At 41.9% G+C, this 288,358-nt stretch overlaps 3 protein-coding genes and 1 pseudogene across 8 annotated transcripts; 3 read left to right on the top strand and 1 right to left on the bottom strand.

Moving 5' to 3' along the window:
- The first annotated feature begins 24,325 nt into the window (after positions 1–24,325).
- Pdcd1lg2 (programmed cell death 1 ligand 2) lies at positions 24,326–67,038 on the top strand. Its single transcript, XM_041662038.1, has 5 exons — positions 24,326–24,420; positions 41,049–41,354; positions 47,670–47,939; positions 53,908–54,046; positions 66,463–67,038. Exons 1-5 carry the CDS (start codon positions 24,369–24,371, stop codon positions 66,497–66,499), a joined length of 804 nt encoding a protein of 267 aa, XP_041517972.1. The 5' UTR covers positions 24,326–24,368; the 3' UTR covers positions 66,500–67,038.
- A 63,957-nt stretch (positions 67,039–130,995) lies between these two features.
- On the top strand, positions 130,996–225,312 carry Ric1 (RIC1 homolog, RAB6A GEF complex partner 1). Of its 3 annotated transcripts, none has more exons than XM_041661232.1 (26): positions 130,996–131,361; positions 146,403–146,510; positions 159,041–159,120; positions 182,965–183,072; positions 188,122–188,264; positions 188,384–188,520; positions 190,237–190,328; positions 191,326–191,414; positions 194,176–194,320; positions 195,926–195,974; positions 197,671–197,823; positions 199,791–199,994; positions 204,885–204,923; positions 205,215–205,325; positions 206,468–206,557; positions 207,268–207,428; positions 208,383–208,521; positions 213,271–213,387; positions 213,836–214,564; positions 216,577–216,735; positions 216,820–216,956; positions 218,441–218,727; positions 219,457–219,648; positions 221,035–221,212; positions 221,360–221,548; positions 222,707–225,312. In XM_041661232.1, the coding sequence occupies exons 1-26, from the start codon at positions 131,218–131,220 to the stop codon at positions 222,990–222,992; spliced, it is 4,266 nt and encodes a 1,421-aa protein (XP_041517166.1). In that variant the 5' UTR covers positions 130,996–131,217; the 3' UTR covers positions 222,993–225,312. The 3 variants fall into 3 exon arrangements, with proteins under 3 accessions (XP_041517166.1, XP_041517165.1, XP_041517167.1); XM_041661231.1 differs by having other exon boundaries at positions 213,271–213,399; XM_041661233.1 differs by lacking the exon at positions 130,996–131,361 and having other exon boundaries at positions 182,967–183,072; positions 213,271–213,399.
- Ermp1 (endoplasmic reticulum metallopeptidase 1) lies at positions 181,629–260,309 on the bottom strand. 4 transcript variants are annotated; one of them, XM_041661234.1, is made up of 16 exons: positions 259,922–260,309; positions 257,931–258,232; positions 251,001–251,128; positions 250,073–250,178; positions 246,198–246,344; positions 245,495–245,587; positions 244,994–245,206; positions 243,844–244,064; positions 240,116–240,290; positions 239,329–239,519; positions 237,241–237,393; positions 234,961–235,163; positions 234,082–234,197; positions 229,699–229,862; positions 229,474–229,611; positions 181,629–181,670 (listed from the first exon to the last, which is right to left on the bottom strand). In XM_041661234.1, exons 1-16 carry the CDS (start codon positions 260,242–260,244, stop codon positions 181,635–181,637), a joined length of 2,709 nt encoding a protein of 902 aa, XP_041517168.1. In that variant the 5' UTR covers positions 260,245–260,309; the 3' UTR covers positions 181,629–181,634. The 4 variants fall into 4 exon arrangements, with proteins under 4 accessions (XP_041517168.1, XP_041517171.1, XP_041517169.1 ...); XM_041661237.1 differs by lacking the exon at positions 181,629–181,670 and adding an exon at positions 210,109–210,199; XM_041661235.1 differs by lacking the exon at positions 181,629–181,670 and having other exon boundaries at positions 226,970–229,611.
- A 23,528-nt stretch (positions 260,310–283,837) lies between these two features.
- LOC121454705 overlaps positions 283,838–288,358 on the top strand; it is a 6,146-nt pseudogene continuing 1,625 nt past the window's right edge.

Genomic DNA, 288,358 nt, shown 5'->3' with positions numbered 1-288,358 from the left:
CTGGGAGCTCGTGGGGCCCAACTGGCCACCTGTTTCCTCAGTTTCTCCCAGTTTTGTTTCTTCTTTTGTTAGCTGAGGACCTCTTCTGAGGTATCCCATTTAGAAGTGACTAGTTGCTCTAGGTGCCTACCTCACAGCTACTCACGCTGGGCCACTTCTCTCCTCTGTTGTCACCACTAACGCGCCAGGCCCAGATGTAGGGAGCAGAGGCAGCCCTGAATGTGGATTTCAACACGGGCACAGCCTGTCAAGGACTCCAAAACCAACTGGCCCATGGGAAACTGGCAAGGCTTTCCTCAGAAGCCCAAGTAGGAGTGTTTATCGACAACTGAGCAGTGTGTGCAAGGGACTAGCAACTGTGTCTTCCTCCTGGATGTTTGCATCCTGAGACTGCCAGCTACAGTGACCTCCTACCCGGCTACTAGCCCCGCCCCCTGTGCTGTACCTCAGAAACATGCTGAGGTTCCCTGTTGTGGCCATAGTGGTAGATTAGATCCCAGCCTCGCTGTGTGTGTGTCTGTCTGTCCTTTCTTCATTCCCTGATGTCCCTAGCCAGGGTTCTGGGACCCAAACAGAGCCGACTCCACACTGAGGGACACAGATGACAGGGTCTTCAGGTCAGCAGGTCGTCAGAGCCGGTTGGGAGCTAAACATTCTGTGTTCCTCACTACCCTATGATGATTCTGTTCATCTGGGCACAAGACCCTGAGGCAGACACAGTCTCTCATGAACCTCTGTGGCCCCAGTCTCCGGGAAAGAACATTCAGTAAATGAGCATCCTCTGTTGAGCAAATAATTGGGAGTTAGCCACAAGAAGCCTCGAACTGTGCAACAGCAGATGATGTGGCATTTGCGAATGAGCCTGCCTGTCTTTTAAATTTTCTGTTTTCTGCATGCCTACTTCAGAGTTCTGACACTGAGAAATTGCTGACTTTTGTCAACCAGAGGGGACAGTAGACCCTACTTTACATGAGATACTCAAGGGAAGAAATTCTGTATACATTATGAGCGATAACCCACAAAGCCATGTGTGGTGAGCCAGAGCTCTGAGCAGTCAGTCCACACGGCGGGAGCTATCTGATTTCCACACTACCCCCTCCTCTAGAACTGCATCGCTTCAAAGAGCAGGCCTGCCATTAACTCTGCGGCCTACACCCAGGAGAAACGAGTCAGCATTAAAGTATCATTCCCCTTCCTGCATTGCTGAGTTAGAGATTGCCACGCGAGTCCATCTTAGAGAGAAGGCAGACATGAGCTGCGTCTCGAAATCTTGTAGCTTCACTTTTCTTTCCTCTTTCTGACTCAATGATTGCTGTCTGTGGACATCAGCCACATGAATTCCCTAATACCAATCCACCAAATTAGCTTCTCCAGAGACACCTGCAAACTTTGGAGAACTACAGCAACTCCTGAGTGTCCATCGGGGTGTCTAGGTGGTACCCAGGCACCTCTGTGCATTCCAAGTTCCCTGAGGGGATTCTGGCGAGCAACCAAAAGCCACCGACTTGAACCACTTGACTTGACACTTACATATGAGTCGGCTGTCCCCTCTTCCACCTTTGACTTCTTTTGAGGAGGTAAATCAACACTTCACTTTTTTTTTTTTTTTTTTTTAGCTGAACTGAAACCTTAGAGTCACTATGAGAATCTGATTCCATTTACCTGAGTCTAAGTCTAAGGTCTAAAGGCTCAGGTAGCAGGAACTATACTCTCTTCTCAGTGTGGTTCCTGGAACATGCCATAGCCGTGGTTAGCTCTGGTGAGAGATGCTCTGGAGAGATTGGCTGGCTCTAAGGGTCCTTCAGTCCCCAGACTGTCTCTAGTCCTGAAGGGTTTTTCTTCTTCCCCTAAGCCCCACATGCAAACTCAGGCCTGGCTCAGCGTGGTGCAGGAGGCCGCGGGTTCTTCTGGCTCTGTTTGATCTACTTGAATCAAAATTCATAAACACACATAGGCATCCACATAAAACTGTGGTTGCGAACACAACTCAGAGTGTGGAAGGGATTGGGATGAGGACCAGGGCTCTAGCCAAGCTAGTCTTTCTTTTCCAGATGCTATGCTTCAGTCTCTCAAATAAAGACAGGTGAAAGAGAGAGAGAGAGAAGGAGAGAGAGATGGGGGGGCAAGGGAGATGGGGGAGCTCACCATGAGAGGCACCAAGGAAAACAGTGGGTACAGGGGTTGCTTCCTGGTCCTTCTTACTCTATAACCAACAATTTGAGGTGAGACAGTTCATTGAAATGTTTTATTTTTAAAGTGGCCACTAGCAGTTGATCAAATCCTCATAAGGTGTTGAGTAGAGACCTTCATCGTATCCCAACCTGAGCCCATCATTTCCAGGGCACTTGTTACAGCTCAGCCTAGTCTCATGTATTCTATCAGCTCTTGGGTATATGATTCACATATGCACGCAGTTCACCCACGTAAATGGTTCTACTGTTACGTGCAGGATAGTGTGACCAATACTGCAATCAAATTGCAAATATTTCATCCCAAAATGGAACCATGTGCCCTTTAGCAGTTCCCCGGACGCCTTCCTAGATGAAGCCGTCATTCAGTATTCTGTCTCTATGTGAATTGGTCTGTCTACTCCGGATGCTTCATAGCTGTGGAATTATATAACATGTGGTCCTTAGTACCCGGTTTCTTCGTCATAGCTTTCTTTAATGGTTTATCCTACCATATCCATATCCATATCATATCATATCATATCATCACACCATATGTCAGTATGTCATTTATTCTGAGGACTGAGTTATGTTCCATTATGGGGAGCACTGTGTTTTAGGCCTGTTTCTGGATATTTAGGTTGTTTCCATTTGACTATGATGAATAACGGTGCATTGACGTAGAATGTGTGGATACATATTTTCACTTCTCTAGTTATATATACATTGCTGTGCATAGGTCAGACGTGAACCCTACACTATGGTTTGAGGAACTGACAGAGTCAGTCTTATTTAAAGGTCCAATCCTATATCCTTCCAAAAAACAGCTTCTAGCTTTCCTGCCTCGGAGCAGAAGAGCGACGGCCATCGTTCCATCCACTGTTAGTGGCCTTGGAGCCCTATCTCCCTGTGCTGTGGGGGTTCCTCCATTCTGCACTGTTGCAGTAGGTATTGAGGCTTTCTAGTTCCTGTGGTCCAGGCCTGGGAGCAAAGGTGTTTCCATTCCTTCATCCCCATGAATGGCCCCGTATCCCTTTACAAGCATGGACAGGGTCGGGGAACTCCCTGCTTGGGAAGCTTCAGGCAGCAAGTCTTTTCAGCTCTCTGTCAAACCTCAGGGTAGTGCATCTGGCATTCTCCCCTCTGTCTAGGAATGAGTGGAAATAGGACGGCACAAGTCCTTTCTAGGCTCCTAGAAACTTCTATCATTTCATGAGTCCCCTCATTTTCAGTCAACCATTTTTTCGTGGTTGAAGGCCAGGAGACAAGTTCCATCTCTTCTCCCTTACTTCCTGCTTGACCTCTGACCCCTGCTCCTGAGACACCCTCTGGAGGAAGCTGATTTGACCTACATTCGACAGGAGTTTTGTAACTTGCCTTTTAGCCAGGAGCCATCACCTTATTCTCTGCTCACCATGCAGGTGCGGTGAAGTTGGGGCAGGAAAACCCTTCACTACTGCCTGGTACCAACCCGGCACAACCAATACCTTAACTCTCAGAGTCCTTGTCAGTGGATGAGCCAAACCTAGATTCTGGCTCTGAAGCGAACATCTCAGCTGCTGTGGACAGAGTTTCAATCTAGGCTTATATCTCCCTCCCCTCGAGATCAGGCTTTCCTCAGTAGAGGTCTGGTGGACTCCCGAACCAGTGTGCAGCCAGAAAGTGACTGGCCTCCAGTTCCTGGGCTGTAATCCAAGAGGCCAGTTTGTAGGTAGATTCCCAGGCATGAACCTCCATCTTCTCCCTGTCCCCAGCTGCTTCTGAGCGTCCCACCCACAAGTCCCCATTGTCTACAGGAGGCTAGCCTTGCTCCCTTCTGTTGTGTTCCAGATACGGTTATGGACTTTGGGAACATTGGGAAGACAATTCTAGTGTAGGTGCTGGCTGCGCACAGGTCTGGTGGCTCCCCTAGCTCTTGCCCTTTGATTGCTTCCCCAAAGCCATTTTCTCTGCATTCTCATGCTGTGTGTTTTCTCCCTTAGACCAATCAGAGTGGGCAGGGTGGAATGGATTAATTCGAACCTGCAGGAACTGTGGCAGTGCAGGCAGTGCAGACTGAGCCCCTGATGTGTGACAGACACCATTCTGGGTGGCTAATGTAAACATTTCACACTGTATCGTGTTTGTTAGGTGGCTTCAGGTTCTACACACACATTGAACAGCATCTTCACGACAGTGCATTTAGAATAAGATGTCTTAGGGAAGGGCAGAAACAGTTGTGACATAGCCTCTCTGTTCTGTACAGAGTATAAAACTGTGCTAAGTTTTGTACACTGCTGCGATCATTAACATTCAGATTATCATGGCGTGTTTTCTGACCTAATTTGTCATTTTTCCATTACCAAATATCCATACAATGTTGGAGAGGTCTAGTCCCACTCTGTCTCTCTGTCTCTGTCTGTGTTCTTCTCTGTCTGTCTGTCTTTTCTCTCTCTGCCTGCCTAAGACCTTTGTGAACGGAGCACAGCACTTACAGGTGTTTCTAATTTAAGGGCTTCCACAGTTGCGTCTTCTTTATTAAATAATTGAAAACACAGGAGCTGTTTGCTAAGTTCTTAAAATGCCTTCCTGTTTTTGTTCAGCAATCTAACAGTACTTTCCGTTATTCTTTTGTGTGAAAAGTTCTTTCTGTCTGTTTAAAAGAGTAATGCGTGTTCATAGCAGGCAGAGAATCCAATAGAACAGGATGAAGGAGCAACTGTAAACAGCAAACTGCAAAGCTGCTTCTATGTGCCCTCCCTCCGCCCCCCCTCCCCCCCCCCCCGTGCTCTGTGAGGGCTTCAGTGTCTGCCCCCCTGACATTTTTCTAGACATAGAGATTGATGAAGCAGGCCAGTGTGCTAAGATGCCACCTTGAGTGGCTTTGGCTCTGCTGTGAAGAGACCTGAGCTCTCCCTGTTTCAGACTTATCCAGAAAAGTCTAAGAAGTGTGTGGGCAGCTAGAGGAAACTCAGAAGGAGGCTTCCCCCAGGGGCGGGGGATGGGCGGGGGATTCCATAGATGCTAAACTCCCAGTCACTCTGAGAGTGCATCTTAGAGTCTGGATTGGGAGGCAGTGCTCAGAGGAAGGACTGAGGACAGCTTCCCAAACAGGCTTCCCCTTGTTATGTTTCCCCATTTCTGTAGTTGAGGGAACAGCTCTGTTTTGTAATCATTCCCTCTTACTCAAGGCAGAGAGTAGAATAAATGTTTTCTTTAGTATTTAAAAAGCAGGCAGACAAGTATGAAAGAAGAGCTCCCCTCTTCAGAAGGAAAACCAGAGGTCAGAGAGGCAGGGAGGCTGGAGCAGAGTACAAGAAAACCCATGACCTGACTGAGCCTGCAGACCTAAATCACTGACAGCCGTCCCTCCCCCAGGTGCAAAGAGAAGGTCACTGCCCCCACCTTTGACTTACTCCACCTTTGCTTCTTATCACTTTCTTTGAACCTTGCTCTTCCCAACACTATAGAATAATGGGGCATGAGTTCAAATCCATTCATGCACCTAAGAAACCATTGCTATATCTTGGCCATTCCCTCTTGTGTGAAATGGGTTCAATAGTTTCTAGGGTGGAAGTGACTTTGTGAATGGGATAAGATACTGTGGTGAGTTAGTGCCCCCGGTCATACCCACCTAGATGCTGTGTGAGTTAGTGCCCCCCACACCACCTCCGGGTCATATCCTAGGTCTAGAACTTCAGAATTTACTTGGAATTTGGGAATTTATAGATAAAATTATAATGGATAAAGGTGGACACTAATGCAATAGTCGATGCCTTTGTAAAAACAGGAAACACACAGAGACACAGAAGGGACAAAGGCTAAATGAAGACAGATGACGCTATACACGGCAGGGGATGCTCAGGGTAGCCAAGGGGCTACTTGGTGGGCAGTGCTCTCGTTTTATTTATTTCTCTCTCTCCCCCACCCCCGTGTATGTATGTGTGTATATGAACATGTGTGCATGTATGTGGGCACACTTCTGTGTGGATGCAATGAATGTGGAAGCCGAGGTTGATGTTGTTGATGGCTCTTTCACCTTATTCACTGAGGCAGGATCTCTCATTCGGACCTGGAGCTTGTGACAAGGCTAGGCTAGTCTCGAAGCTATTCCCCCAGCTTGCTGTGGGGAATCCCCTGTTGTCTGAGGACCAGGGTCACAGCTATATGGCAGTAGCTCCAGGGGCACTGACAGGGATGTGACTTGAGAGCCCTGCAGACAAAGCAATGGTGCAGAAAGCAAAACCTAAACTTGCCTGTAGGCAGTATCCTTTAGTTCCTCAGAAATCACTCTGGTTGAATGACAACCCGCCCAGCCCTCCTTTTTTTTTTTTTTTTTTTTCCTGTTTAACAGGAAAACAGAACTTCAAGGATCACAACAGCACATTTTCTTCCCTTGCTGAAAATATCTGAATCTCAAATGTGGGCATGGTTTTACTGCACCTTCCTGTCTTACAGCTAGAGAGAATCCACTTGCTATTACTATTGCAGACAGTTTTGGTTGCTGGTGTCACTGACTTCAAGGGAATCTGAGGCAAAGAGCTGCTGTATGATGCTGTTTCTAGCATCCCTGCTTGGGGAGCTGTGCTGAGGCCTGCTGGGAGGACCCAGGGAAGTGCATTGAGAACATCTCCTGCTATCTTTGTTTGTGTAGGTGAGTCTACCATGGTGGTGGGGATGGTGAGTACAATTTTTTTTTTTTTAAATTGTGTTCTGTCTGAGAAATTGTGCTTAAGGGGAAATTTCTTCCCCAAACTCAGGGTTCTCCCACTCCTTCAGCGTTTGCTGTTCTTCTTGAACCTCTTTATGTGGTAAAGAATTTTCTGCATTAAAAAAAAGTTTCACTGTAGGGGAAACCATTCTTATTTTGGGTTTAGATTTTTTTATTAATGTTGTGCAGGGGTTGAGGGGTGTCATAGCCTGTGTGTTGAGGTCAGAGGATGCCTGTGATGTCAGTTCTGTCTTCCTACCTTTTCATCACAGGAAGGGAGCTCAGAAGGCAAGTGCCTTTACCACCAAGCCCTCCCATCAGCCTGAGAAACCGCTCTCAAGATTGTCTCCCTCACAGTATTTGAAGTGTTAGCAGTTTAAACGTTTTCAAAGTCTGTTTTTCTACAACTGACGTCTGTGGGTGATTACCCGTGTGGGCAGCGGTCAATATTCCCAGCTGGTCTCTGTTTACAAAGCAGGACTCTAACAGGACACTGTTAGGGAGAGAAACCTTTAAAATAAATAATTATATTCCATGAATCTAAACACTCTTTCTTTAATTTTTAAATGTGAAATTAGAATATAATTGTATCACTCTCCCTTCTTTTTCCTTTCTCAAAATCCTTTATATATCTTTCCTTGTTTTCTTTCAAATTCAAGGCCTCTTTTTTCATTACTTATTGTTACATTCACATATGCATATATGCAGGTGTGTGTGTGTGTGTGTGTGTGTGTGTGTGTGTTCCTAAATACAGCCTGTTCAGTCTGTGTAACGTGATTTATGTATATGTTTTCAGAGCTGACTTTGGTATTGGGTAGCTGACTGATGTGCCTTTGCCTGAGGAAGGCTATTTCTCTCGGCATTCCTCCATCACTTCTAGTTCACTGTGGAGGGTTGAGGCCTTGTGGGTTTTCTCTTTTCTCTTTGTCATGTCTATCATTGTTCTTATTCAGCTCCTGCTGAGGCAATCATGTTGCTGAGCCTTTATGGGTATAGATTCTGGCATTTCCAGAGGATACAATCTCACAGCAAACTCTCTGACCCTCTGACTCTTACCATCTTTCTGTCCCCTCTTCTGCAGTGCTCCCTGAGCCTTAGATGCAGAGTGTTTTGTAGATGTATCCTTTGGAATTGGTCTCCACAACTCTGTATTAACTACTATTTAATTTAAAAAAATATGATTGCAGTCTACTAAGTAGCTTATTTTTTTATATAAGATAATCAGAGGAGAGATAGAAAAATTAAAACTGCAGTTAAGTGTTATTTATTGATATACCTAAGAGGAGAGCTGTGGCAGTGGATTCATGCATAGTGAGAGAGTAGCGAAGCTGGAGAGAGATTCTCTGCTACTCAAGACTCCCAACCTTGAAATGATAGGTAAAAATTGCCAAAATGCTGAGTAAAAATATTCAGTGGGAGCAGTAATCAGCTGTATTGAGAGTCAAATAGGAGCTGATAGGTGTGTTCTCCAAGTTGCCTTCCAAGCCAATGTCCCATGAGCAATGGCCAGTGTTAGTATTCAGGCATCTGTACTGGGCTGCTGTTGGGGTACTGACAGCATATATCCTTAGCTACAGTCACTAAGAGTACCGCTATCAAATAGCCCTGTGCACATTTGCTATGTTCCCTTTTTAAAAGGCGGGCCTTCCCTCCTCCTCCTCCTCCTCCTCCTCCTCCTCCTCCTCCTCCTCCTCCTTCTTCTTCTTCTCTCTCTCTCTCTCTCTCTCTCTCTCTCTCTCTCTCTCTCTCTCTCTCTTTCTCCAACCACTCTCTTACCCAGGGACCAATCTCTGCTCCCCTTTCTGCCTCTTCTCTGCCTCTTCTCTCCCCTCTTCCAAAAAACCTCCTATGTGAGCCTTTTTTCATGGCGTGACTTCTCTTTACACTATTTTTAAACAAATTGCAACAGACACCATGCTCTTGCAATGGAAAACTGGTCTGTTTACCTTCATTGCTTGAGCTCTTGCCATCAACTTGCTCATCCTTATCTGATGCTTCTGGGTGTCTTCATATTCTATCTGTGAACCTTTTCATTGACTTGGAACGTCTTGAGGTTCTCTGAGTACTGAGTTTCTTCCACAGTGCCTGGCTGTGATGGATATTCCTGTTAGTCAACTTGGCTAGAGATGGAATTAACTAAAACCCCAATATAGAGGGATTTCTGCTTAAATTTGAAGTGAAAAGATCTACTTCTAATCTGGATCTTTAAAAGAGGAAGACATACCTTTAATCCCAATCTAACCTGAGCCATGTCTTCTGCTGGACGCTTATATTGCAGTGGGAGGCTACTTGTTCTTCCCAGCCTCCCAGCTAGCTTAGACCTGAAATAATCACAAAGAAACTGTATTAATTAAATCATTGCTTGACCCATTAGCTCTAGCTTTTTATTATCTGACTCTTACATCTGAATTCAACCCATTTCTATTAATCAGTGTATCTCCATGAGGCAGTGGCTTACTGGCTAAAGTTCCCAGCATCTATCTCCAGCAGCTCCATGGCCTCTCTCTGACCCTGCCTATCTACATTCTGCCTTGCTATAGGTCCAAAGCAGTTTCTTTATTCATTAATGATAATCACAGCACACATCACCATCTGTTGGAGAAGGCCCATTTGTTGGTGACCATCATCTATAATACCTTCGAATATGTTCCCCAGAAACAGAACTTTTTGGGGTTGTAGGAATGTTAATCGGGTATTCCATTGCTGCAGTAGGTTACGACCCCACAAATTTACTGCAATATTGGCTATATATGGCCTCAGTCTTCCTATTTGCCCTCCTGGCCCTATGCATTCAACCCATCTCGTGCTTTGTTTTACCCGAGATAGGGTTTCAGTTCCCAGGAACTGAACATCTACCTCTTGAAGAGGCCAATTCAATGCCAAGATTCCTGAGTAATGATACTTACATCCGCACATGTGTATAGTAAGCCTTCATTAAAAATGCCATTTATACACACTCTTAGCTTTGGTCTTTGATCATTTATAGAAGTCTGCCAGAATATATGTTTCCTATGTCCTACTGGAGGTTTTGATTTTTGACTTATCCTCCACATTTAACCCATCATTCAGACCAGTATTGTTTTTAACAGTAGGCATTGGATTTTTAATTTTCCTGGTGAGACACATTCTCCACAGTAATTGGGAATGACTGGATTATGTTCATCATGGGGGCCTACAAGAGGATCCCCATGGAGTTTCCCAATGGTGTCAGGATGCCTTGTCTATCTTTCCTTGACATGGAGCCACTGGAGATAGACTCTGGGAACTTTAGCCAGTAAGCCACAGCCTCGTGGCAATACACAGATTAATAGAAATGGGTTAAATTCAGATGTAAGAGTTATCCAATATGGAGCTAGAGTGAATGGGTCAAGCAGTGATTTAATTAATACAGTTTCTGTGTGATTATTTCAGGTTTAAGCTAGCCAGGTGGTGGGAAGAACAAGCCTCCCACTACATTATATAAGGACACGGAAGAAGGAAGCTTTTTTATAAAAAAAAAATTAGAATTGTTTTATTGAGCTATACATTTTTACCACTTCCTTTTCTTTCTCTCTTCTCTCTCTCTTCACCCTTTCTACCCTCCCCTCTATGCCCCTCATGCTCCCAATTTACTCAGAAGATCTTGTCTTTTTCTCCTTCCTAAGTACATCCATGTATGTCTCTCTTGGGGGTCCTCTTTGTTGTCTAGGTTCTCTGGGGTTATTGACTGTAGGCTGGTTATCCTTTGCTTTCTGTCTAATATCCATTTATGAGTGAGTGAATACTATATTTTTCCTTTTGGGTCTGGGTTACCTCACTCAGTATGTTTTTTTTCCTCTAGTTCTGTTCATTTGCTTGCAAATTTCAAGATGTCATTTTTTTTACAGCTAAGTAGTACTCCATTGCATAAATGTAGCATATTTTCCTTACCCATTGTTCAGTTGAGGGGCATTTAGGTTATTTCCAGGTTCTGGTTATTACAAATAATGTTGCTATGAACATAGTTAAGCAAATTTTCTTGTGATATGATCGAACACCCTTTGGGTATATGCCCAAAAGTGGTATTTCTGGGTCTTGAGGTAGATTGATTCCTAATTTTCTGAGAAACTGCCATATTGATTTCCAAAGTAGCTGTACAAGTTTGCACTCCTACCAGCAATGGAGGAGTGTTCCCTTTACCCCACATCTTCTCCAGCATAAGTTCACTAGTGTTTTTGATCTTGGTCATTTTTACAGGTGTAAGATGGAATCTCAGAGTTGTTTTGATTTGTATTTCTCTGATGGCTAAGGAAGTTGAACATTTTCTTAACTATCTTTCAGCCATTTTCGATTTGTCTGTTGAGAGTTCTCTGTTTAGATCTGTACACTATTTTTAATTGGATATTTGGTATTTTGGTGTCCAGTTTCTCTAGTTCTTTGTATATTTTGGAGATCAGTTCTCTGTCAGATGTGAGGTTGATGAAGATCTTTTCCCATCCTGTAGGCTGCCATTTTGTCTTTTTTTTTAATAATGCTAAAGTTACCCCAATACCCAGACTACACAAAAACAGAACTGAGAAAGAAAATTACAGAACAATCTACCTCGTGAACATTGATGCAAAAATACTCAATAAAATACCAGCAAACCAAATCCAAGAACACATTAGAAAAAGCATTCACCATGACCAAGTAGGCTTCCATCCCAGAGGTACAGGGATGTTTCAACACACAAAAATCTGTCAATATAATTCATTATATGAACAAACTGAAAGAAAAACCCACATGATCATCTCATTAGATGCTAAAAAAGCCTTTGACAAAATTCAACACCCCTTCATGGTAAAGGTCTCAGAGAGATCAGGGATTCAAGGAATATACCGAAACATAATAAAGGCAATATACAGCAAGTCAACAGCCAATAACAAACTAAATGTGATCCCACTGAGGCCAGGAACAAGATAAGGCTATCTAATCTCTCCATATCTATTCAGTATAGAACTTGAAGTTCTATCTAGAGCAATAAGACAACAAAAGGAGATAAAGGGGATACAGATTAGAAAAGAAGAAGCCAAACTTTCACTATTTGCTGGTGTGGGACAATGGTCTGTATTCTGTCAATTATATTTTAAATAAAAGCTGATTGGCCAGTAGCCAGGCAGGAAGTATAGGCAGGACAACCAGACAGGAAGTAGAGGTGGGTCAATGAGAACAGGAGAATTCTGGGAAGAAGTAAGCCAGTTTCTCTGCAGTCCTGATCTAGCCACCAAAATCAGAATGGCATGCCAATGTGGGGCTGACCAAATCTACTTAAAAGCCTGAAAGAGCTTGGGAAGTGATTCAAGACAGAAAAGAATAGAGTTAAGCACAGCTTATTGATGGCAGCATTTTCTCAGGTGGGCTCTGCTTGCTAGAGGCAACTGCTCTCATTTTAGACAGGCTTCCTGACTCAGCTTATCTGCAAAATATTACAGCTTTTTAAAGAGGTTCAGCCACAAAACACTTAAATGGTGTTGTGAAAAGCTGACCACATGCTTTTTGGTTTTCAGCCATAGGAGGAAAAAAGCAACACCATTTTAAAATGCTGGCTTTCTGGGCTGTCCTGCCAGCACAAACTCTGACTCTTTCAGGCTGGAGGTCTGGTGACAGAGCATTTGAGTGTGGTTTGTGAGCAGACTGCTGCAGTTTGCTTGCCGGCAGGAACCTTGAAATGCCATAGAGTTGTGGCAATAAACATGGCTATAGCCTCTACTTCCACCATGAGGCTGGAATCTCAGAAAGCTAAGGAATGGGTTGGATCTAGCTGTCAAAGCCATGGCTTTAATCCTACCCATATTGCTTAGCAAATTCAAGACTTATGTGGCCAGAAAAAGAGAGATATACAGTAAAGATAGATTCAAAGATGAAAAAAAAAAACCTCTAAATGGTTTACTGTATTTAAAAATATATGTAGTCTTGGGAGCAAAAAAAGAGAGTAGCTGGGTATGGTGGCACACACTTTTAATCCCAACACTTTGGAGGCAGAGGCAGACAGACCTCTGTGAACAGGACAGAAACCCCAACAACAATTTGCTGAAGATATAACAGTATACATAAGTGACCCTAAAAATTCTACCAGAGAACTCCTACAACTGATAAACACTTTCAGTAACATAGCGGGATACAAGATTAAAAATAATCAGTATCTCTTCTATATACAGATGATAAACAGGCTGAGAAAGAAATCAGAGAAGCACCACCCTCTACAACAGCCACAAATAGCATAAAATATTTTGGGGTAACTCTAACCAAAGAAGAAAGCCTCTGATCTTTACCTGGTTGTTTTCCCCTCTCCTGCAAGTCCATTCCTTCACTTTCATTAGAGCTGACTTCTTCAGGATCCCAGTGTATACTGAAGACCAGCTGAGACAATCAGCCTCATGGACTGAGAAAATACTGGATTCATGGGCTTTCCGTTTGATTAGCTCAACTACAGCCTTTAAGTCATTCTAATAAATGCATATATATGGATTTATTATATATAATATATATAATACACACACATATATATTCAATTCTATAAGCTTTGCTACTCTAGAGAACCTTGACTCACACACTGGCTGTGGGGGGCTCCCTGAATGCTATTGGACAGCTGTTTATTCAGTAGGATGGTAGGCAGACCGCCAGAAATGAAATGGAATTTGCAAGGGGAAGTTCTATGGGATTTGAAAAGAAGATACTGGGAGAATCCCCAGATAGTGCTGAGGTACCATGCTTCAGAGCTGATTAGCCTTAGAAGGCAGTTTGTAATGTGCTCTTTCAATAGGGCAGATTTTTTCAGTCCTTAGTATTAGCTGATATTTCCATGTTGGAAATAACTTGTTTGTCTAGCCTTAAAATGTTCTGGCCTTAAGACCCCAGTTGTCTTTGTTGTTTCTCTTTTTCTCACCTGTATGGTTGATCAGTTACCAATCGTTTTGTCAACTGTTCTGTCAAAGCTCTTACAGTTTCTCCTTTGTTTTGCTTCCCTTTTCTGACTCTAAACAAAGACTTTATGATCGAACATCTAGAAGAAGGCAATAAACCTCGGACTGGCCAACCCTCCCTTAGTTCTGCCTGCATGCGTGAGAGAGCGAGCATGCGCTAAAGCATGAGCATGCACATGCACACAACACACCCACACCCCGATTTAATCTCTTCACGCTCCTTTGGCATCTTCACTATTTTTGGACGATGGGCACTACAAGATCATTATCACCTCTGTCTGGCACTAAGCGTATTATGGTTTCAGTTTAAATTTCAGAAACCACTTTTGTCTGTTGTGTCCCCTGGACTTTGCCATGAGTGTGCATCTCTGAGGCTTTGTAGCTGCACTTCCCAGGTGCCTACCCAAAGAACTTCCAGACCAAATTTCCCAGCGCTTTAAAGGCCACTTCAAGGCTCCCATCCCTAGAAAGTCTCCACATCTGCAGTCAGTTTACATGGAGCTTGCCCTGTTACCACTCTTTTTACACCAACCTCCACTTGGGTGTGACTTTGGACCTTCTACACTATGCAATAATGTCTTTAGCTTGCAAGGGTCTATGTATTCTCCACGGTCTGATATAAAGGCTCACAAAAGCCAGCATGTCTATTGGGGGAGCTCAGTGTTTATTGAATAAAAAATTGAGAAGCAGTTTGAACCTATACATCCCATTGAGATGATTAACAATGTAAGACTATAAGTTGTCTATGATGTCACAGATGATTTAAACATGACACAGTTACTCATACACACATGAGAACAGAGCACTGGCTAAGATCCCCTATTATCTATGGAAACTGGCCATAAACAAAACGCTTGAGTTCTGGTAGACATGACACAACGATGAGTAACAGAATCTTGGGACCAATTCTTCGTTCTTTTGCTGAAAGGCACCAAATTCAAGTTATTTTCTAACATTGCTGACTCTAATTTCAGTCTTAGATACTCAATCTCAAAATCAGTAGCTAATCCAGACACATTAATCTAGTCTCGATGTCTATTTAATCTAGGTTTTCCTGGGCATGCTAGGCTGTGCCAGACACTTAGAAGATATGAGGAACCAGATAAAACTGGCAATGTTTAATAAAAAAAAATAAAGTGGTACACAAACATGATCTGCTCTTCTCTTGGCCTTTTGGCTAGGATCAAGACATTCAGGATCTGTTCTGATGGTCATCATTACACCAAATCACAACTTAGGATTCTTGAAATATTTCCAGAGTGCCAGTGCCAGGGTTGTTCATAGATTGAGGAGAAATTCTCAAACTTGGCTGTGCCTTATGTTCTGCAATAATAGCTTCACATCCAGTAAATATTTTGAATAAAAAATGAAAGCTTTTTCATATTTTCATAACACCACAAAGTTCTTTCTAATTTGGTCAGGTGGCAGAAATGGCAAGAAACTAACCCTACTCAACCAAGAATTGAAACTACCAGCCCCACTGTGAGTTTTGAGCCTCTTACCACTTTTTCTTAGAAAAGTGTTTCTCGACTTACAGAAGTGTTCTTGATTACTCTGGAAAAGGGTAACTTCCTAATGCAATTGAATAAGCTGATTTAAGTACGTCTTCTGTAGAAACAATGAGAAAAGAAGTAAAAATTCTACTAGGGAGCCAGGCGTATTTTTGGCTCATGGTTATATTCCCAGCACTGCCCTAGTAAAGAAAGAAGATCAGAAGTTCAAGTCCAGCCTGGGCTACCTAAAACTCCATTTTAAGAAAGCTGAGTAGTGATGATAATATTGTCAATAACTATACAGGGGAGAAAGTTAAATACAAGCTATTGAAATAAGACAGGTAAGGAACACACTAGAGGTGTTCCTCTGCAGATATGTGCCTAGAAAGTTCACGGGAAGGTCCTCAAAGGAGGTGGTCAAGTAAGTCAGATAAACTAGAGAAAGACTTCTGCTAGGTGAACCCTTAGTGGGTTGGTGAAATAAATGGCTAGAAGGAAAGGTGTGCAGTTTCTAAGCCTAAGATTGCTTATCACCTCGGAAGTGATACTGGCAATCATTTTAAAGGATGGTTTATCATTTACAACGTATCATCCAAGTCCCCACACGCATTTCTATTCACTTCCTGATGTTTGATCAAGAGATCCAGGTGTTGGTGAGCCTGAGGATTTCTAGTACCCACCACCTCACAGGATACTTACCACTTTGGTTTTAAAAAAAATCATTCTGGCCGCTGAATTGAGCATCAAATGTCAGATGTTGGGATTAAGATCTTAGAGTCCTATTGTCAGAAAGTCGCAGAAATCTTCACAAGAGATGGTATCGGCCCCAACTGTTATGGAATCTCTGGGGGTGATGACAAGGGATTAAGCTCTGAATACATGTGAAGGAAGAGTTTACAGGATGAGCTGGTGGTCAGAAGTGGAAAGGGAGAAGAAGACTGAAGAATAATTCCAGGATTGATGTCCCCTGCCTCAGTAAGGCTGGCAGAGAAGAGATGGGACGCAGAGGAGGAACCGGCAGTGACGCAGCTATGCTAGTGCAGAAGAGATGGGAGTCTCAAGTAAGGTGATGTCAATGGCCATCAGAAAGGTGAGGGATCGTCTAAGATGTGTGGCAGATACAGAAGGGAGGGTTAGAGGAAAGCATCTATGAGATGACTCCTGAGTTCTGGCATGAGGCGGTTATTATTATTATTAGAAAGAAAGTATAAAGCTTTTATAAGTTATCTAAAGTGTTAGAGGCTAATAATTTGTAACCTCTTAATTTGATTGCTTACATGCCTGGTCTATGTTCTTATGCCTTGCACAGGTCTCATTTTTCCTAGAAGCAAAATTAATAGGACAGGAGTCTGCAAGCTGGAAAACACCTTTAGAACACCCTAAGCTTTCCAAGGGGGCAATGTACCAGGAAAGTCCCATGAATGGCTGAAGAAGAAAGAGAAGCTGAACCAAGAGCTCTTTCTGTTACGCTGCTGCGTGTCATCCTTTCACGGTCTAAAAATAAGGCGGCTGGCAAGTGCCAGGCCTGCTGTCATGCGTGAAGACAGCAGCTTTTCAAGTTACGCTTGCATTTTGATTGGAGGAAGGCCATTGTCAGGTTCAGCTAAGGTACATGGCAAGTAGTACGCCCTGAGTATTACCTGTGTTGTGTGGCCTTTCCTGAAACAAAGGCAAGGACCCAAGAGTGCGGACCCATATGTCTTTACTTGCAAGTGTTCGTTGCAATGAGTCATTGGTCTGGCTCGAGGCCTCTGGTTTCTGCTTTACCACGATAATGGGTTCTCTTTGGGACTCCTCTTGGCTGTCCTGTTGTTTCCCTGTGCCATGAAGATCCTGTAGTTTTGGATCTACAGGACCAGCCTTTTTACATGCTCATAGATGGGGTGGATGTTGGATGGGCCAACTTATAGTCCTGGTTCTGGGCCTGGGTTGTGGCTGCTTTGGTTAGCCTGCTGGTTTTCCCTCATCCTCGCCACCAGGGCAAACTCTCCAGCATTGCCCCAGCTAGTTCACCCAAAGCAGCTGACCTCAAGGGATGAGGCCAGTTTCCCGGCTCTCATACTCTAGGGAGGGGGCAGCTCACCCCCATTCCCAACACTAGGGGCCAGCTCTACTGTGTTGCCCAGGCCAGATGTGGGGTCCATTCTCCAGAGTGCTGCAGCTAGTGCAGGGTACCAGCTGTTTTGTTATCATGTCCAGGAGACCGGCTCTACTGTGATGCCCAGGCAAGGTGCAGGGCCTGCTCTCCCACTCTCGTGACCCCGGGGCAAGTTCTCCCACCTGCTGCAGGTAGCAAGGGGCAAAGGGCAAGGAGGAGGCTTCTCTCTCAACTGTGCTGTTGTAGGGCAGGCCAGTAGTGGGGCCGTCTCTCTCACACTCATAACGCTGGACTGGCACACTGCATCCCTGCTAACAGGGTGGGTCAACTGTAGTGTTATTGCCCAGGGGAAGTACCGGGCCAGATCTCCAGAGTGCTGCAGCTGGTGAGAGGCATGCCCAGCTCTCCTACCTGCCACAGGTAATGGGGGTGGGGGAGCAGCCCTCCCATGCTCACATTCTCGAGCCAGCTTGCCCCCACCTCAACTCCACCCCCATCAAACAGGGTACAATGGGTGTTTCTGAGCTTTTGTTTTTTCAATGTCTCCGCCAGATGGTCTGGCTTCTCCCATGACTGTCCACTCTAGAAATACCAGTTTCAAAGCCACCTCAAGTGGATTCTGAAGACATCGCTTGAAACCAGCCTAAGAACTTTGTTACTGAAAGAATGAATGCCTGGTGTGTCAAGCCTTAGTTTATTCTGCCCTGGAGAAAATCATTTGATATACTAACAAACCTCAAAGGAAAAAAAGCCTTGAGTCACAGGATCCCCCATGGCGAAACATCAGGGCTGTCCAGGAGTCAAAAGGGAGACATGTAGGCAGATGCCTGGATTAATTAACACCATTTCTGCTGGCTTTCAGCAAGGGTCAGTAACTAGTTTCACGGGGTTTGGTTGTGAGGAGTAAAACAGACGGTGAACAAGAATGTCAAGTTCCCTATAAAGCAGGCCATGGAACACAAAGATTCTGAATTGCCTGGTTTACGTTACAACAAAGTGCTCACGGACCATGGGGGCCACCTCTTAGAACTGGCGAATTTGGGGAGGGCAGTCTGTTTGGCATCGCACAGCTTTCAGTGTACAAAAGATCAGAACACCCAGAGCAAAATCGATAGTTAACAAGCGCTATCAGCTGGACCTTCACGCTTGGTCTGCCTCTTCTTTGCTGGTGCCTCTCCTCACAACGGCCCAGACATGTTGGAAAACTCCACGTCTGTTGTTTCATACTTTGTCTTTCCCATCTCTTGTGGTTGATGTCATGCGCACTGTGGCCTATGTTACTCTTATACAAGGTCTTAACCATATTCTCCAACTTGGAACTGTCTGCCCTTCTTCCTCCTGAACAGCTTCACTTGGAACTCTTGCAGGCACCTCCGATTTGATAGCTATTCCTGGTTCTCTACTACCCAATGACTCGATTCCCCAAGCCCAGAAGTTTTACTGTATATTTTAAACTACTTATCTGTATTGTCAGCAATTCCCTACAGGTTTTCTTTCAAAATATAGATCTAAGAAAATGACCTAGTCAGTCAGCATGCAGATCAGATTCCTGGTGCTCACACGCTTCCCTCCATTCCCTCCTCAATCTTGTCTGAATACTTGATGTGGCTGACATCCTGAAACTCAATAAGTGGAGGCCAAAGAACCCAGAAATGTAAGCGAGAATCTCTTCCTTTGAAAGAAAGAAGCAGACAGACACGAGAGGGCAAATGGGGGGCGGCAAGCACCAGCAACACCCACTGAGCACCCCATGAGTATCGCCTTCTGATTTTACTTCTTTACACTGTTTAACTTTGTCATGTGATGAGGTTGGACCAAGTTTAAATGACTGGGTTCTCCTTTTCACATCACAGAAGCCATAACAACTGGTAACAAAGTCTTCTGCTTGCCTCTCCTGTCTTCAGGTCTGACTGGTAGGAAAGGGGAAAGAACTTACTGCCGGCGAGGGAAGAAATTGGGTGGGAGGAGGTGCAGTCTTGAGTAAAATCCACAGTGGTCCATGGCATCCTGCAGGCTGCAACATGTGGTTTTAACAGAGTGCCATTTTTTTTTGTTCAAATTGTTTTAATTATCGGAATGCATAACTTCTAAATATGCAAATAGGAAGCCTTAAAAGCTTGGGATGTTGAGATCACTTAATGGGTATAGGTGCTTGTTAGGCAAGCTTGGAGACCCATGTGCCATTCCCATGTGCAAGAAAGGTACAAGGAGAGAACCAACTTTATAAAGTTGACTTCCACATGCACATCAAAGCACACACACCCACACTTGCCCATATCACCAATAATAATAATAATAATAATAACAATAATAATAATAATTAGCATATTTAAAGTTTCAAAAGCTGGGAAAAAAAGAAAAGAAATCATGAAGACAGACTTCTTTCAAGGGTTGGAAGACTTGATGATGAGATGATCATATTCCCTTTGGACAGAGCTGCAGAGTCAATGAAATTCTTACCAAAGCAAACCATCAGTTTCTCTTGTGCAGAATAGACAAGTCTACCCTAAAATTCATACAGGAATTCAAGGGAGAGAAGCAAAGAAGCAGGAAGGGTGGAGCGAGGGAGAGAGAAGACTTGAGAAGGAACAAAGTTGAAGGTCTCTCACTTCCTGATTTCAAAGTCGCCCCAAAGCTACAGTAATTAGCCTGAAAGCTGCAGTAATTAGCACTGTGTGATAGGGACACAAGGTAGACAGAGAGCTGAGCAAAATGGACGAAAAGTCCAGCAACGCATCCCCCACATCTGTCATCAAGGAGGCTGAGATAATTCCACAGAGAAAGAATAGTTTAGTTTTTAAAATAAATTTTAGTGGAACATGTGCAAAAGAACCTTATCTATCCCCCCAAAAGTAACTCAAAACAGGTTAGAGACCCAGATATGAACAGAACATATTTTGTTCTTACAAGAAAATGTTAGGAAGTGATAAGCAAACTTGGCTTATTATACAGCGCAGTAACTTTATGAAAGGAAAAAAGTATTGATCCGTGACACGCAACAGGTGAATCTTGACATTATGCTCACCGCAAGAGGCCTGTCACAAAAGATCAAGAGCTGCTTGATGTCGTTTATGTGAAATGTCCAGCACACAGAGCTGACCAAAACAGAAAGCAGATTTGTAACTGCTAGGGATTCCAGGAAAGGGAAGGGGAAATAGGAATTTCTCTAACTGGGTATAGTTCCTTTCTTGTGGTAATTAAAATGTCGAAATATCAGAGTTAAGTAGCGGTGTTGGTCACACAACTGTGTGTACACACTAAACACCCCACTGAATTAATATTGTGCTTGGGAGACTCTGCATTAGGCTTATACAGCTTTCTTTTGTGTGTTAACTATATTTTAATAAGACTATTATTAAATAAATAAATTTAAAGAACAGATAGATAACAAAACCTTCAACAGATCACTTTCTTCTACGAGCCCCAGCATCCTAATGCAAGCTATCACACTTTCCTCTAGGTCTGCATTGCCATGTAACTCATCCTCCCGATAGTAGGCAATTCTCTAACCAAAACAACATCCTCTTCTAAAAATGCAAGTGAAGTTCGCTGGGCTCCAGAGTATCCCTTTACCAACATATTGTGTTCTCTGAACATCTCTGCTCTCCCAGGATTCAGATGTACAGCTTTCCTTGGAGAAATGGGTCCACAGCTAATAAAGCCTCAAGGTCCCCTCAAGAGAGAAGAGCTGACAACAGTGTGCCTTCCCGACTGTTCTGTGGATGCAGAGAACCTGGAATGAGAAGCGAAACAGAAGGTGGAACCAGACTGAGCTGGAGCAGGACCATCCCACCTCCCACCCCCGCCAGACCTGCTCTGTCTAGAGCTCTCAGAAAGCACTGGGGTTCCTTCTCCACCCTCCAGTCAGAATGGCTGTCTTCAAGGAAACAGCAAAACACATCGGATGCTGGAGAAAGATGCAGGGAAAATGAATTCTTGCACCCTGCCACTGGGAATGAGAATTAGTACAGTTACATGGAAATTAACATGGATATTCCTCCAAAAGTGAAAACTGATACCACCATATGACCCAGTTGGTCCCCTCCTAAGAACCCAATGGAATCTAAGTCATCCACCAAAATTCTTGTGTTTCCATGCTTATTGCTGTACCATTCATAGTAACCAAGTTATGACAGTGGCCCAGGTGCTCGCTGATGGATGAATGGATAAAAAATACACTGCATATGTATACAGCAGAACATTATCAGCCATCAAGAAGAAATCAATGTCATTTTTAGAAAAAAAGATATGTAAAAATAGGAGAGCTGCTAGTGAGGAAGGGGGCCGTGAGGAGATGGGAGGAACATATAAGGTAACAGGAGTAAATATGATCGAAGGACATGTATGAAGAGGCATGATGAAATCTCTTGTTGTACACAACTAATAGTCAATAAAGTTTTTACAACATGAATGTAAATATTTTCAGCATATAGATATTAATCAGCTTCTTTGAGGTATGACTTAGAATAAGTAATAAATTATCTCCATTTAATGTGTTCAAAGAAATAAAAAGTAGGGCAGGTACAGGGGCGCTTGTGTACTCAAGAAGTAGGAGCAGGAGAATCAGGGGTTTAAGCCAGTCTCTGCTACATAGATAGAATCAGCCTGGATAGTATGAGACCCTGTTTCAAAAAATAATAATTAGAAAGCTCATTAAGAGGCAAGCCACACAACAGGAGCAATGGGTCACAGCACTCAAGAGCTTCATGTTTTCCTACTCGACCAACTAGGAAGTAATGAGAAACCAGCTCTGGTCTCCCAAGTTGATGTCCTGTTTTTCAGGGTCCTCTCTAAGTTCTGGTCCAGCTAGAGAAGATGGCATACCTTATTTGTTTGGTGAGTAAGGCTGGTGTTCAAGATTTCGATATTGACTAAACTTTAGAAAGTGACAGGGGAGGCACGAAAAGATACAGATTGATCACCACTGTGTGAGTGATGAGGTCCATCCTCTCCTCCAGAAAAGGCCGTGAAAGAAGGAAGAAGAGCATCTCATTTGAATTCAGAAAGAGTGCCTTCTTCCTCCTTGTGTCTGCCCTCTTCTGCAGAAAAGACATCTGCCGCTTCTGCTCTTGCCTTGGCTGTCACCTGTGTCTCCCACAAGATTTGTATCTGGGCCCTTACTATTCTCTTGGGAGTAGTTAAGCCAGCAGAGGCTGAGAAAACTCACTGAGCTCTGAGACTCTCAATTGTCTATTTCAGATCGATTCAGACCATGTTCCTCCTGCCGCTGATGCTGAGCCTAGGCTTGCAGCTTCATCAGATAGCGGGTAAGAAGGGATAATGGGAGGCCCGGGAACAATGGGCAGGAGATGGCCCCTAGCCAAAGCTAGAAACGAGTGTGCTCCGTCTGTGGGACTTGCTTTGAGAGGGAGTGTGGGTACTGGATATGTCAAGTAGCAAAGAAAATGGTTCCCAGGGTGGCTGGTCCCATTTTACAGAAACAGAGACTGGGAATATTAATCCATCTGTCTCCATCATCCAATGCTTGCAATGAGACGGATTAGTGAGAACACGTGTCTAAATGGATGCGCGAGAGTAGTGGTTTAGCTCCATTTAAGGTAAGGTGCAAACAGCTGCTTCCCCTCCGTCAGGAACAGTGACCAGGGCAAACAGAAAGTATTTTGTTAGTCCTATGAGTTGTTTGTTTGAGACAAGGTTTCTCTGTACTGTCGGGGGCTATCCTGGAACTAGCTCTTGTAGACCAGGCTGACCTCCAACTCACAGAGATCCGCCTGCCTCTGCCTCCCGAGTGCTGGGATTACAGGCGTGCGCCACCACCGCCCGGCTTCATATGAGTTCTTTTAACAAGCAATGGCGGCAGCCACTGGTCATGTAATGTCTTATTGTAGACTAAACTGAAAACTCAGGGTTCCCATAAAGCCGCAGTGGAAACCGAGTCTGAAGCCGATGCCTTTGAACTTGACGATGGGACATCTAGCGGAGGATGTGGTTGAGCAGGGAGAAAGCAGTTTCAGAATTGATGGTTTCCCTGGGGAAGGTATTTCAGATCACTGGTGTGTGCGATCAGGGTGGCAGTACACTTTCAAGAGAACGCTAGCTAAGAGAAGAGACAGGCATGGAGGTTGGGAGTCCACATGCTCCACAGTAGAAGCCCGGGGCTTTCTTTGAGAGGAACCATGGGGCCAGCGATCCTTTGCCACTGGATAACCTTTGGATGAGTGGGGTCGGCCCTCCACTTCTCTTCCAGCCGTGCTCCTTCCTTAGCTGTGGGCTGCTCAGACTGGCCTGGCATTAGGGACATATATTTGGCACATTCTTCTTTAAAAAGACCCTAGTATTTTTCCTCCTTGCTGTTTCTCTCCACCGCAGTGATAGCTAAAGGAGTTCATAAAGATTCCTGCCCTAATTGCCCAAGAGCTTTTGTTCGCATAAAGCTGTATGGGCAAAAGCGGGGTCTGAAGTTGGAGTTCCCGGCCCTGACAGGATTGAGGATTTCAGGAGAAACTTAGAGAGTGTGCAACTTCTATAGATGAGGAGCTATAAAACCACCAGGGCTGAGACTTTGCTGGTTTTCTTATGTATTTTCTCTTAGGAAAGGAAGGAGCTAAGGAAACTGGGTGGTGGGGGTTTTGTTTTGTTTGTTTGCCTGGTTTTTTATCTTTCTTTCTTTTTTTAATTTCATTTGTCTGTTTTTTAAATTTCATATATTTATTTATTTAATATCCCAACTGCAAATTCCCCTCCCTCCTCTTCTCCCATCCCTTCACCCAACTTCCCTCTGCCCCAACCCCATCTACTCCTCTGTTTCTGTTCAGGAAGGGGCAGGGCTCCCATAGACGAAAGCAAAGTAAGGCTATCAAGTTGAGATAAGATTAAGCTCCTCCCCTGTGTTCAGGCTGGGCAAGGCAATCCAGAATAGGATCTCAAAAGCCAGTAAAAAGCCGTAGGGAACGGCCCCTGCTCCCATTGTTAGAAGTCCCACAAGTAGACCAAGCTACACAACTATCACATATTTGTTAGAGGTCCTAGGCCGGTCCCATGCAGGCTCCCCGGCTGTTGGTTCAGACTCTGCGAGTTCCTATGAGCCCAGGTTAGTTGTTTCTGTGACTTCTCTTGTAATGTCCTTGATGTCTCAGACTCTTCTAACCCTTCCTCCCTCTCTTCAGCAGAATTAGCTTGGCCTAATGTTTGGCTGTCGGATCTGTTTCCATCAGTTACTGGATGAAGGCTCTGTGATGACTATTGGGGTAGTCACCAATCTGATCACAGGCAAGGGCCAGTTCAGGCTACGTTCTCCACTGTTGTTAGCAGTCTTGGATGGGGTCATCCTCGTAGGTTTGTGGGACTTTCCCTTGCATCATATTTCAACATGATCCCCAAACGTCCCTTCTTTTTCCAGTCATCTCTTTCAGTATTCTCCCCCTCCATCCAGCCCCCTACCTGCCCCCGGTTCACTCATGAGATCTCTTCTATTTCCCCCTTCCCAGGGAGATCCATGCATCCCCTGCTTGGGTCCTCCTTGTCTCCTAGCCTCTCTGGCTCTGTGGATGGCAACATAGTTATCCTTTGCTTTACATCTAATATCACTTATGAGTGAGTACACACCATGTTTGTCTTTCTGGGTCTGGGTTATCTCACTCAGGATTTTTTTTTCTAGTTTCCTTCATTTGCTTTCAAATTCAGTTTTTTAATCTTCACTGGATCTTTCCACAGAGGAGGGACTGTTCCCTTTAAGAAAAGCAGCACAAGGCAATCACAGTCATTATGAGCTCTGAGTTAGGTATTAAGAGAGCAGGAAGGACGTAGGGAGGCAGGTATGTTTACATTCACAAGAGGGCTCATATATGCTGAATGTTGTAGAAGGCAATTTACGTATCTCATCCAATCTTTACAACACTCATTTGGCAGGCAGAGAAACTGAGGAGTGTTATTACTGTGCCCTATATGAGATAGTTACTAGGTGACATACGAAAGATTTGCCTTCACTGATGTCCTTTCTGCCCTACCCAGATGTGCATACCATTGTCTGCCATTACAATAAGATCTCTAAATCGTCTAACTGGGTATGGGATGTTTACATAAGCTTGAAAATGGATACATGTTTAAAGCTTGCTCTGAGCATTTCACAAATCAAAAAATTATATGTAATGAATTTTTTTTGATGAATTAATAAAAAGAAAACCAAACCATCACATTTTGCTCTATCCATAAACTTGGAATTCTTTTTCTGCTCTTTCTTTGTAGGTAATTTTAATTCAGATGAGTGTTGAGTTAGGATGTCTCTTTCTTTCTGTATTTTTTTTAATCGTTACGTGTCTTTTTAATTCAAGTATTTTGAGTTCAAACAAAGCTCTTGATGGAAGCCCCTAGAAAACAAAGCTGAGGAATGGAGATGGTTTGAGCAAAGAAAAAAGGCCTGGGATAGGGATTAAAAGGAAAACTTCAGTATCCACGTTTATTTATAGGTTTAGATAGTTCTTTCTAAGAATTGTGCATTTCAGTATTTTTTAATAAAACACAATTTTAAGACTATAAAAAAGCTTTAAGAAAGCTTTAACCTGAAGGCAGTTGGGCTGCAACCTTCATTGTTGAATGAAGAGAGAATACCCTGGTTATCACAGTATGCAGATTGAAGATCCCACTGCCTTAAGTGCTCTGTGTACGCTACTAAACCTGTATTCCTCGCAGCAAAAGGAGTTCCTATACACGAGTTACATCAACGTGAGTCCTCGTTACCCTCTATGCACACATTCCTAAATTTTAATTCTAAAACCAATGCTTATTGCGACATTCAGTCATTATGGATGAATAGAGCCATCCCTAATGCTCTGATACAGTTAGAGAAACTGTGGTCATTGCCAGGATAGGGTATTCTAAGTATGAAAGTAAATTAGTCACAAACAGGCTGCTGCATCTGTGAACGGAGCAGTGTCATGCTGGGTAAAGAGTTAAGCCCTGAAAGATTATACACAGCACGATGTCTTTTTCATGGTCTCTTACTCATACCCTTAAATGTGTAAGGTCAAGCTGAGATAAGCAAGAGATTGAGACGCACACAATTCAATATCAGTTGCTCCTGGAAGGCAGTACGCGTGTCAATAGTCACGTGTTGTGTTCAAGTTCTTGGATAAGGGGTGGCTTCCCAGAAGCTCGCTTTTGTTGTTGTTTTGAGACAGGGTTTCTCTGCATAGCCTTGGCTGTCCTGGAACTCACTCTGTAGACCAGGCAGGTCCTCACAGTCACAGAACTCTTGCCTACCTCTGCCTCCCGAGTGCTGGGATTAAAGGCATGTACCACCACTGCTCGGCAGATGCTCACTTTCCTACATGAATTGCTTTAATAACTTTTCTTTTTTTTTCAACTTTATTTCATGTGCATTGTTGTGAGTGTGTCAGATCCCCTGGAACTGGCATTACAGACAGTTGTGAGCTGCCATGTGGGTACTGGGAATTGAACCTGGGTCCTCTGGAAGAGCAGCCAGTGTTCTTAACCTCTGAGCCATCTCTCCAGCCCTTAATAAGTTTTTTTAAGTTGTTATGTTGTAAAATATACTAAAGACACTGAAAAATCACATGAAGCTAATTCAAACTTGACACGACTGAACACTTTGGAAATATTCCCAGATTGGTTAGGAGCTCCCCAGAAACTTAACCTGCTGCAGCCCAAGTAAGCTCCTCCTTGCAACACTGCTCATGGCTTTATTCTTTCTGCCCTGAGCTTCGTAAAAATAAATGGCTACAGACTAATAAGAGAAATATTTTTAAGCATTCAGACAGTATGCATTCTTTGTAGATTCCAATACAGCAAATGTTAGTAGCCCTAATTTTTAAGTGACTATATATTTCACTGGGCATGCTGTATTTTATTTCCTGAGTCCCCCCATTCACGGGCATTGCAGTTATTTCAATTTCTGGGTCAAGTGTATTATTTCAAGGGTGTAGAGAAACCTGACTCATTCTGATTCCACGAGCCATTAATTAGTAGCTCTTTCCTTATGTATATTCTGTAGATACACCATCTATATAAGTTGAATGGAATGCTTAGGGATACATTTTCATGCTAAAAGTATTTAAGTTTACATAGAGTGAAATTCACCCTGTCACTAAAAGTCTGTGTATTTTGACAAATATACAGTCGTAGAATGGCCTTGACAATCTAAATGGGATCAGATGCTCCTTATGTAATTATGCCTTTGTTATTAATAAATATATTAATTATATTGCTTACGGAATTCACTGTGATGTGCCCGCACGCGTGTATAACATATACTGTGGATACTCTTTGCCATCTGGCTTCCTTCTCTTAGTGTAAAATGCATTAGAGGTTCGTCCATGTTGCTGTCTGTATCGACAGTTTGTTCCCTTTTGCTCTTGGATGGTGTCCTGTTGTAGGTGTGTGCTGCATTTGGCAGATCCATTTCCCAGTTGAAGGGCATCTGGGCTGTTTCCCACTTGTGACAATTTTAGATAAAGTTACTATAAATGCCTGCAAATAAGTTTCTGTGTGGACATATATTTTAATTTTACTGGTTAACTATATTGAATTTCTAGACCCTGTGGCCACTGTAAACAAATGTATAGGAAACTTCCAGAGCTTTCTGTGCCAACTTGACATCACCACCAGCAGTGTCTGAGATTCGGTTACTCCTGGTATTGACATTATTCTGTTATTCCATGTCATCCCAACAGATGCATAGAAACACCTTGTTGTGGTTTTGGTTCACAGTTTTCCAGTAACCAATGATGTTAAGCACATCCTAATGTGCTTATTGGCCAGCCATTCTTTTATCTTTTTTTTTTTTTTCGAAACAGGGCTTCTCTGTGTAACAGCCCTAGCTGTCCTGGAACTAGCTCTGTAGACCAGGCTGGCCTTGAACTCACAGAGATCTGCCTGCCAAGTGCTGGCATTAAAGGTGTGCACCGCACGACCACCTCGGTTTGGCTAACCATTTATCTTCTTTGATAAACTGTATATGTAAATCATCTGAAAGTTTTTAATGGATTCTTTGTTTACTGGCAAAGTTTTGAGTGTTCTTTATTTTATTCTAGATATAAGCCGTTATCGGGTATCTGGCTTATAAATATTGCTTTTCCATTTTTATACATTTTTATTGATATTTATTGAGCTCTACATTTTTCTCTGCTCTCCTCCCTGCTTTTCATCTCCCCCCTCAACCCTCCCCCAAGGTCCCCATTCTCCCAATTTACTCAGGAGATCTTGTCTTTATCTACTTTCTACTTCCCACGTAGATTATATCTATGTAAGTCTCTCTTAGTGTCCTCATTGTTGTCTAAATTCTCTGGGATTGTGATTTGTGGGCTGGCTTCCTTTGCTTTATGTTTAAAAACCACCTATGAGTGAGAACATGTGATAACTGTCTTTCTGTGTCTGGGTTGCCTCACTCAAAATAATATTTTCTAGCTCCATCCATTTTTTTGCAAAATTCAAGATGTCATTGTTTTTTCTGCTATGTAGTACTCCATTGTGTAAATGTACCACATTTTTCTAATCCATTCTTTGATCGAGGGGCATTTAGGTTATTTCCAGGTTCTGGCTATGACAAACAAAGCTGCTATGAACATAGTTGAGCACATGTGTTTGTGGCATGATTGAGCATCCTTTGGATATATACCCAAATGTGGTATTACTGGGTCTTAAGGAAGGTTGTTTTCTAATTTTCTGAGAAATCACCACAATGACATCCAAACGGGCTGTACCAGATTACATTCCCACCAGCAATGCAGAAGTATTTCCTTTCCCCCACAAACTCTTAAGCATAAGTTGTCATCAGTGTTTTTGATCTTGGACATTCTTACAGGTGTAAGATGGAATCTCAGAGTTGTTTTGATTTGCATTTCTCTGATGACTAAGGATGTTGAACATTTCCTTAAGTGTCTTTCAGCATTTTAGATGCCTCTGTTGAGAGTTCTCTGTTTAGGTCTGTGCTCCATTTTTTTTTATTGGACTATGTGATCTTTTGGTGTCCAATTTCTTGAGTTCTTTGTATATTTTGGAGATCAGACCTCTGTCTTTTACCATTCTGTAGGCTGTCGTTTTGTCTTGTTGACTGTGTCCTTTGCTTTACAGAAGCTTTTCAGTTTCGGGAGGTCCCATTTATTGTTTCTCTCAGTGTCTGTGCTGCTTGGGTTATATTTAGGAAGTGCTTCCCTGTGCCAATGTGTTCAAGTGTACTTCCCACTTTCTCTTCTATTTAAGGTTCTGTGTGGCTGGCTTTATGTTGAGGTCTTTGATCCATTTTGACTTGAGTTTTGTGCATGGTGATAGATATGGGTCTATTTTGATATCCAGTTATGCCAGCACCACTTGTTAAATATGCTTTCTTTTTTCCATTTGATTTTTTTTGCTTCTTTATCAAATATCAGGTGTTCAGTGAGGTGTGGATTGATATCTGGGTCTTCTATTTGGTTCCATTGGTCCTCCTGTCTGTTCTTATGCCAATACCAGGCTGTTTTCAGTACTGTAGCTTTGTAGTAGAGATTGAAGTCAGGGATTGTGATGCCTCCAGAAGTTCTTTTATTGTACAGGATTGTTTTGGCTATCATGGGTTTTTTTTGCTTTTCCATATGAAGCTGAGTACTGTTCTTTTGAGGTCTTTGAAGAATTTTGCTGGGATTTTTGTTGACAGATAGAAAGATGACCCTCCTCCATCAGATTTTGATGAGCATTGCATTGAATCTGTAGATTGCTTTTGGTAAGATTGCCATTTTTACTATTTTAATTATGCCTATATAAGAGCATGAGAGATCTTTCCACTTTCTGGTGTCTTCTTCAATTTCTTTCTTCAAAGATTTAAAGTTCTTGTCATACAAGTCTTCCACTTGTTTACTTAGAGTTACTCTGAGATATTTTATGCCATTTTTGGCTATTGTGAAGGGTGTTGATTCTCTGATTTCTTCCCCAGCTCTTTAATCATCTGTGTATAGGAGGGCTACTGATTTTTTTTTTTGAGTTAATCTTGTATCCTTCTACATTACTGAAAGTGTTTATGAGTTGTAGAAGTTCCTTGGTAGAATTTTGGGGATCACTTATGTAAACTATCATATCATCAGCAAACAGTGAGAGTTTGACTTCTTTTCCAATTTGTATCCCCTTGATCTTCCTTTGATGTCTTATTGCTCTAGCGAAGACCTCAAGAACTATATTGAATAGATATGGAAAGAATGGATAACCTAGTCTTGTTCCTGATTTCAGTGGAATTGTTGGGAGTTTCTCTCCATTTAGTTTGATGTTGGCTGTTGGCTTGCTGTATATTGCCTTTATTATATTTAGGTATGTTTCTTGTATCCCTGCTCTCTCCAAGACCTTTATCATGAAGGGATGTTGTATTTTGTCAAATGCTTTTTCGGCATTTAATGAGATGATCATGTGGTTTTTATTTTTCAGCTTGTTTATATGGTGGATTACATTGACAGATTTTCGTACGTTGAACCATCCCTGCATCTGTGGGATGAAGCCAACTTGATCATGGTGGATGATGGTTCTGATGTGTTCTTGGATTCAATTTTCTAGTATTTTATTTAGTATTTTTGTATCAATGTTCATGAATGAGATTGGTCTGTAATTCTCTTTCTTAGTAATGTCTTTCTGTGGTTTGGGAACCAGGGTAATTGTAGCCTCATAAAAAGAGTTTGGCAATGTTCCTTCTGTTTCTATTGTGTGGAATAATTTGAGGAGTATTGGTATTAGTTCTTCTTTGAAAGTGTTGTAGAATTCTGAGCTGAAACCGTCTGATCCTGTGCTTTATTTGGTTGGGAGATGTTTGATGACTGTTTCTATTTCTTCAGCAGTTATAGGTCTGTTTAATTTGCTTATCTGGTCTTGATTTAATTTTGGTAAGTGATATTTATCCAGAAAGTTGTCCATTTCCTTTAAGTTTTCCAATTTTGTGGGGTACAGGTTTTTAAAATATGACCTGATGATCCTCTGTATTTCCTCCATGTCTGTTATGTCTTTTTCATTTCTGATTTTGTTAATTTGGATATTTTCTCTCTGCCTTTTGGTTAGTTTGGATAAAGTTTTATCTATTTTGTTGATTTTCTCGAAGAACCAACTCTTTGTCTCATTGATTCTTTGTATTGTTTTCTTTGTTTCTATTTTGTTGATTTCAGCTCTCAATTTGATTATTTCCTGCCATCTAGTTCTCTTATGTGAGTTTGCTTCTTTTTGTTCTTAGAGTTTTTTTTTTTTTTTGTTTTGTTTTGTTTTTCGAGACAGGGTTTCTCTGTGGTTTTGGATGTTCTTAGAGTTTTTAAATGTTCTGCTTACTCACTGGTGTGGGAGTTTTCCAGCTTCTTTATGTAGGTGTTTAGTGCTATGAACTTGCCTTTTAACACTGCTTTCATTGTGTCCCATAAATCTGGGTATGTTGTATGCTCATTTTCATTGAGTTTTAGGAAGTCTTTAATTTTCCCCTTTATTTCTTCCTTGACCCATTGATGATTCAGGTGAGCATTGTTTAATTTCCGTGTGTTTGTGGGTTTTCTGGAATTAGTATTGCTGTTGACTTCTAGTTTTAAACCATGGTGATCTGATAAGGTACATTGAGTTATTCCATTTTTTTTGTATTTGTTGAGGTTTGTTTTGTTACCGAGTATGTGGTCAATTTTTGAGAAGGTTCCATGAGGTGCTGAGAAGAAGGTAGAAATTCTTTTCTGTTTGGATAGAATATTCTATAGTTGTCTGTTAAGTCCATTTGAGTCATAACATTTGTTAGTTCTCATTTCTCTCTTCATTTTTTGTCTGATTGACCTGTGTAGTGGTGAGAGGGGAGTGCTGAAGTTTCCCACCATTAGTGTGTGGGATTTAATATGTGATTTAAGCTTTAGAAGTGTTTCTTTTACATATGAGGGTGCCCTTGTATTTGGGGTATAGATGTTCAGTATTGAAATTTCCTCCTGATGGATTTTTCCTGTGACTAATATGAAATGACCTTCTTTGTCTCTTTTGACTGATTCTAGCTTGAAGTCTATTTTGTTAGATATTACGATAGTCCACCCACTTGTTTCTTAGGTCCATTTGATTGGTATTTTTTTTTTTATTTTTCCCAACCTTTTACTCTGAGACAATGTCTGTCTTTGAGGTTGAGATGCATTTCTTGTATGCAGAAGAGGGATGGATTCTGTTTTTGTATCCAATCTGTTAGCCTGTGCCTTTTTTATAGGTGAGTTGAGTCTATTTACATTAAGGGAAATTAATGACCAGTGGTTGCTACCTCCTGTTAATTTAGTTTTCATCATTGGTGATGTTAATTTGTGCGTTTTTTTCTTCTTTGGGATTTACTGTAATGAGATCATCAGTCGTCTGTGTTTTTGTTGGTGTAGCCATCTTCCTTGGGTTGGAGTTTTCCTTCTAGTATTTTGTGTAGGGCTGGGTTTGTGGCTAGGTATTGGTGAAATGTAGATTTGTCATGGAATATCTTGTTTTGTCCTTCTATGGTGATTGACAATTTTTCTGGGTATAGTAGTCTGGAATGGCATCCGTGGTCTCTTAATGTCTGCATAATGCTTGACCATGGCCTTCTGGCTTTCATTGTCTCCAATGAGAAGTCAGGTATAATTCTGATAGTTCTACCTTTGTATGTTACTTGGCCTTTTTCCTTTGCAGCTCTTAATATTCTTTCTTTGTTCTGTATGTTTAGTGTTTTGATTATTATGTATTGAGAGGATTTTTTGGAGCCGGTCTATTTGGTGTTCTGTAAGCTTCTTGTATCTTCATAGGCATATCTTTCTTAGGTAGGGAAAGTTTTCTTCTATGATTTTGTTAATAAATTTTCTGTGCCTTTGAGTTGAACTTCTCCTTCTTCTATACCTATTATTCTAAGATTTGGCTTTTCATGGTGTCCCATATTTCATTGATTTTTTTTTTGGTTAAGCTTTTGTTAGATTTAATGTTTTCTTTAACTGATGAGTCTATTTCCTCTATTGTATCTTCAGTGCTTGAGATCCTCTCTTCCATTTCTTGTATTCTGCTGTTCATGCTTGCATTTGTGGTTCCTGATCTTTTTCTATGATTTCTGTTTCTATAATTCCTTCAGCTTGTGTTTTCTTTATTATTACTATTTCAGTTTTCAAGTCCTGGAAATTTTGTTTTATATGTTTGATTTCTTTTTCTTGGTTTTCTTTAAGTGATTGCTGATATCTTCCAATTTTTTGTTTGTTTTTTCCCCCTCCATTTCTTTAAGGGAATTTCTCATTTCATCTTTAAGAATTTCAAACATTCTCTTGAGGTTATTTTTTAGATCATTTTCTTCTGGTTCATCCATATTTTATTGTTCAGGTCTTGCAGTTGTAGGGTCTTTAAGTTTTACTGGTATTGTGTTGTTCTTTGTGGTGTAGCATATGATTTTACCTTTTCTATTTATCTTTTCCTCTAATAGGTGTGGTTGTGGCTGTCTGAGATTCTATTGAATAATCTTCTAGGTGCCAGTGAATCCAAAGCTCAGATGGTTGTTCCTCATGGTACAGGCAGTGTCACAGTTCTAGTTACTCCATTGGTTACTCCTGTTCCTGAAGATAGCTCAGTGCTCCAGTGTTCTGAGTTTGCTCTCTCAGGCCTACTTTGGCCTAGGCTACTGGCTTTGATCTGTTTCTGTAAATCCTGATCTGGATCCCCTCCTGCAGAAATCCCTGGCTTGGAGTTAGACCTGTTCTGGTGGAGATCACTGACTCTGGGTCTGATTGATGGCTCAGTCCTGATCTGCCGGTATCCCGGGACTGGGTTGGCTCCCAGGACTAGATTTGCTCCTGGCTTCTGCTCCCAGTGGAGCTTGTTTCCTCGGGCCCTCTCTTTCCTAGGTCGCTTTTCCATTTTTAAAATGGTGTCTGTGCAGCGATGCTTCCTGTAGTCTAATTTAAGGGTGTCATCTTTCATGTCTCACACTTCTGACTCCACATCTAGGCTCTCGGCATCTTAAATAGAAATTATTTTTTTGAACATTTTGTAGCTGTACATTTTACGTTTGTAATTATCATCCATTTTGAGTTGGTGTTTGTAAAGAATGTGGAGTACAAGTTGAGATTCAATTAGCTTTTGCATGCCAGTGCCCACTCACTCCAGCCCCATTCTTTTGGGTCTTTCTTTTCTTTATATGGAAGCACCTTTGACTCTTTGCCACAAACCAACAGTTCATAGTTGTGCGGGTCCATTGATCATTGTGTCTAGCTCTTTGTCAGTGTCGTCTTCTCTTGATTATTGTAAATTTGTTTAGGTGATTTAATTGTTTTCATCTTTTATTGCAAAATCTAAAACTATCTTTTAATCAAGAGACACTTTAGAAACAGTGTTTACTTTTATACTTGTGTCTTAGACAGAAATAAAACAATTTTTTGTTGGTTTTTGAGATAGGGTTTCTCTGTAGCTTTGGAACCTGACCTGAAACTAGCTCTTGTAGACCAGGCTGGCCTCAAACTCACAGAGATCTGCCTGCCTCTGTTTCCCGAGTGCTGGGGTTAAAGGTGTGTGCCACCACCACCCAGCTCAAAACAACCATTTTGCTATCATTGATGCTTCCCTCTTTCATCATCCTCCATCCTTTAGATGTGGATGGAGACAGTGGGGTAAGGAGGGAGGACAAGACTATGATGATGCCTGGGGTACTCTGGTGAGGAACACACCCCAGTCATTCTGATTTTCAACTTCCAATGACTTCCATACATGCAGCGTGATGGCTATCAACCTGAGGAGCTTTAGAACACCATGGACACACACCGCTAAGTGTGTCTGTGAGGGCATTTACAGAAAGGTTTAACTGGGCAGGAAAGACTCACCCTGAATGGGCAGCACTATGCCATGGGCTGGAGACTTGGACTAAATAAACAGGAGAAGGTGAACTGAGTACCAGCACCCACCAAAGAGGAGAAGGTGACTGAGCACCAGCACCCATCAAAGGAGAGAAAGTGACTGAGCACAAGTACCCATCAAAGAGGAGAAGGTGACTGAGCACCAGCACCCATCAAAGAGGAGAAGGTGACTGAGCACCAGCACCCACCAAAGAGGAAAGGGTGACTGAGCACCAGCACCCACCAAAGAGGAAAGGGTGACTGAGCACCAGCACCCATCAAAGAGGAGAAGGTGACTGAGCACCAGCACCCACCAAAGAGGAGAAGGTGACTGAGCACCAGCACCCATCAAAGGAGAGAAAGTGACTGAGCACCAGCACCCATCAAAAAGGAAAGGGTGACTGAGCACCAGCACCCATCAAAGGAGAGAAAGTGACTGAGCACCAGCACCCATCAAAGAGGAGAAGGTGACTGAGCACCAGCACCCATCAAAGAGGAGAAGGTGACTGAGCACCAGCACCCATCAAAGGAGAGAAAGTGACTGAGCACCAGCACCCATCAAAGAGGAGAAGGTGACTGAGCACCAGCACCCATCAAAGAGGAGAAGGTGAACTGAGCGCCAGCACCCATCAAAAAGGAGGTGACTGAGCACCAGCACCCATCAAAGAGGAGGTGACTGAGCACCAGCACCCATCAAAGAGGAGAAGGTGAACTGAGCGCCAGCACCCATCAAAGAGGAGAAGGTGAACTGAGCGCCAGCATCCTTTTCTCTCTGCTTCCTGACTGCAGATGCAGTGTGACCACTCTTGCTGCCACGCCTTCGCTGCCATGGCGGACTGTACCCCTCAAACTGTGAGCCAGCGGAGGCCCTTTCTTTCTTACATGGCTTCTTGTCAGCTCTTCTGTGTCAGCACTGTGGAAAGTAAAGGAAATAATATAACAAAGGAATGGGATCTGGCCAGGACAGTGTTTCTGAAATGAAGGGTGTCCCACGCAATGCTCACACGCAGGGCAGAACACGAGCCTTTTCCGAAGAACAGCGGCTGTGTGAAAAACCTTCTGACCCCATCTCACATTTCAAGTACACTACATAGGAAGCCAAAAAAAAAAAAAAGTAAACTTTTGTTGTTCAATGGAAAAAAGTTCAGAATTAGCCTAAAGAAGAAACTATCTTGGGAGCTCATGCAAATGATTTGTTTTGTATTTCCTGGAGAGGTGACAGGTGCGAGCTGTCATCAAGTCCTGCTTGCAAATAAAATGCCAAGCTGACTGCAGAATCTTCAGAATGACTCCAGAAGTATCCAATTGGGTGTCCTCTGACTGATAACTTTGAGAGTCCAGTTCTGCATAGGAGCCTAATTTAGTTACTGCATGGCGCATGAAATATAAACAAAACACGTTTACCTTAATGCAAAGCCCAAAGTTCACCTCCCTCGATCACAGACGCTGTCCACTCATGCTGGTAGTAGCTGCTGGAGTCACAGCCGGGAGGCATCACGAGCGGTGGAAAGTGCGTTGTGCATACAGATCAACTTGAATTCCGGTTCCGTAGCCACCCCTCGTCGGCCTTACACAAACTTACCCTCTGTAGAGTCCCATTTTCCTGACCTCTTACACATGGATTGTGTCTCCAGTTTGGAGGGTTGACGGAAGAACCAATAAGATGGGAATATAAGGTTCCTTTAGTTGGGATCCTTAAGAAAGGTCAGTTACTACTCTTTTTCCCAGCTACAGTCCAAACGCACCAATGCCGTAAGTCTGCCTCACAGATCCTGATCCTGTGGGTTTGGGGCAATCCTAGGCAAGCTGGAATTAGTGCTCAGGTGAAGCTGAAGGCCGTGTTTTGGATGGCAAGATGGTAAAAGGTGTTTGCAACTGCAGATGTTCGATTTGCCTCACTAGAGTTGTTCAATACAGTCTGCACAGTAGAGACTCCCAGGAGAGTTGCCAAGGGTGTCTGCTCTACCCCTACGAGTACTGCTTCTGAAGAAGCCAAATTGGGATTTGAGTGTTTTAAAAAGCCTTTGCTATGGTTTGGCTATGTGTTCCTCAAAGGTTCCTGTGCTGGCGCTTAGCCTCCAGGGTAGTGGCATCAACTTGGTGGGGCCCAGAGGAAGGTAATCAAAGCTGGAGATTCCACACTAGGGAGCAGATAACATCTGTCTCTGAAGATATAATGGGATGCCACCTCAAGTCTATGGCCTTCTTCACCCTGTTGGGACACAGGCAGAACTGGATGGTGGACCCTTCAGCACCAGAATGTTGAGCCTCACTGTAAGGTTCCCGTGTCAGGCGGCCTAAGGCCTTCTGCTTGGTTACTCTGACGTGCAGACAGCCTTGAGGAGGAACTCTTCACAGACTTGACGATGGGTGTTTTCATTTCCTCTGTCAAATGAAATGGCACAAAAAGCCCAAGGTGAGAGTATTTCAAAGGTATGCTGTACCTCCTAATCCACCCATTTTTTTTAAAAAAATGTGAATTTATTAATACCAAGAACAGGAAGAACAAAGGAGGAAGAAGGAGAGAATATAAAAATTATTACTCACATATGTGCCAAGACCGAGGAAGGCGCTTTAAAATCTGCGATCTTTTCAGTTCGCACAAAAGGCCTTCAGCATTTTCCATCATGGCAAAAGTGAGGCTCAGACAAGTCAGTTCCCTAAAATAACATGTGATGTGCAGAGCCAATTCATGCATGGCCTAAGTTTAGTTACAGTAATAAAGCCCAACGTGATGTCGCCAAAATAGCAAAATCTTGGCTTTTGGCTCTGAAGTGCTGCTTTTCTTGGTGGCCTTGTTGTCGTTGTTTGTTTGTTGACGAAAACAACAGTGTGGAAATTCATATGACTTCTGCTAAACTGTGTCCACTGTCCTGTGCTTGTCAAATGGTGTTCACGGAGGCGTGACACATTTCAGAAGAAAGCGTCCTCTCCCGGTGCAGTCTGAAACTCGTTCAAACGTCGGAGCGCAGGAGTAGGAAGGAAATAGTACATCTGCACTGTACTGGTGGGAGCCACACGTGGTAGTGGCTTCAGTCTATATAAAAATCATCTTAACAGATTTTTCCTGGTGGCACGCATAGAAGACTGGCCATCCCAGTTCAGAGCTCAGTTCTCATGAGGGCTCGGTGTTCTCAGAGTCCAGGGGAGGCCTGACCATGGTTATAAAATGCTGTCTGGTTGTATGAGTGGGCACGTTTCGTGGAACTGTAACAGCCCGGGCCACCTTGATTCGCAAAGAAGAATGTAAAGAATAGAGACCCAGATAATTCTAAGGCCATTTTCTAATGAGTACTCAAGCCCAAGACTTTGCACATCTTGGAAGGTATAATTGAGTCAAAATTAGTCAAAATAACAACCCTCAGTATTTCTGAGGCATTCTGACACATGATTTATATTGGTTAATTGCCCTTGCCTCTTATGAATGCTGGTCTCCAAATGCCACCTGTCTGAAGGTAAAACATTTTTCTTCTAAAGCTAGAGGTATCTACAAGGGGGGAGGGGAAGGTTGAAAAGAAGAGAGAAGCCACATGTTTGTAAAACACAGGGCAGGCTGTGATGGGGAAGTTCTGATGTGACGGGGGAGTTCCAGAGGAAGTACAGACAGTCTGTCTCTCATGAGAAGAAAGTGCAGCGTGGCCTGGGGTGTTGCAGTTCCGTAGCTGTCAAGTCCCTAAAGCTTGTGGTTTCAGCATGCAGTGAGTGGAGTCTCCAAAATGGAATCACACAGGAATTCCTGAACGACAGCATCCTTTTCACACAATACGCTCCTAGGGTCTTCTCGGCCTGATCTGGCAAAGGCAAAGGAGCACACACCTTTCTCCTGGCCTCAGGCTGCACAAAGAGATGCTGGTCATGCTTGCGCCATCTCTGTGCCACAGATCTCCGTAGAAAGTACATTCATGTGCTTGCATGAATGTACTTGCAGTAGTGAAGCAGAGGCTGAGGCAGGAGGGACTTGAGTCTAAGATCATATGGGGCTAGGCAGCAAGGCCCTGTCTCACAAGCAAAGAGAATCTAAGGAGAATGGCAGTGTGAATCACCAGCCAGCAGGAAACACTAATTCCTCATCCTATAGAGTCAGGTCAGGGAATGGACAACCATCCTGGTTAACTAATATCCTAGTTCACCACAGCTGTGCTCCTAGCACCTGAGGGCCTAGGAGGCTGAGGCAGGAGTCCAAGGTAAAAGCCGGCCTGGGCTACATAGTGAGACCCTGTCAGTGAAAGGAAGCAAAGAGGGAAAGGAGGGAGGAAGAGAGAGAAGGGAGGAAAGAAGGGAGAGAGGCAAGGAGAGACAGGAAATCCTGGCTAATAAAGAATGTCTGCCCATCCCATAGATGGATTATTACTTTCCCAAGCATTAATCCATCGCCTGGAAGAACGTTTTCTGAGTGCCTGTTAGCTGACAGACAGGGGTGGTACGTGTGTTTCATCTTGTCCAAGTTCTCCCACAGAACCAAGAGATAGATACTAACCTCATTTAAAGAAAATGGACAGACTCATGGAAGTTCAGTGCCAGGCCCCTCTCAAAGGCTCCTAACTGATCTGGACACCGTTGGGATTTGAGCCCCAGCTCACCTGTTCCCACAACTATTTGATGATCAGATTATTTGATTGTATGGATGAATGAGAGATCTATTGAGTATAATTCCATCCAGTCTTGTGCAGTGATTCAGAAATGATTTCAAGACCTTTCCATACCTCCATCGTGAGGGTACCCATTCAATACTGGTGGATACAAAACCAAATACTTTTATTTTTAATTTAAGTTCTCTGCAGGTGCTATTCTTCCTGGGAGCTCCCTGCCTTAGGAAAAGAGCCATCCATTCTAAAGAGTAAGCATCTGGTTAGAAAACATAGCTGAAGGACTGAAATCAAATTTCTCCAAATTCAGCTCCCTTTAGCCTTCGGTTCTTCCCCCCCATGAAATAGCCTTGCATATCTCTGGTGAGATGTGTCTCACACTCTGAAAAATGCTGAGAATAGAAGCTACAGCTTTTCCAGTCCTGCACCAATGGGCCCTGAACTGCAACCATATTAACTCTAACTCCTGCATTCCCTGGACAAAATTATAAAATCCTAATGACAATACATCCAGATCAAGATTACAGTATTAAATAATATGGTTATAAAGTACTGTCCGTGAAACTTGGCCTGTAGTAGTTACACATAGTTCCATTTTTTTCCTTTGACTTTATTGATCCAAAATAGTGACTATCTATAGTGGGTTCGTATGACTTGGTGATTACCAGTCAAAGATGGAGACTTAGCTGTGCGCTCTTAGGCAGGTAGGTTAACCTCTCTGTGCCTCATTGCATTTTCAAAAGGGCAGCAGCAATGTGCCCATCTCACTGGCTTCCAGGGGGGACTAAATGAGGTGCTGTTGTATTTAAGAGCTCTGTAAGAGGTGGGTGTTGTTACTATCCCTGGTTGGAGGTGGTGATATTTGGCAGAGATAGGTAAAAATTGATTTCATATGAAGTAAAGACAATCAGCCCAGATGATAAGATATAATGACAATCAATAAAATGGAAGTGGCCCTCAATGGTAGGACAGCCTATGGTCTCACAAGAGGAATGCCCTGGACTGATGGCAGGCTCGGAGGTGGGAGATGTTGGGGTGAGCAGGCCTGTCCCTCAGAAGCTCCCGCTGCGGTGTTCAGGAGAAGCAGGAGTGTGTGTGTAGGAGGGTAGCTGAGCGGCTGGGAATGTTCAGAGAAGAAAGCTGCCTCAGCGTGCTGAGACAAGAACGCCACTCTCTCATTACGGGATGCCGGAAGGGAAGTGAGGAGTCATGCAGAAAGCCCAGAGAAAGACAGGGGTCTCCCTCCCGGAGGATGATGGAGGGGTGGAGCGGAGCTCCCGTTCTAGAAGAGCTGGGATGTGACAGGATTCCAGCAAGCTGTCTTTCCCTTTCAGCTTTATTTACGGTGACGGTCCCCAAGGAAGTGTACACGGTAGAGTTTGGCAGCAACGTGAGCCTGGAGTGTGATTTCGACCACCGGGAATGCACGGAACTTGAAGAAATAAAAGTCAGTTTGCAGAAGGTAGAAAACGATACCTCTTGGCCAAGTGAGAGAGCCACCCTCCTGGAGGAGGTGCTGCCCCTGGGGAAGGCCTTGTTCCACATCCCCAGTGTCCGAGTGAGGGATGCAGGACAGTACCGCTGTCTGGTCATCTGCGGGGCCGCCTGGGACTACAAGTACCTGACAGTAAAAGTCAAAGGTGGGTGTTTGCAGGTCTTCGCTGGCGGAGGGTTGGGACGGCTGCACGCCATAGCATGCTGCTCTCGGTAGCTCAATTGAAAGAGGGTGCAGTTGGTTGTTTTTTACCCTTTTGGCTCTTTGCTCTTTTGAGGAGCCCACCACTCAACTCTCATATAAATCACACACATGGAGGCTTATTCTTACTTAAGAATGCCTGGCCTTGGCTTGCCTTATTTTTAGCCAGTTTTTCTTAAATTAATCCGTCTACCTTTTGCCTCTTCCTCCATTTTATTTACCTTTCTTTACCTCTTACTCCGTGCTTTGCTGGGTAGGTAGCTGGGTGGCTGCCCCACGATGCTCTCCTCCTCCATCTTCTCTCACTCCTCGATCTCTTCTTCCCAGAATTCTCCCATTCTCTCCACCTGGAAGCCCCACCTATGATTTCTCCTGCCTTGCTATTGGCCTTTCAGCTCTTTATTAGACCAATCAGGTGTTTTAGACAGACAAAGTAACACAGCTTCACAGAGTTAAACAAATGCAACATAAACGAAAACAACATATCTTTGCATCATTAAACAAATGCTCCACAGCATAAACAAATGTAACACATCTTCAGCTAATGTTCCACAACAGAGGCAGCTACCTCAAAGCGGGCAGAAAAGGCACTTGAATGGAAATATATTTTGATATCTGATGTAAGTATAGGTAAAGGGGTTAAAGTAGCAGACACAGTGGGGCTAGAGGAAGCCAGGCAAATGAGAAGACAGCCTGCCTCATCCTCAGCTGGACTCAGAACCCTCTTGTGTGGGAAGCAATGGTCGTCATGGAGGGACCTGTTGATTCCCACAGACTCTAAGAGAAACATATGTAGGTGTGTCAAGGTCTTCATGGTCCCCGATCTCTTTCCCAAACTGATGAACCTGAGAATGTACCAGCCAGATAGAGCTTTGAGGGTTCCCCTGAAACACCCCCTCTTTCGACTGCTTTCTCCTTCTTTGTGAAAGGCCTGCCTCCTTTCATTCGTTGCCCCAAGGCTTAAAAGCTCCACAGCCTCACACAAGAGTAAAAAGAAACCACCAGGGCCCAAAGAGCCATGTGGCTGCTACCTGCTACATGGCAGCTAACAAACGCTTTGCTTCCAGCAAAACTGAAGGATGATGAGGACCCTCATGTAGAGATAACCACTGATAATCAAAAATTAGTGTTCTTTGCCTGATGAACCACGTCTTTCAAATTGTTTCCAATTCCTATCAGCTGATTCATGTGAACAAGGATTCATTAGTCCTTTTAGCTGCAAAAATTAAAAATACAAATAAAATTATTGTTGACTTCTACCTCATGGTAGAATAGTTTTAAACTTAATCTATATGTATTTTAAGATCAATGAATAACTTGAATGATACATTCCCAATACACTTTTATTTTTCATACTTAATAATTGCCAGTATCCAGAATAGTTTACATTTTGATAATATGGGTTGATAATAGTAATGAAATCACATTATAGAAGAAAACTTTGGATGCCTGGAATCCCATAGTAAAAAGGAAAAATTTAATTTCAAAAGCTATACATATTTTGTTAAGTGTAAGACAGTTAAGGATGATAAATCAGAGACTACCAGACATATATGTGTATTTGTAAGAATGAAGCAATTATTTGTTGAAAATACAAATATTTATAGAATCCTAAATATTTATTTTCTTTAATATAGAAGCTTATGAAGATGTCTAAGAATCAAACTGACACACAAGAAAATTAAGACACACACTGCGTGATTTTCATCAGAGGAGTGCAAGCAGAGTGGAGTGTTAAAGTCCAACACACGAAAGTAACTTACTGGGATGCAGAATCTCAGATCTGGGGCGGGGGAAGGATCCTACAAATGAAGTACAAGTAGAGGAAGGGTTAGTTTTACCTTTAAATCTGGGGGATAGATCTGGACAATAGGTACGTAACACCTTTCTTCACACAGCGATTCATAGGAAGTATAGGGGAAAGAGTTGATTTCAAAAGCATAGAAAAAGGTTGCAGCAGAACGAAGGAAAGATCCAGAAGAGACAGTGGCTTCTGGAGAACCAGGCTGTAGCCGTGTCACTAAGAGTCTATGATGGCGGGAGAGCGGCTGACGCAGAGTAAGGTGCACAGAGAAAGCAATGGGTGAACTAATGGAGCCAAGCCTCTTCCCTCTGCTCCTTTCCCCTCGGGGAACAAAGGAATAAGTCTGTTGTAGTCAAGAACGCAATGTCCCGACTTTCCAAGAGGGTCAAGCTTCTGGAATTACAGTCTGACCCTATATTATTCTGCAGGCTGTTTAATGACAGATTGAAAACAATCATCAAAGATTTATTTCAGTGATTTGAAGTTTTCCTGGAACCTCTAAGGCAAAACACAAAAGAACTGCGTTTTCCATTTCTTTTACAGTCACTGTAATGATTAAGATAATAATGCTGTATGCACAGTTTGTTCTTATCTCACAAGTGGTATGGAGGCTGAGAGACGGGTAAGGGCACTTACTGTGCAAGTGTAAGGATCTGAGTTCAAATTCACAGCTCCCACGTTAAGAACAATGCAGGCCTGTGTCCTCAACTCACTGGCCAGTCATCCCAGCCAAAACCTTGAACATCAAGTTAGGGAGAGACCCTGTCTCAAGGGAATAGAGTGGAGAACAAGAAAGATGATCAGGGTTTTCTTCTGATCGTCACATTGGCATGTCCACCTGCACACCCTTACAGAAACATACACCATATATGCCGCATACACCACATTCCCCCAACACGGGCATACCCACCTGCACACCCATGCACACAGAAACATACACCACATACCCTTCCCCCAACACGCACATACCAGAGAAATAGAAACCATGAAATCTGTAGAATTCTAAAGTAGAAAGTATTCCTTCTTTTAATGTTAGAGACTAAAATGTCAACAAGGGACCAGAGGAATAAGTCACATTAGCAATAGCACCAAAGGAGAGGTAAAGGGGAAAGTTGGTCCCGTGGAACCCCCGGAATCATCACTTGACAGACTCTTCGGTGAGAGCTGGTGCCAGGAATGAAATGGTTCTGCTGCTAGAGACACCACCAGAGCAGAGATGGAGGGAAATGTCCTTTAATTAATAATTAGTTTAAGCTGAGAGTTTGGAGGATCATGTCACCAGCCCTTGGCTAACACCTTTCAGATTCTCAAGACCAGGTTCCCATGTCTCTTACTCAGCCAGACAAGTGTCCGTGGGATGAAACTGAAGGCATGAGAATGAGCTTCCCAGTGGATGTTCAATTACTTATTGTGCTCATGACAAAGACATCCTCTGGGGGACGTAGGTGCTTCCACTTATAGATGTAGTTAACTATGAGTTAGATAGCTAACCGATTGCTAGTATGAGGAAAATAGACATATCTTTGCTAAAGATAAAAGGTGATGTTTTCAGTTGGTCTAGTCACAATGGAAATCAGAATAAAGGTTCCCCAGAAAACTAAGAATAGTACTATTGTTAGATCCAGCTATAGTACTCCTGAGTATATATTCAAAGAACTCTAAGTCAGCGCACCATAAAAATACCCACCGTGATTATTGTAGCACTACTCACAGTAGCCAAGTCACAGTCTGGTCGCCCCCAACAGATGAATGCACAAAGAAAATGTAGTATACGTGTTTAATGGAGTATCTAGCTATAACGAAGAACAAACCCTGTCGTTTAAAGAAAAATGACTGGAACTGGAAATCATTGTGTAAAGAGACATAACGGAGACTTGGGAAGAAATGTATCACATGTTTGGTCTCATCTGTGGAATCTAAGGGGAAAGGGGACTGCCAGAGGAGAGGAAAGGGTGGAGGCGGGGGAATATCACTGAGGGTAATGGAGGGGTGACTGTCATCCAAGAACAGTTAATGCATGTATGAAGATCTCAATACGATCTCTATACAGTTTTTGTATGCCATACAAAGGATGGCAGGATCTTTAAAAGGCCACATTTCACAATGATAAGCATCAGCTCTATAGAGAGAAACGACTTCTAAATGTGTGTGCTTCTAACAGTATACTTCCATCATATTAAACATAGACCGGGCAGTTGGCTAGTCATCTGACAGTATACTTCCAGCATATTAAACATAGATTGGACAGTTGGCTAGTCCTCCCTTGGAGCCCCCACACAGTTGGCTAGTCCTCCCTTGGAGCCCCCACACAGTTGGCTAGTCCTCTCTTGGAGCCCCCACTCTCAGTTATTTTTTTCTTTTTCTTTTAAATTATTTTTATATTTTGAGATTATAATTATATCATTTCAACCTTCCTTTTCATCTCACCCACCCATATACCCATCTTTTTCAAAGTCATGGCCTCTTTTTTCATTGTTGCTACGTGTGTGTGTGTGTGTGTGTGTGTGTGTGTGTGTGTATACATATAGATCTCTGCATACACGAATACAACCTGCTTAGTCTGTACAATGTCACATGTGTGTTTCCAGGGATTGCTATTTAGGATTGGATAACCAGTTCATGTTCTCTTCCTTGGGGACAACTTTCTTCCACTATCGACATTCCTTAGTTGCCTGTAGCTCTTTGTGTAAGGTTGAGGCCTCCTAGGCTTTGTCTTAATAAATCTCAGTTCTTTATTCAAAAGCAATTGGAAGACAAAATGGAGAAGATGACAGCGATAATGACAAATACATGTATATGTGAACTTTTCATTCGTCTCTGCTGTAACAGATAGGATAAACTATGCAATGGAAGACTTGAACAACACACTAAACTGTCCTGACCTAATTGATATGTCTAGAACACCAATCGCAGATTACCTGTTGCTTCTAGGTTCATGTCTAACACCGACCGAGGTAGTTATCTAGCAAAGTTGCTAGAACAGACACTTCATTGAGCAGGAAGTTGGAACTCTTAGACTTTTAAAACTGCTTCTACCACTGAAACTCTAAAATTTGTTCATCTTTTCTCAAGAAAAGTCTGGCTTCCCTATTATGCATTGTTGGGGATGATGCCTCTATAGCCACTTCCCACATGAAAACGCGGCAGTGGAAGCATTTTTGACAGTTTAAGGAACTGTCTTATCATAGCTGTTAGCTGTCACTGCTCAGCGTGTGACACAGCATCTGACATTAACAGCGTAGGGAGGGACGGTTTATTTGAGCTCCTGCTATCAGCGGTTCCAGTTCATCATGTGCAGGAGGGTACAGCATACCAGAATTCCCATCATGGCTTGCTTTCTCTTTAGTTCATTTGGGTCCCCAGCCCATGGGATGGTGCTGCCCGTGTTCAAGGTAGATCTTCCCACCCGCTAGTTAATTCTCTCTGAAGAAGTCCTCATAGACACACCCCTGGGCATGGTTACCAATATCCTAGAAACTTCTCATCCAATCAAGTTGACAAGATTAACCACCTCAACAACTGTTTTTACTTAAAGATTGCTTTTGCTTCAATGATTTACTGAACATCTATTTAAGGAACTAGTTCCCAATTAATAAAAGCCAGTGCTTGCTTCCCCCTCATCACCAAAAAAAGTGCACAGTTTATTGTCAACACTTCTAGCTGTATACATGTGGTGTTACTATTTGTTACTTTCCAGATATGACCTAAGATTGCTGGGTAGTCTTTGTGCCTTCCTCGCCCTCCAAATATCTCCTTTTAGTTTCAGATATCCATGTTCTAGAAAGCAGGAAATCTCATGTGAATAATTCATTCAGCATATACTGCTCAGAACATGTCTGTGTTGGGAAGTAATAATAAATATGCCCAACTCTTAATTATTACAACTCATACATAGATCCTGATTTTCCTCTTCCTAATCTCAAAGATAACCGAGGGAAAGGGGAATTTTGAGTAAACTGTCTACTGGTGGTGTCTGAAAAAGTGATCTATTGGAATTATTTAGTGGTAATCATGTGTCCGTCTTCTAGCCTTTCTCCACCCCCGGATTATGGGACAGTTTAGAATACAAGAAGCTGCAGCGTATGGCATCTTAGCATAGTTTGTAAGATATAAATTTGCAGCCCTCCTATTTTCAAGCATTGGGTCTACCAGGCTTTGTTCTTCTGACTTTGAACACCATTCTCAACAAAACATACCTGTCATCAATTAACCCCAACAAATGTTGGAGATATCAGTAAAGCATCTTCATTGTATTATATGAATTAAACTATTAAATCTATGCAAAATAATGTACCTGGGACATAGAAAGTATTTTTAAAGTTATATATATATATATATATATATACACATATATATTACCTAAGATCATAGTGATCATTTTATTTCCTCTTGCATTGAGTAGATTGCATTCTACAGCAATCAGAATAAAACTTCCTTTTTCCCCCTATTTTCCAGCTTCTTACAAGAAGATAGACACTCAGATCCTAGAGGTCCCAGGGACAGATGAGGTGCAGCTCACCTGCCAGGCTAGAGGTTACCCCCTGGCGGAAGTATCCTGGCAAAACATCAGTGTTCCTGCCAACACCAGCCACATCAGGACCCCTGAAGGCCTCTACCAGGTCACCAGTGTTCTGCACTTAAAGCCACAGCCTGGCAGAAACTTCAGCTGCATGTTCTGGAACGCTCCCATGCAGGAACTCACTTCAGCCATCCTTGGTCCTCTGGGTAAGTGCAGTACCCATTTCCTAACCCTGCAATCAGAGTTCAGGTGAGAAACAGGTAAGAAGGTGTTATAGATTCTTCAAGAGGTCAAGGGAGAATCTAGAAGAGTTACAAGGATAGAAAGGACAAAGATCTCTATTGAGCAAGAGTCTTCACTGTTGGAGAAGCTACCGGGAGAAGGTGGGGACAGCACTTGTTGCAGTGCCGAATCTGAGCAGCTTCAAGGGAAGTCTGTGAATGGCAGACTCCCCAACCCTAGCTCAGGTCCTCCATTATGATGCTGGTGTCTCCCATTGGCTGAACCCGGCAGGAAGTTGGAGAACAAAGACATCTTTCCATAGGTTTCTTCCAGATAGGTCAGCATCTGGATCTCAGAGCATTGTGTTACAGGGCATAGTGTTACAGTGTAGAAAACAGTATGGAGATGCAGTAGAAATATCCCATGTGAATCATGTCCAGATCAGCCAATGAATAGCATGGGCTTTGTTCTGGCTGTATTGCTGCCTAATTGGGTATGTGGCATCCCCGAGAAACTGATCTCTTAAAAAAAATAATCATTCGGTCTGACTGGCTAGTTTTAGAAGTGGACTTCATCCTTTTGAATTTCTGCACCAGCAAAATTTGAACCTTTTGGACAAACCAGTAACTTTTTGTGACAGGTATGAACATTCATTTGATAACTAAAAGCTATCCACTAGGAAAACAACCATTTCATAAGAGACAGAATTTTTTTCCACCATGTATGTAGTTCTTATTGCTCCCATATCAAATTGCCACAAATGTAAAGGTTCAAAACAATAAAACTTTATTATCTTATAACTTCTAGGGGTTTGAAGTCTAACACAGGTTTCACTGAGTTCTAGTTGAGGATTATAGATGTTCTAGGAGATATTGCATTTTCTTGCCCTTTCCGACTCCATCATCTATATCATTTGGCTTGTGACTAAGGTTCCTGCATCTTCAAAGACAAGAGTCACATCACCCAGCCCTCTGCCCCTTTTATCGGACTCTTCTATGACCTCCCCCCTCTTTCTCTTGAGCCTTGGGCTTTATTAGATACTTCTATCTATGAGTCCAAATAGGTTGCGATTTTGTTGCTGCAGAAATCTAAAGGATGAGATTCACTTTCAGAACTAGCTAGCATGGCCAATCAAGTTCTGAATCATTGAATAAGAGACTGACTTTCTTGGAAATGTCACCCACCCAAGCCAGTGTACTGGAACCACAGCCAGCAAAACGACAGAGCTCCTACTCACTTACAGCTCTGAAAAATGCTTCCAGTGGAAAATGCCTGCTTGGTCAGTGTTGGACAGAAGGGAAAACCCGTTCTGTCCTGGCAGCATTGTCAAGTGGATCATTGATCAGCAGCGATCCTCTCGCCTGGGCCTCAGGTGCTTTTCTACTTTTTTCAGAGAATGCTAGTTTCCAGTTTTTCAGTTATATGAATCATTGGTTGGAAGGAAACGTAATTATGAAAGGAGTAAACTTTCTCTTTCTTCTTCTCTGGGGTTACTTAGAGCAGGCAGGGGAGGGGGAGCAGAGAGAATGCTCACCACAGGGAACTAGCTCCCATTCCTGTGTTTCTTCCGCTTAGATAGAGGGTTCCTCCCCCTCCCAGTGAGCAGCCCAGTCTTTCTTCACCTCAGCACAGGGACCGATTTTGACTGCGTGAGCAGGAATTGAGCTAGTGTTCTTCCTCCTGGAATGGGACAAGTGGAGGACTTCTTTGGGTGGGCAGATATCTGGGGGCAGCCTGGCAGATCCAAAGGATTCAGGTATTCAGCAGTAGGGGACACTGGTCTTAAGCCAGGGAGTTCTGACCCAAGAGAAAGCAACCGGTCGATATGGGAAACAGAACTGACAGAAAACTCGTAGACAGACAGACAGACAGACAGACACACACACACACACACACACACACACGACAACCAGTAGTAACGACTGCACATTCATAAACCTGATGGGATGGGGACTTAAGGAACGCCTCATGTGATTCACTGGATCAGCCGCAGCATCCGTTCACCCTCTCTTACGTGTAAGGGCATAAGGTGCCTTTACCAGTCTTACCTCCTGAAATCACAGACCAGGTGACTTTCTAATTTGTTTCCCTTTGAGGTGGGGATGTCAGACTCCTCCAACGCATTAGGTATCGATTGATCAAAGGGGGCCCTGGGGACCCCAGACTCAGGTTTTGCACCCAGAGGAGTCCCCTGAGGACAGCGCTCTTCCTCATTCCAAGGAGCTCAGAGACCCCAGGTATCTTGAGGTCTGGTCTCTGAGACCTCCAGAAGTGGTGTGGGGTATCCACCAGAGAAGACTGATCAGACATGGGCTTAAGCCAATAGAAATTCTTTATTAGCCAGTTGGCCGCTAAACTGGGTGTTTAAGATCCCAGTGTAGCCTTGAGCCTTTTGCAGGGTGAGTTTTTAAGAACAAAAACTATACTCTGGGTTGACATACTTTAGTTAACAAGAGCAGTTAGCCAGAAGCAAAACTACAGAAGCCCAAAAACCAAGGTTAATACATTTAGAGACTTTCCCAAAACTGTGGACTTGGACGGATCAGGTTTTTGTTTTCCTTTTGGCAGGTGGTATTGTCTATGTGCTGAGTTTATGACCTGACTGGTACTTCCATTATGGAGTCAGTTGTGCTAAGGTCTGGGGTCTGTTACAATATCTGTCTCACTTCCATACCTTCTTTGTGCTGTAAGTTCCTTTCCCATAAAACATTATTTGGCAGGCCCCCGCCTAGCCTGCCTCTAAGACAGCTCACCCTGCTCATCAAGATCTTTTTACCCACGTCGCTTTCTTAAGATCTTTTATCCGCATCACCAGCTTGTTTTCCTCTGACTGCGTGTTATCTTTTCTCAATTTTTTATGTGTATTGTCCATGTGTTTTCATCGTTCAGACGGGTCTCCTTTACGTCCAGACTGGAGTGAAAGCTGATTGTTTTGCCCATGAGGAGCGCTTGGTGAATGCTGCAGTGTTAGGTGGCAGACACCATCTTGAAGACCCCAGCTCCCTCATCTCAGGCCCTAGTCTGTGTGGACAGTTAGGTCACAGACAATGCCCTGGTGTGTGACATACAACAACAGCAGCAGGATAACCACAGTCACGCATCCCCCCCGCCAAGGGATCCTGGCTTCTACTTCTTAAAGGCAGTGTCTGCTGACTTAGAACTCTCCTGTTTCTACTCATTCTCATAAACCAAGCGGTTCCCCCCCTGCTGACCGCTGTGGACCACGTCAGACTTCTCCAGAAGTCAGCTAATACAAGGATGCAGAAATGAGAGTTCGGGGGTGGGAGGATGGATGCCTACCACTTGGGACAGAAGGCTGAACATACTGAATCTCGGTCAGAAGTTACAGAATTCTCGGGTCATCTTCCTTCAGACACAGGGGCTTTCCTCGGCCAGCTGCTACATTTCCATTGGGAAATGTAACCGGGCTAGATTATGAGGAACTGTTAACTACCAGGTGGGGCTGGCAGAAAAGTCCTCCTGGCACATCTGGGAGAGAATTGAGGCAGCAGAAAAGAACGTGGACTCTGAAAGCAGACAAATTTTAAATGCTGTTTCTGCTGCCTCTTGGCTTCAGAACGTGAGCATTCTGCAGGGCTGTCCTCACACACAGTCTCCCAGGGACACAACAAGAGTAAATAATGATATGTTTGTTAAAACGTTCCTGTGATACTAAAGGGTGCAATGCAGGAAAACTATGTCACCTCCAAGCAAGATTCCTGGTTTCTTTCTGAGCACCCAGGACTGTGGTAAGAATAGGACAGATGTTTTTCCCATTGCTCATCTTACCATTGTTGAAGAGAAGGCAGCTCTCTTAAAATAGCATAGGCGACCGTGTAGGCTAAGCTGACATCATGAAGAGGTAAACATGCGGTGACTCAAAGCAGCCATGTGGTTTTCCACTGCCTAATACTCGGAGATAGAAATTGATCTAAGAGCTAAATGACTACATTCTATGAGACATTCAGTGACCCAGGTTATTTCCATCTTGCTACTTTGCCATTCTCCTGGACAGTGTCCCTGCCTACTCGTCAGAGCAGGGCCGTTGCCAAATCCACGTTTCTGCTTTCAGAGGGGAGGGAGCAGCGTTTTACAGTCAAGATCCAGAAGACCCATTCTTGATCTGACCTTAGTTTATGTTCCTGACTCCACCTAAGTGCTGGTCTCTGGGTCTGGAAAAGCATCTTTGGGAACCATATCTAGTAATAGCCTAGCCCTGGGAGGAAGGGAGAGAATGAGAGGAATGTCTAACAGGTTGCCACAAGGTGGCTGTTGATCAGCTTGGTGTACTCGATAGTCTGTTCATCCCGGGAGCTTTGACCGACACTTCTCGTGCAGCGATGCTAGGCTTCATACAGCACTGAGGGATGACTTAGGTACCACCTTTGTCCTCCAAATATAGTCTAAGGAGGATGGAGTCTTTAGGGATGAGCAGAAACTCCATACATGGAAGGGTCTGTGAGGAAACCTGAACAGAACAAAGGCTCCCAAAGGTACTGACGCTGGGGCCTGGCTCCATGCTACACGCAGCCCGCACTTAGTAGTGAAGAAGCAGTGCAACACTTAAGTGTTTTCACGACATGGCTTAAACAAGCAGGCTCTTGTCTCTTTCATTCTTAGTGATCACGTGCTCTTGGATGAAGATGACTCCTCTGGAGCCTGAGCTTTGGGACAGGTAGATCTGGGGCTACAGCTCTGCCGTTTCCTTGGAAACAGTGACCACAGAAAGATTGTTTAGCATCCCTGCTGCTCTACAATGACTCGGGACTGAGTGGTACCTAATAGTTTCTCAGCTAGACTATTCCATGGTTCTCAGCGTTACAGAGGGAGGGTCAGGAGCAGAGCAGCCAGCAGTTCAATCCCTCCTCCCTGAATAGTTCTGTATGGTTTTTCTGATACAGCACTTGTTTAGTGTGTGTCTGTCACCCCATGAGGCAAAGTTCCAGTCTCAGAAACAGGCACGGCCTAACTTGTGTGCCCATTCATTGCCAAATTGTGAACACCCCCGTAGCCCTCTCGTCTCTCCATCTGGCCAACCTGAAGGTACCCGGAGTTCTGCAAGGGTGTCCCCCCCCCCCCACCTCTAAATTATCCTACCCTTCACTAGACGGATGCTGTCCTCAGGACCGGCACCTTCGTTCATCCACACAAGCTAAGGATTAGTTGTAGTCATTCACACCAAGACCAGAAAGGCTTGATTTAATATGCCACCACTGCCTGGGATGTTCTGCTCTTTCCAGAGGATCTTGCTAGTCTTTCAAACCCAACAAGTAGTCGTATCGATTTCTAAGCCCCTGAGTTCTTATCAGTGATGGAGAAAATCAAATTTGTTTTTTTTTGTCTTTTCTTTTATTTTATTTATTTATTTATTTATTTATTAAAGATTTCTGTGGGTTTTGATCCTACTGCACGCACTGGCTTTGTGGGAGCCTAGGCTGTTTGGATGTTCACCTTACTAGACCTGGAAGGAGGTGGGAGGTCCTTGGACTCCCCACAGGGCAGGGAACCCAGTCTGCTCTTCAGGCTGATGAGAGAGAAAATCAAATTTGGAGCTGAGGGTTTTTCCTGCTTGGATGAGAAAGGCAGGGTGATGAAGGGGAAGGAAATGGGGATAGAGGCAGAGACGAGGGTGGTGGTGATAGGTGAGTGGGCAGTTGGTTGGGGGATGGAATGACAGGATCTGGCCCAGACAGTCTGGAGTGTGTCTCAGCTAAATCCCTTGCTGTCTAACTTTGGGGAAATTTCTCAGCCTCACTCTTTTTCACCAGTGAAAATGGAGATCCAAGTAGAGACTTCTTCGCTGGGTGGTTGTGGAAGGAAATGAGCTTCTACGTGAGAAATGTAGACCGAAGGCTTAACCCTGTTTCCATGTGGTGGGGACCCCTCTGACAGCCACCCCAGTCTGTCTGGGAGCCGCCCTGTGATGGGATTTTGATTCTTTCCTTCACCCAGGTTGGACTGAGCCCGAGGTCCGCAGCACGTCAGCACTGAGTGTTTTCATCCCGTCTTGCATCGTGGCTTTAATCTTCATAGCCGCGCTGGCGATAGCCCTGAGACAGAAGCTCTGGGGGAAGCTGCATTCTAGACATCGGTGAGTGACTTACAAGCTGTGGGTGGAGGCGTGAACCCCTGCTTGACTCACAACTGCCCATGGCCTGCCAGTCTTCCCTGAAACACTTCAGGCCTAGGAGGGCTTTGAGACCATCCTGGAGACTTTTTACCCCAAGAAGAAAATGGTTCAGTCTTCAGTGAGCTGAGCCCACACACAGCTTTTTTTTTAAGGGGATGTTCATTCCTGGGTTTCAAGAGTTTGCCTTGCACTCTGAGCCCCCAGAGTGCTGTCTTTTGGGTCACGCAGGCAACATTTGCTGGTGAGAGGTTGCCAGGAGCCTCTCTGAGGATTCAGTTAGTCTCCATCATTCTTTTCCTCATTCTGGGCATGAGTTGGATTAAACTTTCCTGGTCTCCTAGGAATTCATCTCTTCTGTCTGGGTGTGGAGTAGAGAGAGACTTGGGAACCTTCTCAGTTTGGGGAGGTCCTTGTGAGCATCAGCTTAGCCTGGACCTTCTATCTGCTCCTATCCTTTTGAATCAGACAGGGCTGGGGCTGCCTGCAGCCTCTAGTCTTAAATCGAACTTCTCTTATGTCTGTCTGTAGTCTGTCTGTTCCTCACTGGAAGCAGCCAGTCGCCCAAAACCCCAGCCTGTCTGTGAGGCGACACCCAGTGAGCTTCTTTCCACGTCTACTCTAGCTTTGTCTGTCAAAAAGGAAATGGCCTCTTGGACTATTTTATTTGGAGTAGGCAGGGGGAAGAGGGGTTGTCATCCTGCACTGATAGTGATGTCACCCGTGTCCTCATCTGTTGAAGTACCCTGTGTGTTGTTCCCTGTCCTTTGTGGGCATTATCAGAGCTGATCACAAAACCTCTAACTGTAGAGTTCAAGGAACTGCTGTCAAAAGAAAATAAGATATCTCAGCACAGGGGGAGGTGGAGACTGGAGGGTCGTGCTGTCAAAGGCAGTGAAACTTAGCCTCAGAAGAAGAAAAAGAGAAGTGTGAGGAGGAGGAGGAGGAGGAGGAGGAGGAGGAGGAGGAGGAGGAGGAGGGAGAAAAGAGAAAAAGGAGAGCAGAGACTGGTAAAGGGGGGCAGGGCGAAGGGAAGAGAGAGGGAAAACGGAGAAAGAATAAAGGAGACAGAAGAGAGAAAAGGGAAAGAGGCAGAGAGGCAGGCAAGAGATTTAAAAAAAAAAAGTAGATAGGAAGGGAGCAGAAGAGTAAAGAAAGTCAATGCTGAGTTTGCTCAACAGAACTTTCGGTAAACCCATGACCTCAGACCACTGTGCAGGTGAAGCTCGCTAAAGTCTTATGTCCTGCCTTTCACACAGATCTTACAAACTGAGTTTCCCGCCTGGGGCCTGAGAACCCCATAGTCTCTTCAGAGAGAACAGCTTGACTGTTCACAATAGTCAAGTTATGGAATCAGCCCAGGTATCCATCAACAGATGAATGGGTAAAAAGAACGTGATGTGTGTTCAAAACAGCAATATTTAACCTTCCAGGAAGATGAAATGTCGTTTTCAGGGGGAAGAGTGAAACTAGAGGCCATCATTTTAAGCCCAACTCAGACAGTGCAGACAGATAATATATTTACTTTCATACATATATTCTAGAGGCTACAATATCGGACACTGCAGATATCAATATTACTGTCGCTGCAGGAGATCCTATTGCATTGTACTATGATAAATCCCTTCTAAACACCTATTCTCTTAATTGTGAGTTTTGCCTAAGGCAGGGAATGGTACTTTTATTTAACCCATGAAGGAACTGGGGTTCAGAAAAGCCATGTGATCTCCCGAAGTCACACAACATAGACTCAACTGCAGATTTATAGGTCTGTTGGACTCTGAAACTTGTGAGCCTTTCGTGACAAAAGAGTTTAATAAAAACTAGCCATCTAGATAGTATCAGCCATAGGAGGGAAGAACAAGTCTTCATCTAAAGAATTGAGTGGGTTGTCATTCATGTATTAGACCAGACACAAAGTCAGATTACAGTCCCATGGCAGTTACCTGTCACAGAGACTAGATTTATAGAATTTATTGAACTATGAGCTTCCGTGGAATAATCCTCTCGTACACTGTAAAGATTTGTCCTGTAGTCAGGCAGGAAGTACAGGTGGGGCGACCAGACTCGGCATGATGGGAAGGGGAATGGTGGAGTCAGAGGAGTGGCCAGTCAGATGCAGAGAGAGCCAGATGGGCACCTTGTACTGAGAAAAGTTACCGCCACGTGGCATAGCATATATCAGGGATACGGGTTAACTTAAAATGTAAGAGCTATTGGCCGAGCATTTGTAAGTAATATTGTGTATTTATTTAGGAGTTGCTGGCTGGACTTCTACCCATAATGGGTAGCTTAAATGAATGGGGATTCCAAAAACCTTGGCCAATGGTGTCTGAATACGCAATGACCAATAATCAATTCAAAATAAATCTATAGTGAATCTGGAGTGTTTGTGGGTGCTTACCCATGGTTCTGAACATGCAGCACACTTGGCACTGTGCATGCTGTTATACAGTGCGACACCAAGGGATGCTGCGGAAACACCTTTGGTCTGATCTGAGACTACTGTGTGTTATGATTTGCAGGGTTTTTCTTGTACATACAAAATTTTATTATCCTACTGAAATATAATGCTTTAATTACGAAAAAATAACTTTTTAAATTTTTTATTCATTTTACATACCAATCACAGTTCCCCTCCTACTCTTCCTCTCACTTCCCCCTTCTTCTCCTCCCCCTGCCCCCCCCCCCGCCACCTGCCCTGTCTTCCCCCAATCCACTCCCCATCCACTCCTCAGAAATAGTAAGGCCTCCCATGGAGAATCAACAAAGTCTGGCACATTAATTTGAGGCAGGGCCAAGCCCCTCCTCCCTGCATCAAGGCTGAGCAAGGCATCCCACCATAGGGAACTAACTCCAAAAAGTCAGCTCATGCACCTGGGATAGATCTGATCCCACTGCCAGGGCCTCCCCAAACAGACCAAGCTACACAACTGTCTCCGGCATGCAGAGGGCCTGGTTCAGTCCCATGCAGGCTCCACAGCTGTCAGTTGAGGGTTTGTGGTTTCCCATGAGCTTGGTTCAGCTGTTTCTGTAGATTTCTGGTCATGATCTTGACCCCTCTTGCTCATATAATCTGTCCTCCCTCTCTTCGACTGGACTCCTGGAGCTCTTACTTTGTTTTTTTGTTTTTTTTTTTCAGGTCAGGGTCTCACTATTTAGTGATAGTTGTCCTGGAACTCACTATGCAGTCCTGGCTAGCTAGGCTCTCCCTGAGATATACCTGTCTCTGCTTCCCAAGTGCTGGAATTAGAGGTGTGTACCAGTACACCACACAAAACACTTTTAATATTTTTCTACCATCATTCCTCAGCATGTATCAAACTCATAACTTCATATTTAGTTGCATTAGATATTTTATTTTTTAAAACTTTTCATTCTTGGCTTGCATTTCATTAAAACATTATTAAATGAATTTTGGCTTGCTATTAGGACAGAATTTCCATCGATTTCTGAAATGTCCCTAAATATACTTCTGCTAATTTGTACTGTATATTTATGTGTTGATGTTCTCCACATTGATAATTATAAATACAATCAAGTCACTAGTTTACAAATTTTCTTTCATCTTTAATGAATGGTAAAAATCACACATGCACAAAGAATTGCTTTTAAAAAACGTTTGTTATTTATTATAAGTAAATGCTTGATTTCTGTAGTTATCACCCCCCCACACACACACACACACACAGACATACATACACACAGAAATGTATAAAAATTTCTTGGTGGAAAAGGGGGTTGAAAGAGGAAAAAGTTTGGAACAAGTCTTCAGATCTTGAGAACCATGTTTCCCAAACTCCGGGCAAGAACCAGGTTTTGTGTGTGTCACTTTTGTGTGTTCAATTTTCAAAGTGTTGTTTGTTGATACTTTCATAATATACACTGTAAATATATATATATATATATATATGTATTTTTTGGGGGGGGGGGGTTCAAGACAGGCTTTCTCTGCAGCTTTGGAGCCTGTCCTGGAACTAGCTCTGCAGATCAGGCTGCCCTGAACTCACAGAGATCCACCTGCCTCTGCCTCCCAAGTGCTGCAATTAAAGGTGTGCGCCACCACCGCCTGACATGTAAACGAATTCTTAAAAACTGCAATGGATAGTCAAGTATAATGATGCATGTCTTTAATCCCCAGGCTCTGGAGGCTCAGGCAGGAGAACTTATAGTTTGAGATCAGCTGGGGCTACATAGTAAGTCTGAGGTCTGTATGTAACGAAAAAACACAAGGACACAGTAGTCCCAACTTTTATTTGTATTTTATCTGTGTATATGTGCAGGTGTGTGTGTGTGTGTGTGTGTGTGTGTGTGTGTGTGTGTACATACATGTTCATGCATGACTGGGCCACATGTGTATGCCTGTGTGTAGAATACAGATATCAACATCGGGCACCACTCCTTGGGAACCATATACCACACAGCGTATCCAATTGGGATCTGAGGCTGGCCACTGAGGCTCAAGGATGCATTTATCACCCAAGCATGTGCTACTACACTCGGTTTCTTACACAGATGCCGGGGAGCAAGCTCAGGTCCTCACACTTGTGCAGCTACTATTTCACTAAGTTATCCTCCCACCCCTCCCCCCAATGTTCATTACAGACAACAAATATAACACATTTCAGTAACAGAAAATAACAAAATGCCGGGCGATGGTGGCGCACGCCTTTAATCCCAGCACTCGGGAGGCAGAGGCAGGCGGATCTCTGTGCGTTTGAGACCAGCCTGGTCTACAGAGCTAGTTCCAGGACAGGCTCGAAAGCCACAGAGAAACCCTGTCTTGAAAAACCAAAAAAGAAAAAAATAAAAAAAAGAAAATAACAAAATAATTTTTATAAAAGTTTCCGAGTTTTAGTTGCAAATATCAATCCTCAGCTGGTTGTGAACTGGTAACTAGCAGCTGTCCACCCACCACCATCCTGAGGACTAGATTGCAGGTGTCCCAGAGGGCCACGTCAGAACTTTGTAAGAATCTAAACCAAAAGCCAAAATTTTGGTTTCTGGTTGCCTAAGGCCCCTGGAGAACAGCAACATTGACCTCTGGCAGTAGGGAGGCTGCTGCTGAAAATGGCAGAACTCCAGAAAAGTTCCTCTGAGTTAACCACTGGGCTCCTTTTAAACAAAACTCTCTTTGAAGAAGATTTTGGCTATGGCTGTGTTATGGGATTGACCCTTGAAGCCCTCGCCAAGGTCAGGATGGTCAGGATGGAGTCAGTAAAAACCCGACTGTCAAAGAAGCAACAGGAGCCGTGCAGGACAGTTCAGCCAGCTGAGTGTCAAGTCCTGGAAGACAATCTGATGGGGAAAGAAGCAAAGCAACTAGAGGCTAAGGAAGAAATGAAACTAGAAAACCTTGATGGTAACAGCAACTCAGCATGCACACATGTGCTTTGTTCTCTTCGTGACTGACATCAGCTCGTTACCCTGTACTGTAAATTAAACCACCAAGCCTTATGTTCTACTCCAGGACAGGCAGGTGCGAAGTGTCAGTCAAAAAGGATGTTCAAAAAAGCCACCAGGAGCCTACTATTATACAGGCCATATTTAATTTTCACCTAATCTATGTATTCATATGATCTATATATTCATATTAAGGAATTAACTTAGAGTTACTCTACATAGGGGTTAATGATAATGGTCCTCCCAGAAGCCATAGGCTGCCAAACAAAAAGTCCGGGGGAAGATGTAAGGCAGCTCCCTTCCAGGTGCTGCTCATGGATATCCTGGAGACTCCCCAAACGAGACAAGCTTACGGAAGACACGGGACTCAGAAATATTAAGTCAGTACCAACCAGAAGCTCCTTGCCCGCTGGCCAGCATTCATAGTACCACAGATAGAATGCAGGCTGCAGGTGGGGTGAGCCACCAGCATCTGACCCAGCTGAGAATTCTGTGAGCTACAATGACTGATATGGCAAGATGCACCCATGGGTGCCGTAGTGGCAATAAGGTCATCACATTCTGATTGAATTTAAGGCCTGCTCCATGGGAGGAACTGCATGGCTGCTACTGTATCTGAGGCCAGAATCTGTGATTGGAGAGTTTGCAGGCTCTGAGGGTGAGCCTGCTACAATGATTTTGCTAAGAGGACAATTGTATCAACCTGCTCTCTGAATTTGTATCTTGAAGTTCATAGATTAGTGCAGCTCCCAGACCTCACCATGAAGTTTCTTTATACAGTGGACCATGGTTAGCTCAGACACTCACCAGTGCTCAGAGTTTAGAGAATAATTGTCCGTGGAGAGCTCAGCTACAGTAGGACATCTAGATCACACCCCCGCTCCTTTAAGTTTATGGACTGTCTTAGTCAGGGTTTCTACTGCTGCAATGAAACACCACCACCACCAAGCAAGTTGGGGAGAAAAGGGTTTATTCTGCTTACACTTTCATATTCCTGTTCAGCATCAAAGGAAGTCAGGACAGTGGACTGGGTGGTTTTGTGTGTCACATTGACAAATCTAGAGTCATCAGAGAGAGGAGCCTCTGCTGGGAAATGCTTCCATGACTGCAAGGCATTTTCTCATTTAGTAATCAATGGGGGAAGATACAGCCCATGGTGGGTGATGCCATCCCTAAGCTGTTAGTCGTGAGCTTTATATGAAGGTAGACTGAGCAGGCCATGGGAAGCAGTAAGCAGTCCCCGCCCCCCTCCGCCCATAGCTTCTGCATCAGCTCCTGTCTCGGGATTTTACCCTGTTTGAGTTCCTGTCCTGACTTCCTTCAGTGATGACCAGCAATGCTGAAGTGTAAGCCAAAAAAACCCTTTCCTCCCCAACTGGCTTTTTGGTTATGGTGTTTCATCACAGTAATAGAAAATCTAATTAAGACAGGTAGGAACTCAAACAGCGCAGGAACCTGGAGGCAGGAGTTGATGCAGAGGCCATGGAGGGTGCTGCTCCATGACCTGCTCCCTATGGCTTTCTCAGCCCGCTTTCCTATAGAACCCAGGACCACCAGTCCAGGGATGGCACCTCCTTTGTTGATTTCTAATTAAGAAAATGCCTTACAGCTGGATCTTATGGATGCATTTTCCCAATTAAGATTCCTTCCTTCCAGATAACCCTAATTTGATTGTCAGGCTGACATAAAACCAGCCAATAGAGAGACCATGTAGGAGGAAGAAACAGATTGTAAGAAAGAGAGGTTGGGAAGGTCAGACCCAAAACCGTGTCTTCTGGACATTGGTGGGACTGCTGTATTCATGAGTCCACAGCAGCTATGGATACCTGCATATGACCCACACCAGAGGGAGCATTCACAACATCCCAGCATGGAGCAGGGAGGGGCTCTTGAGCCCCCACACCTATCTGAGAAGTTACTGACAGTCAACGTCTTCTGGGGGAGGGAAAATTCCGTTTTCTTTAAGGGTGTGGACCCTGGTATGGATAGTTCCTTATCCAACACACATGAAGACACAGAGTTAGGAGGGCTTGGGGAATAGGGGTGGATATTGGGCAGTACGGGGAGATGAATATAATCAAAATCCATTCTGTGAATTTATGAAGCTCTGAAAGAATCAATAAGGCATATTTTTGAAGGTGGAAAGGGAGGAGTAATCCTGAAGCTAGACATCTCTGCGATCTTTGCAGACAGTAAATTCCACCACCGCATTACAGGAGTGAACAGAACTATGAACAAACGTGGTTTTGCTTTCTTTCTCATCTCCTTTTTTTTTTTCTTTTGAATTGGTGAATTCAATTGTCGCCCAGTATTCATGGGAATTGGTTCTTGCCTGACTTAACATTAGTGAATCTTCATAACTTTTTGGTAAAATGGCCCAGTATTTGCAGATCTACACCTGCATGCAGGCTTGAAATCGTTTTGATTAATTAAACTCTCTGTTGCAGTGCAAATGCTTTGCAAATAGTAGTGACATTGTGTTGTTTACAATGACAACAGGCATGTCTTAGTTACTTTTCTCAGTGCAGCAACCAAACGCCAGACAAGAAGCAGCTTAAGAGAGAGGTGTATCTGGGACCATGGGCTGAGGGGCTGAAGTCCATCTTGGAGAGGAAGGCACGGCAGCAGGTACCTCCATGGCAGTGGGAGCATGTGTGACAACGGCTTGCTCACTTCTCAGTTCCACAGGAAGTACCTGAGTGACAGGAAGTAGGAACAAGCTATTAACCTCAAGGTCAAACCCCAGTAACCTACTTCCTTTGGCTAACTTCCAGCTCGTGGAGGGTCTGCACCCTCCCAAATGGCATCGCAGGCTGGGGACCACGTATTCAAACACATGAGCCTGTGAAGGACATTTCTCCTTCAAATGGTAACAAAAGGTCTGTAAATGTCTGCTCTAGGCTATCTCTAGCCTACCAGAAGCCTGTTTTTTGACTCATTGAGAAAGTAATAGGAAAGGAGCCACGAGGAAGGCGAGGGACACTAGAGGCGTGGTTGGGTGCTCCAGCTTCATAGCTTCCAGGTTGGCACTGTTTCTGTTTTGTTTTGCTTCTCTGCCCTCTGGAGGCCTCTCTCGTGCAGAAGTAGGGTGCTATGACTGTCCACCCAGCTCTCAGATGGACCACGGGTTTTAGGCAGAAAGTGGGGGCAGGTCCTAGGGACCCCAGCAACTTTCAGGGACCCCTCCGCCTGGCCTGGATGGATAACAATTGCTTCCCCTAGTTAGGGGAGTTTAAAGCATCTAATTTTGAGCCTCCAATCATGGAAGGCTCTGGAAACTCAGTCTTCCTTTTCTAACAGATATTCTTGTTTCCTGTGTTATAAAACACGTAGTTTTATTCTTTCATTTTTTAAAGCCCTCAGTTTAAGGGTCCTGTCCTACATCGTTTTAGCAATCTCATACCACCAAGACAGGCTAACCCAGTAAAAGTCCCTGCTCCCGTACTCTCCATAGATGCTTTCCGTGAAATGCATTCTGGGACGCACACTATGTGGCGGTGCCAGGGTGGGTACACACATGCTCTCCCATTCCACCGCTCAGCAGCTCTGTCTCTGGATGTTCTGGAATCTTCGGATAGACTGCAGTGTGAAAATAGCTTCCCGGGCACCCAGTGGTGCCTACTGTCTGTTCTCCCAGTTATCCCCAGACGCCCTGTCAATGTGATCGCAGTGTTGCCAGATTCAAGGATGTGCCATCCTCTGTCACCTCCGTGGATAGATGGAAAATGTGGTCAGTGGCTTAAAGTGTGGCTTTAGCAGTGGACTCTTGATTTTACTCCTTGTCTTAGTCAGGATTACCATGGCCGTGACCAAACATCACGACCAAACAGCAAGCTGGGAAGGAAAGGGTTTATTCTGCTTATGCTACTTTATCACAGTTCACTATAGAAGGACATCAGGACAGGAACCTGGAGGCAGAAGCTGATGCCAAGACCATGGAGGGGTGCTGCATACTGACCTGCTCCTCATGGCTTGCTCAGCCTGCTCTTTTCTAGAATCCAGGACCGCCAGCTTGGGGTGGGCTGGGCTCACAATGGTCTAGGCCCACCCTCATCAATAACTAATTAAGAAAATGTCCTACAGCTGGATTTTATGGACATATTTTCTCATTAAGATTCCCTCCTTCCAAGTAACTGTAGTTTGTGAGTCACGTTGGCATAAGACGGGCCAGCACGCCCCTGGACCTTAAGAATACCATTTGCTCAGAGAAGAATCATTATAAAACTGTATGCTTTACTTGTGAAATAGTAAACTGCCATTTTAATACTTAAAAACTAGGAAAAGAAAAATTATCCACAAACATTTAGTGTGGATAGCTTTTTGTTTTGTTATTTTCAAATATTTTCAACCCATTGTTGGTGGACCCAGTGGGTGTGGAATACGGAGATACAAACGGGGCAGTTGTATCTGGTTGTGCTAATTAGTTCATGGAAGTTGAACAGGATCAGTGTACACAGAAGATTCTTCAGTTGGTAGCATTTCTACCAAGCTTATTCTTGCAGTTGGCTTCACTCCATGTCTTCGATGGAGGGCAAAGGTGGCATCCATTTCAGGCCATAAACAGTCATGCCATTCTTGGTCTGCATCCCTAAATTCTCCTAGCTGGTACTGCATGGCAAGTCTCTACCGGTGAAGCTAGAAGCATAGTCAGACTTTACTAGTGAGACAGTAACTCAGCTGTGGTACAATTGGCTGAGGGTTTTGCAACCAATAGGGATTAAGAACTATGTTGTGGGGCTGAGCTGGGAGCAGCTCAGGGGTAATGAAGCCTCTTGATGAGGGTGACAGGCTCCCAGCTGGTATTGGTGACAGAGAAGGGATGACCTGGGGATGTCAGAAGGCAGGGTGTTATGCTACTGCAAGTTGGTTGAATGGAAGGTGTAGGGCTTGGGAAGCAGTACTTCTGGGATCAGATAGGCTTGGGTCATGTGGGACAATGGGGAGTCTAGCTTGGTGGAAAGCCACTTCCTTTGTGGTCTAGCAGCGATGTGGTGTGGCACTTGAGTTGACCAAAGTGATACAGGAGAATCAGACTTCGAAATACCTTTGTGTCAGAAACTCGGGGATATTCAAGCCTCTCATTTTAGAACTCTGCTGTGGATAGCACCACAATTCCAAAGCTACCAGTTGTGGAAACAACCCTAGAAAGCCTTTGGCTCAACCATACGAGATGGCAGTCATCAATACAAATGGGATGAAAGAGACTTACCATGGGTCTTCAGCCCTTTGCCCATGTCTACCAACAACTGGTCTGAAAGTCGTGTCTATGGGCCCACAGCCTGGGTACAGAGCCAAGGAGAAGACACGCAGCATAGGTCGGGTCCGTAATGAAGTCTGATTACACTGAACTCTGAGTCAGCAATTCGATATGCCTGACTCAAGAGTTTCCCATCAGCCCTGGTAAGCCTGATGAAAATATCTGTTTCTTCAGAAATGAAAATCCCACGGAAAAAGGGTATCCTTGACCCAGAGGCACCTGCTTGTGTAGGTCCTATAGGCTCGGTGTCTTTCTGTAAGTGACTCCTTCAACTCCTCAGGATGGACGAAATGGGATAGGCTGAGGGCAAAGGTGAGAAGCTCTGATTTCCAGCCAGCAGGTGGTAAAACGGAAGGCGGGCAGAGGAGACTAGAGAGGGAGTGGAGATGGCGGTCAAGTGGAGAGCACAGCCTGCTACCTCCGCTCTGACTTGTCATTGCCAAGCAGAAGGAAACATACATGCTTAGGTAATGTCTGCTGGTTATTAAATACTAGAGGAAAAGATTTTAAATGCCAAATTAGCCAAATCAGATGCACCCACAGGGGATCCATCTGCAGTTAGTGTCTGGGCTAGAGGTGAAATACCAACACCAAGCCTCAAGGCATGGGTCATTGGGCAGAAACAAAGATTTGAGAACCCAAAGGACACATAAAGACTTGTTCTGTCTCCTGAACGCCTCACCCTCTCCCATGCCCACTTGTAGTGCAGTATTAAAACTTCCTAGTTGAGTCAACAGTACCATGAGTATCTTGCAACAAGCATTTATCCCTATAACCAGAAAAGCCTCAGTCCTTCTTCTTATCTGACATGAAAAATGAGGTGACTAGGACAGAAGGGAGAAGATAACCAGGAAATCTGGTCCCTGTTGTTGGGGGCCAGGGTCTCTCCAGAGAAACAGAGCCTGGGGTGGGGGCAGGGGAGTGATAGAGGGAAAGACAGGTAGATTCGTTTTAAAGGATTGTCACCTCTGATCGTGGGAACGGTGAGGCTCTGCTTTGTGGAGTAGGCCAGCAGGCTGGAAACTGAGGCAGACTTTCCACGTTATAATCTCCAGGCAGAGTTTTTTCATCACGGGGAATTGGGCTTATTCTCAAGTCCTCCCTTGATTGAAAGGAATCTACACTTTGGGATATCATCTGATTAAAGGTGAATAGGTACTATAAGTTAATTACATCTATAAGCTCATGGCAACATCTAGATTGTAACTCGGTAAGACAATGGGTGCTGTAGGCTATCCAAGTAGATGGAGCAAATTAACCAAGAGACGAGGGAGCAGCCCTGGCCATGTACTTTGGCCTAGTGAGTGGGTAAGTCAACTTGTTGTAACTGCCAGAGGCTTTAAAAACAGAAGTAAAGGACCTGGGAATGGGTTGGTGGTTAAGAGAGCTTGTGACTCTTGCAGAGGACCTAAGTTCAGTTCCCAGCATCTACGTTGAGCAACTCACAACCGCCTGGATCTCCAGCTCCGGGGCATCTGACACGCTATGAAATGTTTCGTCATAGTGCAAGTGTCTATGGCCATAGAACTGGCGGGGGGAGAGAGGTCTTTTGTAATATTGCTGGGAAGAAAATTAGATTGGAACAATCCACAGTAGAGAGAAGGGCATGAATTTTTTTTTTTTTAGTTCTTTCTTCCTCCAGTCTATTCTGAGAAGTTACATATGCTCTAATCAGAACAGTGATTTCCTTATTTTCCTGTTTGTTGTCTGCTTTTCTCAGATCTGGACCTGTGGCCTCGGATGTTGGGATCATCTGATTGGGACATCTTTTAGAGGCTCTGGACACTGAGTGAAGGTCCCTTGGCCTGAAGAACCTGCCCTTTGCACTTTTCAAATGCTGTGGATGATGGCCCAGAATTTCCATCAGGAGTGTGCAAGACTGACAGCCTCCCTGCTCTCAAGACTCCATCCGGACAAGCACAGCCGCACTTTAGAAAGCCAGCCCTGGGATCCTGGCCTGAGGCCCCGCTTGTTTTCCCCTGGCTTTCCACGGGGAGACGTGGAAATTTCCAGTTACTGAAACAGATTGCCATAGAGTTATTTCTCGCCATCATTTTCTCTGGGGGCTGGAAGCTCCAGATGGTTTTGTGTAAACAAAGTCATAACTGATGTGTTTCACAGCTTCCTAGAATCCTGGCAGCCCCTGGAGCACTAATCAAGAGGAAGCAGTTAAGCACACATTAAATGCACAACCGCAGGAGAAGGCATTTGTTTCAAGGCTTTCCTTTTTAAATGTCTGAGCCACAAGGCATTTGTTTTAACCTGTAATGTCACTATGTTTACTGGTGTTTTCTCTTTCAACTACATCTCTCCTTAAAACAAAACATTGTAGGGTTTTGTTGTTGTTTTTCAGTGGTATCACCTTAAGGGAAGATGACATGCTGGTGTGTTGTGCCTTCAGGGACTTCAAATGAGTAGCTACAGTGCCCTGTCTCCCACGCTTAGCCAACTTCTCTAGCTTTTAGGTTTTACAGTGAACCTTCTCGTAGCTCCGTGTCTACACCTGGAATACAGTGATGTCAACGGTGAGGGCATTTGATGACGGGCATTCTGGAAGATCTTTCAGGTCTCATTGTGCTCAGATTACCTAAAGGTGCTAAGCCTGGTCTGTATGCTGCACCATGAAGCTCAGTAGATTTACTGACCTGCAAACTGCCCAGATGTGCACATTAGCTCCTGTGATCTGAGAACTACCCAGATGTGCACATCAGCTCCCGTGACCTCAGAACTACCCAGATGTGCACATCATTAGTTCCCGTGACCTGAGAACTACCCAGATGTGCACATCAACTCCCATGACCTGAGAACTACCCAAATGTGCACATCATTAGCTCCTGTGACCTGAGAACTACCCAGATGTGCACATCAGCTCCTGTGACCTCAGAACTACCCAGATGTGCACATCATTGGCTCCCGTGACCTGAGAACTACCCAGATGTTCACATCATTAGCTCCCGTGACCTCAGAACTACCCAGATGTGCACATCAGCTCCCGTGACCTCAGAACTACCCAGATGTGCACATCATTAGCTCCTGTGACCTCAGAACTACACAGATGTGCACATCAGCTCCCGTGACCTGAGAACTACCCAGATGTTCACATCATTAGCTCCCGTGACCTGAGAACTACCCAGATGTGCACATCATTAGCTCCCGTGACCCGAGTACTACCCAGATGTGCACATCATTCCCTCCCGTGACCTGAGAACTACCCAGATGTGCACTTCAGCTCCTGTGACCTCAGAACTACCCAGATGTGCACATCATTAGTTCCCGTGACCTGAGAACTACCCAGATGTGCACATCAGCTCCCATGACCTGAGAACTACCCAGATGTGCACATCATTAGCTCCCGTGACCTGAGAACTACCCAGATGTGCACATCATTGGCTCCCGTGACCTGAGAACTACCCAGATGTGCACATCATTGGCTCCCGTGACCCGAGAACTACCCAGATGTGCACATCATTAGTTCCCGTGACCTGAGAACTACCCAGATGTGCACATCATTAGTTCTCGTGACCTGAGAACTACCCAGATGTGCACATCAGCTCCCGTGACCTGAGAACTACCCAGATGTGCACATCAGCTCCTGTGACCTCAGAACTACCTAGATGTGCACATTAGCTCCTGTGACCTCAGAACTACCCAGATGTTCACATCATTAGCTTCCGTGACCTCAGAACTACGCAGATGTGCACATCAGCTCTCTTGACCTGAGAAATACCCAGATGTGCACATCAGCTCCTGTTACCTGAGAACTACCCAGATGTGCACATCATTAGCTCCTGTGACCTGAGAACTACCCAGATGTGCACATTAGCTCCTGTGACAGCTGTATGTTGGAGGGACCGAAGCAAGCTCTTTACCTGGTGTTTACACTGAGCAGAATTTGGAGTTAATGGGATGGAAGAGTGTAAAGGTGATATTTAAATTATGCATGTGTAGCAGGCTTTCTCGGACCACCAACCCCCAAATCATGACATGGAGACTTATTACTAGTTATGCATGCTCAACTTTAGTTTAGTCTTGTTTCTGGCTAACTTTTTAATCTTAAAGTAACCTGTCTCTCTTCATCTATGTTTTGCCTTAGGGCTTTTTTACCTTTCTTTCATTCTGCAAATCCTACTTTCCTGCTTCCTCCATGTCTGGCTGGCTAGCTCGTGACTGCCTGGCCCCTGGTGTCTCCTCTCTCAAGCCTAGATTCCTCCTCCTACTTATTCTCTCTGTTTGCCAGCCCCGCCTATCTCTCTACTGCCTAGCTATTTGCTGTTCAACTTTTTATTAGACCCATCAGATGCCTTAGGCAAGCAAGATAAAATAGCAACACATCTTTGCATAATTAAACAAATGCAACATAAAGAAATGTAACTTGTCTTTACATAGTTAAATATTCCACAACGTAAATATAACACATCTTTACATAAAGTAACATTCCACAGGTGCATCTTATTTTATCATCATCTGCCTGCACGAAACAGAATGTTTTTGCAGCACAAACATGTAACTCTTTCTTGGAAACCTCTGAGGTGTATTTAGACTCCTTTGCAGCCAGGTAGGTCTCTCACTGCCTCCATGCCATGGCCTAAGATTCCTGTTGGGGAAACAGACAGAATACCAGAGATCAGGGCAGATGGGAAAGTCTTTCTGATTATACAGAACTGCTTATGCTGGACTCCACCTCTCAGGTGCACGACTGGCAGGCCGAATCCTGACTGCCAATCAGTGTGGAGTGGTTTGTTTGCTTTATTGGGAATCCGTGGTGTAATGGATTCTGACAAAATACTGCCATTTTTGGCCCTTATTGGGGCTGTTTTCTCGGAGATCAAATAGAAAAGAACTGTCTAGATCTGATATTCTAAAATCCTAAGAGAGACTATAAGACAGTGCATACAGTATGCTAACTGCTTTACATTGCGACCTTTCCCATTAACCCCTGGCATTTACCAAATACTTACTTTATGCCTGATACTGTTGAGCATTTTATACGCACCATTGGAGTGACTCCTCTCAAAACCCTCTGAAAAGGGCACTATTAATGACATCATTTCCTATGCAAGGAGCCCAGAGAGATTAAACAGTCTGGACAGGGCTGCCTGTTTTGTTCAGAAGGAAGTGAGCAAGGACAACAAACCCGTATTTATTACAGCTTTTAATGTGCCCTGGTTCCCTGGATGGGACTACAAGGTGGACTTCTGCCACTTGCATATGCCCAGTGGTATCTTGACTGGTCAAGGATTAACTTCACACTTGTTCTTCCTGGGGAGGTGCAAGAGATATGTGTAGGGGAAATCCAGGTTTGGGGACCCAAGGTTCAAACTCTAGTTTAACTATGTAAGTCTTTAGCTCCACCGGCTGACCTCCTTAAGCATTAATTTACCTAGCTAAAATATGAGTAGTAAAGGAAGGGTGCTTGTCACCCTCATCGGGCACTGCTATGTGCAGTGTGCAATGAATACTTGATAAATATGTGTCAATGTAATCCCCCAACATACCACCCGCTGGCCCTGAAGTGAAGGCAGCACCGCACCCAGGCATTATCAGCTGATGTATCAGCAGCAGCACCGCATCCAGCCATTATCAGCTGATGTATCAGCAGCACAGCATCCAGGCATTATCAGCTGATTTGTCAGCAGCACAGCATCCAGGCATTATCAGCTGATTTGTCAGCAGCACAGCACCAGGCATTATCAGCTGATGTATCAGCAGCACAGCATCCAGGCATTATCAGCTGATGTATCAGCAGCACAGCATCCAGGCATCATTAGTCGATGATGCAGCAGCAGTCCTAGTCCTATTCCTAAAAAAACTTCCAGCCTAAACATGCTGCATGGGCTTTCAGTCCCAGAAGCTCCTGTGCAGAGCTCAAATTCAGCACGGTCAAAGTGTTCACTGATCCTCATGTGTTTTATACGGTTCCCTCCACCCACAATGCCTCATTTCTGGAACCTCAAATCTTCCTGGAACCTCAAATCAAAGTCTCTCTATGATTCAATCCTTACCTGTCCTAGGAGATACTTTCTTTTTAATTTTCCTCCAACTGATTGTGATCTGCCTTTCCTAAGCGCACAAAATGTTTTTCTCTCTGTCTCTCCCTGCCCCACTCAAGAAATGTGTACATGTTTTCATTTTCGAACTGTGTAGACTAGAGCTTATGTTTTAGCTCCCTCCTTGGACTCCTGGAAGGCAGAGAAAGGGTAGAATTTTTCCACTCCCACAGGACCTTGTATGAGACAGGTGTTTTGTATGTGATTGACTCTGAACATCTTTACACATTGAGAATAAAATTATACTCATTAGTCTAACATTTTACAACTTTAGCTAAAATGTAAATAATGATAATTTTAAATTTTTAATTAAAATACAATAATTATATTACTTCTGTTCTTCCTTTTCTTTCCTCCAACCCCTTCAGGATTTTCTACCTTCAACCCCTCCCATGGCCCACATTCTCTCTCTCTCTCTCTCAAATCAATGGCTTCTTTTCCTTTGAATATTATTGTTACTTATGCATAAGCATAAATATATAAGTATGACTTCCTGAGTCTCTTAAGCATTGCTTGTGTTTATATGATTTCAAAGTTGACCACTTTGTACTGGATAATCAGTTAGGGGACTCACCAATGGGAGAGTCTAACTCTCCTCTCAGAAGTCATTACTTGTCTGCAGATTGAGGACTGGTGACCACGAGACTTCGCCCTTCCGTGTTAGCAAGTCTACTTGGTGTTGACCTTGTTCAGGTCTTGTTAAGACAACCACATTGTTGAATTATCACAGATGTAGCTCCCCAGTCATTTCCAGGAGACACAATCTCACAGCAGACTTCCTGGTCCTCTGGTTCTTGCCATTCTTCTACCGCCTCTTCCACAATGTTCCTTGAGCTTAGGTGCAAGAGTTTTATTGTATATGTATCCATTAGATCTGGGCACCCATGATCGGTATATCTCTGCATATAAAAAAAAGGCAATTTGAAAATGTCTTTAAGGTTTAAATTTTCATATGGATGTCGGTATGTTTGTGTATATATGACCTCCACATCTGTGGCATGGCGTGTGTGTGTGTGTGTGTGTGTGTGTGTGTGTGTGTGTGGTGTGTGTACAAAAGGAATGAGGCTGATGCCCGAACATCTACATGACACAGCCCAAAGCAAACTTCACATGAAAGTCACTGTCCTACTTTTATTATTATATTATTATTATTTTATTTTTATTTTGTGTTCCATGTCTTTTCTTACCGTTAATGTTAACAAAGTTCTTTCCTTGGAAATTCTAGAGCATTCCCTAAGTTCTGTTTCTAGACATTCCGTTTCTGACTGGCTGTTGGTTTAGTTGTTGTTGTTTTGCTCTGGTTTTGTGGGGTAACGGTTTTGCCTATTGCTTTCCTTGGGGTGTCACCTGAACAGGGATTTGTAGAGAAGGTGGCCGTCTCCAGCTTTTCAGACGCACCACCTGCTTTCCGAGGCTGTCCTGGAAATACCCTTCCGTGGCGGGGTGTGCGTAAAGCTACACGTGGTCAGTTAACAGCTGAAGCAATGGTGCGTTCAGGTTTTCCTGTTTTGATCACCCTTGGCTTTGCTCCTAAACCACCGTCCTTCCTGTGGCCTCTATTAGAATCGGAATCTCATGGGCTCTTCCCTTCCCTGTTCAATCCCTTGCTCAGGGCTTTATTTACTCAATAATTTAATTGTTTCAATCTATTATTTTCCTTTTGAGTTACAATGTCTTCACCTATATGTGGACATCCTAAGAAAAACACCCCCTCACTAGACTGTCATATGAAATTATGTACACTTGATTTTTTTAAAAGACTCCAAGAAATATGTATTCCTTCCTTAACAAATATGAATTGAGAATGAATAAATTATGTAAATTTTGAGCAAACACTTGTATCAATTTTCTTTGATGTTTATGTTAAAACCTCATAAAGCAGTAGCTTGAGGATCTAGACAGTTCAGCTGTATCTGATTTGCTTTTGTATTATTTGGCTTTAGATTCCTAACTGTTTTAGACCAAAGTCTTTGAGAAATTATATTTTAGAATAATTTCTATTGGTTGTGATATATCTCAGTAAAATATACCCTGACTCATACCAATGTTGGGATAGAGGAAGAAGCGAGGTTCTCAGTTGTGGTGAGACGCGTCTGGTTTCTAGTCTGTCATTCAAGGTAGGCTTTATAAATGACAGTCCTGGATTCTCAGAGGCACTCCCCACTAGAGATTCCCATGGGTAAAGAAAATTCTGAGTGCTTGGCCGGTATTCCATCATCTCTACTGAGATCAGGAAATCTAACTCGGTGATGGTGTTTCTCACCACACCGTGCTTGGAATTGTTCAGGTTTGTGGAGACTCACCCCACAAATGCAGTTCTCAGGGCTTCAGTGAAATCCTTACCCTCTAGTCCCCATGGCACACAAGGGGTGAGGCAAGATATATAATTATACACGAACAATTCTCCATTAGTCTCGGCTCCCTAAGCCTTTAAATATCCTTCCATAGACCATGTGGTGAGTTAGCGTCACTGAATGGAGCTTACTATTATGCCCTTCTTTCAACCAACCAACCAAGAAAGCAAAACCTTTCCCAGATACACAAGCTCATATATTTGTTTCATGGCGGTTGCTGTATCGCAAGCTTTCCCAAACTTAGTGATCTAAACAATTGGTGATATTTTATGATTTTATAGGTTAATAATCTGAACTGATCTATGTGGAGGTAACTCACTTCTGTCCTATCTGAAAAATAGTCTGAAAACAGTGGCAAAAAAAGGGAAAATTGATATATGCAAGGACTTCTCAAGTCTAGGATTGTATCATATTTTCTTTTTTTATACTATTTTTAATTTTATTAATTTTGAATATGCCAGGCCAACAAAGCCTGGCATATTAAATTGAGGCAGGACCAAGCCCCTCCCCACTTCGTCAAGGCTGAGCAAGGCATCCCACCATTGGGAATGGGCTCCAAAAAGACAGCTCAGGCAGCAGAATAGATCCTGGTCCCACTGTCAGGGAGTCCTCTAACAGACCAAGCTACACAACTGTTTCCTACATGCAAAGGGCCTAGTTCCATCCCATACAGACTCCACAGCTGTCAATCTAGAGTTCATGAGTTTCCACATGCTTTGTCCAGTTTTCTCTGTAGATTTCCCCATTATGATGTTGACCCCCCTCTCATATCATCCCTCCTCCCTCCCTTTGACTGGACATCTAGAGCTCGGCCTGGTGCTTGGTTGTGGATCTCTGCATCTGTTTCCGTCAGTTGCTAAATGAAGGCAGCCTACCCAATGGGAAAAGATCTTCACCAACCTCACATCTGATAGAGGGCTGATCTCCAAAATGTATGAAGAACTCAAAAAACTAGACATCAAAATATCAAATAATCCAATTAAAAATGGGGTACAGATCTTAGCAGAGAATTTTCAACAGAAGAATCTCAATTGGCCAAAAGACATTTAAAGAATTGTTCAACATCCTTAGGCATCAGGGAAATGCAAATTAAAATGTCTCTGAAATACTATTTTACACCTGTCAGAAGGGCTAAGATAAAAAAACACTAAGGACAGCTGAAGAGGATGGAGAGTCAGGGGAACACTCCTCTACTGCTGGTGGGAGTGCAAATTGGTCCAGCCACTTTGGAAATCAATATGGAGACTTCTCAGAAAACTGAGAATCAATCTACCTCAAGACCTAGTAATACCACTGTCAGGCATATACCCAAAGGATGTTTAATCATACCACAAGGACTCTTGCTCAACTATGTTCATAGCAGCATTATTCATAATAACCAGAACCTGGAAACAACCTTGATGCCCCTCAACCGAAGAATGGATAAAGAAAATGTGGTACATTTGCATAATGGAATATTACTCAGCTGTAAAAAACAATGACATCATGAAATTGGCAGGCAAATGGATAGAACTAGAAGAAACCATCCTGAGTGAGGTAACCCAGACTCAGAAAGACAAACGCGGTGTGTACTCACTCATAGTGGATTCTAGATGTAAAGCAAAGGGTAACCAGACTACAACCCACAACCCCTGAGAAGTTAGGTATCAAGGAGGACTCTAAGAAGGACACATGGATCACCCTGGGAAGGGGAAATAGATGAGATCTCCCGGGTAAACTGCACAGTAGGGGTGGTAGAGGGGAGGGGATGAGGGATGAGAACATGAGGGAATGGGATGGTGGAGTTGGGGGAGGGACAGTGGGAGAAAAATGAAAAAGACAGCTTGATAGAGAGAACACTATGGGGTTAGGGAGAAACCTGGTGCTAAGGAAACTCCCAGGAATCCACAAGGATGACCCCAGCTGGGACTCCTAATGGTAATGGAGAGAAATCAGGATGGTGACTACCCTGTCATTATAGAGCCTTCATCCAGTTATACAAAGTTTTAAGCAAGGGAAAGTTAGTGTCACTCACCAGACAGAAAAGAGGGACTTCTTTTATTATGGAGGGGAGATCAGGGACACATGTTCCGTACAAGCCAGCTCAAATGTCCCCATTCCTAGCCTGAGTCAAACTCCTTTCACTGTTCTCCATAGACTTGTCAATTTCTGAATGCGTGATTTTCTTCTGAGTTTTCAGTCATATTTAGTTATTCCTGCACGAGATACTTTTAGAGCCAACTTAGAACCCCAACTGGTGCTCTGCCTATAGTTTTAGGGGAAATTTTTGAACTTGTTGCTTTCTTCCTGCCCACACGGTAAAGCAGTCAGAAGCAGTCACCTCACCTCATATCCCTTAAAACCATTTTTACTAGCCAGGTGGTGGTGGCACACACCTTTAATCCCAGCACTCAGGAGGCAGAGGCAGGCGAATCTCTGTGAGTTCGAGGCCAACCTGGTCTACAATAGCTAGTTCCAGGACAGGCTCCAAAGCCACAGAGAAACCCTGTCTTGAAAACAACAAAACAAAAAAACCATCTTTACTAGAATAATGCTCAAGGGTTGGAGAGATGGCTCAGTGGTCAAGAACACTGGCTGCTCTTCCAGAGGTCCTGGGTTCCTGCATGAAGTCAGAACACTCTATACATAATAAATAAATCTTTATAACAAACAAATAATGTTCAAATATAACAGCTACTCAGTCTCCAAAATCCTACCCCTCCATCAAATCCCTCCCCTCAGGTCTTGGGGAACTTTGCAAAAAAGGAGACGGAAAGATTGTAAGTGAGTGGGGATGGAGAACAGCAAGGAAACAAGACCGTCTAGACACAACAGGGTGACACCCAGACAAATTCACAGAGACTGTGGCAGCATGCATAGGGCCCACAAGGTCCGAGCCAGATGAGGTCCCAGTGCTGGGAGGGGAACTGGACACAAGACCCCATCCTTAACGTAGAAACTTTCTCCAGCTGACAACTGCTGAGCAAAGAAACAATAGTTTTCTCCAGTGGCTCCTCACTGGGTATGCAAACCACATTTAACGACGACATCAGACCAGCACAGAATAAAGTCCCTGGTATTTTTGGAGATACTTTGACTAATAATACTTTTGGGGGCTTTTTTTTTCTGTTGTTTTTTCTATTATGTTTCTAATTTTGTGTTTTTATGGGTTTTGTAGTGTGTGTGTATCTGTGCATGTGTGTGTGCACGTACTTAAATGTGTACTCATGCAAGCATGTGTATGTGTTTCTCATGTTTTCTCTCTTTTTTTCTGTCTCTTTGTTTTATTCTGGATTGTTTGCTTGTTTATTGGTCTGTTTGTTTTTTAAAGAGAGAGAGAAAAGGTGTGGAGTTGGATGGGTAGGGAGAGGGAGAAGATCTGAAAGGGGATGAAGGAGGGGAAACTGTGATCAGAATGCACTGTACAAAAATTATTTTCAATAATTAAAAAAGGTGAAGCTGGAGCTGGCATGGTGGCGCATGTCTGCACTTAGGAAGCAAAGGCACAAGAATCTCTTAGGTTGGAAGCTATCTGGGCTACAAATTGAGAGTTAGTCTCAAAACAAAAAAGTAAATTCATATGCAAACTGGCTTATACACAAAAGAAGAATTGTTCATTTATGCAAATGAATAACCTAGAGGTGCCATTGGTCCTGACAAAAGCCCGCAGGAGTCAAGCTCTTTTTACTACTGTCTGTCTACTCTGCTTCCTTCCTACTGACCCTGAATTCAGTGCTTCATTTTTTATTTGTTAGTTTTTTTTGTTTTATTTTTTGAGACAGGGTTTCTCTGTGTAACAGTCCTGGTTGTCCTGGAACTCACTCTGTAGACCAGGCTTGCCTTGAATTCACAGAGATCTGCCTGCCTCTGCCTCCCGAGTGCTGGGATTAAAGGCGTGCGCCACCACCATCACGCTCAGCGTGTCCTCTTCTGGTCATAAAATGGTTGCCTGTAGTTAATAGACCTTCTCTGTTCAAACCCACTGGGCACACTCCCTCTGGAACCAGAGGCCAAAGTAAACTCCTTCCCTGAGCTGCTGTCTTGTGGGTTTATTCTTATCACAGCAATAGAAAAGGTAACTAACACATCTGTGAGGTCACCAGTCGGTGTGGCGCTGGGGTCCGCTGGATGAAGGCAGAGATGCTCAGGAATCAAAGAAGCCTTGGAGCTGATATGTTGGATGCTACAGGCGCACCTGTGGACTTTTACCAAAATGTGTAAGAAAAGATATCAGGAGTTCTGTTAGTTTCCGCACTGCTGTGGCAAAAGCCACTTAAAGAAGGAATCGTCTGTTCTGGCTCCTAGTTCAAAGGGACAGTCCACCATGACAGGGTGACAGGAGTCTGCAGTAACTGGTTACATTGCATCTGCAGTCAGGGGGCAAAGAGAGATCGAAGCTTGGGCTCTGCTAGCTTTCTCATTTTCTCTTGAAAATTATTGTTTTAAATTATTATTTAAAATTATTGTTTTAAAGAGCATGAGAAATACACACGGGGAGATACACATATACATACATGCACACATATACATACATACATGCACATAAAACACTTAAAAACATAAAATTGGAAGCCAGAAAAGCAAAATGCTAGTAAGGTTTAAAAAAAAAAAACCCAAACAAAGCATTAAAGAGACAAAGCATCCCTAAAAATACCACCGAGTCTGTCTTCTGTTGGCCATCTGTGGCTGTGCATGGGGCCTGCCCTTAAGTGTGGTTGTATACCCAGTGAGACTCCATTGGAGGAAACTAAGTTTCCTTTGCTAGTGGCTGTCAGTTGGAGATAGCTTCTCTGTTAGGGTGGGAGATCATATCCACCTCTTCTCAGCGAGGAGACTGCACCTGGCTTGGACCTGTGCAGGGCCTGTGCGTGTTGCCACAGTGTCCACGAGTTCATACATACATTCATCCTATTATGTCTGGAAGACAGTTTCCGTGGTCGCCGCCATCCCCACTGACTCTTACAGTCCGTCCGCCCTCCTCTTCAGCAAAGCTCCCCGAGCCCTGAAGGGAGGGGTTTGCATTCTCGTTTTTATGTGTGCAGTCTGAAACCCAAGCCCATGGAATAGTGCTGACCACACTTAGCATGAGTCTTCCCATGTCTGTTAACTTAGTCTAGACACTCCCTCACTCATGTGTCCAGAGGCTTGTCTAAAGGGAAAAGAATGACGATCATCCTAACCCCCTGGGTCAAAGTATTTCTACTTCAGGCAAATCATTGTAGGTTCAGAAGGGGGTGGGTCTTTCCGGATAGTGTGCCTCCTTCCTTTCATAGGATGTGTACGTGTGAATGTGCCAGAAGGGTTTGGACTTTATGGCTGGGCTTGAAACATCAGATTGCTCATGCCAGACACCCAGCATCTAGCACCAAAGTTGACCACATTTATCATTATAACCGGTGTTCCATTCCAGTGTGTGGATGGATGCAACTACCTGGTTTTATGAAAGTAGCTCTCATGTAGCCCAGGCTGGCCTTGAACTTTTCTGGATCCTCCTTCTACCTCCCTTCAGCCAGCCATGATAAGAAGAAGCGAAGACATCCTACATTTGTTACAAAGAGCCCTCATAATATGGCATTTTGTAAATATAACTGTCTGATTGTCTATAACAGCCTGTGAGGACAAGAAGTGCCCTGAAGAACAGCCTTATTTCCAAGCCATGACCACCCCCATTCTGTCTCCTTCCCTCCGTGTTGGAGGTGTGGGCTCACTCTGCCATGCCGCACCCTTTCAGCCAGGATTACTGGTACTCTCAACCAGTGAGCCGGAATAATTCTCCTTCCTTAAGGTGCTTTCTCAGATATCTCGTCAGGAGGAAAGTAATTAATAAACTAACAATTAACAAGCTAATTAATATAGCTTCTGTTGACCTTTGGAACAAGACAATAGTATGCTTCCTGCTCAGGTCTGTTTGTCTTGTGAAAACTGACTTCCATGTTTAACAGCTTCAGCAGTAGAGAGGAAGTAACCATGTCCAGAATGTTCATCTGTTGAGACAGAAAGGGAAAACAATAACACGGTTTGTCAAATCAGGAAACTTTCCAGTGTTCAGTTCCATTTGCTCCAAAATCCCAAACTGAAATGATTAAATTAACAAGTAATTTAAAATCTAAACCAAAATAAATAATACAAAATTTTTAATCCAGACCATATCTGAACAGGGTTTTTCCCTTGTTACACTGGCCAAGACCTTTCTAAATTGTAACACTAGATATATACACTAAATATGTTAATATACTAGACCACTTAAAACTAGAAGTCTCTTAAATTGTTAATAGTGAAATAAATTGTCAGAATGAAGTGTTTATAGTATGTATAGTGTAATCCTACTGCTCAAAATCTCTCCAAGGAAGTAGGACCAAGGATAGAAGAAGCTATAGGCACAGAAAGGTATTCTCTCTCTCTCTCTCTCTCTCTCTTTCTCTCTCTCTCTCTTTCTCTCTTTCTCTCTCTCTCTCTCGTGTGTGTACTTTGTGTGTATACATTAATGAAATATGCATATATAAAACTTTTACTTAGATTTCTCAAGGTCCATGACTCTACTTAGAAATACTATTCCAATAATTCTTCTAAAGAAAAGTAGAACAGAGGGGGAGAACACGCTTTAGATACAACACGCTTTCATTCCAGTATTTGTGGCCCCAAACTGGAAATTACCTGCCAAGCACAGTGGAAATAGATTAATCATAGTGAGTTGTGTTTGTGTTACAAGTTACCGTCTAACCATGGAAACGTGAAAATGCCAGGCACTAAAGCTACACGGAAATAAGAAGCAATTGTTGGATATCATTCTAAGTCTCTGTGTTCAGTACTCACTATGAAGTCAGCACACAGTTTGTCTCTACCTCTCCATCCTTAGAAAGAGGACGAGAGGGTTCAAGCCTTGCACAGATGAAAAAGGGATACTCAATTGCCAAGTAACTTTCCCAAGTTTACACACTTAGTAGAGCCAGAATTCAGATGTAAGCTCTCCGATATCAAAAGCCCAGATAAGAGACAACGGTGCTGCGTGTGCTGTGGAGGGGTGTGCCTGAGAGGCAGGGCGGGAGGGTGAGCGGAGCAATGGCGGAGCCTTACCTTATCACTATTTTGGGTGCAGTGCCAAGTCCAATAACGAACCTAAGCAAATGGCTGGAAAGGGGTACCCTAGACCATCAAGAGGGCTCTGTTCAAACGGAAGGTTGTATCTGCTCCTCCTAGAGAAGCAGATGCACAGAACCCCTTATAATACAGCTGTCGGCCTTGATGGCAAACTCTCGTTTTCTCTCAAATATGTTCTCTAACGTGGACCGGCCACTAAAATGCTGTGTTACTAAAGGCAACCAAATTACTCCCACAATGTTGTTATTCGTAAGATGTTCCTCTGTCATGTCTTTACAAAAATGGAAGGAAATTTCTCCATAATTGGTGGGGGCGCTAAAACCTCACACCCCTTTCACATGTCCTTTCTCCCTTCTCTTTGTTTCCTTAGCTGTGTCACAAGAACAGTAACAGTGGATGGCTTCACCCATGCCGGAAGACTATGGGCCTTTCTGTATTTGAAAGGTAAAAACACACCTTGGATAATTCAAATATATATTTTTAAAAATTTGACATTTAAAAAAATTTTTTTTAAAAAAAATATGCTAAAATTCAGAATTTCGGTGTCTCTTCAAACTCAGAAGGTCACAGATACACTGGAGTTTTAGCAAAAATTTTTATACGTGCAGCTTGGGCTTCCCTTATGTCAGGTGCAAATTTTCATCTGTGTTTTTATGAGAATCTAAATAGAAACCAAAAGATAAGTTGATCAAGTGAAAGTTTAAGCAGGCACTGGGCTTGCCAGCATCCTGCCAGCCTCAGAAGGCGTCACAAGGGTCAGAGCACACACGCATGATTGAGCTGTGGCTGAGCGTGTGAAGCACATGTGACAGGCGGAGTCGCATGCACCCCTTCCAAGTAACGCTTGGGGAAGTTGTCTTCAAGAACCACCCCAGGGTAGAAAGTCTATGGGCGGGGAGTACAAGGGGCCTTTCCAAAAACACAAGAACTTTTTTTTTGCTTTTCATGAGTGTTCTCAGAATGAAGAGACTGGAAGGATGACTTCCGCAGGTGATGGCTACATACATAGTGGAAGTGATGTTTGAGGGCGTTGTGGCGGGGAGGGCACGCACGTCCCGAGGGACAGTTCAAAGTCAGGTCAACAGAGCTTTTTTTTTTTTTTTTTTTTTTTTCTGAGTGAGCATCGGTGCCACAGGGCAAGCTGTTGGGCGATCTCAGCAGCGCTCTTCCTTTTTAAGGGTCTGTGGGGTCACCTAGTCCCCAGGGCCTATTACATTCTATCTTGTGATTTGACTCTTCCGTCAACTATGCGTCGTGAGGAATACAATGGCGTTAGTTACGTCCCACACTGAGGACCTTAAAACAAACTGGAGAAATACATCACACACTGAAAACGTTATATAAAAAACCAAAATTGCATACAGTTGCATGTCTGATGAATGGAAATAGCCTCCAAGGAATTCAAAACAGATGGGAGGTCCTCATGGGAACCAGTAACACAAGAAGCAGGGAGGAACGGAGAAATGCCCTGAGCGTGGATGCCCTCCAGCGATGTGTAAAGAACAAGCATTGAGAGCGGGATTGGTACTCCAAAAATTCATCCAGATGCCCAGCCACATCCCTGGCCATTCAGGATGGTCACAGGCGGGAATGCCAGGGAAGCATCTCAACAATACCTTGCCGAGGCAAGAGTTACTTTTGTGGCTGTTGATTGTGAGGGTTTCTGAGGAACCCAGAGGAGAGACAAGTCCCACTCAGGATACGAGGGAAAGTGGGCATCTTTCCATCCAGTTCTGTCTGTTACGATGGTGTAGCCACAGCCATTTCGCAGCAAGTTCCAGTACTTGCTGGAATTCAGCTCTGAACACTGAAGCAAGAACATTTCAAACTTGCTTTTGACATTGTATTGTCATTTGACCTTCCTCTCTTTCCGTCTGCTGGTATAACTGTCCCATCTGTTTGTCCATGGCAGGACAAAAACAGATAAAGGTGCAGAAGGGAGAGTTTGGAGTGTGGGTGTTTGGGGGTGGGGGGGCTGACATTTACTTCCTTCTTTCAGTTAGTCCCTGGCCCTCTAGGAAACCAGGTGCCCTGACTTTTATCTGATCGTGTCAGGGTTAATGAACGCCATGGTGAAGTTCTGAGCTTGGCTTTGAGGCACTAACCAGGGGCTGGGATAGGGAGCTGAGTGACTGCTTCAAAGAAGCATGACTGAGCAGACTCAATCAGCATAGAAAAGAAAGTGTGAGCATGTCAGGAAGTGTACTGTACGTCCCGGCCTTCCCTCTGCACACTTCCCTATTCCTCTGTCTTTCTGCCTCATCGTTCACTGTTGGGGGGGGGGGGCGTTTCTTTTAAGCTTCCAAGACTGTTTCAGTTTTTGAGAAGTTCTTTAGCTCCATTCCTTAACTCCACCAGGACAGTGTTAAATGAGGCCTTAGGGAAGGGGCCATTTATTACTGAGGTAGACACGGGGACTATTCTGGGAAATGGTAAGCATGGGGAAACCAGCCTATTGTCCTTGGTCATTTATTAAACCATTTGTCGGATGCTAAACAAAGCAGTAGGTAGTATGGATCCAGAGAAGGTTCCTCGGAGTCTCCAGAGAGAACACGGCATCTCTGTCATGAGGGGCTTAGGTCCGCTGACAAGTGTTCTCACATGCCCCAAATTGAGCTTCAGGCTGGAGAATGCAGAAACAGAGGCAAGAGAGGTTCATTTCAACACAACAGCTTCTAGTTGTATCATCAATAAAAAGATGAACCCATTCCCCGTGTGATAAATGCTTCAGTCACCAAGAAGGGCGGCCAGAAACAGCGACTGGGGCACCAAATCCCCACTGATGAAAGTGATATTATAGGGGTTTATTGGGAGCTGTGTTGCCTGGTTTCGGATCAACATATGAGTGCTTGTCCAAGCGGTCTCGATGAGGCAAAGCCAGAAGGAGAGGGCCTCTCACTTGGCAAGGACCAGAAGACCATGGACAGCATAGAATATGGTGCAGAGACTACGTGACCTGTACACTCTCTTCCCTCATGATGATTCTCTCAGCGGTTTTTAATTTCACTTTGTCAGTGACACATGGGACAGATAAAGCCAATGGGCACACCTAAGGAAGCAACACAGGGGACATTAGCTACGCCTCCCACTTCTGGGAAAGAACATTAAGAATGGTGTGGAAAAATGGAAAAAGTCCCGTATCAAAGTTCACCCTTTATAAAGAAGCTTAGGCAAAGAGGACTCCTTTGTAGGACAAGGGAACAGTTAGAGAAAACACAAGCTAACTGCGTGCAAGCAGCGTATGGCAAAAACCCCCGGATTTCTGTAAATATGCTTTGTGAAGAAATGAATGATATTGCTGCTTGAGAATGTGTGCCTATGTCTATCGCTCTTTTTTCAACTTTCATTGATTCTTTATGGATTTCACCTCATACATCCCGATCCCACTTCTTTCCCTGTGCCCTTACATCTACCCTCTGCCAACCTCCCCCACAAAAAACTAGCCCAGATTTAAAAGAAAAACCGAAAAACAAATAAAACAGAAAAGAATCCAAACAAAATGAGAAAGAGAGAGAGATGGTCTCCCGGAGGCTGTAGTGTGGCCATTTAATCACACAGTTTACCTTGTAGTCCACTCATCTTCACTTGCCAGTGTTGATCGTCATGTAACATGGGTCTGGCTTCGGACCTCTGGCTTCTGCTCCAGAGAATGTGCTCTGTCTGCAGATTCTCTTGGATATCCTGTTCACCTTTTAATTTTGTAAGGACAGGATGTGTCTGGATCAACATTCAGCCAAGTTCGCAAAATGAAAAGATTGTTTTTGGTTTTAAAAGATGTTTTGTCAAAAAAAAAAAAACCTTTGATGTAAAAGTTGGGAAAAAACTTTTTTTGCCAGAGGTTAATGTTGGAGGGTAATACAAACATGTTCACTAGTGTGGGAAAACATGCTTGTTTTTGAAGTATAAGTGGAAACGGCTAGAGCTTTTTGGTACCAGTCACTTGTGTGGAACTCATCTTGGGGTCGGACAATTTTTCTTCGGCCCATGCCCCTTCCCGGTCTCAGGACCTGAGCCCAGGTGGCAGCAGGACCTCAGCAGGGGCTGGAAGGACATCAGGTTGAACATTCCTTTTAGAACTCTATATTTTCTGGAGGTCATACTACCAGAATTAAGTAGAAGTCACCGGAGCAATACTGGCAATGAACTATATTTTCCCAGAACTTTCTTTTGTTTTGGAAGCTAGAGGAAGAGAGGTGAGAGGAGGTATTTTGTCGCAGTCCTCAAACACTTAGTACCTCAGTGTGCTGTGGAAGAGTTCTCCCATCAGTAGCAATAGCTGATTTTCACAAAGACTCACCACCACTACTGTCCGTCCAGCAGGGCATGGAGACGAGGCGTGGAGATCAACTTCATGGATCTTGCTGATTGACTCTATACAACCCTTTATCTGGAGACTGGAGTTAGTGTAGAACAACTCAACATAGCTTCTAGCAACTAGTATCTTTTTTTTTCTTTAATAAAAGATCAACTATGGGAAAAAGAACTTGTTCAGTTTGCCTTGAAAACCTGAAATTTTCAGAAACGTGTTCTCAATAGTAAATGCCCTGTGCAATGAGGTGCACCAGTTTAGCCTGAGGCCAAGAAGTTTGTGAAATTTATTTTAAAATTCAGAAAGTTGAATATGAAGGTGGGAGAAAGATTAACATTTCCAAGTTGCTAGATTATTGAAATTATCTAAAATGGAAACATTTTTTTCAAGTCTCAACATTTTTATCTGCAACAGACGGGAAATTTTTTTTAACTTACATTGGAGATTGATTAAGGGGACAATTTTAAATAAGAATTTTAATTACATAAATGTAAAGCTAAGATCCCAATCTAGAATAGGAAGGCTAAGACGCCATGTACTCATTCAACAAGCATTTCTGAGCACCTACTGTATCCATAAAAGGCAGTGTTTGTGTGAAAAGGAGGTCTCCACTGTACGTACACTTGAGGACCTTGAAACTCTTCTCCGACATCTGAGATCAAGAGGCACAGCCCATAAACTGGATGTTTGTAGGAGGTTAGGTCTCCACCACACAGTCCAAAGGGTGGCTCGGGTGGATTGTTTTCTCCACTGCTATCTTCTTTCCATTATGCCCACATCTCCTTCAATAAAATTTTGTTAAATATTACAGTCTGTTTTCTGTCTGCAGAAATTACAACATGTTATTCTAGTGGTTAGTGGTTACTGGCAATAGGCAGGTGCTCCTTGGGGATTCCCTGAAATCCTCGGGGAAAAGTCAGAGGGACCTTGCCACAGTTACACATGGAGATGGGGCTCAGGGTTATCTGGACAGTGATTACAACTGTGGCCACTTGCAAACTGGTGAACTCCGACAGGTGTCACACAGGTCTCTGTGGATGACTTGAGCAAGCCTCACAAAGCAGCAGGGCACACCCCATCACCTCGGGTCACTGGGTGCTACAAACCCAAATGACTTCATTTGCTGGGGGACAACATTCTGAATACGCGGATTTGAAAGTCCAAGGCGACAGTATTTTGTTCCTCATTGCTTTCTTAAAAAATAATCAAAAGTGACATGTGCATGCATGCGTATGTCTGTATGTTGGTATATGTTGGCATATGTTGGTAGATGTGCGTGAAGATACTCACAGAATCCAGAAGAGCGTATCAGACGCCCTGGTGCTGGAGGGGCTGCCTGATGTGGGTGATGGGAACCAAACTTGTACCCTCTGCAGTTTAGTTCACACTCTCGGCCCCTGCGCCATCTCTCCAGCCACTCTGCCTCCCTTCACCATTCAGATCTCTCCTGCACTCTCTTCATGCCCCATCACCCGTAAGTGAGGAAGTTATCAAGTATGAAAACATGGTCTGCTGAACACTGATTAGATGTTCTTCATGAGTTATTTCATCTTATCTTTCTCACCAACAAGGCAAAACAGGTGGAATTATCCTTATCCCACCAGTGAGAAATGGGTGCTGAGGGGGTTGTGTAACCCAACCAATAGGTAGCTAACAGTCCAGATAGACACGGGTTTATCAAACTCCAGAGCTCTCCACACAATCACATAAAGGATTTTAGGAGTCACCTAAGCAAAACATAATCAAGAAGAAAAGTGTATTTGGAGAAATGTTTACAGTTTCTAAGCAAACGTGCTGCCTGTCCATGAACACTGCCCTTCATTTGTGTTAAAGACACCCAGGTCTAGATGTTCCCTCTCCACTTCAGAAACCAAAAGGTACAAGAAGTGGGGTGAGGCCGTTTCAGCCAGATCATGATAAAGCCAAACGAGCTTTCTTGGATGGTGTGCACACAGTTGTTTTATATATCTGATATCCAAGAGTTTATGCTCATAAATATCCCTTGCCCACTCAAAATCCTATTTACAGATAATAAAGCATTGTGGACCATAGATAGGAGACAACGGACTTGATATGGAGTCAGGGCCACTGGACACGAGAGAGTGTGCTTTGATAAGTTCAGAAAGCAACTGTTAATGCCACTGACAGGGAACTGTGTTCTATTTTTGAGGCAGGGTCTCACTACCTGGTTTAAGCTCCATGGAGCAAGAATCAATCCTCTTGCATTGTGTCCTGGGGGATGAGAGGTTAGGCCTGTACCATGAGGCCCAGCTACACACCACGAGTTTTAAGAACCACAATCAAAATTAGGAAGGAAATAAAATAAGTAATAAATAAAAAAGTGGCCTGAAGCAATTTTTTAACTAGTAGATTAGACAGACCTAAAATTACTCTATCGCCTTTCTCTCCGTCACCAAGTTCTCCGTCCCTGACCTCAGACCACTGGAGAGCAGTAAGTGATGCCTGATCACACTCACGAACGTCAAGCGCCTTTCGCTTTCATCCTCCGCTTCCCCCTAAGAAACACTTAACCACTGGGCCCTGTGTGGTCTCCATCTACCGACTAATTACATAATACTCCTTCTCCTTCTTTCGTTTTTAGTTTTTACTTCTTAAATATAACACCAGCCGTGTACAGGCCTGTTCCAGTCAGTCTTTACTCACTGAAGGCCTTCTAAAGTAAATAAGAGAGATTTGGGGTGTCTACATTATATTTCTGATCATTGCTATCTAACTAAAGCTGTTAGTTTTATCATCATAAAGAGAAATAAATTTGTCTGGTGTTGTTTTAACTTCAGCACAGTGACTGCACACACAAAAAAAATCTACTGTGATTTCAGCCAGCAATTGCAACTCTGTAGATACCGGCTTGCTTCTCTGGCTGGAGCCTGGCAGGGATTCTGTTCCCACAGGCACCAGCTCTGTTGTTGTTGTTGCTGCTGCTGCTGCTGCTGCTGCTGCTGAAGGTACCTTTAACTAAATCTCTGTTGGTCTATTTATAAATAGGACTGGAGTTCCAAAGGCTGGGGTGAAAACCCGCTAGCTCAGAGAGGCTGAGTAGCAACCAGCTAACCCTCTCTCCTCGCTATAGTCTCCGACCGAAAGACCCGTGCTTCTGTTTCACGAAACCAGAAAAGGTTGCATCACTCCAAATTCCTCCCTGTTACTTCCTGTGTCTCTCTATCTCTCCTGGATGCCCTCTGATGCACCATGATTGTTTCCTCTCTACTAGTTGCTAATGCAGGCTTTTGACCCAAGGTTAATTTTATTTAATTAATGCAAATACAAACTCGGAGTTCGTGGTGTGATTGAATATTCCCCAACAGCCTGAGGACAAGGCAGAGCCAAAATAGATCTTTTCATGTTTTTTTTCTCTAACTTCCCCTCCTCCTGGATGTGCAGCCACACTTTCAGATGAACGAGCTGGATAAGGAGAAGTGATAGAATATATGTGCAGTGCTATAAACTTGTATTGAGCATCCAAATTGAGCTTTGCATAGTTCTCTTGAACCTTTCTATTGCCATCACTCTTTTGTGCCAACTTGATTCTGTCATCAGTTGATGATGCATTTGCAACCTTGTGGGTTTTCTTTGCTGATTTCCCAGAAACTGTTTGAGATAGAAGTGTTACTTTTCATCTGAGCCTCCTTCCCCAGAAGCCCTCCTTTGAGCACCTCAAACATACCCTTCACCATGAATTCCTTTATTTTATGTTGTTAGCCTCAGACTTGCTGTGGAGGCAAGGGTGAACTTGAAATTTTGATCCTCCTAGTATTGGAATTACATGCCTGCAATGTAGCTCAAATAATAAAAACTCAGAGACAGAAATTGGAGTTCAACCCAGAAACCAGCAAAGCAGCCAAGCCACTAGAGAAGTCCTACCTCTCTCAAGGCTGGGTGACCACAAACTAAGTAGCCAATGCCTCTCTCTCCTCTCATTTTATATTCCCTCTAGTGTTGGGATTAAAGGCATGACTCCCTAGGACTGGGATTAAAGGTGTGAGCCACCATCACCTGGATTTGTTTCTATATCTATCTTGTGTAGCCCAGGGTGGCACGGAATTCACAGAGATCCATCTAACTCCATCTCCCAAATCTAGGAATTAAAGTTGTGTGTCACCATTGCCTGACCTCTAGTGTCTTTAGCTTTGCCTCTAGTCTTCAGGCAAGATTTATTTATCAAAATACAAACAATATACCACTATATACCTTGTGGGATACTATTCCATGGCCCATGGTCATGGGTTCAAGCCCCACATTGGGTGCCAAATGTAGTATGAAAAATAAAAACCCAGAAAAAGAAATTGGGGTTCAACCTGAAAACCAGAAAAGCAAAGCAGCCAAGCCACTAGAGAAGTCTTACTAAGTCTGGGTGACCACAAACTAAGCAGCCTAAGACTCTCTCCTCTTACTGTACCACCATGCCCTGTTTATCAGCTTCTGAGAGAAAATGTTGGTTTTGTAGGGGTGCATTGAGCTTTGACTTCAGTGACCCATCAAATCAGACCTAACCCCTCAGTCAAGTCCAACAGGTGTCAAAGCCCTCACTGGATCCTAGATATTTTGTCTTTAAGTATCTCCTATGGAGAAAAATAATGAGAGGCATGTACGTGCAGAAGGTAAAGTCTACTAGCTTCAATTGACTTGAGTTTTCTGAGCTACCTGGGGCCAGAAAGGAAGGCCAAGCTTCAATAGTGGGGATTGGGGATGGAGGCCCTAAGGACAAGCTAGGGTCTCTGAAAAAGGCAGTCACTCAGAAAAGCAGGTCTGAGTCTGACAAATGAAATGAGCGTGCACACACACACACACACACACACACACACAAACACACACAGACTGAGTGTGAATAGTGGAGTAGGTGGATGCCAGTGAAGCTGAACTAGAGGAGCAGACATTCACCTTTCTTCCTAGCATGTCCTTTGGGGTTGTTTCTACCTCTTCTCTGTTTTTTAAGTCATGCCCATTCCCCCACCCCAGCCTGATGCTCAGACACCACCTTCAGGCTGGACAGTTATCAATCATCCCTCCTTCCGACTTTAGCAGTTGGTAGACTAAGAGTACAGCACCTCCCAGGAGAGGTCCAGGCCATACAAGCCTGAGTACTAAGGACAAAGACAGAGAAGAAACAGTTTCTTTTTTCTCTCTTGTGTTTAATTTGTTGGTTGCTAAAGGCAAGTTAAACTCTTTATGTGTCTGTTTTCCCCAACTGGAAACTTTGATTCATGTCACTGAAGATATATCCACTCACAGGAGGTCTGTGGAAGCAAATCTAAAGAAAATACAGAACTGCCAGTATCTAAAGAACAAGCCGAGAAGCAAACCTTGAGTTCCCATTGGCTCTCCGCTAAGCCAGTGAACTGCTAAGTATCTGAAAATGGATAGGGTAATTCAGGAAGTCTTGGGTGAACTCAGAATTCTGCAATTCTAAAAACTTTCTTGGTAAAATAAACTGCATATGGAAGATCATACTTGACTCAGCAACAACCTACAGTCTGGGTTTTTGATCATGGCTATAATGCCTCCCAGCTTCAGTTCTTCCCACGTCTCTCCCACCTCCATCCTTCCACTCTGCTCATGGCATTCTGGCCCTTGTCAATGACTCAGAGAACCCATAATAAACCATGTATAACACCATACTGTTTTACACCTTTGTGTGTCTTCTCTCTGCCCTTCACTCTCATCTCTCTTTAGTTGGCAGGCCTCTTTATGTCTCAACTCATGTGTAACCTCTGCCATTAAACCTCTTCAGGCTCTCCATCTTCCCAGGTAGGCTCTTTGCTTGGTGTTCACCACACTGTGATTCTATGCTGTTTGTGTGTCTGGGGACACGACATAGAGTTGCTCACTTTGTGCCCTAGATAAAGTCTCCCAGCCAAAGAGGCACGAAGGGGCTGGATTCTTTTCTTCTCTCACTTGCCAAGCTTGAGTCCTACTGAGATCTGTCCATTGGGATGGAGGACACTTTCTACTACACACTGAGTGCCCTTGTTGTCTGTGTTTTCCTAGCGAAGTCTTTGAGGGAAGATCAAGACTCACCTTTCCATCTCGTAGGACAGTGACTGCCACAGTGATGTTTCATTGAAATGAAATGTTCACTAGATGGATGGATGGATGGATGGATGGATGGATGGATGGAAAGGTACAGAGAGGATGCACAGGAAACAGTTGCCTTTCATCCTAAAGGTAAACCAGCTGAGTGGTAAGCGAGACTTAGGGATTTATCAGCATACTGCTGAGAAGGCAAGATCACCAAAGCCCTATTTTGCTAAAAGAACTATACTGCAGGCCAATGAAAGACAGGGAAAAAAAGACTACTTAGAATCTTAGGTGGACTCAAAACTAACGAAGAAACCAGCTACACAGAACCAACCACAGCTTTCGCATCTCTTTGGATCTAAGGGAAGATGAGGGAGACCTGGGATTTAGTTTGGTTATTAACATCCACTGGAAGGGATTTCTACAGTAGGACATGTGTAGCGGATGTAAAGTGTGTTCAGAGTAGAACCCTTAACTTCTTCATTAAAATGAGTATGCAGTTTTCCTTCACTTAGAAGGCCGTGTAGCAGAAGCAGCAGCAGACAGTTGGTTTCTGCTGTCAGTTCCTGATTCAGAGGTCCTAACTCCCTGGTTGTGAGTTGCCATGTGGATGCTAGAGATCAAGCCTGGGTCCTCTGGAAGTGCAGACTGTGCTCTTAATTGTGAAGCCATTTCTTCAGTCCCACATATCTTATTCTAATGAGGCACCTCCTGGTTATCACCTGGATACTTCACAATGCTAGCTGGTCAAGCCATGACTAGAAACTTGGAACTTCCAGGAGAATCCCCTATCTCTGAAAAGGGAAGATGGGTAGGAGGTATGGTTATAAATCAATCATACCCTAGACTGTGGTGTTTGGAGATCTCTGGGTGACAAAACACCCACAAGCCGAAAGGATGGTGCAGCTCATTTCCACAGAACAGAAGGTTCTATACGCAGTATCCTTAGAGAGTTTGTTCTTTCGTTTTATCTATAGCCTTTATCAAACCTCACAAAATAAGCCAACGGAAGGGCTGAGCTGTTTCCCTCATTTCTGTGAGCAAGTTACTGAATTTAGGGGTAGGATTGTGAGAGACCCTATTTGTTACCTGGAGCTGATGCAGAATGCCGGAGGCCTGAATTAGTATTGGCATCAGAAGTGAAGTGAGTCCTGTGTGGGTGCCAGTTCCCCGGAAATGCCAGGCATGAACGGCACTTTAAGACACCCAGTTGGTATCTGCAGAGTAGTCAGGTGGGGGCTGATGAAAGAAAGCCACATACTTAGTGTTGGACATGCCAGAGGAGCAAGAGGGCTTTTATTTTAGGTTAAATTTGGAAGCAACACAAAGAATGTATTTAACTATAATTGGTGAGGTTGAACTAACTGCTGAGGTCCTTGAGTTTCAAGAGATGCACAAACCAGATGAATAAGAACTTTAATATAATCCTTTTTTTTTAAAGAGAAGGAGGATATCTCAATGTAGCCCAGACTGCCTTGTAGATCATAATCCCACTGCCTCAGCCTTCTAGGATTACATGTGTACTCCGCCATGCCTGGATTATTAGTCTTCAGAAGATTTATAAGATCTTCTTTAATGATCTCCTTTACCTTGTCCAGGCAGGTCTCTCTAACAAGACTACAAGCTCTTTCAAGCTTGGACCAAGATTTCTGCCCTGTGTTTGTACCTGGCACTTGCAGAAGGTACTGGATTCGCAGGGAGTTTACAACTGTCAATGACATTGATAAAAAAAAAAAAAATAGGGAAGTGCAAAGGGCTAATGCCGCTCAGTCAAAAATATCCAGAATTTCACTCTGGGACCGTGAAAGCGAGTCCTCTGATAAATGAACTGACATCTTGCAAAACCCCAGCCTGGCCTTCTCCTTCTTCCAGCATCTCATTCTTCTCAGGCCTGTTTCTAAAGATAATGATTGTGGTTGGTAGTAAGAGGAACCAAGAATGTTGAAATCTGTATCTTATCATGCGACTTCGGGATAAAATGTCATTCAAATCAGAACCTGAATTAAACAAACACACTCACATACAGAGAGAAGAAATTGGGGGTAAAATGTAAGAATTACCTTCCCTACCTCTTCAAAGTTTAATCCCAGGTCTCCATAATTTTAAAACCAGTGGGGCAAACCGTGGAGAAGCTGTGGCAGACTTTTGCTCCTAGTGGATCTTAGATCCCTATATATCTCTTTGAGATTTGCATCTCAGGAACTTTCTAGCCTGCTTTTCTAGGGCCAGCTGTGTGATCAGAGGGACATAACTGAGAAGAAGAGATATGAAGTCTCCAAGGTGTCACTTACTTTGATACGATGACTCCAGAGCCCATCTGTGGCAAAGTCAAAGCCTGGGGAATTGCAGTTTCCTCTTTTAAAGGCAATAAAACACGATGACTTCGCATGTTTTATTCTCTGGGCTATTTCGAGAAGACAATGAACTGGTCAGTTTCTTTTTGCATTATGAAAATAAGTGAAGGGACTGGAGATATGCCTTAGCACTTACGAACTCCTGCTACACTTGCAGAGAACTGGAGTCCAGTTCCTAGGACCCACGTCAGGGAGTATACAACTGCCTGTAACTCCAGCCCCAAGAGTACAATACCTTCTTCTGGACCCTGTGGGCACCAACACTTACACGTATATGCACCCCCACAGATGAAAAAGTACATAGATGAAAAATACCATTTTTATTAAAAGAAAATAAGTGGCATAGCCGATATTAATTTTGAAATAGCTTTAACTTGGAATTATTTTTAAAAATTATGTGTGTGATGGGTGTGTGCTTATGAGTACAGGTGTCCACTGAGGCCAGAGGCATCAGATTCCTGGAACTGGAGTTACAGGCAATTGTGAGCTGGCTGACATGGGTGCTGAGAAACAAATTCGTGTGTGTTCTTTGCTGAGGGAGCGGAGGGGCTGCTTCCCCGGCACCCGGCCGCCCACATGGCTAGCTTATGCCCTGAAATAATTACACGGAAACTGTATTCTTTTAAACACTGCTTGGCCCAATAGTTCCAGCCTCTTATTGGCTAGCTCTTACATATTGATCTAATCCATTTCTAATATTCTGTGTAGCACCATGAGCCAGCTTACTAGGAAAGATCTTAACCAGCGTCTGTCTGGAGTGGGAGAATCATGGCAACTCTCTGATTCAGCTTCTTTCTCCCAGCATTCTGTTCTGTTTTCTCCACCTACCTAAGGGTTGGCCTATCAAATGGGTCTAGGCAGTTTCTTTATTAATAAGAAATCACTCCCACATCAGTTCTTAACCTCGAAGTTCCATCTTTCCAGTGCTGGGGTTTCAATTCTTAAAAATTCCTTTGCTCATTTTAAGAAGCATAAGAGGCTTTGTCTGCGGGCTGCCCAACCAGCACGGAGGCCTGATCTTTCGGCGCCAGGAGACCCAGCATTGGGGTGAGTTTCTGGCCCACGGCGCCAGCCTGGGACGGGGAGCTCGGGGGTTTCTTGGCCCCCTGTCCTGCTTGGGCTCTCTGCTGCCTCTTTCTTCCTGGCCCACCCAGCTTCCGTCCAGAGCCCTCCCCACTTCGCCCCCACTGTCCTCTTTTGGCGCGTAGCATCGCCCAGCGCAGCCTATCTGGGCGCTGGGTCCGAGTACCCGGGGCTCCCGGGCGGGCAGCAGTTCCTTTGTTTCTGTGGCCTGCCTGCACCAAGCGGGGTAGGCGCTTTGTCTGCGGGCTGCCCAACCAGCACGGAGGCCTGATCTTTCGGCGCCAGGAGACCCAGCATTGGGGTGAGTTTCTGGCCCACGGCGCCAGCCTGGGACGGGGAGCTCGGGGGTTTCTTGGCCCCCTGTCCTGCTTGGGCTCTCTGCAGGGCCTCTACTCCCCGGGTGCTGCCTCTTTCTTCCTGGCCCACCCAGCTTCCGTCCAGAGCCCTCCCCACTTCGCCCCCACTGCCCTCTTTTGGCGCGTGGCGTCGCCCAGCCCAGCCTATCTGGGCGCTGAGTCCGAGTCGCCGGGGCTCCCGAGGGGCAGCGGTTCCTTTGTTTCTGTGGCCTGCCTGCACCAAGCGGGGTAGGCGCTTTGTCTGCGAGCTGCCCAACCAGCACGGAGGCCTGATCTTTCGGCGCCAGGAGACCCAGCATTGGGGTGAGTTTCTGGCCCACGGCGCCAGCCTGGGACGGGGAGCTCGGGGGTTTCTTGGCCCCCTGTCCTGCTTGGGCTCTCTGCAGGGCCTCTACTCCCCGGGTGCTGCCTCTTTCTTCCTGGCCCACCCAGCTTCCGTCCAGAGCCCTTCCCACTTCGCCCCCACTGTCCTCTTTTGGCGCGTGGCATCGCCCAGCTTATCTGGGCGCTGAGTCCTAGTAGCCGGGGCTCCCGGGGGGCAGCGGTTCCTTTGTTTCTGTGGCCTGCCTGCACCAAGCGGGGTAGGCGCTTTGTCTGCGAGCTGCCCAACCAGCACGGAGGCCTGATCTTTCGGCGCCAGGAGACCCAGCATTGGGGTGAGTTTCTGGCCCACGGCGCCAGCCTGGGACGGGGAGCTCGGGGGTTTCTTGGCCCCCTGTCCTGCTTGGGCTCTCTGCAGGGCCTCTACTCCCCGGGTGCTGCCTCTTTCTTCCTGGCCCACCCAGCTTCCGTCCAGAGCCCTTCCCACTTCGCCCCCACTGTCCTCTTTTGGCGCGTGGCATCGCCCAGCTTATCTGGGCGCTGAGTCCTAGTAGCCGGGGCTCCCGGGGGGCAGCGGTTCCTTTGTTTCTGTGGCCTGCCTGCACCAAGCGGGGTAGGCGCTTTGTCTGCGAGCTGCCCAACCAGCACGGAGGCCTGATCTTTCGGCGCCAGGAGACCCAGCATTGGGGTGAGTTTCTGGCCCACGGCGCCAGCCTGGGACGGGGAGCTCGGGGGTTTCTTGGCCCCCTGTCCTGCTTGGGCTCTCTGCTGCCTCTTTCTTCCTGGCCCACCCAGCTTCCGTCCAGAGCCCTCCCCACTTCGCCCCCACTGCCCTCTTTAGGCGCGTGGCATCGCCCAGCCCAGCCTATCTGGGCGCAGGGTCCGAGTATCCGGGGCTCCCGGGCGGACAGCAGTTCCTTTGTTTCTGTGGCCTGCCTGCACCAAGCGGGGTAGGCGCTTTGTCTGCGAGCTGCCCAACCAGCACGGAGGCCTGATCTTTCGGTGCCAGGAGACCCAGCATTGGGAGAGCCAACATTGGGGAGAGACAGCGTTTGGTAGGCAAGGAGACCTAATCCGGTAAAAGAAGATCCATAGGGAGCATTTGGAAGAAGAGATGGGCCGACGTCAAGGCAAGAATTCGCCCAACAAGCTGAAAAGCAACATGAAGCTACCAGAAACAAGCGACCTCACAACGGGAGGACAAGAACCCCTTAATCAAGAGGAAGGAGAAAAGATTGACTTCATGAAAGTGATTGACACCCTTAAACAGCATGTAAAAAACGCCCTTATAGAAATGGATGAGAAATATAACAGAAAGTTTGAAGAATTGAATAAATCAGTGAATGATACCCTAGAAAACCAAGGAAAAACAATCAAACAGATAATGGAAACAGTTCAAGACCTGAAAACTGAAATGGAGGCAAAGAAGAAAACACAAACAGAGGGCCGTCTGGACATGGAAAATCTAGGTAAACGAATAGAGACTACAGAAACAAGCATAACCAGCAGAATACAAGAGATAGAAGAAAGACTCTCGGATTCTGAAGATACCATAGAGAAAATAAACACACTGATCAAAGAAAACAGCAAGTCCAACAAACTCTCATCACAAAACATTCAGGAAATATGGGACACAATAAAAAGACCAAACCTAAGAATAATAGGAGTAGAAGAAGGAGAAGAAGGGCAGCTCAATGGTCCAGAAAATCTATTTAATAAAATTATAGAAGAAAACTTTCCCAACCTAAGGAAAGATTTTCCTATGAAGGTGCAAGAAGCATACAGAACACCGAATAGGCTGGATCAAAAAAAAACATCCCCTCGCCATATAATTATCAAAACACAAAGCATACAGAATAAGGAAAGAATATTAAGAGCTGCAAAGGAAAAAGGCCAAATTACTTATAAAGGTAAACCTATCAGACTTACACCTGACTTCTCCATGGAAACCATGAAAGCCAGAAGGTCCTGGATAGATGTACTGCAGAAACTGAGAGACCATGGGTGCAAGCCCAGATTACTATACCCAGCCAAGCTTTCATTCACTATAAATGGAGAAAATAAAATTTTCCAGGATAAAAACAAATTTAAACAATACGCAGCCACAAATCCAGCCTTACAGAAAGTAATTGAAGGAAAATCACTAACCAAGGAGTCCAACAATGACCACAATACCTCAGACATCTAGAGACCCTTCACCAACACAAAACAAAGAAGGGAAACACACAAACTCTACGACTAAAAAAAAATGACCGGAGTTAACAACCACTGGTCATTAATATCACTCAATGTCAATGGACTCAACTCACCTATAAAAAGGCACAGGCTAAGAGATTGGATAAGAAAACAGGATCCAACATTCTGCTGTTTACAAGAAACACACCTCAACCACAAAGACAGGCACCTACTCAGAGTAAAGGGCTGGGAAAAGGCCTATCAAGCAAATGGTCCTAAGAAACAGGCAGGTGTGGCCATACTAATCTCTAACAAAGTTGACTTTAAACTTAAATCAATCAGAAGAGATGGAGAGGGGCATTTTATACTCATAACAGGAACAGTTCATCAGGATGAAGTCTCAATCCTGAACATCTATGCCCCTAATATAAAAGCACCCACGTACATAAAAGAAACATTGCTAAAATTCAAGGCAGACATCAAACCGCACACACTAATAGTAGGAGACTTCAACACTCCTCTCTCACCAATGGACAGGTCAATCAGACAGGAACCTAACAGAGAAATAAGAGAATTAGTGGAGGTAATGAATCAAATGGACTTAACAGACATCTATAGAACATTCCATCCAAATAGGAAAGAATATACCTTCTTCTCTGCAGCTCATGGAACCTTCTCGAAAATCGACCACATAGTCGGTAACAAAGCAAACATCCACAGTTACAAAAAAATATTAGTAACCACCTGTGTCTTATCAGATCACCATGGATTAAAGTTAGAATTCAACAATAATGCTACCCCCAGAAAGCATACAAAGTCATGGAAACTGAACAGTCAACTATTGAACCATAGCTGGATTAAGGAAGAAATAAAGAAAGAAATTAAAGTCTTCCTGGAATTCAATGAAAATAAAGAAACAACATACTCAAACTTATGGGACACTATGAAGGCAGTCCTAAGAGGAAAGTTCATAGCACTAAGTGCCCACTTAAAGAAAACAGAGAAAGCTCACATTGGAGACTTAACAGCCCACCTGAAAGCTCTAGAAAAAAAAGAAGCAGACTCACCTAGGAGGAGTAGAAGACTGGAAATAATCAAAATGAGGGCTGAAATCAACAAAATAGAAACACAGAAAACAATACAAAAAATCAATGAAACAAAAAGCTGGTTCCTGGAGAAAATCAACAAGATTGACAAACCACTATCCAAGCTAATCAAACGGCAGAGAGAGAATTTGCAAATTAATAAGATCAGAAATGAAAAGGGGGACATAACCACAGACACAGAGGAAATTCAGAGAATCATTAGATCTTACTACAAAAGCCTATATGCCACAAAATTGGAAAATGTAAAGGAAATGGATACTTTCTTAGATAAATATCATATACCAAAGTTAAATCAGGACCTGGTGAACAATCTAAATAGACCTGTTAGTCGCGAAGAATTAGAAGAGGTTATCAAAAACCTCCCTACCAAAAAAAGCCCAGGACCAGATGGTTTCAATGCGGAATTCTACCAGATCTTCCAAGAAGATCTAATACCTATACTCCTTAATGTATTCCACAAGATAGAAACAGAAGGGTCATTACCAAACTCCTTTTATGAAGCCACAATTACTCTGATACCAAAACCACTCAAAGACTCAACCAGGAAAGAGAACTACAGGCCAATCTCACTCATGAATATCGACGCAAAAATCCTCAACAAAATACTGGCAAATCGAATCCAAGAACACATCCGAAAAATTATCCATTATGATCAAGTAGGCTTCATTCCTGAGATGCAGGGCTGGTTCAACATACGAAAATCTATCAATGTAATCCAGCATATAAATAAACTGAAAGAAAAAAACCATATGATCATTTCATTAGATGCTGAAAAAGCATTTGACAAAATTCAACATCCATTTATGTTAAAAGTCTTGGAGAGATTAGGGATACAAGGGTCATACCTAAATATAATAAAAGCTATATACAGCAAGCCGACAGCTAACATCAAATTAAACGGAGAGAAACTCAAAGCCATCCCACTTAACTCAGGAACACGACAAGGCTGTCCACTCTCCCCATACCTCTTCAATATAGTGCTTGAAGTTCTAGCAATAGCAATAAGACAACATAATGGGATCAAGGGGATTCGAATTGGAAAGGAAGAAGTTAAACTTTCGTTATTTGCAGATGATATGATAGTGTACATAAGCGACCCCAAAAACTCCACCAAAGAACTCCTACAGCTGATAAACAGCTTTAGTAATGTGGCAGGATACAAGATCAACTCCAAAAAATCAGTCGCCCTCTTATACACAAAGGATATGGAAGCAGAGAGGGAAATCAGAGAAGCTTCACCATTCACAATAGCCAAAAACAGCATAAAATATCTTGGGGTACATCTAACCAAGGAAGTGAAAGATCTATTTGACAAGAACTTTAAGGCATTGAAGAAAGAAATTGAAGAGGATACCAAAAAATGGATGGACCTCCCTTGCTCTTGGATTGGGAGGATCAACATAGTAAAAATGGCAATTCTACCAAAGGCTATTTATAGATTCAATGCAATCCCCATCAAGATCCCATCAAAATTCTTCACAGATCTGGAGAGAACAATAATCAACTTTATATGGAAAAACAAAAAACCCAGGATAGCCAAAACAATCCTATACAATAAAGGATCTTCTGGAGGCATTACCATCCCTGACTTCAAACTCTATTACAGAGTTACAGTAATGAAAACAGTGTGGTACTGGCATAAAAACAGAGAAGTCGACCAATGGAATCGTATAGAAGACCCGGATTTTATCCCACAAACCTATGAACACCTGATTTTCGATAAAGGAGCTAAAAGTATAAAATGGAAGAAAGAAAGCATCTTCAACAAATGGTGCTGGCACAACTGGAAGTCATCTTGTAGAAGAATGAAAATAGACCCTTATCTATCACCGTGCACAAAACTCAAGTCCAAATGGATTAAAGACCTCAATATCAGCCCGAACACACTGAACCTGATAGAAGAGAAAGTGGGAAGTACCCTACAGGAGCTGGGCACAGGAGATCGCTTCCTATGTATAACCCCAGAAGCACAGACATTAAGGGCAACATTGAATAAATGGGACCTACTTAAACTGAGAAGCTTCTGTAAAGCAAAGGACATAGTCAATAAGACACAAAGGCAACCTACTGATTGGGAGAAGATCTTCACCAACCCCACAACAGACAAAGGTCTGATCTCCAAAATATATAGAGAACTCAAGAAACTAGACTTTAAAATGCTAATTAACCCAATTAAAAAATGGGGCACTGAATTGAACAGAGAATTCTCAGCAGAGGAAGTTCAAATGGCCAAAAGACACTTAAAGTCGTGCTCAACTTCCTTAGCAATCAGGGAAATGCAAATCAAAACAACTTTGAGATATCATCTTACACCTGTCAGAATGGCTAAAGTCAAAAACACCAAGGATAACCTTTGCTGGAGAGGCTGTGGAGGAACGGGTACCCTCATCCATTGCTGGTGGGAATGCCATCTTGTGCAACCACTGTGGAAGTCAGTGTTTCGGTTTCTCAGGAAATTCGGGATCAACTTACCCCTGGACCCAGCAATACCACTCCTGGGAATATACCCAAGAGATGCTCTATCATATGACAAAAGCATTTGTTCAACTATGTTCATAGCAGTATTATTTGTAATAGCCAGAACCTGGAAACAACCTAGATGCCCTTCAATGGAAGAATGGATGAAGAAAGTATGGAATATATACACGCTAGAGTACTGCGCTGCGGTAAAAAACAATGACTTCTCGAATTTTGCAGGCAAATGGATGGAAATAGAAAACACTATCCTGAGTGAGGTGTCCCAGACCCAAAAAGATGAACATGGGATGTACTCGCTCATAATTGGTTTCTAGCCATAAATTAGGGCCACGGAGTCTACAATAGGTGAACCTAAAGAAGCTAAGGAAGAAGGTGAACCCAAGGAAAAACATATAGTTATCCTCTTGGCTAAGGGAAGTAGACCCAATTGCCGGGGAGAAAATTAGGATCTTGGGGGTGGGGTGGGATGGGGGTAAGGGGAGATGGGGAGAGAAAAGGTAGAAGGGAAGGAGGGGGGACTTGGGGAATCAGGAGAATTTGGATAAAGGAAAGGTGGATAGGGGAGCACGGAACCACAATTCTTAGTTAAGGGAACCACTTTAGGGTGAGCAAGAGATTTGACCCTAGAGGGGCTCCCAAGTGCCCAACATGAGGTTCCCAGTTAGTTCCTTGGGTAGCTGAGGATTGGGAACCTGAAATGACCCTATCCTAGAGCAATACTGACGAATATCTTGCATATCATCATAGAACCTTCATCTGGTGATGGATGGAGACAGAGACAGAGACCCACACTGGAGCACTGGACTGAGCTCCCAAAGTCCCAATGAGGAGCAGAAGGAGGGAGAACATGAGCAAAGAAGTCGGGACCACGAGGCGTGCACCCACCCACTGAGACAGTGGAGCTGATCTACTGGGAGCTCACCAAGGCCAGCTGGACTGTGACCGAAAAAGCATGGGATAAAACCGGACTCTCTGAACATGGCGAACAATGAGGGCTGATGAGACGCCAAGGACAATGGCACGGGGTTTTGATCCTACTTAATGTGCTGGCTTTGTGGAAGCCTAGCCAGTTTGGATGTTCACCTTCCTAGATATGGACGGAGGGGGGAGGACCTAGGACTTACCACAGGGCAGGGAACCTGGACTGCTCTGTGGACTGGAGAGGGAGGGGGAGAGGAGTGGGGGGAGGGGTAGAAGGGTGGGAGGAGGGGGAGAAGGGTGGGAGGAGGGGGAGGGAAATGGGAGGCTGGGAGGAGGTGGAAACTTGTTTTTTGTTTATGTTTTTTTTCTTCTTTTCTTAATAAAAAAAATTATTAAAAAAAAATAAAAAAAAAAGAAGCATAAGAACATTAAAAAAAAAATCCCTGAAAATGTCACCAACCAGGCCAAATTTGCCAGTGTCTTACTGTGACTTGTGGAGTTACCGAGAAAATCAATACTGTGTTCAGGGTTCTCTAAGGGACCACTATTCTCATCACACTGAGGATCAGTGGGTGCTATATGGAAAATGAGGCAGAACCTTTATGTCAAAGTGGAATTTAAGGAAACGTGGCTGAGCCAGGCAGTGGTGGTGCCCACCTTTCATTCCAGCACTTGGGAAGGCAGAGGCAGGTGGATCTCTGTAAGTTTGAGGTCAGCCTGGTCTACAGAGCTAGTTCTAGAACAGGCTTCAAAGCTACAAAGAAACCTGTCTTGAAAAAAAAAAGAAAGAAAGAAAGAAAGAAAGAAAGAAAACATGACTGTTCACAATTACCCTCAATGGAAGTTCAAATATTATGATGTATCACTTCAATTGTCACACACACACATGCACACACAAATCTATTCTGGAAAGTTAAAATCTAAAATGATGCCTTTATCAACTTTCAAAATCAGCATATAAAACATTGGGCTGCAGGGCTGGAAAGGTGGCTCAGAGGTTGAGAACACTGGCTGCTCTTCTACAAGTCTAGAGTTCAATTCCTAGCAACCCACATAGTGGCTCGTACAATCATCTATAATGAGATCTGGTGCCCTCTTCTGGTATATCAGCATGCATGCAGGCAGAACACTATATACATGCATAAATAAATAAATAAAAATCTTTTTAAAAAAAAAAACAGAACAGGGCTGGAGAGATGGCTCAGAGGTTAAGAGCACTGACTGCTCTTCCAGAGGTCCTGAGTTCAATTCCTAGCACCTATATGGTGGCTCACAGTCATCTGTAATGAGATTTGGTGTCCTCTTCTGGCATGCGGGCATACATGTCGACAGAATACTGTATACATAATAAATAATAAAAAAACAGAACAGTAGGCTTCTTTGTGTCATTTTCATCACTCTTCTGATGCTACTCCCTTAGCACCTCCCCTCCCACTGGTCCCTTCCCTTCTCCCAGTTTCCCTCCAGCTCTGCTTTCATATCACATGTGTTCTGTTCCCCTCAACAACTCTCTCTGGAACCTGCTTTCTCTTTCTTATGGGTCCTTTCTAGTTTCATGAGCTTTCTAAAAACACACATACAAATACTTAAAAATTAAAATCTAGGGGCTGGAGCGGTGGCTCAGTGGTCAAGAGCAGTGATTGCTCTTTGAGAGGACTTGGATTCTATCTCCAGCTTCCATAATGGTGGCTAACAATCATCTGTAATTCTAGTCCCAGGAGATCTGACTCTTTCTTCTGGCCTCCTTGGGCACCAGGCAAGCACATGATACATAAACATGCATGTACACAAAACACTCATACACTTAAAATAAAATTTAAAAAAATTAAATTAAAATCTAGCATCCACATTTGAGAGAAAATTTTGCTAGTTGTCTTTCTGAATCTGTGGTACTTTGTTTAACATAAAATTTTACAGTTGTGGGGCTGGAGAGATGGTTCAGTGGTTAAGAGCACTGACTGCTCTTCTAGAGGACCAGGTTCAATTCCCAGCACCCACATGGCAGCTCACAACTGTCTGTCATTCCAAGATCTGGAATACATGCAGACAAAACACCATTGCACATAAAATAACAATAAAAATTATTAAAAAAATATAATTTACAGTTGCATCCATTTTCCCTGTAAATGTTATGGTTTTATTTTTCATGGATATAAAACCCTGTTGTATACATGTGCTACATTTTCCTTACCCATTCATCTCACTGGTCCTGTTTCTTTGTGACTGTAAGTGGTGCAGTAAGAAGCATAGCCGTGCAAGTCTCTCTGCTGTGCTAGCATGGAGTCCTTCGAGTGCATACCAAGAAATAGTATCCCTGGGCGATTGTAGCCCTGTTTCTGGCTCCTGAGAACCCTCTGTGCGAACTTCCCATCACAGTGAGTGGGGCTCCTCTTTCCCTACACCCTTAATGGCATTTGTTGTCATTTGCTTCCTTGGTATTAACCATTCCAGGATGTTATTTAACAAGAAATCATAATTCATCTTTTAAAGACTTGGGTGGAAATATATTATTTATCAAACAAAGTAAGACCTTGTTCTAGTAGTCCTCCTGACTGTCAGGACATTCCCTGTGATGCTGCTTCTCTCTATTGACTGATTTACCTAGACCTCAGAAGACATCGGAAGTGATCTCTTTTGGATGGCAGCATAACAGCAAATGGTCAAGTTTCTTACCATACATCATGAAATTGCCTCAGAACTGAGTTTTACAGCTTTATTCAAACACCAACCATGTTTCCATGGACACACATGGCTTGCATGTAAAAACAGCAGCATGCAGATGGAAGTTTCTGTCCCACCTGGTCCCACAGGCGTTCAGTCCCAAAGAAACACACAGAGGCTTATATTAATTACAAACTGTTTGCCTATTAGCTCAGGCTTATTATTAACTAGCTCTTACAACTTAAATTAACCCATAACTTTTGTCTATGTTTAGCCATGTGGCTTGGTACCTTTTCTCAGTGCAGCATTTCCATCTTGCTTCCTCTACGTTTGGGTGGTGACTGCAGACTGAGCCTTTCCTCTTCCCAGAATTCTCCTAGTCTGGTCACCCTGTCTGTACTTCCTGCCTGACTCCTGGCCAATCAGCCTTTTACTAAACCTATACGAGTGACAAATCTTTGCAGGGTACAAGAGCATTATCCCACAGCAGCAGCAGCAGCAGCAGTCACAAACGATTTAAGTTCTCACCATGTATTAGCATGAGTCTATGTATGAATTTTTCTTCCACAACATCCTCCTCCTATGTGTCATATACTACTGTTGTTCTCTTTTTTGTTTGTTTGTTGTTAGTTTCTCTTTTTTTTTTTTGAGACAGGGTTTCTCTCTAGCTTTGGAGCCTGTCCTGGAACAAGCTCTTGTAGACCAGGCTGGCCTTGAACTCACAGAGACCACCTGCTTCTACCTCCCAAGTGCTTGGGATTAAAGGCATGCACCACCACTGCCTGACTGTTGTTCTCTTTTTAAAATCTGTTATTTTTACTTTTAATCTTGTGTATATGGGGGTGTACACACACACATACATATATATTTCAGGTGTATGACTTTTTCATATATATACATATATGTATGTATATATGCATGTGAGCATAGGTGTCCCAGAGGCCAGAAGAGGTTGTTGGGTTCTCTGAATCAGAGCTAGACAATGTTATGAGCTGACCGGCATAGGTGCTGGGAACCAATCTGGACCACTGCGAGACCAGTACGTACTCCTAACTGCCAATCCACTGTTTCCATTTTGTATACGAGGCACAGAGAATTATATGCTCAAAGTCATGGCTGATTAGTAGGCCTGGCACACCAATCTCCAGAGTCCACACATATTTGAGTATCTTGTCTAGCCATTGATTTCCCCTCCTTCTGCGCATCTGCTTGAGTAACAGAATGTTAAATTCGATAGTGTCTTCTCACAGAGCTCCCTTTTTGGACGTCCAGGATAGCCGTGTGTACTTCTGACCCGAAGGGGCCTGGTGGAGACTATTCCTTGTTTGTTTCACTTAGCATGAAGCATCTTTAGGTTGTGGTTTTCCCTTCCCCCAGCCTCCATTGCAGCCAGCCTCAAGCGAGAAGAGCTAACTATCAATTTCTCACAATCTGCCTCAAAGATAAGTCATGTGCTCCTCAGGCAGGAAGACCTGGCCCCAGCCTTGCTGCTAATTTGCATTTTCACTGTTAGGCGTTTAAGGAAGCAACTGGCCATAAATTATAAGAAATTGTGCACTTGCTTACACAGATAAACCTTATCAGTTTTTGTTTCTTCTGCTGGGAGCATGACCAATATTATTAAAAGAAAAAAAGAGAAAAAAGTCTTCATAATTGTATTGACAGTCCTGTTCTTGGGTGAAATGGTCTCAAACCCAGGGAAATAGAGCTTGGGCAGAAATTCAAACCTACCTCCTGTGTCAGACAGGCAAGAAAACCACTTTTTCACGGCATGGGCCCGATGACACAACTAATTTGGGACTTGAAGAAATGTGTGTGTGTGCGCGTGTGTGTGTGTGTGTGTGTGCGTGTGTGTGCGTGTGTGTGTGTGTGTGCGTGTGTGTATGTGTGTGTGCGTGTGTGTATGTGTGTGTATGTGTGCGTGTGTGTGTGCGTGTGTGTGTGCGTGTGTGTGTGCGTATGTGTGTGTGTGTGCGTGTGTGTGTGTGTATGTGTGTGCGTGCGTGCGTGCATGCGTGCGTGTGCTTGCGTGCGTGCGTGCGTGCGTGCGCATGCGTGCGTGTGCGTGCGTGCGTGTGTGTGTGTGTGTGCGTGTGTGTGTGTGTGTGCGTGTGTGTGTGTGTGGTTTGCCATATTCTTGGAAGAACCAGGAGGAAGAGAAGTGTTGAGAAATATTATTTTCAGGTGTGTGACTTTTTCTTACACTGCATTTGTTTAACTCTGTGAAGTTGTGTTACTGTGCCTGTCTAAAACACCTGATGGTCCTAATGAAGAAATGAATGGCCAATAGCAAGGCAGAAGCAAAGATAGGTGGGGTTAACAGGCAGAGAGTATAAATAGAAGGAGAAATAAAGGGGAGAGAGGAAAGAGGAACAAGAGAACAAGGTGAAGAGGATGGCAGGGGCCAGCCACCCAGCCACCCAATCACAGAGAAAGAGTCAAAGTAAGATATACAGAAGGTATAAAAGAAAAGAAGATAAAAAAAAAAGGAAAAATCACAGAGGCAAAAGGTAGTCAGGATAATTTAAGAAAAGCTAGAAAGAAACAAGCCAAGCTAAGGCCAGGCATTCATAACTAAGAATAAGTTTCTGTGTGTGATTTATTTGGGAGCTGGGTAGTGGGCCCCTTAAAAGGCAAGAAGAGCAAAAAGCCTCACACAATATTTTGGTACCCAACATGGAACTCGACTCTCCATCTAGAGCCTGAGAAAGCTGGGTGGAAAAAGTGTATGGCTCCTTTAAGTGACGCTGATGTTCAGCTGGCAGCACTAAAAAGGAACTAAAAATAGCAAGCTAAGTAAAAACTCCTTGTGGCAATGTAAGTACCGGCTTCCAGCTAGAAATGTTTAATGCAGTTCTCAGTCATGAACCTCCATCAGACCGCTAGCTTTGGGATTGACTTTCACAACCCGACCAGAGAATGGGCGGAGCTAGCTTCTAGAGAACATAGAAGATCCAGATGTAGCTTAACCATCTAAAATGGCTTGTGCAGTCCAAAAAAAAAGGTTAAAAGATATAAATATATGCAGTAAAAGAGGTCCAGATGGGAAAAAAACCTCTAAATAGGTTCCAGTGTGTTTTACAATATGTATTAGGCTTAAGAAAGAAAGAATACGGGTATAGGCAGTCACAGAAAGAAAGAAATAAGATTAAAAATAATAAAGTCTTTAAAGAGACAGTAAAAATAATATAAAAGAAAAGCCATGTAAAGATGTGAAATACACAAGAGAGTCTTGATCCTGTATACTATTGTACTGATTTTGAATTTTTTGATTGCTGAAAAGCAAAGGGAGCTGCTAAGAGACTTGGAATTGAAAGAGGGACTGTGGAAAAAAACCAATTAAGATATTTTAAGAATGTCTTAACTTTTAAAAAAAAAGTCAACAAATGTATTTGAAAAATAGAAATCAAAAATGCTTTGGAGAGGCGGATTTGCTTTTCCACAGGAAACAAGATATTGTGGATTCATTCCAGGCTGATTTGTATCTGGTTTGATCAGGGGAGACCTCCTGAAACTTGACAGGTGATATTTATCAACAAAGGTTATAATTGGTCTTCCCAGGACTTGGCCATTATCTCAAAATTTTCTCTCTGGGACCCTAAGAATACTTCGACCACATTCACCAGGAAGCGGTTGAGAGAAAACAAAACAACATCCAATAGTGAGGCAGGAGCAAAGAAAGGAAGGGCTATCAGGCAGAGAGTATAAACAGAAGGAGAAATCTGTGGGGAGAGCGGAAAGAGGAACAAGGGAACAAGGAGAAGAGGACCTCAGGGGCCAGGCACCCAGCCAGTCACAGAGAAAGAGTAAAACTAAGATATACAGAAGAAAAGAAAACAGCCCAGAGGCCAAAGGTAGTCAGCATAATTTAAGAAAATCTGGAAAGAAACAAGCTAAGCTAAGGCCAGGCATTCATTACTAAGAATAAGCTTCCATGTGTGGTTTATTTGGGAGTTGGGTGTGGGCCCCTCAAAAGGCAATAAAAGCAAAAAAAAAAAAAAATCATACATTAGAGGAGGAGGGAGATGAGAAACGTGAAAAAAAAAAAAAAGACTAGAAACTAAACAGCCTGTCTGATAGAAATGGCTCCCAGAATAAGACTTTGGCTGTGAACATTTTCATTACCTTAGACAGAAGAAACTTTAATTAACTTAATTACTCACCCACCCCATAATTCCAGGGCATTAAGCTCACAGGGTGCCTTGAAGATGGAGGTGGGTCTGGTCTTTGGTCTCTTAGCTGCTATGCTGCTAATTCTTGTCCTTTGGTGTCTGATGGGACTTTTCACCCTGGCATTTCTGAGATATTCTCATAAAATTCCTGTATTTGCTCACAGGTCCACCACAAGGAACCTTGCCACTGTGTTTGGCTCCACAGTACTCAGGCTCTGGCCCCATAGAGTCCAACTCTGCTGATTTCCTCCCAGGGTTCGGTTAGGTAGCCTCATCGTAGCGAAAGGGACTTAGAGAATTTTTAGTCTGGGAGGTTACAGAATGAACTCACATGCTTGCAGTTCCAGCCATGTCTCTTTATTGTTCTACATTAATTCCAATTTTCCTGTCCTATTTGTCTAAAATTTCTTATCTCTAATTCTCAGTCTCAAATCCAATTCCAATTCTCTGTAACAAATCTCTGTCCCAATTCATTCTTCTAATTACTCTACATTATTTTTCCTCCTCCTCTCCCTTCTCCTCCTCCTCTTCCTCCTCCTCCTCTTCTTCTTCCTCTTCATTTTTGTACATTCTTTATCCTTATGCATTCTTTACTCTTCCAATCTTTTTTCTTCCACTATTGCAGATTCCCAAGCATATATAAATTCATCCATTTACAATGTGTTAGTTAATAACAAAAACACAAGGAAAATTCTCAGGAACTCAGGCATTCTTTGAAGATACCTAGCAAAATGTATCAACTAGTTTGTAGCCAACCGCAGCTGCAGCTGTGAGGAGGCCCCCCCATTTCTTAAAGGGGCAGCCGCAAAGGTTCTAAAGGGAAGAAACTAAACCAAGGAGAGATCGAAAGGAAAGGCAAAGAATATATGTACTATTTTGTATTTCTGAAGCATGGCTAATAATATCTGGACATGGTTAATCAGTTAGGTGCTATTGACCTCTTGAAGGACTGAGCTATAACAGGGACAGACACCTGCAATACCTCCCCAGTTCATCATAAGAGGTGGGGTGGGTGGTTTTGGTCCTTCACTGAGTTATGGATATTTGTCATGGTTTGGGGGGGCTGGATACCAGTTGTTATTGGTTACAGTCAGGAGGAGAGTTGAAGAAAGAAGATTAGATTCAGAGTTCTTGTTTTAAAAAGAAAAAAAGGGGATATAGGTATGATAGGATAAAAGGGTAGATAATTGAATCTGCTCTGAAAAGTAAAAAGGGAGGATATAGATATGATAAAATAAAAGGGTAGAATATTGAATCTACTTTTAAAAAACTAGTTTTAAATGTTTTACATTGGATTGGATTTTGTATATTGCATGTAAATTTTGTATATTGATTCAAATTTGAGATTAATTTTGTTGGAACATACTGTTCATACATTTCTACGCTTGTTCAAGGTGTTGTACTTATGTAACTCATTTAACAATGTCATGCAAATTTCTAGTCCTTGCAAATTATTGTTATCAATTGTTTAGGATAATAAGGAAATGCATGTGAGTAGTTAATCACTTACTAAAATAGAACTTGGTAGTCACAGGTATGTTTTCAAGGACAAACAAAGATATATTTTAGATAGACAGGTCATCTACAAACACTTCAGAGATCTACAGAATATGGCATTTAAGACATTTTAATAGCATAGGCTCTTTTTTATGGGAATGAGACATGTTTGCTCCTGGCAGTACCAATCTACTTCAGAGAAGATAATGAGTATTGAGAAAACTCTGCATGGAATTTACTTTCTTTGTGGCAAAAGTAAGTCACTAGGCAAGAAAATGCCCGGTGCCACTGTAGCCGGCTCCAAATCCCATTCTTATCAAATGTCAACACATCCGCATTTATTCCCAGCTTAGTGGCTGTGAACAGAGCCATGGGTACTTTCTGCTCCGTTGGCCAGGATCGGTGTGACCCTGGGCGAGTCACAGCTTCTTGGTTCCCCTCCACATAGAAGGTGAATCCTATCTCGTAGTTGGCTGAGAATGCCTGGAATAGTGTCTGGTGGCAGTAAGAGTCAAATAGGCACTACCACATTCCTGCAGCCGGAGCCAGCGCTGCCCACCTGTGAGAGCCGGAGGTGTTCACTGCTGTCTCATTAGCAGCTTGCCTTTTACAGAAATGATAGTATTAGATCAATTCTTGAAATTTAAAGCATGGCCCGGTATTAGGGAACTGGGTACTTGAAATGGGTCCTGGAATGGGGGGAAGAGACTTTCCGGAGATACCTTTTCTATGTTACAATTTGTTTTGTTGTCCTGTTCACGTAGACTTTAAACGATGGGACCCATACACTCAGCCACCTGCTTAGCTAGTGGGGCCTCCTTTCAAGCTGTATCCTTCTTGTCATTTTCAAGCTAGACTTGTGGTCCCTAAGGCTCCAGCATCCCATACCACCAGAAAACCAGGAGCATCTTGCTTCAGAAGCCCACACACACCCATGCTCACAAGTTCAAGTTCAACCTGGGCAACACAGCCAAATCCTATTTGTAAAATAGGAGAGAGGGATCATGAGAGAGAGGGAAGGAGAAATGGACAGTACATGTTGTGGGGTAATAGCCTGCAACATTTAGGTCACAGATGTTAACCTCCTACTCTGATCATTGTGACACGGTCTTGGCCAAGAATTAACCTGAGGCGATTTACTCAATCTCAGACGTACCAACGTCAGAGGACAGTGGCCTCTCATCAGTGTTATTCCTTACGGTGACAGCTGCCTGGAAATGACCTACAGCTCTACTGATATGGAGCTGGTTATAAAAAAAAATTGTATTCTTGCAAAATCAAATATAATTCAGCCACAAATTGGTACAGGAAAGCTCTCCGCGGGCTGCTGAAGAGAGATCTTCAGGATATCTTAGGTGGAAATAAAATCATGATGCGGCCCTCAAGGATGCTATAATCTGAGTAAATAGCTAAAAGAAATGCATGTACATCTATATTGTTGGGTGATGATAAGTACAGGAGACCAAGAGAATTTTTTTTTTTTTTAAGAGAACTAGAGGGGTGTGGAACAGGGAAGTGAGGAAGGAGACGGAACCGGAGCATCCTCCAGGAGCCACAGAGGCACAACAACTGGACTCTTTTCAAAGGTGTGGGCAGGGCTAACAAGAAAAGATAGGAACATGGTGGGCAAGTTTCAGAAGAGCATAGCTGCTGTCCGAGGACTCAAGAGACAAGAGGAATTAGTGAACCCAGGTCCAAAGAAAGCATTTGCTCAGTGATCTCTTACTAGTGCCTCCTAACGAGAAACCATCGATGTCGCGGGGCGGGCCCGGTTGTCTCAGCCTCCTTCCTGCTGAGCCTCTGGAGCTGACTCTGGCCGCTGCAGTACAGAGCGGGCACACTGGGAACAGTTCACGAATATGAAACGTGAAAAATAGTCAACTTTTGTTCACACACAAAATAATTAAAATAATGAATAATAATAATAAAATTAATACTTAACAAGGATAATATTTTAAAACCCGCATGAGAAGAATTGGCATTTCCAAGACCTTTCTCCCAGTCTAATATTTCTTTGACTATTAGACCTTCACCTTTCACCAAGTCTCAGTCCATGGCGCCACCTAGTGTCCAGGAGAAGCTTCACATGCTCAGTTCCACTGCCTGCTTCCAAGTCTCTTGGCAGGCAAGCCATTCTCACTGCCAATTCGACCCACTTGGGAACGATCTTCTCCCATAAACGGGGAAAATATTTTGAAACTTAAAATACTTGGAGTCTTTTATGTTCTTTAAAACAATAATAGAAAATTACCTCCATTCAGTTTTGGACTGCTTCATTATGGTTTCACTGGGAGGACATGTTTCAAACTGCTTCTTCAGCACCTGTGACCCACCGCTAGCCATTCTGTGAGCCACGGCTGACTTTGCCCCTCCCCATTTGCTTGTTCTTAATACAGCGATTCTCAATCCTGGCTGCAAAATACTCACATGGTCGAGGTCCTGCCGGAGATTTCATTCTCGCTGGTTTGCAGAGGGGCTGTTAAAAGCCAAAATACACAGTAGCTTTGAGGGGCCCGGAGCCTTGCTTGTGCTAAGGTGCATCCAGTTGGGTACGCACCCTGCAGGTAGGCTAGGCGGTGCCTGTTCCCCCCCCCCCCCCCCCGGGAGGCCCCTGTAAAATGGTGTTCTAGACCCCATGCTCTTGTTCCTGCCGCACCCTTGGCTCTGCCTCTTCTGCTGTCCCGAGTCTACCGTTATTTCCTGGCCTGCCTGAGGGCTCTTCCTAGAAGACTTGCTTCCTCCTCATTCCCAACGTTAGCATCTCTGATGACTTTAAAAACAACCTCTGTGATCCTTTTTCATGATAGAAAAATAAATGATAGATTTTGTTTTGTTTTGGCATAGCGTCTCACTACGTGCCCCAGGCTAGTCTGAAACTCTCCATCTTCTTGCCTCAAGTTCTGGGATTACACAGCATCACGCCCAGCATAGACTATTCCTTTTAACTTACCAGTTTTTAGCCGTCAAAAAGTATGATAGTTCTGTGATGGATAAATTAAACCCACTTCATAATTGGGAGTGTGGCCAAAGTGAGGCGACAGCCTGCAAAATGGGGGGAAATCTTTACCAGCTATGCATGTGATAGAGGGTTATTATCTAGATTACACAAAGAACAGCACAAATTAAACACCCATAAAACTAACTGCCAATCAATAAATGGGCCAATGAACTGAGCAGGCAGTTTATGGGAAAAAAAAGAGAAAAATGCCAATAAATATTTTAAATATGATACTTTACAAAATATTTCACATTTTAATATATCAAGCTACATTACAGGGATATAGAAATAAAAGCAATATGGTACTGGCACAAAAACAGACCTGTAGACCAATGGAAAACAACAGAAGATCCAAATACAAGCGCACATAGTTACAGCCCTCTCACATTTGACAGTAATGACAAAAAATCACACTCAAGAAAAGACAGCATCTTCAACAAATGGTGCAGGGCAACTGGATGTCCACATGCAAAAGAATGAAGTTAGGTCCATGCTTATAAACCTGCACAGAAATCAACTAAATGTATCGGAGTTTGTTTGTTTGTTTTTTTTTTTTTTTTTTTTTTTTTGGTTTTTTGAGACAGAGTTTCTCTGTGGTTTTGGAGCCTGTCCTGGAACTAGCTCTTGTAGACCAGGCTGGTCTCGAACTCACAGAGATCCGCCTGCCTCTGCCTCCCAAGTGCTGGGATTAAAGGCATGCGCCACCACCGCCTGGCTAGATCGGAGATCTTAACATGAAATCAAAGAGCACACAGAGAGACAACTATTGCCTGTTCCTTCTCATATGAGAATCCCAGCTTCAAATCTTTGTCTGTGTTTCACTTGGAGAACAAGTAGCTCTAGAAAACTAGAGATGGGCCACTGAGGGTGGACCTCAAGGGAAGGGAGATTACAAAATTGGTTAAAATAAAAGTAGAGAGGGAGAATAGTAGAAGGTGAAAGGTTAAGCAAAAGGGGGTGGGGCTATGGGGAAATGAGTAAGCAAGGGAAGGGTTAACCAAAATTAAGGGTGTATAAAAAGACTGTACGGAAACCTATGATCTTTAAGTCCCAGTAAAATATATACATATATGTATATGCATATATATATATATAATTAAAGGGGCTAGTAGAACACCATGACATAATAGAAGAGGAGGGAATACTGGGGGTATTACGTGTAGGTGGAGGGGGTGGGAAAAAGGGGGTGGGAAAAAGGGGGTGGGAAAAAGGGGGTGGGAAAAAGGGGGTGGGAAAAAGGGGGTGGGTTAGATATGAGTTAACCAAAACTGAGGACATATTTGATAAAGATATAAGAATCATTGCAAATGTGTATGCTAATTTAAACTTTTTTTTTTTTAAAGAAACAGTCTGGATCAGTGGTGAAGCTGCTCCCCCAAAGACACGGGTTACTAAATAAAAATGTCAGTGCTGAGCATAGATTATTACCCTATAAGCTATTGGTGAGGGAAGCCCCAAAACGACACAAGCTATTGCCATTGCTCTTGGTTGCCCGCCAGAATCAGATGGGAAGACCATATTGCTGAATTGCTGAAGACACCCACGCTTTGTTTGCAGGACACAGAGAAATGAATCTTGCATTGACTAGGACACTCTCTCCCCACTAGCTAGCTTTCACGGTGATGGAACAGGCTATGTAGGCTGCTGGAGGAGAAAAGATAACAGCAGTCTTACCCAACACTGGATCCTGCATGCTGCAATATCAACCTTCCAGATAAGACATGCCCACTGATGCAATAGTGACCTGATTTTTATAGGAGTGTGGTGGTTTGATTAAGAAACATCCTGTACAGGCTTGGCATTTGAATACTTGGCCCCCAGTTGTGTTGCGCAGTTGGGAGGTTTCGGAGGTATGGCCTTGCTGGCGGAAGTATGTCAATAGGGGCAGACTTGGAGAGTTTATAACTTCAGCCCACTTCCAGCTCCGCCTTCCACCTCCACCCCTCAGCTTCCTGCTTAGGCTGCCACGTCTGCCTGCTGCCACACCTCCCTTCTGTGATGGACTCTTATGCCTCTGGAACTGGAAGCCCAAATAACTCTTCTATAAGTTGTTTGGTCCTGTGTTCTATCATAGCAAAGAACAGTAACTTAGACGGGGATAACCAACGACCTTCTAAATGGATTGGAGGCCTGCTTCGCAAGACGGATTTCATGCCTGGTCCCGTGAGCCTGATGAAAAGCATGTCTGGGGAGGTCATAGGCCCTAGAAGCGAACCTACGTGTCTTCTAAATGATCATGTTGTCAAACTGCCTTCTAAATATTTACGTTTATATTCATAGATCTGTGTAGCTCTCAACCTTGGCCAGAGAAGCTTCCTTGTGCAGCAGTGGTCAATGAAGAGAATCAAGACTGGTCATAGAGTTGAGAATAAGTGACTCGGGGTGGCCAGCCACAGAGAGGACATTGGCATCAACCTCCCGCATCCAAGGCTTAGGGGACACTGAGGAAGGGGAAACAGAAGGATTGTGAGCGCTGAAGGATGAGGAGGAGAACTGGGAAGTGATGACATGCACAAGACCCACGTGAGATCAAGCCAGTCAAAACTCCAGCATGAGGAGACTGCTGAGACCACAACCCAATTGGAAGCATAATTGGCAGTGGATGGATGAGGGAGGGAAAGTTACTCTCCTATGGGAATGTGGTCACTGGTAGGTTTCCCATGCCCCAGTAGATGACCCAACACCCATGAGCATATGGAAGTACTAACTGTACTCAGTGGATCATTAAATTAAATAGGAAAAAAAGACATGAAGTTGGGAGGTAATTGTGGTGGGTGTTCATGGAAAGAACTGGAGGGAAGGAGACTCAAAATACATTGTATATACCCATGATATTTCAAAGAATCGATAAACAATAGTGTTTTAAAAAGAATATTATAATCTGTCGCTTGAGGTGTCTTCACTAACTAAAAGTATAAGAATCGAAAGAAATTTCATTTACTCGGTAATAAATGCCTTATACTAAATCATGTCAGTGAAAAAAAATATAGTTTCATGAAATAGAAAGCTATTGTTTAAATTTGCAATTGTTTGACAGCAAAAATGATTTGCCACAAAAATCATTAAATGATTAACTCTGCTTTAATAGTTCCGTGGTCAGTCATGGTCAGCTTTTTAAGAACGTGGTTTCCTTTTGAGATGCACTTTATTTTTGTGACCCTGTGGGGGATGTGTGTCACGAGTGCAGCAGCCTGCAGAAGCTACGGGAATGTGAAGCTGGAGCTCCGGGCCCTTGAGAGCTGCTCCACAAGGCTTCGCGGAACCAGGCCCGGTCCTCTGTAAAGCAGTCAAGTGTTCTTAATTGCGAAGGCCTGTGATTGCTTGCATCCCCACCTTCTCTCTCTTTCTATCTCTTTCTCTGTGTTTACAGAAATGATTCATTACTTTTTCATTTCTAAGAATTTTGTCACTTTTTTATTGACTTTGACTCCATTTTTAAGATGACCTATGATAAAAATGACTGCACAGCCCGACTTTGATGAATACTGCACTAAGCAGGTTTGCTCTCGTACCATTTAGTACCTCAGCAGAGACACAAACGTCCCCTGCGAAGGGACATCAGTGCTGCCGTCGGCAGTGTCCCACAGGACTGCTTTCACTTCTTGTGGTTAGCCTTTGGAGTCCAGACCTGTGGACTTCCTCAAGATCTGTGTACCTTGGCTCTGAGCATCAGCACCCACAGGCTGGCTCTCAGAAACTGCCGTTTAAGGCTGGGGAGTGCTCAGGGATCTGATCAGTCTATTGCCTGCGCTTAGGAAGCCATGCCCTCCATTCTATGCTAGGGGAAGACAAATCTAGGGACATGCAAGATCCAGTTCCTTCCTACACAGCAATTTTCTTCCTAGTGCCAACTTTGGAAGAGCTTGTTTTTATTAAGAAAGGCAACATTTTTTCCGGGGGCGGTCATGTAAATTTGTAATCCCAACACAAGAGGCAGAAGGGAGAGGACCACATTCAAGGTTACCTCGGCTACAAGAGACCCACAACAAAACAAAGAAAAACTGTAATTAGAATCCTCACCATCGTGACTGGGGATATGAAGACACCACACTGCACTGACATATAAGACTCTATGTACTATGTAAATGTTTACTTCAGACACTGTCTTTGAAGGGCTCTAGAAGGCCCAAGCATGGCAAACATGGCGCCAGCAGGTTTTGCCTTTTCCCCTTCTCCCCTTGCTAAACTGTCAGATTACATTCCTAAACTCCTAGGTCTGTTCCCTGTTTGGCCACCGACTCATGCTTGAGATTGATCACCAAGGTTCAACTATCAAACCATCAAGATCCGGCATTCAAAATTCCTTATTTTGACTAACCTAATTAAAATACCCAATCAGAGCTTACCAACACGGCCTTGCCCATCCTAACACAGACCTCTCCTTTTTCGCTCTTAAAATCAACACTTGCAAAGCTATTTGCCGCTGTTTCTGCTCAATTCAGATCCAGGCACTTTGTCTCTTTTCTTGCTTACTAAAGGATCTCTGTGTTGGGTTTGTGCTGGGAAACTGGTGTTTGGGTGTGATTCGTGCCTAATCGGGGTCCAGAGTAGAGCACCCAGAAGTACTTGGGTCTATTGAGTCTTAGAAAATTGAAAAGTTAGTCCTTTCTTTGTTTGGAAAATAACTTTCCCTCACCAAGTTTTGCTGTAGTTTTTACGTGGCATCACGAGGGCTTTTCATGCATTTTCTGATCTCCTTCCAAATCTACTCTAAGGGTCAGATAAGTAGAGATGTTCAACAGCAGACCAAAACCTAACAAACCTACCCAGCCTTCATACTGTGGCTTCGGTTTTCCCAAAAGTCTGATCTTTGCTGATTGAGCATTTAGGAAAAAATGTCTTGAGTATGTGAACTGTGTAATTTCATTTCAACTGAGGAATTCTAAATTCTTACTTACTGAAAGGGTGGTTATGTTCGTGCTAGGCTGTATTACAGAAAATGAGGTACAACTTCTTTCTTCCCTTTTCTTTCTCTCAGAAACATAAAACAAAATTAAAAACTCTGCGTGGAGAGGTAAGCTGGCTCAGTGATTGAAGTCACCCTTGGGCCTCTGTAGGGTCTCATGAAGCGTGGGGCCACTGTCTGCTCTGCTAATGGTAATTCAAGGGCTTCTAGCCCCTTACTCGAGATGATTTCCTTATACCAAGACCCAGGGAGTCCATAAGTTCTGCTCACTGATGCCACTGTAAGTACTGTGCCAGCAGCAGGAGTCCATCTTCTGATCCCCTGGGGGGCAGTGTGGCCAAGCACAAACATGGTAGGTCCTCTTCAGCTTTATGTCCCTGTGAAGTGACATGTTACAATAAATGAATGCTAGCATTTGCCTTTCACAATTCCAAGTATTTTTACACAAATTACACTATTTAATCCCTACAAAAATTCTTTATGGGACTTTGAATCTTAGAGTAAGAATCTAGATTTCTGTTGCTGTTGTTGCTTTGGTTTTTGTTTATAAGGCTGGGGGTCAAACTCAGGGCCTTCCACAGGCTAGGCAACTGCTCTGCCACTGAGCAATAGGTCCAAGAACCTAAGCTATAGAACACATTGATCTGTGCAGAGAGCCTTTGATAGTCCCGAGTTCATGAGCCCTGGCTTTTGATAATGGGTCTTAGTGTACTTGATGTCGGATACCAGTGAACCAGACATTACCGTGCCTTCCCCAGGCCTCCTTGGGTCTTCCCATCTGCCAGTAGCTGCACCACTCTCCTATTGGCTCCAGCTGTAAACAGGCATGCGTGGAGACTCCCCAAGCACCCTCTAACCAACTCCCATCTGTCAGTGCATCGATATTCTGATAAGAATGAGTTCTACACTGGTACCCAGAGCTCCCCAAAGTGACTGAGCCTCAGTTAACCATAGCAGTATTTTTTTTTTTACTACAGCTATTAGCCACAAGAGGGAACTGTGGGAGCAATAATAGGCTACTCTGTAATAGTCCTCCGAGTATCTCATCACCTAACCCCATTCCTGGAGTCTAGAAAGTCCTGGTATGCTTGCAGCATTTTATGCAATCAATGGTTTCACTTGAGAGAAAACTGGATCACCACTTACTGTTTTTAAACAATCATTCAAAGGTGAGCTGGTTTATCTGCTTGATCACTAGGGGACGTGGACTTAATGACAATTAAGCAACGGCCAATGTCATTTTCTAGTTCACATATGGCGGGTCTAAACCCAGCGCTTCCCCCTCCCTGGTCAAGATAAAACCATGGAATCTTGCCATCCTTCCTAATTTTTTTTCTTTGTTACAGAAGAATCATCTAGGGATTTCCTTAAAACCCTAATTCTCTGATTATACTACCAAGACATTCTAATTTGGGAAGTCTGGGCTTTACTTTAGTCAGGGAACCTGAACATTTAAGGCATCTGCAGGCAAGGCAGATGCAGATGACTGTATGACCACCCCTTGAAAGTGATCTCCTTGACAGGAAACAGAAGGCATCTTTGAAAAATATTTACTATCCTTCTGATTTAAAAACTCACTGGAGATGCTTCAAATATAAAACTAAAAATCAGGGCTGGAGAGATGGCTCAGTGGTTAAGAGCATTGCCTGCTCTTCCAAAGGACCTGAGTTCAATTCCCAGCAACCACATGGTGGCTCACAACCATCTGTAATGGGATCTGGTGCCCGCTTCTGGCCTACAGGCATGAATACAGACTGAATATTGTATACATAATAAATAAATAAAATTTTAAAAAAAACTAAAAATCATAGTTAATATCTTTTAGAAATATGATTGTAAATATTTTGATAGTTGTATCTTTATCTTTTAAGGTAAGTGCCAATGAGGATAATAACTATATCTTTGGGGGACACTGTCAACTATTTGGCCACATTTCCTTTTAAGTACTTACAATTAAATATACTGGGCATTCAGTTTTAGAGATATATTCCACTTGTGTCTATTCTTTGGGTGTCGATAAATGACTAAGAAGTCACATTTGTAATAGTTGTTCAACTTTTTAATTATAAAGAATAACTATATTTGGCATATTCTTTTAATCCTAGTGCTCTAAAGGCAAACAGGTAGATCTCTGTGAGTTGGAGCCAGCCTAGTCTACATAGCAAGTTCCGAGATAGCCAGGGCTACATAGTGAGATCCTCTCTCAGAAATTAAGGTGGAAAGAGGGTGGTAACTATAAGATTATCATGATTAAAAGATATCAAATAACTTATATTACCTTCAAACTTGATGAAGAATGTAAAATTATATCCTCTAGAATGTCAACTCAGAGATTACCTCATCAACTGTGACATTTTATGCAGGTTTTGTGATGTCACAGGCTATCAGAGACAATAGCCATGGTTCGCATTGTTGTGGGAACATTGTGGAGTGTACTTATATAAACCTAGGTAGTACAGGTCATTCTGTTCATGTGGCCTTTGATAAAATCAAAATACATGGTAAACAGAAGACATAAGAGACTGCTGCTGGCAGACAGAGCAGAATGTTTTACAGATTCCTTTTAATACGTATACTCTAGTCAAATAAGAGGAAAGTGTAGGAAGTGTGGTGGTTTGAAAGGAAATGGCTCCCAAAGGGAGTAGCACTATTAGGAGGTATGACCTTGTTGAAGTGGGCGTGGCCTTGTTGGAAAGAGTGTGACACTCAGTCAACTTCTTATTGCCTTCTGATCAAGATGTAGCCAGTGCCATGTCTACCTGCACGCCACCATGCTCTCTGCCATGATGATAATGGACTGAACCTCTGAACCACCTCAATTATATATTTTCCTTTGTAAGGAAAACATGCAGTGGTCATGGTGTCTCTTCACAGCAACAGAAAACCTAACTAAGACAGTAAGTAACAAGCAAGGACCATTGTTGCTATAATTACCAAGATCATACTTGTTACATACGTGCTATACTTTTATAAGCAACTGTGAATACAAACATCACAAACACACGAATGAACACCATATGCACAATGATTACCAAGCCACTATGTGATAGGACCTCCTTACCTTTACCACTGTCCTGTAGGGCTATTGTTGTGGCTCATTTTTTAATAAACTATTCTTTATGCTGTAACTCTAATAACATTTCTCTAAAGTGGCCAACAAACACATGAATTGATGTCCAACGTCAGTAACCATCAGAGGGTCACAAATAAAACCCACAAGGATATTATTTTATACTAGTAGGATGGCCGCTATTAAAAATAAATCTGGGAGCTAGGAAGATGGCTCGGTGGGCAAAGTGCCTGCTGAGCAGCGTGAGGACCTGCCTCTGATCCCCACCACCAACATAAAGGCTGGGTTTGGTGAGCCCCAAGTTCAGTGAGAGAGACTGTCTCAGAAAATAGGAGCTATAGAGCATGACTCTGACTCTGTCCTTTCTGCATGTGCACACATATGCATACAGAACACACACAGAGACACAGAGAGAAAGAGAGTGGAGGGAGAGAAAGACAGAGAGAGACAGAAAGAACAAAAGCTAAAAGCGAAACCTGCTGATGAGAGTGTGGAAAGTCTCAACCCCCCCCCCCCCAGCACTGTTGATGGGATTGTAAAACAATGCGATGTTATGAGGTGTATGCAGCAGAAGGATGGGTTCTGTTTTTGTATCCAATCTGTTTTATAGGTGAATTGAGTTCATTGATATTAAGAGATATTAAAGACCAGTGATTGATAGTTAAAAAAAAAAAAAGAAAAACAGAACGGTGGTTCCTTGGAAAATAAAGGTAGAGTTAGCTACATGATCTGTTATCTGTCCAAAGGACACAGCATCAGAATTTCAAAGAGATATTTGCATACTTGTTTAAACAGAAGTGGAAGGAATGCAAACATTGAGGGATGGATGGATATGTTAACAAAATGTGGTATGAACACAGAATGGAACATTATGAAGTCTTCAAAAGCACATGATAACTTGTCACGGGCTACATGGCTGGGACATTATGTTTAGTGAAATAAGCTAGTTACAAAAGAGTAAATATTGTAGGATTCAATTTATATAAAGTATCTAAGTAGACAAATTCATGGACAAAGAAAACAGAATAGTGCTTGTCAAGGAGAAAGGAGAAAATGAGATTTTTGTTTAGTGAGCATGGTTTTTGTTTTAATAAGATGAAAAGGTTCTGGGGATGTTTCATAGTATAAACATATTTGCACTACTGAGCTGTACACTTAAAATGTAAGGTTGTAAGTTATTTATTACTATCATTAGTATTTTGGAGACAGGATCTTACCACATACCAGAGACTGGCCTGGCATTTCTGATCCTCTTGCCTCAGCCTCTTAAGTGCTGAATTACAGGTCTGTAGCACTATGTCTACCCTCTTAAGTACTTTTTAGTTTATTTGCAATAAAACTGTAAGTAACTAAAAGTGGTAATGATAAGAAGAACATTGTGGCCACTTATACCATATTGGATGTTATAAAACATGGCATACAATTAATATTATGATTTTTCATGAGAACTGTATATTTCTAGAATTTCTTCTTGAGATTTATAATTCCTGACTAATCATATTAAACCTAGTGATGAGAATAGGAGAAGGAAATTTGCTAGGTAGTTAAGGGAAGGAGATCTTGCAAACAAGCTGTTCTGCTGCCGACAGAAGCATCCTTTATTCTGTTGACAGTCTGTCCGAGCCAAAAGTCAGACCTGTGCTGGACATGTACCCTGATTTGTGTCCTTGGGTTGTTGTTTGTCTTTCTTTAGAACAATGAGCTGCCTGGAAGCTCTGCACAGTCAGATACTTCATTGCTCCTTGGAGGTGCTCACAAGAATCCCAGTCCAGTTACTGGGACAGAGAGGCACATAGACACCACGTGAGGATCTATAATTAGGTAATCTGGGCTATGGAACTCACCTCCCCCTATCTCAGCCCAGTCATTTCAAAAGCCAATTTGCTTCCTCCATGAGAAGTCATGTTAACCTCTTCGCAAAGCCTCTCAGAAGCCAACCTTCCCTTGGGACCCCTTCTACCACCCAGAAGCTCTGCTCACTTCCTCTCTGCAATAATCCTCTTCTTTAGGCTTTCTCTCTACAGTAACTCCCCCCTTTCAAAATTTACCCTGTGAAATTCAGTCCTTGAGTTCTCAAGACGAAATGGCAAGCCACTGACTCATGGAGGCTTGGTGACCATGAAAGCCTAGTACCCTAGTCCCCGAATTAAGCACACTGGAGACAAGGATGTCTCTGTAATTCTCAAAGGCCCATTTCCTCCCCTTTCACTCCTAGAGAACATAAAAATTACTGACAAGGGCAAGACCCATAACATTACAGAATGGCTTATTACAAGGAGATACTATATTTATCCTAAGTGATACAGGGTAACCCAATGGATACAAAATTTTGGTTGAAGAAAGAGGAAACATGAGGACTAAGAGAGCTGTCGGACAGAATTATGGTGACCTTTATTGTTACAGGGATGTGGTGGTATGAGAATGGACCCCACAGGCACATATGTTTGAATGCTTGGTCCCCAGTTGGTCAGGTGATTTGGGAAGGATTAGGAGTGTGGCTTTGTTGGAGGAGGTGTGCCACTGTGGGTAGGCTTTGAGACTCCCACGATTTCAGCTTGCTCTCTCTCTGCCTTATGATTGTGGTTGTGATCTCAACATGTAAGTACTCAGCAACCAGTGCCTTGTTTGCCTACTGCCATGCTCCCCACCAGGGTGGTCATGGACTCATCCTCTGAAACTGTAAGCAAGCCCCCAATTAAATGCCTTAGTCATGGTGTCTCTGCACAGCTACATTACAGTGACTAAGAGAAGGTTTAACAATGTACCCTTCTTCTTTTTATAAAGAATACATATAATATTTCAGTCCAGCATTTGCTAGAAAGGACAACTGGTTGAGACAAGGGCAAACAGAATAATTGTTGTTGAGTAACTTAAAAATGTTACCAGCTAGTTTTCTTTCCTAAAAAAGATCAAGCAGGGTGTGGTGGCTGAATCCTGTAGTCCTTAGGAGTTGGAGACAGGAGTAGAGTGAGTTTGAGGATAGTCCAGGCTACAGAGCAAGACCTGTCACAAATAAACAAATGGCCAAAAGTGTGTGTGTGTGTGTGTGTGTGTGTGTGGAGTAGTAACTCTCCCCTACATTTGGCTAGCATAAACAAGAGCTTCTTCACTTTATTTTCTACTTTGTTCTGATGTCCCATCCCAGAAATCTCATTTGCACCCATTAAGGCTTATTAATAATAAGCTGTCCTGTCTTTACGGTACACGAGTGGTTCCAAGTAATATTTAGCTGTGATTTGTGAGAAATGTGGACAAGATAGATTAGTAGTACCCAGTTACATGCATGTTGTTTCATACCGACATTTTCACTTTTACCACAAATCTGCCAATACTACCTACACTTGCATCCTGGAGGAGGAGCCCAAGTGATCACTGGGCGCTAGGACATGCCGCTGGGCATGACTTCCTCCTGAACAGCGTGCATGTGAGGAAATCACCATTGTGCCCAGCAAGAAGCTTTATGAGATGGCAAGGTTGGACTATGTATCTAATGGAGCAGATTGAGATAGACCAGGTGAGGGCTGTCACTAGTCCTGATGAACTAGAGGAGGAGGACAGTTATGCTCCTGGTGCCTTCCACATCCCACTTCCTCTAGAGAGGTAACAAGTGGCTCCATGAATCGAGGACCTGAAGTCAGCTGAGGTAAGAGTAGGGATCTTCACTGAAGGAGGTGAGGACAATAGGGCAGAACCCAGAGAGGCTTTACCTTATGTTTACCCTGTGCATCATTTTTAGAGAAAGGAGGAGCACAAGCAGAAGCCCTTGTTTCCAGAAGGAACTTTAGATGAACAAGCATGGACAGGATCTGAAAGGATATTCAAGAGGCAGCTGTAACAGGGGAATGATGGCTGTTTAATTTCTATCACCTGATTCTTCAAATTGTTATAAGACCCTTAAGGAGAAGAGTAATCATGAGGAAAGATGGCTAATTCTTTGAATGCATATAAATTGGATGATCAAACCTTAAAACTGGTAAAATAGGCAAGGAAGGAGGTTTTTCCCTATGCAGGTAAAAATCAAAGGTAATAATGGTGAGACCCATGCTAGTGATGATTCGTTAGCTCACTTACTGGAGCCTCCTTTAAATATGTATCCTCTATTGCCTGAAAATGACCTTGAAGCATGGGATGAAGAATTTGATATTCAATCTAATACTGAATTCCATCCACTTTTGATGAGGACTTAGGAGAGCCTGTGGAACAGCTAACCTTACAACCTAGGCAAGTCAGAGCACGATAGGGAAATGAAATTTGTTTCAGCAAATCCTCCCTGGCCTCATGAGGTACAATTGGTATTTCCAGTGCAATTTCAGCAAAATTGAAATGTTTCTATGCACTAGCCTTAAAACTCTAGAAGGAAAGACGATATTAGTCCTTGTATATTATCTTGAGAGGAAAGAACTACAGCTATTTGAATTCAGACTAAAAGAAGCATTTGTGTATCAAGTGTCTCCTTCGCTGCCTTTAAATCTTCTTATTTTCCCCACTAAATTGTCTCCCACAGGTATTATAGTACAAGAGAATAAACCTTTAGAATGATCTATTTACACTGCAAGGGCCACAATATACTAAGACTTACCTTACTCTTCTTGCTCAATTAGTAGTAAATCAGGGGTTTGATCCTTCTTGTGTTTTATTATCCTTAATAATAGATTTTTAAGAGCATTACTCCATGGACTTTCAAATTTCATTTGCAAATTACTATGAAGGGTACAAAATCATTATCCAGCTGGCAAACTATGGGATTTCCTCTAGCATATTTGTGAACATAAATTGTCCGACCTTCCCACATTCCACAGGCAGATACTTATTTTATCTGTTGCTCATCTAATGGTATAGGAAGGATTCAAGGTCCAGATATTCATGAATCTATTAATACTTCTTTTTCTTTAGTCCAATAGGTGGAATGGTTGTTTGGTTCATCTATTACGGTTTATTCATGTACCCTTAAATATTATTTCAGGTTCTGCTTATGTTGTAAAACTATTTCCAGAAATAGAAATATACTCAGACTTGTGCACACCCTAACCTTCCTGGTTTTACTGCAGGAGAAAATAAACAAGCTGATGCATTAACCTGCCCCATTTTTACTTTTCCAGAAGAAAATTGGGAAGAAGTATGTGTCTGTCGTTGCAGACGGATCCTACTGAAATAATGTGGATCCCTCTTAGATTCTTCTGGGCCCAGGCCATCAGGGACAATAGTAAGTAGATGGTGAAGAAACAATGGAAGTCCCCAGAAAGAGAGCAAACCACCATCTAGAGGACAAAAGGAGCTATCGATCATATCATCAGAAGTCAAGTTGCATACCTGGGGCCAAGTTAAGGCTCTGTGCACCAAGGGAGAAGTAAATTAACTCTGTGTTTATGAATGGACCTTGAGACCATAATAGACTCATTCATCCTTCTGATGAAGGGACTGCATTCAATTTTTCTTGGGATTTAAATAACTTTTCATTTGCATAGAACATCATAACATGTGTGTTCCTATTAAAGACAAGTGTAGGCGTATGTTCTACAAGATATTAGAACTACTAATAATAGGGGTCTCATTTTCAAGTTATTCTCTAGATTTTTCTGATCAACATAATAATAGTAATTAATAGTACTGGACAAAGTTTGTATCTCAGTTCTTGGTGGCAGAGTATTACACACAATGCTTTCACTGTTCTAATATTATAATTTGCTTGCTTACAGGATACTCATGCATCAAGTGATAAATAGATTGATCTACATCTCAAATCAAAATCACTCTCAAGATGCTATTAAAAAATAAAAAAGGTGGAGATGTTGGAACACAGTTCAAGAATTGAGTCGTGTTATCTTGAATTTTGCAGGCAAATGGACGGAGCTAGAAAACATCATTTTAAGGGAGGTAACCCAGACCTAGAAAGACAATTGTCACATGTACTCACTTATAAATGGTTTTTAAACATAAAACAAAGAAAATCAGCCTAAAAATCACAGTCCCAGAGAACCTAGACAACAATGAGGACCCTAAGAGAAACATACATACATCTAATCTACATGGGAAGTAGAAAAAGACAAGATCTCCTGAGTAAATTGGGAGCATGAGGACCTTGGAAGAGGGTTGAAGGGGAGGGGAGAGGCAGGGAGGATAGCAGAGAAAAATGTAGAGCTCAATAAAAATAAATAAAATTTATTTATTTATGAGTTGTGTGAGAATCCTGAATGCTTGTGAGAAAACTCCAAGAAAACAAGAGTCTTGTGACCTCAGTTTGTTCAACACAGAATTGATCTTAAAAAGTTTTGGTGTTCCCCCAGGTGCAGCAGATAAGAGTAAGCTTACTTCAGCTGTTCCATGTGTGGTTTGTAAGACCGAATCCTTTACTCACATGAGTCTTTCTAACCCTGATATTCTGCATAGAGTTGGCTATTGCACTACACTTCAGTTTGCCTCATTTCTAGGCCTTGCTCTCCCAAGTCCACACTGCCAACTAGAGCAGTAAACAGGGAAGCTTTGGGCCTTTGGCATCTCTCCAGACCGCAAGTCACTCAGCCTGCAACTGGAACTGATTTCAAAGCTCCAGGCTATGTCTGAATCTTTCTGCTATGCTGTAATATTTTCAATTAAATCTCTGGCAATTTTTGAAAGCTAAAGTGGAGGGAATAACATAATGAATTCCCAAGAATTCATCATCCAGCTTGAAAGTTTATCAACCTAGGGCCAATCCTGTTTCATGTGTATACATTATATATCCTTTCACGTACCCTGATTGATTCTGTGTTATTTTAAAGTAAAACACAGCTCAGTTATTTTATCAGTTTGCAGAAAGTACAAATAGTCGGGAGTCCATCCCAGAAGCAAATGCACACGAGACAAGTGTAATAAAGCAGATGCTGGGGGCATAATGAAGAGCCACAACTGAAGCCCTCATCAGTGGTTATCGTCACAGGTTCTTATCGGGGGTCCCCAGATGTTAGAGGAGGTATGCCCAGAACCGAAATCCAGCTGTGGCTTTGTCGCAGAAGCCCGTGACTGTATGCAAATACACAGAGCGTCCTTTTAGCCTTGTGACTATTTTTTCCTAATCTTTCTCTCACTATTCTTGGGACCATGACTGAAACTCTACATTACCATATTACTGTCTTTGATTTGCAAGTGGTACAAATCAAAGCCCTGCTTGAAGCAGACAACTGGAACATTTTAACCATTAACAAGGTTACTGCTTTATAAATAAATTGTCTTGTTACAAAAGATGAATTCCTTAAACATAATTTAGAAAGTACAAAAAAAGTCCAAAGAAAATATATTAATTACCTACAATTCAAGGACTTTTTAAATATCAACTTTGGGACTTTTTTTCTTTTCTTTTTGTTAAACGTATGTTTCTTCATAAACATGGAATTGTTTTTTTAAAATGTGTGAAAACCATTTTTATTATTTCATAATATATGGTTAATATACTTCTATAACAGATATTTTCCAACATATTTATTTTTACAAAATATTCCTTCATAAGTATAGACAATTCTATTCAAATGTGTATAAGTAGGCATGTGGATGTATGTGTGTGTGTGTGACTTATTTAAGTAGGGCTTTATGTAGGTCAGGCTGGCTTGGAACTCACAATTCTTGTCTCTATGACTCAAGTGCTGGGATTACATTTGTATTAGTCAGGGTTCTATAGAGGAACAGAATTTATAGAATGAAGCTCTATCTACCTATCTATCTATAGGGGATTTATTAGAATGGCTTACAGACTGTGATTCGGCTAGTCCAACAATGGCTGTCTACCAATGGAAGGTCTAGAAATCCAGTAGTTGTTCAGTACACAAGGCTAGATGTCTCAGCTGGTCTTCAGTGTATACCAGAGTCCCGAAGGAGGAGGCTCTAATGCCAGTGAAGAAATAGACTTGCCAGAGAGAGCAATAACAAACAGCCAGATAGAGCAATAACAAGCAGGCAAGCACAAGAGCTTCCTTCTTACCTAGGCTTCCTTCTTACCTAGGCTACCAGCAGAAGGTGTGGCCTACATTAATGACAGCTCTCCTTATCTCAGAAGATGCAGATTAGAAGTAGATCTTCCCACTTCAAGCGATTTAATAAAAAAAAAAAATCCCTCACATGTCACTAAGGCTTTAGTTAATTCCAGATGTAGTCAAGCTGACAACACGAACAGCAACACTATAGGCATCCATCATGCCTGCTTTACAGGGTGTATTTTAAGGCTAAAACTCTATGTTTCCCTAGAAAATAATTATAGGGAAGAAACAACAGGGTCTGTCTCTTTCTCCATACACACACCATACTATGCCACTGGTCTTTATAGACATTGTTCCAAATTATCTTCCAATGATTTATAAAGAAACTTGTTTCCATGTATCCTTATCATAAGTATTCCTTGTAATACAAAATTTGTTAAATTTGATAGAATCAGATATGTATCCATTAACTTTTATCAGTTTATTCATGGTTTAAGGTAGTCCAAATAGTTGACTAAAGTGGAGATGGGTCAGAGAAAGAAACAGGAACAGAAGACATGAGTGCTGTAATTGCTAGTGTATTTTACATTGTTAAAATTGGAAATTTGAAAGTTAGTTCAGCCGATAGTTTCTATCACAATGAGTAACACTTAAGGAGTTTCAGGGTGAAATATTTCACTCTATCACTCCCAAGGGAGAGAGGCCCAGAGAGTCTCCTTTTGTCCACGGTCAGGCCACAATTCACCTCAATCCGTTCTAAAGGCCCCTGGGTCTAGGAAGGAAGAGCAGTTCCCAATCCATGTGACTTTCAGCATATCTACCACGTTGGCGCTGTGTCCCCTTACAAAAAGAACAGCAGCGATGCAGCAACATGATCTGCTTGAAGCTGTTCTGTGGAATTTAATCAAATCATCCCCTTAAAATGATCTGTAAACCTTAGTCGCTGCAAAAGATCACAGCATAGGACTCCAATCCTGAAGCTGGCAAGGTCAAAACTAAGCAATTAAATATTACCTAGAAATGTCTAAATTTACCCGTGATAGCAGGAAGACAGTCACACTGGAGAGACACACGAACACACTGAAGTTGAGGTGGAGCAAATCTTCTCAGTGGAATTGCCACACATTTTGATTTCCTATATGCCACGTGTTCAACTGTCGAAAAAGTTCTAGACAACAAAGTTCTACAATTTTATATTGGTGAGGACCTATTTGTCCAGCGGCGTAACTTCAGAAGGTCAAGATTTCACCTACACTTTCATCTGAAAAATATCTTCCCAGTTTGCTATGCTTAAGACATTCCAGGCATGCTGTGTTGGGGGTGGGACTCAGGAGGAAGGAACTTTGGGGCCCAAATGCTGGTAAGCGGCAAGGCATTCCTTTGGTGAATTTCTTTGAAAAGCAGCAAGTGTTAGAACAATTAGGGAAAGTTACATTGTTATAAAATCCGGATTGTTACTTTGTTTTCCTCTTTGCTGCTACTTTTAAACCCGTTTAACACCTTTGAGAAAAGTAACTCGGGAAGATGAAAGGCGAGCACGAAAAGAGAAGCACTTTATTCAGATCCCTTCCCAACTCCACTTCCTATCATTCCTTCAGGCGTTCAAGGGGCTATAAGGTCAGTCTGCTAAAAGTTGTAGCTATTTTTAAGGCTCCAGATCCCCAATTTAAACATCCCCCAAAATTGACTACCCCGATACAGTTATCTCCAGTCTGGTCCAACTCAGAAAAAGAAGCCCGTTTCTTTTCCAGAACATCTTTTACTGGTGGTGCAAAAGACACCATCTGGGCTTCGTCTAGCACTATAGCTGGTAGAGGGGCAGGAGGATGCAAACTGAATTAGAAATATATACTGTACTAGATTTAGAACGCTTGAAGACCCGAAGACAGGACTGAAGCGCTCTTTGGCTACGCAGTTTAGTGACTGAATGCGAACTCCGTAAGGGCAGGGACATCAGCAGCTCTCACTTGAAACCGCAGCACACAAAAGATCTCTCGGTACACACCGCCCCAGCCTTGGCGTCGCAGAGACCTAGGGCCAAGCTTAGTCTGCGGGTCACGTGACTCTCGCTCCGCCCTCGCGGCGCCCCCTCCCCCCCCAGCCCCGGAGCGCGCGCCAATCGAGGGAAGTCCTAATGGGCCGCGCCGCCAGGACTGTCACAGACTGGACTCGGTCGCCTCTCCCCGGTCCCCAGGCCCACGCTCCCGGTCGTCAGCAAGACGCCTCGAACAGGCGGCGTCCAGCGCAGCGACCGGCGTGCTGACGCTCGGCCTCCTGAGAGGACCGGGCGGAGCCTGAGGAGCCTCCCCGCGCCGTGCGGCGTGCTGACGCGAGCGGCGAGCGGGGCGGGCCGGCCTCGGCTCCTCCCGCCTTGGGCCCACTGGCCTCCCGCCTCCCCCACCCTCGGCCCGTCAGCGCCCGAGACTGCGTCGCGCAGCACCGCGTCGGCCCGGCTCGGTCCGGCCCCCGGGCAGATGCCCCGAGTTGCCGCTGTCGCCGCCGCCGACTCGGCCGGTGGCGGTGTGGGAGGTGGGCACCTGGCCCGGGGTCGCCGAGCGTGACAGACGCGGCCGGGGCCGCCGGGGGCTGTCGGGGCCGCGCGCGGACCATGTATTTCCTGAGCGGCTGGCCCAAGAGGCTGCTCTGTGCGCCGCGGAGCCCGGCCGAGGCGCCGCTCCACGTCCAGTCCGATCCTCGGAGAGCGTTCTTTGCCGTGCTGGCCCCGGCCCGCCTCAGCATCTGGTACAGCCGAGTAAGTAGGCGCCGCCGTCCCGACTTCCCCCGAGCGGCCCCTGTTCCGTCCCCACTTCCCCCGAGAGGCCTGGATCTAATCCCGACTCTCCCCGAACGACCCTGGTCCCGGTCGGACCTCCTCCGAACGACCCCGGCCCCGTCCCGATCTCCCCCTCGGACGACACTGGCTCCGACCGGACCTCCTCCGAACCATCCTGGCCGGGTCCTGACTCCCGAACGACGACCCCCGTCCCGTCCCGACTCCCCCCGAGCGACTTCTCGTCCCCGTCCCGACTCCTTCCGAGCGACCCCGGCCCCGTCCCGACCCCTTTCCGAGCGACCCCGGCCCCGTCCCGACTACCTCCGAGCGATCCCGGCTCAGTCCCGACTTTCCCCGAACGACCCCGGCCCCGTCCCTACTATCCCCGAGCGACCCCGGCGCAGTCCCGACTTCCTCCGAGCGACCCAGGCCCTTTCTCGACTGCGGAGCGACTCGGGTCCTGTAGCGACTCCCCGCGCGCCCTCAGACCCTCTCGCCCTCGGGTTGGCGCCACGCGCGGGCTGTCTTCACAGCCCCCAGGTCCCGCGTGGCGCCCACAGCCGCGCGCCGGGCCGGGAGCTCCCTGGCTGAGTCCGGACTTGCCTGCCTCTCTGCCCTCATTGCCGAGGAGCCAATCTGTTGGAACGTCCCCTAGCGCTCTGGCAGCTGTGGCATCCCAGCTCCCCCTTCTTTAAAGGTCGTTGTTTTGGAGTTCCGGAAAGCCTGTTGGTCTCTACCCAGTGTCGGACTGTTGTCAGTGATTTCTAGAAACTTAAAGAGTTGTTCCTTTGTGGAGGCCTCTGTGTATGTCTCTCTGTCTCTCTCTGTCTCTCTGTGTGTGTGTGTGTGTGTGTCTCTGTAGGTCTGTCTGTCTGTCCGTCTGTCCGTCTGCTGCTCTTGGATTGGTGGGGGTTAAAAGTCCAGGAATTCATATCTCTCTGCGCCGCACCTGGAAATAATAAGGCTTAGAGCATGGAGCAGAATTCTTTGAGCCCTAGCTTTTTCCTTCTTGTGTCTTGAGTTCCGAGTTGGTAAGAGAAAGTTAAGTGGTGAGTGGGATAGCCCATGTTCGGACATTGCCGCTTGCTGGAGGTCTGTCTGTAAAAATTACAGAATTCTAAGTTTAAAACTGCCCCTCCCCATTCAAAGAGACAGTACTAATCGCTTACAGAGTGGTGTTCTCTTTGAAAGAAATTGAAAGCTGATTGACCTTGCTCTTGCTTAATATGTGAAACACTGGTTTTGGTTTGGTTTAATCCTTGGCTTTCTGCTTGTTACCATTGGAATGCCCATAATGCCCTTGATTGTCTTTACTCGCAGCTGTAGTAAAACCGGTGCTAGAATTTAGGTAATTGTGGTTCCTCTTCTATATTACTATTGCATAGTTAGGCTGTAAATTAGACTTTTTGTCACTGTTTTGGCTGACCTACTTTTCAGAAAGGTATCAAAACACAGAAGACTACTAAACAATTACAGTATCAGCAATATGATACTCCGTTCTGTGTTTAATTGAATTTTTAAACATATGCGGTGTACTTGGTATCTAAATGAGATTCGTTTTCAGTACATATGGTACTTGAACAACTTTTATTTAGGTGTAGCTATTTAAAGTTAATAGTTTATGTAGAAAAGCATAATTAGAACTTGAATTTTACATTGTTTTCTAAATTTAGTAGTTTTATTTGAATGTAACACATTGTAAAACCTAACATTTACTTTTTTTAACCTCTAAAGATAAAAATCGGATTTATTTAAATTTATCATGATAGACCAGAAGCCTGTAAATTACCTTATTCCTCTACACAAAAAGAACATTACACTGTATCCTAGTTGTCTTAGGGACATTATGAATATTAGTAAATCTGTTGTTTGGATTTGGGTTTAGATGCAGTATTATGAAATTGAAACATCTCCTACTCCTTTCGTTCAAACACCTGCTCTACAGACAGCTGTTTCACAGTAACACATTGGTTATTAATGATATCTTGTTTGTAAAACTTAGAATTTTACCTACATAGAAAACAGTACATCACACACAAGGAAATAAAAAATTCAAAAGTTAGATTTGGGGCAATATTTGGGCTCAGAGGCATGGAGTGAAGTAAATTTCTGGAATACCTTAGGGTGGCTACATGGCACCTTAGGTGTAATGGTATTGTGAGTGTAAGCTTTGTTAGTTAGAAAAATCAGGTTTAAATTCTGAGATTTGAGATTTTATGGCCAGGTGAGTGGAAACAAGAGCCAGGCTCCACCTGCCAAGTCTTCTCCTTTTGGAATGTATGTGTGTAGCTCTTCTTATCCTGGGAAATGTTTGAATTTTCTCATTCCTAAACTTTACAAAGCAGTGTGTTGCCGGGTGGTGGTGGCGCGCGCCTTTAATCCCAGCACTCGGGAGGCAGAGGCAGGCGGAGGATCTCTCTGAGTTCAAGACCAGCCTGGTCTACAAGAGCTAGTTCCAGGACAGGCTCCAAAGCCACAGAGAAACCCTGTCTCAAAAAACCAAAAAAAAAAAAAAAAGAACAAATCAGTGTGTGTTAAAATAAGCTTAGGTTACAAAATGTTAAAAGCAAAAATATCTCTAAGTTAATAAGAGGCTATCAGTTACATTCATAATTTGGAATGAATTGGTTTAAAATATCTTCGCTGAGCCTCATGAATGAGGGTATTAATTTTATTATTTTTTTGGAAGGTTGTAGTACATTTTGAAGGTCCAAAGGGTTCTACAGATTTGAAATATGTTTGAAGGCAGTGAGAAGGACACAAAGGAGAAGAGTGACTATATAGATTTTGCTTTTTTTGTCAGGACTCAATAGAGTAAGCGCACATAAGAAAAATGTAGTTTCAAAAGAGAAAACTAGCTTTGTAGAAGAAATGTGTGTTTAGTCTCAACTGGTTGTTTGAATGTCTACAAAAGTTAATGTATGTGAACTGTTGGTTACCCGTGAAATTATAGGAACGTTAAACTAAAGTCTTTAAAACTAAGTATATTTTGTGGGTCTTCTAGTAAACTTTTATAGACCTCGTCTATTTCCCATTATTATGTACTAAGTTGCTATTTGGGATTCCAGTGTTTTAGAGTCATGTCTGTCCAGACTAATTTTCTAGCCAGTTTTGAACGATGCATGTTGGTGTTGTTTATGCGCAAACGTTTCTGTAAGACACTCATTTTACTTTTTGATAAAGATTTTAAAATAGCACATTTCATCAATAAATTGGGCTTATTGCTTGGTTTTCATTGTGATATGTTAGTAGAGGTTTGCTTTTTTTGATATTGTGATTCCAGTTCGGAATTCTAAAAACTAGACTGGAGGCCAACAAGGTTTAAATACCTGGCTCAGAGGGGGAAGTGCTGCCAACCCTGATGACCCATATAGCAAAAGCAGAGAACTGGCTCCTGCAGGTCGTTCTTGCATTTCTGCTTGCATGGCACATGCATTTCCACATCTATACATACAGCCACTAAAAAATAAATACCTACTGAAGTCTGTATTAGTATTATCTACATTTTTTGAAGCATTAAATTTTTCTTTGTTTGTTTTTACTGTTTGTTTGTTTGTCTGTTTTTGAGACAGGGTTTCTCTGTCCTGTAGACCAGGCTGGCCTTGAACTCACAGAGATCTGCCTGCCTCTGCCTCCTGAGTGCTGGGAGTAAATGGAAGTTTTAAAAAGATTTAGAACATGGCTTTGTGGCTCACCCCAGTAACCCCAGCACTTCAGATTTTGGAGGACAAGGCAGGAATATTGCTGTGAATTTGAGACCAACCTGTGCTACCTAATGAGTTCTAGATCAACCTGGGCTAGAGTAATACCTTGTCAAGGAAAGGGAGGCGTGAAAGGCTGGAAGGAAGGAGAAAGGGAACAGAAAAAGAAAAGATTTAGTATGTGTGTTAGGATGAGGTGATAGAGGTAGTATCAATGAGATGATATATTCAGGAGTGTTGTAAAAGAATTCCGCTTGGAGGATGGAGCTGCTTTGTCGAAGGAGATGATTCATGGTTGAGGAGTTTTGTGTGAGATGAACTGCATTTTGTACTATAACAGGGGCCATGAATATTCCTTTAATAAACTCGTTAGCTGTAACTGTGACAGGCTACAGATGTTAACCTTGAAGTTGTTAGGACACTTCCATTCTGAATTAGAGACATACTCATCTCAATTTTCAGGTTACGAATTTCAAATATTTAAATTGCTTTCAGAAATGTTTTTGAACACTAATTGTAAAGGATAGCATAGGCAGAACATGGAAGTGACGAAGAGGCTTATTATATAGAAAACATTCTGCCGAATGATGGGTGTTAGTATGATGCATGAAAGCCATTTGTTTTGTTGTTTTGTTTGTTTGTTTGTTTGACACAGGGTCTCGCGGTATCTCCTGCTGACCTGGAACTCACTATCACACCCAGAAAATGAAGTCTTTTGAGTTATCACTCTGGGTTGCAAATAAAAAGCTGAAGTTTGCAAATCACCACTGTCATATAAATAATGTAGTTGAGGAACTCCAAGCAGAAACTTGCTCCTGTTGATGTGCACATGGAAAACACAGTGAGGTAGATGTCTCAGGAACCAGGATGTAAGGATATGATTAGCTACTCATCCTCAGGAAAGCTGTTTAATTTCTATCTTCTTTCCTAACATTCCCATTTCACTGTTTCAGCTCTGTTACTGCCTCCAGACACCTTCCTTTTAAATTCACATGTCTGAAAGTCTTCTAGGGTTCACTTTTTGTTAAAAAGTAGTTTGGTATCCTTAGTTTGGCATCAGAGACTCTCCTGTCCCGGAATGCTCTCTTGCCTCATCTCTGCTTATTATATTACCTATCCTTTAGCTTCTGTTGTAATCCTTGTTTCCTCATGAGTCATTATTTACCTACCATAACTGGAAGTGTTCATTTGTTGATGAACTACTGTTTTGGATTTTTTGACTTCTAGCTTTATTGAACTATATATGACAAAATTGTAATACTTATGATATATGGTAAAATGTATATATATATATATATATACACGTGTATAATGATATTTATAATACAACTAATAAGTATGTCTACCACTTCTCACATAGTTCCCTTATGTGTGATGAAAACGCTAAAGATCTACTTTTAGGCTATAGAGATAGCTCAGTGTTTAAGAGCACTTACTGCTCTTGGAGAGGACCCCAGGTTCAGTTCACATGCTGGCTGACAACTTGGTATAACTTTGATTTTGGAGAATTTGATGCACTCTTCTGGCCTCCATGGACATAGGGTACCCATTTGGTATATTACATTCATGCAGACAAACCCTCATACATATAAAAAAAAATCTCTTGGTCAGTTGTCCTCTGACCTCTACTATTGTGTGATTTTTGATCGCATACTTAGAGTAAAGTTTGCTTAGAGTCAGAGGACACAGCTAGCCACTAACTGACCAAAATTAACCAGATAGGAGACAGGAAGTAGTAAGGCCAGATGCTCTCTCTCAGCCCCTTTGGATTGAGAAAGAGAGAGGATGTCACTGGTGGCTTTTCTGTTGTTGCTTCTCTGATCATTCAGGTTCTTATCCCAATATCTAACTATTGATAAAGAATAATTAGATATGTGCTTCACTCTACACACATGTTGTGGCACATACATGCCCCCCACCACAACACACACACATTACGATTGTATAATAATAGTAAGTTTAAAAATCTGTTCTGAGCAAATTTCAAGTACACAATATTATCTGAAGTTATCAAACTCTGTTAAATCACAAAAATTGACTAGTCTTATAACTGTGTATTTGTATTTGACCCAAATCACTGCATCTCCTCCACTCCCAGCTTCTGGCAATCTCTGTTCTACGTAGCACTAATTGCTCTTTAATAATAGAAACTCAGAGCCAACTTTCGGGGTGAAAGCTGAAGGATCAGAGAAGCAGTGCGGCCAGCCACTAGAGTTGTGCAAATGCTCAAACCAAAGGGATGATCCTGTCCCTACAGATCCTCAGGCTGAATTTCAGACTGAATCCTCAGACTGCATCCATCTGTACAAATCCTCAGACTGAATAATCAGACTGCATCCATCTGTACAAATCCTCAGACTGAATCCTCAGACTGCATCCATCTCTATGCTCCTCAGACTGAATAATCAGACTGCATCCATCTCTATGCTCCTCAGACTGAATAATCAGACTGCATCCATCTCTGTGCTCCTCAGACTGAATCCTCAGACTGCATTCATCTCTATGAATCATCAGACTGCCATGAGATCCTGTTTCCTCCTACCTTATATCCCTCTTTGCACCCAGCCATATCACTCCTTTTTCCACCTCCGTAGTGCTGGAATTAAAGGCTTGTGATCCTAAGGGCTGGGATTACCTTTGTGTGAGTTCTATTTCTCTTTTAGACAGATTCAATCTCATGTAACCCAGGGTGGCTTTGAACTCAGAGATCATCTGCTTCTGTCTCCAGGAGTGCTGGGATTAAAGGTGTATGCCACCACTACCTGGCCTCTATGGCTAACTATTGGCTTATCTCTACACTCTGATCTTCAGGCAAGCTTTATTTGTTAGATAACAAACTATCACTACAGTTCTACTCTTGGTTTCCATGAGTTTTTTCTTCGAGATTCTTCATATGTACATTGTAGCTTCATGCAGTATATGCCATTCTGTTTCTGGCTTATTTAACATGATTTCATTAAAAGTTCATCCATGTTGTACTGAATGCCAGGCTTAAAAAAAAAAGACTGACTAATACCCTATTGTATATATACCACATCCCTTTATCAGTTCATCTGTTGACAATCATTTAGGTTGTTTCTACATTATGGTGCTTTTTGAGTAATGCTATAGTGAATATGGGTATGCAGATAACTTTTAAAATATTGATTTCAAATCCTTTTTTGTACATATTTGGAGTCATACCATTTTGGGGGAGGAGGAAGCCCAAGTGTACACACACAGATAGATAGGTAGATTTTTATAAATTTCTATGAAAAAATTATTGGAATTTTGATAGGGATTGTATTGTTAGTATATATATTTAAGCTCTTGAACATGGGATATCTTTCCATTTGTGTCATGTTCAGTCTTATAGTTTTCAGGGTCATATGGTTAAATTTATGTACTGTTTTATTTATAAATACTGTATATGCATAGGATTGCTTTCTTAAGTTCTTTTTCAATTTATTTTTAGTGTATAGAAACATAATGGGCTGTATGCATAGATTTTGTATAACATTACTGAATTTGTTTACTTTTTTTAACCTTTCTTTGTACTTTTGGGATCTCTAGAGTTTTCTGTATTGTGGAGAAAGTTGTGTTTTTTCCTTAAACTTCTGCTTTGTATTGTAAGTTTTGTACTTATGCTTTATCTTTAAAACTAAATTTGAAGCATTTTTTATTAGCCTTGGTGCATTGCACACAGTACAGGCCTGTTGGAGACTCCTCATTCGTTCCTGACCGCCCAGACCTGAAATAATCACACAGAAATATATTATTTAAAACACTGCTTGGTCTGTTAGCTTAGGCTTCTTATTAACTAAAATTAACTAACTCTTACATCTTAAATTAGCCCATTTCTATTATTTTGTATTTTACTATAAGGCTTGTGGTTTACCGGTAAGGTTCTGGAGGGTGGTTGTCTTTTTCCTTAGGCAGCTACATGGTGTCTCCCTGATTCCTTGTAGTTTTCTCTTCTGTCTCTTCTTGGAATTTCCGCCTTATTCTATTCTGCCTTGCCATAGTCCCAAAGTAGCTTCTTTATTACCCAGTGGTAACAAAACACACTCACAGCATACAGAGGGGAATTCCACATCACCTCCCCTTTTCTGTCTAAATGAAAAGGAAGGTTTTAAATTTAACATAGTAAAATTACATACAAAAAACAGTTATCAAGCAAAAATTATAATTACAATATTTAGTCTATTTACATTTGGCAAATTAAGGAGAATACTTTATCATCTATCTTTGTGAGTCTAAGGTATTATTATACAATCGTAATGTGTGTCTTTGTGAATCAAGATCCATACTAATGCAAAGTATTTACCTCTATAGCATACCCCCCTTTAAATGAAAACAAACATTTATAAACAGTATTTGGAAATTTGGGTGTAGTTCTCTTCAAACTGCTTCCTGCTTTTTGTTGGGCAAAGTAATTTTGGGGTTCGTGGAGACCTTTCAGGGGGTTTTGGTCCATCAAACCACATTAGTCTGAAAGGACTCCATGGGTTCTCATCCTCTGTGGAAACAAAAGTAGAACCTTTTTTCCAAAGCAACATATTCTTAGACCCAAATTTCGAAGTCAAGATATTTTTAAAGTATATATGTCAGTTTAGCTTAGTAGACCCCGGAATCAAATATCTCTCAGTACTTAATTCATTTACAGTAAAAAAATTAAAAAAAACACAATAATATACATAATTTGGATTCCCTGTGTATATTTTGTTTTCATGTGGATTTTTTCTTAATCTATTACACCATTGTGCAACTTGTAACACGCTTCTCACGGACCCCATTTAGGTGCTCAGCCTCTTGAAAGAGCCAGAGCCATTTGTGTAACTAGCATGAACCAAGAAGCCCTCTCCTAAAGATGCCACACAACCTTCACTGCCGATGCTGAGTCAGGAAGACCTCTCTTAAAGAAGCCACAGGGCCCCTGCTCACCACCAGCAGAGCCCATTGGGGGTGGGGGAATGTGGCTACCAAGAAGCTTTTTTTAAAAGGTCTTATGTGGACCCATTTCCCAGACCATGGGCACCATTCTGTAGGCAGTGGCTGCTTGTTCATTTCCTGGCCACCCAACCCCCAAAAAATCACACAGAAACTGTATTAATTACAACACTGTTCATCCAATAGTTTAGGCTTCTTATTAACTAACTCTTACATCTTAAATTAACAGATTTCTATTAGTCTATGTATGTAAGGGTTAAAGAATTAGGTCGGTAAGATAAATAACCAGACCAGCTCAAGAATCACTGTTACATTTTAATAGTTGAAAAGGGGAAACTCACACTACAAGAGTGGGAGGTCCAACGTGTCCTATATGTCCTGTGGGCAGAGAGAGGGCGCGCCTGTGTCCTACCAGTTTTGCTACCTGGGCTACAGGTAGCCACACCCTAACTAGATGTGATTGGTTGGTAGTTTCCCCATCATCTCCCCCTTTTGTCTAAACAAGATCGATCCAAACCCAGTACAACTATATACAATAGGAACAGATACCAAATATAAAATTACAAACAATAAGCAATATTAAACAAGGAATGCATAACAAAAGTTTTACTAAACATTTTATTTCAAGGAGTCTAATTACATTGAAATTAAGCTTGGCTAAATCATGAGGAAGGTAACTACAATTATCTAATCTTCAACTCCATCAAAGATCTGAGAAGGGAAACAATATTACTTGAGTAAATAGGAAGTGCAGTCGAGAAACTTCCAAAATGTGCACCAAATGACAGAGACAACTGACTACCTGGGCAATCACCCAAAGTCTCATTTGCAATGTTGAAGCAACCAACTTTGGCTAAGGCCTAGCATAACTGACATACCATTTTCAAAGGTGAGAAATTTTTTAAAACTATCTTACCCTGTCTTGGCAGGATATGGCAGTCCTGTTTTATCCATTTATAGATACTCTGTATCTCTGTCAGTGGTTGAGGTATGGGCATTTCTTTGCCCAAATGCCAGTTCTGCCAAGAAGAAAGGCTCCAGGTGGAGTGTCTTTGGTGTTCAACATTCACTCGGGAGTAGATCTGTGTTGCCAGGAGCGATTGTGTCTCACTACCATGGAACTCTAGGTTAGATTAAAGGCCATTTTCTCCAACTCTTTGAAGAGGTTGAAGATTATACTATCTATACTGAATATAATCTCTATGTGTTTAAAGAACCTGATTAGCCTAATTATAAATATGACAAACATAGATGACTATTGATCTATAATTCTCAATACCTATCTAACTTAAAGACTAAGACAGTAAACAACTGTGCAATAAATGAGGCCTTTGTTATATAGCTCTTTTGCTTAAAAGTTACCTTTTAAAAAGTTCCCTACTGTCAATGCATCTGTCAGGCCATTTCTCTAGTCTTGGGCGCCCCTTGAGCGTTTGTTGTTGTTGCTTCTTTGGCTTGAACTGTACTACTTACCCAAATTGATTAAAATGTTCTGTTGATGTGAGTCTTGGCTGTGTTTTTCATTATTTTATTACTTAAAGCCTTCATGCTACCAAACAGTGTTATGAATATGAAAATGTTAGAGAAACTGAAGAGCTGCCCAGATACATTATTGCATTGCTTAGAATTTGGTTATGTGCTGCTCTGTCTCTCTGGGTTCCTACTTACATACATTGCTTTTCCAGGGTAGGCTATAAACTTTATAAAATTAGAATTTTGATTTCATATTGTATCTTATTTAACCTTTAATAGGCATTGACTGAAATCTTTGTGATTATTTTTTAAATAAACTTACTTTTTAAAAGGAGATTTGGGTTCTCAACAGAACTGAGCAGCAAGAACAGAGAATCCCCACATATTGCCTGCCCCTCACTCAGTAACTACCCTCATATCAGCATCTCTTACTTGGGCCGTACATTTGTTACAGTCAGTGATCCCACACTGACCAGTGACTATTATGAAATGTTCATGTTTACCTTAGCATTCTCTCTTGGCAGTCCTACATTTTATGGGTTTTGAGAAATGTATAATATTACAGTATGTGTTGACCAACTTTTGTTACCATTCCAAAATATCTGAGATAATGAGCTTAAAAGAGGGAAAGGCTTGTTTTGAGTCATGGTTTTGGAGGTTTCAGGCCATGGTCAAAAGGCTTGTTGCTTTTGGGTCTATAAAGAAATGCTGTATGATCATGAGAGTATATGGCAGAGCAAGCCACTCAGCTGATGGCTGCCCGCAAGTGAAGGAGGGGGCAGAGAGAAGAAACCAGTGTCCCAGTATCTTTTTCAGGGGTGTGCCCCCAGTGCCTAACTTCATTTTGTGGGTCCCTACTTTCTAAAGGTTCCCCAGCTACTAACAGCACCACACTCTGGGAACTATGCCTAAAATACTCAGGACCTTGGGGGGATGTTTATGACTCAGACTATAGCATACAGAATATTTGCTGCAGTAATTCTCAGTAGTCTACCTACTCATTTCCTCCTTTCCAGCCCTGGCAACCCCTATTTAAGAAAAAAAAAAAAGACCACAAACAGAAACAAAAAACCTGCTTGTTCTTTTCCAGGTATCTTGTAATTGGACCTATATAGTCTGTATCTTTTTCCGTGTCTTTTCATGTCTTGGTGTCTGGATCTGCTATAGTTCATCAGTTATCCAAGGGATATCAGCTATCCAAGGGATATCATGGTTACTTCCAAGTTTGGCAATATTTATGAAACTACTATAATGTTTGTGTTCTACGTTTGTTGTCATTTTAAACAGGGTCTGTCTTACTGTGTAGTGTCAAGCTCACTAACCCAGACTGGCCTTAAATTCATGATCCTCCTGCCTCAGCCTCCTAAGTGCTGGGAACCACCACACTCAGCTTTTTAAACTTTTTTGTGTAGGCATGTTTTCAGCTCACTTGAATAAGTAATGAGTAAATACTACCTTACAGGTAGTGTGTATGGTTTTGTGAGAAAGAGCCAGTTGTGTAAAGTAGATGTATCATTTTGCATTTTCAACAGCAAAGAATCTGAATTTCTGTTGGTTTTTTATCTTTGCTAGCGTTTGGTATCAGTCTTCTAAATTTTGACTGTTCTGTTAGGTATTTAATGGCATCTTATTGTTTATATTTATTTTTCTCTAAAGAAAGAGGATGTTGAATATCTTGTAGAAAGATTGTTTTCCACATGTATTTGTTTTTTGCTTTCAAGGTCTTTTGCCCATTGTATTATTTTGTCTCTTACTGAATTCTAAGTTTGTGTATATTTTTAATATCAGTTCTTTATCAGGTATTGTAAGCACTTTCCTCATTCTCTACCCTCAATAATCCTCATTCTCTTGTTAGTGTTTCTCATAGATCAGTTTCTAATTTTAATGAAGTTCATCTTATGAATTGTTTGCTTTAGATATTGCACCTTTGGAGGAGGTCATTGTCATATCTGAGTCATTTAGGTTTTTCACGGTTATATTCTAGGACTTTTACACTTTATACATAGGATTTTTATTTACTTTGAATTCTTGAGAGTTATATAAGACGTGCATCATGAAGAAATTTTGTGATTCAATTTCCATTCATTCTCTTTACTTCTTTGTCAAAGATCAGTTGACTGTGAGAGTCTTTCTAAGTTCTCTTCTTTGATCAGTTTCTCAATTCCTTCACCATATTTACTATAGCTTTATAATAATAAGTCTTGAAATTTGTTAAACTGATGTATTATTTGTGTTTTAATAAATAAAGCTTGCCTGAAGATCAGAGGGCAAAGCAGCCATACAGGCCAGGGAGTGGTGGCACACACCTTTAATCCCAGGACTCTGGAGACAGAGACAGATTTCTGTGAGTTCAAGGCTACCCTGGGCTACACAAAATCAATCCGGAAACAGATCCAGGAGGTGGTTCACACCTTTAATCCCAGTGTTTGGGAGTCACACACTTTTAATCCCAGCACTAGGGAGGTAGAGACAGGGGCAAGATATGGCTGGGCAGAGAAAAGAATATAAGGGGGAAGAGACAGGAGCTCACTGGAGAGTGAAGTCTGAGGATTTGTTGAGCCAGCATCTCACCCTTTTGGTCTGAATATTTGGTAGAGGTAAAAGGCCTCTCTAGTGGTTGGCTGTTTTGCTTTTCTAATCTTCAGCATGAACCCCAGTACCTGTCTCTGGGTTTTGATTATTCGTACTACAGTTTGTGTTAGCACTCCAGCACCCTTCATCACCCTTCGTCTTGAAACTCATCTGAAATTGAGTTGATTTATTGACACCTGTTGTAGTTTGAATATAATTGGCCTCCATCATCTCATAGAGAGCGGCACTGTTAGGAGATGTGACTTTGTTGGGGTGGGTATGCCCTTGTTGGAGGAAGTGTGTCACTGAGGGGGCAGGTTTTGAGATTTTCTATGCTCAGAAAGTCAAGTGTCTCGGTCAACTTCATGTTAGCTGCAAGATGTAGGACTCTCAGTCACCACCACATCTGCCTGATGCTATGCTCCCTGTCATGATGATGATAAACTGAACCTCTGAGATTGTAAGCGAGCCACCCCAATTAAATATTTTCTTTATGAGTTGCCATGGTCATAGTGTCTCTTCACAGCTATAAAAACCGTAACTAAGACAACATTCCCCAAATAACTACTCAGATTTTGGTAGGATTGCTTTAAATCTCTAGATCAAACTAGGGAGAATTGCTATCTCAACAGTATTGACCCTTCCTATTAATTAATATAGAATATTTTTATCTATTCTTTGACATCTTTCATTAGTATTTTATATAGTATTCCTTCTATACATAATTCTTTTAGATTTATGACATTAAATATTTTATTTTGGGTAATGCAGTATAAAAATGAAAACATGCTTTTTTATTATAAATCATACTTTTTCAGTACTGGAATCTGTGAAAATGATCAACTTTTATGTATTTTATATCTTATGGCCTTTTTTATTTTTTTTAAAGATTTATTTATTTATTATGTGTACAGTATTCTCAGTATTCTGTCTGCATGTATGCCTGCAGGCCAGAAAAGGGCACCAGATTTCATTACAGATGGTTTTGAGCCACCATGTGGTTGCTGGGAATTGAACTCAGGACCTTTGGAAGAGCAGGCAGTGCTCTTAACTGCTAAGCCGTCTCTCTGGCCCCTGGCCTTGTTTATTTATGTAAGACGAGGCAGAAATCCTTAATAAATAAATAAATTTAAATAAAAAAAAAGAATATCCTGTTGATTCTTTCAGTTTTGAATATGTCACTGTTGTCTGTGAATACAGTTTTATCTTCTTTCCAAATATGTATGCCTTTTATTTTCTTTCTTTATCTTGTGACATTCTGTAGTCAAACTTTCTTTGTACTGCCAGTTCCCAAGTAATGTCATGATGATTAAGTTTGAAGGCTTTGTCTTAGCTTAGGCTTGTTACCAACTAGCTCTTAAAACTAAATTGGCCCGTTTATATTAATCAATGTTCTGTCATGTGGTTGCTACCTCTCCTCCATATTGTATTTTTGAATCACTAGTAAATCCCACCTCCATTCTTCCCAAAGTTCCTATCCCTCTACCCAGAAGTCCTGCTTAACCTCTCCTATCTAGCTATTGGATATTCAGCTCTTTATTAAACCAATCAGAAGGTGTCTTGGCAGAGACTCATCTTCACAGTGTACAGAAAGATTAGACCAAAACAACATTTGTTAGGAATTGTGCTACTATGTTGGATAGTAACAAGTGCCTCATTGCCGTGTTCCTCAGGTGAGAAAGCTTGGAGTTTCTCATTACTAAGTGTAATAATAGGTGTGGAATTTTTGTTGCTGTTCATTAGCAAGTTGGAGTTCTATGAATAGATGTTATATGTGTTAAAATGCTTTTTTTTTTGGCCTTTATTGATATACTTTTTTCTTTCTTTAGTCTATTTAGTTGACTTTTGAATGTTGAACCAGCCTTGCATGCCTGGATATAGTCCATTTGGTCCTGGTGCATAATTCTTTGTTGGATTTAATTTGCTGATATTTTGTTGAGAATTTTTGCATCCAAGTTCATGAGAGATTTTTGGTTTGTCGGTTTTGGTTTTCATATGGTAGTTTTGTTTGCTTTTAGTAGGATAATGTTGGATTCACAAAATAATTAAAAAGACCTCTTATCTACTGTGTCACTTCTGTGTTAGGGAAGGATGTAGAGAACTGATACAATTTATTTAAATATTTGGCTTAATTCATCTGTGATACATGTGAGCATGGTTCTATTTTGGAAAGTTACTAATTATCGATTCTGTTTAGCTTATTCAATAGATGTATGTGTGACTAACTTTTTATAATTTGCGTAAAACACTGTAAAAATATTTCCAGTGTATTCTATAAGTTTAAATTTTGCTTGTATCTCTTTCTATGATATGCAAGTAAAATAAAATATATCTGTTTTCTTCCAGCCTAGTGTGTTAATCGTAACATACAAGGAACCAGCTAAGTCATCTACTCAGTTTGGATCTTACAAACAAGCTGAATGGAGGCCAGATAGTACCATGATAGCAGTGTCAGTAAGTAGATCTTTCAAACTTAATATTATTTTCTTAAGAAGTCATTTAAATGAATGCAAAGTTGCATTTAAATGAGATTTTCTAATATTTCATTTAGTTTTTAACACAGTGTGTGTGGAGAGAGAGAGAGATAGAGAGAGATAGAAGAAAGCTGTACTGATTTCTTTTCTTTTTTTCTTTTTTTTTTTGGTTTTTCGAGACAGGGTTTCTCTGTGGCTTTGGAACAGCTGTACTGATTTCTATTTGGGCCTGTGCTATCCTACTTTCTCTTCTTATATTGGCTGTGTCTTCATTATTAACTTCACTACATTCTGCCTTCCCTGAACAGTACTTGTGTCCCTTTCTTTGTAATCTTCTGAACCACCCCTCCCCCAAGCCTATAGATAATGTATATATGTTAGAAAAGTAAGAAAATAAGTTTAAAGAACTTAGGTTGAGATCAAACTGGAGCGTTGTGTGTGCTAGGCAAGTGTTCACCCACTGAATTATACCACTATCCTCTTACTGTTCTCTAACTATTACATTAGCTCACTTGCCTGCCTGTTTCCACTCTCTTTCTAGTCTGGTATTTTGTTGACTGGGCTGCTCATCTGAAAATGTTTCAGGTGACCAAAATTGTAGTACCAAGTAGTTCTGTGTTTCTTGTAGCAGAGCTGGTAGACTTCACAACCACATAACAAATTCTGCCTGTTATATATAGTTCATAAACTAAACTACATATAGGTATAACTGATTTAAATGATCAGTGCAAATAAAAAATGCTCATATATTTATGTATTGTCTGGGCTTTTTGAAGTGACAACAGCAGATTTGAGTTGAGTAGTTCTGACAGCAACCATATATGATGTTTTCGGTGCTTTCCTCTTTGGTTCAGCACACTATCAATTATTGTAACACAGTTATAACTGCATTGCATAGCAAGTGCTACACATACTGTGACATATTATGTTTATTACTAATACATACTTTCATCAAAAAAACAGAAGTGAAAAAAAAAACAAAAAAAAAAAAACCCAGAAGTTTCGGGTGGTGGTGACCCATGCCTTTTATCCCACTACTTGTGAGGCAGAGGCAGGCAGATCTCTGTGAGTTCAAAGCCAGCATGGTCTACAGAGTGAGTTCCAGGACAGCCAGAGCTGTTACACAGAGAAACCCTGTCTCGAAAAACAAACAAACAAACAAACAGAAGAGACAATTGTCATGCTTTTAAAGCATTCAAGTCTAGATTTTTTTTATTGTTGAATTAGGTGGCAAATGTGTATTATATAGTAAACTCCAAAAGAGTATAAGTGTCACTACAAAGCTAAATACTCATCATTTTAGTTCTAATTCATTGGTAGTGGTAGAAAAAATAAAAAGTTTAAAATACTATTTATTATATTAGAGTTTGAAAGTGTATTTGAAGAAAATTGATTAATTCTTTAAACATTTTTTTTAGTTTTATCTATCTATTTGTTTATTTATATGGTATTTTGTCTGTATGCCATGTGTGTGCCTGATGCCCATTGGAGGTCAGAAGTAGACACTGGATCCTTTGGAACTGGAGTTATAAATGGTTGTAAGCCATGATATAGTACTGGGAACGGAACTTGGGTCCCTGCAAGAGCAACAAGTGCCCTTAATCGCTGAGCCATCTCTCCAGCCCTAATTGCTCAATTCATTGATGAATTATCACGTGGTTTTGTACTGCACTGTTGTAGTTTATTTGCAGGGCCAGTGCTGAGTGTGAGAAAGTTGATACTCTGTATGCATAGCCTGTATAGAATAACTCTAGATTCATAAAATACTCAAAGAAATTGAGGAAACTAATTCTGTACAAACTGAAGGAGATTCCACTAACATACAAAACAGAAAAAGACGTAGTTGGACAAATTCCAAAGCTTTCGAAAATATCAGACTTTTAAAGTCCGTGATTGTTTTAAGTTTTCACCAGAGATAAAAGCAGAATGTCTTTACTTGGTTGCCGGAAAGTGTTTGTGGCTTAGTGTGGTGGATTTGGTGGTAACTTTTTTAACTTTAGGTTGAAATTAACATTTTCTGAATTTAAAGAGTTACTTTCTGCTACTTACTAGGCAATGAATGGCTGTGTTTGTGTGTGCTGGGATCAAACCCAGGGAAACACACATGCTTCACACATTTTGTCCCATGTGACATAGGGTTTCTGTTGCTGTGATAAAATACTAGGACCAAAGGTAAGTTGGAGAGGACAGAGTTTGTTTTAGCTAAATACTCTGAGGTCACACTTCATCACTGAGGGAAGTGAGGGCAGGAACCTGAGGCAGAAACTGAAACAGAGGTCATGGCAGAGTGCTGCTTACTGGCTTTCTCCTAATGGCTTGCTCAGTCTGCTTTTTTTATAGCACCCAGGATCACCAGCCCAGGGTGGCCCGGCCTGTAGTTGGCCTTCCCAGTCAATCACTAATTAGGACAATGTGCTGTGGACTTTGCTTGTAGTCTAGTCTCAGGGAGACAGTTTTTAGTTGACAGTCCTCCTTCCCAGATGACTAAGTGTAACGGCGTAAACGAATGCAGACAGATTGTAAAAATATATATACAGCTTTAATGGCGAAATAGACTTACAGAACCACCGTTCCCGCGGAGACCAGGAAAGCAGAAGGGACGGCTGGGAGCACACCCGCCAAATTTATAGGCAAACATTAGCCCGAGGTGAACATGCCCCACAAGGGGCGGGACTTATCCCTACAACTAAGCTTGTGTCAAGTTGATGTAAAAGCCAAGATACCATGTAAACCTGTTTTCCCTTGCTTCTGAGCCTTCTGATAGACTCTGGGATTTCCTTTGGTTTGGCATGTTTATACTTTCCTCTCCAAACTGTAAATGGCAAATTCTCTGTCCTATGACAGTTGTCTCCTGACCTGTTTACCTTACCACACCAGAATAACAACAGCAGCAGGCTCGTGGTTTCTTTTTGATTACTGTGCATATTTAAGCCTGTTAATTTAATGGTTTTGGTTAAGAATGTCAATATTTGGACTTGCTCAGTGATAATTTTGACATATCCTTTATTTCTTGTAGTTGTTATCAGAGTTTTAAATTTTAGTGGCTATAGTATTGTGGTAACTCTGGTTTTTTCATTTTGTTTTTTGTTTGTTTGTTTCTTTGTTTTGAGACAGGGTTTCTCTGTTTAGCCCTGGCTGTCCTGGAACTTGCTCTGTGTACCAGGGTGGCCTTGAACTCACAGAGAGATCTGCCTACCTCTGCCTTCCAACTGCTGGGATTAAAGGCTTGTGCCACCACTGCCTGGTATATTGTGGTAACTCTAAAAAACAATTTCTTCCCGTTTTCAGAGGTTGGGTTTTGCTTCTTATTTGCTAAATTTTTCCCCATATATTTATGTGAAGTATTTCTTCTCATGTCTGCATTTACTGTAGTTTCTCTTCTCTTGGCAGCCCATTACCTATACTTTCTTTTTTTTAATGTTTATTATGCATACAATATTATGTCTGTGTGTATGTGTGCAGGCCAGGAGAGGGCACCAGACCTCATTACAGATGGTTGTGAGCCACCATGTGGTTGCCGGGAATTGAACTCAGGACCTTTGGAAGAGCAGACCATGCTCTTAACCACTGAGCCATCTCTCCAGCCTTACCTAAACTTTCTTTAAGTCTTACAAGGAGAGGTATGAGGGAATAGGTTCAGTCTCTAAAATTAACCCTCTTGGCCAAGAAACCCCCTCAGTACCTGAGAATACCCCTCTACTCCGTGGTGAGCAGAAGCAATAGTCAACACCTACCATCCAGTGGTGGGGTACAAATATTGACACCTTACTCCAGTCAGACACACTTGATAGAGGTGGCCAAATATGGATAGGTAAATTGATAAAATTGCCCAGATCCATCAAGCTCTTTCCTAAGTGTTGCAGGTGTTCCACTTAGATAGAGAGTTTGAGATCATTGTTTGAGCTCAGTCTTGTAAAAAGAAACCAAACAAGCCATTTTAAATAAAACTTCCATCTTGAATAAGGGTCAAAGTTTAAGTGGCCAAGACCTCCTCAGACCTACCTGGGTAACTGACATTACTGACATCCCTGTCAACAAGATGAGACATGAATGACAGGTAAGCTGCCCGTCACATTTTAGTCAATTAGCCAATAAAAACATAGTAGGAGTAATACATAGGAAAATATTCCTAGGAAAGTCCTTAATCCCCGAATCCTGATTGGTGAAAAGTGTAACAAACTTGGCACAGATGTTTGTAATTTTTAGCCTAAAAACAATGTAACATTCTGCTTGGGTCACAGTTCAGCTCCTAAATCTATTCTGTGGCCCTGATTGATCATCAGCAGCTTGATTACAATAGATTTTTGTCATCTGCATTGTGATGTGGGATTCCCCTCTGTATGCTGTGAATACCACTGATTAATAAAGAAGCTGCTTTGTGCCTATTGAAGTGCAGAATAGGGCAAGGTGGGAATTCCAAGCAGATAGAGGAGGAAAGAGCAGGTGGAGTCAAAGAATAAACTGTGTAGCCTCTACAGGAGACAGATGCTGGATGTGGTTACTGGTAGGCCGCAACCACATGTCTATACACAGATTAATAAAAATGGGTTATTTAAGATATAAAAGCTAGTCAATAAGAACTGTGAGATAATAGACCAAGCTGTGTTGTAATAATACAGTTTCTGTGTGATTATTTCAGGTCTGGGTGGCTGGGAAGTGAACGAGCAGTCTCCGCCAACAGCATTAATTTACTGTGTGAGTTGTGTTGGCTCCCAGCAGACCCCATAGCATTGCCAAGTTCACCTATTAAGGTGAATGGATTTTCAGAATTTCATGTGCAATCTCATGATGTAACCCTCGAGTGCAGTGGTTCTCAACCTTCCTAATACTGTGACTCTTTAATACAGTTCCTCATACTGTGGTAACTTTCAACCATAAAATTATTTCATTGCTACTTCATAACTGTAATTTTACTACTATTATAAATCACAATGTAAATATCTGATATGTGACCCCCAGAGGGGTTGCAACACTGGTGGAGAGCCAGTCTAATGAAGTTTTGATATATCTGTTACTAATCATAGTTGAAATTTATGAATAGAATAAGGAAGTTCCAGGAGTAGAATGCTCTTTAGAATATATAAAAGATAAATTATGTGTAGTTTCTGCCAATGAAATGGTGGAGTCAATTTTATAAACACATGAAAATGTTTTCCCTATAGTTTTTTAAATTAATTTTTTTAAAAAAAATACCAATCCAAATTCCCACTCCCTCCTTCCTCTCTTCTCATTCCCTCCATACACCCTCCTATCCCATGCCCTCCAGTCCTAAGAGGGGGCAAGGCACCTTGCCCTGTGGAAGGTTGAAGGCCCCCCCCCCCCACTACATCTAGACTGGGCAAAGTATACATCCAAAGAGTATAGGATCCCAAAAAAAACAGTACATGTAGTAGAGACAAATCCCAGTGCCACTTCCAGTGGCCTCTCAGTCTGCCCCAGCCATACAACTGTCAACCACATTCAGAGGGACTAGCTTGGTCCTTTGCTTGTTCCTTCCCAGTCCTGTTGGAATTGGTGAGCTCCCATTAGCTCAAGTAAACTGCTTCAGTGGATGAACCCCTCATGGTCTTGACCTCTTTGCTCATATTCTCATTCCTTCTACTCTTCAACTGGACCTTGGGAGCTCAGTCCAGTGCTCCAGTGTGGGACTCTGCCTCTGTTTCCATCTGTTGCTGGACAAAGGTTCTATAGTGATATTTAAGATAATCATCAATCTGAATACAGGGCAATGCCAGTTTGGGCACCCTCTCTACTATTGCCTAGGGTCTTAGCTGGGGCCATCCTTGTGGATTCCGGGGAATTTCTCTAGAGCCAGGCTTCTTGCCAACCCCATAATGGCTCCCCCAATCAAGATATCTCTCTCTTTACTCTCATATCTGTCCCCACTCCATTTCAACCATCCCATTCCCTCAAGTTCTCCTCAACCTTCCCTTTCTCCTCCCCTCTTCTCCCTCTTCACTCCCCCCACTCCCATGCTCCCAATCCTATCAGGCAACCCTGTCTGTCTCCAACCCCCAGGTGGGTCCATTATGTTTTTCTTTGGGTTTACTTTATTACTTAGCTTCTCTAGGAGCCTGAACTATAGGCTCAGTATCCTTTGTTTATAGCTAGTATCCACTTGTGAGTGAGTACATACCATATTCATCTTTTTTGGACTTGGGTTACCTCACTCTATGTTTTCTAATTCTATCCATTTGCATGCAAAATTCAAGATGTCAGTGTTTTTTACTGCTGAGTAGTACTCTAATGTATAGATTGCCACTTTCTTTATTCATTCTTCAGTTGAGGGACATCTAGGTTGTTTCCAAGTTCTGGCTATTAAAAATAATGCTGCTATGTACATAGTTGAGTAAATGCTTTTGTAGTATGACTGAGCATCTTTTGGGTATATTCCCAAGAGTGTTATTACTGAATCCTGAGGTAGGTTGATTCCCAATTTTCTGAGAAAATGCCATACTGATTTCCAAAGTGGTTGTACAAGTTTGCATTCCCATCAGCAATGGATGAGTGTTCCCCTTACTCCACATCCTCTCCAGCATAAGCTATCATTGGTGTTTTTGATCTTAGCCATTCTGACAGGTATAAGATGGTATCTCAGAGTTGTTTTGATTTGAATTTCCCTGATAACTAAGGAAGTTGAACATTTCCTTAAGTACCTTTTGGCCATTTGAAAATCTTCTGTTGAGAATTCTCTGTTTAGTTCAGTACCCCATTTTTTAATTGGATTAATTAGAATTTTATTGTCTAATTTTTTGAGTTCTTTATATATTTTAGAGATCAGTCCTTTGTCTGATGTGGGGTTGTGAAGATCTTTTCCCATTCATCAGGCTGCCTTTTTGTCTTATTGACTGTCCTTTGCTTTACAGAAGCTTCTCAGTTTCAGGAGGTCCCATTTATTTATTGTTGCTCTTAGTGTCTGTGCTACTGGGGTTTTATATATATAGTTATATACAGACACTATATCTTAGTTTCTGTGCTACTGTGCCTATTCATTGAAGGCTACTTCTCACTTTCTCTTCTATCAGGTTCAGTGTGGTCAGATTTATATTGAGGTCTTTAATCCATTTGGACTTGAGTTTCATGCATGGCGAAAGATGTGGATCTATTTTCATTCTTCTACATGTTGACATCCAGTTATGCCAGCACCATTTGTTGAAGATGCTTTCTTTTTTCCATTGTATAATTTTAGCTTCTTTGTCAAAAATCAGGTGTTCATAGGTGTGTGGATTAATATACGGGTCTTCAATTTGATTCCATTGGTGAACATCTGTTTTTATGCCAGTACCAAGCTGTTTTCATTACTGTAACTCTGTAATAGAGCTTGATGTCAGGGATGGTAATGCCTCTGGAAGTTCCTTTATTGTACAGGATTGTTTTGGCTATCCTGGGTTGTTAGGTTTTTTTTTTTTCATTTGAAGTTGATTATTGTTTTTTTCAAGGTCTGTGAAGAATTGTTTTGGGATTTTGATGGGGATTGCATTGAATCTATAGACTGCTTTTGGTAGGACTGCCATTTTTACTATGTTGATCCTTCCTATCCAAGAGCATGGGAAATCTTTCCATTTTCTGGTATCTTCTCAGTTTCTTTCTTTCTTTCTTTTTTTTTTTCCATTTTTTATTGAGAAAAGGAGAAAAAAAAACAAGTTTCCACCTCCTCCCAGCCTCCCATTTCCCTCCCCCTCTTCCCACCCTTCTCCCCCTCCTCCCACCCTTCTCCCCCTCCCCCCACTCCTCTCCCCATCCCTCTCCAGTCCAAAGAGCAGTCAGGGTTCCCTGCCCTGTGGTAAGTCCTAGGTCCTCCCCTCTCCATCCATTTCTAGGAAGGTGAACATCCAAGGGAGCCACCTTAGAGTTGTCAAGAGACTTGAACCTAGAGTGGCTCCCAGATGCCCAAGCCAAGGTCCCCAGTCAGTTCCTTGGGCAGCTGAGGATAGGGAACCTGAAATGACCCTATCCTATAGCAATACTGACGAATATCTTGCATATCATCATAGAACCTTCATCTGGTGATGGATGGAGATAGAGACAGAGACCCACACTGGAGCACTGGACTGAGCTCCCAAGGTCCAAATGAGGAGCAGAAGGAGGGAGAACATGAGCAAAGAAGTCGGGACCACGAGGGGTGCACCCACCCACTGAGACAGTGGAGCTGATCTATTGGGAGCTCAGTTTCTTTCTTTAAAGACTTAACGTTCTTGTCAAATAGGTCTTTTACTTCCTTTGTTAGTGTTACCCCAAGATATTTTATGTTATTTGTGGCTATTGTGAAAGGTGATGTTTCTCTGATTTCCCTCACAGCTTCTTTATCATTTCTGTATAGGAGGGCTACTGATTTTGGTTTTGTTTTTTTTTTTTTTTTTTTTTTTTTTTGTATTCTGCCACATCACTGAAGATATTTATCAGCTGTAGGAGTTCTCTGGTAGAGTTTTTGGGGTCACTTATATATACTATCATATCATCTGCAAATAACGAAAGTTTGGCTTCTTTCCCATTTGAATCCCTTCATCTCCTTTTGTTGTCTTATTGCTATTGCTAAAATTTCAAGAGCTAGGTTGAAGAGATATGGAGAGAGTAGACAATCTTGTTCCTGATTTTAGTGGAGTCGCTTTGAGTTTCTCTCCATTTAATTTGATGTTAACTGTCGGCTTACTGCATATTGCTTTTATTATATTTAGATATAATCCTTGTATCCCTGATCTCTCTAAACCTTTGTCATGAAGGGATGTTGGATTTTGTCAAATGCTTTTTCAGCATTTAATGAAATGATCATATAGTTTTTAAATTTCAGTTTATTTATATGATGGATTACATTGATAGATTTTCGTATGTTGAATCAGCCCTGCCACTGAATGTAGGAATTTGAATTTTTTTTTTTTTTGATTTTTCGAGACAGGGTTTCTCTGTGGTTTTGGAGCCTGTCCTGGAACTAGCTCTTGTAGACCAGGCTGGTCTCGAACTCACAGAGATCCGCCTGCCTCTGCCTCCCAAGTGCTGGGATTAAAGGCGTGCACCACCACCGCCCAGCAGGAATTTGAATTTTTATATCAAAATAAGGCTACTGGTTATTCAAAAAAGTAAAAAAGGAAAAATAAATGAAATCCAACTAAACACTGGGTAAATTTTCTATAAAATCCCTATAGGTTTCCAGCTGCTCAGCCCCGAAATAATCACACAGAAATCATATTATTTGCAATACTGTTTGGCCAATAGCTTAAGCGTATTTCTGGCTAACGTTTACATCTTAATTTAACCCATCTCTATTAATTTGTGTACTGCTATGCCAGATAAAGTTTCATCCAGCATCTGTCTCTGGTGGGGCTACATGGCTTCTCCTGGCTCTGCCGTCTTTTTCCCAGCACTCAGTTAAGTTTTCCCTGCCTACCTTTACTCTGCCCTATCAGGCCAAGCCAGTTTCTTTATTCATTAACCAATACAAGCAACACATAGGCAGAAGGACCTCCCACATCAGTCCACCATAAGTTCACCCTGTGAACTATGGATTTTAGTCCTCTTATGAGACAGATGTTGTTAGCAAGATTCTTGACACCATGCATTGTTCTCATTACCAGTTCCTTCTGCTCCTTCTCCTGCCCTTACTGGTACTCAAGAATTACTGCCATTTATAGTTTTTTTCCTGTCTAGGACTTCATCCCATAAATTCTGTGTATAAGACTTTCTGTCTTCCTAAACTCCCAGCTTCATTTCCCCAGTTTAGAGACGTTACCAGGCTGTGCTTCAGTTTCCTTTTTCAGTGTTGTGACTTAGAAATCTTTATAGGGCAGTAAACTATGTAAGAGGATTAGGGCTCACCTTTGTTCCCACCTTCCAAGGATGACAATCCTTAATGCATGTTTTAAAAGTCACTGTTTTATATATAAAATGTGTAAGTATTTTTAAAAGTTGTTTTATATTGGAGAATAAATCATCTTCAATTTTTATCCAGTTTTGTTGGAAACTGAAATCTGGTTCCCCTTCTTCTTTTTTTTTTTTATAACAGAAATTAGAGCCATAGTATAAACAATGTGATAATGTTAGGAACTTATTTTTTAAAATTTAATTGTGAATGGGGATATGCATGTCCACAGCATGAGTAGAGGTCAGAGGACAACTCACAGAGCCTCTGCTCTCCTTCCACCATGATGGTCCCAGGATCAAATTCAGGCTGTTAGATTTAGCAGCAAGTACCTTTATCCACTGAGCCATCTTGCTGGCTTAGGACTCATTCATTCATTGAGGGAGGATCTCAGAACCTTCTGTGTAAAACAAGCTGGTCTCAAAAGACATAGAGATATGCCTGATTTCTGTCTCCCCAGTGCTAGGATTAAAGCTGTGTGTCACCATACCTAGCAAGGAAACCAATTTGATGAATGTTGTTCTTAGCAAAAGATACTCATCACTTTTATTTAGCAAGTTTGTTACCTTAACATTTTCCATTTATGTATATTCATGTCTGTATGCACAATAGTTACATTATCTTGGGAGAATAGTATAATTTGAGGTGATTTAGGTTTTTCTTATTTTAAACCTGTATAATAAAGAATATGAAAATTAAAATACAATATAGATCAGTTGAAGAATTTGGATGTTGCTGTCTGCTATTTCATTGTTATTTGAAGAGAAATTAGGTTAGTGAATTTTGGTTGGTTGTATTATGTGTGCATGTATGTATGTTTTGAGAGGGAATTAAGATTGTTTCCTTAAAAGATTAAGCAATAGTTACGTGATTTCTTTATAATATTTAGGGTTCATGGAGAGGAAGGTCTTTAAACGGTGCATAGTAATAGATTTGGTGACTACTAAAGTGATATCATTTATTATCAAGACTTTAAACATGGTTCAAAGGCAGAACTGTTTATGAAATGTCAGTAGTAGATAGATATTATTGAGATTTAGAAGTATGTAAGATGAGGGCCAGTATATGTTTGGTATACATAGAAGTCTGAAATATTTATTTAAAATGATTAATACCAAATATCAAATAGTAAATCACAGTATTGTTTGTGTTTTCAGTATTGTATTAGATGAAATGCTAGTACAAAGAAATGCTTTATTCTCACTGATGTTATAGTCTATGTTTGCTCTATTACTTTGCTATATATCAGAAGTGTTGAACTTTTTGACCTTTGAGTGACTGATCTTCCAGATAGCATTTGTATGGTAATGTTACAGTCTTCAGAACTGACCAATCTGTGTTGCCTTTCCTGCCTTTATGAGGGGGCAGTAAAGTTTATCACACTCATCATTCATGGGGTAGGATATGTTTGCTACTTTTGCTGTGGTTTGATTTGAAGCTAGTTTCCTTTTGCAAGAATGTAAAATTACCATGAAGAATTTGAAAGAAAATCCTTTTTGAATATTCTTTATCTTCTTTAATATCCAGTAAGTTAATCTGTAGTTTTTGAAGATATATTACCAAAGGGTCAGCTTATAGTTAAAAGCTAACCCTGGCTGCTCTGGGAAATGTTTGCTCTGTCATTCCTTTAACTGAAAAACAGGAAGCTAGTACTGGCAAGAAATAGGAAATCCTGTGTGATTTCTTTGGTTTTGATTGTTTCTACTTTGGATTCAGCCTCACTTACCTCTTAGATGATAGAAATTCAGTATTAGGGTAAAGAAGTTGTGGGTAAAAAACTGCCACTTCACTGTATTGCTTGATTTTACAATGAAAACATCTTGTAGGAGCAAATATATATAGTATTTAGCATGTTTATATAGATGTAAAGTAATTGTTTAAACTTTGTAAGTCACAGATGTACACCATGATTATGATGTAACAGTGTTTTTATGTTGTTTGTAATTTTAGTGTTGAGTTTTCTGAGATAGAATCTTTTAGGGTAGCCCAGGCTGGCCAGGAGCCTGCGTCAGTCACCCATAGGTTACGGTGTTTTTTAATACAATTTGTTTTTATAATATTTAGTTACTTTGGATATTTAGATGTTCAGATTTGAACTTCATATGTTTAGATTTTGAAAATTAGAGATTGACTTTACTTAGCTGATGTTTAGATTTTGAAATTTTAAGATTTGCTCTTTTTCCTGGTGTCTCACAATATATTGTATAGGAAGAAATTTAAAAGTTTTATTTATAACTATATAAATTATACTGTTTTGAAGTAAATGATAAAAGTTTATATGGATACAATCAGGAATTTTATACTTTTACTATTTGGTAGTCTTGCTTTTTAAGTTTAGAATTATTATTTGCCCCACCTTTGTAGAGTTCAGAAAGTGCTGTGCATTTTTCACAGCACTCATCTACTGAGTAATAAATTGTTTTAGAATGTCCATGTTCTTTATATTCTACAAACTATTGATTTCAGTTACATAGTTCACAAATTTTTAAAATTTACTAATCACATTTTAGATTATATTAAGAGTCATTTTGCATATATAAAGAGACTATAATTCTTCAGAGGTGAAGTTTTTTTTTTATAGTCCTGGTATGTACAATAATAGCCTAGAGTAACAGTTACAGCATTCTAATGCACGGTTAATACCATTTCTCTTTCAGACAGCAAACGGCTACATCTTGTTTTTTCATATTACATCTTCAAGAGGGGACAAATACCTTTATGAACCAGTGTATCCCAAGTAAGTTTCTTGGCTTTCATTCTTCTAAGGCATGTCTTGTGAACTTAATATTTTTTTTTTTAAAGATGTCATTTGGGCCGGGCCGTGGTGGCGCACGCCTTTAATCCCAGCACTCGGGAGGCAGAGGCAGGCGGATCTCTGTGAGTTCGAGACCAGCCTGGTCTACAAGAGCTAGTTCCAGGACAGGCTCCAAAACCACAGAGAAACCCTGTCTCGAAAAACCAAAAAAAAAAAAAAAAAAAAAAAAAAAAAAAAAAAAAAAAAAAAGATGTCATTTGGAGTTGTCTAAAGCCAGTAAGAAGTTGCTTTTCTAAAGTGATGCTTCAAATTGCCAGTCTTTAAACTGTCTTTTTTTTTAAATTTAATAACTATGTAACTAAATAAGTCAAGGAATACTGAGGATTCTGTTATATCCTTTCTCAGACATTCAGAATTACTACTACTATCCTCAATGTCAGATATTCTCTAGATTTTGTTAAAACTAGAGAGCTGAGTGATAATAAGAGGGGAACTCTTAGTCACTGAGAGGTTCTTTTGCCTGTGTTTGTATATATGCATGTGAGAAAAATCCACACAGACAGCAATTATCTCCTGGTTAAACTTTGGGTGATGTGGACTTTTGCTCTTTAAATCATTAAGTTGTGCCATTATGTTTTGCACATTTCCTCTATGACATGCTTTATTTTTTAATAAATAAACATACTTTTAAAGTGCATCTTTTTTTCTGGGGGCAAACCACTCCTGTGTCAAAAGTTTGCTTGATGTTACATGAGAGACTGTTGCCAGTTAAGAGGAAACTCCTGAAGAGATTTTTTAAAGCCATAAAAATACATTATTTGTACATTATTATTAAATGCAAATAATACATTAATTATATATCATAATTATTAAATTATATAATAAATAGTATATTAGATATATCCTTAAAATATAGACATAGCATTTGTAATTAATAATTATAAGCATCATTTTAATATTTTATAATGATATTTTATAATATAATAAAAATAATAGAATTAGTAAAAATGGTAATGATAAATATATCATTTGTATAATATAGTCTATATCTTAGATATATTAATCATAAATAGAATGTATATTAAAATTATATACATACATACATACATACACACATACCCACAGATACACATACTTGAAAGACCTTACTGAAGAAGATTAAGCTCAATTATGCAAAGAAAACTAGTGTAATACTATCAGGATTGTCCCAAATACTAGTTGCACTGATCTGTTTATAATTGTTTATATTAGACAAATGCCACAGTAAACTAGTTGTATTAGCATAATGTTGTCCCGATTTCACATTTAGTTTGCACATTATTTCACCCCTATAGATAAGTTTCTTCTGGTATAAGCAGATACTGCATTTTTAGGCTGGAAAGGTGACTCAGTTGGTGAAGACCCAAAGTCAGCCCCTAGAATCCACATAAGAGTGCCAGGCATGGTGGCATGTGCTTGTCATCCCAGGACTAGGGAGGTTGAAACAAGCAGAGCTTGCTGGAGCTTGCTGGAGCTTGCTGGAGCTTGCTGGAGCTTGCTGGCTAGTCAGCCTAAGCTATTGGCTCCTCTGACCTACATACTTTGACACACAGAAGGCGGTGACATTTTGGGCTTTTCTTTGTTTCTATAAAGTAATTTCTGCCTAACTTATTTCCCATTTAACTTCACTGAACTCTTCAAAGTTCTCATTCTAAGTAAAATAGCTTAAGAAAAGTTTTATATAATAGAATTAGGGAAATATGATCTTTAGAGTTTCTATTGTTATGATAAAACACCATAATCAAAAGCAACTTGGGGAAGAAAAGGTTTATTTCCATTTCATGTTCCAGTTACAGCCAGTCATGAAGGTGAGTCAAGGCAGGAGCTGAGGCAGAGTTTCAGAATACTGCTTGCTCTACTGGCTTGCTCCTCATGGCCTGCCAACCTGTTTGTCTGGTTGGTTGGTTGGTTTTTTATATCATTCAGGGCCACCTTCTACAGGTTGCACCCTCCCACATCAATCATCAACATGAAAATGCAAACAACCATCATGGACAGCCAGATGTCTGCTGCTAGTGTCCCTAGACATGACAGGGAAATGCATCCATGAATTCTCAACAGTAATGACAATACCAGTTGTTATGCCAAAGTAGATAGGGAAATTTCCATAAGATCTACCCCTACATGAGTAACTACAGGTGGTCAGTGACTGCTGGGAGGGGGAAAATGTCCAACCCTAAGTGGTCAGTCTTGGACATTGTATATATACTGTGTGTGTGTTTATATATGTAAAGGCGTAAGTCACAAACAATCCCACACCAGTTTGGAATTATGATTAATAGAATAAAACAAAATAAAATACACAGAAAACCTTTTTTACTTTTCTAGACTGTTTCCTGTAGTAACTAGCTAGTTTATGAATTGTTGAACTTCAGTTCTGTTGATTATAGTCAGCCTGCTATGTATTTGTGTACTTCAGTCTTTCTGAAGAAACCATTTGTAAAACAAAAACAAACAAAAAATAAATAGTAGCTAAAGTACCCTTTTTTTGGTTAGGAGTTTGTGATTTTAAGACCTGAGAAGGTGTGGTCGTATAATGGTTCAAGGAGAGTGAGGAAAGTGGTTTTGGCGGTGCTGCCACATGTGTCATTGGAAACGCTTATATTTGAGATACTTGTGCAAACTGCTGCACAGAAAAGCCACCCATTATCACACACCCATGCAGTCACAGACAAGAGCCAGGGTTCAGACATGGTGTTACACTTCCACAGTCCATGTTCCTTAGCCTCTGACGCTACATTCTTCAGCACTGTGTGTGCCTCATCCAACATTCTCCTACTTCTTAAGACTTGGGGAATAAGGAATAGAAAACAAGGAAGAATGAGAAAGGTTCCTAATAGTCCCGAAGATAGAGGCAGCATGATAAAGGCTAGTGGTTAATCGTCTCTTCTGCAGTTACAGAAGCAGCACTGTCTCTTGTTTCTTCTCTCCATATCTTCCGAGTTCATCAAATAAGCCTTATTTCTAGAGCATCTCAGCTTTCCTGTATTACATGACAGCATCTTAACCCCAGACTACACATCATTTTCCATTACACTCCACCTGAGCCCACAGCTCAGATGCCTCCATGATCTTTTGTAGTTTCCACCTAAAATTTCTAGCATTCTGTAGATGCAGGAAGTCAGTCTTATTAAATAACTCCTTTCATTTCAAATGTCATTTATTCTGTAAAATTCTGTTTATCTTTTGTATCTTTGTAAATTCCACCCTATATTAAAATATCTCTTTGTCTTTGCCAATATGTCAATATATAGATTGCCTGAAAGCTTTAATTTTATTTTTCATTTTAAGATTCATAGTGAAATCGGTGATGGAAACGTTGCTGAGGATAAATTAGAAATAATGTTTAACTTTGAATTTTGTTTACTTAACTGTATTTAATATGAGTTTAGGAAATTTTGAAATAGGTTTGCTTATTTCTTCATAATGAAAGTAATTTCAACAAATTAGCTCTCATGTACTCTTTTTGGGGTTCTATTGTAGTTGTAAATTTGTTTGGTTGGTTTTTAGCTTTGTTTGTTTGATGCAGGGTCTCTATATAGCCCTGGCTGTCTAGAACCCACTGTATGGAACTAGCTATTAATCTTTTTTATTTTTTTATATTTTGGTTTTTCTTTTTTTTTTAACTTTTTTTTTTATTGAGAAAAGAAAAAAAAAACAAATTTTCTCCTCCTCCCAGCCTCCCATTTCCCTCCCCCTCCTCCCACCCTTCTCCCCCCCCCACTCCTCTCCCCCTCCCTCTCCAGCCCAAAGAGCAGTCAGATTTCCCTGCCCTGTGGTAAGTCCTAGGTCCTCCCCCCTCCGTGCATTTCTAGGAAGGTGAACATCCAAACCGGCTAGGCTCCCACAAAGCCAGCACATTACGTAGGTTCAAAGCCCCATGCCATTGTCCTTGGGTTCTCATCAGCCCTCATTGTTCGCCATGCTCAGAGAGTCCAGTTTTATCCCATGCTTTTTCAGTCACAGTTCAGCTGGCCTTGGTGAGCTCCCAATAGATGAGCTCCACTGTCTCAGTGGGTGGGTGCTCCCCTCGTGGTCCCGACTTCTTTGCTCATGTTCTCCCTCCTTCTGCTCCTCATCGGGACCTTGGGAGCTCAGTCCAGTGCTCCAGTGTGGGTCTCTGTCTCTGTCTCCATCCATCACCAGATGAAGGTTCTATGATGATATGCAAGATATTCGTCAGTCTTGCTCTAGGATAGGGTCATTTCAGGTTCCCCATCCTCAGCTGCCCAAGGAACTAACTGGGGACCTCGGCTTGGGTATCTGGGAGCCACTCTAGGTTCAAGTCTCTTGCCAACCCTAAGGTGGCTCCCTTAACTAAGAACCGTGCTTCCGTGCTCCCCCATCCAACCTTCCTTCATCCCAATCCTCCCCCTTTCCCAAGCTCCCCCCCATTCTCCTCCTCTCCCCCCTCTCTCCCCATCTCCCCTTACCCCCATCCCACCCCACCCCCAAGATCTCAATTTTCTCCCCGGCAATTTTGTCTACTTCCCATAGCCAAGAGGACAACTATATGCTTTTCCTTTGGTTCACCTTCTTACTTAGCTTCTTTGGGATCACCAAGTGTAGACTCCGTGACCCTTGTTTATGGCTAGAAACCAATCTTAAATCAATCAGAAGAGATGGAGAGAGAAACCTTGTTTTGAAAAACCAAAATATACCTCACTCAGGATAGTGTGGTATATTTTGGTTTTTCAAGACAAGGTTTCTCTGTGTAACAGAGTCCAGGGTGTCCTGGAACTCGCTCTGTAGACCAGGCTGGCCTCGAACTCAGAGATCCACCTGTCTCTGTGTAGCACAAATAATAAAACCTAGAGACAGATATTGGGGTTCAACATGACAATCAGAAAAGCAAAACAGACAAGCCACTAGAGAGATCTTACCTTTACCAAGGCTCAGACAAAGCGGTGATCCACCAACCTCTATCTCCACACCTCACTGAGTTCCTGTCTTTTCCCCTTTATATTCCTCTCTCTACCCAGCCATATCATATCGCTCCTGTCTCCACCTCCCTAGTGCTTAGGATTAAAGGCATGTGATCCCAAGTGCTGGGATCACTTTTGTGTGAGCTCTGATTCTCTTTTAGACAGATTCAATCTTGTGTGGCCAAGGTGGCCTTGAACTCACAGAGATCTAGGTGCTTCAATTTCCCAAGTTCTAGGATTAATGGTCTGTGGCACCACTCCCTGTATGCCCACCTGGCCTGTATGCCTTCCTAGCACGACTGCTTTGCCCTCTGATCTTCAGGCAAGCTTTATTTATTAAAATAGAAATATTATGCCACTGTATCTCTGCCTCCCGAGTGAGTGCTGGAATTAAAGGGGATGCCACCACTCTCGTGTACTCTTAAGTGTACTCTTGAGAGCAGCATTCTCCTCCTGTGATCATCTTTCTACCACTGTTAACTTCTGTTTGTTTGTTGTTTGTTTTTGAGGTAGGGCTTCGTTGTGTTGCCCAGGCTTGCCCTTGAGCTTGTGGACTCAGATGATCCTCCCACCATGTCTGATTTAGCCTCTTTTTCTTTTCTTTTTTTTTTCTTTCAGGTTTCAGCATTTTTAATCATAACTGTATTAGAATAAATAGATTATGGTAAAATCATATTAATGGGCTATCTTTTTCTTTTTTTTAAATAAATGTTTTATTGAGTCCAGCGTTCACTGGGGCTAGAGATACGGTTTAGTGCTTTAATCTGCTTGCCTACCATGTGCAAGGCCTTGGAATTGATAGCCAGCTCTCCAAAAAATTTAATAATTACTAAAATTTGGAATGTTTAACTGATATTACAGAAATAGGTATAGTTCTGTAAAAAAAAATGTTTTTAAAACAATCACTTATACTCCTTTACCTCTTTCTTCCTAACACATTTTATCAGATATGTGAAACTTCTTACCCATTTGCTGTCAGTGAGCAGTACTATTTGGAAAGAAAAGAAATTGAGGTTAGCTGCAGTTGTTAATTTCAACAATTTATCTCCAAAAACCCAGCTGTTTTTGGCAGAAGAAGCCTACATTGTGGGCTATAAATGTCCACTAACTCATTCCACATGTAGAAAACAAGAGAGGTCAGAATTAGTTATGTTCACACTAAAGTTTGCTCAAGATACATTTACAGTCCTGTATCACCGTGAGAATGCACCCTAAGGGCACTTCATTTGTCTCAGTGTTACAGAGTACACTCCAGGAATGTATGCGTTACAGCGTGCGGGTCTATGGCCGCCACAATCTCGGTTACCAACTTGTACAGCACATTACTGTGCAAAACTGTAAGCAGTGATATTTGTACCGTTGTACAGTGATGTTTGTTTATCTGAACATACCTAAAAATAGAAATGATACCCTTCGGCTTTACATTTTTTATAAGCACAGTTTTGACATCTTTAGATAGCCAACACCAGAATACACTTCCATACAACTGGCACCTCAGCAGGCTTGTCTATATTAACATCAGCACCATCACAGTGAATGTGTTGTGCTTCCTGTTAAACAATGCTACAGTATCACTGAGCAATGAGAATTTTTCCACTCTATTTTAATTTTATAGGACTACCACTACATATGAAATCCACAGTTTATTGAAACAGTTTGGTGACACAACCTTTTTATTATTGCTAATGAGTCATTGTTGTTAGTTTTTGTTGTTGCTTGTTTATTTGGTTGGTTGGTTTTGTTTTTGTTTGGTGTTTTTTTTTTTTTTTTTTTTTGGTGTTTTGAGACAGGGTTTCTCTGTGTAGCTCTTGCTGTCTTAGAACTCATTCTAGACCATGCTGGCATCAAAATCAGATATCTGCCCACCTCTACCTCCCCAGTGCTAAGACTAAAGGTGTGTGTCAGCACTGCCCAGTGGTGTTATGCTTTTAGAGAGAAAATTTCAACTAATTCTTCTTCCTGCTTTCTAGTAGATATCTTGTTTTTGAGAGAATAGATGATAGTGGTCTTAAAAATGTTTATCTTTGATAGCCTCAAAACATCTCTCTTTAGTTTGATTTCGGCATGTGTCTGTTCTATAGATTTATATATATGTAGTTTTTAGCTTTTGAACTTTGCATATCTCATGCATTCATTAATGTTTACATTGTGATTGTACTAGCATTTATTAATAGTATGAGATAGAACACTATTACATAATCCTGAGTTCTGAAACTCCTCTTGTCACAGCCACATCCCAAAGGTGCCATCTAAATCGAAATACTGATAGATTTATTAAATGCCTGCCCAGTTTATAGGTCCTTGCACATTGTTGTTATTATTAATTATTGTTATTATCACCAAATTAAAGATCACTTCTAGTTTTTGCTTTTTTTTTAAGTCTCCAGGAACTTGAAAGCCGCTAGAGATGTAGCAGTGGTGTGTGTGTGTGTGTGTGTGTGTGTGTGAGAGAGAGAGGGGGGGGCGGGGAAGGGGTTAGCAAAACAGCTTTACTTATAGCTTGCACAATTATAATACATTGTATGTTATGCAGACAAATAAAGCAGGGTTAGGGAATGAGGAATGGAACTACAGCTTGAAACTGAGTCCTTAGAATCTTCATTGAGAAGGTATCACGTAAAAGGAGCTTAAAGAGTTTGAGGGGAACACAACATCCACTTAGGGGAATGGCATTTTGGGGTGAGAAAATAATGTAAGTTTTAGTTTCTAACAAAAAAAAATATCATTAGTAAGAAGGGATGTTTTTGTGTAGCTAACTATAAAAATGAAATACTACATTGTGATTTTTTAAAAGTAATTTAAATTAGAAAAGTATAGAGCCAGTTCCCTTCTGTACAGAGAACCACCATGTACTTGAATCATCGGCTCACTCTCTTATCAAGTTTGGTACTTGTAACTTTTTCCTAGATTGTTTTATCTCTTATAATTTACCTCTAAATGATTTAGACATATAATTTGCTTGCCCTCTCTCTATATATTTTTTCATGGTTTTCCTTAGGTTTTAGGATTAGTTATGTTGCTGTGAGTTTTGTGTGAGTGTATGTGCATTTTTCAGTGATTTAAGTCAGCACTGTCAGTTATAATAATTGCACAGTGCTTTAGTGTTTTCAAGAGGTGTTTTTTCCATGTTTTCTTTGCCTTTAACTGTGCTGTAAGTATGTGAGGTCTATATCTGATCATTTCTTGAGTGCCAAGTTTACATCTATGATGACATCAATTTGAGTGTTTCTGTAGCAGTCTCAGATTCATGATGTTTAAGCCTTACCTATTGCCTCCTGACAAACCGAACGTGGTATGCTATGCCAAACTTGACTGAAGTTACTATAATCTTATGCATAGACCTATGAAGTAGAAAACCACAGATTCTTTCTCTTCACTTCCTGAGTGCAGTGATTTATTCTGTTTTTGTATGTGTGTGGTTTTGTTTGTTTTTTTTTTTCTTTTTTGGAGACCTATAGAATGATTTTGAACAATTTCCCTCTGTTTTCAGATGTGTACACAGCACTCAGGGCAGAATATTATCTTTTGCGTGCATATCTACATTTAATTCTTTTGTATTGGTTTACTTTCAATGCAAAGTGTAGCTTGGCAATAGCTTCCATTTGAAAGGTTAGTTTTTACTTGGTATCAGTCATACTCTTCTAGGGTTTCACTAAATCTTGGCTCTGTAGAATTTGCACTGATGTTGTTTATGAATGTGGTAGCTATCACATATACAATGTACTTTAAGTGGCAAAGCCAAGGTTCCTTAACCAAAGATGTTTCATTTCTAAAGTATATGACTAATAAAATACAAAACTCATATTAACATTAATAAACTAAAGCTGTCAATACACATATACATATCTATCTTACTTGTAGAAAGATCACATGTTTATCCAGTGTCCTGTCTTAATCACCTGGAATAGGCAAGATTTGAGAAATAAGACTGCAAAGGGGATGCTGAGTAGCTAAAGGAATTTTACAGTACTGTTGACTAGGTGCTTTTTATCTATGCTAATTTAAGACATTTATTGAGTGATAAGTATATGTAAGATAAATAGTAAGAAATAAATTTAAATGTTATCAATATGAAGCTCACAGTTTAAGGGGGGCAAACTTAATTGAAATAATATCAAGTGCACTGTTCACCAGGTGAGTCCTGCAGAAGAGCTGCTGATAAAGAGCTTTGGGTGGAGGCTAGGAAAGGAGTGTATTTTCAGAGTGTTACTGAGGAAATAGCTTGTAAAAAGCAACTTCTGAAATGTGTCCCAGGAGAGAGAAGCAAGACTGGTGTGGAGGGAAGCTCTCAAGAAAGATTACCCTCCGCCGCCGCCCCCCCCCCCCCCCCCCCCCCCCCGCCCATGCGCCCTGGCCAGACAGGGTTTCTCTGTGTAACAGCCTTGGCTGTCCTGGAACTAGCTCTTGTAGACCAGGCTGGCTTCGAACTCTCAGAGATCCGCCTGATTAAAGGTGTGCACTACCACCACCTGGCCTCAAGACAGATTTTTAACAGGCCTTAGAAAGCTAGCTATTTTGCTTGTTTGTGTGTTCTTTTTTTTTTTTTATGGCCATTCCAGTTAGATCATACGACTTTGATTTGTATTTTCCTAATGACATCACTGATCACATTTCATTTAACTGGGCATTTATATATCTTCTCTAGATAAATTTCTCCTCAAGTTTTCTTCTTAACTTTAATTGAAATTTTTAAAATTTTTTTCTTCTGGGTTGTGTGAGTCTTCCAGCCTCTGCTTCCACTTGCTAGGATTACCGGCATGTGCCACCATAGCTTGCTCATGGGTGGTTCTTGCACTCCTCAATTTTATCACTTGGCATAGGTTTTCTTTTCTCTTGAGTCAGTTTGAAATTTTGTATGTATCTAGAAGTTTGTCTGTTTTATAAAGTTTACCTATTTAATTTGTTGATGCACAATTTTTTTTAGTATTTATTTATTATGTATACAATGTTCTGGCTGTGTGTATGCCTGCAGGCCAGAAGAGGGCACCAGACCTCAGATGGTTGTGAGCCACCATGTGGTTGCTGGGTATTGAACTCAGGACCTTTGGAAGAGCAGGCAATGCTCTTAACCACTGAGCCATCTCTCCAGCCCCTGTACAATTTTTTATAGCATTCTCTAATAATTTTATTTCGCTAGAATTAATAGTAATGCCCATGCTTTGATTTCTGAGTTTAGAAATTATAATCTTGGGCCGGCAGTGGCTTCTCAAGTGAAGACATGACTAGCACCTGATGCTCTGGTTTCAGTCCCTGACATCCCTGTGGCAAAAGAAGAGAACTGACTCTTGTAGGGTGTCCTCTGATTTCTACAAATGTGCAGTTATGTGCACTGACATACACAGACAGAAATGCATAAATAATTTTTAAAGGAAATTAGAACATTTCCCCCTGTTTTTCAGTTTTGAATTTCTAAAAAAGCAAGCTGATGATTTTAGTTGGTTTTTCATTATAGTTTTATTTACATCTTCTCAGATAGTTCTTTTGTTTCATTAAAAATGGATTTTAAAGATGGTCAGTAGTGGCACATGCCTTTAATGCCAGCACTCAGGAGGCAGAGGCAGGTGGATCTCTAGGTTTGGGGTCATCTTGGTCTACAGAGTGAGTTTCAGGACATTTAATTGCCTAGTCTGGATTAATAACAATTGAATTTCTGTGATATTCCCAGACTGGGCTCCTTTATTGGCTCTGTGCCTCTCCTTTTTATGGTGCTGTTGTCGCAGGTTTTATTTTTACATAGTGTATTATTATTGACATAGATTTGTAAGTATTATTTTATGCACCTGTTTTTCAAATCATAGAGTTTTTCTGAAGGAAAAGCATATTACCAGCTTTAATATTTACCTTTATAGTGATCTTTTCCAAAAAATTTTACATGACTTTGCATCCGTCTTTCTTGTCCTTGTTCATCACAGAAGGCTTTATTTAGTATTTAGTATTTCTTGTCCTCGTTCATCACAGAAGGCTTTATTTAGTATTTAGTATTTCTTTTCCTCGTTCATCACAGAAGGCTTTATTTAGTATTTAGTATTTCTTGTACATGACAGAGTCCCTTAATTTTTTTTAGATCCCTAAACCTCTTTGTTTCTCCTTCAGTTTTCAAGAATGCTTTGTCTAGATATTTTTTCTTAACATTTTTTCCTTGAGGTATAAAATACGTTTTTCCAGTACTTTCTGGCCTTCTTAGGATCAGATAAGGAAATGCCAGTCACATTGAGTATTAGTATGTGAAAGAGCCGCGTGTATCAGTGCTTTCAGAATTCTGACAGTGTGAGTATTATATGCCTCTGTTTCAGTCTTTCCAAATTTATTCTACTTGAAGTTTGTTGAGTAACTTTGATATTTTGATTTATATATTAATCAAATTTAGATTTTATCATTTTTTAAAATATTTTTTCTGCTCAAATTTTCTTTTCCTTGCCTTTGGACTTCTCTTACACATATTTTGGTATGCATGATGTTGTTCCCCCAAGTTTTTAAATTAATTTGTTTTTGACAGCCCCATGTATAATGTTTCTTTGCCCTCTCTTGTTCTGCTTCCCTGCTGTGGAGCCCGCCTTCCCAATTAGATTCCTTTTTATTTTATTTTCCACTCTGCCTTTTTTAAAAATGACCCATTGTGTTTGATTAGAGTTGCTTGCATGAACACAGATTTGGAAGATATTCCCCCTCCCCCAGGAAACATTAACTAGCAATAGCTTCCCATCTGTGGATGGAGTATCATGAACCCTGCCCCCTCCCCATGACAGAGCATAGAGGGGCCCCATTTTATGTAGTTAACCACAGCTGCTATTGAGTTCATGAGTTACAATAGCTGTATCATGTCCGGAAGACAGCTTTCCACAGCATTCCTCCCCATCTTCCAGCTTTTAGATTCTTTCTATCCCTTCTTCTGTGATGTTCCCCGAGTCTTAGAGAGGGTGCTATAGTTGTCCTGCGTAGGGCCAAACACTCAAAAGTCACTTCCAGCATTCTGACTAGTTTGCAGGTTTCTGCAGTAACAGTCTTCCACTGCAGAACAAGGTTTCTCCAGCCACGGCTAGAACAGCACTGTGTCATGGGAATAAATATAAATATTTAGAAGGGAGTTTGATGAACACAGCATGTCTGTTTAGCCAAACAACAGTAGTAGCTTTCTCCAAGGGCCTGTAACCTCCCAAGTTTAGTTGTTTGATTGGATTTACAGTATCAGACATGAGTTCTCCCCTGTGGAGTAGATCTCAACTCCATTCTGAACTGATTGCTTTTTCCCTAACAGTTGTACCACTATTGCACCAGTGGGCACATCCTGACTCACGGTTTAGGTACATACTTTGAGCATTCAGAGTCCACAGCTAGGTGTGACTGTTGATGCCCTGCACAGCATCAGTTTGCACTCTGAATGCTAAAGAAGGAAGCTTCCAGCTGAATTCCAACTTGATTTCTCTGTCTTGAAACTGAAGTTTGAAGTGCCTTTAGTAATAGTTCGTAAAATGTTATGTGATATTTTATTTGTGTTCTGACCAGTAAAGCTTGCCTGGAGATCAGAGGGCATAGCTAAGCCACTAGTTAACCATAGAAGCTGGGTGGTGGTGGCTGACACCTTTAATCCCAGCACTCGGGGAGTGGAGTCAGGAAGTGATAAGGTGGGGTGTAGACAGGCTTTTCCCCTTTCAGACTGAGGAACGACAGAAGAAGGGAACAACCAGCAGCTGCTCCCGGTTCGTTGATCTTCCAGGTTTTTTTTTTTTTTAATATTTATTTTTGCCAACGCTAAAGTGGTTCCCTTAACTAAGAATTGTGGTTCCGTGCTCCCCTGTCCAACCTTCCTTTATCCCAATCCTCCTGCTTTCCCAAGGCCCGACCACCTTCCCTTCTAACTTTTCTCTCCCCATCTCCCCTTACCCCCAACCCACCCCACCCCAAGATCCCAATTTTCTCCCCGGCAATTTTGTCTACTTCCCTTAGCCAAGAGGATAACTATATGTTTTTCCTTGGGTTCCCCTTCTTACTTAGCTTCTTTAGATTCACCTATTGTAGACTCCGTGACCCTTATTTATGGCTAGAAACCAATTATGAGTGAGTACATCCCATGTTCATCTTTTTGGGTCTGGGTTACCTCACTCAGGATAGTGTTTTCTATTTCCATCCATTTGCATGCAAAATTCGAGAAGTCATTGTTTTTTACCGCTGAGTAGTACTCTAATGTGTAGATATTCCATACTTTCTTCATCCATTCTTCCATTGAAGGGCATCTAGGTTGTTTCCAGGTTCTGGCTATTACAAATAATACTGCTATGAACATAGTTGAACAAATGCTTTTGTCATATGATAGGGCATCTCTTGGGTATATTCCCAAGAGTGGTATTGCTGGGTCCAGGGGTAGGTTGATCCCGAATTTCCTAAGAAACCGAAACACTGACTTCCATAGTGGTTGCACAAGATTGCATTCCCACCAGCAATGGATGAGGGTACCCCTTCCTCCACAACCTCTCCAGCAAAGGTTATCGTTGGTGTTTTTGACTTTAGCCATTCTCACAGGTGTAAGATGATATCTCAAAGTTGTTTTGATTTGCATTTCCCTGATTGCTAAGGAAGTTGAGCATGACCTTAAGTGTCTTTTGGCCATTTGAACTTCTTCTGTTGAGAATTCTCTGTTCAGATCAGTGCCCCATTTTTTAATTGGGTTAATTAGCATTTTAAAGTCTAGTTTCTTGAGTTCTCTATATATTTTGGAGATCAGACCTTTGTCAGTTGAGGGGTTGGTGAAGATCTTCTCCCAGTCAGTAGGTTGCCTTTGTGTCTTAGTGACAGTGTCCTTTGCTTTGCAGAAGCTTCTCAGTTTTAGTAGGTCCCATTTATTCAATGTTGCTCTTAATGTCTGTGCTTCTGGAGTTATACATAGGAAGCGATCTCCTGTGCCCATCTGTTGTAGGGTATTTCCCACTTTCTCTTCTATCCTTTTCAGTGTGTTCGGGCTGATATTGAGGTCTTTAATCCATTTGGACTTGAGTTTTGTGCACGGTGAAAGATGTGGGTCTATTTTCATTCTTCTACAGGTTGACATCCAGTTGTGCCAGCACCATTTGTTGAAGATGCTTTCTTTCTTCCATTGTATACTTTTAGCTCCCGTCCTGATGGGATTCCTCAGCAACTAAACAGGGCCGCCGGTAGCCCAATGATCCAGGGCCAACAGGATGAATGGAGCAAGGGGCGATCTTCCAGGTTTTTACCTGATGATCTCACTCCTGGTTTTTATTGATAGGACTAGGTTCACGCTTCAGTACAATATAGTTCTGGTTAACAAACAAGAACACATCTATAGGTCTCTTAAGCACATTCATTTTTCTTTTATTTTTCCTGCTTCTCTCAGATTGCATAGTTAATAAAGCCACTCAGAATAGTTACAAACTTTGCTGGGTTTTGTTGTATAAAAATTTAACAATTGTCAGTTATTTATTAAAGTATACTGTTCAACTTAAGTCCTCATGATACAGTTTAAATAAAAACTACATGGTATGTTTACTGCTGACTGTTAAATTCTTTACCCAAAAGTAGCACAAATCTTTTGCCTTTGTGTTTTGTAAATCTTGTTAGCTCTCTAAATAAGAAAAAAAAAGCCCACTTTTTCAGAATACTCAGATGTGAAAAATGATCTCATAATTAGCATCTAGTCTCTACTACCTCTGTCTTCATCAATTCTTCAGTATTCATCTTAATGTTTGTTTAGTTGCTTGGAGCCTAGAATTGAAACCACAAATTCACATGTCAGCTCTTAGTGGTTCTGTGATCATTAATAATGTTATCAGTATTTCTTGAGTTAATCATTTCTTGGGAAAAGTGGAGATAAAAAAGTTTGCCCTCAAAAGATTACAAGTGGTTGAGATACTATATATAGAACATTTCTGAACAGTTTTTCATACGTGTAAATGATTAGTGTTATTATTTTCATACTATCGAGTTGCCCTTCATAATCTGGCTTCAGTTTATTCTTCCAGCCTCAACTTCCATGACTCTCTTTCAACTATCTGTTATCATAATTTATCAAATTATTGTAGCTATAAATAATAAAGTTTTCATTAGAAAGTTAATTTTTGTCACTGTTATCTAAAAAAATATTTACTGTGTTTTCATGTGCTTGGAAGGTAGAGTAGAAATGTTTCTATGAAGTTTTTCTAATTTGGAAGTCATTTAGAAACTAAGGTTAATGTAAATTTGCTTTTTAAAATGTTATAATACTTTAATAGGGAAAAAGAATTTATATAAAGACAAACAGTTTCCACTTTAAGGTAGGTCCTCTTGAAAGTCCCTTAACAATCAAACCTACAACAATTTGAAATATTTCTACCTTTAATGAAAGCAAGAGATGTCTCTAACCAACCTTTGAACTAAAAATTTGAAAGGAAAAGTAAGTGACCTGGGAAGACTAACCTGACGACTGCCTGAATACACTGACATTTTACAGCAAACTCAAAAGGCCAAGAAATTAGACACAATACTAACCATACAATACTATCTACACACAGTGAAATAAGAGCATTGATTCCTTTAAAACATTTAAATAAAGCGTTAAGGATCCCTTTCTTTTTATTTCACCAGATACAGGAACTACATTGTGTGACTGAACCTGAGGGATTGTATGTTGGTGTAGAGAAGAGCTCCACAATAGCCTGAAATGGAACATAGCAAAGGTTTATTTTTCTGGGGATCTGCAGTCCTCTGTGAGCTCTGGGAACTGGAACCAAATCCAGCAGCCAAGAGGCCCCACATGCTTTTTGTCTGCATTTATAGTACATCAGACCATCCCCAAAGTGTACTGGTATCTTAAAGGCTGTTGGCTGAAGGAGTTTCCACAGCAATTGTAGGAAAAGAGGAACATAGAGGTGAAATGCTAAAGCAGAGACGGTGATAGACAGTTCAGCAAGCCTCACTCTGTTCTTCAACTTCATCATGCTAGATATTATTTAAGAGATAGTTGTATTTGGGAACCACAGCAAAAAATAAAATAAGATTGCAGCTGGCCATGATGCTGAAGCACCAGTTGGCAAGCCCAACAACACACAGGGATTTCTTGTTGACTTTTTAGTGCTAACTTGTTAAATATAGCTAATAACTTGTTATTAGTTATTTTAGGAAAGTTTCCAGTGTAGGAGACTTGACTATAGAAAAGGGTGTGTGTGACTTAAAAGAAGCAGACATGCAGGAAACAAAAGCATTTTAAATAAATGATAGTTGACCACTTCAGATAGATAATTGCTTAGAGAAAGTTTGGGGGAGAAAGGTTCGGAAGAAAAAGAAATTCCAGTTGGGCAATGGTGGCCCTTTAATCCCAGGACTCAGGAGTCAGAGGCAGGTCAGTCTCTGAGTTTGAGGCCATCCTGGTCTACAGAGAGAGTTCTAGGACAGCCAGGACAACTTAGAGATTCTGTCTTGAAGAAGAGGAAGGAGAAGGGTAAGGGAGAAGGAGGAAGAAAAAGAAGGGGGAGGAGAAAGGAGAACAAAGAAAGAAAGGAAGGAAGGAAGGAAGGAAAGAAGAAAGAAAGAAAGAAAGAAAGAAGAAAAATAACATTAAAGTTTTTAAATTGAAATAGTTGAGGGACTGTGTGTATGGTTATAAAACAAAGGCACGAATAAGAGGGGAAAAACAGAAAATAGATTAGTGTGAGATTCATTATCTAACTTTACAGGAGTTCAAGAAAAAGTATACAGGATATTATAAACCACATTAACCTATTATGGAAACAAAGTGTGACCATCCCAGACCTACACAAAGATTGAACAGATCAACTGATCAGTACAGTGATGTAGGTTTACATGCTTAATGGGAAGTCCATTATTTTGAAAGTTTAGGACCTAAAAAAAAAGAAGAAGAAAAGTAAGGACTTTGATATTGATGAAGGAGGGACATAGAAAAGTGCTACTGAGAGTGAGAGGTGTTTTGCTCAGTGTTAGAACACTTAACTAGCATGCATAAGGCCCCACATTCTATTTCAAACACTCATGCACATAGACAAGCAAGTATGCATGTTTAAAAATCATTGCATCCTGGGAGAGGAGTTGTCATTTTCTTCAGTGGTATAGCCACTGCTAAATATGTGTTCCAATACATAACCCCAACTAATGCTCATTCAAGCCACCATGACTAAACTTAGAGTAGGAAAGGACTTGTTAGGTGAAGGTTTGCAGTGGAAGGGAAGGTGTGCTGACTACAATGCACTAGTGATTAAATTCAAGTTACCAGTAATGCATCAGTGTTGCATTAAGGAAAGAAATAAAAAGCACTCCCCTTTGGAGTTTTAACTAAGAGCAAGTCCAGACTTGAATCCTCTACTTCATACTCCCTCTGTCTGTTATTCGACTCTGAATCTGTGCCTGCCTGAGGGTTGTCTGTCTTGTGAATTTTGAACCTCTTGATCACTGTCTGTGAGTATCTGTCACACTGTGTGTCTGTCTGTTGTATGAGCTGAATGAATGTGTGGTGGCTGTCTGTGAGTGGTGTGACTGTCCATAAGGGACTTTGCTCTCTATTTATTGAACAGCATAGAAAACATTACATGGGGGGCTGGAGAGATGGCTCAGAGATTAAGAGCACTGACTGCTCTTCCAGAGGTCCTGAGTTCAATTCCCAGCAACCACATGGTGGCTCACAACCATCTGTAATGAGATCTGGTGCCCTCTTCTGGCCCATAGGGATACATGCAGGCAGAATAATTGTATATATAATATAAATAAATCTTAAAAAAAAAAAAAAGAAAACATTACATGGAGAAGGAATGGGATACTTTACTGAAATCTTTAGCAGAGTTTTACAAGGCATTAAGTCACTGGCTACATCTGATCCCTACAAACCAGATAACAAACATCATTGTTTATCAACCAGTAACCATAAATGGTTGCTTTCAACCTTTATGGTGAGTTATAGGAAGTTGCTTTCTATGTCTGTATTTGTTGTGTGATGTTTTGCTCTTTTGGCTCTTTAGTCTTTTGCCTTTTGGGGGGTCCTGCCACTCACCTTCCAAATAAATAACTCACGGAGACTTATTCTTACTTATTAATGTCCAGCCTTAGCTTGGCTTCACTCCCCACCTCCCAGCTTTTCTAACTTAAGTTATCCCAGCCACCTTTTGCCTCCAGGCCATTTCCTTTTCTTATTTCTGTAAACCTTACTTTCTTTCACTCTTACTCCATGGCTGGCTGGTGGCTGACCCCTGATGCTCTCCTCTCGTTTTCTCATTGCTCCCCTTCTTCCTCACTTTCCTTCTATTTATCTTCTCTGCGTGCCAGCCCCACCTATCCTTGCTCCTGCCTCACTTTTGGCCATTCAGCTCTTTATTAGACTAACAAATGTTTTAGATCAGCAAAAAAAATCACAGCTTCACAGAGTTAAACAAATGCAGCATGAACAAAAGTCACGTCTTTAAATAATATTTCCCAACATTTCCCTTTTTATTTATAAACAAAAATGAAAAGTTTTAACTTTAACATAACAATACTGTAATCAGTAAGAACAATTATCAAGTAAAGATTACATTCAGAATGTACTGAATTCCAATTCATTTGTGTCTGGTAAATTTAAAGAAAATACTCTATAATCTATCCTATCTTAGTAAATCCAAATTTTTATACTTAACTTATTTTCTATAATATTTAAGGAAAACTGCAGCTATGACAATCTAGTCTTCAACCCCATCAAAGGCACCAGAACAATAACATTATTAATAATTAATAATATTTAATATTATTTAAATAAACAAAAAGTACACTGCAAATGACTTTCAAAAACTATAGGAATGTCAGAGACATCTGACTGCCTGGACAATCACCCAAAGTTCCATCTGCAACCTTGGGGCATCCATCTTCTGCCTACAGGCCTAGAGTATCAGGCAAACTTCTCAGAAGCATGAAATTTGAAGGACTATTCTACCTTGTATTGGCATAGTCTTCAGTTGTTTTTTCTGTGTCCTGCAGACTATCTGACAGACTCTTCTGTGAAGCAGGAATTTGAAAGACTGTCCTACCTTGTTTTGACAAAGTTTATTAATTGCTTTTCTTTGTGTTCTGCAGAATATCTTACAGACTCTTCTGTGAAGCAGGAAAGTTGAAGGACTGTTCTGCCTTGTTTTGGCAAAGTTCATTAGTTGCTTTTCTCTGTGTCTTGAAGAATCTCTGATAGACACTTCTGTGAAGCAGGAATTTTGAAAAACTTTCCTGCCTTCTTCTGGCAAAGTTCAAAAGTTTTTTTTTTTCCTATGTATCCTGCATGTGCAGTCTGCACAGCACATTGTCAGCAGTCAAAAGGCAAGAACAGTTTCTTTCCCAGTGGCCAACCTTGTCACAATGAAAGCAAACTCCATAAGGAGTTTCTTCAGTGCCTGTCATCTCTGAAATAAATTGGTGCTGTCAGGAGCAGATGTGTCTCATTGTCATGAAAAACTTTAAATTAAGAAAACATTTTAAATGCCATATTCTATAGGTCTTTGAAGTATTTGAAGATCATATATCTAAAAATATCCATTTAATCTAGAAAACATACCTCACCTATCTACAAGTTTGATAATTATAAATAACTACTGACCTGTTTCTTGATTATCCTAAATAGTTCATAATAATAGCTCCAAAAACTAAAATTTTACCTTACATTTTTAAATGAACCACCTAGGTACAATACCTTAAACAAGAGCAGATAAAAATAAATAAATAAACAAAAGCAGAAGCATATTTACAATATGTTGTAACAAAATTAACCTTAAATGTGTATCAGTATACAAAAATACTTTAAGCAAGAGTGAAAACATATACAGTGTGTTGTGACAAAAATTACCTTAAATTTGTATCATTATACAAAATCCTTTAAACAAGAACAAAAACATATATATATATATATATATATATATATATATATACACAATATACCAAAATTGACTTTGAATTTGTATTTATATACTAAAATCCATGCCAGTGCAAAATGTCTGAGATTAATAGTTGTCTTTTTATCTTGTATTCCTTTTTTCCTATATTCCCTTAAATTATAACAAGCAACCATGACCCACAAAACAACCAATGACCATGCACACCCCCTTTTTCTTAGGAATGTGGGCAGTCCTCTCCATCCCACTTCCTGCTAGCTGTGGGCAAAGCCATCCCCAGGGATCCCCAAGAAAAATTTTTAAGATAATGACTAAGTCCTGGGAAGGCCAACAGTCACCTTTGTTGATAGCTATCACCTGTTAAGATTCAGGAGGTCTCCCTTAATCAAACCAGAGCCATATCAACTTAGAACAAATTCGCAGCCTCTGTGTCCTGTGGAAACAAAAGCAAACTGCTTCTCCAAAGTACTTTTGATTTCCATTTGACAAATACATTTTTTGACTTTTTTAAAGTTACGGCATTCTTCAAATATCTAGGCTGGTTTTATTTGAACAGTCCCTCTTTCAATTCCAGGCCTCTTAGCAGCCGTCCTTTGCTTTTTGGCAATCAAAAAATGCAAAACCAACACAATAACAGACAGGACCCAGACTCCCTGTGTATTTCCCATCTTTATGTAGCTTTTTTCTTTTACTCTTACTGTCTCTTTAAAGTCTTTTTTTAAAACTCTTCATTCTTTTTATAACTGCCTATACCCACTTTCTTAAAGCCTACACACATTGTAAAACACACTGAAACTTGTTAAGAGGCTTTTCCATCTGGACCTCTTTTACTGAATGTCTTTTAGCCTTTTTTGACCACACGAGCAAACTTTAGACTGTAAGCTACACCTGGATCCTCTGCATGCTCTATAGACTGGCTCTGCCCACTCTTGGGTCAGGTCCTAAAGCTAAGCTCAAAGCTTGCGGCCAGGTCAGAGGTGCGTGACCAGGGACTGTATTCAACTTTCCTAGAGCTCTAGAATGCTGATGCTGGTCCTGTGGCAGGCATTTTAACTTCGTGTTTTGTTCCTATTTTAAATACTGGTTGCTCAAGGGATCAGCAGCAGGCAGAAGCTCTTAAAGGAGACTTTATTTATTTTGGCTCTTTAGTCTGTTGGCAGATGCCACTCATTCATTTCACAGCTTCCCAGACCTGATAATCACACAAAAGCTATATTAATTACAATACTATTTGACCTATAGCTTAAGCATATATCTAACTAGCTCTTACATCTTAAATTAACCATTTATATTCATCTGTGTATAGCCACAAAGTTGTGGCTTACTGGAAAGGTTCCCTCCAGCATCTGTCTCCTGTGGTGGCTACATGGCTTCTCTCTAACTCGGCCTACTCTCTCCTCCTCTATCTGCTTGGAATTCCTGCCTTGCCCTATTTTGTGCTGCAATAGGCCCAAAGCAGCTTCTTTATTAACCAATGGTATTCACAGCATACAGAGGGGAATTCCACATCATTAGTCTTTTGACTTTTTTGTGGGGCCTGCCACCTCAGAAGCTTATTCTTACTTATTTAATGTCTGGCCTTAGCTTGTTTCTTTCCAGCTTTTCTAACTTAAATTATCCCGGCCACCTTTTTCCTCTGCACTTTTTCCTTTTCTTCTTTCTGTATATCTTATTTTTGCTCTTACTCTGTGGCTGGCCCCTGATGTCCTCCTTTCTTTGTTTTCTCATTGATTCCCCCTCTTCCTTGTTTCTCTTTCTATTTATACTGCCTGCCAGCCCTGCTTATCCTTGCTCCTTCCTCAATATTGGCCGTTCAGCTCTTTATTAGGACCATCAGGTGTTTTAGAGAGGCAAAAAAATCATAGCTTCACAGAGTTAAATAAATGCAGCATAAACAAAAGTCACACACACCTTAAAATAATATTCCCCAGCATGTATCTGCAGCTTTTAGCAAAGATGTACCTGCATTATCTGGGTCAAGGGTGTGGGAAAATACATAAGACTGTAGTTGCGCAATAGCTTAGGTTAGAAGAGTTGACTCCATGGGAAATCTAAGACAAATAAGGTTGATTGTTTGGTTGTTCTCTTAAATGTAGGTTAAACACACAGGCTGATTACACAATATTCTTACATGACTTCAAGATACATTATTAACTTTGGCTGTGAGGTTCAGCAAAAGTTCCGTTCCAGTCTCTGAGAATGTTGAGATATTTTCAGATATTGCAGCTACAATAAGAAGGAGCATAAAACGGGTAATGAATGAAAATGGCCAGATTTTAGTATTTCCACACATTGTCAAAAACAAATATTACCCAACACAGTACCATATGATTGTAATACTATTTTGAGAGGTGGAGGCAGAAGAATCACAGATTTGAAGCTGGCCTGGGTTACATAGTGAGACACCCAACACACACACTGTAGGGGGAGGCACAAAGCCTTTAAGATACAGAGGGAAATCTTTTGCTTTGAGCATGTGTAACAGAATTTTTCTTGCATACAAGAGAAAAGTATACTGAAAAAAATATACCGTCCAGTCATCCTCTGCACTCAGATTATCAGCATCACCCTTTTCACGAACGCCGATCATCCTTTCAGGTGTCTTCATTTTAACTTGGGGCTTTCTTCAAGGTTGGCTTGTTCTTAGCAGAGTCTTCAGAGACTGCTTTCGTTTTTCTTTTTTCCTTTTTCATAAGTCTCCAACACTACTGAATTTTAAGCATTGCTTTAAAAAAAAATAAAATTAGCTTTAAAACCACTTAGATGTGGAGAATGTCCTAGGAAAGTGACCACAGAATGCATGATTACCACCTTAAATGTGAGTCTGGTAAATTAATTACTCATTTTCTTTTTAGAGACTGTCATTAACCAAGCATATTACCTGATATTTAACTTGTTAAATATCAACTAGCTTAGCATGTCAGGCATAGAATCAAATATTGCAATAGTAAGATGACAGTAAGCTTTCACCAAGCTTATATGTGGAAAAAAAGAAAATATCCACAATCAAAAAGGAAGCAAAATGGGTTTCTGAGCAGCAAAGCAATTTTCACAAAAACCAGAAACCTCAAAGACTATTGGTCTTGTTAAACTTTTTGCATATAACTATACTAGTATTAACAAGTAGAGTTGCAAGATTATAGATGATTGAAAAGAGAAGTGATGTTATCAGGCCAATTGCTGAAAAAAAAAATAACTGCCACACATAACTATTAAATCCAACACAGGCAGTGAGGAAGAATAGACTGGTGATAACATACAACCATGCCATGTGGAGATAAATTCAAGACAGTTCTGTGGTTCTTAAGAGTTACGTGCTCAGTTTCTTGGCATTGATCTAGCAATATTCTTAGGCAGCCCTTAATCACCATGATTTAAATATATATGTACATATACATATGAGTGTACACACACACACATATATATACCATTTTGTTATTTATTGCCAAGTTATAAAATATCTAATTACATCCCTAATTTTGACATTAATTCTGATAAATACCCAGAGAATAGGAATCAAAGATAGGGTGTTGAATAAGGTGAAATGAATGAACAGTTTAGACCATACACTACTACATGTGGAATTATATACTATATCTATTAGTTTCCTAGCTAGGGAAGCTCTTGTAGTCATTTTAAACAAAATGTTTTTGGTTCTCTTGAGAGTTCATCTTAATTTTCCCTTCCTCTTTCCTCCATTCTTCTGTCCCTCCTCCCTCCATGTCTCCGTCTCTCTTTCCCTCTATCCTTCCATTCCTTCACTCCACCACCCATCCATCTCTCTCTTCCTCTGCTTTTCTCCCTCAGTCCCTCAACACAAGTTGCATTAGTTAAGCTTACTTAATCTAGTAGATATATAAATGTATCTACTGTGATAGAACTCAAGTTTGAGTTTCATTTGTGAATCTATAGGATGAACACCTGCTTTCTAAGTTTGGTTATGTTTAATTCAGTGTATATTAGGTGCAGAGTGGGGGCAAATTTAATATTTTATCTTAACCCTGTGCTTTTTCTCTTAGAGGAAGTCCACAAATGAAGGGGATACCTCATTTCAAGGAAGAACATTGTGCCCCAGCACTAAATTTAGAAATGAAGAAAATATTGGATTTGCAAGCACCCATCATGAGGTATAGTATGCCGTCTAAATTTGACTTTTTTGGCCACAAGAGACCATGTAGTTGGTTAAACACATGACCAACAAGAAAATTGTTTTGTGTCAATTTATATCTTGTTTGGTTCTATGGTATGTAACATACTAAAAAAGACTGTGTTAGAATCATATATTTTGAGGAAAAGAGTGGCTGTTCCTTTTACAGCCTCCACACATTTCTTGGAAGTGCATGTACCCTTGAAAAAACGTTAAGCCTTCTGGGTCCAGAGTGAATAAAGGTTGTTGGCAAGTGGGGAGAAATACTGAAAATCTATTAGTACACAGTGGGTTTTTTTTTTTAAGTGATTTTTACAATTTGACTTTGTTTTCTTAATTGTTCATGATTGATCTTTTAGTTGTTAAGACAATTTCATATCATTTCTTCTGCATATATATGATTTATATAAACAGTATACAGCTATGAAAACAATGAGGCTCATTCCTCCGGATATACTGAGTGATAAACAAGGAGTCTAGTACTAAGAATACCTGGTTTTAAAAGGTATTACAAATTTGTTGTTCTGGAAGAATACATAAGAAGCTAATGAACAGATTTGAGAAAGAGATTTTTTAGTAAGTATCTTTCAAAGACACTGAACCATGGGGCCAGCAAGATGGTTCTGTAGGTAAAGGTGTTTGCTTTCCAACTTAATGACCTGAGTTACCTCCCCAGTACTCACATGATGGAAGTAGAGAATTGATTCCCAAGGCTGTCCTCTGGCCTCCAAACATGCACCATGGCATGCCTAAGCATTCTCCCCTCCCCTCTAGATAAATAAATAAAAATGTGAAACAATTTGAAAAACAAAAAGACTGAATATATAACTATAAAATGAATCTGTTAGACTATATATGTAATTCCTCTTTTTAAAAAGACCTCTCTGATTTGTAGTTCTAACAAAGGGTTTTTGCGTTGTTTCTTTTGTCAAAATAGCACTGGAACAAACTGTGCAAGATTGGCATGTAAGCAGCGGGCTGTTGTCATTGCTCTGTTTAGTCTGTTTTCTTATTTTTAATCCCCTCATGGAAAAGAATGTCTTTGTTATTTGCGTAAATGTGATTAAACTAAAAAAATTAGCATATTCACTATGTTAATCAAAGATTACTGGTCACTTCAGATTTTATTTGCTCAAGATGAAAGCCCTTTCAAGAATATGACTTGAGATGGCTCAGTGGGTAAGAATGCTTGCTGCATAAACATGGGACCTAAGTTCAAATATTCAACACCCACATAAAAATAGGTGTAGTCACACACAGGCCTATAACTCTAGTGCTGTGATGGGCAGACAGAATTGCTAGGGATTGCCAGCTGCCTTGCGCCAGTTCAGTGAAAGATGCTTTCTCAAGGAAGTAAGGTGGAGTGTGATAGAGCAGTGCACAGCTTAGTCCTCACATGTGTATACGTGGGTGTGCAAGCACACACACACACACACACACACACACACACACACTATTGTGGTAAATTTTAATAGACTGTTACTTGATGCAGAAGGAATTTTGAACGTATACCAAAAAGGTATAACAGTCCAACTTGGTTTTATGCCTCCACCTGGTGGTAAAGCCATGTAACATCTGGAAATAGAATAGAAAAAGAGCCTTTGCAAAAAGAATTTCTGGGACTGGATGTGTAGCTCAGTAGTAGTGCCTGTTTTCACCATGCTCAAGGCCCAGTATTCAAGTTTTAGCACCACCAAAGGAAAGAGGGAGGAATTGTGTGTGGCTGTACTGTGTGACAACTGTACTGGATAGTTTTATGTCAACTAGACACAAATTAAAGTCATCTGAGAGAAGAGAGCCTTAATTAAGAAAATGCTTCCATAAGATTGAATTGTAGGCAAGCCTATAAGGTATTTTCTTAATTAGTGATTGATGTGGGAACATAGCCCGTTGTGGTGCCATTTCTGGGCCGGTGGTCCTGGGTTCTATAAGAAAGCAGAGTGGGCAAGCCATGGGGAGCAAGCCAGTAGTAAGCAGCACCCCTCCGTGACCTCTGCCCTAATCCCTGCCTTCAGGTTCCTACCCTGTTTGAGTTTCTGTCATGACTTCCTTCAATGATGAACTGTGATAAGGAAGTATAAGCCAAATAAACCATGTCCTCCCCAGCTTGCCTTTTGGTTATAATGTTTCTTCACAGCAATAGAAACCCTAACCAAGACAGTGACTTTCACGTGTGTAAGAGTAGATTCTGCAAATTTAGGTGGTTGGGAGTTTGTCTCAGATTTCTCTCAAACTTTCAAAGAAAGAATTACATTTCAAGCAAAACTATTAGCTGGTCTAATATATACTTCTTGGAAATTATCTATACATTTGTAAAATGAAAGAGAAGACACTGAAAGACTATATAATCAGTTATTTTCTACTATCACAACCAGTGTAATCAATTAAAACTGGAGATAGTAGTTATAATGATGCTTATATGAGTAAAAAATACTGTTACCTTTTATTTTTGATTAAATAAAGATTAATACTAAACATCCATCTTTTGTTATTACTTGAATACAGAGAATGTATAAAAGAAAAAAGTTGTAATTATGAGTTGTAATAATTGGTTAATCAGAAACACTATTTTACTTTGTTACATGTGACAGTATATGATTAAATGAATCATATTCCTTACTAACATGTTAATAAAATCATTAGGAACTCAGTATCCTAAATTGAAAAATATCTATGCTTGAATCCTGAATAATCTGTGGAGCCAATGGTGCAGTAGTCTAACTCAGAACATAGTATATTTGTGTGTCTTTAGTATGCACTTACAACTAAGAATAATACTCAGAATATCTTAAGAACCAGTGTGGCATGAAAAGACCAAATTTGTTGGGCTTGACATTTATTCTAAAAATTAAATGGTAGTGGCAATTGGGTGGTTTGGGACAAGAGCCGTTTTTCAACTTTTTGGAGAAGTATTCATTACTTTATCAACTGACATTAGCCATTGTTTAACAAGTTTGTTTACTTTTAATTGAATGAGGTAAATGGTATTTCTTTTCATATAGTGATATTTTATTTATGTTTTTAATAAATAAAGTTTGCGTAAAGATCAGGTCAAAGCTAAACCACTAGAGGTCAAGCAGTGGTGGCACACACCTTTAATCCCAGGGTTAAGAGGCAGATGTATCTCTGTGAGTTCAAGTCCACCCTGGACTAACCAAGATCAATGAAGAAATAAATCCAGGTGGTGGTGCCTCACACCTTTAATCCTAGTACTAGGGAGTTATACACTTTTAATCCCAGCACTAAAGGGAATATAAAATGGGAGAAGAGAGAGGCTAGTATAGTCTGTTTAGTCTGTGGTCACCCAGCCTTGGTACAGGTAAGACTTCTATAGTGGCCTGGCTACTTTGCTTTTCTGGTATGAGTCATCAGTTAGATGCAGAGAAAGCAAGATGAAATGCCTCACTGAGAAAAGTCACCAAGCCACATGGCTAACTATAGATAATAATTATGGATTAATTTAAGTTAGAAGAGCTAGTTAATAATAAGCCTGAGCTAATAGGCCAAACAGTTTATGATTAATATAAGCCTTGTGTGTTTCTTTGGGACTGAACGACTGTGGGACCGGGAGGGACAGAAACTTCTGTCTACATTTTCATGTAGATTTGTGATGTGTGGCGGGTGGAGAAAGAGAAGGAGAGATTGACATCTGGTGCTTCCTCAGTTGTCCTCCATCATATTATTTTGAGATAGGGTCACTCACTGAGCCTGGAGTTCAACCATTTGCTTAAACTTCTGGTCAGCAGACTTCAGAAATCCACCTATGTCTACATCTCAACACTCCCAGCACTAGGATAACAGATATATGCTGCCACACCTGTACATTTTAAGTGGGTACTAGGAATCTCAGCTTGGGTCCTTACACTTGTGTCACAGAACAAAATCTGACCTTCCCAGGGGGAGAGCGTGGCAGAGGGTGAGGGGCAGGCAGACAATTGCATGACCCTGACTTTACCCAGACTGCTCTCCCATATCAAGGAGGCAAGCATTACCAACTGTGCTATCTTCTCAGCCCTCATATAGATCATTTGTCATTTATATCACAATTGTTTTAAGTCACTGTGTGTTAATTCAACATTGGGATTGTATAATAGTCTACTTATACTATGAACTTTTCTTCTTCCTCTGGTTCACATTTTCCTATCTGTATATCTGGTCAGTTATTGCAGCTTTGTTTATTACAATGTAGAGATTATATGCTCTATTAATTTTCAGGTATATTGTCACTACATGTGGCTACTGTTATCAGATTGTACACATAAAGAATTCCTATTTTTGAAAATTTTTATTAGGCAGTGCTAGAGAATTGTTTGTTACATGTACAGTCTGTGGTTTCAGTTTGTCATCCTTTGGTTAGTTACATCTATTTTTCTTCTTCAATGTCCTCAGTCACACAACACCAACTCATTATTCTTCTTTAATTTGTTGTCTCTATATTTCAAGTTTTTAATCTATATTAAAATTATAATAAAATTATAGACAGGTGGTGTTCTGTAAGGATTTAATGATCTCCTTTTTTAAAGTTAAAAATGTTGTCATTTTTGTTTTGTTTCTCTTAAATTGTTTTAGGTGGCAGTCCCACTGTGTAGTTCCTGACTATCCTGGAATTTACACAGTGTAGATTAGGCGGGCTTCAAACTTAAGAGTTTGAAGGTTTATTACCTTACAGATGTTCAGCCTTGCTTGCAGAAGCTCACTCTGTCTGTCTGTCTCTCTGGTCTGTCTGTGTTTCTCCTTCCTGCCTGCTTGTGTGCCTGCTTTCTCTCCCTCCTTCCCACCCATTCCCTTTTTTTATCTTTCTTCCTTTCTTTCTGAAATAGGGTCTTAATGTGTAACTCTGGCCAGACTGGCCTTGAACCCATAGAGATCCACCTGCCCTCTGCCTCTTAAATGCTGGAATTAGAGGTGTGTGCCACCATACCTGGCTTGCAGAAAGCATTTTTTGAAAGCAGTCAATCATTTATACTCATTACTTTCCCAGTATGCTGTCTTAAAAGTTAATTGACTTAAGTTGCTTGCTTCTCCCCAGTTTGCAGTCTGTGCTGGAAGATCTCCTTGTGGCAACTTCTGATGGACTTCTTCATCTAATTCATTGGGAAGGAATGACAAATGGAAGAAAAGCCATCAATCTTTCTACAGTACCATTTTCAGTAGATCTTCAGTCATCTAGAGGTAGTTATACTTTCTATATGAGGTAGAACCAACTTAATATACAACATATGGAAGTACTACGCAAATATATAAAACAATAGTTTATTATAACCCTACTCTATTTCCTTATTTTTCTTCAGTAGGCTCATTCCTCGGCTTTGCAGATGTGCACATTAAAGATATGGAATACTGTGCCACACTTGATGGGTTTGCTGTTGTGTTTAATGATGGTAAAGTTGGATTTATTACACCAGTGTCCAGTAGATTTACTGCAGAGGTATGGATTGTGTGTTTTGTATTATTTTATTTTGCTTATTAATTTTACTTTGTTAGCAAATCCTATGTTCTCTTAGTTTGTATAATGTTTATTTAAACTATAAGTCAGTTATGGGGCTTTATCCTGCAGAAAATCACTATTTGCTTCAGTCTTCTCCAATCCCAACACAGTCATAATCTTTTCATCTTTCCAAGAAAGTAATTGTTTTAATGAAGTTACTAGCCATTGTTTACATGTTAGACAGTATGTGAGTTGTGTTGATACCAAACTATAAAATATGTTAATGATTAGGTTTTCCTTTTCTGCAGATTTTTAGTTTCACTGGGAGTTAATAATTCTTTTGTTCTTTATGTTTACTCTGTGTGTATGTGTGTGCCTTTGCTTAATTATGTACACATGTATGTTTGTATATAGGCAGGGTGCGTGTGCTTGTAGAGACCAGAGGACAACCTAGGCTGACATTCTTAGCCACTGCTAATCTTACTTTTTGAAGCAGAGTCTCTCATTGGTCTAGACCTGGCCGACGAGTCTTAGAGACCCGCCAGTCTTCACCTCCATCACTGGGGTTACGGGTTACCAGTACATAACAACCAAACCTGGCTTTTTACACAGGTTCTAGGGGTCAAACTGAGGTCCTCACGCTTGCACAAGCACTTCACTGAGTTGTCACCTCACCCTCCATTAACTTATTCTTTGTACATTTACCACTTAACCCCAACCTGACTGTCAATATGAAAGTATCGTCTCCATTTTTTAGATCATTAGTGTTTGTTTAATCTTCGCTAAGATATTCCTGTTAGAGCTTTCTAGACTACTCCTGACTAGAGTTCTTCTCCAGACTGGTTCCTTACTATACACCTTTAACAAAGATGTATTTTCTGGTTTTCCACCATCATCATCCCAAGTAGTCTCTTTCTTAATTATATAGTCTTTAATAGTTGTTGATTTTTTTTTTGACTTTTAGATAGTAAATGTGCAGATTTTGTTGCTGTTCAAGACCCAAAATAAAAATGAATCATTCTCTGTTTTGTTAGATTTTGTTATATGATCTCCATTGTGGGGTTTGTTAACTAGGTTATATCTTTATGGGGGTCCTCCCCGCTTCTCTTTTATTCTACGCCTTTCTTTCTCCACTTTGTGTCTCCAGGGTTCCTTATAAAAGAGTTCTAGAGTCCCCTCCAGAGGATATGTTTACCTGACTTCCCTGATACTCTGATATTTGAGTTTTGGAAGTGTTAAAAACTATCAGGTTCAAGGAGTAAACTTGGACTTTTCTTTGATGTTCAGTTTTTCTCAAAGGAAAAATGTTCAGTTTTCTATTAGGTAGAAGTTGGGTCTTTGTTGGCTATTCACAATGGGAATGTGCTCAGAAAGGACCCTAGTCTTCTTACCTAGACTTTGAACCACCTCTACCATTCTTTTAGTGACACCCAAATTCCCAGGAATTTTGTGTAAAGTAAGCGATTTTTAAGCATTCTTTACTATTTGTGTGCTTCTCAACTTCTAAAATTTGCTAATGCCTTCCATTTTTTTCTTTGTATTCACTACCTTATGCTTCTTGGGAGAAAATACTTAGATGATAGTCTTTGTGAGAGATGTCTTACGCAGGTGAAACCAAATGATACCTTGTTAAACTGAACCTTTATTGAATGAGAATTATCTGGACTATAAAGGTTAGGGGAACACTTTTTAAACTTCAAGTTTTTCTTGTTGTAGCAACTTCATGGAGTTTGGCCACAAGATGTTATTGATGGGACATGTGTAGCAGTAAATAACAAGTACCGACTTATGGCATTTGGTTGTGCAAGGTAAGATAGATAGGGACTTTGACTCTAAGTTAAGCTTAAGATATCTCAACATACTTAGGGACTTGGTTGTGCCTGCCATAATTATCAGTCATCTTAGTATAAAATATAAAGATGTTTTATTATTTTGAAACAAAGGTAAAGAACAGATTTCAAAGGTTGAACATTTTAGTTTGTAAAAGTGTTTCAAACTGTAGAAATTGAAATACAAATAAAAAAGAATAAATAAGTTTAAATTTAGATTCTTAATTGTTAATCCTTTAGGATATCTGTGTTTATATTCTCTTATATGAATATGTAGTTTTATTTAGTGAATATTTTTAAAGCTCACATATAAAATCAGTTTTTTGTTGTAATTCATGTAATGGAGAGTTTTCAAACAAAATTGAAACTTGAACACTGTGACACATGTTTATGATCCTAGCATTCAGGAGGTTGAGAGGATCAAGGATTTGAGGATGTTGATTATAGCCTGGCCTACAAACACATATAGATCAGTCTTAGTAAATTCCTTTAAAATGGGTGTGTGGGGGGCAAAAAAGAAGGGAAAAATTTATGTTCATGGTATGCAAAATTATGTTTGTCTCCTAAAGCAAGTTGAAGAGGAGGGTGTCTGTGTGGAACACACACATGTATTTGCTGCCCATATATTAACATATTGTTAAAGTTCATTCTTTCATTGTTATAGATATGGTACTGTATGAATATACCAGTTTAATTTTCCTTCCTCATGTTGCTATGTGTTAAGGTTGTTTTTACTATTTGCAGTTATATACAGTAGTATAGTGAACAGTGTATGTGTTTCCTGGAAAATGTCAGGGATTTCAAGAGGAAAGGGATGACTAGACTGTAATCTCTGCGTTTGTTCAGATGAGGTGACTACTAATTATTTACAAAATGTTTTTCTACTTTGTACACCTTTCACTAGAGCATAGATTCCCATGATAATGCTGTTTCTATTCATTTTTGTCATTTTTCACTAAAAGTGTTGTTTTTACAGTGGTTCTGTGCAAGTTTATACAATAGATAACACCACTGGAGCCATGCTGCTATCTCATAAATTAGAGCTTACAGCGAAACAGTATCCTGGTGAGTATCTATAATGTCTCTCTTGATCTGTGAGGTTCCATTCCAACACTGCCACACCTGCAAGCAGTGGATGGCTGACACCATGGCGAATACTGAATTCTGTGTACTGTTTCTCCCTTACACATGCAGTAAAGTTTTACTTATAAATTAGGCATAAGAAGAGATACCCCGTATGTTAGTTACTTGTCTCATTGCTGTGACAAAATGCCTTACAAAAGCAACTCAAGAAAGGACGATTTGAGGGCTGGAAAGATGTCTCAGCAGTTAAGAGCACCAACTGCTCTTGGCCAGGACTTGGTTTGATTCTCAGCACCCTAATGGCAGCTCACAACAATCTGTAATTTCAGCAGCTGGTTTCTACAGGCATTAGAAATCAAAGTGGTCCATTGCGTGTTGGCAAAACACCCATACACATAAAATATTTTTGATTAAAAAAAAGTGTTTATTTTGGCTTACAGTTTAAGGGGTACAGCATGTCATGACGACAAGAGCATGGTGGCAGGAACATGAGAGGCAGCACTGGCTACAGTGTGCCTGTTGTCAAGAAGTAGAGAGAGATGAGTTCTGATGTTTAACTTGCTATTTTTATTCGGTCCAGATCTCCAGCTGATAGGATGGTACTTACGACCCATTCTCCTCAAGGAGTCCTTTCTGGAAACACCCTCACATATACCCAGGGGTGTGTTCCCACAGTGATGTAGTCAAGCTGACAGTGAAGATGAATCCACTTTCGTTTGATCATCACAGGGTGTATGAATGTATTGAACTGTCACAGCGTGTTCTATAAACAACACAATTAAAATAACCAAAACCTTAAAAATAAGTGATAATAAAATAGAAGTCATTTAGTTACAACTAAAACTAAATTTTTTTTAAACTTTTTTTTCTTAGTTTTTGGGAGTATGTGGGTTCTTGGCTATGTCTTCTACACCTGATTTTAGCAGTAAGTCCTCAAGTATCATAGTATGAGTTAATCTATGATTTTATTTCATATCTTATTCTGGTAGACTCAAATGGAAGACTTACTAGCTGGTGTTTCTTTCTCTTAGCTTAGGTTCTTCAACTCTAAAAATCTTGGCAGCCTCTTCTCCATTGGCAAATGTAGCAACTCATTCTCTCTATCATTTATACACACGCATGCATATACACATTAGTTTTTTTTAGTATAAACCTATTTTCAGTTCAATTCACCATGCAGCATCTAAGAAATGACTCGTTTGTTTTAGGGCGGGCCCTTGCTTAGGGTCTGCACGTGGGCCTTGTGTTTCCTGCTGTGCCATGTCAGTCTGTATTCTCTGCTCATGTCTTAAACCACAGGCTAATGCCTCTCCTGTGTTAGAAGTGCATTTGTTACATACTAGAGTAAAATTCTTACAGTCTGAGGTGTGGCAGCAAAACCAGGACAAGTTTCTTTTTCATCAGTTTCAAGAAAGAGAATTACAAGCCAATCTGCCTTATGAACATTGATGCAAAAAATCAATAAAATGCTGGCAAACCAAATCCAAGAATACATCAGAAATCATCCACTACGATCAAGTCAGCTTCATCCTAGAGATGCAGAGGCGGTTCATCATACGAAAATTTATCAATGTAATCTACCATATAAATAAACTGAAAGAAAAAAGCCATATGATCATCTCATTAAATGCTAAAAAAGCATTCAATAAACTCCAACACCCTTTTGTAATAAAGGTCTTGGAAAGATCAGGGTTACGAGGAACATTTCTAAACATAATAAAAAACAATATACAGCAAGCCAACAGCCACCATCAAATTAAATGGAGAGAAACTCAAAGTGATTCCACTATAATCAGGAATAAGACAAGACTGTCCACTCTCTCCATATCTATTCAACATAGTTTTTGAAGTCTAGCTAGAGCAATAAGACAACAAAAGGAGATCAAGGGGATACAAATTGAAAAGGAGGAAGTCAAACTTTCGCTATTTACAGATGATAAGATAGTATAACATAAGGGGTTTGTTTCTTTCAACCACATTAATTACACAAATTGTAAGAGTGAGGACTGAGTTGTTATGTGACTAAGGATTGTCATGAGACTTTGGTTTACTGTTCTATGTAATGATGAACTAAGGAAAATTTCCCTGGCTCATCTACATGACATCTCTTTTTCTCCTTTGTACCATGGATACAGCCTGTATAATCTTGGCATTACCGTGTATCTTTACTAGTTTTCCTCGTGTGGGCATGCTCTGAACTTTATCTCCTGACCCTTACATGCTATGTGAGTCACCAGTAATGATAGATTCTCAGAGAGAAACAACTTTGTCCCAGTATTTTGGGATGTTCAACATCATACTTGTTTCGGTGTGAAGAATCATAATGGATGTTATTTGATGTACTACAAAAACAGATATTCACTCCCAGCATTCATTTTTATCACACACACTATGCAAAAGACTTATGTGTATTTTTCTCTGAGGAGAATGTTTCTGCAACCTTATCCCCATTTTGCAGAAGCTGGTCTGACAACTTTGAAGATTATTACACAGTGGTAGTTATTCAAGATAATCATGGCAAAACTAGCCTTCACTCCCTACAGTTCACCTGCATTCTGAGGTTGTTCACATAGATCAGACAAAGGCTGGTGCCTTTATTTTCAGTACCCTCCATGAACAGGACTCATCTTGGAATCCATGTAGTCCATGCCGTTCAGCTTGTTCAGATTTGAACATACAGCTTGTAAAAAGTACTAAGTATTTCTGAGCAATCTTTTTAACCCTTCTTACTATCTTTTCACAGACATTTGGAACAAGACAGGAGCTGTTAAATTGATTAGATGGTCTCCTGACAATAGTGCTGTAATAGTAACCTGGGAATATGGAGGTCTTTCTCTATGGAGTGTGTTTGGAGCCCAGCTGATTTGTACCCTTGGAGGAGACTTTGCGTGAGTGAACAAAGAGAAACTTTAGATAAATAACCCATTGTTTTCTGAGCAGCTCATATATTCAGAAATACAGTGCTTAGAGCTACCTTGAAGAAAAAATTCACCCTTAAGACATTTTTTTAGTAGCATACAAAACAGTAGAGCTTATTGTGTACATGTTCACATGTAGGCATCAGTGCACTTCGCCCGTATTTTCCCTTCTTTTCACCAAATAGCTCCCTCTTCCTTCACACCATGTATTTGTATTTAAATCTAGACTGAACACATAGAAACATGCAGTATTTGATGCCATGTGACGGAACTCACATGGAGGGGTTTTTATTAACGGAAAGAGAACATAAAAAAAAGAGAAGAGAGAGAGAAGCAGAGACCAGCTTGCCTCTTCAGAAGAACAGTGGGAAGGGACTGAGAATGGGTGGAGCTTGTCTCTTAAAGAGACCTTTTGCACTTGCATACAGACTTGGAAAGGACCCTTACCTGGCCAACATTCTGCCTGAATGCATCCTGCCAGGTGACAGGGGCCCGCATAATGCCTGAATCCTAGCATTCCCATATTTTCCTTATTATAAAAAGGTGAGGAAATTAAAGGGGATAGCAAGTGGGACAGGGATGGGGCCACCAGGTTCTCAAAACTGCTTCTTGATGATATGGGCATTGACCATCTTGGGGGGGGGGGGCTGAGAAAGCTGGGGTTTTAGTCACATCCTAGGGTAGCCGATTGTCTCACTGCTGGCCAGGTTATGTGGAACCATCTGGTGCCTCTTGAACCTGGCAAGATATTGGCAGAGCAGAGGACAAGGTTAAGTTTAGGGGGAAAAAAAAATTTTTTTTTAAGGTCCTGGTAATTAAGGAAATTGGGTGTCAAGATCAGGGAAAGGGGGGACGCCGGCTTAGGCTGCTTAGGAAGGTAGGGATGCATCTGACCTGCTTGAGGTGAATCTTATTACAAGAATTCTTTGAGTTTACAGAAAGATACAAGTTTTAGATGCACTAACACCCATTGCCTTCTCTCATTTCCCCTTCTCTTCTTTCTTCCAGGACCACTATTACACCATCATAGTCTCCTCTTACTATCATGTCCTATATATAGATTCTGCATATGAGAGAAAACGGGATAATCTCTCTGAGTGTGTTTATATTTCACTTAACATGATCTCTAGTCCATCTATTCTTATTTTATCCTTATACCAAAACATTTTGTGAAATTCAGATTTAATTTGTTGAGTATATGTTAATTCTCCAAACATTTACCCTTCTAAACTGACAGTTGATTCAATAAAATTACTTACTGAGACCAAACACTAGGGAAAATACACTTCCTTTTTTGAGCTCAGTTGTGTATATGACCTCATGTTAAAATATAAGATGGACTGCTGATCTTGGTAGTGTAGCACACACCTTTAATCCCAGCATTCAGGATGCAGAATCGAGGCTCCTTAAAATAGAAATATGTAATAATGCATGAGCGTTTCATTTTCATCCACTATTATGTATTTCTGTTTTAAAGGAGCAAATTCGGTTTGTTTATTTTTAAGCTGAAGCTAAGTGGTATCTGTGTTGTGTGTAATTGGAAGATGATCAAGAGAAGTTTCTGTTCTGTTTCAGTTACAGGTCTGATGGTACCAAAAAAGAGCCCCTTAAGATCCATTCTATGGTAAGTACTTTCTACTTACAAACAGGTATAGCCTATAAAAATCATTGCTTTTTCCCTTTTCCTCACAGTGAATTCATAAAATCAGAAAGCATTTTTATCTCTGCAGATTTTTTCCTATAGTTCATTTTTGGTGAAGTTTATTAATTTGTGTGTTTAAGAAGGGGTTTACTAGGTGATGGTATTACACACCTTTAATCCTAGCACTTGGGAAGTAGAAGCAGGCAGATCTTTGTGAGTTCAAGGCCAGCCTGGTCTACAAGAGCTAGTTCTAGCATAGGCTCCAAAGCTACAGAGAAATCCTGTCTCAGAACAAAAAAAAAAAAAAAAAAAAAAAGAAAGAAAGAAAGAAAAAGAAAAAAGAAAGGAAAGAAAGAAAGAAGATAGGGCTTCTTGCTATATAACCAACATTCAGCCTCAAACTATATAGGCCAGGACTAGCCTTGACCTTATAATCCCCTTGCCACTGGAGTGATTTTGTCTCAAAAAATAAGGTAGATGGCTTCTGATGAATGACATCTTCTGACTTACACATATGCACGTGCACATGTCCACACATGCATGCATGTACACACCTTCGCACACCTAATATATAGGCACACAATTGTAAGTTTTCAGTATAATATTTTTGAAACTACCAGCCAGCGCCTTTGAATATCATGCATCAAGTGTTATTATCAGAGGTTCACTAAGTTGATATTTTATCCACAAACTGAAGAAGCATTTAGTTAGCTCCAGGTTCAAAGAAACCCTGACTCAAAGGAATAAAGAGAAAGCAATAGAATAGGAAATCAAAGATCACCTCTTGCCTCCATGTGTACCTGTACATATACTCTACTTATACAGGTATACATATACACATATGAAATAAACAATTATTAAGTTTTTAACAATTTGCAGCAGTCTGACCCTCACTCACCATTTTTTGGATTAAAGATAAATTACTATCTTGAAAAATACTATGATGGAATCTAGTTATAGAATATTAATTCTGAGTGGGCTTGGAGAAATACATTTAAATCTTTTCACTGTACACTTCACAACCAAAGAAATCTTTATCTAGAGGAACCAGATAGGTTGTGACCAAAGGTCAGGCTGGAATGAAAACACCAATGTCACAGCTTCCAATCCAGTGCTCTCTGCTGTTTCCAAAGCTGCATCTGTGGTAGATGCTTCCTCACTGAGCTTCTGGTCATACAGAGCTGTCTTCCGGAAGAATTTCTTTGTACTTGAGAAGCAGGTAAATTAAATTGAGATGTTACGGAAGGATTTTTAGAATTGGAACCCTGAAATTGAAGCTGAGAACGTGAGTTAGTGTCTTATCATTCTAAGTAGAGGGCAATGGTGGTGGTTTCCTCTAGACATAGATAAGGTGTACTTGACAGCTAAGAATCATTGGTTTTGATTTTTTTATAATTTATTTTGTGTGTCTGTGTGCAGGATGTCTGTATATGTGGGCATGCTACCATGTGACTACCAGAGGACAACATTACAGTTAGTTCTTTCCACCATTGTGCAGGTTCTGGGGTCAAATGCAGCTTCTCATAATTCCACATCTAGCGCTTTGACCTTTGTAGCCCTGGGTGTGATTCTTGTCTCTGGTTATTTTTCATGGTTTCAATATTTAACTGAAGTTATTATAAATAAGATAAAAATAACTTTTTGTTGCTTTGACTTTTTTTTCTCTTATTTCTTCAAGAGCTGGGGTGCAGAAGGCTATCACTTATGGGTAATCAGTGGATTTGGTTCTCAGCACACTGAAATTGAGTCAGACCTCAGGAGTATAGTTAAACAGTCCAGCATTTTGCTATTTCAGTTCATCAAGAGTGTACTCACTGTAAACCCTTGTATGGTAAGTAATTAAAACTGTGGGGGGTTGTTTGTTTGGTTTGGTTTTTTTTAGTGCCTTTTAACAGAATTTTAGACCCCTTTTAATGATTTGAATATATTTCTAAATCAACTATACCTTCCTTGTATACTTTCTGTGGTTCATGTATTTCTATAAAATTTATGCCATAATCTGAACATTTTCTGAACATGTTTTGAATTTTTTCATTTTATTTTTTTTAAAAAGTGCCACAAGCAGTCCTAAAGAAGCAGTATTTATATTTAAGATAACTTGAATAATTTAATCTTTATCTGAGTAAGATTATCCAAAGTGTGTCCATTTAGATACTACTTGGAAATGTTACTAGAGACTCCACAGGATTTAAAAAACAAACAAGCAAACAAAAAACCCATAAAACATTGTAGTTGGCTGGGGGATGGCTTAGTTGGTAAAATGTTCGCTTCACTCAGTGCATGAGGCCCTAAGCTGAGCATGGCAGTGCGCCTGTAATTTCAGCTCTCAGCTGCAGGTTCGGTGATGGACCTGTGTCAAAACATAAGGTGGACAGTGATTGAGGAAGACTTTTACTTGACTTCCACATGTGAGCACATAATCACACACATACCACAAAAAAAAAAAATCTGTTTTCATACATGAAATAAAGGCTTTAAAACAAAGAGTAAATTAGGACGCCAGGACTTAGGTTGTCATCACATCTGGCACAAAAATGTAGTTGTAATTTAAAAAGCAATATTCCTTATTCAGCTGTAAATTTTAAGAAAGTCTTTGAAGAAAATGTCTAAAAGCCTGCTTTGGAAAACATTTCCCCAAATAACAATATAAATATTTTGCAATACTTGTAATAAATATTTCAAAATGTAGTATAAACTTTTTATGTTTATTTCTCTGAATTAATATATATTATGTGATTACATATTTTAATATGCTACAGTTATATGCTATGAGTGCATATCTCTAACTATTATTAATAGCTTTTTAAAAATGTTTGATATAACCAGTTACTTAAAATTTATAACACATTAAAAATTAATGTGAAAATAACCCAGATCTCAGAACTCTATACTGTAGTTGAAAATTAAGGATACCCCCCCACCACCACCCCCCCAAAAAAATAAGGATAAAGTATATTTCCTGCTCCTCCACAGGCTGGGGAGATGGCTCAGTGAGTGGGTAAATGAGGAATGGATTTTGAATCCCCAGAACCTACATAAAAACCTGGTGGGCATGTCAGCCTGTCTGTAATCCAGCAGGGAGGAGATAGGGATGGAGATTCAAGAGCAAGCAGGCTAGTCTGCCTAGTCCAAGTAAAATTGGGTTCACCAAGAGATCTTGCTTCAGCGTATAAGGTGGAGAAGAGCTCTTGAGGAAGAGACCTGAAGTCAACCTTGGATCACCACAGGAATGTACATACATGGAAACACATATACGTACACATACACACTCTTACACAAAACAAAGTACCCTTGATTACATTTTGGACTAAATAGGAAGGGTTAGGATACCACTGTCTGATTTGAATATAAGAAATCTTCCCACCTTGAGAACTCTGGCCCTCTAATTGAAAATCAGGGCATAATTAATTAAAATCAGAAGTTGTTGCATTTGTCTGAATATCCATAGAAACTAACATAGTCAATTGTAAACATTGTGTACTTACATGTAGTTTTTCAGGTGTAGTTCTCAGAGTATCAGCATTTAGGATTGCTAATGAAAGGTACTATTCAAACATTTGTAAGCCTGGGCATTAGCAAAACACACTGTATGAAAATCTCATTAACACTAAAAATCACTAAAATATTGACTTTTCTAAATGTAATATATGAGATATTATGTAGATTCTGTCATCTGAAGAAAACCAATATTGTGATATGGTACATGTTCAACAATAAAATTAAAGCAGCATTTTACTTAATTGTCCCTACCTAATGCTGGTATTTTTATTTTCCCTTTTGCCCTCTTTCTCTGTCTAGAGTAACCAAGAACAGGTGTTGCTTCAGGGAGAAGATCGCTTATACTTGAACTGTGGAGAAGCCTCACAAACCCAGAATTCGAAGAGTTCTTCAGCACGCGCTGATCATATGCCCAGTCGGGGAAAGAACCCATTTGCAGATGGAGGTCTGGAGTCTCAGGGGTTAAGCACTTTACTTGGACATCGACATTGGCATGTTGTCCAGGTCAGTGTTCATTTACTGACTCTTTCATTGGTAATATTATCACTTGAGACCAGTTTTTAATTATTTTTATTACTGTATCTCTCTCATTGCTTTTATTTTATGTTTTTCCTTGCCTTTTTTCCTTTCCATTTGATAGGGAGTATATCCTCATCATTAATAGGATCAAGAACTAGAAGTTTATTTCTTTTCCCCTCAGTGAAGATAATTTTATTTTACTTTGAGCCTCTGTGTTGCTTAATCTAGCTCTATGAATTTGCATAGCCTAAAGAATATCCATTGCATGGAAAGTAGTGATTTGACCAGTACCCAGTAGAGCTGACTTTATATTTATAGTGCTTAATCACTTAACAATAGACCCAAATTGCAAGCTTTTGAACATTTGAGAAACTTAATGTTCATAATTTTATTATTATTTGATGTTTTTCCAAATTATGGCCTCATCCTGACACCACATTTAAGCTAGCAGGTTCTTTTAGTTTCTGACAGGTTGATATTTGATATGCATTAATTCTGATTTTTATGCCAGTTAAGATTAATTTGGTACATTGAGTAAACTGAAATTTCTTGAAAGAAATTTGTATGCATACTTTCAAAGTCCTAAACATTTTCTTTCTTCTTTTCATACTAAAACGTATCAGAGCCTATTCTTGGATTCGTTTCTTGTAGTCAGTTTATTTTTTGGTTTTTATTTTTCCTTTTCTTTCCTTTTGCAATAGGATCTTGCTGTGTAGTTGGTCTGGAATTCACGATTCTCTTGTCTCGGCCTCCCGAATGCTGGGACCATCCACATACACCACCACACTAGCTTCTTTTAATCAATCTCTATTTCCATAATTCTTTACCTCTTCTCTGCTTATATCTTACTAGTTTTCTTCAGCTCTCATGTTATTTTCAGTTGATTTTGAATGAAGATAATTAAAAGACAGAAAAATGATCACTCTATGAAGGGTTAAAGGAGGAATAGTTCCAACAGTTGACTTATAGTGTGCACTAAAAGAAAATGTATTTAACATACATAAATAAACTCATGGAATCAAACAATGTACATACCATTTTATAATTAGTAACAATTTTTAAATATAAAACTGCATCAACTACTTCCTTGACTAAATTTTTCCACTGCTCCCTTCTCTCCTATAGCCATTTCTCTGCTATTTTCATTTCCCCATACTTTGAACTATTCATTCTACACTGACCTAGCATCAATGCCAGTTCTGCCTAGCCAGGTCTGTGTTACCAGAGAGCCAAGTAGAGCAGAGGATCAAAGAAGGTAGGTCTGGAACTAAAAAATCCATCAGGCAATAACAAAATTGAATTTCCTTCCAGCTCAAAAATTCAGTGATTCTTAGCATCCATGAAGCATTCTACTGAGTAAGCACATAGTGCTGACTCCAGAACTGCGGGCAGCAGCAGGATCCTTGGCCTCTGATTGCCAGCTCAGCTCATGTCTGCAGACAAGCTTTCCAAGTGTGGATTTACCTAGGCCTCTTCATTTCCTCATTCATTCTGTTCTTTTAGCTTTGAATAAAGATAATATAGTTTTGGTAAAATATTTGTTAAATGATTAATTTATTTACCATAAGGGTAAACAAGTAGTTCACAAAACAAGAATGGTAAAAATGCTAAAACTTTATTCCTTATAAACTCTGATGAGGAAATGAGGGAAAAACAACAACAACAAAAACCTTTTAAAAACTAATATAAATAAAAATGTCACAGTTGTGCTCCCAAGACATTTTAGAATTTCAATTTTAAATTTCATAGAATTTTTAGAGCTGGAGGTATTTTAGAGGTCATATAGCCCGATTGGATCTGTACATGAGGAAACCAAAGCTCAGGAAGTTATTAACATGACTCACCGAGCATCACACAAAGGAGTACTGGTCAACCTGGCCTTTTGAAACAGCCTACATTAAAGTCTAAAAAAAATCTAATGTGCTTTAAAAAGCTAGGTACTGAATGTTGAATCATATAATTACCATTGTCCTTATACTGAAACTTATAATTTGCCTTTGTGGCCTTTTTTTTTTTTTTTTTTTTTTAATTAGAGTTGCCTTGCTCTTTGCCTGCTAACACTGGAGCCTGGCAGTTGAATGCAGAGTGACAGTGATCTTTCTGGGTAGTGTTTATATAGTGCTAATGCTTTGCCTTCTAAGCTTCTTAGCCACCCATGTGGACTCCTTGGAGAAACTAGGGGCATGGTTTCATTCCCCTTCCCACTTATCCTCTCTTGTAGGATAAGAACACATTCTCCGTTAAAGTTGATTTGTTTGTATGATTTCTACTTTGTGTGTTTACTATATAATTTAGAGTTCATCAAATAAGCTCCAGCTGATTCTGTGCTTTCTGTTCATTGTCTGGAATACTAAACTATTTTTATTTTTGTTTTGTTCAAGTCTTCTGTTTTGTACAACTTAACTTCCAGATTAGAAGGTTCTCTAACCAAACCAAATGCATACACACGTTAGAAGCAAAGGTAATAGCTGACAGAATAGACAGTGCCTTTTTCGATGTATTTTTTTTTTAATTTAGTTTTCTAAGTTACAAATTTATAAAGTACTGGAACACAATGTGAAATTAAAAAGCAAAAGCCTTTTAGTTGTGGCTCTGTTCCTTCTAATGTTGAGTGTTTTGTATAATGTAAACTTTGGTCTCTAAGGTCTTTATTAGTGTTCTAAGGATATTGATTTTATATTTAACATGGCTGTAACTATTTTGAAAGATTATCTGTCACAAAATGTGGGAAGTAAATATCAGGCACTTCATTGAGAGGTCGGTAGGTAGTGAATTATAAAGGCTATTTTGTGTATAAGTGATTTGCTCACATTCACCTAGTTTTATCAGGTGTGGAAGATGTGGGTTTGGGCGAAGATCTAATTGAATCTTTTAGTTTCACTAATTAGACAAAACTAGTCTAGGCTGAAGACAGAGTTTAGCAGGATAAAAGGAAAGCAGTTAGTTTCCATTTAGGAGAGACTGGAAAACCCTGTGATAAGAATAATGAGATACTCCGATCTGTACTTTAGCACCATCTCCCAGTGATGTGGCATGACTCCTGTGCCCTAGCTTTATGACTCAAGTGTGTTTAATATTATTAGCTGCCTATTCTGTCCACTGTTTCTATACACAGCATTAAGTGTACAAGACAAAGTTCACATGGCACATAGATCAAACAAGGTGACACCAGGAAAAAAATGTATACTTTGTTCTAGTCATAAAATATTCAGACAAAATTAAAAAGCCTATTAATTTCAACTTATATTTGAGTTATGAAAATACATCATTTGTAATTTGTAGTATGTCATAGACTTTTGAAATTTAAAAGAATAGATTTTTTTGTAGAGATATGCATTAGAATGTGATAATCTGATAAGTTTTTACTGAGCCTTTATGCTGGAATCACTTTTGCAGTGATGTGCTAGCTGACATATCACATGTCATAGGAATTAGTGAAAAAAAAATCGAAGTTTGGAGAGTGTAGGTTTCTTTGAATTTTAGTTATTTTACCCAGTGTCATTGGTAATGAGCTGCTTTCTCTGGTACACCTGTTACATTCTTGTGTGAGTTTGAAATCTATGAATTTAGTTGTATTTTTAGGTTGATGTCCTGGGTCACTGCATTCTAGTGCTTTATGAGTTAACAATCTGGAGTGAAGCAGTGCTCTGGGGAGACGGCTGTTGCTTGATTCTCTTATCTTTACTCAGTCTTAAGGATTTGGTTATTTGTGACTTTCTGATTTGGATTTGTTTTTCAATATGTATCCAGTTTCTTGAGTCAAATTAAAATAAATTTCAATAAATTGAAGCTTTTCTTATTCCAGGAACAGAAGACTCTTGCGTTGTTCAGTTTTTCTGTTAATTTACACTCCACTTCTCCAGCTGCTCAGGAAAGCTAATTCGTAGGTTAGGAGAGACAGAAGAGTCTGTAGAGTTAAACTTACTCCACCTTAATAACCCACAAAATTTTCTCTAAGTTTGAAAGTTTCACGGCACTGATAAAATGACACCATAAATGAAGGTAAAGCTAGATATCGTGGAAAACTGTATTTACCACTGATGCTTGAGAAGACTTAATATCTGAATTATATAAAGGTTCTTGTGGATCGATAAGGTTGAACAGCCTAAGAGATAAATAAATAGTAACTTAAGCATGTCCATACAGGCTTGTAGATGCATCTTAAGAAGCAGGATAAAAAAAATAGGTAGGGGGTCTGGAGAGATGGCTCAGTGGTTAAGAGCATTGCCTGCTCTTCTAAAGGTCCTGAGTTCAATTCCCAGCAACCACATGGGGGCTCACAACCATCTGTAATGGGGTCTGGTGCCCTCTTCTGGCCTGCAGGCATACACACAGACAGAATGTTGTATACATAATAAATAAATATAAAAAGAAAATAGGTAAGATAAAAATAAGCCAGTTGCCATTCTCAAGCAGCAGATTTTTGTTTGTTCTTACATTGACTGGTTTTATATGCATTGCTTTTTTAATCACCACAGTATAAAAGTAATAAAGATTTCCAGTAAAAAACAAAACCCTTGGCTCAAGCTGTCGTTGATCTGGGGGTGGTCTGCATGGGCAGACAGAAACTATTGCCTGCAGTTTGGCTGCCATCACACACGCTTGTTGTCAGTTTGTATTGAGTTTAATATCAGAAACAAGCAGCGCTGTGGTGGAGGGAGGAAGTGTGGTCTAAAAGCTTGAAATTATTAAGATAGAACATGTGAAATATAGGTTCATAAACAAATGCTCAATTCAAAGAGCTCTGCTACTAAAGCCACTACTTAACACCTTAAACATTATGCAAGAAGCCGAATTTCATGCTGTGCTAAGTTAATGCTGTCAGTTGAAGTATATTTCCTAAGTCTCACCAGACTGATATGTTATTTTCTCTAGATTTCCAGCACCTATCTAGAAAGCAATTGGCCTATACGGGTGAGTTGTTATTTTGTTGGTGTTGTAGTAGCCATTCTGGGAGTTGAGCCCTTGTGGATTTCTAAGAGGGAAATTTTAGTGCTTGATCTGCTGTGTACTGCTAGTGGATTGCCTCTACACTTTGTCAAATATAGGTATCGATACTTGAGTTTTTAACTTAGCATTTTATATTTAAATCACTGAGCAAACATTTATTAGTACTTTCTTTGTCTTACATTTTATTAAGTACTTTTTGTACCTAGTAAAGTATATATATTTGTAGGAAAGAGGTTTTAATTTTTTTTTAAACAGTTTTCAGCTATTGATAAACTCGGACAGAACATCGCCGTGGCTGGCAAGTTTGGGTTTGCACATTACTCTTTACTCACCAAAAAATGGAAACTTTTTGGAAACATTACTCAGGTTAGTCTTGTTTTTTTGTTAAAAAAAAATCTAAAAATACATTTCAAGATACAGAGCCTAAAAAAGAATAACAGATCAGCTGTAAAGCACAGAGAAGTGGGGAGAGACATGACATTTGATTATTGCCAATAAGTCAGTTTTGATAAAATAGGTGATAATTTGAGATTGAGTTCAGTTGAGATTGTTGGCTTTTCTTTTTTTGACAAATGCTGGGAGATGATTTAGCCATTGTGTTTTCTATATGAGCAAGGGACTCTCAGTTCAAATCCCCACAGGTCATTTAGGTCATGAGCGGAAATGGCAAGTTACCTGCAATGCCATCCTTGGGAGAGAGACATAAGGGATCCCTGAATCAAACAGCCTGGAAAAACCAGTCCTACAAGCCAGCTCTGGCTTTGGTTGAGAGATGCTGCCTTAAAGAATAAAGGTAGAAGAGCCATCAAAGAGGATTTCAGACATCAAACCCTGGTCCATATGCACACACACCCCAACACCCACACCTATACACATGTGCCTACATAACACTTGGGAGGCACATAGACATGAAAAGAAGAAAAAAAGATTAGTAACAATAATTGTTTAGATTAGGGTTTAATATTATCTTTAAGATTGAGTTATCAGATGTGGTGAAACTAAATGTCTACAAAGTTAGAGATCATTCTCTGTGTGATATGTGCATTGGTATGACAGGTGGCATGGAAGGTCAGAGGGATAATGAGTTAGATATTATGAGAGTCAAATGGGAAGAAATGAGGAAAAATAAAGTAGGTGTCTTTTGTGTCCCAAGTACTTTAAAGTGCTTTTATTATCAATCCAGTTATGACACTAGTACTACCATTTGCTAAAAGATTAGGATTCAGGCACTCATCTGATGAAGAATAAAGTCGGAAGTTAAATCAAGTTGTTTTAGATGCAGGATTAATGATGCTATCTGGTATTGAGATACTGTGAATGACACAGGTATTTCTTTGTAGGAATGTTTGTTTTTTAAAGATAGAACATGGTGCATTATTAATAATGTAGAAATAAATTTAGGCAAGAGAGAATGAGTCAGAAATAATCTGAGCTTTCTAAGAGTATTTTGTTACTTTATTGAAATTTTGGGTAACATAATTAAATACATCTTAAAATTTTCTTTTAAGGAGCAAAATATGATTGTGACTGGTGGCTTAGCCTGGTGGAATGACTTTATGGTCCTTGCATGTTATAACTTAAGTGACCGTCAAGAAGAGGTAACTTATTTTTTTCTCCTCAGAAATAATAGATTTTTAATTTTGGAGCTAAGCAGGATTTAATTTCAGGTAGACAATAATCCATTAAAACCTGGACAGCATTTTATTCCAATAATTTATCATATTTTAATAGTGGAATTACTGTATTACTGTTTTAAGTTATTTATGTTTTTTTAAGGTAACAATTTGAATTTATAAGATAACCTTTTATATCATAGCATCCAAAGGCTGAGACAGAAGGATTATGAGCTCAAGTCTATTCTGAGATAAATATCCTATCTCAAAAAATAAATAAACCTAAAAAGGATAACCTTTTAGCAAGTAGGTAATCTATAAAGATTGGTAATAAAACATTATAAAAGCAAAAAATATATAAGAATGACTGTTCTTAAGAAGAACTTAATTAATTTATATGGTTTTGAGGAAATGATATTCTCTAGTCAGGCTTGAGTACACAGATCTGAAACATGCTTTCATAATATTACATTTACTCTTGATCACATTATCTTTGGTTATTTATAAAGAATTAGCTAGCCAAAATAAAACATTATTCATTTTTTGCCAAGTCATTAGTAATTCTTTTAACTTCTATTACTTTAAAGTGAGTTGGCGTTGAGGGGTGATCTGTAGATGAAAATATGACTGATACCACACATTCTTGGTAACTATTGTTACATATATATGTCTGTCTATAACTCCCCCTCCTCCAGCTCAGAATCTACCTGCGAACATCAAATCTGGACAATGCCTTTGCTCATGTCACCAAAGCACCAGTGGAAACATTACTGCTTAGTGTCTTCCGAGACATGGTGGTAGTGTTTAGAGCAGACTGTTCAATATGCCTTTACAGTATTGAAAAAAAATTCGATGGGTAAGTTTTATCATGACATGAGTCACTTTTGTTCCTGTTTATGTTTCCTCTATTGTGTTTTCTAAAAACCTTTCTCCATCCTCCTATGTTGTTTCATTGTAAAGAGTTTTGGTTGTATTTATGTAGAGAGTGAAGAAAAAAGTACCTGTACTAAATGCTTGAGCTTGTCTTCCTGTGTTATTGGCCAGGGTTGGGGTGGGCATATACTTTGAGCTGAGATAAATCTTAGATACGTTTTTCCCAATTTATTAGTAATTAGTATAGTAATAACTATTCTTCTTTTCAGACACTTGGAGAAAGTTAAGGAAACATCCTTAGAAAGCCGTAGATGTTGTTGTCTGCAGCACCAAAGCTGAAATCCTGCTTTATTTCCTGTAGTCTGATATTAAGTCAGCATACAGCATGGAGGCCAGACCTCTTGGGTTTTGGGTTTTTTTTTTGTTTGTTTGGTTGGTTGGTTTTTTTTTTTTTGGTGTTTTGTTTTGTTTTGTTCTTAGAAGTATACTTGTTTAATAAGGACATGAATCATGTATTTGCTGAAGTACTGTGATAGATTAGTAATGCAAAGATAAAAAACTAAGACATTACTATTTCAGTAGTTAAACTTCTGTCATTTCACAACCAAATAGTTGTCCCTGTTCCCCCCAACCGCAACTCCCAAGGTATTTCTATTCATATAATTTCCCTGCTGTTGGTTTTCAGGACTCTATTTGTGTTGTAGTTTTGTTTTTCCTGCTTTCCAGTGCTTTACTGCCTTTTTTGTCTTATTCCTGTATATGTTCCTTGGCTCTCTCAACTTTAATAATCCTGGCGGAAGAATATTTAGGGAAGAGAGGACAATAGGGAGAAGACATTTGGGTCTGCTGTAGACATAAAGTATGTGTGTGTGTAGCAGCTGAAAGGAGGAAAAAAGTATATGAACATTGTTGAACTATGAACTTTCTTTTTTTCCAGCTCGAATACCTCGGCTAGTGTTGAGGTTCTTCAGGAGGTTTCAATGTCACGGTACATTCCTCACCCTTTCCTGGTAGTGTCTGTCACACTGACGTCAGTGAGTACAGAGAACGGAATCACCTTGAAAATGCCACAGCAGGTACCAGTGCGTTTCGGTCTTCAGTGTTAGGTCTGTTTATTTGTTCAGCAGATTCATGGTCAGTGTCTACACTTCGGTCTTCAGTGTTAGGGTCTGTTTATTTGTTCAGCAGATTCATGGTCAGTGTCTACAATGTACCTTGCATGAAGATGCTGAGTCTTAGTGGCAAGCCAAACAGACCAGTTTCTGGTCAACATTAAACAAGTAATTACACATATATGAACTACTCTGAAGTAGTAGAAATATACTAGAAATCTGATATAATCAATCTGTATAATCAGTCGGAGGGGTTTTACAGTGTCAGTGGCTTGAGCACAGGAAGGGAAGGGGAGATGGAAAGAAGTAAAATGAATTTTGGATGTGGAGAACTCATTGCTTTTATGAGGGAGACAAAATAGATCCCATAGTTGGTGGGTGTAGGAACCAGGTATACAGTGGTGCTGCCAACACCTAGGGTGCAATCATTAACTATTCCAGGACTACTTCTGCTACCGCAGCAGTTTCACCTGTTATCAAAGGGAAATTCTTTTTATTTTTTTCAATGATTTATTTAACTTTATATGCATTGATGTGAAGGTGTCAGTTCCCCGGTTGTGAACTGCCTATGGGTGCTGGGAATTGAATCCAGGTCCTCTGGAAGACCAGCCAGTACTCCTAACCCCTGAACCATCTCTCCAGCCCTGGAAAATTCTTAATATGTAGATTTGTCATCTCTTATCTACTCAATCCATCTTTTTCTTCTAACTTAGGTTCTTCTAACATTAAACTTTAGCATTCTCATAAAATTATGGAGAGTTTAGCTGCTGTATTAGAGAGCCTCTTTCCACTGTAGTTAAAATTGTTATCAGCCATTATAAGAATTCTCATTGGGAATAGCCTACTTATTTCTCTATTATGTGGAATAACAAATAATAAAAACAACTGTCTACATGAGAACCTCTAAAATAGTTGCAAATCATTGTCATTCTCTTCTCTCCTTATACATCTCTATGAAACATTACATCTGCATGCCAATTAGTCTCACACCCATATCACCAACGATGTCATACTTATTCTTTATTAACTGTTCTGGTCTCCCTCTTGAACTTAATAAGTTGCTTTCTTCCTTACAACACAGCTGCCATTCCTTCTGTAAGCTCTATCATAGTAACCAGCTAGTCCTGTTTCACACAATTCCCACTAAGATTTTTGGAAAATGTAAGAATTAAAGAGACCATTTTATGTCTCAAGAAACTAACTGATTCAGCAGTGATCATTATTAGATGAAACTTTACCTCATACCCAAGCCTTAGACACCAATGTATCATTAAAAGTTGGGAAGAAACATGTTGTGTGCTTCCTAAAGCAGTACGATAGGAAGTTCATATGAAAACTTTTCACCAAAAACATTGAACCTAATTAAATTGTCTAGAATCATCTTCCAGTCTTAGAAATGATAGAGATAAAGAATTAGCAAAGTTATACCGCGCAGAAGAAGGCTATCAGTTCATATTAGCTGTAAATGAGCCACCCAGTGCAGTGTCAGCAAGCTGCATTTATTAAGAAAGTATGACTTTTGCCGTCTCGGGTTTTTTTTTTTTTTCTTTTCCTGTTGGGCTTATAGTTCTAGCAGATTTGAGTCTCTGGTGAAGTGAAGTTAAAAAGCCACTGAACAGCAGCTGAGAGCTCACATCTTGGTCTACAAGCAGGAGGGAGGGAGGGAGAGAGAGAGAGAGAGAGAGAGAGAATATGAATACTGGGAATGAATACCTTTTAATATCAGAATAGATAGCATAGTTTTTGCTTTAAAATACCTTAACAAATTTAGAAAGAAAAGACTTTGTGTTTTGTTTTGTTTTTTTAATGGTTTATTCAACTTTATTTTATGTGCATTGGTGTGAATGTGTCAGATTCCCCTGCAAATGGATCTTCAGACAGTTGTGAGCTGCCATGTGGGTGCTGGGAATTGAACCCGGGTCCTCTGGAAGAGCAGTCAGTGCCCTTAACCACTGAGCCATATCTCCAGCCCCAGTAAAAGACTTTGTATAAGCCAGATATAGTGGTGATCAAGTGTCATTAGTAAGGGGTACAACAATTTAAGAGGACTTCACAAAGAAATGTTTATCTTAGTAAAGAGCAAATTAAAAAGTTGAAATGTAAAAAGAGTTAGCCTGAGGTCACAGCACAAAAACAAGTCTTGCTTTATTAATCCCCATCTTTAAAAACAAATGATGAGACTGATTAGTAGTCAGGTGCCTCTCAGGAGAGTGTAAGGTCCCTGTTAAAACCACAAACTCCTGGATGGAGAGATGGCTCAGCTGGGCTCACAACCAAAAAACTCCATAGACTCCCATGCAGGATTGTCTGCTAGGAAGCTTCTAGGGCAAGAGGGTGTTTTGACCTTCCCACACTTAGAATTTTGAGCAGTTAGCTTGTGTTTTTCTGAGAACTCGTGAAGTTGCCTGTATTAATATAATCACTTGTAATAATGTCAATAAAAATATTAAAACTGTTTAGTAATAATAGCCACTTTTTGAAGAAAAGACACATATATTCTTCTAAAGAAGTATGTAAAAGATAGTGGTGAAATCTACTATCTTAAAATCAAATGAGGAAGTGCCAAGCAGTGGTGGCACACGCCTTTAATCCGAGCACTTCGGAGGCAGAGACAGATGTATCTCTGAGTTCGAAATCAGCCTGGTCAGCCTGGTCTATGGAGCGAGTTTCAGGACAGGCTCCAAAGCTACAGAGAAACCCTGTCTTGGGGAGAAAAAAAAAAAAAATGAGGAGCTAGATATATGGCTCAGTGGTAGAGCATTTACCTAGTGTGCACAAGGCCCGTTATGAAAGTTAGTCATATTATAGTAAATTCTAGTAAGTCCTTTCAAGGTCTTCAGAAATGTTTGTGGAGCTTATCCACATGTGAACGCCCAGTCAGCCACGGTGTCTTCATTTACGTGTGCATATTTGTTGTTCTTTTCCCTGTCACTTAACTATATTTATCTATTTTCTGAGGGTGTGGCCTTTATGGTTCCCAGAGAACTTTTAAATTCTGTTTTCAGTCTCCTTCCTGCATGTTAGTAGAAGAGTCTCATTTTTTATGATGGGCATCCAAGGCTTAACGTTGCCCCCTCCCCTTCTTGCACATTCTAGGCAAGTGTGAGGCTACATCTGCAGCTTGCCCATTCATATACAACCATGAACTTTAAGTATTATAAAACTAGATTTACATAGTGCAACTGACTCTTTGCCTTTGAGTCCTAAATGGACCTGACGGAGCCAGCAGGGATCAGCATCTGAGACAGCACACAGCAGCAGATTAGCCCTCTCTTCCCGGGTCCTCTTCAGCTTTCCAGCCTTAGTATCTTCAGGTCTGCTCAGCTGTCATACACTTTTCTATTTGGAAATCCCTTTTTTTTTTTTTTCTAGACAGGGTTTCTCCGTAGCTTTTTTGGTTCCTGTCCTGGAACTAGCTCTTATAGACCAGGCTGGCCTCGAACTCACAGAGATCCGCCTGCCTCTGCCTCCCGAGTGCTGGGATTAAAGGCGTGCGCCACCACCGCCCGGCTCTATTTGGAAATCTTATGTTCTTTCCAGCTTAGTGGGGGTGAGTGGGGGGAAAGAAATTCATTTGCCCTTCCCTGATTTTCCTCCTTGTTGATGTCCTCAACTTTACAAAAGAGATTTATTATTTGTTATTATGTGTTTCATGTGTGTGTGTGTGCATATGAGTGCAGGTGCTGGAGGAATTCAGAAGAGGGAACTGACTCCCCCGGAGCTGGATTTACAAGCCATTGAGAGCAGCCAGCGTGGTGCTGGGAATGGAACTCAGGTCCCCTGTAAGCAGGAAATATTCCTAGGCACTGAGGCTGTCACTCCAGCACCAACCTCAGTTTTTCCAATAACTCACTTAAATCTTGTGCCTTGAAGCCATCTTTGGTTCAGACATGTTTTTTCTATTTTTTTCTTTCATACCTACGTCAACAGTAAACTTTGATCACTATTTTAGGTAAGATAGTCTTCTCCTTTACAGGTAAAAATCCTTGATTTATCTGATAGTTGGTTTACAGCAGTGTTTCGCACTCTGCTGTGTCCTTGTCTAAGCAAGGTGGTGCAGTTTACAGTAATAACTGTAGGCTCTTTACTCTGGCATTTGATTGAACATTTTTTTATTTTTTATGGCAATAAAAAATGGCAGACTAGTTCCTTATTCCTGAAGTCAGTATACCAGTTCATCCTGACTAAAGAGGGTATTTTAGTGATGCTCATTTGAGAGGCGTGTGTGCTGGCTTATGCTCTGCTGCCCTTTTGCTTGACTTGCCACGTTTCCCTTGAAGATCTGTTGCCATTCAGCCAGGACACCCTTCTCAGTTTTCCCAGTGGATCTGCCCTAGCTCCATATTCACTTATATTTAATGCTTAAGTTAGAATACCAGCCCTTTTCCTGTTATGTGTCTTCCTGACCTTCCATGTCTCTCCATATCCTTTTAAACCTTCCCTAGTGATGCCAGCTAGATTACTGAAATAACCTCTAATTTTTTGTGAGATTCTGAAGTTCTCTTAGTTTTTCCAGAATAATTCAGTTCTGCGCTCATTGGTCATTAGCCAGGAAATTTATATTCCTACAGAGTCTAGCAGAGTGGCTGTACAGAGTGTAACCCCAGTAACTGCTGTTTGCTTGTTTAACCTTTACATTTTACTAGGTGGCGAGGAAATGCCAAGAACATGTCTAAACATTAGTATTGATGAGTTTCTCTTCTGAAATTTCAGGCTCGTGATGCAGAGAGCATAATGCTGAACCTTGCAGGACAGCTTATCATGATGCAGAGGGATAGGTCAGGCCCTCAAATCCGGGAAAAGGACAGTAACCCTAACCAAAGGAAACTCGTGAGTAAAAGTGTAAGGCATTTCCAGCCCTGTGAAGTTAGGAACTTAAGCTTTATGAGTAGAAGAATGTAAGGGCAGAGCAGTGTGTTGTAATTAGAAACTAAGAAAATATGTAAAATGTAAAATTCATCTTAAAACTGCGCTAAGAGATAAGTGAAGGGCAAGTCCTAAAATAAGAAAGTGTCTCACTTTCCAGAGGCCACTGCTTAGGTGCGTATTTGTAAATTTCATTAGAGATTGGTATTCAAGGGTTTTTAGAGTTCAATGCATATCCTTTGAAAGATTACTGCTGTTATTATCTCTAATTCTAAATAAATATCCCTACTTAAACAACAACAACAACAAAAAAACTAATTCTTAAAGTCTACAAAGCTAGTACCTATGAACTTAGAACCTACAAGTTTAATAGGAAATCCAAACCCAGCAATTCTTGTGTCTCTTCCTTCAGCTGCCATTTTGTCCTCCGGTTGTACTAGCCCAGTCCGTGGAAAATGTCTGGACTACCTGTCGAGCAAATAAGCAAAAACGTCACCTTCTGGAGGCCCTCTGGCTGAGCTGCGGTGGTGCAGGGATGAAAGTTTGGCTCCCCCTCTTTCCAAGGGATCACCGCAAGCCCCACTCTTTCTTGTCCCAGCGGATCATGCTGCCTTTCCACATCAACATTTACCCCCTGGCCGTGCTGTTTGAAGACGCATTGGTGCTTGGTGCTGTCAATGACACTTTACTCTACGATTCTTTGTATACACGGAACAGCGCTAGGGAGCAGCTGGAGGTGCTCTTCCCTTTCTGTGTTGTGGAGAGAACCTCTCAGATCTACCTCCATCATATCCTCCGTCAGCTTCTGGTCAGGAACCTTGGAGAGCAAGCACTGCTCCTGGCTCAGTCCTGTGCTGCATTACCTTACTTCCCGCACGTGCTGGAGCTCATGCTCCATGAAGTGCTGGAAGAAGAAGCTACCTCACGGGAGCCCATTCCCGACCCCCTGCTTCCCACCGTGGCGAAGTTTATCACCGAGTTCCCCCTTTTCCTTCAGACAGTCGTGCACTGTGCCAGGAAGACTGAATATGCTCTGTGGAATTACCTTTTTGCAGCAGTTGGAAACCCTAAGGACTTATTCGAGGAATGTTTGATGGCGCAGGATTTGGATACAGCTGCTTCTTACCTTATTATCTTACAGGTAATAGTTCTCCTTATAAGGGGAGAAGAAATAGTGATCTTAATTTTAGAGAGGAAGGCATGTCTTATGGTAGTGTTTATGAATTAATGGTCATATTTTCTCTACTGTGTATATATTTCATTTTGAAGAGCTGAAGCTTGCCAAATGACCACATTTCCTTATATGTTATAAAAGTAGCATTACAAAAGTATTATAGCTATTTTTCCCTAAATAGGCCTAAAACATATTGATTTCAAAATATAATTTTAAATAAGACTAAAGTATAAAGGGGTGTGTGTATGTGCGTACACTTACATCCAGGTATATACGTGCCTTGGTGTGCATGTGAAAGTCAAAGGAATCTCTAGTATTGACCCTTGCCTTCAGCCTTGTTTGAGACAGTGTGTTCATCTTTTCATTACTACATAAGCCAGGAGAGCTGGGTTCTGTGCTTCTGCAGAGTCTCCTCTCTCCTCCCCCCATATATTTGTAGGGGCTCCATGAGACTACAGAGGTATGTACTGCTGTGTAGGGCTTTTTGGTTTTTTTTGTTTTTTTGTTTTGTTTTGGGTTTTTTTTTTGTTTTGTTTTTAAAGATTTATTTATTTATTGTGTGTACAGCATTCTGCCTACATTCATGCTTGCAGGCCAGAAGAGGGCACCAGATCTCATTACAGACGGTTGTAAACCACCATATGGTTGCTGGGAATTGAACTCAGGACCTTTAGACAAGCAGGCAGTGCTTTTAACCACTGAGCCATCTCTCCAGCCCCTTTTTTGTTTTGTTTTGTTTTGTTTTTTAACATGGATTCTGAATTCATGTTGTCAGGTTTGCATAGTAAGAAATTTACCCACTAAACCGTCTTCTCAGCTGAAATTTTCTTATATTTAATATATATGATGTGCATGTTCCATTAGAAATACTACTTTAATGAAAGAAACATTAACAATAGGAAAAAAATGGTACTTTGGACATTAGTGCATTCATTACCCACAGTAATTGATTTTTTTTCCCCTTACAATGTTAAATTGCTGGAAGGATTCTGAATAACTAACACAGCATCCAGTCTTACCCTGCCTGTGGACAGCTGAGAAGGCTCAGAATTGCCACACTGATAACCTTTGTAACACATTTTTCTCAAAGTAATGAGACCCCCAAAATGTTTTATTATATATTTGGTAAAAAGCCTAGAAACTTTGTTACTACTGTAAATCTGATGGATTTCAAAGGCTACATTAAAGTTCTTTCATTTGTACAGAAAGCTAACCATAAAGCCAGTTTGAATCTCAAACTGAAGCAAATTTCTTACCATATCATTGCTTCATGACAACTAACTGAAACCGGAGGAGATACTCAAGGAGAGGCTAGTGGCCCCAGCTTATTTGGCTAGTTAGTCATAATGGAAGAAAACAGTAGCATCATAAAGAAAGTCAGTGTAGCTGTGTTTTCCTTTTGCTGACCCTTGTTCTTCCCAGCCCTCCCACAGACTGCCTGGGTTGCTGGGGTTGCTGGGAAAGAGGCCAGGCAGCTTTCAGTGAGCACAGGCAGGGTGCTAGGTTGTGCCGGAAGTGCTGGGAATGTTCAGTTTGTGGTAGTGCTGCCTGGTCCTGCTTGAGGCAAGCATGTTTGGTGACAAAACACTATAGGAGAAAGGCCAAGTGTTTTGGAGTCAGGCAATACTAGATTTATCTTGCTTTTCTATTGACTTTAAACAATTTGGATAACTTTGTCTACTTACCCTGTAAAATGAGAATGATGTAACTTTTTACAAAGAGAAAGGCATGATGGGTGTGAGGTATGCATTGTTCCTCTAACATGTAACAGTGCAGTGAGTCCTAGTAGGAGCTATCTTGGCAGAGCCCTGCTTCGCTTTCCCCATTTGGTACTTTTAAATGCTCCTTTAATCTTACAATTAAATTGCCTCCAGCCAGTTAATTCCTTGGGCTGAGGGAAGTGTCAAGAAAAGAATTGCTCTATCTTCCAAATTGTATCATATAAATCGATTGTTGTCTTCCTTGGTGGTTTTTTGTAGAACATGGAAGTCCCTGCAGTAAGCAGGCAGCATGCCACCCTTCTGTTCAACACAGCACTGGAGCAAGGCAAATGGGACTTGTGTCGACACATGATTCGATTTCTGAAAGCCATTGGTTCTGGAGAATCTGAGACACCTCCATCCACACCTACGGCTCAGGTTAGTTGTAGAATTGTACAGCTTCTCTAGGACATCCAACTACGTGGCATTTTTGGCTAAAACTACTGCCTGCTATAACTACAGGAGCCCAGTTCAAGTGGTGGATTTGAGTTCTTCAGGAATCGGAGCATCAGTTTATCCCAGTCAGCTGAAAATGTCCCTCCTGGTAAATTCAGCTTACAGAAAACACTAAGTATGCCATCTGGTCCTTCAGGAAAAAGGTAAAGGAATAAAGAGCAATTGCTGTTTCCAGAACATCTGTCACATTGCATTTCAAGGCATTTATATAATTAAGTCTTAAGAAAATACTTAATTCAGTTGCAAATCTTTTTCATTTGCAAAAGACTTAGAGACCGCTTCTTTTTTTCTTTCTCTTTCCTGTTAAGTTCATTCCTGTGCTCTGTGTAAGTATTATGCCATTGTACTAAGGTAGATCTAGATGTACTTGTTCTAAATGTAATTAACATAGATTATACTTCTGATGACAGAGAACCAGAACAAAACATTAGGTAGTGGGAGAACTGAAGGCCTGGTGCCTTCTGAAAACTAAAGACTACATCTTTCAGTTGCATGGAAAATGGTCTCTAGCGGTGTGGCTGTGGTCTGGGATTTCCTCTGGCTCATGAAGTCCTTGCATTGCTTCTGTGTTCCTTGTTCTTGGCCCCTACGACTTTCCTTTCCTAGTTGTTTCTTATGTTATTTGTATTTTTATTGCAATTCTGGGCACATATCAAGAGTTTACATATTTGATGGTATTTTACTTTTTATTCTGCCACTAGTCTTTAAAACTTCTCCCCCAATACAAACATATTGTAAAACACAGCCATGGAGAGGAGTATCAACAGTTGCCAGACACACATTCAACTTAAAAATTTGGGTTAATACCTTACCAAGAGTTCAAATGTCAGGCACTATTCTAGGTCTGTTTGCATATTTAGGTCTTAATCCTTAAAACTAAGCAGGATTGTTACTCAATGTGCAGGTGAAAAAATAGAGGCTCAAAAAAATAATTGATGTTTACACGACTAAAGGAAAGCCAAGTGAGAACTACACATGAGGAGTTCTGCTCCCAATGCCGTCTCTTTACTCCTCCATGCCCTGCTTCTCACTTCCAGCCCACTACTCAGTTACCATATCATTATTAACTTAGAAGTTTTGTTTTCTTATCTATACAACTCAGAGAGGTTTTCTTTTACGTTTTCCCCTCTTTTTCATTAATATTTTTAACAAGTGCAATATTTGTTTGCTCTTCTTCTTCCCCTCCAATTATACACCACCTCTTCCTGGTCTGGCTTTTGTTTGTCTCCTATTTATTCTTATTTCATATATTCAATTCCACAGATTGGTCTTAAGAAGTAACTTTGTGCCTGGCATGGTGGTGTACACCTTTAGTCCTAATACTTGGGAGGCAGAGACAGGATGATATCCATGAGTTCAAGGCTAGCCTGGTATAGTGAATTCTGAGACTATATAGAAAGAGCCTGACTCAAAATTAAAAACAAACAAAAAAGGTGACTCTGTCTGTGCCTTGTGTTTAACAGGTTGTGGTGGTATGATATAGGGAATCCCTGAAGCTTTTTCTTCCTGTTCAGTCACAATTAGATATTGAATCTCTTGCTTCCTTTTCAACTTTATCTAATGCTACGTGAAAGTGTGTGGAGTTCTTCAGTTAAGCTGTTCTTTAGCTTCCTTCTGTTTCTTCCAGATGGAGCAGAGACAGTGACTGTGCTGAGAACATGTATATTGACATGATGCTGTGGAGACATGCTCGGCGACTCTTAGAAGATGTGCGCTTAAAGGACCTCGGTTGCTTTGCAGCCCAGCTAGGCTTTGAACTAATCAGTTGGCTTTGCAAAGAACGTACTCGAGCTGCCCGTGTAGACAACTTTGTAGTAGCATTGAAGAGACTTCACAAGGATTTCCTGTGGCCACTTCCCATTATCCCAGCCTCTTCTCTCAGTTCCCCTTTCAAAAATGGAAAGTGCCGAACAGGTAATGTGGACTGCTGACAGTGTTCAAAAGTTGTGTTTTATTTTAGATACTTAGACATGTAGTCGTTCAAGGAACTCTTTTCTTTCCAAATTTAAAAGCAAATAAAAGCCAATTTTTTTTTTGTACATTTGCTGGAACATCCACCATCTGGCCAAAGATATATATCAGGTAGAAACTATTATCTCTTAAGTCCTTTGGGCTTGAAGTTTAACGCAAATCTAACCATTACTAAACTATGAGCAGGTTGAGAATTGAATGTAGAAGTTCCTGTATTTACCTTATTGTAGCAAGGAATCTAGAATGAGTCAGCCATGACTCTCAAATAAGCTCAGCTATGATTACGTAACAGAGCACATCCCAGGTGATGATAAATTGTCTTTGACACGTGCCATTTTCTGAACTCGGAGAGGAAAATGTTTGAGTAAAAAAAAAAAAAAAGTTTATAAATTCAGATATTTTTCCAATTATTTAAACAATACCCTTTCATCATGGTGTTTGGAAACTTTGGGTTATCTTAAGAAACAAAGCAAGTCACTTAGATCAAGACAGTAAGTGGTCTAGGTACAATAAGAAACATACAGTGCCTCAGAGATAGTCTCTTCCATAATTTCACATCCCTAGTTTTGAATAAATGATATCATATATGATGGTGATTGGCTTTGAACTGATCGTTTTGGCAATGACAATACACTTTTTTTTTTTTTTTTTGCTTCTGGACTTAACATGCAGTGGGAGAGCAGCTTTTAAAGTCTCAGTCAGCTGACCCTTTCATAACCCCTGAAATGGATGCTGGCATCTCTAACATTCAACGAAGTCAGAGCTGGCTCAGCAACATCGGCCCCACCCATCGGGACACAGACATAGCCTCATCCTCTGGACCACAAATGCAAGATGCTTTCCTGTCACCATTATCTAATAAAGGTATTTATCTAATAAAGGAACAAGCTGTAGCTCTTCTTGAGTTTTGTTTGGGAAAAGATCGTGTGCCATAGCATTTCAAAGATACAGCATCATACTTCTGTCGGTGTCCCGAAGAACTAGCCATTAAACATCTGCCTGTATAGGTGGATGATGGCAAATTGACTTCAACAGTACTTTACCATATTTATCGTAGATGTATGGAATATAGGGCGGCTCTAAGTAAATCTTTGCAGTCAAGTTTTTTAACTTATATTTATTATGTATGTGTATCTGTCACGTGTGGGAGAATACACATGTAGAAGTCAGGACAACTTTGTGTAATTAGTTCTTCCATCTTTTTGTGAGTTTCTGAGACCAAACTATGGGTATCTGTCAGGCTAGTATCATCTGGTGGCAAGTGACTTTACTCTCTGAGCCATCTTGCTGACCCTTTGCTATTAATTTTGATAAGGAAATATTGTCTTTGGTTCCAGGTAATAAAGTATCATCATCATATAAGGAATTTTCCATTAAAAATGTACTTCCCATCACTGGTTTTTATTTCATTAATAACCTTTATGAAAAATTCTTTTTCATTTTTTATAATTTTCATTTTACCTCTTGGCTTTCAAAGTCTGAAATATTATGTGACCATTTTATAAAAATATTAAACATTATACCAATTTCTGCTATACAGTAATGGTTAAATACAAGCAGAAGAGATTTTGAAACAATTTGTGTTGATATGGGGTTATAAAATATAAAAGCTTCAGTAGCATTTGGGTTTATTTTTCTTTCTTTTGTAGAGGAGGGGATAGCCAATAGTTGGCATCTAATTGGGCCCTCCTAAATGCTAAGCAAGCATGCACCACTGAACTACACCTCAAGCCTGCCCATGTTTTTTATTATTATTATTATTATTATATTTTATTATTATTATTATTATTATATTTTTAAACTTGAGACAGGGTCTCACTAAGTTTTCCTGCTTCCCTTGCACTTAAGATCCTCCTGTCTCAGTCACCCGAGTAGTTGAAACTACACATACTCTCCAAGCCCAGATCAATTTTTTTCCTGATTTCTTCATGGCAGGTATTTACCTAGTATTGGCTACCATTTTGTCATCACTATTAGTGAAGCCTATGTCTTCTAACCGCTATTACTTTTAATTATAAAATTAGAATGTTTTCCCATTTTAAGGCATATAATTTCTTTTTATAGCCCTGCTAGTTCTTAAAATATATATATGTTGTTCATATAATGGCTGTTTTAGTAATAGACTGAACATTTTCAATTTGATATCTTGAGGAGAGATCAGTATTTTTGGAAATAACTAATATAATGAAAGGAAAATACTCATTTATGAAATGAAAAGCTCATTTATAACTTCTGAAATTTCCTCATCAGGTGATGAATGCAGCATTGGTTCAGCCACAGACTTGACTGAAAGCAGCTCCATGGTGGATGGAGACTGGACAGTAGTGGATGAAAACTTCTCCACACTCAGTTTGACTCAGTCCGAGTTGGAACACATCTCCATGGAGCTGGCAAGTAAAGGCCCTCATAAATCTCAAGTTCAGCTTCGGTGAGTTTCTCAGATTGTTGGAAACACCAAAAGCCTAGCCAGGTTTCTGTGTGCAGTAGACACTGGAGCTACTTTCTAAGTACTTACCGCCCTTTGTGTGTCAGCAGACCTCTCATACAAATCACTCTGTTGTTCTTTTATATATAGTTATTTGCTCCACATTTTCATGGAGGCAGGATGTCTGGATTGGTGTGTTGTCATTGGCCTGATTCTCAGAGAATCCTCAGTCGTCAGTCAGATTCTGAGTATTGCCCAGTCTTCAGAGATGGATGGAGAGATGCTCCAGAACATAAAAACAGGGCTGCATGCTGTGGAGCGATGGGCTGCTACTGACTGGTAAGTGCTGGCTTCCATACACTTGGTAATGCTTGATGAATAGGGACTTCACACTGCGAGTGTTACAGTGGTGAGGTGTTGGTAGCACATGCTGTAAGTCCCAGCACTTGGGAGGCAGAGGCAGGCAGATCTGAGTTTGAGGTAAACCTGGTCTAAATAGCAACTTTCAGGTACATGATACCCTATTCTGCTCCCCCCCCCCCCAATAAACTTATAACTCATTCATTTTGGAGGTTTTCATTTTTATATTTTAAAGTAATTTTCTCTAACCATTGTGTACTCAGCCACTCAAATGTGTACTGTTTACTGAATAGTTTATAGTTTTGGTTAGTTATAATGTGGAAGCATATGCTGACTTAAGATTGATGTCGTACAAGTGATCTAAGAATGAGACAAGCTTAGATTTGTAGTTCTGTGGTTAGAATATCATAACATAAAGACAAAGACAGGTTATGTAGTCTATATAAATTTCACCACTTCATGACAGCTACTAGCATTTCCAAATCAGAAGTAGTGGATGGTTAATTGAGAGGACTGTCCTTGTCAGTAGTCATGTATAGATTTGAAGCTGTTACTTCCCTTACTTACTTTTTCCCTACTTACCAAATGTATTTAAGTTAGATACTTTCCAGATGATCCCTTTGAATCTAAAATCTATTATTCCTTGTTTCTTATTGCAATACTATTTTGAAATAAATTTCTTAGCAGTGAGGGCAAGGACTGTTAAGACTCACCTTGAGCCAGGTACCTCTATTCTGAGAAGGATGCTCAAGAGTCTTATCTCCATCACCTGTTTTACTATACTAATGTCTGCTAGGAGTTTATCTAAAACATTTAACTAAGTTGTGCAAGTGTGTATGCCATTGTACTTGTGTACACAGTCAGCTGCAGGTGCCATTCACAGGAGCTATTCACCTTGTTTTTTGAGGTAGGGTCTCTTCACTGGGATCTGGGGCTCACTGATTTGGCTAGGCTGGCTGTCCAGCACGCCTCCAGAAACCCTCTCTGTGCCTTCATAGCACCAGCACACCAGCTTTTATGTGGGTCCCTAGGGATTGAACTCAAGACCTCACACCTGCACAAGCACTTTAGTGACTGAGCTATTTCCCCAGCCCCTCTTTACAGCAGATGAAAACTAATTCTCCCCCCTTTACTCAGCCCTGGATATAAGCCATTTTTAAACATCATTAAGCCACAACTGCAGAAGCTCAGTGAAATGAAAGAGCAAGTCCAGCCTGACACCTTCCAGCCAGTAACAATGGGTAAGACTCCTGAACAGACCAGCCCCAGAGCAGAGGAGAGCAGGGGCTCTTCCAGCCGTGCAAGCATCTCTCAGAGTGAGACTGGGAGTAACAGTGTGGTTAGCCGGAAAGAAGAGGACACAACACAAGCAGATGAGGAGGAGCCATTTCAGGACGGAGCTTATGACTGTTCTGTGTCCTGACAACAGCAAGTAACATCACAAGAGGCAGTATTAATCAAGCAGCGTGCAACTGAGCACAGAGTGACCTGGCTGAATGATTTCACAGGTAAAAGAACAAGGGTCAAAAACTCTTCCATAAAGTAAAGTATTATTATATCTTAATGAACTCTTCCTCTCAATCTCTTGGACTCCATAAAATATGTGCTATCAGAGCATCTTTCATAAGAAAAATGTAAGCTGTACTAGAAAGTATTGAGCATAATATAGATGTACATGTAGAATATTTTGGTTTTATTCACAACAGATTGGTAGTTGTTAATGAATAGGGATTATTTTGCCCCAGGTTAGCTTTTCACTACTTATAGCTTATATATTTTCTGGTTCAGTGTATGTCTAGGCTGGTTTTTTTTTTTTTTTTTGGTGGGGTGGGTTGTTTTTAACTTTCTTTTAAATAAATGCTAAGGTGCTTGCTGTAGCTCATCAGGTACCTGAGCTACTTGTTTGCTTCCTTGAATAGAGTCATGGACTCCAGCTGGTCCTCTGAGGAGACGCTACCCTTGCACAGTATGATTCAGTGGACAGGGATCCTTTGGATTTAGTACTCTGTTCTGTAGCAGTCCCGAACTGATGGAAGCTATACCTGTGAGTTAATGTGCCTGGTTGAGTAAGCTTAATTCCTACTAGATCAGTGTGGACAGAGGGTGAGGGTTTCTTGTCAATTATGCTGACACCACTAAATTTTTGTATTAAAGAACTGTATCTTTTTGTGAATATTCTTATGTAAATAGATGCAAAGGCATTGTCCATATTTTTAAGGCATGTATTATATACTCTGTAAGGTTTTATGCTGGATTCTGCATAACTATTCTCACTCTTGGAATAAAGACAAGATTTGTTCTTCTTTCCAAAATGAGAGGTCTTCATAGAGACAGGATTCTTGGCTCAGCTGTAAAGTAGCGGTAATCCCACTGATCATGAAGTGGAAGAGGTTTTGTGCAAATTAATGTAGTTTCTTATTTATTGCTTTTGTAAACTGAATAAAAATGGGCTTTTATGTAAATAGACTGTGGGGATCCTATATTATATCAGCTACTAAAAATTGGTTTGTAAATTCTTCATTGTAAAAGTTGAAAAATATTTTATGTATTTCTAGACATGACTTAAATTTTAGTTTTCATACATTATGGAAGCAGAACTACATATTCAGTTGCTTCAAACTAAATACATACCCACCATATGTAATTCTAATTATTAATAACAGTATTAATTTAGATAGCTTATTTGTACTGTGCAATTTGAACATGGAATGCCACGTTATTTTTTATGAAATATTGTTTATTTTTATAACACAATGTATTTGATGTGGACCAAATTCGTACCACTATGTAAAACAGCCTCTTATAGTGCAGATATAGCTTAGGAATAAAATTCAGCCCTCTGTTCTACTTTTTAAAGAGATATATTTAGTCCTCTTAGGCAACATTCTTTAGAGGGAATCTCAAAATTATTTTGAAATTACTTCGAATTTCACCAACTATTTAAAATTATTGGATTTGGTAATTTACTGTTATTTCCTTTCTACATTAGAAGTGCAATAATTTCACATAATAAAACTCCTGAATGGGTGAAATATGTGACTCTTGTTACCTGGTCCTTCTGGTGCTACTTTATTTAAATCGTCTCAAGCCACCACCTTGTTCTGAATTTTAAAATACAGAATAAAGTTTCCTACGTAAGTACATGCAGCGCAGCAAAAATAAATAAGTAAATAAATAATAAAATTAAAAAAAAACAACCCTCAGCTGAAATGTCTTCTGTCCCACTCCACCAGGGAGAAGAGCTAGCATTTCTTTTGTATTTCTAGTGTGACCAGAAATTTTATTTAGTTAATAGAAACAATTTACTGTCATAAGTATCCGTGGTCTCTTCAGATGTCTTAAATGGCTGCTGCTGAGTTAAACTCACCTTTTCTGGTGGTGGTGGAGCAGTGTTAAAGATGAGCCTAGGCCCCTAACCAAATGCTGCAGTAGTAAGTCACATCCCAACCCCCCTACCTTTTGAGGCAGAGCCCTGCCCAAGCTGCACACCAGTTTGAAACTTCTCGGCTGCTCCAGCTGCTAGGATTTTAGAGTTGTGTGCTGCTGTGCCCACTCATCTCACCACCTCACAGTCTGAAAGGCAGGGTCTGGGTTAGTTACTAGTCCTCCTGTGGCCCAGACTGGGGGTGACTCTACAAGAAAATAGAGTCTAACTCGTAGAACTAGGAAACACCCTGGCAAGAAATTTGGCAAGCTTGAGAAAATTATTCTTTGGTTATATACATTAAAAATATTTAAAAATTTTTGTTTTGCTGTATTGTTTGGGTCAAAATATATCAACTGTATAAGCCATATATTTAATGAACTTAAATATTCAGCATAAATATTTGAAAGTTAATATATATGGTTAAATTTCTTGCTGACACCAAAACAAATCATTTGGAGATAAAAACAACCTTTGCTTGTAATTAAAGTTGCTGCTGCTTCTGTAATGTGTAGTCCCCCACTCCCTGTGGTAAAGGGTAATAAAACTATTATACGAGCTTTTGTTTCCTTATCTCAGGTTAACAGCAAAAAGGGTATTAAATGCCACAAAAAATAAATTTTACTTTACAGTGTCACCACGTATCTCTCCTGAATGAAATACAGACAAATGTATTTAAAATATTTATATGTAGATACACAGTGGGAATATCCAAATGACTGATGATAGAATATTGAACTATTCATAACATTGGTGTACAAGTTCAAATATAGTGAACACCTTGTGATCACCAAACCAACAGAAGTGTACAGGAAACTAGGTATCATCTCTGATAGGTAAATTGAAAATGATATCATGGTTTCCCATGTCCCTTAAATATGCTTTGTGAATTCCCTTATTTCAGACATTTCATAAACAGAATTATTTAGTATGTGGGTATTTATCACCTTGGCGTTATGTTTTCAAAATTCTTTGTATCTGTTTACTTTTTTTAAAGCTGAATAAAGCTGTTGTGCGGATATGTTTACTATCCATTTAAAGGTTATAGTTTGGGTTTTCAACTTTAGATTGTAACACTATAAACATTCATAGTAATTCTCCCTTACCCTGCTTTGCCTTCAACTGAGGTCCAAAAAGAACAAAATCTAAAATACAGACCTAAACAGTTTCTAACATCACACTGTTATACCTATTTCTTATTGTACTGAACTCATAACTTTTATCATGTGTAGCTGGGGCTTAACATCTTCCTCAGGGGGGTGGGGTTAGAAAGCGCAGCATCACAGGGAGTCTGGTCAAAGGGATACAGCAGACTTGTTTATTTAGCAATGGAAAAAACCTTGTACGCCCTCCAAGTACCCAGACCTTTTGACCTGTTGACACTGTATGGTTGCCCTTCATTGGCTAGGCACGATCAGGACCTCTGAAAGTCCCAAGCAGACTCCAGGTTGGCTCCTCTTGGTCTGTAGGCCTTAACTTCCTACAATCATGGATGTGTATATAGGAGAAAAGAACGATGTCTCATGTGTCTATGGTTTCAGGAACCCTCTAAGGTTCTTGGACCATATCCCCATAGATAGGGAAGAGGATTGGGGGAACCAAGCTCTTCTGTATGGATATGTTTTCAGTTCTCTGTAGAAGTGAAATTTCTGGATAATGTAGTCACTATGTCCTTGAGCAAATAAAGGCTCCAGCTTCTGTTAACTAAATTTATCTTAGTCAAAAGTTTTTCAAGATCTGCGTGAAAATGGTTATGTGTATGGTTATTAGATATTTGGCTACCTTTGAAACCAAATGGAAAGGTCATTTTTATCTTTGGCTTGCCGGTGATTTTATATATTTTCAGACACAAGACTAGAAAAATAAGATAGCCTTAAATGTGGAGATAGAATAAAAGCAGTTTGTTTTTTTTTTTGGTTTTTTTTTTTTTTTTTTTTTTTTGGTTTTTCAAGACAGGGTTTCTCTGTGGTTTTGGAGCCTGTCCTGGAACTAGCTCTTGTAGACCAGGCTGGTCTCGAACTCACAGAGATCCGCCTGCCTCTGCCTCCCAAGTGCTGGGATTAAAGGCGTGCGCCACCACCGCCCGGCTTTACCTAAAAGCAGTTTTAAAAGATCCATTTTTTCCAACCAGTATGTTAAAAAGTTTATTTCAGTAACATTGTAAGGCAACAGTTAACCCTCAACAATTCAGCAAAGAAGTGAAAAGAGATGGACCAGACACATTCTTCCAGTAGCTTCCTGAGTTACATAGACTCTTGTGGTCCAACCTTCTTCATGGTAAAACCTTGGGGGAATCCTAGACATTTAATGCAGCTGCTAAACTGGAAACACTTCTTAGAACAATCATTCTTAAATACTGAGAACTGTGAAGTCACAATTCTTTATACTCCTCCCTCTGTGCTGCTTATATTTACACTCATTAGGAAAATGCATTACTTAGACTTTAAAAAATATCTTTTTAGAAGTGAATTACTCAAATGATCAGATAATTTTTAAAAGGGGGAGTTACTGATAACTACAGAGTGTGCTTATTAAAAGCCATGGATACTGTATGTAAATACTTGACCATCTCTGGCCTTTAAGCATGCCCTGAAACTTAGCATCTTGTTACTGGGTATAATACCAAGTTTCATAATGTTAAAGAAAATCAAAACTGTTTGCATAGAGATATAACCCAAAGGCAAAAAAGGAAAACCATGATTATGCCAAAAAGGACAATGGCACCCTGCCAACAGGAAAGAAATACAAGAACACCTTGTTTTTATATGCTTCCTCGGCGTGTCTTCCGCCCCTCCCTGTAATTTCTAGTAATCAGTTTCAGTTAAACCAGGAACAGAACAGAAGCCTGTATTTTGAAATCCATTAAGCTATTAGTACTATTACTTATTTCAATCAGCTGTGGTTCTGCAAATCTTAAGTACTACCTGACAGATAATACATCCATAGCAGGAGCAAGACACTTAAAGCAGCACTGATATGATTTCTCTAAGTTCAGCAAAAACAGTGGCTCCCACAGTCCAGTGTGAATACATGTGACAGTCAGCACATTACCATTCAGCTCTAGCTGCAGCCCTCATATCTGCATGGACCTAGACAGTTTTTAAGGACTTAGAGATTAAGCAGGCATACAAGGAACATGATTAGAAACTGACATATCACACAAGCAACTGTAAGAAAGTTATCTCCTGCAGTACACACTTAACTATTCTTGCTGGAATTGAGATGGTTCTGAGGGACACCCTTCTGTTCCTAAACAAGTATATTTTGTTTTGTTTTGCTTTACTAAAGCTTTTCTTTCAATTATATTTTGGGCCATGTTTGTTGACTAACTCAAATTTGTCTTTTTACACTTGTTAATGTAAAAAAGAAACTAGCAAATTGTAGTGTTCATCTCATCAACTCTGTCACCGCTGAAACCTAGAGAAGCCACAAGAGGCACTGCTATGACATACCTTACAAGCTACATCCCTGTCTTCAAAATAAAAAGTACCTTTAAACCTTATTGCTGCTTTTCTGCGGGATCTCAACACCAACAGATACAGGTATAGTAGTCTCATTCCTGTGTAAACCACAACCTCAGCCAGTCTCACTAACAACAAGTTATAAAAACTTAGTCACTTGCTAGAAAACAGAAAACCCAATGTAGCAATAAAATTATGTTCTAAAAGATTAACCTTGTATAACAGAGGATGCCTATAAAACAAAGAGAATAAATATTACATAGAATACCCCACCCTCTTCCTCTTTGACCTCAGAATAGCCATGATGGCAACTCAGTGCTCTGGGGAAGAAGTTTGGGTCTTATTTGCAAATATAACCCAGGAGCTGTGAGAAGGAAATGTAGCTGAAAGATGTTCTCTTCCTAAATGAAAGGAATATGTCTGAGAAGAAAGTAGACAATGAATGCTACCTCAGGAAAATGATCCACAAGGTGGCTTCCAGGGCTCAAACTTCAGACACTAAATCACCCTAATGGCTGCCTGAAGAAATGGAGCTTGTGGGGCTTCCTTCTTCATGACAGTCAATTTCCTGTGGCCTGCAGTTTAGGCAAGGAGAGCCACTATCCCAGTGAGTGGTAGCTTCCCCACCATCCGGCTGATAACAATGGACTTACCTACCTCAACAGTAGTCTAACGGTGTACATCTTTCTTGTTCCTCAGAGGAAAGCTACTCAGGTGGTATGTTGTGAGTCCTTACAGTCATAGAAATGACATGTATGAATGGCAGTATCCACGTGTGCTTAAGTGCCAGAAAACTGGAATTTCAAGTGACAAAAGGCCAGGCATCACTATCCCAAAGTTTAACCCATATGGTACATGGCCAGGAAGAGTGATAACCCAAAAGCTCTTTGAACATACGCTCATTAAAATTCAGTGACAAATATCCATGTGACATGGGAGAGTGTCCCATGGAATGTCCAAGGGACACGTATTCAAAGTCCATCGCACGATTAGAACACAAAGAGACTGTAGGTACAAACCCACGCAGAGGGAAACACCCAATCGGGGAATTTCTCCTTCAGAGCATCGAGCTGAGAAGATCTCTTGTCTTCCCCTGATAGATAGTGGGCTGCAATGGCCACCGTGACCATTCCTTCAGGCTGTTCTTCTGACGCCTGCTGGAGAAAACCAGTTAGTTCACTAAAGCCAACACACTGAACTCCAAGGTGGCTGACTGCTTATATGGCAGCCTGGGAAATTCTCACCTGTACTTCTATCCAGAACTGCCAGGCAGAGGCCTGGAGTCCATGGGAGTAAAACACAAAGTAGTCCCCTCCTCTGCTTGTGACTGGAGTGCCGTTGCCAAGAGACCACTGAGAGAGTGTTGATCCTTTATGGGTTCGAACATAGAAAGACATATGGCTTGGTCCTGTAAGAGGAACATTCCCATCAGTCAGCAGTGACAAGCAATATAGTTAACACCCAAACCATACTGTCATGGTTACTCTGTGCTGTGACTTTAGGTGGACTCTCCACAAGACAGGAGGTTGACCAGCTTGGACGTCGGTATCTAGCAACAAGGTTAAGTAGTGAGAAAACAGAAAAGACAGAATCTAAATGAGAAAAATAACTGCTGAGGAAATTTACCTAATCCCCAGTCCACTCCCAAGAAAAGTCTGCAGTTGAAGAAGACCTGAAAGCTAATTGGCCTATGGCTAGTTCCTTAAGGCTCTCAGTGTTTAGATTGTGGTAACTAATCAACCTGACTCAAATCCACTACTTACATGTTATCAGAAAAGTCTAGGATAATTTGGCCAAATATCAAGGAACTATTTAGTATTGCCAGATTGACACAAGGTTAGTCATTACATTTCCACAAAGGACAATTCATCAGAAAGGGAAATAATCCCGATTTGCTTATTGAAGCAAAGTGCTTGAGATGCCTATGGGGATTCCAAAGACCCAAAATGCTCTGCCAACAAGTCTGAAGTCATTCTGCAAGCAGCAGAACTTCATTAAGTTTTCTTCAGGTAGAACTGACAATCAAATGTCATAGATCAGCTGACATCACTGTGAGGGAAATCCTGGAAGACTGAACATGGGAAAGGGAAAAGTCAAGTCTTTGGGTCAATGGGTATCTGACAATGAACTGTATCAAATACAAAGATACAGTTCAAAAATACTAATTTTCAGTAAGGCTTCTTAAAAGTCATAACCAGGGTGGGCAGTGGTGGCACACGCTTTTAGTCTGGCACTCGGGAAGCAGAGACAGGCAGATCTCTTTGAGTTTGGGGCCAGCCTGGTCTACAGAGTGAGCGCAGAACAGCCAAGACTACACACAGAAACTCTCAGAAGGGGGGAGCAAATAAAAAGTCGCAACCGCCAAGTGGCACACTCCAGTAATCCCTCAGGAGACTGAGGCAGGAAGACCATGAGCTAGCTTCTCCAAAAAGTAAATAAAGGCCAAAAAAAAAAAAAAAAAAAAACCTAAAGGAAATAAGCTCTAATCATCTTAAAAAGCAAAGAAATGTTACAGGACTTGCCTGTTGCTTTTGAGACCAACTTCATGTGCTCCCAAGGGGTTAAACACAGATTTATTGCAAGTTCACAGCAACCATTAAGATAAGTTTAATTTGGGGTTGGAGAAAATGTTCATTGAGAGCATCTGCTGCTCACTATTTTACCCAGCTAGCCTAAAGTTCCATATATAGAACAGGGGCCTTGAACCACTGGAATTAAGTGTGCACAACCATGACCAGCCTGTTTTTAATTAGCCTTTGTATCTGACAAAATTGCTTATACCTGGAATAATGACAATGGGAAAGAAAAGGTTATAATATTTGATAAATAGTTGACCGAGTATGGTGGCACACCTGTAACCCCAGCAGCAGTAACCAGAGGCAGAAGACTCATAAGCTGAGGCAAGACAGAGCTACAGATAGACCCTGTCTCAGACAAACTAAAGGCACACCCAGCAAGCAGTACAGTGCTGTTGAAACTGAATTAGTTGTAGATACACATTTCAAACTCTAGGGCAATTACTAAAAATGACAGCAGGGCTAAGAGACATGTCTTAACAGTTAACACTTGCTGCCCGTTTCTGAGGAACAAATGTTAGTTCACAACAGCCTTTAACGCCGATTCCTGGGGATCCAACACTCTCCTTCGGGCCTCTTTGAATGCCTGCAAACGTATGGCATACATTGACACACACACGTGCAAATACAAAATTTTGTTTGGTTTTTGAAAACAGGGTTTCTCTGTGTAACTCTGGCTGTCCTGGAACTCACTATGTAGACCAGGCTGGCCTTGAATTCACATCACAGAGATCTACCTGCTACCCGCGTGCTGGGATTAAAGGTGGGAAACACCACTGCCCAGAACTAATTTTTTCTTTAAAGGAATCTATAAAATGGAGTAGTTAATAGCTCAGTGAAAACTACACTAAGACATAAAGAGTGGAAGACAAAATGAACAAAGACAAAAATATCAACCCATTTAAACTGGGTCATAAAACCCAACCAAGTACTACCTGTAAGAAATCCTCTTTAAATATGAAAACACATAGATTAAAAGTAAATGGAAGGTGCTGGAGATGTAGCTCGGTGATAGAGCATTTACCTAATATGTAGACAGCATAAAAAATATATGTTGATAGAAAAATACGCAACTTTTAATTCGCATTAATCAAAAGAAAGCTTTGGAGACCTACTGTTGACTCGAGCAAGGAAGTTTTTCACTGCACTGGTAAAAAGGCAATTGTATAAGATCAAAAAGTAGTCGATAAGGAGATACAGAAATACTTAAAAGTATATGCACCTAACAGCAAAGCCTGAACATGGGCATGTGCATCCAACAGGAGCGGCTCACAGGGAGCATGACCCAAGCACCGCATCTTCAGCATCAGCAGACCTTAGCACGCTCAGAATAGAAGCCATGCAAACAACGATTTCTTGGCTCAAAATGAGATTAAACAAGAAACTGATGTCATAAAAGAAGCTGGAAAATCCTGAATTATTTGGGAATTAAAGAACACACTTCTGTTAACAAATGGGTCAATACAGAAGTCTCAAGGGCTGGGATATAGTTCAGTGGTAGAACACTTGCCTTGCAGGGTACCAAGAGTCAAAAGAAAGGGTTTTGATTTAGTATTTTGAACTAAACACTAAAACACAACTTACAATCTGTGGGCTCTAGCACCAGCTTCATAAACTATGGTCCACAGCACCTTACAGGTTGTATGACTCAATGTATGTGTGTGGGGGGGGGGGGGGGGAATCAAGGGAAAATTAGTAACAGTAAAAGGTTTCTGAATATGCAACAACCAGAAAAAAATCAAACATTATGATAGTCTGAATGAGAATGACCCCCATAGGCTTGTATAGTTGAATGCTTGGTCCCCAGTTGGTAGAATTATTTGGCAAGGACTAGGAAGTGTGTCACTGGGGGCAGCAGGCTCTAAGGTCTCAAAGGCCCACCACTCCTACTTACAAACATCTCTGCTTTATTCTCGTAGACCAAAGAATAAGCTCTCAGCTACTGCTCCAGCACCATGCCTGTCACCTTGTTTTACTTCCTGACGGTCATGGACTCTGACCCTCTGAAACTGTGAGCCCCAAACTAAATGCTTTATTTTACAGGTTGTCCTGGTCATAGTGTCTTAGCACAGCAACAGAAAATTAATTAGACAAACATGTAATGAATCCAAGGTATTTATAGAAGCCTTCACCTATGAGGCACTCCATGACTTAAACACAGCCTTGGATCTGAACACACAGTTGAAGACTTTGTGCTGTGTATGCAGTGCCACCAAATGCTGGCTGAAACACATTGGCTCAGATTTGATATTCATTAGGTTGTGAATTAGTATTTATATTGTCTGTACAAAATATTCTTTTGCAGATATATAGTCATATACATATTTTTACCTTCATTTATCAGCATATAACTATCAAACCTGACTGTCTTTAGACTGGAATTTGTTAAGACTTTTAATTTTTAAACTTGCTATTTGAGTTCCTGACAAGTTTCATAAAGACTTGTTAAATGAATTTTGTCTTGGCATTAGGACAAAATATTACAATTTCTGCACTGGCCCTAACCAGACTTCTGCCATTTGTACCACATATTTATTTGGAGTGGCACTCCTGGCACGGATGACTATAAAGTCAACTTTGGGAATTACAGACGATGCTCTAAGTTCTATAACATCAAGTACTCAAGATGTAATTCTTCATGTAAAAAATAAATGAGGACATCCATCTCCCCAGTGTGCGAACTTGCTTTTGTTATTAATAACTGGTAAAATTATATGCACAGCAAAGAACTTTTAAAATAAATTTCTCTGATTTATTATCAGTAAATTGCTAATTTGTATACCTATGTTATAGCCCCAGAGCCAAATAAAAATTTCTCAGGTGTAAAAAGTTACAGGTATAAAAATTTTAAGAAACCTTAACCAAGAGCATAAATAGTATTCAAAAGGAAATCTATAGCATTGAATGTATATATTAGGAATAACAATTTAAAGGAGGTAAGGTAAGCTTCCACTTTACGAGAGAAGAAAAAGAATAGTAAATAAAAACCAAGCAGGACAAAAGAAGCAACTGAAAAGCTCAGGAAGTGAGGTGAGAAGAACACTGGCTCACCTGTTGCTTCAAAAGTCAACTTTATAGAATCCCATGGTGTCTTCTCTTTGGATACAAGTCTGAAATAAGCAGGATTTCTTGGAGAAATTTCTGGAGCCGGAAGATACCAATTTTTCCTAATGGCAAAGTAGCATTAATATTTAAGAGGCCTTCGTAACTGACAGGAGTTCAGAATGAATACACAAAGGGGTATGGAAAACACCTAATGAATGTGCAAATAAGGCCAGCTCCTGATGCCTGCGCTGTGTAATCAACCCTTCCGAACATAACACTAAGGAAGTGAAGGGATGGAGAGATGGCTAAACAATTAAAAAGCTCAGGCTGCTCTTGCAGAGGACCCAGGTTCAGTTCCCAGCATCAACATGGCACCTTACAGCCACCTGCAACTCCAGAACCAGAGATTCAGTGCTCTCTTCTGGCCTCCAAAGGCACACGGCATACACGCTGCGCATAAATGCAGGGGAAGCATATGTAAAGTGCATCTTTTTAAAAGGACAGAAATTACCTGTGCAATTCTACTACCCGTCCTGTTTCCTCTGATGCAATCTTGAGAGGCCAACTCTAAGAGCATCTCAAGCTAGGATGAAACTGTAACTGTTGTTTGTATCATATTGGGAGGGTCACTCTTTCTAACTACTCAGGTTTCTTGAAGAAAGACTTCTTAAAACTATTCTGCTGAGTCCATTATCTGACTAAAGAAATGAAAATTTTGTAGTCTTATTACAAACAAGCATTTTTTTGTAAATGTATTTTTTGGTTCTTTGTAAAGCATTACAAACACTTGGCTGAGTTAAAGATAAGGTTCAATTAATAAGGGCCCTGAGACATTGATCGAATTTGGGAACTAATACCCAACTTAAACAAAAAGTAATGACCAACCTGACCAGAAAGTGCACTGGAAGATACCAAGGGAAGCCACAAAGTGGGGCATCCTCCTCACAGTGAGCTCGGATTGTATCATTGATCTCAGGGATGTGAGGTGTTATATGAGACATTCCAGTATAGTCAAACCCATTGATCCATATTCCAGAGTCTCTTTTTACTATGTTTCCTTCCAAGTTATGAAAAGTTCTACTCATGTGCTGAAAAGAACAAGACTAGTAAGGAAACTGTTTTAGCTATTTTTCACCCACATTCCTACCCCAGTTCAGAACTGATTAGAACAGGAAACAAAAAGGAAACTCAGTAATTACTAAGTCACTCTTAGCTTTTTTCTTTTAAAGTAGATGACACATATGTAAATGAATGTTTTATTGTAAATCACAAATATAGTTGAATGTATATTTAAGTTATATATAAAACTTGGCTGGGCGCAGACCAGGTAGATTTCTGAGTTCAAGGCCAGCCTGGCCTATAGACCAAGTTCCAGGAAAACCAGAGCTGTTACACAGAGAAACCCTGGTTTTGGGAGTGGTGGGAGGGATTACATATAAACTGATCAGGGACAGTGTGTGTGTTTGCGGTCTCATTTAATCAGAAGGCTGAAGTGGAGGATCATTTGAGCCTAGGAGTTGAAGGAAGTCTAGGCTTCTGCAAGAGTCTGTCTCAAAAGACAAAACAGTCTGGTGAGATGGCTTAGTAGTGGTTAAAGCATATACTGCTCTTCCAGAGGACCCTGGTTCAATTCCAAGAACCCATCCACATCAGGTGACTCAAAACCACCTCTAACTCCAGCTCCTTCATTCAGATACACATACCCACACAGACACGTGTACATACTTAACTAAAAATAAAATCTCAAAAAACCCAGATGACAAAAAATTGAAATTCTATTCAAATTTAAGTTAGAATTCCTTTCAGAAAAAGACTGAAAACAAATCATGGGAAGCACATGTCTATCCCCACACATTTCCTCCTCAGTGCATGACATGAAACTAATCCATATGCAGAGAAAGACAAGTACGGCACATACCACATGTCAGTCTTACTGTTCCAAAGGCTTACAATTCATGTAAAATAGCTGCTCAGCAGAAAACAACAGCCTGAAGTCGGGGAGCAGCATAGGAAGGGCTTCTGCGACATGGGCTGGCAAACGGAAGCACAAGTTGGAACTCAGGGCAACCAGCTTTGGGTAGAATATCACCATTTTTACTCTATAAAAGGTTATCAGTGGTAGAAATTTGCGTAGCTGGTAGGGCCTAAAATAGCTATTATTTTGCCCTTCATGGGAAAAAGAACCCCCCCAAAAAAAAAATCACAGTCCTTTTAAAAAATAAAAATGTAGGGGCTGGAGAGATGGCTCAAAGGTTAAGAGCACTGATTGCTCTTCCAGAGGTCCTGAGTTCGGTTCCCAGCAACCACATGGTGGCTCACAACTGTCTGTAATGAGATCTGGTGCCCTCTTCTGGCCTGCAGGCATACATGCAGACAGAACACTGTATACATAATAAATAAAATTTAGAAATAAAAAATAAAATAAAAATGTAGCTTTTCCTAAATACTACTGCCATAGTTGGAACAACTGGCATGCCACTGAATCCCACACTGGACCGCCTTAAAAGCTGTTACACAAAACATCACTGTCCTTTAAGACTACAGCCAAGGGCTATTAGGATTCCTTTCAAAATCTCTCAAGTTGAAATATTTTAATTTTTCAGACCTTGAATAATTAATTACCTAAATTATGACTTAGTGTGACCACTCTCCAACCTCTACCTAACAAAAAGGGAGACGCAGCTCTGGCTATACAGTAGCACTTAAGAGGTTTTGGAAAAAGACCTGAAATCCAAAGAAAGCCCTAAACTTCATTTTAATAACTCCTTTTAGGTTGTTTTCATCACATACAACTTTAAATGTCCCTAAGCCTCAATTTTACTCGCAATTTTTAATGTCTATTTTATTGTGTTAGTAATAGTTTAAGACTTTTAGTCAGCCAACAGATATCTGTGCAATTTGTATTTTTAAATGCTCATGATTTCCAGCTTACATAATGCACAAGTTATATATACATACAAACACACGTGTGTGCGTGCACACATCACGGAAAGAGAGTCTAGCTAATAAGAATGCCCACCGATAGTCAGTGTTCTTTGTTGTCTTATACACAAAGAAATCTAAACCAACTAAACTATGTCAGCAGCAGGAAAGCCAATTTCCTGTTCACTAGTGAAGCTCAAAACACACGCAGCAAGTTTCCCCTCCTGACCTCACTGCCCTTACCTGAAGGAACACTCTCTTCGGCTTTGGATTCTCAGGACTGGAGCTGTACGGAAAAAAGGCTCCACTGCAGACGAGGAGGAACGAGATGGCACACACCAGAGTTAGAGTCAGCATAGTTGTCTTTGTGCTTTTCACAAGGTAAATGAACTTAATCTAAACAAAATCACAAAGACAGAAAAATTATAAATTCATACCATTGGTAGAGACGTGTTTTAAATGACCTTTTTTAGTGGGTACTGTTGCAAGGAGCCTGGGTAATGTACTATGACACACAGTAAAAAAAAAAAAAAAAAAAAAAAAAAAAAGTAATCCCTCAGGTGTTCCCATACTAAGTGAGAGTCTAGAAAACGACAGATACCGTCAACTGGCCAGGATGGTCCTTTGTGACAGTGGACCTGAGAGCAACAGGAGAATGGAAACAAAATACAATGATGCTGTGCTAGAACATCAAAGGAAAAAGGACCAGAGTCCATTAGCAGTCAAGCCAGCACCTTCTGAGACTCACTGCACAGCAGACACCACTGAACTGAACCCAACATGGCATCAAAGCTGCCAAACTGTCAAAGGTAAGCTTGTGCCCAAACTACACCATGAAACAGTAGTGTCCTTTCAGTTTACCATCGTAAACACTAAACAAGGAATCTGAACTTGGCACAGTAAACGTGATTCTCTCAGTTGCAATGTTGGTATCCAAAAATATACTTAGCTTTTTTTTTTTTTTCTGTAACCAAAATAGCATATTGAAAGAAAAGTGAACACAAAATGCATTTCTCAGGTCTGAGAAACTATCTAAAACTAGCTCCTACTTTTGTTTCATCTTCCTGCCTACATCCTAAGCTCATAAAGAACATGAATACAGGGGCTGGAGAGATGGCTCAGAGGTTAAGAGCACTGGCTGCTCTTCCAGAGGTCCTGAGTTCAATTCCCAGCAACCACATGGTGGCTCACAACCATCTGTACTGAGATCTGGCGCCCTCCTCTGGCGTGTGGGCATACATCAAGGCAGAATGTTGTATACATAATAAATAAATAAATCTATAAAAAAAAAGAACATGAATACAAAGATATTTTCATAGAAAGGAACATAAAAAATATATCAAAGTCTCTGCAAAGTTAAAGAATCAAATGAAGAAGCTAAGTGTGGTAGCACAGTCCTGTAATCCAGCACTTGATGAGTGGACGCAGGAGGTATCTCCAGAAAGTTAGACTAGCCTGGGCCAGTGAGACCTTGTCTCAAAACACAGAAATGGGCAGTAGAGCGGGGAATATGGCTCAGCGGGGAAGAGCACTCACTAGGTACAGAATCCCCTGCATGCATTTAAAAGTCAGAACTGGTGGGGTGGAGACAGGCAGATTCTAGGAGCTCATGGGTTGGCCAGCCTAGCTGAAAAGCAAACTTCTGGTACAGTGAGTTATTCTCTCAAGGAAATGAGGCAGGGCCTGGTAGGGGAAAGGCCTGGTGTCATCCTGTCCCTCAGAATGTCATTCACTACCACACGTATACAACACACATTAAAAGTGAAATGGGGGGGGGGGGGGGGGGACACATATAGACCCTGGTGCAGCCTGTGTGAACTATGGCTGGGCTGTTTGTGCATCTCCTGACCCCAGACCTATTTCAGCTCTCAGCAAGTGATAGAACCATTTACCCAACAAAGCATAACTCTAGGAAACATGATGACTTACCACTTAACAAGAGGTAACTGTTTTCTAAAATATCCATGTAATAAAGCCTCACTGACTAGGCACCTTCTCTGCAGTAAAGATTATGGTTCAGTGTTCTACCCAAGGAGAAACCTCACAGTTAGAAACCAGTGTCTTCAACAGTATGACACATAAGTAAGAAAACAGAGAGAGAGAACTCTAAGAGCACCATTTCCAGTAACAAAAGGAAATAAAGTTGTTTGTTTTAGGGGAAGAATGCATCACCATGACCTTTACGTCTTCTTGGTATACTGAACCCACAGACATTGACCCTATCTTTAATTTTTTTCTTAAAAAAATACAAGCAGCATAAGTTCACAAAATCCAATACAGCTAAAGTCATAACACATATAAAAAATAAAAAACAAACCCAGTTTTCCTTACAAAATATGAGGAAAGAATCATCACACAGACAGCCAAAATGGAGGCTAGCACAACATCAGGAGGGATTTCCGAACCGCTTCTTCCAAGGATAGGAGTGAACATCTCAAATACAGCCCAGATGAGATACAGTCCATAAATATAGGGGATAAACAGCCCCAAAAGGTAAAGAGCAATAAATCTTCCTTGGGCACCTAGAAAAAAGAAAGATTACAAACCTATGAAAGTCTATAAGATACAGGGTTCATTTTCACAGGGCCCACCCACTCTGACACCTGACAGAAACCCAGTCAGGTGTGACTCGGACATGTGACCTAGTGCAATCCGACATTTTCATCAGGGAGGATTAAAGTAATACAATAGTAAATGTTCAAAAACACGAGCATGGAATGGGGTATAGAGCATAAGTTGTTTTGTTTTGGTTTTTTGATACAGGGTTTCACTGTAGCATTGGAGCCTGTCCTGGAATTAGCTCTCTGTAGACCAGGCTGGCCTCGAACTCACAGAGATCCACCTGCCTCTGCCTCCCAAGTGCTGGGATAAAAGGCGTGCGCCACCACCGCCTAGCCAAGATAAATTTTTTTTTTTTTTTTGTTTTTTCGAGACAGGGTTTCTCTGTGGTTTTTGGAGCCTGTCCTGGAACTAGCTCTGTAGACCAGGCTAAATATTTACATGACATAAAAATTAAATATTTTGAAAAGCCAACTGATTAAGTAAGTAAATAATCTCTAGGTGCCTTGCATTTTTAACACAGTTCTCATTTTTATAAAAAAAACCAAAGTTATCCTACCATGCTTCTTGAAGTCCTTGTACACGCAAAGCTTTGTGAGCAAGGGAAATGCTACCCAGATAGCACTCATGAATGCAGAGCAAAATCCTTGGTAAGTGAGAGCAACAAGGAAAGCACAATGTACAAACAACGAGGTGTCAAAAAACACTTCTCCCAGATACTGGTTGCTGACATTCTGAAAGAAAGAAAAATGCAGTCTTGTTCATGGTCATTCATAAATATCTTTTATTACAATTTCTTCAAGGTCATATGCATCTTATTTTCAGCAGGGTCAGCTCTTCAAACTGATGAAGGAAACACACTGCTGCTCCCGCCAGATGGAAGTGGTTACGACTGCTGCACAGGACAAGGCAATCCAGCAAGATAAACAAGGCAGGAGCAATACTGCTCTTTCTAGCCGAGGCTAGGAAATGGCCCGCAGTAAAAAGATTCCTAAAGGCATCCATCCCCTATCCTTTCTCTGCTTCTGCAACTTCCAAACCCTGTTCCAAGCAATCTAGTGACCCACGAAGGACACTGCCGCTGCTGCAGCATCGGAGCGCACTCATCCAACCGCCCACCTTCACAGCAAGGGCCACGGTGGAAGTGTGGCTCTTTCCTCTCTTTCCTATTGCTATTTCGTCTTCTTTGTCACCTTTTTCTACTCTTGAAACTTTCTTACACATTTGAAGTTCCTTTTAAAAGACATGGAGTCCAGGGGCACCTTATACTATTTGAGAAAGAAAGGTACCTATGGAACTTCATGTAGGGATAAGTCCCGCCCCTTAGGGGGCGTGTTCGCCTCGGGCTAATGTCTGCCTATAAATTTGGCGAGCATGCTCCGAGCTGTCTCTTCTGCTTTCCTGGTCTACGCGGGAACGGTGGTTCTGTAAGTCTATTTCTACATTAAAACTATATATATTTTTACAATCTGTCTGCATTCGTTTACGCCGCTACATTTTAGTAATAGGGGCGACGGGGCTGCGTTCCCAGCACCCCGGCCGCCTGCCCGGCTAGCTCAGTCGGTAGAGCATGAGACTCTTAATCTCAGGGTCGTGGGTTCGAGCCCCACGTTGGGCGCCAACTTCAAACATTTTAACATATGCCAAAGAGATCCCATCAATGCAAACCTCGAATTGTAACTACAGTGCATAGACACCAAAGAGGGAATGGCTCGCCTTTAGGCTTCTTTTTCTCTCCATTCTCATTTCTGACTTCAGAGACCCCACTTTAAATTTCACTGGCAAACAGGTTTGAGTTGTTGAATACTTAGGTCCCAACCCTGTGTTAACAGGTGTGATCTTAAAAGAAAATAATTCCCAGAACTCAACCTGAAGGCTAGATGGGCAATGCACACCTATGGACCCAGCACTCGGGAGGCTGAGTCAGACGCCCTCAAGTCTAAAGCCAGACTAGGTTACAGGGCAAGATTATTACCCAATCTGGGAACACGATGAGACTCTGCCTCAAAATATTCAGAACATTAATAACAGTAGTAATTCACTCTGAACCTGAATGCACTCAAAGAGCTTAGTAAGGAACACTGAAGTTACTAAGCATGTTTTACAGTACATGCCAGAGTGGAACAATTGAAATCTACGTTCATCCACATCTCTGTTGGTCCCTCCCTCCCCCGTCCTTTTCCAATAAAGTTGTCAGAGTTTTCCTACTAAATCACAAAACCACTCAACTCTATCCTGCTAAGAATAGGTTAATGGTGGTCTAACTGATTTTTAGGGCCAACCTCCAGTTTCACCCTGGCCCCCTTCTTGTGTGTTACGGTTTGTATTCCCCTGTCTTCACCGCACTCTACTTTTTTCTTTAACTATGGCCCAAATGTGTCTTGCACATTCCCAGTTTTAACTGATCAGCAGCTTGGTCTCTACCAGGCATTAATGCTTCCAAAGCCCCATTCAAATGTTACCTCTTTGTGATGACATGATAACATCTCTCAATTCCAAACCCACGTCTCTTGCCTCTGCATTCTGAAAGCACTCTATTCCACATGCACAAAATACAAGACTCACTCTAGTTTCTACGTCTTACCAAATGAGGCTGAGCGCAAAGGTGTCCCATTCTCATGGAGCACTCAGCTAAGAGCCTGAAACAACCAGGCAGATTGGCGGTACAGGCCTGCAATCCCAGCAATCCAGGAAGCGGAGGTAGAAAGAGCACATATTCAAGACCCACCTGGGATACAGTGTGAGCTCAGGGCCAGCCTGAGGAAATTTAGTGAGACCCTGTCTCAAAAGTAAAAGCAAAAAAGTGGGGCTTGGGAGATAGTAAAGTGCTTAATACGCAAGGATGGGAACCTGTATTCCAACCCTAGATTCCACATAAATGAGCTGGGTAATCCCAGCTTGAGTAGGCAGAGAAACATGGGTAGATCCTTGAGAATCTGCCAGCCAACCTAGCCCTAATAAGCAAGGCCCAGGCCAGTGAGAGACCTGGTGTCAAACAGCAAGGTGCTCCTTTCCTCCCTGACTGTTCCAGGCCTGCAGCCACCAAGAATGACACAGTTAACAATCCAGATAGGGGAGCTCATGACTAAGCTGCCTCAGAGGAAACAAACGATCACTGACGCCCTTCGCCCTGAAAAGACAGGAGCACCAAAGGCAGAAATTTGGGGAACTCGAGACAAAATGTACAAAACCACACCAGATGACATTCTGAATTTGGATACAGAACATATATATTGGTAGTGCAAGACGAAATGGCTTTGTTATGATTTATGACTCTTTGGAATATGCAAAGAAGAATGAGTGTAAACACAGACTTGCAAGACATGGCCCCTATGAGAAGATAAGACCTCCAGAGAACAGCGAAATGAGCACCAGAACAGAATGAGGCGTGCGGGACCTGGCAGTGCTGACAGAGCAAACGGAGTAGAGCCTGCACTTCTGAGGAGAGGACTAATAAACTAAAACCTTCTTTGTGAAGGGGTAAAAAAATTGATAGCTAAAGAGGAACACTTGAGGTTGTCCTGACATGAACACCCACATACATGAATATATACACCAAGAAACAGTAACGAGAGGGCCAAGAACCCAGACTGGCGCAGAGCAGAGCCCAGCACTGTCCAAGTAAATGCATCCCTGTGGAGTGAAAGCTGAGAGCATGTTACCCTTCCACTGCCTTCAGCACCGCGTGCTGTGGTCATTCCGCGGCCATCAGTAAGAGCTAGTGGGGTCCCACTCGGATCTCTTCCCACCAACAATATTCAACCACACTCGGATTTACACAGAGACCCATGCTGAGAACAGGCGTGTGATCCTGAGCCTCAGTGTGGTTCTTTGGGATACTGAAGCCACTCTGAGGAAAGTATGATCGCAGCCACAGCATTCTAAATGCTGCGGAAAACACAGCTTGTAACTTCACCTTGAATTCTGCATCCCAGTTCTCAGAATAAGAAAACTCCAAGAAATTAACACCATGACAGCATTTGCTATAGCCATGCTAAACAATTTCTAATAGCTCTGAAAGACCAAACACAATAAATTTCACTTGTTCGTCTTCAGTTCTTGAATGCAGCAAAAAAAAAAAAAAAAAAGGAAAAAAAAAAAAAAAACACATCAGCCACTTACCACATAAAAAAATCTTTTTGCAAGGGTATGTATGAATATTATTTTGGCCACTTACCACATAATAAAATCTTTTTGCAAGGGTATGTATGAATATTATTTTGGCCACTTACCACATAATAAAATCTTTTTGCAAGGGTATGTATGAATATTATTTTGGCCACTTACCACATAATAAAATCTTTTTGCAAGGGTATGTATGAATATTATTTTGGCCACTGTCGCAGTTCCATACAGGCAAACAGCAATATAAAAGTGGTTGTACCATGAGAGAGACTGTCCAATGAGAGAGATGAACACTGCAATAATGAGAACGGTGACGAGGCTAGTGAACCAGCCAATGAACGTGATGGCAAGTCCACATAAGAAGTCTCTTGGGTAGTCAACGTCTGATGAACAGAAAACGAAAAGGTAACGTCACCATCTTGATCAAATCATTACAAAACCAGTTAGCAGTGCTAGGGGCAAATGATTCAGGTAAAAGGGAACAGAAGCGCTGCATCCACCTTCTGTACTGTACTGGTGGCCTGTGTGTAGGGTAGAAGACTTCACAGGACCTTTCACTAACAGTCAATCTATAGGGCCAGCAGGACAGCTCAGCAGGTCAAGCTGATGACCTCAGTATGACCCCATGACCCACATGGGAGGAGGAGAGAGCCGAATCCCACAAGCTGCCCGCTGACTTACACACCTGAGCATGTGCCCACACCCACACATTAAAAAATATATATATTTTTTTTTCAAAAAATAAAAAGTCAACTTCTACAAACCTTTTTTTTTCTTTTTGGTTGTATGTAAATTTTACTTTTAACACAAGCTAAAGATTGAAAACAGTATAAAATACTACTGAATTTCAAAAAATATTAAATTTTGTAATTAATGAGCAGGGAAAACATTCTAACAGTTTTCTTCTTTTTTCTCGAGAAGTACATGGCAGCAGCACTCTCTGAAGTTTTGTTGGTACACCAGTAACTTCACATCATAGAGACTACACAACCATGAGGGCTCGGCAGCCGACAGCGCGCTGAGCGCACAGAGCAGCTGCCCACAGATCCCTGTGCCTCTTAGTAATTTGCCAAGGCAGACAAATCAGCTAATTTTCCCAACGTCAGGGTGAGTGCATAAAAACTGCTGACTTCACCACCCCTGGAAGGATAATGAGCATACGAGTTCAATACTTAGGAATTTCTAAAACAATATAAATCAAGTAATATTCTAAGATGCTGTACTTCTTGGGAAGAAGCAAAAGCAATAGCTCAAATCTCTCCAGCAAATCCCATCCCTGTTCCAGTACCCACACCTTAGAGGAAATACTTACTCCTGTGTTTGGGCTGCAGCAGTTTTTTCCCCAAGTACACAACGACAGCCATGACCACCATGTAGTTTATTATTGAGCCAACACGAGAAGGATATGCAATGACAAGGAGGCCAAACACATCAAAAAAGACCATGTTCCCATGTCGGTACTCAGACGAAGAAGCCAGCATGTCAGATGTAGCTAGGTATTTAAGAACTGCTAAAATGTTGTCACCTTTTAGTAAGAGAGACAAGACGGTCTAGTAAGCTAATAGATTGTGACTTACACATCCACGCACAGCAGAGCTAGGTCAGGCCCTCTTCCTAGCTAGGTGAGGCCCTGCTCATGCTTCTTTCTAAGTAATCGCAGTGACTGTAATTGCTAAGTCAGACAGCCCTCATCTTTCCAATGCCAAGCCTAACTCATTCAACCACATACTGTCTCTCGACCACACAGGCAATAGAATGCACTTTCTAGATATTTCACTATCGTATGTCAAAAGCCAAACCTGTTAATACCAACCTGCTCTCTGAATGGAATCTATGAGGATTCTGTCCGCTGTGTCATACTTGGTGTGATATATGTATCCATTTTCAATAAAAGCTAAGTCTATTCCTAAGACAGACAATGGAAAAAGTCATCTTACTTTAAAGATTGGACTTGTGTTAGGCCTGTTTGTTTAACATATTAAATTCTAAAAGACAAAATGGCAAAGCAGGAGATTGACTGATGTCTGTCATATTCATGAATGTCATAAACCCTTTTCTGTTCTTACAAAAATCTATAACTACAGTCCATAATTTAAAACATAATAATTAAATAAGCAGTTTAAGCCACATATTAGGGAAGAAAGTTTGGGGGATGGAATTTGGACAGTTAAGAGCAAAATTTAAATTTCGAGTAAACTGTTCAAGTCGCCAAAGCAGTTGGAAAAGTAAGACAACAGCATGGGAGTCAAAGGATTCTTTGGGATTCTGAGGATTCTTGGCCTCTTTGGGAATGAAGTGCTAACCAGTTCTCTCCATCACTCACTGTGGTACGCAGCACCCTACAGGAGGCGGCACTGAGATTATGAGGGGGTTTTTTAAAGGACAGCATCGTGAACTCTACTTTGGTGACTCAGAGGATAAAGCCCTCACATACAGTGTCCTCTCAGAAGCTATTACAATCTTCAAGAAGTAAAGTTTCCTTTGAATACAATAGCCTGTGACCACTGACAGAATACCTGGAATGTTTCCAAAATCCCTGTAGATTCGAAAGTCAGTATCAGAAGGGATGATTCCACTCTGAAAAACCTCCTGAGCCACCACAGAAGCAAAGGGGTGTTTGGCTGCTGAAACATAAGCCTGGACCAACCAAGGATTTTCAGGGCCTGAAACGAAACAAGACAACATAACATAAGGTTAACCAGATAGCTCTTTCAGCACAGCCACACACGCTCAGCGACCAAGGAAATGTGAGCAACAGCTAGCAATGAGTACAGGGACTCTTTCCGGGCTGACGGAAATGTCTTCGGAGCTGGAGGGGCTGCTTTGTCGTTAAGGTTTCTGCTGCTCAATCATGAGGACAAGAGATCAGTTCCCAACACCCAAGGGGCTCACAGACGCCTGTAACTCCAGCTCCAAGGGTGTATGACCTCTTCGAACCTTTCTGGGTACCTGCACAGACATGCGCACACACATTCACAAAGAAATGAGTACACACACACACACATAAAACACTTTCTTTAATACTCTAGAATTATGATAGTGTACACAACTATGTGGAAATACCTAAAAGAAAAAAACACTGAATTTTAACATTAAGTAAGTGAACTAGAGGACATTTAAATTATATATTGATATAATAAGCCATGATTTGAATATATGTATATATATATATTAATTCTAATGAAGGCTGCTGTTACAAAATATCACAAGGAAATCATGTGTGTATGTGTTCATGTGCATAAATACACATTATTAAAATATCCTAGAAGAATGTGGAGCAAATTATAACACTGGTTTTCTCAGAGTGCTGCAAATGCCAGTTTCTTATAATCAGTTGGTAGAGCCTGAATTTTTCAAAATGGAACATATTTGAATGGTTTAATCTGTTCAAATTTTATAAGTTTGTATTTTATTAACATCATTCAAAAATGATGTCAGCAAGCCTTCCTGACTCACTACGGTGCTGGCCTGGTGGGCCACTGTTTCTGCCATTAAGAATGACTATTCCAGCCACCGAAAGCTCCCCAAATGAGCATTTCCCTCTGAGATGACAATGGAGCGCTGGAGAGTACAAACTGTTTTGTCTGAAAAGCCAGGACAGGACAAGGTTCACACGCACAGAAAAGCTGAGGATGGCCACCTGCCACACACTCTCAAACACAATCTCTATCTGCTGGCCTGAGGGTGCTGTCCTCTTGGTCAAACACAGAAACACTAATGAGCTTTCCAGAAGACAGCACCACAGGAGAGCTGGTCGTCTACAGGCAGTGAGGGCATTCTCTCTGGGTGGAGAGCACAGAACAGGGTGCTGGGTCATAAGTTATAGTTTATAATACACGTCTGGCAGGGGAAATATGAGGCACACTGTTGTCTAGAACAGCCTAGGAGTTTCGCAGCAGGTGAGACTCACTGCACTCCTTGCTTAGAGCTCTGCTACTCTTTTTTCATTTGGGAGCTGCTGAATGTGCTCCTCCTATCCTGGATGATATCAAGAAATGAGGTGGAGGGGTGCAGAGCAGCCACCTCTCTCTGTAGATATTAGAGTTCAGCTGCTTCCTGCTGATTAAGGAGAAAATAGAAAAGATTGAGAGTTAAATAAAAAATATTGCTGTATCTCACCTTGTGACCTTGAATTTCTCTCTCTCTCTCTCTCTCTCTCTCTCTCTCTCTCTCTCTCTCTCTGTGTGTGTGTGTGTGTGTGTAGCCTTGGCTGACCTGAACTCCCTATATAGACCTGGAACTTGGAGATCGCCCAACTCAGCCCACCATAGGCTGAGGTTAAAGGCCTACACCACCAACTTGGCAACCCTGAATTTCCTAAAGGTGTAACTGAAGTACAATACAGATCCATCTTGAGAGTAAGAGTGTAAAGTAAGTTTGAGAGAGTAGTGGATTATGGTACTGTTTAGGTTACAAAAGCACTTAGCGTAATTTCAAAACTTAAACAACAGCATGCCTCTTGAAGATGCTAGAGAAAGTCTCTACCACCTTAGTCACCTCACCCAGAACACTACTCGCCATTAAGACAAGTCAGAATGGTAGGACATGCCTAGGATCCCAGCTCTCTGAAGGTAGAGGCAGAAGGATCCGGAGTTCAAGGGCAGCCAGGGATACCAGTAAGATCATTTTGACTCAAACAACAACAAAAGCAGCTTTGGGCAGAAGCTTTGTGTGTGGCTAAAATGCACTGATGCTTTGCCCTAGTTTCCAGCAGAGGCAGGACAAAGGACGGACTTCCATCGCCAGGTCCTAACAGGCCTTGGCTGGGCAAGCTGAGCTTTAGGTTCTGCTAGGATGGCAAGGGCACGGTACTTATTGATTTACCCTGTTATCTTCAGGAAAGTTTCAGCCTAAGATTTAAACTCTCTCTGGCTATTGAGCATAATGTTTAATTTAATTAATTATAATAAATATATATAATTATACATAATAAAATTGTATTTGACAGAACTTCTAAATAGAAATAAATGGTTGCTTTCCATTTCTGATTTTTTTAAATTAATTCAGTGATAAAATTAAATCCCTTAAACTGAGTAAATTTTCTCATTTTAATTCATAATTGTCATTTTAAATCCTTATAAATCATCCATAATTAATAAAAATAATACCATTATAGGATGGTGATTTTTTTAAATATTTTTTTCGAGACAGGTTTTTCTGTGTTGCCCTGGCTGCCATGGAACTCACTCTCTAGACCAGCCTGACCTCGAACTCAGAGATCTTCCTGCCTCTGCCTCCAAAGTGCTGGGATTAAAGGCGTGTGCCACCACTACCCAGCTGAATATTAATTTTATTACACTTTTTGTAATAACATAATGCAAAGCATTCTATACTTTACTACATTTTATATGATGTCCTCATTCGCTTCTCTGCTGCTGGGATACAACACTGACAAAGGAATTTGTGGGGAGAAACAGGTTCGTTTAGTTTACAGGTTAAAGTCCATCCAACAGCAGCTAAAGCAGGAACTCAAGTCAGGAATCCGGAGGCAAAATCTAAAGCAGAGGCCATGGAGGAATGGCTGCTTATAGGCTTGCTCTCCATGGTTTGCTTGGCTTGCTTCTTATAAAAACTCAGGACTACCTGCATAGGAGTGCTACCACCTAGCGTGAACTGGGCCCTTCCACATCAATCGTTAACGAGAAAACAAACAGACATGCCCACAGGCCAATCTGATGGAGGTGGCTCCTCAGCTGAGGCTCTCTCTGTATGGTTATGTCCGTGTCATGTTGCCAAAAACAGGAAACAACCAGCACATATTACAATCCAGTTAACTGGCTCTGAACCAAGTCTGAACCCGAATCGCTCAGGTTCAAACCATGTTATGCCAACTATAAAACCTCACTAATTAAACCCTCCTGCCTCTATTCTTCATCTATAAAGTAGAAGTATAGCAGCATGTATTCCTCAAGTTGCTTTGAGAACTAAATAACTTAATGTACATAAGATATTTTAAACAATATTGCATATAAATAAGTACTATACAGGAGCCAAATGTTGATCATATTATTTTGTTTAAAAAAACTAACAAGGACAAGCAGAAAGACCGCTGGAACAATGACCAGCCAGCCTTGCTGAAAGGGTGAGCTCCAGGTTCAGCAAGAGGCCCTGTCTCAGTATCTCAATAAGGTAGAATGCAACTGAAGAAGACACTGGAAGTTAACACATCTAGCTATCACAAGCATGTGCACGCGCACACACACACATACAAACATATACCACACATGTACACACCAAAAAAAAATTCACAAAGACAAGTTAAAATTATCTCCCACCTTAAAAACTAATCTCATTCAAGAGACTGCTCCTTAAAGAACTTACTGACACTGAAAAACGCTCCACCGTCCTAAGATTAGAACTGAGCTGAAACGCGCAGTGCAGCCTCACTTACCTGTTTGGAACACAAGTTCTTTCCCTCCTACACCTGCTGCCTCCAGGTTAATAAATGCACGGATCAAACTGGCCCAGGGATGCTGAGTAATAAAACCATGACTAGCCTTAATGAGGAGAGAAACAAATGTAGGTTAAAATATGATTTTATATTGCTTATTTGCATGACAGAATGGCTATCTTGAAAAGGTGGGGACTTGGAGAGCAAAGTAAACACTTCTCAAAGGCAGACTCCAAAGACATCATCCTGTATATAATGGTGTTCAGTTGGCCAAGTGGAAAGCCACTGTGAGAATACGCCAGAGTTAAAAGAAAGAAAATACAGGAGAGAAATCCATATGGTTGGCCATTCCTGCTGTCAGTACCTTCCTCAGATCATCTCTCCGAAACTCAAAGGCTAAAGACTCTCGGGAGAGAGTCATTATAACATTAAGAAGCCCTTGAATCAGACACTCTTCTGGGCACAGTGGCACATGCCTGTAATCCTAGCACTCAGAAAGCTGAGGCAAGAAGATCGCAAGTGCCAGGCCATCATGGGAAACACGGCAAGTCCCTGTACAAAAACTAAAAGTAAAAACAGCCAGGCAGTGCTGGCACACACCTTTAATCCCAGCAGTCAGGAGGCAGAGGCAGGCAGATCTCTGTGACATGAGGCCAGCCTGGTCTACAGAGCTAGAAGAAACACTGTCCTCAGGGAAAAACAAACAAAAGAATGGCATCCTAGCAAGATGAGCTGTTCTCAGTTGTGTTTCTAACATACTGAGTATGTAGCATTCATGGGTATTTTTAAAGTACTATCCAGTACAGTATTTGTTTTGCATATTATTTTATAGTATTACTCATATTACTAATAAAACACAACAAGTGTTACCAATCATTATTGCTCTCATTATTATTCAAATCAAATATTTAAAACAATGAAATCTTACTTGCAAGACATTTTCCTCAGCACCATTGAAGAGAAACACTACAGCATGCTGCAAGGGTTCAGACGACACGGACATGCCTCGGAGAACCTCGAGCATCACTGCACAGCTAACTGCATCATCGCTGGCACCTTGGAGTCAGAGAAACAGAGTCACTTCTGAAAGCATCAGTGGCTTTCAGTGCTGGTGTGGAATGCGGCTCTCCCCTCAGAGCATCCTGACAGCTGCATCCAGAAGCATAACTGTCACAGGGTGACAGCTACGCCCAATAAAAACAGAAGTGGTCTACTCAATGACATAATGGTACCCGGGACCATGCTTACTGATGTAGGCGGGTCTTCTATCTGTTGCTTTCATTGGTTAATTAATAAAGAAAACCGCTTGGCCTGATAGGTCAGAACATAGGTAGGCGAGGAAGACAGAACAGAATGCTGGGAAGAAGGGAAGTGAGGCACATGCCATAGCTTCTCCTCTCCGAGATGGACACAGGTTAGAATCTTCCCGGTAAGCCACCACCTCATGGTGCTACACAGATTACTAAATGTGGGTTAAAGCAAGATGTGAAAATTAGCCAATAAGAGGCTGAAACTAATGGGCCAGGCAGTGTTTAAATGAATACAATTTGTGTGTTGTTATTTCAGGTGTAAAGCTAGCAGTGCAGGAGCTGGGTGGGATGAAAAGCAGGCCTGCCCGCCTCTTCACTACAGCTTACAGTACACACTCAGTAGCTGTGTTAGGGAATTAACCAGCTAAGGCCACAGGCCAGCTGGAGTTTATCCTCTGGAATAGTCTTACTTCCTCCACGCTATCACCTCACATTTACAGAGGGAGCAGCTCTCTGTGATGGATGCTTACACTGGATGAAGGAGCACTCGTCAGGGCTTTTCTGAAGGGATAAAGTAAGGGAACGGTACAAAGAAGGCACCAAACGATAAGACACAGAAGAGGGACCTAGGACCCTGATCCAGCACTGAAAAGGTACAGCACTCAGTCCACTCTGCCAGCCTCTATGTCAGAAAATCATCATACTAATTTTAACATTTGTATGTACTGACTTGGTATACGACAGCGCACAGATACAAGTCAGAGGACAAGCTTTCCTTCCATGATGTGGGTCCAAATTCAGGCAGCGGGGCTTGTTGGTGGCAGGCACCTTTAAGCACTGAGCCATCTTGCTGTGTTTCAAAAGCACTGTGAGGACTAAAGTAGCCAATGGCTATCTGACGACACTGAGAAGGTACGGCTAGTCACTCATGATATTGTTAGCATGTTCAAAGGGGTCCTCATCCTTCACCAGCATAGAATGAAATACGGGGATCCAATGCAGCAAGGAGGAGGGCTGCAGTGGAAAAGGAGTAAAACTGGACTGAACGAGAGCGGGAGGCACACTGGAGTCCAGTAACCAATTCTGTTTTCTAGAGAGCTGACTTTTCTCATAATGGCAGTTTAAAGGGCATTCGGGGTGAGTGAACACCACCCTAGTGCAGGCAGCACTTCTAGATGTGCACACGGGGAGGCCGGGTGCCGCAGCATTCAGCGGGACTTGAGAGCAGGAAGTCATTCACTATTTCCTGATCAGAGAGCAGATGACGGCTCCACCTCACAGGTTTTGCACAGATTATACAAGACAACCCTACTGTCTGGCCCTGGAAAACAGCCTGCCTTAGTCTTCCCCTTTCTCTGAAAACTTAGGGAAGGCTGTGTAACCAGCCAAAATAAAATACTTGCTTTGGGGCTCTGTTAAATTCCATACCCCACTTCTGCTCAGAAAGAAACAACATTAATGACACCTCTCTTGGTGGTTATTGGACTGATTATTATTAGCCAGCAGTCAGAGCAGAACGGCATAACCGCTGCCTGGTCAGTTAACTAGAGCAGGGGATAAGCTGCAGAGCTGCTGTGCGTCACTTTTCTGAAAACAGATGAAATAAACATTCTTCTTAATTTGAAACTGTCCTTTAAAAAAAAAGCAAGCAGTAAGACTTTTCTTTATTCAAAGTGAAAGTGAAATTCAAAAACATTTACCTTTAAAGGGCTGACTGACCAATTCCCCATTCATATTCCCCTACTTTATTGGTTCTAGTCTTAGAAGAGACCCAAAAAAGGGTCAAATCCCTTTAAGTGAAAGTCAGAGGACAGTGAAAAGGCTGAGTGATTAACTGACATCCCTTTCCATTTAGAACCAACCCTGAAATTGAAGCCACCCCAAAATAACTCAAGTGTCTCCTTTACCGATGACCTGGCACCGCAGCAGACCTGAGGCGATAAATGAGGTTCTCTAGATAACATTACTTCTAATTGGTATCAATTCCCGCATCCAGATATGCTGCTGAGAGCTTTAAAACAACCGTGGCTGCGCAGGTCGCAGTCCCAGCCCTTGGGCAGCTAAAGCAGAGTTGCTGGTAAGACTCAGGCCAGCCTACACTACACTGCTCAGGATGTCTCAATAACACTTCTGAAGCTGAGGACAGCTTAGTGATAGAGCATCTGCCCAGCAAGCACAGGTGCTGGGTTCCATTCCCAGCAGGTGAGTGCATGCGCACAAACACAGGTAACAACTATTTGATGAGTGTGTAAAAAGCTACTCTTAAGCTTATTATTGGCAGATATTTTCTTCACACTATCAGTATGGGTATCATAAAATCTGAGGTAAAAAAATGATTTTTAAACTAGAAATAGAACATCGCTTAACATGCAGGAAGCCATAGGTTCAATCTGAAATAAGAACAAAAATCTCTTTAGTCATTTAAAGCATGTATGGTGGCACACTCAGCAAGACCATCCTCAGCTACATCTGAGGACCAGTTCTGGACAGCAAGTCTGAGACCAGTTCAGGGCTAGCCTGGGCTACATGAGACCCTGCGTCAAAGGGGGTGTGTTCTAATAACTCTCCAAAGTCTTTTCAATGGTGCACTCCACATATAAGCTGTACACATGGCACCGTGTGAGGAGAGCAGAAAACGCCGTTCAAAATATGGTATTTGAACACAGGCGTTTGGGTACTCTAAGAAATCCAAGGGATAGAAAATAAATTCTCTGCCCTCCTCCCATTTGCCTAAAAGCAGAGCATAAATCTCTGCAGGTGTCCGCCTCCCCTTTATCGGGAAGGACAAAGGTTAATCTTCAAAGACAACCTTAGGCCCTGAAGAGCCTCGGACAGCAAACCTCACCACTGGACTTCACTTCCCATTCCTGTCACCTCCACCGTTTGCTGCCACAGACACCAGGTCCTCTCTCCTTTCCTGCTTTGGTTTGGTTTCGGTTTTTCAGCAGCATTATGGATAGAATCTGGGGCTGCACATACCTGGCGATCACTCTTCCACTAAGCTACACCCCATCTGGTTCTTGTCTTTGTCACTTTTCAAAAAAGTTTTGTTCTTTGATGACAACATCTAAGCCGCAGGGCTGAAGCACCTCTAGAAACGGTTCGCTTTCCCCTGGCATCGCCCAGATACACCTGCGTGTGGAAACAGCCTTGTCTGCTTTTTCTCTTATTTTTTTTTTTTTTTTTACACAGTGTTCAGCCTCCATGCCTGCAGGCCAGAAGAGGGCACCAGATCTCATTACAGATGGTTGTGAGCCACCATGTGGTTGCTGGGAATTGAACTCAGGACCTCTGGAAGAGCAGTCAGTGCTCTTAACCTCTGAGCCATCTCTCCAGCCCCTTATTTATCTTTTCTTATAGGGATCCATCCTACATAAGAATTATGAAATGTAAAGAAAAAGTCAGAGATCCTGAGTTCAATTCCCAGCGACCACAATCTGTCTCACAACCATCTGCAATGAGATCTGGTGCCCTCTTTCTGTAGTGCAGGCATACATGCAGGCAGAACACTGTGTATACAATAAATAAATCTTTTTAAAGAAAAAAAATCAAGGGGTTCTACATTTGTCTTTCTAATACAATGCTCTTAAACAGCCACAGTATTAGGTGTCCCTTTCCAATTGAAGCATCTTAATAATGAGCACGTAGTGTCCCTAGCATAAGTTAAGGCACTTCTGCCCTTTTAAAAATGAATGTGTGGCCGGGCGGTGGTGGCGCACGCCTTTAATCCCAGCACTCGGGAGGCAGAGGCAGGCGGATCTCTGTGAGTTCGAGACCAGCCTGGTCTACAAGAGCTAGTTCCAGGACAGGCTCCAAAACCACAGAGAAACCCTGTCTCGAAAAAAAAACCAAAAAAAAAAAAAAAAAAAAAAAAAAAAAAAAAAAAAAAAATGAATGTGTGGATACTGGTTCTGAATAAGCAGAGTATATTCTAAATGCAAAGGAATGTCCAATTGCAAAATCATTTCATCAGGTTAAGGCTAGTTTATGTCCTATGTAATTCTAGATGGTTATATTGGGCCTGCTGTATATTCAAGCAGTCCAGAAGTATTGCTATCAATGGTACCAACAAGGGAAGATTTTCCTTCAAAGACGTCATCCTAATGTTTTGCTCACAGTTAATCCTTTCAGCAACACTATTAGCAAATTAACTACTATTTTGCCATTTAACAGCTAAGAAGTTAAAGAATAAATTAGGCAATAAGCCCAAGAAGGCCTAACGATCCTCAGATATTCTCCTCCTGGCCAGAAGGCCCAGCACCTACCCCAGCTCGGTGTGATCAGAGGTAACAAGTCAGAAAAGGGGTCTTCTTAAGTTAAAAAGTCTCAGGATGCCATGGTAAATGCTACTTTCTATTCTTACCTGCCTACATTAGCTGGGTTTTTTTTTCTTTTTGCATGCTTTATTTGTGAATGTTTACTTGAGTATATAGAGAACAATTTTAGAGACAATGCATGCCATTGGTTTAGACATGAAGCCATTGGTTTAGACATGAAGCCACTGTAAGAGGCCATTACTTATATGATAAAAGATTTCAGGACTTAAAAACAATGAGCAGACTTCATACAATAGCATTTCAATAGTGATTTGTTTCACTCTATTTCAAAAACATCGCCATCTCTAAACAAAAAAAATAAATAAATAACCCTTGGAGCCAGGCGGTGGCAGTACACACCTTTAATTATAGCACTCTGGAGGCAGAAGCAGGCAGATCTCCGAGTTCCAGGACAGCCAAAGCTACACAGAGAATCCCTGTCTCAAAAAACAAAACAAGACAAAAAAAAATCTCTGGAGCTCAGCAGTTAAGAGAGCGTGCTGCTTCATCATGAGGCCAAATTCAGATGCCAGAAGCCACACCAGCCACAACTGCTCATAGAAGCCTAAACTATCAGCCTCTTCTGGCCTCCAAGTACATCCACACACACATACAAATACACAGACACACACACATAGATAAAATAAGCATCTCATAAACACATATTTTGTTTTAAAAAGCAAGAAGTAATCCTTGTGGCCCACCACTACATCAATACCTCCACATTCTGGGAAAACTTGATCTCCAACTTTCAAGCTAGTTGAATCTCTCCACCTCCAAGCTATTACTGTTGACTGCAATGCTTTTCTGTGAAACTTCTGGGGAAGCCTAATGCCTCTTTTAAGTTTTGCTACATGCATTTCAACCAATACCCTATCAAACAATTGAAGGAAGTTTTAAATACTTTTCTTACCATTAATCTTGCCAATGCAGGTTGCACTCTTTGGTGCTACTGCAAGGAGAAAGACACCCAGAGTCTGGCCTCAGGACACATGAAATACTATTCAAACTACTGAAGACATGTTTCTGAGAAATCTTATATTTAAAAAAAAACACAAGTTCCCCATTGATGTAGGAGGTTCTTCTGTCTATGTGTTGCTTTCATTGGTTGAATAAAGAAACTGCCTTGGCCTTTTGATAGGGCAGCACTTAGGTGGGTGGAGTAGACAGAACAGAATGCTGGGAAGAAGGGCAGAATGGCAGACGCCATGCTTCTCCTGCCTGAGACAGACGCTGGTTAGACTCATGCGGGTAAGCCACAGTGAAGTGGCAATACACATTAATGAAGATGGATTAAACAAATATGTGAGAGTTAGTCAATAAGAAGTTAGAGCTAATGGGCCAGTCAGTGTTTAAATGAATACAGTTTCTGTGTGGTTATTTCAGGAGTTAAGCTAGCCAGGCAGCAGGACGCAGCCCGCTCCTCCTCTCACAACACCCCATGACTCATTGCAATGACCACTTATAAGTAAAGACGGTATGGACTAAAGAGATACATACTGTGTGACTCACTGGGCCACGCTACAGCCTCCACGCCGAGATTTTTTTTTTAATGTGTTTTCTGTTTTATTTTTATTTTTTAATTTTGGTTTATTATAAATTTTGTTTTGGGGGAGGCTACAAGGGCAGAGGGTCGAAGTGACAGGATGGGGAGGTGAGTGGGATTGGGATGAATGATGTGAAATCCACAAAGAATCAATAAAAAGTTAAAGTTCAATGTAGGGGATTCTTGCTGACTTGACGAATATGTATTATGTCAGTCATTGTCTTAAGCATCAAGTTTTTTGTCTTACCAATGTCTATTCCGAGCACAATATATTCTACCAGTATGCCATGCCCTCAGTGGACATGTGGGCAGTAACTCTAACTTTCTAAGTGATCAGAAACTGCAAAAGTAAAGTCCTCCAAACCATGTATCCCTTAATGCAAGGGATGCTTTACCCAGTACACCCAAAGCAACCCCTACTGCAACCCCTGGCTGTGTAAGAACTTACAAGTGGACAGACACATCGGTAAACCAGTAAGGCTACTTCAGTCTACCAAAAACAGCTCATGTATTGTAATGGGGTTTGTTGTGGGCCACTGTTTAGTAATTACAATAACAGTAGTAATAACAATAAGAACTTAAGGGAATATCGACTCTACACTGGTATTAATTAGCTTGCCTTCCATCACAATGAGAAAATGCTGTCTAGGAAAAATGGTCCCAACAACTGCTCAGGCAGGTTGGGGCTACGTTAGTACACTTTCTGGACTGCAGTGACCTTAAATGACTAAAAATCAAGTACATACCTGGTGAATTTGCCACCGAGTCAAAGTGACAGTTAGCCAGTACAGCGTGCTGGGCTCCGCCCCGGGGCTCCAGCTTCACCACAATATTAGTGATGTTGTCATAGTAGCTTGTAAAGCCGCCCAAGAAGTCAATGCTAAAGGAGCCTGTAGGCCTCTGTATGTCCACTGAGATCCTGTGTAGGCTCTGGCTTTGTGCTTCAATCAGTCTGATCTGCTTCAAAAGGTACTGGACTGTCAGAATTTCATTTTCTGCACTTCCTGTAGTCCTGGGGCCAATGGCTGTTATGTGTTCCAGATAATCCCTGGGGGAATCAAAAGAACAATGATGAGGAACTCCTGCAAACTGGAGAGGAACACATCTCGTGTTGTAATAGGAGCGGCGGGGCTGAGCAACATCCCTCTGGGCTTCCCTGGAGAAGGAAGGCTGTTGTTGGTTCCCAACTGCTCAGCCCTGAAATAATCACACAGAAACTGTATTAATTAAATCATTGCTTGGCCCATTAGCTCTAGCTTCTTATTTGCTAACTCTTACATATCAATTTAACCCATCTCCATTAATCTGTGTATCGGCCACGTGGCAGTGGCTTAACGGTCAGCATCTGTCTCTGGCAGGCTACATGGCTTCTCTGACTCTGCCTTTCTTTTTCCCAGCATTCAATTTAGTTTTCCCAGCCTAGCTCTGTTCCCCTATAGCTCTGCTATAGGCCCAAAGCAATTCCTTTATTAACCAATGATAATCACAGCATACAGAGGGGAATCCCACATCACTTCCCTTCTACCTCAGAGTTTAGTTCTTTTGACTTCTCACATAAAGGAAAAAAAATACACTGCCCTTCCCCATTTCTAAGACATGGTATCTGGCTATCCTGGAACTCACTATATAGACCAGGTTGGCCTCGAACTCACAGAGCTCCACCTGCCTCTACCTCTCAAGTGCTAGGGCTCAGGGCGCTTTAAGATAAATAAATAAATACATAAATACATAAATTCAGACATGACCTGGAAAGTTTCATCACTTTATATTGCATCCCAGCAGCTAATGCTTTCAAATCTTCTTCCATTGACCCGCCCCCACATCAAATCAGTACCAAGTCTAGGATTTATATTCAATACGTGAGACTGCTGAAGGCTAGGCAGGAAAACACATCACAGGCTAGTTATGGATTGTTCCTTACTGGGTCTAAGTGGCCGAAACCGATGATAAGGAAAACCAAGGAAACCCCTTAACAAATTAAGTTTTCAACACGCTACATCCAAAGGAGCAGTTTTTAAAATACGACCGCCGTAAAAACTTTCTACTCGCTTAGGTTTCAGCAAGTTACAGTATCAAAGAATTCACCTTCCCTAGTACATCTGAGGTCGTTTAAAAAGGTTGAATCCTATACAGTACGTAATACGGACGAACTACAGACCGTCCGCGAACTTCAGAAATTGTGGGCAAAGTTCTGAACCGGTGGCTTCTGAGGAGTTTCCACAGCTTCCGGATTTGGGAGCTGTGGTGCTTGGGAAGGCAGCATACTGCATTCCCAACACCATCCCCAAAAGGCTTTATAATGAATGCAGTTTTGGCACGAACGCCCCACTCCCGTCTCATTTTAAATTCAAGAGAACTAACTAAAGTAAAAAGTGCAAGTTGCTCCAGAAAGGGACGGATGACAGGGGCGTGCTAACCACTAATCATCTGCAGGCGGGGCAGTGGATGGTTAAAGCAGACCCGATCCACCTGGCCACCCCGAGAAAGCAAAAAAGGGGGAGCCTGCAAGCCCTTGATACCCGCAATTCAGACTCGAGAAGGACGCACAGGACCATCCCACTTCCCACCCACGTGCGCCCAGGGCCCTAGGTCTCAGCGCCGCAGCGCCAGACTCACCCGCCTAGGGCTCACTGACCCGGGGCTCACCGGCGCGGGACACGCCGACTCGGGGGTCCCCCACGCCGGGCTCCCCCGCCTGGGGAAGCAGCGGACGAGCAGCCGGCTCGGTCGGCCGTACCTGGCTTGGCGCGCGTCGAACTCGCCCTGGAGCCCGGCGGGCCGGCTGAGCACCAGCCGCTGCAGCGAGAGCTGCACGAGCGCCCGCAGTGCGAGCAGGTAGAGCGCGAGCGCCAGCACCGTGCGCGCCTCGCTCAGCGCGGTCCCCGCGCCCCGGCTCGCGCCTCCGCTCTCCGTACTCCTCTTCCGCGTCCTCCCGCCGCCGCTCGCGTCCTCCGGAGCCGAGGCCTCTCGTTCCCGGTGCGGCTCGGCAGCCTCTCCCTCCCGACGCTCCGCGGCGCCGCGGTGCCGCCTCACGGCCGCCGACTCGGAACTCCATTCCATGGCCGCAGCCGCAGCCACCAGCCCTAACCGCCCCGGCCCGCGACAGCCCGGGCCGCCGCGGCCACCGCAGCGCCTCCTAGTGAGCGGACGGAAACTGCAGAGGGCCAAACTTATTCTGATTGGCTGGTCCGCTCTTCTGCGCCCGAGCGCTGGAGTCTGAGTGATCTTTGGTGGCCGGGGCGGAGCGTGGTGGCGGTGCTTGCTCCCCACCCTGGGGCAAGCAGATAGCCAAACGGAAAAACACCCGTGAAACTAAAAATGAGCAGCCCCAAGCAAGAGAAAAGTGCAAGGCCGCTTTAAACAGATTGCACGAGGCATTAATCCTGCACTGGGCAAATGAAGACAATGACTCGATTTACCTCTGAAAAAGTAAGATTCTGGCTACAAAAACAAGAAGTAAGACTCCACAACCGGCAGTGGACTAACAGGCCTGTAATCCGGACACTAGACAGGATGTCCACTGAAGGCTCGCTATTTCGCTTACAGAGTGGGATATAAGACGAAGATCCTGCCTTACAAAAGAGAAAGAAGGAAAGAAAAAAGGTTGCACGTCTAAACCCAGCGCTCAGGAGGCACAAAAGGGAGGCATTACTCAAATTAGAAGCCTGCCAGAAGCCTGCCAGGTCTACACAGAGAATTCCAGGCTAGTAAGGACTAGGTGAAAGGGAGGAGGAGGAAGAGGAGACACAGAAGCAGATAACTGGAGCTAGTGTCATCTCGATTTAACAGATAAAAACGATGACTATGGTTTAATGAACAGCTGCTGGGTCGAGCAGTGTGCTAAGTGCAGATTTTGAAAAGAAAATATTTCTGTTCCTATTTAATAGCTGAAGAACATCAAGGCAACGAATGAAAGATGAATGGGCTCCCAAGACAGCCTTAAGTTCCTCTGCTACACAGGGCACTCTGGAAACAAAGGTTCTGAAAAAATGTTCTTGGGCCATATGGATCAGAAGGTAAATGTGCTTGTCCCCACCTTCCCCCAAAGCCTGACCACCAGAATTCCATACTGGGTGCTGTGGTAAAAGGAAATTGGACACCAATTTCCACTAGGTGTCCACTGGCTTAAACACGCACGGACGCGCGCGCACACGTATGTACTTGCAAACATATATATCATACAAACACACATGCAAACACATCATATAAACACAATTATGCTGACTAGTCTTATATCAACTTGACACAGAAACTAGTTATCTGAAAGGAGGGAGCCACAGCTGAGAAAATACCCAGCTTAGGACATTTTCTTAATTAGCGATTGATGGGCAGGGCATAGCCCTTTGTGGGGGTGCTACCCCTGGGCTGGTGGCTCTGGGTTCTAAGAAAACAGGCTGAGCAAGCCATGAAGAACAAGCAAGCCACTAAGCAGCACAGCTCCATGGTCTCTGCATCAGCTCCTGCATCCAGGTTCCCGCCCTGCATGAGTTCCTGTCTCGACTTCCTTGATGAAAAACCACGATATGGAATAATAAAATAAACCTTTTCTTCCCCAAGTTGCTTTGGTCATGCTGCTTCATCATAACAATAGTAACCCTAACTAAGACACACAATAACAAAATAAAAATGTTGAAATACCTTAAAAATAAATAAGTAATAAATGAAGTTAGTCTTCCTTTAATATCATCGTTGAGCGCCGCGCACCGCGCCCCTGTGTCTGCGCCCCCCTGTGTCTGCGTTCTGTGCCCTGGCACCCAGTTCGCCAGCTTCGGGCAAGGGGGCTGGAGGTTAAAATACATAGACACACACAGACAGAGAGACAGCGACACGAGTCATCCTTGAATTCACCAAGAATGCCCCCTTTATTGTGTTCAGGGGCAGATTATATAGAGATAGCCACGCCCCAGCCAAACACACCAGAAACCACTCTCCTGCCATCAGGAACTCCTGAAGGTCTCGTGCTCAGAGCAGCTGTAGGCACTCAGATCAGGGGATTACAAGAAATTCAGGATCTGGGGGCTCACTGCTCCCAACAGTTGAGGGGCAAGAAGCTGGTCATTGGTTTTAGTAGCAAATGCTAGCAACTGGCCAGTCTTGTTTCTGCTTGCTGGTGCAACGAGCCCCTTCGATTCAAGGTTCTGTGGCCCAAGGCACTGACCTAGAGACCCACTGAGAAAACACAACGCAGGACCTTGACTGAACTTCTGTGTCAGATATCATACAACACCCCGCCCACCTCTAAGACCATGAGATGCACTGGCCTCTCAAACACTTCCGGGTCGCCACCTTTCCTTTACAGTATCTCCTCATATACAATTTGGATTACCCAAAATGCTTGCTCCTTCCCTTTGTTACCACGCTAAGGCCCTTCAAATCTCAACTGAAGTGGCACTTGCTCAAACAAGACTCAATCCAGTTAAGCAGACACCACTTCCCATTGTCTGTGCTCTTAGAGCACATTAATGCTGTGGTTATTCCATGTTTCCCTCCCGAGACTGCAGGCTCCACAAAGGCAAGGGGCTCGTCTAGCTTTCCTGAGCTCATTACCCTCCCGAGTACAGCGTGGCATGCGCTGCACGCCTCGAGTGGATGGAAAGGCAGCAGAAGCACAGAACGTTAGTTCTGTAAGAGCCTGTGTAGTCTGTAAGCTCTATGAGACCACAGTGTCTATGCTGTTTAGTCATCACCTCACCCATAGTGCTTAGCATCTGCCCAGTCTCTTCTGGTTATCACTATGTATTCACTGAATGGGAGAATTAAAAAATATATATACATATATACATACATACACACACACACATATATATATATATTTCTATAAGAATCAGATGTTTTTTGCTATTTACTTCCCCCAAAGTCTAGGACCCTCTATCACCTTTAGAAGAAGAGGTCTCTAAGTCAACAGCCGTATCTGCTACAATATATGAAGATATATCAAACTATTTCAATACATCAAGATATGGGTGTTTCTGCTGTCTTGTTATGACTGGGGGCCATAGAGCTTGGTGTGCTGGCTGGTTTTATGTCAACTTGAAACAAGCTAGAGTCCACTTAGAAGAGGGAGCCTCAATTGAGAAAATGACCTCCCTCAAGACCAGTCTCTGGGAAAGCCTGTGGTTCCTTTCCTTGATTGATGATGTAGAAAGGCCCAGCCCACTGTGTTTGGTGCCACCCCTGGGTAGGTGGTCCTGGGGATGTAAAGGAAAGCATCATGCTGAGCAAGCCATAAGGAGCAAGCCAGGAAGCAACACTCCTCCATGACGTCTGCATCAGCTCCTCCCTTTAGGTTCCTGCCCTGAGTTCCTGCTCTGACTTCTCTCAGTGACAGAGTATGCCATGGAACTATAAATTGCAATAAACCTTTTCTTCCCGCAAGTCGCCACTGGTCAATGTGTTCAATCACAGCAGTAGAAACCCTAACTAAGATACTTACGGAGAGAATGTTCCAGGCGGTGGGAAGTGAGCAAGCTTTAGATGCAACACTGAGAAAGGCTGTGGGTGAAGCAGAAGGAAGTAGGACAGGGACAGACATCTGAAGAGGTTAGGGGAGACCACAGTCAGGGGCCAGCACATGGAGGGCCTCCCAACTTTAGTGAGGGCTCGGGAGTGTTCTGAGAGGAGCGGCACAAAACCACACCTAGAGCAGTTGTCCATTCATACCCCGAGGCCCCAGCCTCAGCCTTAAGATGACTCAGCCGAAAATGAACTCTGAACCTAGATTTGGACTCTCCAGACTTGATCCTTTATACAAAGTCTTAAACAGCTTATACTTTCCCTTATACATCATTACAGAGTTTATACAGTATGCACCCTATACACCATTATTGAGCTTATACAGTATAAACCTTATTCAACCTTATACAGCTTTGCTAAACACATTGGGCTATCTTGCAGTCAACGGCTTTGGCTTTAGTAACATCTGCCCTTCCGAGTTCCAGAGGCTACTTTGACCTGGAGATGTATTTTTTTGGAAAGAAGACAGCAGTGACTTACAATGCGAACTCTAGTTCCCCCACACTAAATTGATGAAGAGGATAAGATGGAGGTGAAGGCTTTGCTGCCTCTGTCTGACAGGCTCCTGATCACTGGGGCTAAGTCAGTTCATCTGTCTTGGCAGACCATAAGTTTTCCTTCTGTGTCCTTATGGGACATAGGACCGGGCTGAGCAACAAGCATAGCTATTGTCCAAAGCCCTCCTTTCTTCTTCTCTCTCCTGTTTCCCAGTAACTTAGCCACCCCGAGAAGGGCTGACCTGTTCACTGCAACACACGGCCTCCCACTCGTGTACACTAACACGCTTATGGACCTCCTTCCCATGAGGAGGACCGGCTCATTCGCCATGGTTCCCTTACGTTACATCATATTACAGTCAGGTGAGGTATCAAGCCTGATAAGAGGCACGAAGACAGTCCAAACCAGCTGCAAAAGACAGAAACAGACGTCAAAGCTAGGAAATGGTGTGAGTGAACAAGACACAAAAGCCAAGCTAGGAATCTCAAACGCAAGCAAGAGCCTGGCTGTCCACTGCAGAGGGACGGCTGAAGCTGTTCTGGTGCCCACACTGTTACTGTATCGTGAGTTTGTTTCTCTGCTTGGTCTCACGTGTCCCAGGCTGGCCTCAAACTAGCCAGCAATGACCTTGAACTCTGACCCCCCCTTCTCTACCTCCCAAAGGATTGCGCAGGTATCGTCCTTCCTGTTTCACACAACACTAGGGATTAAACCCCAAGGCTTTGTGCCTGTAGCTAGGCACTCTGCCAACTGAGTCACAGCTCCAGCCCAGCAACTTTATAAATGAGACAGAAGAATGTGGAAATGCCTTTAGATATAAGAAGAAAGGTCAAGTGATAAAAAAAAAATTGATGAATGTAAGTGCAACAATTAAAGCTTAAAATGGGCAGAGTTTCCCATCAAATTAGAAATGTCAGACAACAGAAACGTTGTAACATGGATGGGGGTCTGCTTGTTGTTGGGTTTTTGTCCCCCCCCCCCTTCCCCTAGCTATTTAGTCCCAAAGAAAAATCACACAAAGATCTCTGTAAGTTATAAATCTGATTGGTCCATTAGCTCTAGCCTCTTATTGGCTAACTCTCACATCTTGATTAACTCATTTTTCTGATCTATGTTAACCATGTGGCTCAGTAGCCTTTTTTCAGTGGCGCAGATCACATCCTGCTGCTTCGGTGATCTGGGCAGGAGTGGGAGGAATCAACTTCCTCCTTCCCAAAATTCTCCTGTTCTCATTACATCATTTCTACTTCCTGTCTGGTTTTCCCGCCTATATTTCCTGTCTGGCCAATCACCATTTATTTGTAACATGATTGACAGAATACAGAATTCTCCCACACCAAAACGTTAAATATTGATTTCACAAAATTAAAAACTTGTATCCATTAAAATAGTCACACACACTCACTCACTCACAGACACTCACACACAAAATTAATAATAGAGAGCCTGGGCAGATGACTCAGGACCTGAGCTTAACCCCACAGAACCTGCCAAAAGGCAGGCACAGAGTGGCCTCTGACCCCTGTGGTGGGGAGACAGAGAAAGGGGACTCCCTGGGACTTGTTGGCAGTGAGCTTTCAGTGAGCTCTTAGTGCATTATGTGACCCTGTCTGAAAAAGAGAAGTACACACTCACGGGCACACACAATGGACACACACACACACACACACACCAACAAGGAAGGAAAAAGAAAATAACAGGCAAATGACCCAACACTGGGGCAGAATTTACAAGTATGAAACCCAAAGTCAGGATCATGTGGTTTTTTTTGTTTTTTTTTTATTTTTTTAAAATATTTATTTATTTATTTATTATGTATACAATATTCTGTCTGTGTGTGTGTCTGCAGGCCAGAAGAGGGTACCAGACCTCATTCCAGATGGTTGTGAGCCACAATGTGGTTGCCGGGAATTGAACTCAGGACCTTTGGAAGAGCAGGCAATGCTCCCAACCACTGAGCCATCTCTCCAGCCCCAGGATCATGTGTTTTATTTGTATGTGTTGTGTGTTTGCAGATCGGTAAGAAAGACCTTAACGTAAATATGTATCACACTGTTCATCCGTAGTATCAAAGGAGTAGATGTGGGCAGTTACTTACATTGAGAAGGTTCTCTTTTAAATAGCAGACATTTCTTACCAGTTTCATAAATAGGACTCACATGACGCTGGTAGGATATATTTTGAATAACTTTCCTGGAAAGCAATTATTTAAGGTGTGCCAGGAGCCTTAAAAGAACTCACAGTTTTAGGCAGTGATTTCATACATAGAGATCTGTCAAAATGTGCCTTTAAAAAAGAGACATGAATTGTGCGGGTGGTTTATGTCTATCATCCCAGTATGAGAGGATTGCTATGAACCTACCTAGTGAGTTTCAGGCCAGCCTGGGCTACAGTGTGAAACCCTGTCTCCAAAGCAGAAAGAGAGAGAGGGAGCAGGAGGAGGGAGGGAGGGAGGGAGGGAGGGAGGGAGGGAGGGATGGAGGAAGCTCAATACCGCAAAACATTTAAAGCTGAAAGGGGATTTTAGCATATATAAAAGAGAGAAGAAAGGTCAAATAAATCACAGTACATTCAGAGTTTGGAACACTTAGATTTGAACATTGCTGAGTCAGTCTCACACCAAGAGAGAAAGAGTAGACGTCAGAGCGGCTACGTGTGCTTGCAGAAACACACCCTGTAATAAACAGCTTATCTCTGGTGATTTTTCCTTCTCTACTTTCCACCTTCTGTGTCTCCAGTTCAGTGCTCAGAAGCTTGTGTGTGGAGCGCGGTCTTTTCACTTCTAAGGAAGATAGTTTGTAATTAATTATAGCACGGAAGCGATCTAACCAGGGAAGAAAATATCAAAAAACTGACTTTGGCTGGTAGTCTTCAAGCACTTCTATCCTCCCTCCCTCCCTCCCTCCCTTCCCCTCCTCCCTCCCTCCCTTCCCCTCCTCCCTCCCTCCCTCCCTTCTTTCCTTTCTTCCTTTCTTTCATTTTTCATTTTGCTTTCTTCTTCTATGGTTGTTTACGTAAGATAGGGTCTTCGCATGTAATCCAGACTTCTCAGCAATCTTCCCGCTGCTGGCTCCTGATGCTGGAATTACAGATGGGCAACACCCCACCTGACCTTCTTTCTCTTTTTCTGCCCTTTTCTTGTTTTCTCTGGCAGTGTTAGGACTCAGACCCAAGATCCCACATGTCAAGTAAGTGCTCCACAGCTCAGATACATCTTCAGGCCCAGGCACATCTCTAAACTAAAAAGTTTGAAACTTCAATATTTAATTGCTGAACCAATCAAATAATAGAGGGGATTTTTACTTCTTTAAATTCTGCCTTTGGCATGAGAGAATTAGCGCTTCTAGGTTTTCTCTTCCATCCTTTGTAGCCTATTAGAAAAGAACCCAACAAACTAAATGTCTTTTGGGTCACACATCAGTGCTTGTTTGTATTTTTCCACTGGGCTTAGGGGAGACTGATGACTTGGTACAAAGAGTGTGTGACTCAGCAGTTTGGAGGCTGGGGACACTGACTTGACTGAATTTGCTCCATGTTGAAAATGGGCTGCTCAAATCTACTTAAATATTCATGAAATGTGTGCTTGCCAGAGCCCGGCACATCTACACATGCTCGCCCAAAATGCCAGCCCTCCCCATACTCACTTGGCCTGTGAGCAGTGACCTTCTTTCGGTCCTTGCTGGCCCAAAATAGCTTCTGCAGCTGCTGCATTTACGCGATGTTCCCCAAAGGAAGGAGACCACAGTGGATGGTGCATGAAAGTAGCACCAGTCTCTCTCAGAGTGAGACATCAGGAGCAATAGCAGGAGAATCACTTGGTAGCTTCCTGTGACTTACCCACCTAGTGCATCAGACTCTAAGGTAGGGGATGGGGGGGGGGGGGGGGGCTCCTGCAGACTGATGTCTCCTTAGACCAAAATGGTCAGCTATGGTGTCCAAGGGTCTTCCAGGACTGGATTACATGTCCAGCAGTGTGGAGAGGCCAACGATGCTGGAACCCAGGCCAGATGGCCCTCCTTGAGCTTCATGAACATCAGGCCTACCTACTGTGCTGACTCCCTCCCTGCTCACCCTTCAAGCCTGAAGACCTTGGAGCACCTGGCCATACATGTTGTGCAAAGCAGAGTCACTTAGACTGCTTTCGTGCCTTGCTATCCCACTAAGCTGCAGAATTTCTGAGAATTAATTACCTCGCCTACCCATGCTGCCGTTTTTCCCCACCTAAGAATTAAGGCTAATAGGATTTTCTAAGACCCTTGACCGCATTCATAGTGAAAGTTCATTATGTCTGTTACTACTCTTCTGGGGCAGGAATTGGACATCATGTGAGTGGCGTTATGGAAATGGAAAGAGAATGTCTTTCAGATCCTCCCGTTAGTTATCCCTCTGCAGTTGGCTAGGTGGATGAAAAGGAACAGAAGGAGTCTGGAGAGAGGGCCCAGCCCTTGTTGCTCTTCCAGAGGATCCAAGTTCTCTTCTTTGTACCCATATTGGGCAGCTCACGACTGCCTGTACCCCCAGATCCAAAGAACTGGATATCTTGTTCTGGCCTCCTCCAGTACCAGGCATGAATATGGCACACAAACATGCGTGTAAGCAAAACATCTGCACACATTAAAAAAAATATTTAAAAGGGGGGTGGGGACAAAAAGCTTGTCTTTTGCCAGCACCCTAGTCTACAGTTGTGGAAAGGCTACTTGTGACACAAAAAGCTGCATGTGTAGTCTTACTGGTTCCGTGCCTCTAACAACCTTGTTTAACCCTGCAGACATATCCGTGTCCCTACAGGCTCACACCTCTGCAGTACCATCTTCTTGATATAAACCTTAGAAAGATAAAATCTTGTTTTCTCCTCTCCTCTCAATGCACAGTTCCTTTTGCTACATTAGCAATTGATAAGCAAAAATCCAGAAGCTCCAAGAATAAATTCTCAGTTTCTTCCATTAAAAAAAAAATACTCACTCACAGTCAGATGTGGTGACACACACATTTAATACCAGCTCTCAGGCAAAGGCAGGTAGATCTCTAAGGTCGAGGCCAGCCTGGTCTACAGGGCCCAGGCTGTCTACAAGACAATCAGGGTTATACCAAGAAACGCTGTCTTGAAAAAAAAAAAAAACAAGCAAAACAAAACTTAATTCACGATATAATTCAGTCTCTTGAAGGACTGAAACATTGGTGCATGCTACTGAGGCGATGAGCCTAGAAAACATGCTAATGAAGGCAACCAAAGCCTATTGTCTTCGTTCCCATGAAGCATCCACAGTAAGAAGAAGACGCACACCACGGTTGGTTACAGAGGCAGGTGGAGAGAACAGAACTGACTGTTTAACATTTATGAACGGTTATTCAGAAGTGGAGAAAAGGTTTTGGAACCCGATAGATGTGCCAGGCTTGAAGAATAAGGGAATGGTCTACATAGGTCACTTTTAATATAGTTAATTTTATGTGACATAGATTTCACCTTCACAAAACCAAATTGGGATATCTAGTCCTTAATGCGGTGTCTCTGGGAGTAAAGGTACCTGCCACCAAGCAAGGTGACCAAACTTTCTCAACACCCTCACAATACAAAACCAGCAATGTCACAGCTGTCGGTAGTGCTTATAATTGTGTCATTAATCCCACTGTGCAGCTGAGGGTCCTTTAACATGGCTCATCGTATTTAAGTGTCTGTGTGCTGTATGTGTGTGTGCGCTGTGTGTGTGCGTGTGTGCTTCCTGCCTTAGGAGGCCAGAAGACAGCATTGGATCCCCTAGAACTAGAGTTAGAAACAGCCCGCGTGATCTCCAGGTGGTGGTACACGCCTTTAATCCCAGCACTCAGAGGCAGAGGCAACCAGATCTCTGTGAGTTAGAGGTCAGCCTGGTCTCTACAAACAGCCACCATGTGCATCTTGGGGAAAGCAGTAGTACCAGCGACCACTGAGCCATCTTTCCAGCCCCGGTTGATTCTTTAGGAAAAGCAAAGGCAATGACTCACTTCATAGCCTAAAGGATTGTCATTTGTGTCGTATTGTGAGGCAGGAGCTCTCTGTGTAGCCCAGGTTAGCCTAGAACATCATTCTGCCTCAGATACTTTTTGCATGCTGGAATTCTAGGCAAACTGGAACACACACAGCACAGTCTATAGCTTTAGAACCATTGTCTTCCCAGATCCCAGTCACACCTTAGCTGGGTGTCAGATGAATGGCTGAGGGGCTTCAGCGAGGAGACTCAGAGACTTAGAAGCAAAAGCCTGAGCAACAAAGAGACTTCTGTCTTTATTACCATTCTAAATCGCAGTCCCATTGGCAAGGAATTTCCAAAGTTCCAAAGGGTACCCTACTCCTCACCACCACACACACACTGCCTAGATCCAAAATTGAGTCTGGGCTCAGCTCAAGCTGGACTATAGAAGGATTTCTGGTGGATAGATAAAAGCCTCAGGAACCTGTGGCAAAGGGGTTCCTGTCTCTCCATTGGTATGGACCTGTGGCACCTATCAAAGCCCACGCTAGCCTCCTGGCCCTTCTCACCTCCTCCTCTATCCTAACCTCCCAGGCTGTTCCCGTGCATGGGCTTCTTTCTCCCCAGCTACTCATCCTCCTTAGAGCTAACATGATTCGTCCATGCCCCCACTTCCTCAGCCCTGGCCAGGTCCAGTCTCTCTCTTCCACAATAAAACCTTCTCCCTAATTATGGAGCAGCCATATTGGTGGTGTCTTTCCTGCGCCCTCTCTTACAAGCACGTACAAGCATTTCCTGGTTTGGATTTTTGAGGTAAGATAACTAAACAAGACAACTTCAAGTTTGTGGGTGGGGAGTGGGGTAAGGTGGGTTGGGGGCTGGGAAGACAAGGACTGGGGTGAACTGCAACCCCAAGACTCACCTAAGTGGGCAATAGCTGGTTATTGTTCTGTGGAATGCGGACTGACAGGATCTGAATCTTCTGTTTTCCCAGTAAATGGCTGCACTCGGATGTGTATGTGAAACTCTGGCTCTGTTAACGTTGGCAACTCATTTCAAAAGAGAAGATCTCTGTATGTGCCAAACATAACAGGATTACAAACTGGATCCCACTCACAGGCTGCCAGTTTGCAACCCCAGCATCTTCCCCTGCAAGTCCTGAAGGGCATACTGAAGACAAAATAGTTCTCTGCAGGAGAATCCGGTTATAGACAGGATTCTTAGCTCTAGATTTGAGAGAAAGGGAAGAGTTATAATGTTGGTAAGAGAGCCATTCTCCCTCACACTCCAGTGTAGGTGCGGGTGTAATCTTGACCAAGGCTGCCTTCCCTTGATTCCTAGAACCACGCTGTCTAGTTTACACTAAGTGTGAGTGAGTGCTGTGAGCCTGACGCTTGTGCCAGTGTGCAGAGCTCTGGGCTTCTAGCAGCAACAAATACTCTAGGATGATTTCTTTCCTCACCCATCTAGTTATCCATACACTGGGGCGCTTTGTGAGGGATAGTTCTCACACATACACACGCACGCGTGCGCACACACACATACATGCATGCATGCACGCACGCACACACCTGTAGATGTTAGGCTAGGCCTGGGACAGGTTGATGTGTTTATTTTTCTCCTGGGCCTCTGCGGAGGAAGGAAAGGAAGACTAACGTGCAGAGGCCTAGAATAAAGTGGGTGTGTGTGATGGGGTAGCAAAGAAACCACCAAGATGGCTGTTCCATGATTAGGGGCAAGATTTTTATTGTCGGGGAGAGAGGTGAGGGGAGAGAGAGAAATAGAGAGAGACAGAGAATGTATAAGAAGTACACAGAGAGACACAGAGAGAGAGACACACGCACACACACAGACAGAGAGAGACAGAGACAGAGAGACAGAGAGAGACGGAGACAGAGAGACAGAGAGACACAAAGAGAGACATACAGAGAGACACACACAGAGAGAGAGAGAGAGAGAGAGAGAGAGAGAGAGAGAGACAGAGAGAGAGAGAGAGACAGAGAGGAGAGAGAGAGAGAGAGAGAGAGAGAGAGAGAACATCCAGAGACATTTGGAAGACTCCAGAGCAGAGAAAAAAGGAAGCTGAATGGACATGGCCCAAGGGAAAAAAAATAGAATAGCAGAGAACAACAAGAAAGAGGATAGGAGAGAGAACAGTCAGAGTAGCGAGGCAAAGGGGAAACCTTGCTGTTATAATGGGCGGCTCTGGAACAGGGTGAGGGTAGCATAGGGAGAAGGAGTGGGGAAGACAAGAAGGGCCAGGATGCTACAGTGGCGGGTCTTTGAAATGTATAAGAAGTACATGTAAATAGATCTGAGGGAACCTTGAAGCCAGCGTGGGCTTTGATGTACAACCACAGGTATCTGTCAGTGGAGAGCCTTATATCCCTTCTGCCACAGGTAAGGGAAATGGCTCCATTTGGCTGATGGGAACCCATTTCATAAACTCCTGAGGACTGCTGGCGTTTACCTAACTGCCAGAAATCCTCCTCTAGTCCAGTTGGAGGAGGGTCAAGGAGGTCTTTTCTGGGCCTACGCATTTCCTGAGGTCTAGCAGGCAGCTGTGGAAGCTAAGGAGCCTCTCTACCAGGGGCTAATCCTGCAGCCATGGGCTTTAATCTGAAGGGTAAACTATAAACCATCACTGAGAAACTAACCACAACAAAGCAGCATATCTGCTCCCGCATCGAAGAGACATGCTATCAAGGCAGATGCCCCATCTTAGCAAACACTGATAGTCCCAAAGCTCCCCTCCGACAGCTTCCAGTGGGTCAGTGGCCCCAGGCTTCCCAGCACCAGATTCAGTCTTTCTGAGAAATCTGCACTGTCCACCTGGAGAGGCCTGTTGAGAGGTCTCGGAACCTGCATGGAAACACACTACTGGAGGAGACTTGGGCATACCTACAACCCGGCAGCCCTTTACCCCGTTTTGTTCATTTACAGTGTATTTTTCAACTCTACCTGCCTTCCAAGAAGCCATAACATATACGTAAATATATGTCCAGTGTCAACCCAGCTCTTCTCGAGATAGCATCTGCTACAAAGATAATCATCAACAGTACCACATTCTTCCCTGCTGGCCTACCATAAATTAGGACTGGTTTACACATACCAACCAGGCTTCTGACTTTCCCCAGAGCCCAAGATGTGTCCTGGTCCTGCTGGTGTCTTCGAGGGGCTCCCTGCCAGCAGGAACAAGGGATGTCCTCCCAGCTGCTGTCCCTCCCTTGAGACAGTGCAGGGTCTTTGGCATTTAGACTTGACCCGTAGCCTGTAGCTTGGCGTTTCTGTTCTTGACAAGCAATGTTTAGAGTTCTTTAGTCTTTGTGATCTCAAAACTATCTTTCAAAATCATTATTTTTCTACTTTTCATGTCCCTGACCTATAATTGGCCCTAAGAGAATCCAGCAATTATGTGTGCTCGTCAAAGGAATTTTCTTTTAAGCTTGAGGGTTAAGGAGGACGATAGAAGCAAGCAAGAAAATGAGAGAATATCTTATTTCAGCCATTTCTGTCTTCTCCCTCACACGACTAACCCTCGATGGATCAACTGACTGGATGGTTTCTTCAGGACTGTGCACCCCTCTCAACTCCCCTCAGCTTTCCTCCCTCTCTTGGCTAAGACAGTGTCCTCTGGTTTCTAGTGGGGTCCCGTTATTTCTGCCATAGATCCTCTACATGGAGGGAAGGAAAATTTGGCCTGGCTCTCTTTGGTTTCCCCTTAGAGCAAACAATGGGGGCTGTTCTGATCTCTTTAAAAAGGAAATATATTTTTTTAAAGATTTGCTTATTTATCGTGTGCATGATTGATGGTGGTTGCACGTGAGCCGCAATGCAGCTGTGGCAGCTGTTATGCCCAAATCCGCAAAGTCCCTGTAAAAGCCAACAAGCAGACCAAGTCCCGTATGTAAAAGCAAAGAGCCTTTATTTTAATCAAGTTTGCAAACTCTGTCTCTCTGCATGTCCAATGTATTGAAATAACCAGAGAGCCCAGAACTCAATTAGAACTGGGTTTTTATTGTAGTAAAGGTGGGGGTGAGGGATCAGGATCCCTGATTGGCTGGCATTTGTCTAGGGGTGTCCTGGTGGGTGTATACTGGCAGGTAGTCCTATCTACAGCAGTTGGAATGTTAGGCATTTCCTTCGAATGGTCTGTTCGGGCTGGTGCTAGGCAATCTCAGTTTGTGGTTCCATTCTTTTTGCAACCAGGTGTCGCCTCAGGGTAAACTCCTGAAGACTCAGGCCTCTTGTTAAATTTATCAATGGCCAGAGTTTTACTCTGGCAGGTGATAATGGTTGGAAGTAAAGAACCTCCTTTGGGTGACCCCCACAGTGGTCAGAGGAACAACTTGGGGGAGCTGATTCTCTCCTCCTGGTTCTAGGGATCCGACTCAGACTGTCAAGCTCGGCAGGAAGAGCTTTTACCCACCAAGCCATCGCATCTCACTAGGCCTGAGTAGTTCTTCTGAAGCCATAGGTCTGCTGGTACATAGGGGAAGTTCCAGAAGGAGGAAGGGAATGGGGCCCTCACACTGTTTGTGCGGGGAAAGCCAGAAGGAGCCATGCTGAACTATAAAGCCGGCCTGCACAGGCAAATGTAGTCAGCCTGTGTCTCTTGATCCTGATGGACACAGAACTCCAGTGAGGCTAAAGGTAGGTAAGAAAGATGCAAAAGATGATGTCTGTCTCTCTCTCTCTCTCTCTCTCTCTCTCTCAAGATGGAATCTCATGACATAGCCCAGGCTATCCTGGAACTCACAAAATAGCCCAGTCTGGCCTCACATTCTCTCAGTCCCGCCCTCCTTTGCATCCCTGATGACATTTATACTTCTACTTTGACATCGTTTTGTGAAACAAGGTACCAGAGTAGAAAGGTTGAGAGGTGAGACAAGGGACCAGAAAGCAGAAAAGAGCAGTCTTTATCCATGCCACCATTAAGGATAGGTTGACAGCAAAACAGGACTCCTCAGTAGCAGGGATCTGGGCTTAAATGTTTTCAGGATTCGCCTGAGAATTAGCTGACGTGCGTGCGTGCGTGGTGCGTGCGTGCATATGGAGCGGTGTTCTGAGGCTCCCACGGTGCTTTCAAACACAACCTGTAGTCATGGTGTGTTGGGTCCCCTGTGTAACAGTGCAGAATCCACACCCCACCCCACCCCCACCGTAAGAACCTCGCGGAATTGCATTTCCCAGGGCCTGGGTGAGCCCCTGCTCCCGTGGGTGTGGAGGGAGGAGCTGTATTTATTCTGCTAGCCTTCAAAGTCAGCAGCAGGGTCCCTGGGACTTTGTCATCCTTTGCTTCAATGGCAATCACTGCACTTGTTTGTGTTGATGGAAATTCTTCTGTTTGGGGAGGTCTCACGTTTCACCTCTGCTCCTCTTGGGCAGAATACTGGTTCTTCCTGTTTGGCATGGTGATGGAGGCTTTTTATGCAGGGAACTCCTTCCAGACAGGGGCAGAGACAGACTGCAAGGACACAGTGCTCTTTAAGCAGGGCCCACCTGTCAGGGCTTCCCTCCAGAGTCGTGTCCCTGTCGCCCCCTCCCCCGACCCCCATCCCCGTCCGTGTCCAGTCCAGTCCCGTCCCCAGTCCCCCGCACCCCAGCACCCACTCTGTAGGTACCCATCTAGCAGTTCTCAGCCACCAAGAAGCCCAGAAACCCAAGGGACAGACAGAAGGGACTCTGGGAGGTGGACTCAGCTCTCACATCTAAGACGCACTGATTTTGTTGATTTTGTCTTAGACTTGTGTAGACAGGAGGTGCTGGGACCCAGGCCAGGGCCTTGCAGGCACTAAGTGAGAACTCTTCCTGAGAGCTACGCCAGCCTGTTTTACCTGCTCTTAGAACTGGAACGATTCATAAAAACCTTCATTAAAACAGCCGTCTGAACTGTCACTATCCTCGAAGACCACAGATTTACAGCGCGTCTGACATTTCCTGATATTCAGGATGTTGTAAAAGCTGGTCTACCCTAAGTACGAGCTCCGGGCGCAGTGACACTGGGATGCGGCTGACTGGGCACAGAGCCTAGGTGGACTTTAACTGAAGCTCACCTAGCTGAACAGTGTGGAGTCAGGGAGTCTGCCCTGTCTACCTCCCATCAGGCTGTAGGTATCCTGGGATGACAGATGTGGACTACAGTGGTTTTCACAGGAGCTCCGGGGATTTGAACTCAGGTCCTCACGCTTGTTAAGCAAGTAGTTTCCCCAAGAGCTTTCTCCCCAGTCCATGACCTCAGGAATTTTTAATAACCTTTAGTTACAGCCAACTTCTTCCCATTGTCTTTCAGTCTTAACTGCCACAAGCCTTCCTGAGACCGTCCCCTAGTGTTGACCTTATCTCTATTTCCATTCTGGAGAAATCTTTCCTTGTAGAATGGAACTGTATTTTGCCATATTTTTTTTAAAACTAGAAATGTGTTTCTGCATGTCTAACCTTTTCTCACATCGTGCTGCTTCCTTTCTCGCTTATTTTCCTTTAGATCAATCCCTGGCATCATTTGGGTTTTTCCTCTGTCTTAAAAACAAGCAAACACCCTCCCTCCAAAATAAACACAGCTAACCACTTTTTTTTTTTTGTCTTTTACAAGACAAACCTAGCTGGAAGATGCTATTAACAATATTGGTCATGTGACTCTAACATCTAACTTAAATTGCCAAGATTCATTCATTCATTCATTCATTATTACTCTAGAACACTTGGCCAACTGTTTACATAAGCAAACAAAACTTGAACTCCTGGGCCAAGTTAACTTTCCGTTTTTACGGTCGCAGTTACGATGGATGTATTCTATCCACCCAGATGAACACATAGGGACTGAATGGGAGTTAGCCATCTCGTAGAGAAAGCACTAGGTGCTCATGGGGAGTGCATCCTTCCACTGAGACTCTTCAAAACACCCGTGAATGATTGGGCCACCCCTCAGCCTTCAAGTGTAATGTGACTTGCCTGACTCCAGAATTTCCTTGGCTGGCAGAAACCAAGTTTCACGCGGTCACTCATCTCCCTTGGTTGGAACACAGTAAACGTACACTTGCTTCTCTTAGGTGTGCTATGAATTTCCTTCCCATGGCTCTGAAGTGATGCACGGGAAACCCAAAAGGAAAACCACATCGTGGTCACGACGTATGGGAGGCGAGTGACCACAGGGGCATCTTTAAGCTCTCCTCAGGATCCAGTGCTCATCACACCAGAGTGCCTCAGAAGCAAGAGAATGCACCATTTGAGGTCTGGTGATACCGCTTTAATCCAGTATTGACTCATTTAATCCAGTGCATTGGCCTTATCCCATGGCAATATGGACAACCAGGAAATATTCCATGAGCATAAATCACTCCTGCCCCCTTCAGGAAAGGAGAGGTGAGCATAGGTAGCAAGAGCAAGAGAACTGAGGCATATAGTATCTAAACTAGGAAAGCAAGGGAGACCCGACAGGCCGTGCAGAAGCACACTCCATGACGGGAGCTCTGAGTAAGAAGGAACAGGGAACAGCATGGTCTCACCTCAAGGAACAGAAATCCATGGTTTGCCACATGAAGACAAACCAGGAAGAAAAAGCGGATGCCACCAGGATCTATCCCACCCTCTGCTCCCAGGTCTCTGGTGAAGTAACTTTGGCTCCCTGGGCCTTGCCATCTCTGTCAAAATAATCCAGATGAGACACAGAGTGTACTGTAGAAGAGAGGTGGAGGGGAATCACAGAATGAAGTGGGCATTCTCGAGGACGAGAATGGATAGCTGTTAAAGGGGCCATTGGGTGGCACATTCTAGGCCAGCCTTGACACTGTCAAGCAAACAGCTTTTCCCCGAGGGTCTCTGTGCCCTGCGAGGCATTGCCAGGCCTGCTTGGGTAGACTTACTCAAGAAGTTGATAGGATATCTCTGTTGCTTATCAGAAAGCCTCCGGCTCTGTAATACTCTTATAAAAGGCTTAGCTTCCTAGTGCTAGTGCTGGCCAGATTTAGGGAGCTATTTCTGGGTATGAGTTCAAGATTGCACATGTCCTCTTGTGGCCAAAGGTATGAGTCAAGTCCTCAGACCACTAATTAGCCATGCGGCACCAGCCTTTAAATTTTACACCTGCTGATTATGAGGGAGGGGTCCACTTTCTGCCGACGTCTAACTAGCTACCTAAGACCTTGATGTGGAAATTATATTGGATCCCCCAGGGTAGGGTACCTGAGAGTTCTTATAAGAGAAGCAAGAGGCAGGAGAGAGAGGGATGGAAGCAGAAGCTAGGTGACACAGACAGCCAGTTATGGGGGACCCAGTCAGCCAGTTATGGGGGACCCAGTCAGCCAGTTATGGGGGACGCAGACAGCCAGTCATGGGAGACGTAGACAGCCAGTTATGGGGGACGCAGACAGCCAGTCATGGGAGACGTAGACAGCCAGTTATGGGGGTGCCCTGAGCCCTGCCAGCCAATAGCGACACATACACATTTGCATCTTAAGTCATCAAGGTTGTGGTTAGTTTAGTCATTGCAGGAAACTCACACTCTGTGATATAAGGAATCATAGGAAGGAAGGCTCGTCGGTGGTTTTTGTCAGTGATTCATTTATTGCTGTTCATGTTTCCGATTTCCATGTGATTGTGGGGAATTGTAAGCTGTTTTGTTTTTCTGTTTAGAGCTGAACTCTTAACCACTGAGCTAAATGACCTTTTTCTGCCTCCACCCCACTCCTCAAATGCCTGCTAAGATTTGGGAGTTGTTGGTAGCTGAGTTCTACCAGACAGTTTGCAATCAGACACTCCAAGCCTGTGAGAGAGTGAACGGACATTAGAGATCACCATCTGGCCCCGGTTTATAGACTTAAAGCAGGGCCTGGGGAGAGGAACTGATCCAGCCAAGGAACACAACACACTGAGTTCCAGGTCAGCAAATATGCCAAGCTCCCACTCAGCCCTTGACCCAGTCCTTACTCTGTCCACATCGCCTACCTCAATAAGGTTTTGTGTGCACTAACCACAGACATTTCACATAAACAAGGTCATGGTTTGGTTGCTATTTGCAAGGTAATATTTCCAGCTAACGATGGTGCACATACCTGTAATTCTAGCACTTGGGAGGTAGAAGCAGGAGGATCAAAAATTCAAGGTCATCCTCGGCTGTGAGTTTGAGGTCAGCGTGAGGTCAGGCCTTGTCTTTTAAAAAAAAAAAAGTCTATTACTAAGGGATACCCATGTTTCAATAGGCTGTTGTTCTTAGTTAATAAAACTCATGCTTTGGGATGGAGGACGGGCACACAAGCTCCCACCCCTCGCTGAGGAGCTCTTGGCAATTGATGGCTGCCAGGAAAGGCTCTGCTAGGCTGCCCATCCTGAAATGGACGGCCCTACGCCCCTGCACACATGGACAGTACCAGAAGGATTCAGTGGGCTCTAAAGTTTTTAGAAAGTTAGAATAAGACATGATGTAGGGAAGGAAACACAAGGGGGGAATCTGGGAGGAGTTAGAAAGGAGAATTGGGGGGGATATGATTGAAATACATTATATGCATAAATTAAGTTCTCAAAGAATACATTAAAATAGCATATTAAAAATTCAATCCCATGGTGTTACAACAGGTTTACTTGAGAACCACGTGTGTTATAAAAGATAGGCTGAGGTTTGACACCTTGGGTTGCTACAGAAGTTTTTATGCTAGTTTAAATATCTTCTAGCCAAATCATGTATAAACCCACCCACATTCTGACACACGATTGCAGAAAACAGGCCAAAGAACGTCCTGTGTGCTTAGATCAAATACATCATTGTGCTCATCAAGACAATGTGAAGAAAATGAACCCAGGATTTCAGGATATTAATGAGGACACATGGGTTTCAGTCCCTCCCCTCACACCTTAGTAAAACTTCATACTTAGTGGCCGCGAGTGTACTTAATCCTTTTCAGTCTGCTTTCCCAAATGAGTCATTTCCGGTCTACTACACGTCCAGTTGATCAACGAGCTGGAAACGCAACAATGAATGGGATCCAGCCCCTGACCTGTGGTTCTTTATTTGGGACCCGATCGAAAATCCATGAGTCATCTTGAGATGTTCGTACAGCTAATCATTTCTCTAACCATTTTGCCAACGAAGAAAGCAAACCACAGCACTCAAGAGCCCGGATCAGGCTGCTGGGGGCGGGGCAGATTGGAATCCAGATCTTCTCTCTGTAAACCCAGTGGATCATTGTCTGTGAATTCACCACGTGGAAAGGTCCTGGAGCTCCTGTTTGTAACGTGAATCCCTAAGCCTGAGATGCTGGGCGGGGGAGAGTGCACTCTGACCAGGTGACTGATCCAAGGTCAAAGGTGACCGTCCTGGGGACCGGCTGTCAATACTTTTCTATTCCCACTGTATCTAAGACTAAACGGAACCCTGTACTAATGGTCTACGTTCTGTTAATCTGAGTGGCGCCTAGGTAATCATAATTTTGTAATGTTTCTCAAGTTATCTAAAGGGCCATCATAATCGGAAACGCCCTTTAGAAAACAGGTCCTACAGCTCAGAGGCAGGGTGATCTCAACACTGCCTGTGCCCTTGCCATGGACTATGGGAGGACGCTAGAGTTTGGGTTCCTGAAAACCCCAGAGCTATGGAACATCAAATCCATCCACACGTCGGCGAGGTGGAAATACCAAAGCCAGAGTGGGGAGACCTTGGCTAAGCTGTCCCCTCTTGCAGGTCCCTCAGGACATGTGTCAGACATGGCAAGCGAAATCTCTGAGGAGTTTCTAATTTGTGCACAGAATAAATCTTATGATTGGTTTGTTCCCTTCCTTGTTCCTTCTGCTCCAAAGCTCAAGGCCAGCTCTGAGCTTGACGTCAGTAATTACATAACACTTTATGAACTGTGTTTTGATGATCGCACCACCGACTCATCTTTCCTCATCCACTCTCGTTCTGCATTTCTATTAGCCTGCCTTTTTCCCAACCAAATGTTTATCAATCTCTCCTATCCTTTTATAAATTAATAAATTACATTATCTGAAGACATATCAATACATTTCCTCCCTCTCAAGTCAGAGAGTGAAAAACAACACAAAACAGAAATGACACCAGCAATCCCAGCAGTTGGGAGGCTGCTCTTCAGGAGGACCCTGAGTTCAAGGACAGGTTGGGAGAGAGGCCCTGTTTCACACAAGCAAAAGTTAGAAGAAGATGAAGATGAGGAGGGGGACAAGGAAGAGTGGGACGCAAGACTGAGAAGAAGCAGACGTACAGAAACAGTCCACGAAAGCAGAAGGCTCCCATCTCAACTAGTCATTTCACACACTTTAAAGAATCCTCTAGAGCCAAGGCCTGGCTGTGGACTGAGACAGTACTAGCATTTGGAAGGAAAAGGTGACAAATTCAACCCAGTTCTGACTACACAGTAAGTTTGAGACCATTCCCACCCCAAAGAAAACAGAGCTTCTTCAGAAACATGAGTTGTCTTTAACAGCAGAGTTGCTGACTAACTAATAGATAACTCCCTAATTTGTTAATGAGCTACTCTAGGACGAGTCGTTACTATTGCTTTGTGATCAATTTTAGATCAAATGTTGCTATTTCATCTGACTTTTCTTTGTTTTTGTTTTTTGTTTGTTTGTTTTGAGACAGGGTTTCACTGGGTATATCTTTGGCTGTCCTGGAACTAGTTCTGTAGACCAGGCTGGCCTCCAGCTCACAGAGATCCACTTACCCCTGCATCCCAGGTGCTGGGATTAAAGGACATTAAATTTATAAGCCACCCTTTGGATGTGTTTCCAGCATGGGTAAGCGGCAGATTTTCCTATATTCCAAAACTGAAGTCAGGAAGAAGCTTGTCAAAGAAGAGTGTTTGAAATTAATAGCTTGCAAATCTTAGGGCTTTGTTTTTCATCGTTTTATTTTTAGAGATCTTCATGGAGGATGCAGCCAACAGGTGTGTGGAGGCTGGACAAGCGACAACAGACAGCAGCGAAGTCAGTTCTCTCCACCTTTTGCTGGCCCCAGGGATAGAACCCACGCTTGCTGGGGCAGGCACCTTTACAGTTAGCCGCCTCACTGGCCGCCGTTTGTTTTTTTAACCTCGTATTATGTGTGCCTCCTTAAGCTATCTCAGATCTGCTTTTTGAAGCAAGAAAGCTAAGAAAGGCTTTGGAGGAGCAACAGAGGGATTGTATTCACCACCCTGAGGTGGAGTTTTGTAACCCAAAGAGAAATCCTTCCCTCTTTCAGACTGTAGGAAAAGGGAAACTCTTCTTAATTTAGTTGTTTAGTGGCCAGGGGAGGGGGAGGCTCGATTAAGCTGATAAAAGTTATATGGCAGGAGAGAAGGCCTCCCCTTTATCAGTGTTAATGCTTTTATCTACAAGGGGCTTCCCAGAAAAGTGAAAACTGGCCTCGAGAGGTGGGACATTGTAGGACAGAGACGAGAAACACACGGGGAAAGAATTGTTTGAGGTTGTTTGTGCAAACGTATCCAAAGACCAACTCTCCAGCTCTGGGCCTTGGGCAATCATCCGGGCACAGGAGGTGCAGGGACATTTATATCCAGCTTTAGGAGAAGGGAAGAAGGCAGAGCATGCTCCCAGGGTTTGCTCTTAAGTGCTTCTGTCTCAGAATTAGCAGCATGTGGACACAAAATGTCATGATGCTAGATTCTCCAGGAAGGTGTTTTCACCTGGAAAGTTTATGTAAACAGATCCCAGGGCCTTGTCCCTAGAGAGTTGGCAGATGTTGAATGCCCAGCAATGTGTACTCCTAATAAACCCCCAATCTACTGGAAGGAAGATGGGCATTGAAGAGGCTCCTTATGGAGTTTGTAAGCCATTTGGACAAGAAACTGCTCTTGCTTGGACTGCTTGATGCTATGCTGTATGAACTGGACATGCAAGACCCACAGAGAAATTACTGCTGAACTTGCCTAAAAGTGAGATGATGCTTCGTGGTTCCTGCTTCATGAAAGAGTCTGCTAGATATTCTGCAGGACACAGAAAAAAGTGACTGACAAACTGCCAACATAGGCAGAACTGTCTTTGAAATTTCCTGCTTCGTAGAAAAGTCTGCTGGATACTATGGTCCTATAGGTAGGCTGAAGACGGATGCTCTAGTGTTACAGAAGAACTTTGGGTGACTGTCCAGGAAGCAAGATGTCTCTGTCAATTCTAGAGTTTTGGAAGTTGCTTACAATGTACTTCCTGTTTGTTCTTTCTGGAGTCTCTGATGGAGTTAAAGAATAGATAATTACAGTTTTTCTTAGTTATAAAAGAGAAAGTATATATAAATATTATAACTGTAATTCTTGCTTGATAACTATTTTGTGATATGTAATTACTATGTTAAAGTTAAAACCTTCCTTTTTATTTAAACAGAAAAGGGGAGGTGATGTGGAATTCCCCTCTATATGCTGTGAATACCATTGGTTAATAATGAAACTGTCTTGGGCCTATGATAGGACAGAATAGAGGTAGGGAAAACTATAGTGAATGCTGGGAGAAAGAAGGCAGAGTCAGGAGACACCATGTAGCCCCGCTGGAGACGGACAATGGGGATGGAACTTCACCCGATAAGCCACAGCCATGTGGTGATCCACAGATTAATAGAGATGGGCTAGCTTAGGATGTAAGACCTAGCCAATAAGAAGCTAGAGCCAATAGGCCAAGCAGTGATTTAATTAATAGTTTCTGTGTGGCTATTTTGGGTCAGAGCATCCGGGAACAAACAGGCAGCCTCCAACAACATGGGTGGTAGCTGGATTGGTCAAGCTGCCAGCTTTCTCTCATTGACACCACCAGGACGAGGTCTCCAGCACTGCCCTGGCCAGCTCACCCACTGCAGCGAGGAACAGGGCCAGTTCTGCTCTCACGCACCTGGGACAGGCTTACCTGCACCGACGCCACCAGGGCCAGCTCTCCTGCCCGCTGCAGGTGACAAGGGCTGAGGTGGGGGGGGGGCATCTTTCCTTCATTCATGCCACCACATGGCAGATGGGGGAGGGTCAGCCCTCCTGCTCTGCACCCCCAAGAGGATCAGCTCTACTGTGTGGCCCAGGCAAGGTGCAGAGCCCATTCCCTGGAGTGCTGCAGCTGGTGAGGGGCAAGGCCAGCTCTCCCACTTCCATGACTTCAGGACCAGCTCTCCTTGCCCCACCCCCTACAGGCTGTGAGGGTGGGAGATGGGGAGGGCAGCTCTCCCTCACTCACTCCACCATATGGCAGATGGGGAGTGATGTCCAACCTTCGGCCATTGTGACAGGTGCTGTCATCCCTGTAGTTCACAGTAAAGAACTTTGCAATTGAGCTATTTTTAAAACATCACATAGGGGCCGGCTGGATGACTCAGTGGATAAGGAAATACCCAGTCTGACGACCTTGGTTGGATCTCCAGGCCCCACATGTTCGAAGGAGAGAACTGACTTGTACACGTTGACCTCCAACATGTGCCGGGGTACACACATGCCCTCCCTTTCCAAATAAATGTTTTTAAAACTTGCCGAGCAAAGAACACCTCACAATATTCTGAATAAGTTTTCAGTTGTAAGTGTAGGCTGCCTCCGTGAAAATCCTGGGATGTGTGGGCCTGTTGGGAGCCTGACTGGGGATTAAATGTAGTCAATGCTCACTACTCAAAGTTACAAAGCCATTGCAAGCACTGAGTTACCCAACACTGGGCCATTGTTCCTAAAGTAAATACAGGGCTACCATGATCCCAGCATGAAAACTGAGAAAGCTAAGGTCAGTGAGAATGTCCTGGAGGCAGATTGTGGCGCAAAGGGCTCTGAGTCGGTGCCTGGAGCCCCATTTGGGGCAAGCAGGGATGGTGAGGGACTAACCCAACACATGAGAGTGATTATATTTCAGGTCCCAGTCTGAAAAGTGTCACAAAGAGGGTGTGCACTATTGGGGTTCACCCAATAAGAGCACGTGGAGCCGGCACTCATACGGACTCTCAGGACTTGCAGAGAAGAACCATTCAGGATACTCTAGAACTGTTGGCATCCAGGTTACTTCTTTAGGAAAGGCAGGACTCCTCTCTTCCTGCTCCCGGCCTCACTACAGGGCACACAGAGCCGGCAAACATTCCCAGTGCTCCTTCTGTGAGCCCGCACCCACCGTACACCAGGGAGGCCTACCTGTTCCTCCGGGGTGGATGTCCCGGTTGTCTGGAAAGGTGCCTTCGAAAGCGAATGGAGTAAATCTGTGGGAGAAGTCTGAAGGATGAGGGGGGGCCGCCATTCACATTGCACAAAACGGCCATCTTTGGCCTCCTGATGGTCCTAGATCAAAACAGTGTTTACTATCAACCCATACCCTCTCCTGCTCAGCACAAAGTGAGGCTGCTCAGGGGAGCTGAAAGGATGGATAAATGGATGAGAAATTCACTTCCTACCGTTGTGAGACTGGGCAGGGTCAAGTTGCTGAGTTCGCTAAACCCTTCCTATGCGCCCAGCTTGGCACTGGTCCTTATAAACTTGAAGTCATGTGACACCTCCAGGAACCCTGACGGTGGGTGTCCTCCCAGGTGAGTGAGACTGTGGGGCCTACAGAAGCCTAGAACCCACTGCAAACTCCATGTAGATTGAGCAAGAGGCCTAACCGGACTGGAGCCCTTATCCGGGTGTCTCTGCCTCCAGGCTGTGTTTCCTTCTTCCCCTTCTCTCTCATTGTGCTTTCTCTTCTCCTTTTTTCTTCCTTATTTGTAAGAAGAAAACCCTTTTTAAAATGTTACTGCATTCACTTTTTATTTTTAATTATTTATTTTAATTGAACGGGGGGGGGGGCAAGGTACGTCATAGCCCCGGTCGTCATACTACCACTGAGTTCTGGGGACTCAAGCAAGCACCTTTACCTGTTGAGCCATCCCACTGGCCCAAGAAAAGTCCTTGTGAGGCAAGATCCTAGCTGGAGGCAGAGGCAAGAGGACAATAGCGAGTGTGAGGCTAGCATGGTTCACAAGCCAGGACCTCTGTTTCAAAAAGCAAACCAAACAAACCCACAGAACTCCCAAACCCAGCCCAGATCGTATCTGTCTTAAGCGTGCCTTGGCAGAACTCCCTTGCAGGCAGAGGTGGGCCTTTGGGCTTTTTGTAAGTGATGGGGCTCTCACTGCTCTCCCAGGAGAGCCTTGTTCTGCTCAATCTCCCGACACGTCTTCATTCCTCTCTATCCCCTAATAACTGTATGGGATGACTCTATGAAACACAGTCTCTGTTTCAGACGTGGGTTAACACTGGTTCAGTGGAATTTAACGACACCCGAAAACTCCGCAACCTTTCCTTGAAACAAGAAAGAGTTTCTTGACTTCCGGCCTCTTTCTCCTGGCCTGGAGATGGTGAACGATTACATCTTTTGCTGAGAAGATTCCACAGCTGAAGCCAGGTTCTATGGCAAAGGCTCCTGATCAGATAGCAATGCCTGCCGTGAGTCAGAAAAGATATAATTAGGGTTCCAGGTGCTCGGTGCCTACTACCCCAACTTAGCGTAACTTTTCCAAAGCTTTACATTATTTCTTAAGAAACACTGTGTTAATTTTGCATGAGCGTGGCCTGGCTCTGGGTTGATGGTCCGTGCAGAGAGGCACTGGGAGTCACTGTGTTAGCTACTATCCACTGGGCACAGCACAGGACCAGGCTACACGGCTACATTTACAGCCATTCCAGTTGACTCTCAACAAGCACTCAGTTAAGCAAACGTAAGCATGGCCTTAGATACACGTTGGGAAAACATACCCCCTTTGCGCATGGGTGCTGATATCAGAATTTTAAAGATCCTAGTCAAGGTTTCTTAGATGTCCAATCATCTCAAAGACGTTTATAAAGAGGAACTTGGAGGTGGGGTAAATTTTAGGCATCGATTTTACTGTCAGCGGAAACACAATGCCAACATAAGTTCTGGTCCGTTCATTTTTCAAGTTCTATTTATTAGTGTGTGAGTGGGGGGAAGGGTGCAGGCACCAGTGCGCATGTGGCAGTCAGAGGACAACTTGAGGAAATGGGTTTTCTCCTTCTGCCCTGTAGGTCCGAAGGCTCAAACTCAGGTCGTCAGACCTGGGGGCAAGTGGCTTTAACCACTCAGTCACTTCACCAGCTCTGTTTCATCCACTTTAATATCCAACACTTGACCGGCAAGGCACTAACTCGACACGAGTGAATGGGAGACTAAGGAGCTGAGCTCAGTGTTCGGATGAGGCTGTCAGTGAAGTTCTACAGATGCCACAGATCATCCCTCCAGTGGCCATAAGTCACAAGCACCCACCTCTCCCCACCCCCACTACACCCCACTCTGCCCAGTTTTTCTTAACTTACAAAAAGCCGATTCTGAGTTTGTGCCTTCAACACTTTCACAACCATTTCCTGCCCAGTAAGAAAGCACACCCTGTCCTGTAACAGGTACCCTTAGGACACATGGGGCCACAGTAGGCACTGATGACTGCCTCTTCATTTTAGACAGTATCATCAGGACTTTAGGTCTTACGACATGAACCCTGGGAGTCTGCCTGGCTGCATACCACATGTGTACTGGGGTGCTTTCCCAACCTTTTTGGTATAAAGGTAAAGAATCCTATTACCAGGGGTTCGAGAAGGCCTAGCTTTGTTAGAGGCTGTATCGTAGAAAAGCCTATGACAGCATGTCAAACACTGGACCATTCTGAGTGCCTCAAAGCACTGTCCCCAAAAGAGGAAAAAGAAACTATTTCTTTTGTTGAATTAGCAGCCACTGTTTATTAAATGATTAGAGTTTAATAACACCATAATAGATATCTTAAACATTAACAGTTTAAACTCCTTTGGTCTCGCTCTGAGAGAGAGAGAGAGAGAGAGAGAGAGAGAGAGAGAGAGAGAAGGTCTGATTTTGTAGCCCTGACTGGCCTAGAACTTACTGTATAGTGCAGGCTGTCCTCAAACTCACAACGATCCTCCTGCCTCTGCTCCTGAGGGCTGAGATTAAAGGTGTGCACCACCTTGTCCATCTGGTTCACATTTTAAAAAGAAATGTTCCTTTTTGGGTTTTGTTTGTTTTTGAGACAGGGTTTCTCTGTGTAGCTCTGGCTGTCCTGGAATTCACTCTGTAGACCAGGCTGGTCTCAGACTCACTGAGATCTGCCTGCCTCTGCTTCCAAGTGCTGGGATTAAAGAAGTGCGCCACAACTGCCCAGCCCCCCCCCCCGCCCCAAAAAAAACTCTCTTTTAAGCCTTCTAAGATGACACATGGCAACTGCTGTTGTATGTGCACATAGGTTTATGAAAAGGCAGTTACTAATT

Source organism: Microtus oregoni, unplaced genomic scaffold, assembly GCF_018167655.1.
Source record: "Microtus oregoni isolate MIOR12 unplaced genomic scaffold, Mior012 000012F_ref0000307, whole genome shotgun sequence".
Taxonomy (NCBI): Eukaryota; Metazoa; Chordata; class Mammalia; order Rodentia; family Cricetidae; genus Microtus; species Microtus oregoni.
Note: the sequence above shows the minus strand (reverse complement) of the source record. Positions and strands in the feature narration are given on the sequence as shown.

What these genes read in the sequence shown, in the direction of transcription:
- Pdcd1lg2 (XM_041662038.1), top strand. Translation starts at nt 24,369, where the DNA reads ATGCAGGCTCCCCGGCTGTTGGTTCAGACTCTGCGAGTTCCTATGAGC. An exon ending in CCTGACAGTAAAAGTCAAAG is followed by an intron (nt 41,355 to 47,669) that starts GTGGGTGTTTGC and finishes CCTATTTTCCAG; the next exon opens with CTTCTTACAAGAAGATAGAC. An exon ending in AGCCATCCTTGGTCCTCTGG is followed by an intron (nt 47,940 to 53,907) that starts GTAAGTGCAGTA and finishes TCCTTCACCCAG; the next exon opens with GTTGGACTGAGCCCGAGGTC.
- Ermp1 (XM_041661234.1), bottom strand. Translation starts at nt 260,244, where the DNA reads ATGGAATGGAGTTCCGAGTCGGCGGCCGTGAGGCGGCACCGCGGCGCC. An exon ending in GCTGCAGCCCAAACACAGGA is followed by an intron (nt 244,065 to 244,993) that starts GTAAGTATTTCC and finishes TCTGTTCATCAG; the next exon opens with ACGTTGACTACCCAAGAGAC. An exon ending in AGTTCTGGATAGAAGTACAG is followed by an intron (nt 229,612 to 229,698) that starts GTGAGAATTTCC and finishes GGTTTTCTCCAG; the next exon opens with CAGGCGTCAGAAGAACAGCC.
- Ric1 (XM_041661231.1), top strand. Translation starts at nt 131,218, where the DNA reads ATGTATTTCCTGAGCGGCTGGCCCAAGAGGCTGCTCTGTGCGCCGCGG. An exon ending in AGATCTTCAGTCATCTAGAG is followed by an intron (nt 188,265 to 188,383) that starts GTAGTTATACTT and finishes ATTTTTCTTCAG; the next exon opens with TAGGCTCATTCCTCGGCTTT. An exon ending in AAAGCAATTGGCCTATACGG is followed by an intron (nt 204,924 to 205,214) that starts GTGAGTTGTTAT and finishes TTTTTTAAACAG; the next exon opens with TTTTCAGCTATTGATAAACT.